The sequence below is a fragment of the Scleropages formosus genome, chromosome 18 (genome assembly GCF_900964775.1).
Source record: "Scleropages formosus chromosome 18, fSclFor1.1, whole genome shotgun sequence".
Taxonomy (NCBI): Eukaryota; Metazoa; Chordata; class Actinopteri; order Osteoglossiformes; family Osteoglossidae; genus Scleropages; species Scleropages formosus.
The window spans coordinates 23,345,538-23,631,861 of record NC_041823.1 but is presented as its reverse complement, the minus strand read 5'-3'; the positions used below and the strand labels follow the sequence as shown (position 1 = coordinate 23,631,861).

Genomic DNA, 286,324 nt, shown 5'->3' with positions numbered 1-286,324 from the left:
TCCTATCAGAGAGCAATACCCAGTTGACCACACTCGCAGGCTACTCATAAGAGGCTGCATTATCTTTGGCTTCAGTGCGACAAACCTTGGACACTCTCTCTACAGGCACATGCCTTCTCCTTCTAGTTCAATGCAGAGGTTGGGACCACAGCTCTTTCACATTCCACTTAGTGCAGTCTCCCTGCTGTCAAGTTTATCTCTAAAAACTGTTTGGGATCCAGCTTCCTCTCCTGTGGTCTCCCCTTTCATGTCACAGGGCTCCCCATCAGGAACCAACTACATTTCCCTGTGGTCAGTGCTGCTCATATTGGGACAGCTGAGAAGCAGCAGAGAGCCCAGAACACATTCTGGGGCATCCAGTATGGAGCAGACCCATGGGCAGTTAGGGACTACCAGCAGATGCTCAGTCGTTTCAGGAAAAGCAAAGGAGCCCCTAGTTTACACCGATTCCCTTGTTCCCACTATTCAAAACCAACTATTCAATGCAAGACTGAACTGTGACAGCATTGAAAAGGCAAAGGAGCAGCACTGCATGAAAACAGACACAGATGGTTCTCACAAAAGGCAGTGAGTTTGTCATCCGTTCTGTTGAACAAAGGCAAATTAACGTACAATTTTACAGATGAGCAAAAAGGGCATAAATGAAAAGTAAAAAGGTACGATTAGTGTTGTGCAAGGCAGTAGTGATTGTGATCATCTTCTGAGTCACAATGTAGAGTATAGCTGTAGATGAGGACTGCTGTTGAGAAAAAAACAATACTGTACAGATATGAATTCTGGGTGTACTTTATAGTCATTTCTTTTCTGTGTGTCAAAATACCTGAAAAAATATAGCAGTCCTGTTACTTTCATATGAAAATGAGCAAATACCAGTCTTAGAGCACTTTAAACGTGTGATACGTGCCACTGTGACACTCAGGTAAAATTTTAAATCTAGAATCTGAAAACAGACAAGTGACACTAAAGGGACCTGTAAGTACTGGAAACCAGTGCTACCACCACAATCTGGACCCAAAACAAGAAGTAAGAGACAGGATGACAATCTGGACAGGATGAGAGCTAAGGCAACAAAGGCACAAACAGCCTTCTTAGAGCTGTGGATATGATTTCACGCCCTGTCTTTTCTGCTTCATTTGCACTATTAAAATGCATGGAAAAAAGTCCTCATAGTAAAAAAGAGGTGAGCTGAAACTGGAGTGTGCACAATAACATGGACTGGGCTCTGGAGTGACATAACAGCGTTATTATAACAGCACAACGGCCAACCTCCTCCTCCATTTGGACCAGTCACAGAAAGCCAAAGAGTCATGGGTTAAAGTGCTTCTGGTGATGATGTTTAGACTGATGAGTCAGACTGCAAGGGCAAAAATCGATAGAGAGAAGGGGCAAAGAGGGAGGCAAATGGTGGAAAATATCAGTTCACTTTCTTAGGCCCTTTCATTTCCAGTTATATTTGCTTTCTGTAAAGGAGCACGATGTGGAGGATTGCCTATGAATTTGTGCTCCTGACTTTGCTGATGGAAGTTTCGACGTGACTTTCTGGTTGCTTCACAGGAGATGGCGCCTGCGTGGGGGCCTTGGAGTTGAAGGGCTGGAGGCCTTTCTGAGTGCCAACGTTGACAGTGATGTTGGTGTAGAGGGGCAGGTACTCTCGTGACAGAACCTCATACTGCACGCTGTTCATCCCATCATTCCTCCATGTGTGCCTGGTCTTCGCCAACATGTTGAACCTGACAAGAGCAGGAAAACACATGAAATGCACTTCCAATGTACAATTACAGCCTGAGACAATGTGAATAGGAAAAGAATTTAGGGTTCGCATAATCAGTCATTGTCATTTGACTCAAAGAATGACTTTAACTAACCTACACAGCCAATTAATTAATTACAGGTAGTCCTAAACTTACAACATATATGACTTAAGACAACCCAGACTTACAACCATCGTACCTTTGATCTTACATTACTTTCAGCTCCAAACGTTTGGTCAAATATCTAACATTGCCCACCTACTGCAGGAGAATACTGGCTGGCTGTGCTACCGTAAGACACCAATATTTGTTATTGCTTGGGTCTTAGCAGCCATTGCATTTTGTTCACAAAATGTTTTACTTACTTTTACTTAAAATAATTAGAAAGCAAAAATGTGAGTATTCTGATGGTGCAGAAAAGAAAAATAAAGCAAGTTTATAAATGAAAGTTTAAATAAAGCAACATGAATATAATACAGTACTGTATTCTTTATTGGTATTTTAATATGAGTAATGTGTGAAATTAGTGTAAAAAAATATAACAATTCCCTATCATACAACATAGCATTCATGGGTGTTTGCAATAAGGCTGCTGGAACGGAATTTGATCGCACGTTGATGAAAACACGTACCGGCATCTCCTGCAGCCCTCAATGGTCATGACGGCCCATCCTTAGGTGTAAACTATGCACAATTGCACATTTCACAGTATATCAAAGGGCTGTCATAATAACCTGATTTGGGGTTATTTATTATAATATTAGAGTTTTTTTTAGCGCATGTGCTGGATACGGATAGAAGCAGGCATGCCATACCTTCGGGGGTTTTCTTCGTTTCCCTTGTCCAGCTTGTGTTTGATCATCTTATAGCGGCCCACAGTCAGAGATGGCCGAGATATCAGCATCCCACTCAGGGACACTCTGCAAGAGGCAAAGAGAAAAAAAGAGAGGGGAAGTAAAGGGCAAGAGGAAGAAGGTGAGAGGGAAAGGGTGGGGGAAGAGTTGAGTTAGGCCATTTTTCCCCCATGTTTACCAAGGGAAAACAAGCTGTAATACCATGGAACTAATCCCTGAAGATAAATCAGCCCTGGAAATAAAAAACCTTCTGGATCAGCTGACACTCTAATACAAACTTTCGAACACACACATTTCTGAACCGCTTGTCCCATACGGGGTTGCAGGGAACCGGAGCCTAACCCGGCAACTGAGGGCGTAAGGTTGGAGGGGGAAGAGAACACACCCAGGATTGGACACCAGTCCATCGCAAGGCACCCCAAGTGGGACTTGAACCCCAGACCCAGGGAAAAAATTTTTTATGTATTAATTTTTATGTATGTATTAATTTTTTATATATATATACACACACACACACACACACATACACACACACACACACACACACACACAATTATTAATTTTTATAAATAATATTATTATTATATTACATGTCCTCTTTTCATCTCCTCTTCTAATTTCTCTGCACTGGCTTCCTATAGCTGCCCGAATCAAATTCAAGACCCTGGTTATTGTCTACAAATGGATCAATACAACTGTTCTCAGCTCTTCGCTCACCTACTTCTGCTCGCTTGGTGGTCCCATGCACGAAAGGTAAAGCACAGAGGTTCTCGCTTCTGGCTCCGTTGTGGTGGAACGACCTTCCCCTCTCACTCAGAACTGTGGAAACTCTGTCTACATTCAAGAAGGATCTGAAAACTCACCTTTTCTGGACCCATTTCGCCCAACATCTCTCCAGTTCATGTATGGTGTAAATGTTTATGCACCGTAACTTCATGAGCATCACCAGATAAAGCCTTTAATCAGCTGCTACTCCGGCACTGTATTTGCTTGTTTGTGTATCTTATAATATTTAAAAAAAAATGGCAGGAAGGTATCAGGTCTATTTGTCTATCCTGTGTTTTATGCACGTACTTGAATGATGAACATCGGTGTAGCAAGTGGTAGGTAAACTTGGTCTACTCGAGTCACATCTGCAGCTATGTCTCTTTCTCTTAATGTAATGCATAAATCGTACTTTTGCTGAGATGTACGTGTTGCTACTACTCTTATGCTTGCATTTGTATTAATGTCTGTTGCTTTTATAACAAAAGGCAACTTGTCACATAAATAAAGCGTTACTGAATTTCAGACACATACAAGTGGAGTCATCCTGTCCCTAAAGTCTGCAAGCAGCTTAGTTCTGGTTTGTGAGGAGGAGATGAGTGGGGCACCACGGCTCTAAAAAGCATAGACAGACAGACAGGCAGGAAGTGTGGTGTTCAAATTTATCAATCACAGAAATTTATTAATCATGGAAATTAAGTATGGTAACTGGTAATATTCCTTTGTACAGGTGGTCCCCAACTTACGATGGGGTTACGTTCCGTGAAACCCATCGCAAGTCAAAAATGCATTTAATACACCTAACCTATGGAAAATCATAGTCTAACATACGTGTAATGGCCATTATGGGCTTGCAGCTTTCATGCTGGGCAATTATCTTAAGCTTCTCCTCAAGAGTAATTGCCCTTCTTTTCTTCCTCTAACCAGTAGCACAAGACAGAGATGGGCGTTTCTGTGATATTATGGATGCACAAAACAACCACAACAGACTGGGAGATGTGGATCGCTGCCACTGCCCAGCATCGCCAGAGAGTATCGCACTGCATATCGCTTGCCTGGGAAAATATCAAAATTCAAAATACAGTTTCTACTAAATGTCTATCGCCAGCTCACCATTGTAACATCGAAAAAATCGTAAGTCGAGGAGCATCTGTAATGTGTTTTAAGCCTGTGCACTGTGTTATGAAAATGGAAAATCACTGTGGAACAGGCTGTACCAGGCACCAGGTTCAGTTGACCTGATAGAGGTCCTGCTTGCGTACCAAGACCAAATTATCAAAGTGCCTGTGAGCAAGGTCAGTTTAAGAAAAACTGGATGGTAGGGGTTGGATGTTTCTGTCTTTGGGCGAAAGGTTTTGAGAACAAAGAAAATTACTGAGACCAGAGAAGGGCACACCGCTGTTGTAACGCCTACAAATGTATTATGCATGAGCTTTGTAGAATAAAAAAAGGGCAACAGGGAACGATCAGGGAGACTCCCAACTTCTGTGGTTGTCCCTTCGGCCGATGTCGTGCAAAGTCTATATATGTCTGAGTATATTTCTTTGTGGGTCTCCTACTGCTGAACGGGAGAGAGGAAAATTTCTTTCACAGGAAAAAAGAAAACTGAGGCTTTACCTGAGTCCAATGTCATCATCCTCGCCACCCCAGCCCCAGTAGTTGTTGGGGAAACCGTTCATTCTGAGGTACTGCTGAGGGGTGAGGGCGGAAACACCTCCGAAATACATCTTATAGGGAAGCCTAAGGAAACAAGGTAGCAAGGAGAAAGAGAGATGAAAAACAGAAAGCAAGACAACAACTTGTGAAGACAACAGTGAGACATAGCGGAGAGGGTACTGTGTGTAAATGCCTTCAGGTGATCGTTGTTCCCTTAACAGATTTGGATGCAAAATATTCAATCCAGTTGTGAAAGAATGACACACACAAAACCAAGGCTGGGAACTAAAAAAAGAAAACCAGAACTTTGTAGTTATCTGCAAATGATGAGAGCAGCGCAGAGAAAACAACCTGTAGTATGGACTGTGAACATGATTTTTCTTCTGGAAAGTGGTTCCTACCTGTTACTATTGCACAGCATTCACGTGACTTACAGTTCTTATTACTGTGAACATTTTTTTAATCAACTTACCAAGCTTAGAATTGTATACTGTAATTTGAGCTTCAAGTTTTGAAGGTAAGCAGCAGGGCACTAACTGGCATCTCTATTAAACTGTCACACACTCAATAACCAGTCTGCTACGCTGATCTGTTGGCTTCCCATATAAAATTTTCATATTCGTTCATAGACTTTTTTCATTATCAAACAGTATATGTGCAATGCCAGGTCACAGTGCCCAGAGCCTTTCCCAGAAACATAGGACATGAGGCAGGGTTCATCCTGGACAGGGACGCTAGCCCACTGCAAGGCAAACACACCCCGCAATTCACTTAAAACACACCGTATGACTGCGAGAGGAAACCGGAGCACCTGAAGGAAACCCACGGAAACACGGATAGAACACGCAAATTCCGCTCTGCTGAGCTGAATTCAAACCCACAATCCAGAAGCGGAGGCACCAGTGCTATGAAGTGTACCATCATGCTGCCCTAACTTTGCACAGCTTTACCAAATTAAAGTGTTCAGCAAAGTGTGGTAAGGACTTCTTTTTAATGTGTTCAGCCTGAGGAAACTGTGGCACTCTTTATAGTAATGCTTTAATTTTCGGCAAGCTACATGCCAAAATTGCTGGTTGGGCTGGTCTATGCCCTACAATACGTTACACACAGCACTGACACTGCTGCAGCACAGATACACCCTGGACCTGCTCTACTCCACAGCCAAGTTTGAGAACTACACACCGGTGCACTGGAGTCCATTTCTCTAAAGCCAAGTATTTAATAAAAATGGGAAGAAACAAGGCAGTGAGCTCACTGGTTGGACCACTTTAAGAACAACTGTACAACTTGTACCAGGATGTCACACATGCACCCTTCGCTGCAAAAACCACATATCTCAACTTTGGTGTTCCCACAACTCTGTGGTTGGATAAAGAAGTGAAATCTAGTGCACAATGTTACAGCAGTCAAAAACATACAGTGGAAAACGGAGGATTTGGTGAGGGAGAGGAGGACGACACAGAAGGTTTTGGGAGGCAATGAGAGATGAAGAGATGCCCTCCAGGAGTTAACAAGGGGAGGTGAGTAAGGACGGAACTGACTTGTAGCCAAACTTGTCCATGGCAATGGCAGCATGCTTGGGGTGGGCTTCACAGGTGTAAGTATTGCGATCATCCTCAGGGATCAGGTCCACATCGTGGAAGAAAAGGCAGTCCCAGTCCTCCTCCCTCATGGCCTCCCGGAAGCCCACATTCATCAGCTTTGCCCGGTTGAACGTGTAGTTCCCAGCCTTTCGCAAGACAAAGAAACAGAACGATAATCACCATCATCATCACTATTGTTCTGTAGTTACACTTCAAAATGTACTTTTACACAACAGGGTGAGCGAGGTACCTCCATCAATAAAACAAAAGGACCCCTCTTGGAACTTAAAACCTGGGGGCATTTCTTAGAGCGGTGTATTAACGGAGACTCAAAGCCATGACACTTTTTAACACTAACCACTGTACCGTACTGCAGCAAGATATAATTAATGCTAATAATTCACTCCTTAACACTTACTTTACTTAGCAGACACGTTCCTCCAAAGCGACTTCCCATGAACACCATGTTGTGTCATCATCCTACACCTTATTCACCAAGGTGACTTACACTACTAGATACACTACTTACAATGGGTCACTCATCCATACCAGTGGAACTCTCTCTGTCACTCACATAATATGGGGAAACTTGAACAGCATGTCTTTGGAGTGTGGGAGGAAACCCACGTAGACACAGGTGAACGTGCAAACTGCCCAAATCCTGTGGCACCACGCAGGTGCTGTGAGAGCAACGCTACTTGCTGTGCCACCGTGCCACCCTCAAATCCTTAAATCCAATACCCCTAAACAGACTGAATTCAGACATCTTTACACCGTTTTCTGCAAGACAGTCTAACAATCACATTTTGTGCCTCTATCAGTACCTGTCAATTTATTTAAATTTTTTCAATGAGCATTGTTGTTTATATCTAGCCCATCACACCACACATTTCCCTCATTATTGCATTTGCTGTAATCCTGGTTCTTTTAGTATGTGGAGACATTTCTGTTTATAGTTTAGACCCAAGTGTAGAAGTAGATTTGAAGGCATACACATTCTACTTGTCCTTCTGTATCATTCTTTTTCATTTTGTTTGGAACCTTTGTTTACTGACATTTCTCTACTGATTGTTTTGACATGTTACATACCATCTTTGTGTTACTCCCACCATATTCTGTTATGACTACCATTTGGTATATCAACTTTGCTGTTGAACTAAACAGCACAATGCCATTTTTTCCTCAGATGACCTTCACCATATGCATGTCACAGCTTATGTAACACTCCTGCATACTGAAGAAGGCATTCCTCCAAGATGCATCCATGTTACAAAAATTAAAAACCAATCTCATTAAACTCCATGTGCTCTTCCATTTCCTTCCTAATTTTGTGTATACTAGGGGGATTTAAACACCCAAAATGTTAATTTGTTCTTTATACTAAGTGCATCTATTTCAATTACTGTACTACACAAGGATATATAAACCATTAACATGGATAATTGTATAATAGGGTTTTTTTTGTTTTTTTTTTATACAAATTCCCATTTTTGTTAAACCAATGCTAAGATAGAATGATAAAGTAAATACAGTACAGATTTTTAAAATATTTTCACATCGCATTTTTTCCACTTTCATTTATTCATTTAGTTGATGCTTTTCTCCAAAGCAATTTACAATGTTAAGGTTACAATTATTTACCCATTTATACAGCTGGCTAATTTTACTGGAGCAATTCAGAGTAAGTACCTTGCTCAGGGGTACTACAGCTGGAGGTGAGGCTCAAACCTGCGACCCTTGGGTCCAAAGGCAGATGTTCTAAACCACTACACTACCAGGTGCCCCATTTCTAAAGCTTCTCTTTTTTTCCCCCCCTTTTCCATGAAACCAGAATACTCACATTTTGGTTGCTAGCCACAGGTTTAAAAAATTCAAATACTGCATTACAATCACAAATGAAATGTTCTGTAAAGGTTAATGGTACATTCACTCAGTTCTGGTTGTTGCAAGTCGAGGACTACCTGTTTAAGATGAAAGAACAGATAAATGAACAAACAATGATAACGTTGATATTGGAGAAAATCAGCCGTCAGAATGACAAGTCAACTCAACATTTAATTCTTAGGATTCTTAAAATGATGTACAAATAGTTTCCTCATACATAACTCAGATTATGAAAACGTACATGAACATGTCATTTGCACCTTAAATGTCATATAACTCAAAAGAAACTCCTTATGAGAAACTTGATTTACTATACATTTACCACAAAAGCACAATGCTGCAGCAAGCAGTGGTGGGGCTTGACAGCTCCTGAGCTGTGGGTTCCACTTTGGGGCTAGTCTGTGCTGAGCTTCAGTGTGTTATGTTCGCATGCAGTTCCTCCTGGTGCTCTTGTTTCCTCCCAGTCAAAAGACACGTGTTTCAGGTGAACTGGGAAGTGTTAACTGTGTACACCGTGCATAAATGAATGAATGAGTGAGTGTGCGCACATGAAGTAGCCTTACAGTGGACTGATATCCCATCCAAGGTATACCCTCCTCTTGTGCTGTGCTTCTGGGATAGGCTCCTGACCATTTTGAATATGTTATCTATTTTTCCCTATTTACATTAACAGTAATTAAAAGTTACACGAATTCACATTACAAGGAAATTTTACATTTTCAGGAACAAATTATGGTCATCAGGAAAGGTACAAATGTACTTAAAGTGTGCATTACAAACAATTGTAAATAAGGATGAAAATGCAAAAAAGGACGGAGTACATTTGCAGCTGGTGAACTGAACAAGCAAAGGGTAATATTACTATTTTTACTACTGTTTTGAAACATCCTGCAGAAGTGAAACTAACGGAATACAGAGAGCAACACAAAGCATTTGCAGAAGAACATTTAGAAAAACGGTTAGGGAAGAAAAAAGGCTGTGGAACAACACAGGTTTGCACCAAAGAGTGATGGCCAAATATCATCCTGTAATCACAAATCACACAGTGTGAAATGCTACATTAAACCAGAATAATACATTTTACTTGATGGTATATATTCACATTCAACAATTTTTACAGAGAAACTGCAATACAAGAAAACTTCATTTTTGGTGTTTGAAGTACAAGCTACCTTCACTTAACATCACTCATTTCCTGAAAACCCAATTGTCAAGTGAAGTTTCTGCAAGTTTCTCTTCTTTCTCAGAGCTCATTCTGTCACAATAGAGGAAATACCACCAGAACACAATGGCAGAATACAAGCAAATTCTTTAGAAGCAGCTTTGCAACCACACAACTAGTGCATTATGGGTAATGTGTACCCAGAATGGGGGTATAACATTGCACAATTCAAAATATCAATAGTGCTTCGTTAGTGTTCACATTACAGTGATAAAACAGGACGTTATGTGATAAAGTGGTAGGAGAAATTGAGGCATGCAAAAAAACGTTAACAGATGTTAAGTAAGGAAATGCTGTAAATGTAAATTCTCCATGTTTAAGCCTGAAATACCATGCATTGCATGTGTTGACCATTTTATATATTTTTTTTTGCTCAATTTCATGAAGGGTGTCAATAATCCTGGAGCGGACTGAATATAAGTGATGCCATTTTGTCCAAGGCGACACGACCATGTTCGTGTATTAAACTTCTTACATTTCCATTTATTCATTAAGTAGATGCTTTTCTCCAAAGTGAGGTACATCTCAGAGAATAATACAAAAAAGCGCAAATCAACAGGAGGCGATTTGGAAATAGACAAGTGATTCTTGAGTACTGTTGTCTCATACTACAGTAAAAACATGTATGCACCATACTATGGATCATACTCCGAGTAGCTGCATTTAGGTTTTTTCTTTTTAAATTATTAAACGGATATATAGGACACATTTATCGAGCACATAGTAGACTGGGAAGAAGTGAATCCGAAAGAGGTGAGATTTGAGGATTTTTATGACTGACACTTTTTCACGCAGAAGTGTTCCAGTTGGAGTTCTCTGCAGTGCTACAGCAGGAGGGAGAAAGGTCTTCTCTCGGTGAGGTCTGGGCTCAAGGGAATACAGTAAGCGGGCACACACTGCAGATGGGAGGCACACAGTGCAGCTCTGCCAGACAAATGCACCGAGAGACCAGTATGGGGCAATGTGCCTCCAACATTCCCTCCACTTGGAAAGAACCCAGCGGGGCAAACAGAGGCAGGGTTGCTGAGGTCACACCTGTGTGTTAGTTTTTGCTGCCCTACTGAAATATTTTCCATCTAAGTGCATTACTCCCTTTGATGACTGCTACTGACTTCTGAACATGAATATCATCTTTATGGTACTTGGCACCATATCTTCCTGAGTCATAACTGTGCTTTTATGTTTTGTGCTGAAAAAAAAATGCTTATTCCTTATGATCGTGGGACATTTAAAGGTACTACAGTTAAAGTTACAGCTTCTTAACACATGGAATGTCACCTCACTGGGGGGAAAGGAGCCAGAACTGGTGCAGAAGGTTGAGTGATACCAACTAGATATAGCTGGGCTCACCTCCACTCACAGTGTCGGCTCTGGAACCAAACTCCGATAGGGGGTGATCTCTCTCCTACTGAGGAGCTGCACAGCGTAAGAGGTGCCAGGCGAGCGTGGGGATACTCACAAGTCCCCTGCTGGCTGCCGTACAGTTGGAGTTTGTCCCGGTGGACGAAGGGGTCGCCTCAATGGGACTTAAGGTCACAGAGAGGAAAACTCTGACTGTTGTGTGTGCTTATGCACCAAACAGCAGTTCAGCATATCCAATCTTCTTGGAGAGAGTGGGTGAGGTTCTGAACAGGGCCCCACCTACTGACTCCATAGTCCTGCTGGGGGACTTCTACGGACTGGGAAATCTAGAGGGGGGTGATTGGGAAGAATGGTTTGCCCAATCTAAACCCTAATGGTGAAATGTTATTGGACTTCTGTGCTAGTCATGGTTTGTCCATAACAAACACGATGTTCGAACACAAAGGAGGCTCATAAGTGTACTTGGTACGAGAGGTCCTCGGGCCAAAAGACAACAAAGTCAATCACTGACATTTCATCTGACTTGAGGTCACATGTTTTGGACACTCGGGTGAAGAGAGGTGCTGGGCTGCCAACCCGATCACCATCTGGTGGTGAGCAGGATCAGATGGGAGGGAAACCGAAAGAACAGACCCGATGGACGCAGGTGTATCGTGAGGGTGTGCTGGGAACGACTGTCGGAGGACCCTGTCCGGAATGATTTTAACTCCCATCTCTGTGAAAACTTCCCTCAGGTCCCAGAGGAGGTAGGGGATATGGAATCTGTGTGCTGAGACAGGTGGAGAAACTGACTTCAAATGAGAACACTGTCGGGAGATGGAAGGAACACTTTGAGGAACTCCTAAACCCGAGAGTTATGCCTCCCTTACAGGAGTCAGGACCTGAGGCTTCCAGGGTAGCGGAGTCCATTTCCCTGGTGGAAGTCACTGAGGTAGCTGGAAAGCTCCACAGGGGCAAAGCACCGAGGGTGGACGAGATTCGCCCAGAATGCTTAAGGCCCTGGATGTTGTGGGGTTGCCTTGGCTGACACACCTCTGCAATGTTGCATGGACCTCGGGGAGAGTGCCTTTGGATTGGCAAACTGGGGTTGTGGTCCCTATCTTTAAGAAAAGGGACCGGAGAGTGTGTGCGAACTACCGGGGTATCACACTTAGCCGCCCTGGGAAAGTCTATGCCAGGGTGCTAGAAAGGAGACTCTGGCCAATAACTGAACCTCAGGTTGAAGAGGAACAATGCGGTTTCCATCCTGGCCCTAGAACAGCGGACCAGCTTTTTACCCTCTCACAGAAAATTGAGGGGGCATGGGAGTTCGCTAATCCAGTCTATACATGTTTTGTGGACTTGAAGGCCTACAGTTGTGTTCCCCGAGAAATTCTATGGGAGGTTCTCTGGGAGTATGGGGTGCCTGGGCCACTGCTGTGGGCCATTCGGTCTCTGTACACACACAGCGAAAGCTGTGTCCGCATACTCGGCATTAAGTCAAGCCCATTCAAGGTGGGTGTTTGACTCCGCCAAGGTTGTGCCTTGTCCCCACTCCTGTGTGTGGTTTTCATGGGGAGGATATAAAGGCGCAGCCGAGGTCAGGAGGGCATTCTACACGGGGGCCAGAAGGTGACATATCTGCCTTTTTTTTTTTTTACAGATGACGATGTCCTTTTGGCACCATCATACGAATGCCACCAGCACGCACTGGAATGGTTTGCAGCTGCGTGTTACGCAGCTGGTATGAGGATCAGAACCTCCAATTCTGATCCCATGGTTCTCTCACAGAAAAGGATGGCATACCCCCTTCAGGTAAGGGGAGAGAAATTGCCTCAAGTTGAGAAGTTTAAGTATTTTGTGGTCTTATTCACGATTGAGAGAAGAAGAGAGCATGAGATTGGCTGCAGGCTGGGAGCAGCAGCAGTACTAATGAGGTCGCTGTACCGGACTGCACAGGTATGCGCCACTTAACAGCAGGGTTACATTCTGTGAAACCAGTCGCAGTTCGACTTCATCATTGAGCGAACACCATGGAATGTACAGTATTGTCTTACATTACAGAACTTTAAGTAGAAAGAGTAGTCTAAAATAAAAGCTACTGTACAGTAAATACATAAACCAGTAACAGTTGTTTATCATTATCATGTATTATGTACTATACATAATCGCATATACTTTGGCAGCGCAGTTGGTTTGTTTACAAAACACACTTAAAACATGTGAGCGATGCATCACGTTACCACCCATACAATGGCTACGACATCGCTTTTTGACAGGAATTTTTCAGTCCATTATATTTTTATGGGACCACCATCGTATATGTGGTCCGTCGCTGCCCAAAACATCGTAAAGCGGCGCATACCTGTAGTGGTGAAGAGGGAGCTGAGCCATAAGACAAAGCTCTCTATTAACCAGTTGGTCTGTCCCCCTACGCTCACCTATGGTCATGAACTCTGGGTAATGATCGAAAGAATAAGATTGCGGATATAAGCGGTTGAAATGAGTTTTCTCCACAGAGTGGTGGGACTCACTCTCCGTGACAGGATGAGGAGTTCGGTCATCCAGGAGGAAGTCAGAAAATAGCCGCTACTCCTCCGCAATGAGAGGAGTCAGTTGAGATTGTTCAGGCATCTGGTAAGGATGCCCCCTGGGCACCTCCCTTGGAGGTATACCAAGCACGGCCAACTGAGACGAGGCCCCAAGGTCAGCTGAGGACCCGCTGGACAGATTATATCCCCCACTTAACCTGACAATGGCTGGGATCCCCCAAGTTGAACTGGAGGAAGTTGCTAGGGACAGGGACGTCTGGGCTTCTTTGCTCTCCCTATTGCCACCGCGACCCTAGCTGGACAACCATTCAGGAAAATGGAATGGAACAGTTAAAGCAATTTGGAACTGGGTTACCTGGTGGATGATATAGATGCCATAGTTCAGCTGCTGCCGCTGCAGGAACGGGTGCAGGTAGTACAGCAGGAACTTAAGGTGCTGCTCCCGGTTCCTGTGCGGGATGATGATGGCGGTGCGGTGGTGCGACTCACAGTTTGGCGGCCGGTAGCGGCCGCCTCGCACCACCAGTGGGTTCTTCCTCTCCACTTGAGCGAGGGTCAGGCCGGATGGGAAGGTCACGTGGAAAGGGCCGTCTAAAAGGATGACAGAGGAGGTGAGGGCACATATCATCATTCGGGAGTATGGGAGAACCCAGGTAGCAGGCTGCTTGTTGCTTTATTGAATTATGACCTGAAGTGGGAGCCCCACATAGACTCCATTGTGAAGAAGGCCCAGCAGAGGTTGTACTTCCTTCACCAGCTGAGGAAGTTCAACCTGCCACAGGAGCTACTGCTGCAATTCTACTCTGCAGTCATTGAGTCCGTCCTCTGCACCTCTATAACTGTCTGGTTCGGCTCAGCTACGAAGTCAGACATCAGAAGACTGCAGCGGATAGTTCGGACTGCTGGAAGAATCATCGGCACATCCCCCCCAGCTCTCCAAGAACTGCACTCGTCCAGAGTCAGTAAAAGGGCGAGCAAAATCATTCTAGACCCCTCACATCCAGGCCACTTCCTCTTCGAACCCTTGCCATCTGGCCGGCGCTACAGAGCACTGTGCACCAGGACAGCCAGGCATAAGAAAAGTTTCTTTCCTCAGGCCATCTACCTCATGAACACCTAAATCTCTCCCCTAGAGAGTAAACTGTGCAATACATAATGCTATTTATATTTATAACTATTTATCACATTTCTCTTACTCACACTCCCTTGCATTTGTATCTAGTGACTATTTTTGTATATTGGGTACTTTATATTTTTAAATATTTTTTATCCCTTGCTCACATACTCTATCTTCTCACCTGTCTTGTCACTGTCATTCTGTCTGTGCTGTGGTAGTTCCTGTCACCAAGACAAATTCCTTGTATGTGCGAACATACTTGGCAATAAAGCTCATTCTGATTCTGATTATGTCCGTCAAGGAGGACAAGTATGCTGTTGAATGACAGCTCTGTAACAATAAGACACATCCATCCCTTCCCAACCTCACCTGTGTGGCTGGGGCATCTTTATTTTTCAGTCGCAAAAGACTAATTGTACTGAATTTGCTAATGACTGCATTCAATTAAAAAAAGAAAAGGAGGAGGTGCTTATGGGCCACAGTTTAAGGTTAACACTATATATCGGGTTCCTGATCCTTAGTTGCTGCAGACTACTAGGTTTAGGATTTCAAATGGCCAGGGGACAACAGTGAGTTATTTCCAAGGGTTTAATTCTTATTGCAGGGAAAAAGACAAGCAGGATATGAGATATAGGTTTGGAAAAGAAAATTACGGAAATACACAGGATATATAATGTATTCCTCCTTTCTGTATAATGTATACAAAAAATTGTATTTACTAAATGCATTCCTGCAATTTGAACTATTGAATGCTGAACCATGAAGTACTTTGGGGAATTTAGAAATCAAAGCAGAAAGTCTTTAGTCTTCGATGCAATCAAAGGTGATGACTGCTTAGGATCCTGTTTTATTACAGGGATTTAAAGTACTTCCTTGCCATATTTTATAGCTATAATCATGCAGTTAGCAAAGCCATGAAGCTCAACACTTGTTTACTTGTCTCCTCCTTCTTACATAATATTACTGCATCGCAAAGAGGCAAATACAAGGGCCACATTAACCTTGACAAAAATACACTACAAAATCTATAAAAGGTAATATGAGCGAGGCAAGCAGCGAGAACACAGTAGACAAGTTCAGGTGCAGAAATATGACAATATGACTGTTGCAGACGTAAGATGATAATGAGCAGGCAGTATTAAATAGAATGATGGTCTGTCTTCTCAGACCACACTCGCGCTCTTCTGTGACGTGTAGCACCGTATTGTGTTGCATGGTGGATGGAGGGGTGTGTGTCTCAAAGCAGAGCGAGACATGACGGCACACTTACTGATCAGGGGAGATTTCTGGGGGCAGTAAGGTAAGCTGTCCTCATTTGCCAGGCCCTTGGTCAGGAGCGACAGGTTGGCATACACGTCTCGCACCGTCTGGTTCCGCACGGAGCCTCCAGCATCTCCCCTCCGGAAAATCCGGAAAAAGTACGTAACCCTCTTTTGGTAACCCTCCCTGGAGAGCAGCGCCATGACGACCAGTTGGATGCCCAGAATCATCACCAGGTATCGCCATTTAGACTGTAAATTTGACATGGCTTCTGTGCTGTGCTCCAGGTAGAAACAATAACAGTTTTAGAAAGACTGACTGATCACAGACTCTCTTTAAGATAACTTATCTTTGCTTCTGAGGTTGGACCCAAAAAAAATTGTGTTTAACACTTCCTGGCAGCAGCATTCCCTCCACTGAATTGCGTCAGACACTCTTTCCACACAGGTTATTCATTTGACTTGAAGGTGGATTTATGCTGGACCGTGTAATTGGCTGTATTAATCAGCCAATACCCAAGTCAAGCGCACAGTGCTGGAGAGGGTTCGACTGCACAGCTGAGCCAAAAACTATGCTGCCTCTGCGCAAAAAGGAAACTGAGTCTTGCTGCCTTGTAATTAAATTCAGTCTCCAACTTCAGAGCACTGGGAACCTGCCCTGTCAATACATAAAATTACAACTAACTTGATCATAAACAGTGAACTATGGGGGGGGAGAGGCACTTCAGGCAAGCTGGCTGAGCGTAGGTTTAAAAAAATATATATATAAATAAATAAAACAAATTGTTATGATGGGAACTGAAAAACAAATGAAAGACAAACTGATGTTTCCTCTATTTCCAGATCATTGTTGTGAGCATTCTGGTGCTCCGCTGGTTGGTGCCACAGCTCAAGAGGTACAATGCGAGTTGGTAGGACGCGGCATCACCGATGCAAGTCCCATCTAGCACCCAGCTGGATGCCACACTGCAGCCATGTCCGCCTCGGGGTGCCGTGCAGGAAAGTGCTTACCCCTTGATCTCACAGCAGCTCCCGCACCAACTGCTCAGGAGTGCAGAAAATATGGAATAACAAAAACAAACAAATATCTTTCCAAAAAAAAAAAGTTACTGACGCATTTACATTCGAGAGTGCCTTCTCCTCTGCGAGATTTATGGTGTCTGAACAACGCTTTCCAGAGTCCAGAAGAACCGTTGGCTTTCTTCAGAGACACAGATGGGGCAGGGGAGGGGGGTGCCTGTAGACCAGGGCGGTGATACACGGCTCTCCACTCAGCTCGCTATGGTGAGACACGACCCAGTGGCCGAGCCGTCCGCAGGATAGGGAAGAAGCAACAGCCCTGAAAAACAAGCAGTCCAACGTTACACACCATTCAGCTTTTAAACTCACGACTGCTAATCCTGACCGCAACCCTGATGAATCGAGAGTGCAAATGCTGTGGGTAGCCTGCGTGCCCAACAAACAGCTTGTGTTTGTTCTCATCTTTCCTAACATAATGCCTCCAGAGACTACACACATCCACACTTACTGTTTTTATCCCCTCCCGAACATGGATGCGTTCCCAACCCTCTGGCCCTGGAATTGACGCCAACTGTAGAGCCAGCAAGTGAGCCACAGCTTATGGAGAGAGACCTTATGCAAGTACATATTTACAGTTATTCATTTAGCAGATGCTTTGCTCCAAAGCCATTAACAGTGAATAACTAGTACTGCGCTCACACCTTTATTTAAGGTGAATCACTGTGTTACGCACACTGAGCTGAACTACTAACTGCCACCGTCAAAACCCACACTAAACAACATATGAGGCAGTCCAGCCATCTGTGTCACTTACACCAGCAGGACATTTGCTTGTCTCCAGTGTTTTTTTTATTTTTTAAGGAAAAAAAACATTTTGTCTGGAACTTTTTTTTTTATAGCCTTGAACTAGAATTCTGTACTCTATATATGACGACATTTCCCCATAACATTTGGAGAGGGGGGGGGGGGGGGGGGGGGGGGAATTTACTTTGCTGCATCTGGGACCCCTACATTTTCCGCCTTGGGTTCCAAAAACTGTTGAGCTAATGGCACCTCAACAACCCGGATTCATTCAAAGATCTATCCCCATCAGAATGCGGAGAGCAGAGTTAATCTGCCACGCTCTAATCTGGGTATCTGATCATCTGTGCTCCCAAATCAATTACCTTTCATTAAAACAGGCAGCCTCCACACGCTAATCCTAATCTGGGAGGCAGAAAACTGGGATGGGTGGATTGAGGGAGTGAGAGGGCAGTGGAGGAGGGAGCCATCAGGTGGCGTGCATGTGCTGGTCCGAGTGGTACAAGAGACGCTCGACACCAGTACCAGCTCCTGGTCTGGAATAACTTGTTGAGACACTCGCTGTTGCGGGTGGGACGAGCGTACAAGACCCCACTCCCATTGATCTGAGAAATCAGTTTTGTTACAGATCATGTATTCACCCCACACTTTTAATGTCACCCACCAACAAACCACATGTACCATGGTTTAGGGTCAAATACTGGTGTGTGTACACACGCACTCACGGAGACAGTCGTCACTGTGAGTGTGAGACAGAGAACGCGGGAGGGGGTCTGGGTAAAAGTTCCTCACACACCTGAGACCAACACCCAGTTCACACCACACCGGAAAAACAGGTTCACGAAAGAGTGCCCATTAATGCTTGAAGGAGAGCGAGAAGCACAGTTCATTACACTGTGGACACCAACACAGTCAAGGACACGGACGTCTCAGCTGATCTTGAAGGAAAAACCCGGGACCAGTTTTCTAACATTGGCTCCAACAGAAGTGCCACTACCACAAAAGTAATACCCCTGTATTTAAGAAAAAAGTTAAGTAAACCAAAAAGTTTGAGTCTCAGTCACAACTAATTACATTTATTTAACTGATGCTTTTCTCTAAAGCTATTTACAGTTTGCTTACTATGATTTATCCATTGACAGAGTGGTGTAATTTCTACAGAAGTAATTCAGGGAAAAGTACCTTGCTCAGGCAGAGGGATTCAAACCGCGATTCTTCAACTCTGAAGATGGTAACTCTAACCGTTATTCCACCTGTTGGCCCAAACCAACCTAGAAAGAGGTGATTAAAAACCAAATGAGAGAATCTAGTACAATGTCATCTGGCAATAAAATGGGTCCGTGTAGCTCTTCATCTTCATGATGCTTCAGTTGGACTTTGATATATCAGCTATAATGACACTGATTCTTTCAAGACTTCAGAACTACTTGGTTCGCTTTGCACTCCAATATGAGCCATGAGGCTCCGATGGACACAAACCCCACAAGCGGCAACACTGGAGCTACACACTCCTTTTCAAACTGTCCAGTAACGTTCCGCACCATGAGCTAATTACCAGCATTCTGCTGATCACCAACATACACACTTCTTACATTGGGAAGTAAGGAAGGTGATATAAACTATGCTATAAACTATAAACGTTGCCAAACTCACAGGGCTCTTAGTGGATTTCTCTGCATGGCTCTTAATGCCACAGCAAACACACTGCAGTTCCAAAAGCCCCTCTACCCCCACCGCTGTTATCCTCCCACATCTCCATCCCTTTATCCATCCATCCATCCATCGCTGCCCCCACCCCCCCCCCCACCACATAGGCTGCAGAGTCATCTGGAGGCCTTGCAGAAGTGGGACAGCTGCTTCTGACCACAGCTTACAGAGATCTGGAGATGGAGCCTTAAGCATGGTATTCATACCCACATGTTGCCCAATCTGCTGCAACTAGCAAGAGTGTGAAACACACAATGCAACCTTTGGGGAAAACAGGCAAATGGGGAGGTGGGTTGGTCAGAGATGCAGAATTATGCTGGGTGTATTTATAGATCATTAACTAGGGTGTGCGCACGTATTTGATTTCCAAAACATCTTTGAACCCAAGGTGTCCAGAAGGTGTGGTAAAGATTCTATGGTGGGGTGCTGCCAGAGTTTTATACCGCCCAGTGTAAACGCCATCAAATGGAGATCCGAGGATGATGCGCGTGGCAAAAGCAGCAGCGATTGCGAGCAAGTGGCTGGGTACAGCACAGAAGCAGAGAGGAGAAGAAAATATTTAATTCTCTTGAACATGTGGTGCACATCTGCCATATTTGTGAGAGTGAGTGAGCAAGACAGAGAGCCACGCAATGTTCATTTTCTGCCTGTCCAGGAAGCTTAAACACAGTGATATGGAGATCAATGGGAATGCCAATGGTAAAAGCCCCTTAACACACACTCATATTCAGCACAGAGCTTTCCAACAATCACATACCAAGTGTGAATGGCAGACGTGACATTCTTCTACAAGACTGTCCCTGACACCACTGGTGACTGGTGCCTTTGCTATAAGGAGAACTGTATTTTAGGTTGATGCCAACAGATTCATTCAGAGGCTACAACACTAACGGCTAATATCCAAAAGTTACGCCCTGGATTTGTGCATATCAGAAGTGCACATTTTAGCCTTGCTATTGATGTAGGAGGCAAGAATTAAGTAATTTTTCACCAATGGAGAACACTTAAGAACTGCAAAACAATTTGCTGTTACAAGAAAATCGTCCAAGAAAAATGTAAAGACCTGATGACATAGTGTCCTTGACTCTCAAACACAACTGGGAGCAGAAAGTCCAACTCGGTGCGCCTGTAAATCCAACCACATCACAATTAATAGAAGCTTAACAAAAACATCCCTCTATTTATTGACATGCTGGATCCTACAAACTCAGACAAAGCTATGATGAATTAAAAAATTCCCATGAGACTTATTACATTGTCATCAACTGTTTGTGCTCTGCAGCGTCATTGTGGCCCGTCTTAAAAATGGGCCATAAGGCAGGGCACACCTAACATGGGACACCTGTCCATTGCAGGACTTTTATTAAGCAATATGTGGATCATTTATGACCCTCTGTCCATTTCCATTGTGATTTGATCTCTATATAGCCAATAAAAGTAATAACAGATGTACAGATTTACTCACTGGGCAAAGCCTGTAAAACTATGGGCTGTAAGACATTTTATAAACTTTGAGCTACATTCAGATGAAAGCTAATTTTATTTTTAAAAAAATTTGCTGAAAATAATGCTGTCTCCACAAAGTCCTATTCAATGCCTTTCATTGACTGATTTATCCCATAAACACAAGCAATGTCCATCATCTTCTTAATGATCACCAACATTCCTGAACACCGGATAGTGGTAAATGCCGTGGGAGCGAAATGAATAACAGACATTCAACAGTGATTTTGTTTGCACGCATTTTGCTGCCGACTAATGGCTCAAAAACACAAACATGGATGACATTCGCTACTCCACTATTGTTTAAAAAGACAAATGAAACTAAAAATAATCCGAAAAAAAGTTTGAAAATTCCACAATGCGACTGCAGTGTACTTGGCAGCACTGAAAAACACTTACGAAACCTTTATTGCAAGTCACTCTTCTATTTGTCGTCATATTTATGGACACTCTTCTCTGTCTTTGTATGGCGGATTTGCAAATATTTTACAACCACTGGTCCTACAGGTAAAACTGGGCTTGGCTATTTGTGAGGAACAAAGAAACGAGAGATTTAAATGCAATACCTGCAGTTTCAATTCCGGGATTGCATCCTCTTGCACATTTTATGAATTACTCACTGCAGCAGTACTGTACACCAGGCCTCTGGGCAAACTCCATAGGGCAGAAAGGGCAGTGAGGTCAAGTGGAAACTAAAAAAGGGAACTTTTACAGGCACATTCCACTGCTCAGTGCAAAGAAACTGGGAGCAGGGCACAGAAGTGGTACCCAGGGTACCATTTGGTTGGCAGAGAAGCTGAGCAACACTCCCAGTGTTTCAGACAATGGGGTAAAAGCAGGAAAAGTAGTAAAGCAATGGGCATAATAATAAGAAGGTAAATATGGTTCCCCATATATATCTTTGCCCACACCAAGGAGGAGACTAAAGGGGAACTGGAGCAAGGACTACAGGATATTAAAAAAGACAGAGCCACGAAAAGGCATTGACAAGAATGAAAAGTATAATACAGGAAAGCGAAGCTTACAGATTCAAGAGTAAGAAATACACTCTCGAAACAAGACGATTAAGTCAACAAAGAAGATGGCAAAGTCCATCTGGAGCGCTGGAAAAAATGAAAAATAAGGGTACAGGGATGTCAGGAAGGACTGACATGATGATTTTCTTAATGTGACCCAACAATGTGCAGACAAGGGAAATTGTGCGTGCAACAATTGTGTGTGCAACTCTGCCGTAATCCTTGGCTCAAATCAACCTCAAATGTTACAGCATTAAGAAATTCCTGCATGTCTGAGTGGTTCACAAGTAGAAAATATAGTGCTCCCCCACCTTAAATACTGTATTCCTAACAAAACCTTCAGGGAGGTTTAAGACATAAAATGTAATAAGTAATAAAAGTTATTCAGTCCTATTTATGATAAAATATCACCTAATCCCATTAAAATGGACAATTATTTCAACATTAGTTGTTACAAGACAGTTTCCTTTCATTAATTACTCTATACCACTGTGCCCATCGACCTGTGCTCGTACAGTAATTCCCTGCAGTCATTCTCATCTGTTCACCAGAGCAACGTCTCTCACACACACACACACACACACACACACACACACACACACACACACACACACACAAAGGCAGGGCAATGTAGAGTCGCAAAATCATGTCTTCTGACTGTGAGAAGAAACCTGAGCATCCAAGGAAAACCAAGGCATATACAAGGAGAACATGCAAACTCCACACAGATTGAGCAGTGAACAAACCCACATCCAACTCAGGTGCTGCGAGGTGGCAGCACTATCCACCGCCTTTAGATGACAAGCTGCACACGTCTGCGCACACGCACACACAACTGCACTGTTCTCCATTACAGAAGCTGTAATATTTACTCATTTTGGTCTAACAGCAGGGAAGCTCTCCACCCCAAAATGTGAGAACAACAAGCCATGTTCTCCAGGTGTCCCTGAAGGTTAGTATGTCCGAGGGCAGACCATATGCCCACTTTCCTGATGTGCACAGCATGGTACATGTATTAATATGAACCTGCTGAAGAAGTGTCTGAGCAATGCTCAGCGTTGCCATTGTCACCCTAATAACAAAAACAAACTAGTATCTAAGCAATGTGAGCCTTCAGGGAGAGAAGGGAAGAAAAAACACCTTTAGATGACAAGCTGCAGATGTCTGCGCACACAAACACACACACACACAGAGTAGTCATCTGAACTTGGAGTTATTCTCCAGAAGTCAGCAGAAACAAACAGAAAACTCACTGTTCTGCTGCCACTGTTCTGTCAGAAACATCATTTCTTTATTCCATGCTGACTGCAACTGGGATTTGAATTTACAGTACATGTAACATTTTTTATGCAGATAAAAGCCCGTATCACTTATGAACCAGCTGAACCCGAAAGCTCAATACGATACAAACGTGTGCTCCTTTAAGTACTCTACTACTACAGCTCTGGATACCAGCAGCGCTCCAAGTCATCATGTGTATTAAACACAAACATGTGCAACCGCGTTGGGCCCATTGCAGTCTTAATAAAGACTTCAGGAAAGCATTAAGGGCAAAGCTCAACAAAACACAGATGTAAAAATGATAGAGTAATGAGAGAGAGAATCGCAATGAATGGAAAATTTATCACTTTCTCTGCACAGATTTTCTATAGGGCGCAACTAATTTTTAATGTTTAATAACTATTCAAAAATTACTAAAAAACACCTCTTTACTTTGTAATTATGTGTCAATGGCAAAAAAGGATCAACTCACACCATTTTGAAATAATTACAAACACAACAAAGTGTGGAAAAAGCAGAGAGGTCTAAATACTTCCCAAGGGCACTATGGGAAAGAGGTACGAGACAAAAAGTAAAAAGTTAAAGAATTATTAAGGGAGAAGCTAAACAAACTACCGATCAGTGGTCAGCTGAAGTGGGAAAGGTCAAAAGGTCATTAAAAGGGAGGAAATAAAGGACCCACCATACGAACGGTATGGAAACAAAGATATCTTCCTGAGTTGGAATAAGCTCCACAAGCAGTACCACAGTCCAGTATCCAGTTCAGTGGGCCTAAGCTTATTGATCCCACAGCAACTCAAGAGTTCATCAGAACATTCAAGAGTTCAAACAGAGCAGAGATCCGCAGCTGTGCGGAAATAAAAAAAAAAAAAAAAAAAATTACTAATAAACTACACTTGTAAAACCGATGAACAGAGTCCGAAGTTGTGCAAGAAAGATGATGTTAAATGATAAGCGGTGACATGCTAGCAGGAAGCACAGAGCTGCCAAATCCTTGTTTGCACAAGAAGAAAAATGTTTTAGGGACTATTTGCTCAGCCAAGAATGCATAGATAAGATGATGACAAGGTGCAGGACAGGTGTTGCGTTGGTGTAGAGGAGGTCCGGCCCTCATGCATCTGTTCAACACACACCTCCTAGCACCTGGTACCCTGACCGCACTGCTCTCAGCATAAACAAACACACCCTCATGTGTGTCGGCACAGCAAAACAGCGGGTGACCGTTACTCAGGTGATACGCACACACGGAGAGACAGAGCAGTCGAGATATACAGGCGTTACTATGTGCACCATACCCGGCAGCGAAAGACCACTTGCACAACTGGTCCCAGTAGATCCAGTAACACTTTGACTGCTTTGTTTGGTTCAAGTGTCCTTTTCCACACCGTGGTGATATAGGGAGGGAGGGGACAACAAAGCTGTTAAAAAAACAAGCACATAACACTACTGACCTGGTACTAGCCTTGTCAAATGAACACCAAATGTGAGGTCTGGCAGAAACACACACAGTTGGAGACCTTGTCTTGAAATTGGACGGTTTAGGAATTTCACAAATTCAAGTGCTTCACATCTCTAAAGGTACTAGTATTACTAGAGCATCATCATCATTACCACCACCAGTGAGTGAACAAACTCCAGACGGAAGCTCGAAAAAGGCCCAGCTCTGCCGCTCACGAGGGTGTTTTTACGTGTCGTTTTGTAAGAACTTTAGTTTCGAACGGCTTAAAGTGTGCAGCGGCTCGTGCGATACCGGGCTTAAGTGCGTGGATGTTCCACTGCTGATTTCGCACTTTCTCAGTCTCTGGCGCGCAGCTCCCATTTCTCCGCGCTCCATAAGGCGGACAGAAAACAAAAAGTCGAACGGGTCGAGAGCGCGGTGCTGCTATACTAGGGCCTCCTTCCTTCCTGGACACAGAATCGAAAGGCAAAATAAGCGGAAAGCCGGAATGAACACGGAACGTGAGAGCTCGCAGCGAACACACACACATACATACATACATACATACATACATACATACAAACACAGACAGAGCGAGCCAACGCGGTGGCGGCGCGCTGGTCTGGCACGAGGACGGTCAGGTCGCTCGCTGGGCTCCGGCTGTAAGCAGCGCGCTGCCTGCTGTCCGCTCGACGTTCGCCTTACTTACGTCCAATCGCGTGTCCTCGAGCCCCTCGGTTCCCTCCGTGTCCCGTCTCTGCCTGTTTCGGCGCCCGTTCCTCTCGTGTTCTTTCTTCGAGGGGATGGAAGTAATAGCTCCACTTTTCCATCCACAGGAAGTGATGTAGCCCACTGTGAGCGGCCCAGTTTGTGTGTGCGTGTGAGCGCGCGTGCGGGTGTGACTGATACTGAGTTTCCATGAAGCAACCACTTCAAACTCTCCGCCCACACGGGCTCACATTGCCCCAAGCTATTATTATTATTTAATCTTTTGCAGATGCCTTTGTTGAAAGTGATTTACAATATTACACCTAGAGCTTCACAGTAGTACACTGACTGTATCAGTTAGGTCTAAGTAGCTGGAACAAAGGCACTGCAGCACTGAGCGGAATTCGAACCCTGCACTGAAGCCAGGACTACGTGTGGGTCCTCAGTTCAGCAGAAGCTCGCCAAGAAACGGAAAGTGTGAAAATGAGCGAGAAAAGCCCGCCATAGGAGGGAAGTTTGTTTCATGAGGAGCAGTATACCTCAGGATTCTTGGTCCCCAATGGAAGCAGTAGACTGAAGCACGTGTCATACTCATACGGCACAATAGGACTGAATTCTATGGACACACTTCTCTCAAACTTGTTTTTTTTTTTTTTTTTTTTTATCACAGCTACTCTATCCATGAAAGACACTGACACGTGACACATCAACTTCAGGGTCAAAACACAAATTATACATAATATTCATTTAGCTGATGCTTTTGTCCAAAGCCACTTAAGTTCACAACTACTTACTTACCCATGATTTACACAGCTGGGTCATTTTGCTGGAGCAAAGTAAGATAAGTACCTTGCTCAGGGATATTATAGCTGGAGGTGGGATTCAAAGCTCTGATCTTTGGACCCAAAGGCAGGAGCTCCACCACTTCACACTAGCTATTGCTTTAGCACTCGATACTTGGTGGCAGTGGAGGTGGCAGTTGTGGCTCTGCCAGCCCGTGCGGGGGCAGCACAGAGGCGGCGAGCTGTTCTCTTTACTTCCTGAAACCCCGCTGTGAGGCTGGGAAGCTGCTCCTGCCCAGCGGTCTATAACTGAGCTTATAGAGCTTAAAAAAGCCACATTGCAGAGCTCACAATGTACTTTTATGTACACATTTCTTTATGTAATTACTTGTCATACAGGTGAGGAAACAGGGTCCTCGGACCAAGAGCATTATTTCCCTGGTGCCAGTGTTCTAATAAAATGTTCGACATGAATGCTGCCTCTGTGTCCTTCTTCGCCCCATCCAAACTCACAGTGCAGTGTGTCACATTTGGTGTAAGCAGTGGGATGGGGCAGGACCATGAGAGGCTGGATTTGGGAGAAGTTGAACACTGAAGAGGAGGAAAGGGAAAACAGCGCAAGAACAGAAGCCAGCAGGACGAAAGAACGGTGTCCAGCGGAAAAAAAGCCTGCAATGGTGGAGGTCAAGGCAGAGAAGCGGGTGCGGAGCACAGGTGTCCAGGGGGACCCTTGGGAAGCACACGCTGTGGTGAAGATGGCGGAGAAGGGCTGCAAGGTGCTGCTGGAGATGGGCGAGCAGGTTGAGTGAGGTCTCTCTGCGCCCAGGAAAAGTGTGGCAGAAAGAGGCAGCGAACCGTCGGCGGGTGTGGAGAAAAGTCGCCCCGTGGAGAGCGCCGCTTTCCCGAGGAGGTCAGACGACATGGAGCAGTGTGCCTCATCTGTGGATAGGCAGGGCTCCGTGGCAGAGGTGAACAAACCCGCCAACGCGAATTCGCCCACAGATGAAGATTTTGCCTCTTTCATGGAGAAAGCACCCAGCCTGCGTGAAGCCCTGACGAACTTTTTAAGCTTAGATGGGCACGGTGGACCAATCGCTGGAAAAGGAGGATGGCTGTGCAGCGAGAAGCAGCCGGTTTTACGAGTGTCGCTGCGAGCTCGGTGTGCAGCGAAGCAGCAGAGGCGTGAGTGGCAAGCAGGGCAGCTTGCCAGGGTCCTCTGCCTGAAGGTCACCAACCAGCGAGGCATGCGGTGAGACTGGGGGTGCAAGAGGGGTGTTCGCCCTGACGACAGAGCTGGGACAGCGTGGAGTGGCTGTGGAGAGCCAACGTGAAGGTCCCACGGAAGGCGGTCAGCAAAAGCCACATGGGCGCTACCATGTCTGGTACGTGCTATGTGCGAGTGAAAGAGCGGTGCTGGGACCGAGGCCGGGAGGACAAGGGACAAGGATGGCCACCTTGACCCCCGAGCACACCGCCATGGTGGGCTACTGCGATTTTCCCTGCCCCAACCCCCAGCGCTGAGCATCCGGGACCTGCACTCCTGACTGGAGGCATGTGGGGGACAGCGTCGGACATTGAGACATTTGTGGGGCAAGCAGCAGCGGGGACGCTGCTATTCTTTTTGACGGAGGGCTATGTAATGACCCACTTTATTGTTTCAAGCGGGAAATGTGTTTACTGTAATTGGTTAACGTTTGCTGACGTACTGGGAATATAAGAGGGTGATTGCATCTGCCACGGGGAGAGAAAGAGAAGAGAGTCTGAGGGCGCTAAGCAGACTGGGAAGGCTGGCTAGATGCGCAGGTCCTGGAGGAAACGGGGTCCTCGAACCGACTGCATTATTTCCCTGGTGCCAGTGTTCTAATAAAACGTTCCGGATGAACGCTGCCTCTGCATCCTTCTTCTCCCCATCCAAACCCACGGCACTGTGCGCCACAACACACTATTTACATTTCAGTGCTGTCTAGTCTCAAAAAGTAATTTTAAATATTATATATCACAAGAGGGCAGTTGATAGTATTGTAGCTAGAGCTACTGCTTTTAATTCTAAAAGTTGTGGGTTCAAATCTCACTTACTGCTATTTTGAGCGAAGTACAAATGCTGAAATTGCTCCGGTAAAATTATCCAGCTGAATAACTAATTGTAAATAGCTTATTGTAAATTGCTTTGGAGAAAAGCATGAATACTTTCCAAGTCTCTAAAGAACTTAACCCATCAATAAATAAAGGAATAGTTGTATTATTGTATGTATTTTCATTTTGTTCATTGTGACCTAAGGGTAGAGGTAGCATTACGTTTAATTCTTTCAGGTGGCATTTTTCTCCAAAGCCAATTGCAATGATTTACCCATTTGTACAGCCGGGTAATTTTTACTGGAGTTATTTTAAGGCGGGTGCATTGTTCAAGGGTATAGCAGGAGGTGAGATTGAAACCTAGGTCCACTCTGGGGACTGCTGTGACTTTAGCCTTACGAACAAAACAGGTTAGGAACAGCCCTCCATTCCCGATTGGGGTAGTAATATAAGGAGTCAGTATGTTTGTAAGTGGCATCTGCAACTCAATTTGTACATTTTGTGAATAAGTTTGGAGAAAGTTTCCCATCATTAGCCATTGAAACATGGAGGAATCCGGAAATCATGGAAACGAATGACTAGCTGGGAACTGGACCTCGTCATCAGCACAAGGAGGCTTCACTACGATGTGGTTTTGAGCCCATGACAGTAACAGACTGCAGCGGTTACAGCAGTATTACATCATTGTTCCACAGCAATTCAATAGGATTGCTACCGATACACAAAGTACCACATTTTGTGGAGAACTGACGCCTTTTGTACTCATCCATCCACCCGATAACTAGACCATTGTTCTCATGGAAGGAATTGAAAATAATGCCAGATCATGGTATCCCAGGTCATTGAACGGTAACATAAATGTGTCAAGACAATGTCCTATACGTCACCATGTTCAAGTTAAAACTTGTTTTACCGAAACCAGGTGGTCAAGGACAAAACCCCCCAGGCTGTACCAACACGTAAGCTTATTGGTAACATGAGGAGTTAGCATTCCTTTTCATGCATTTAGCTGACACTTTCCTCCAAAGCAACATACAATGTTATGGTACCTACAATTACTTTTTACTGGAATAACTTCAGACAAGTGTTTTGCTCAAGGGTACTACAGCTGGAGAGGAGAATTGAACCTACAACCTACAACAAAGCAGCAGTGCTAACCACCACACTTCCAACTGAAGGAATCACATGCACAAATGACTGAAAGTAACCCTTGGATCAACTGAGACAGTGAACAAGGTAGATGTACATCCTTTCTGAAGAATCCAAAGCCAGTTACTCTTAATTATGTAAAGTGTATCTCTTCACTGCATAGCAGGGTTTAAATAAGGGAGTCATAACAAGTAGGTGTAGGTGTTAGGGAGCCATGGTGACCAGCACAAGAAGTAATTGCAGGTGTATGTACATGTGTATGTGATATTCCATAGTAGAATGTGGCATTTTCATGTGTTCTGTACACAGTGGATGTACATGTTCATTCTTGCCACGTGCCAGTATGCTTTTATCACCAGCTCTTTTGCACATAACTGTGTATCATACAAGTTCACTTTCTTTAATCAACCACATTTCATTTTTCAAAATTTGGCTGGATTAAGGAAAACAGGCCTTCTGTGGGCAGCATATGGGTACAGCCTTTGTCAACCTTGTGAAAGGACACCATCGCACAGTGCAATACACTATATAGCTTATAGCACTTTTGACATTGTAAAAAACTTTTCTGCACCTGAGAAAGTTTGTGTTCCTGCCTGTATCCTACTGAACACTTAAGACCTTGTCCATATCACCCCCTGCTATACTCTCATTGCACTAAAAATATTCCAACAACACTCCCAGTGCTGGCGGTGCATCACACCATGAAGGTGGTGGTGTGTCTGGCTCTTCTCCTCGATAGCAGGGGCTTTATCATCTTGTTTTCTCTTCTGTACGTCCACTGGTGTCAATGTTGATGGAATCAGCAGCTAGCAAGAGATGGCCAGGAGTTTGTTCGAGGTTAAAACCAGATTCACCTTTTGTGTCCATCATGCATATGAAATACTGGATCTTACAGTAATTTGATGTGAAACACTCAATGACTCTTGCGGCAAGTGGCTGAAGGTGACTGGCAGTGTTTGGTGTGTCTGTTCCCGCCGCACTACAGCTAAACATTGTCACGTGGTCACTGTATCACAGAGTTCCGTGTGCTGGTCCTGAGAAAGTCCTACAAGTGGTATTAGAATAGGGCACTTTCATCACAGATGTAGTGGTTCAGATCTTAACCCGAGTTAGTGATAAGCTTCAAAAAAAACAGCAGCTACAGTGACCAGGCCAACGGCCTCACTCTCTAAGTCGTCTTCATGAACTTGTTAGGCACCTTGAAGCGCATCAGTGACCCAGAAGAGTACAAGAAGTTTGACAGCTGCCCGACTGCCAAAATAGCGAGCCTTCTGAGTCAATAACGCATCTAATTACTGCATTGCTTCCTTTTGTCTGTGTAAACCATAAGAACACTTTCTCCATTTCCTCATTTTTTTGCACTTCTCATCTGCTTTGCGTGATTCTGCAAAGAACAAACAGCTGCAGGCGTGTCAGACTGGCATCTTCTGAGTCAAGGTACCAAACGGTGCAAAATTTTTATTTTACATCCTTGGCTGAAATGACTAACCTTTAGCATTCTTCACAAAAAGTTTTCAGTAGTCAGTTTAATTCGTTTATTAACCATTGTTCCATTATTAAATGTATGAAGTACTACATCTTGCGAGTTCTAAATACAAAGGCTGAGATTCAAACTTCTTTGACAAACGATTCAGCCTGTATTTTCATCTTGGTTACCGTAACATTCAGCACTAATTCTTATGTGAGTCATATTAGACATTCAAAATTCAGATTTTTGCAGTTGCCGGGGTACTGTTCCCCCCCCCCCGTTTAAAAGTCTGCCAACATCTGCTTCTTTTTAAAATTATCTACAAAAGAAAAGTTGGTCTAAATAAGTCAGTGCACGCACTTTTTTTTTTTTTTTTTTTTTTAAATATACTGGCCCAGTTCCCCCCCCAAAATGCAGAACTGCTACAATTCAAAGTTGAAAAAAAGAAAGCTTTGAAGTGCAGCATTTAGCACATTAAAGCTGTTAAAGTTGAGCAGAGATGTTTTAGTCTGAAACTGCAAACTGCTGATGGTTCCCAGCTCTTATCTCCCTCTCTTTACAATCCACAAAGCAGGCTTCCCATCAGAAAAAACACAATGGTAATCCCAAAGTAATAGCATGGTACATAAACATCATGCACTGGAAAGAAATGTAAACATTTTGATAAATGTACCCGTGAGCATCCCTTTGGGTGCTTACAGAAAGTAATGTCAGGTTTAACATCCTCTGCAGTTCCTACAGCCCTACTCAAAAACTACACAACCACCATTTTTATGGAAAACATATTTAATGTCTAACAATAGTAATTGTAGGCTTTGCAACCCAGCACATACACATACAGATGTGGTTTCTGTCTCTTATACAAGGCTTATGTTAAAGAATCAAGGGACTGCAAACAATTTTAAAAAAGGCTGTCTTCAGCACTTGGGCCATTTAAGTGAGGATCCACAGGCTCAGCACTGGCAACAGGCCTGGGACAGTTAATCTAAATTCAGTCCAAGTCTTTTCAGGCGCTGCAGATTCAAGCTCACAGATGGGGGGGGGGGGGAGAAATGAAACAAACATGGCCATGTATCACGCTGTCTGGTTGTTCTTTACTTTTACGCTGAGGAAAATGGGGGGTCCTTTTGTGCCTTTCCCTTTACTTGTAGAACTCGTGTTCCTGCTCATCCTTCTTGATGACGGTTTTGTAGGCCTTCTCAAAGTCCTTCGCCAAGACGATATAGCGGTTCTCTCGCACAGCGAGCATGCCAGCCTTTTGGGGTGGGGGGGAGGGATTTGACAAAGACACGGAAGGAAGGGCAGGAAGACCAGGACAGTGGGACACAGGGAGGAAGAAGGTGTGTCTAATTACAGTGCTCCAATGACAACAAATGTAATGCACAAGTTATAAGAACTCAAATTCTAGTCTTACCTCTTGGCAGATAGAATTGATGTCTGCTCCAGATATCTTGTCAGGGCGGGCCACATCTACATACCTGTTAAAGATCACTGCCAAAATGCTATCACACAATACCAACATTCACTTAAATGTGCCCAAAAAACAGAAAGGCTAAACATGAAGACAAGAGGAACCACAAAGTGCAGTTTTGTAGTATGAAACCATTAGTGAGACCCCACTCTCATCTGCTCCAAATCCTTCCACCATAAGCCACTAGCACCGAAGCACATCACTTCAATTTTGCATTATAAATAAAGCTACTGGCAACCAGAATATATCCTTCTTTGTGGATGTTTACAATTCAGTTTGTTTATTTTACGCAAAAGTAGTAATAGGGGTAAGGTGTGCCGTGAAAAACATCCAGAACAAGGCAGGGGAGGTGTTTGGCAGCACCCTGGGAGCAGGCAAGGAAACAACTCTTCCCAAGTTGTGGGGCTGCCAAGTCCTTGTAAGTTTCCTTTTAACTGGTTTGAAATATTTTAGATCTTTGGGGTGTGGTTTGTCAATGAGACCTTTTAATTGTTTGGATCTTAAATTATGAGCAAATAGATGAATGGAAAAATAACGTGTTGGACAGGTTGTGTTACTAGACACCTTTGTTGTTGTATGTTCTGGCACTTCACTCTGATCTGGTTTTTTTTAAAAAGTATACACTCTGGTAGCAAGTTCAAAACACTTTCTTCCCATCCAGATTAAATCTCAACATTTCTGATTATAATTTAATAACTACCTGCTATGTTGCTTGCCCTAGTATAATGATCCTTGGTTGATGTGTGATCACAGCCATTTTGACTTTAAGCAGTAAAGTAGTAGTAGAAGTTTAATGTGAGTAAAATCTAATCTGAGTCGGTAACTCCATAAGTATTAAATGGAACAGTCAATAAGTTTGAAGACTGGTCAGTGTGAGATGCTGCTGTTACTATGATCAAGCTGCTTTACCATTACATTTGACACATATACCTTTGGCTCCATTGCAACCACAGCAGGATCATGCAATGACAACTTAAGCCAATATTACTTCATATACTTTTGTAAAAAGCAACTTTAACTGCAATATTACATTAGGTTAGTCTTTCAGAACAGGTTACTTTTACCTACCCATCTTCCTATTGATATATCACTTCTATAGCTAGCTCCTGAAATACTATGTATTACTGCTGTTTGAAAAAAGAAGCAAACAAGCTGTACTTCAGTAAACATGCATATATCTAAGCCCAGTCTATTGTGGCAATGATATGTGGCAAAGGTGACATGGAGTATACTTAATGTGGAATGAATGACATGTCAATGGTTTTGTACTACTAAAAAGGAGGGGGGAAAAGTCAAAAATAGCATCTACTGTCTGGTCTCTACTAAGGATACAGTCCTCCAGGTCCACTTCCTCCGACAGGTTCATTTTGCTTGTGATTGTGGAGAAGATCAGCCGTTTCTGGCGCCGGTCTGGCAGGGGAAACTCAATCTTTCTGTCAAGCCGGCCTGGGCGCAGCAGGGCTGGGTCCAGGGTGTCAGCCCTGTTTGTGGCCATGATCACCTGAGAACCAGAATGAAATCACATAGTTGCCATGCTGAATGTTGGTCAGTTCCAAGCAGAAAAGCAGAATAAATGGGCCACTGGGAGAATGACTCACCTTCACATTGACATTCTGATCAAAGCCATCCATCTGGTTGAGGAGCTCCAGCAGGATCCTCTGCACCTCTCTGTCAGCTGTAGGGAGGCACAGAGTATAAATATATCACTTTATGTGATATTATCTGCAGAAATGAATACTGGTGTGACACTAGAAGTTTTAGTCAGACACACTAGACCCATACATCCTACATGTTAAAGATATGTAATTCAGCACATCAATATCACACTGTGGAAACCCAGTATACACACACAGCCTTGCAGGGTTCTGGGCTTGTTCACAACAGAGCGATTGCTGGGTGCCTTAAGCCTTTGCAACAACAAAGGAAGCGTTGATCCACCTGTACCATTGTGTTTATGACAGGCTATGGCAGAGCAGGCCAACACGAAGCCTGACAAGCACTGACTAGGATTGTGTGTGTGTGAGGGTAGGACAGCCATACCACCAGTTTGAGCATCAAAGCGTTTGGTGGCAATCGCATCAATCTCATCGATGAAGATGATGGCGGGAGCATTCTCCTTGGCCAGCCGAAAGACGTCGCGCACCATGCGAGGACCCTCACCCAGGTACTTCTGTACAAACTCAGAGCCCACAACCCGGATGAATGCAGCTGAAAGAGACAGGCATGGTCTGATTACTTTGTTTCTGATGGATATTACCAGTGTTCTAGAAGTCCACATAGAAATTAACTCCTCCAGCAATTATGTTTATCTAGTGTCTTGTGAGCAATGTAATGCAAATCAGATAATACAAAAATTATACCACATTTGGCCCAATTTACCTGTAGTGTGGTGAGCTACAGCCTTAGCTAGCATTGTCTTCCCACAGCCTGGGGGCCCATACATGAGCACACCCCTTGGGGGGTCAATGCCAATCTGAAACACACACACATTTAATGTTTACTTGTTCAAGTATTTTCTGATCATTGCTCTCCCCCAACAAAGCAGTACTTCAAACCCCTATTTACACAATGCTCCGAGTCATTGGGTATCACTGTCATATGCAGGAGGTTTCCACCTGACCTAAACACACTTCCGCTTCATCAGGTAAATGTCAACTGAAACTCAACAAAACATTCCAAAATAAGCAGCGTCCCATGACAATACAATTTGCACAGCATTTGTCTCAAGATAAATAGATTTCAGTTTAGTCTCCCTGCTTTATCATTCTTCTGCATTTGGTCTCATGACGCAAACTGTACATATGACACTAAAAAGATCTGCACTAGGTGATGTGATTAAACAGTACATTTGTTTACTTACTCCCTTAAAATCCTTTTTTCTTAGAAAAAGATATTTGATAAATCTCAGCTGAATACAACAGTTAATACAAACATTTTTTCAGACAACATACATTAACTGTCACTCAACCTGGACCTACAAATCAAAGTCAGAAAGATGAATACCAAGTTAAAAGGAAGAAACTGCCATTGCTCAGGTTTTGCAGACACACTGGAAGCATGAGGCACACAATGGGAAGAAGATCTGTACACAAAGACTGTGTAAACACCCCTACCTGTTTGTACAGCTCAAAGTGTGTGAGGGGCAGCTCCACTGCTTCTCTCACTTCCTGCTTCTGAATGTCCATCCCTCCAATGTCAGCATACATGACATCAGGCTTCTGGTCTGTGAGATACACCAAGTAGAGTCAGTAAATTTAAGTGGTGCTCACTGACAATTCAAGGACACTCAAAAATAGATCAAATTCTCAGACACAAGCTATTTTGCTCCTGAATTTCAGCATGTGCATACACATTACACAAGCATACCTGACGTGAGCATCATGATGCTGCTGTCTGCCTCTGGGGGAAGGACATCAACCAGTGCATTGCTGTGCTTGTGAAGAGCAACTGAAGCATTGGGCTTCAGCAGCTCCCTGTCAATAGTACTGAGGATCCTCACATAGTAGTTAGAGCCTTTAAATTGAGGGGAAAAAAAAAAAAAGAAAAAAAAAAAGGACTATGAGCAAATTTTCACAACGCTCATCACTGTTAAGAAACCATTACAAATACGCAAAACTACAGTTAAAAAAGCCCTGTGTGAGTACTGATGGACCGAAGAGACACCGCTGTGCCAATGACCTTATTCTTGGAAGTGATTGACTACAAGTCACTTTGGCTGTTGGAACATATGCAATACTTCCTCTAGTGGTACATGGAAAGATTGAAGTCTAGTCAAACACCACTGAGCCCAGTTGGAAGACAATGTACATGAGCCTAATTGTTTTATAAAAAAAAAAAAAAAAAACCAACTCAAAAGAAACAAAAATAAAACCTTGCTCAAAAGAAACAAATAAAACCTTGACACCAACAGCAGCAGTTTGCTATAAAGAGAATGAGAAAAATATACAGAAAACAGAATCCTTTATCTGGAGGTATGATGAAAGAATATGGTGGCTTGGAAGATAACATAACGTGCCTTAAGGTTAAACTGGGATCATCACTGATTCCCACCCCACCCCAGAGCAAAAAATGGAGTTTGACTTCATTGCAGAAAGCTATAATAGAGAATATCTTCACTAGAATTTCATGTGCAAGTCTTGTGATGGAGAGCTGAGAAGTGTGCATGTTGTTTAACAAACACTTTATAGAGGATTATTATTAACTTTGCTTATAGTTATTATGGTATGGCAGTGACAATATGTTTAAAGAACAATAAAGAAAACCCTGACAGGCATTTGGATAACAATGACATAGAAAGACTTCTAAGCTGCAAAAACAAAAGCTAGCCAGTCCTACTAACATGGAATTCACTTAAGCTTATAAAACAGCAGCACAGCGAATAGCACTGCTGTCTCATAGTGGCTGGGTGGTGAGAGAGAACGTGGGTTTGATCCCTGCTCAGTCTGTGTGGAGTTTGCATGTCCTCCCCGTGTCTGTGTAGGTTTCCTCTGGGTGTTCCGGTTTCCTCCCATAATCCGAAGATATGCTGTTCAAGTTCCCCCCATAGTGTGTGAGTGACAGAGAATGTGTTCCACTGATGTATGAATGAGTGACTCATTGTAAGTAGTGTATGTAGCAGTGTGAGTCACCTTGGTGAATAAGGTGTGTGAGCTGGTAACACTACATAGTATCCATTGTAAATCGCTTTGGAGAAAAGTGTCTGCTAAATAAAAAAAAAAAAAAATGTAAACAAATACTGAATATACACAATTATGAAGATAAATACTGAAAAATTACATCCTTGCTGGATTCACCAAATCACAAATATTCTTCCATATGACATTAAATATATAGCTATCTGCTGTTCATCAAAAATAAGATTTAAAAATCGGGTTAATTAAAAAATTGCCAAAACCAGATGGGATTGATTTAACTAATTCAGTCATACAAATGAATAAGTAATTGAAGCAAAAAGCTTCAAAAACTAAGCAAACTGTAGGTCTCTTCATTCAAAGCATTTGTATTTCGGACCTGTGGTGGAGCCGACAATGGCAGTGTTCTGGTCTACAGCCTCCAGGAACTGCCCAATGACCAAAGGAATGCTCTGTATCCTCTTCACCTCCTCCTGAGCATGCAAGAACTCTTTCTTCAGGTTTTTCTGCTCATCTTTGATGTACTCCTCCTGAACTTCAAGGAACTCCAGTTCCTGTTGTAGTTTCTGATAAAGAAAACACACTGGTAGTGACTAGCTGGAAAAGCTTAAGAATGAAACATCACATTAGTAAAACTTTGTTATCCAAAAAACATACAACAAAAACCATTAAACAACATTCTTAGACAACTGAAGCCCTTTTCTGAATTTTTACAAAATTTATCACATTACCAGATACAAAAAAAAAAAAAAGCACTAACACTCCCACATATTTAGCTATATAAAATACATAATTCCCTGAAATTTAACAAATATTTGAATATACAATGTCACTTGAAATTCTGTGATCCAGAATGTATGTTTCTGTAACAAATCCTTAACCCTTAAAATCCAGTCAAAGGCATGATTTTAATAAGATGTGTAAATAACTTTACTAAGTAAACACATCAAAGGCCCATTTTCCAGTTCAGCCAAGTGTAACAGAAAATGGTGTGACCCCAATAAGTGTTCTCACCTTTCATTCAATCTGAAAATTAAATGTACTTGCTTAAGATACAAATTACTAACCATTTTTTTCTTGTTGAGCATTGTTTCACTACATAAGACCTGAGGAGGTCAGCCGGTGGTCACAGGTGCACACCATGCCGACTGAAAACGATGACTAACTGCCATGATGGATGAGACGTACCATGGTCAGCTAGGAATTTAAGCTACTATACAGCAACAATATCGTTATTACTTGTAAATTGGCTTAGAATTGCTATTTAATCTAGAATTCCCAGGAGGGGTAGGCAGCCACTGGCCCTTGGATCGCACACTAGAGGTTTTTCTCTCTCTCAAATTTTCAGTTGGGAGGTTTTGTTTGATTCCTCCGTGGCCAGTAAGCATTACATTATGACAGTCGGTAGTCAACTATCTTGTTTCTTTATCTGATATACATGTTTTTCTTGTGTTAAAGCACTCTATGCCACTGCATGAGAAGAGTGCTCTATAAAAAATAAATTGAATTGAAAGTAATTTAAACAAAATTATAACATCTTGTTTGGGTATCCATAAATACTCACAACTATGCCAAAGTTCTGTGCACCCTAAACTTATAAAAGGAGAGCCTGAGATTCTCCTGCTCAACATTTTAATTCTAAATTCAAGAAAGCACAAAACCACCACTTTCATCACTATGCTTGACAGGTGAGCTAAAAGTATTTTTATATAGAGTTTTACCAAAATAAAAACTTGGCTTCATTTCATACTTATATGTCCAGGGAACTCTTACTAATATACTCTGCGCTTCTTTAAATATTAGTATGGGACATTAGACTAACCTGTAAGGGATACAATTGACCATGTCACTTTCATACAGGAAAATGCAGCCCACATTTTGTCCTGGAGGTATTAGTCTCCACACAGTTACATATTCTACCATGCACACTACTTCTACACATCTAATATACACAAACACTTATAAAGAGTGTGTTTTGAATAAAAGAAGAATTTTGTATTACAAACATAACTTTAGACATACACAGATTTCAGATACATTACTAAACTTGCATTATGAAAGGTGACCCTGATTAAATACACACAAACATAGATTTCAGATATTATGGGTTGCTCATTCCAAACAAAATGTATTTCACACAAACTTACTCTGCACTTAACTGTTGTTTACAGCTGATCACACCCTGTAACATTGGATCATTACCACTAACTGTTCAGTGCTTTGCATAACTATTGAGAAGACCATTTAACGGATGGCACGGTGGCACAGCGAGTAGTGCCACTGTCTTACAACACTTGGGTGGTGTGAGAGGACGTGGGTTTGAGCCCCACAGTCCATGTGAAGTTTGCATGTTTTTCCATGAAATTCCACCGAATGCTTCAGTTTCCTCCCACAGTCCAAAGACATGCTGTTCAGGTGGATTGGTGACTAAATCACCCTTAGTGTGTGAGTGACAGAGAAAATGTGTTTTGCTGATGTATGGATGAGTGACTCATTGTAAGTAGTGTATGTAGCAGTGTAAGTCACCTTGGGTGAATAAGGTGTGGGCTGGTAACCATACAGTGTTCATTGAAAATCACTTTGCAGAAAAGAATCTACTATAAGAGTAACTATACATTTAAAAACAGCATGAACTGAATCATATCAATTATACAGACAGAAACGGCATCGGTTTCAAACCTTGTATCTGCTGTATAAGTCTTCCAGGTCCTCAGGCTCTGGAGCCAGAAAGGACAGAGCAGTCTGGGGTCGAGAGCTGAGCATTGCAGGCACCTCGTCCTGCAAGATGACATCAAATCCAACATAAGGAAGAAGAAAAAAAAAAAACCCTCTTCCTTCTCATGTGTGGTCAAAGATGTTTCTGTGTTGCTCAGATGCCACCAGGCTGAGATGGCTTAAGTTAAGGGGTTTCATTGTATTAATATAACTCAGAAATAAAAATAAAAATAAGTGTGTGAGTGCCACAGGGAGAGTGTGTTTCCTGACCCTGATGTATGGATGAGTGACCCATTAAGTAGTGTATCTAGTAGCGCAAGTCTTGGTGAATAAGCCAATGTGTGTGGGCTAGTAACACTACATAGTTACCCATTCCATTGACATTGTAAGTCGAAAGCGTCTGCTAAATAAATAATGCAAATGTAAAAACATTTACTCTGTGGAAGTAGCATCATCATGTTGCCAACCAGAAGTGAAATGACACTAACTGCAACAACACCAACATTTCTCTTAAAAATTTATCTGCGGGAAAGGTCAGGTGTACTTAGTTACAGTAGCTAAAAACAAACAATTCTTACTACCAACATCGAAGCGTGTCAACTAGGCCTGACACATTTGAATCACAATGAATTGGCACCTTTTTGCCGCAGTTACTTACAGCAACTACTACATTGATAGCAAATACAGCACAAAAACGATTCAGCCTTAAAATAAAAAAAATGGCTATGAGAACACCGAGAAGTCACTGGTGAGGGGAAAAACGACAATAAATGCTAGGCTTCCATGCATACCTGAGCTTTCTCCACAATTACTCCGGCGTCCTCCATGTTCCTCGCACTGGAAAGCAGCTTTTAAACGGAAGTGCGTTGACACAATGCGGATATCACGTCACACAATTTATTTTCAGGAAATATGGGTCTTGTAGTATTTAGCAGTAAGAAAGAAAAATACACACAAGCACGCACGCACTGTATTTCATGGATTAAGGGAGGATCCACAACGAACACGGCTGTAACATGCAAACTCCACAGAAACTAAAAAAATACACTGATTAGGAAAATTTGTGAAATCTGGCAGTTGTACGCTTTGGATAAAAGCGCCTGATGAAAGAAATGTACAAAAAAATCGTTATATACACACAGAGTGTCTGAAACCGCTTGTCCCAATTGGGTCACGGCGAACCAGAGCATAGTAACTCGGCAACACACCCAGAACACGACGCCAGTCCATCGCAAGGCACCCCAAAAAGGACTCGAACCCTTAACCTGCCAGAGAGTGAACAAAGGCCAAACCGGGCGTGCCCCCGCGCCATCATGCTTTCTTATGCAAGTCATTGCCTGACAAACGCATGAGTGCTGATGCAATCTTTGCCTTTAATTTGTCGCCATCTGCTGGTGAAACTGAAACTTACATTCATTTTTTTTAGCCACCAAAGCACTATACACAGACAGTCGCCAGGTTACGTCCGAGTTACGTACAACATGTAGTTACGAACCGCCTTCCGAAAAGCCTATTATATTAAAAATTTGAATTACATACAACGGTTCATAATAACAAGCAGACTCTACTTTGCAACCCCCACATCAAAGCATTATGCATCTACGGCGCTTCATCGGTGCGTGAGTCCAAGGTAAGACAAAGACTTTGTTTTATTCAGTCAGACCACATTGCTGTTAACAGTGTCTTGTATGTTACTGTATTTGGCTTTAATTATCTTTTTTTTTACCTTGTAACCATGGCACCAAAGTCTAAATGTGATGCAAGTGATGGTGATGCATCAAAGAAAAGGAAAATGTTCACGACTGAAACTAAAGTGGAAATGATAAAGCAATCAGAAAAAGGTGAAATGCCACCGAATGTTGGAAAAGCATTAGGCTACAGTTGATCAATGATTGGGACCATTTTAAAGGAGAAAGCAAAAAAAATGGAGCATGTAAAAGGCTCTGTCCCAATGAAATCTACAATTATCTGACTTACGTACAAATTCGATTTAAAGACAAACTTAGGAATGGAACTTGTTTGTAATCCAGGGACTGCTTGTATACTGTATACTACCACTATATATGCATACCACGACGACACAGCAAGGAGGTCAGCCACAACCGAATACCTCCAGAGTAAAGCAAGTCCTGAGAAGCGAGCTCAATGGTAGCAATTAGATCCAAGTCAACATCCATCCAACCCTACCAGTTATCAGATACCCAGCTGAAATAATAAGTTGGCTACAGGAGGAGATAAATGCCACAGATGTCAAGACACGAAAACTCCTCACGATGCATGGAGGATTCCACACCAAGTCCAGCACCCTGAGACTGTACAATAAGTGAAAAGAGGGGGGCCGAGGGTTGGTGAGTGTCAGAGCCACTATCCAGGATGAAACAAGGAGCATCCAAGAGTACATCAGGAAGATGGCCCCCCAGGACAAACCGCTAAGTGAGTATCTCAAGCAGCAGAAGACAAAGGGTGATGAGGAAGAAGATAAGAGATTGTAGAAGACCAAGCCCCTCCATGGGCTCTACCAATGTTAGATATCGGGAGTGGCTGACATAAAGAAATCCTGCCAGTGCCTGGAAAAGGCTGGCCTGAAGGACAGCACAGAGGCTCTCATCATGGCAGCACAAGAACAGGCTCTAAGCACCAAATCCATAGAGGACAAAGTCTGCCATAGCAGACAGGACCGAAGGTGCAGGCTGTGCAAAGATGCCCCTGAAATAGTCCAGCACATAGTAGCAGGCTGTAAAATGCAAGCTAGGACAACGTGCACTGAGAGGCATAGCCAAATGGCTGGGATAGTGTACAGGAACATCTGTGCAGAATACACACTGGAAGTCCCCAAGTCCAAATGGGAGACACCAGCGAAGGTGGTTGAAAACAGCTAAAGTCCTGTGGGACTTCAAGTTCCAGACTGACAAGTAGTTGCTGGCCAACCAACTAGACATAGTGGTGGTCAACAAGGAGGAGAAAAGGGCAATTGTGATAGATGTAGAAATCCCAAGTGAGAGCAATATCAGAAAGAAGGAGCATGACAAAATCGAGAAGCACCAAGGGCTGAAGGAAGAATTGGAACGGATGTGGAAAGTGAAGTCCAGAGTGATTCCAGTGGTAGTAGGAGCACTGGGCACAGGACCCCCAAACTGGGAGAGTTGCTCCAAGAGATTCTGGGAACAACATCTGAAGTCTTTGTTCAGAAGAGTGCAGTCCTAGGAACAGCTAAGAACTGGTAGAGGACCCAAGCTTGAGGAAGACACACACACCATCCCATGTGGGGGTGAGAGGGAGTTTATAAATACGTATATATATATAGACAAATAAGTGAAAGCTTTTTTTCCCACATTCGTGAGAAGAACAGTGACTTACATATATAGAAAAAATAGGACCAAATAAGGGGCAACTTCAGTGCTAACTATCATTATAGATTTGATATTAGTTGCATAAGGACTGTTTTACGCTGATTGCAACTGAAAAATCATCATTACTGAAGCAACCACCACGAAAACATAGTCATACAGCATTATTTTCCTACAATAGGCCTGCGCTACAATAACATAAAGGGCAGTGTAGAGAATGTAACAAAACAGCAGGTATAATATAAAACACATACTGGAAAAAAAAACACAAAAATACAAAACTGAACTGTGCAATGAATGAATCAGAAATTATAGATGCTGCACAGATGTGTCAAAGTACTACCGACAATTTTGCGATTTCACTGTGCCCAAAATGGCTCAAAATAAATGTCTTGCGTTGCATAAAAACCTTTTATAAGCTGGGCAATTTGTTTTTATTAGATGCTGTCTACAGAAATTAAAATCAAACTGTTGTTTTTCATGTGGGGGGGTGCAGTGGTGCAGTGGGTTGGACCACAGTCCTGCTCTCCAGTGGGTCTGGGGTTCGAGTCCCGCTTGGGGTGCCTTGCGGCGGACTGGCGTCCCGTCCTGGGTGTGTCCCCTCCCCCTCCGGCCTTACGTCCTGTGTTGCCAGGTAAGCTCTGGTTCCTCACGACCCCGTTTGGGACAAGCGGTTCAGAAAGTGTGTGTGTGTTTTTCATGTTTGCACATAATGGATGATTAATATAATAATAACTAACATAATAATATAATCATAATGGATGATTTGTGTTGTGCTTTCATGAGAAAAACAGTGACTTTATTTTAACTCAAAGTACCACGTTAGTAAGTGTGAATTCTGCGAAACAGACAGGATGTTTCGGGCTTTACACTAAATGGTTAGTTCACACAGGAAATCCCCTTGCTGCCACCAAAAAAATAATGAATACAGATGTTAAGCGAGCGCAAGCGAGGACATAAATGTGACATTTTTCACATATTTATTTTTTATTTATTTATTTTTATTTGTATAGAGCGCTCTTCTCACGCTGTGACACAGAACGCTTTAACACAGGCATAAAGCAAGAAAAACAGATACAAACAAGGAAGCCAGTCGACTAGTGGCTACCATAATGAAGAACTTATTATAGAGCTATAAGTATACCTACTGGCCACCAGGGAAAGGAACAAATACACAAATAAACCTCAGTCTGATTGTGCTCCTTCTGTGGGCTGTAAGATGCTGGTGGATTAATTATGAGTAATTCTTTGTGAGAATGTTTCTTGCACTATGTGGGCTAGCAATACCACTTCCTGGAACATCCTGGTGATTTTGCAGCTTGCCTAAGTCTACACAAGTACCCAAGTCAATATAGTAGCATTTCTGCAGTGCTCTACTGCATCATGAGTACTTTTGCATTTGAAAATAATATGTTGATTGATTAAAGCCTATGGTTTACATCCAAATGCGAACATCTGTAACAGTGTGTTTCATATAGGCTTATTCCTCGTTGTCTTGTCTGTAAACCTTTGGCCAGAGCTGCCAGAACCAAAGGTGTTAATAATTCCTGTTATATTTTGATGTAAAATACTGTATATGGTGTAAAGACAATGTACCTACTTTACACCCTGTGTGTGATTGGGATGTGACGGCTCAAATATTGACACAAGATGCAGTACAGAGTCTATGTTACTAGGTTATTAACTCCTGAATGGCAAGTTGGACAGGTTGAAACAACCAAACAAGTTAAGTTATTTGCAGGTTGTCCATCAAGTGCTGAGTAAGATGTTGGCAAGACTAGGTTTTTAAGGTCATTCCTGCTTAGTAGGTCTATAAGATGACAGAGCAAATAAACTGAAACTAAGTTTCCAAGTTTCAAGTTTATTGTCATAGATACAAGTACCATGTACATGTATCATGAAAATCTTCCTGACTGCTTCTCCACAGACTATGGGCAAGGACAATAGGAATACTGCACAAACAAAACAATGACAAACAAAACAGTGTCAATGACAGTAAATAACAATAGCAGCAGTGACAGCAATAACAATAAATAATACAGTAGTAACAATAATGGTAACAGTCAGAGAACTCAGAACGAGAGAATGAGAATGCTTGAGGTGACAGTGTAATTTACCAATGCTCATGGGTATTACATTAGTTTCTGAATTATATTTGAACAAGTATCTCTTACCTAATTTACTAGTGTATTGCAACAGCCTCATTTCAATAATTATAGGAAATTTATTTATATTCACAGTTTAGTCATATTCACCTGTTTTTCCAAGCCATGTAATGTATGAAAGTAGGCAGTAAAAACCCTCAACAGTGAGTCATCAAATGAAGTCCTCAAAATAGCCAGTTTCACACATTTTCTGGTGCTTTTTAATTTATTGCTTATGGAAACACATTTCTACGCAGCAAGTGATATATAAATAAAACAGAAGAGAAACTAGCCACAGCAGGAAACTCGCACTGCGCATATTGCACTCATAAACCTTGTTTCATGTTGTGATGATAAGTTCCCATCCGATGACTGTTTGGAGAAGGACCGAAAAGCTACCATGTCTCTGCATCCTCGGCACCATGGTCTGAGTTCAACAGAGATTCTGTGCCTCATCCTGAACGTGTTCTTGCTCTTGCACCAAGGTCAGTGATTTAGAGAGTTAATAATAATCAATTCGAACTGTGAACCACATTATTCTGCACTCCAGCTAGGTGTGTGAGCACATCTAACTGATAATGTTCTCTCAGCAAATGTGTAAAACAACCAAATATAACTTTTCTTAATAAAGACGAAACAGTAACACACACCAAGAAGCAACTGAGGTATGCATACATTTAGAGCAAAAAGAGGAACCAAATGCGAAAGTGCTTGATCTGCTGTAACAATGCAGAAGTACCACAGGATGATAAAGGTACCAGTGTAACTTCCATACATTGTCTGTAAAAGAGCTGAGTGACTGATATGACAAGAAATCCAAACCTACTCCTAGAATATAATTTTAAAATGTTAAGAAGATTTGTTGTAATTTGCATTAATCACAGAATACTATTCATGATACAAATGACTATTTATGTTATTTGCCTTGTAAAATCCAAAAAAATAAACTCTTTAAAAGAAATTTTCTTATCTACTGAAGGAGGGGATTTGGTGGCGCAGTGGCTTTGGCTAGGTCCTGCTCTCTAGTGGGTCTGAGGTTTGAGTTCTGCTTGGGGTGCCTTATGTTGGACTGACATCCTGGCCTGAGTGTGTCCCCTCCTCCTCCAGCCTTGCACCCTGTGTTGCTGAGTTAGGCTTTAGTTTGCCGAGCCCCTGCTTGGGACAAGTGGTTTTAGACAGTGTGTGTGCGTTACTGTATTTGTGTCCAAATCGCAGGCATCTTTCAAGTTATATAACTGTGCCAGTGATTTGGCCTGTCTGGTAATGATGTATCAGAATAAATGAACATTTTACAAGTTTTAAATTGGTTATATGAAGGGTTTTCTCTGTTGTCCAGGAAAATTGTCAGCGATCTCTGTGATCCAGGAGCCCAGTGTCATTGTGTCTGAAATAGAAAAGAACATCACGCTGAACTGCCTGTTCACACACACACCTGAGCAGAAGGTGACAGGCCCAATCTTGTACTGGTACTATGGATCCGATGAACTTCTGTACCCTCACCCTATACCGCAGTACAAGAATCGGGTGATAGTTCTAAATCCAGACAAAGACTCCAGCAACAGGTCCATACTTCTACTTAATGTGCAGTGGGAAGACAACAGGAAGTTCCACTGCATGCTGTCATATGAAAAATCAGGGCATGGTGCTAGGACCAGAGGGAAAGGAGTCAAACTTCTACTCCACGGTAACTCATGCAACGCTCCACCGTCTTCCTTTTCATTACCTCTTGTAGCAAAAAACAGTGGCTTGTGTGATGGCATCATTGTTTCAATTCAAGTGTTGAGTGTAAAAAAGTGACCACTGGTAGCATAGAGGTTAGAACTGAGGCCTTTAGATATAAAAGGTTGCAGGTTTGATTCCCACCTCTGGCTGTAGTACCCTTGAGCAAGATACTTACCCTAAATTGCTCCAGTAAAAATTAGCCAGCTGTATAAATGGGTAAATAATTGTCATCTTAACATTGTAAGTCACTTTGGAGAAAAATGTCAGTTATATGAATAAATGCAGTATTTTGTAATGTAACTTTCATGGAGGAATTCATCTGGTATTTTGCAAAAATAGAAAAAACACTTCAGACGTGAGATTTCAGTTTTTTCCTCAAAGATAAGCAGGTGTTTTTTTTTAAGGCAATGCCGTTAGACATCATCTTTACTGTGGTGATGCACATTGGCATTTTTTCCAGGGCCTATGATGTTCAATGTTTCCTCTGAGTCAGAGAATGATCTGCTCTGCAACATCACAGTATCCTCTAACAGTGGTTTTCATCTGACTGTGCTCTGCAATGGGGTGGAGGTGGCCAAAAGTCAGAGCGAAATCCGTGACAAATTTACAGTGCTGTCAGCTCTTGTTCATGAGCACATGGAGTGCGAATGCTGCCTGAACCTGGACTCCACCGTGGTCTTGTCTCGGTCTTACATCCGGAAGTCTAAAGGTACATCCACCACGAATGAGCTGGAAAGAAAAAATCATTCTAAATGCTCTCAGCTTGTATCAAAATTCATATAAATTGTGTTTTCTACTTTAACTGTACTATATGTTTACATGTCTAGTTTAATTTCCTGATGACAAATCTCTCTGTTTTTGGTTTGTTTTAGAGGACCAGAGGGCAGATCTCCCAGAACCAGTGTTCCTCTATGCTGCCATCCTCTCAATCCCCTTCAGCATCACTCTCATTATGGTCATAGTTTTCCCCATTTTCGGGAATAGAAAAAGCAAACAAAGCAAAAGAAAACCTTAAAAGTTTAAAATGTATCCCTCTGCAGGTCGATTGACGTAGCTGTGGGTTTATAGTGTCCTGGATGGTTACGTGATGTAACTGTGAAACAATGTATAGAGGGCTGTCATTTAGCAGGATCATCTGTGCATTTAACAAAAAGTTAAGGCTGAACGAATACTTTCTCTCCCTGTCTCATCATTTCTTTCAGTGCAGGAATATAGCTGTCTACAGAAATTGCAGTGCTTCATTCTACATGGTTATTTGATTTAACAAGAATCAAAAAATTTATTTGCTTAATGAGAATCTGCTCTTACTGTAATATATTTTGTTTTGTCTGTACTGTTTTTGATTTATTGTTATTTTATTGTTCAATTGTGGACCTTAGCCAAGGTTCCTTTGGAAAACATTTAGATTTTTAATTAATGTGAATACATGAAGTATAAACAGATAAAAACAGAAATCAATATTCAATCTCTGCTTCCAATAATGTATTTCAGCTCCCATGTACAAATTCAGATAACAGCTGTCTTCTCATATTTCCCTTCGTGCTTATTTTAATGAACGGTCACAATACCATCATTTGACTTTCATTTGCTGTTTCTCTATGAGGAAGCACACCCCGTTCATATATATAAAACCATGTTTCAGGAGGTAAATGGAGGTAATTAAGCCATCTAATAGGTGCTGTTCAGTAATACATTTTTTGGAAAAACTGTGCAGAGAACTGAACTTTGGCAAAGAATGGAAGAAATATGTAATACTGCTTCTGATTCACTCTTCCACATCTGCTCGCTTGATGGTCCCACAAAGCATGAAGGTTCTCGGTTCTGCCTCTGTTGTGGTGGAACACCCTCCCCCTCTCACTCAGAACTGCTGAATCTCTGTCCACATTTAAAAAGGGTCTTAAAACTCCTCTCTTTCTGACTCACTTCACCCATGATCTCACAAACTCATGGAAGGTGTAAATGCACTATAACTTTAAGATCTTGCCTGTTAAACAATGTATAAACCTTCGCACAGCTACTCCTGTAATGTAAAATAAATGTTTATATATATATAAACTAGGAAGGTGATTAAGAATGGGGGGGTGTGGTGGTGCAGCGGGTTTGACCTATACCTGCTCTGTGGTGGGTTTGGGATTCGAGTCCTGCTTGGGGTGCCTTGTGACAGACTGGTGTCCCGTCCTGGGTGTGTCCCCTCCCCCTCCAGCCTTACGCCCTGTGTTGCCGGGTTAGGCTCCGGCTTGCTGCAACCTCGCTTGGGATAAGTGGTTTCAGTCAATGTGTGTGTGTGTCTGTGTGTGATTAAGAATTGTTTATATTTGAATAAATGTTAATGCTCTACTTTAACTTCTGTGATGAACATTTGGTTCATATGGTGGAAAGTAACAAACTAACCATACTTAAGAATCACACGTCTGCAGCTATGTCTCTCTTTCTGCTAATATACTGAAATACAAACACATTGTGGGGGTGCGGTGGCGCAGTGGGTTGGACCCGGTCCTGCTCTCTGGTGGGTCTGGGGTTCGAGTCCTGCTTGGGGTGCCTTGTGGCAGACTGGCGTCCCGTCCTGGGTGTGTCCCCTCCCCCTCCGGCCTTACGCCCTGTGTTACCGGGTAGGCTCCGGTTCTCCGCAACCCCGTATGGGACAAGCGGTTCTGAAAGTGTGTGTGTGTGTGTCTGTGTCATTTTACAGAAAAACATCTGCTAAATGAATAAATGTACATGTGCTGTCTCTTTAGTAGTTTAGAGTTGATTTTGTTGTGCTGCTTGTTCGCGTAGTTATGAAGAAAGTTTAGAAGCAGAGCTATTGTTTTCCACTCCTCGTTCACTTTTCTTTCTCTGTTGAACTCTAGGAACATACCTCTGTAAGTAATACTTATTCTTAAAGTTACGTGTAGTGGTTATTTGCACGGTTGTTAAGTGTGTGGTAAACTTAAAAAAGAAAACAGGTGTAGGTTGTAACATTTTATTTTTGTTTCTCTATTGTAGTTTCACAGTGCTTCTGACAGTAAGTAAAACAACTTTGCTGTCTCTCGGATGATTCAGTCATTGAGGAACCTGTTTAGCTAGTATCTGCCAAGCTAGAATCATCACTACATCATCATCCTAGCGAGGGCAGAATAGTACATGTATTGTAAATACTGCATTGTATGATATTATTTTATTTAATATTATCTTGTTTTTCTGTTCTGTTTTGTAGTGTTGTTTTTTGTGTTACACCATCGCAAGACAAAGCTGTATACTTTCCAGTTTTAATTATAGCCCCTAAGAAAATTAGTAGTCATATTAGTAGTAGCACTACTGTAGTGCTGTTAATTTAGGCCAGATGAGAACATAAGAGGTAGCTTGGCAGAAGCACTGTCATGATTCCTCTTTGAAAAAGCCCATGTTTTTAAACCAGAAGGGGTCTGAAGATTATACTCTTCTTTCTGATACTGCAAATGAATCATGTCACAAAAAACTACTGCTGTTGTTCTGCAGCATTAACCTTCGTTTATTCCTGAAATCATTTTCTGATCACACACACACACACACATTTTCTGAACCGCTCATCCCATATGGGGTCGCGGGGAACCGGATCCTACCCGGTAACACAGGGCATAAGGCCGGAGGGGGAGGGGACACACCCAGGAATGGACGCCAGTCCGTTGCAAGGCACCCCAAGTGGGACTCAAACCCCAGACCCACTGGAGAGCAGGACCTGGTCCAACCCACTGCGCCACCGCACCCCCTAATCATTTTCTGATCAAATACACTAATATAGGAGGGGTGCGGTGGCGCAGTGGGTTGAACCACAGTCCTGCTCTCCGGTGGGTTGGGGGTTCGAGTCCCGCTTGGGGTGCCTTGCAACAGACTGGCGTCCCGTCCTGAGTGTGTCTCCGGCCTTACGCCCTGTGTTACCGGGTAGGCTCCGTGACCCCGTATGGGACAAGCGGTTCTGAAAATGTGTGTGTACACTAATATATTTTGTACAGAAAGGCAAACTTCAGTGTATACCTTTTTTACATGTTAGACACAGCAGAATAAAATGAATGTAGAATGCTTAGAAAATGAGCATTACAAAGTAAGCCAGTGAAAATATTATTGTCACGCCCCCGGGAACAAGCAGAGCGGCAACACCTGTGGCTAATTGATGGGTCCTAGTGTAAAGGGAGCTTTGGGACTGCATACCGATGCGGATTCTTGCAAATGCCCTTGTGGATTTGCAGTTTCAGCATCTTCTCTTTGTCCTTCGTGGCCTGCCTAGTTCTTGATCCTTGCCTGTTTCGCGACCACTGAGTTTGTCTTGCCCGTATTGTAACGTCTGCGCCTAGAAGACCTTCGCCTGTCCTTGCTTTGAGTTTGTTTGGTCCAATGAGCCTTGTTGAAAGAATAAAAACCAACCTGCAGTTGGGTCCATCCACTTACCTCCTGTCTCCAATCCATCTGTGTGACAAAAATCTAATGCATATGTACACTTTAAACTAAATACTTTCTGGCAGCAACTGAGCTACAATACCAAATACTGGTGCTTGAAAACCCCATAAAAAATTCTGTAAAAATGTTATGGTATTTTGCTTTCCAATACATTTTAAGCACATTTAAAATCTTTCATAGGACCTGAAAAAATAAAAATAAACAGATGCCACCTATTTATTATAAAAGAAGAGCAACTTTTTCTTAAGAGTGTGTAACTGTCTGGCAGGGAAATCAGTGTGAAATCAGTGTATTTCTGTAAAAGACTTTTGTTCTTAAAGCCTGGGTGACACTCCATAAAATCCCTCTCCCTTCCACATGGCATTGAACTTAACCACCCTTGGAAATACTGAAGTATCCATTAAAAGTGAACCAAGCAAGACACTGCGGTGAACATTTAATGGGATATCTGCTACAGTGTGTGGCGCCAGTGTCATGGTGAAGGTGACCTCCTCGTCACTTGATATACATTCTGAACATGAACATGTGAGAAAGGGAATATTTGGACTCCAGTTTTAGTTCATGGGTTTGGCACCTCTCATCTGCTGTGCTGATTGCTCTTTTCTTATATCAGTTCTGGAAGTGCCCACAGCCATGCTCACAACTTTATCTTCATACTTGTTTAATCGACCAGCTAAACTGTCAGCCGTGAACAAGTAGAAAAAAGTGCAGCGTGCAACAAGTGTCACAGCTCAAGAAGCCACAAAGTCACACTTATTTTATAATGATGATATTGATGTTTTCAAATGGAATAAACCTATGTGTCTGGTGATGCTGAGTGAAAAGTAAAGCGTGGTATGATTTATCCAACCCCAAAAGCCTCAGTGATGACACAGGAAACAATGCTTTCAAACATTTGTGGTGCAAAGTGAAAAATGCAGACTTTTTCTTTTGGTGGTTTCACAGGTCTGAGACAAAAACTAAAAACATGAGAGCTGGGTGACAGGAGTTTTTTCTAATCATACAGCTTTTAATCGTTGTTATTGTAATTATTTTTGGTATATGTCCATCGGAAGGGACGCGGGCTCTGAGCACATCTGGGTTTGTGTGTCTGCGCAGAGTGAGCGCGGCAACACGCAGGCATTTCCTGTGTCCCCGTCCAGCCCTCTCCTGTGCTGTCGTTGGGATCACATGGAGGCGTGAACCAGAGAGGCTCAAGTACGAAGTTTATTTACACTGCTTCGTGCTCAAGCTGCTTCAGCAGGTTGGCGTTTTGGTGCAAAGGGGAGTTGATGACGAAGAACTGAGGATCTTGAAGGACACCTGGACCCGGAGACTTGATGATGATACGGGGATTAGAAAATGATGAAGAGGAGGCACAGGAACAGAGAGGAACAAGGACTTCCATCCATCCATCCATCCATCCATCCGTTAGCATGGTTAACTAGTTAATGGTGTTATTGGGAACAGGTCTGCCGAGCTCCTAGGTGAGTCAGAATGCAACACCTGTTGGTCACTGGAGATATTGCAGACAGCAGTCATGACTGTCCTCTCCTGTCCTCTTGGACGGCAGTTTACTGCGTCCACGGTGGAAGTGGAATATCTGGCTCCAGGGAGTAATTATTTAAACGTTGAGTTTGTAAAGATGAATCTCTTGTTTTTTCCACCCTTTCAGATCACAGGAAAAAGTCGAAGTTTCGGGAATGGAACTCGACAAACATGTATCGCCTCGGATGCATTCCTCTTTTTTTTGGAGTGGGGGGGCAGCTGCCCTTATTCGTACATTTCCACGGTTGAATGTCATTCGGCTCCGTCCGTGTCTGCGGTGACGTGTGCGGGCACAGCGTGTCCACTTCGTGCCACACATGTCCACGTGCACACGCGGGGTGGGGAGGGGGGTAAAAAAAGAGAAATAATAATAGCGCGGTGCACATATCTCAAAAGTGTTTCAGTCGATTGCGCGCAGCCTCGGCGTCACCGAACCACCTTTACTTGGAGCGTCGCCTCCTCGGCTCCCTTCATTCATTGTCTGTAGGAAAGGTGTGAATGATGCGCCATGAGCTCGTGAGAGAGGTGTACGGGAAACAGTGAGAGGATGTTGCCATAGCAACACACCCCTCCCCCCCCCCAGCCCACCACTGCAATGCATCAGTCCTCCTCTATCACCTCCCCTCCCGAAGACGGAGCGCCGCCGCAGCCCGCGATCTCAGTCAGTGCCGCACTCCGCGCTCCGCGCTCCGAGCCCGCCATCATTCCTTCCTCCGCGTCCCTCTTTCGCTCGTGTTTTTTCGGGGACGCTTCTTTGCGTGTTCTGCCCTGCGCTCGTGCCCGTTCTCCTCGAGGCCGAGGTCTCAGGTTGGTGACACGGACTGAGGCTTCGCACAATATTATATAGACACAAACTGACTGAAGACGGGAGACGGAATCGCTGACAGCGGATCATTGTGAGGCGGCTAAAGCCGTAAAGGAACCCCTTTGCTCCCACGAGAGGCTCCTGTGCTCTGCGGGGCGGTGGGTGGGTGGCTGGGGGGGGAAACTGTCACGGAGAGAAATACCTGCTTCACCACTGATCGGCTGCTTTATTACACTTCCCGTCTTCATTAGACAGAAAAAAAATATCCTTCCTGCTTGTCCAGGACTTATCCTCGAGAAGTCATTACTTCAAAGGTTTGCTCAGTGTATTTTATCTATTTCTTCTTCTAATTTTTAATATGTCGAAATGTACGCGGAGAAAAACAGTGGAGGTGTAAGTGTGCGTATTCTAATTTCTAGTGCACCACGTATAGGCATGTGCAGTAACCCGTGTTACAACCTGTGTTTAACAGCTGACACTGTGGGTGCTGTGTGTCCAGACAGGTAAAAAGTGACATCTGTGTGTGTGTGTGTGTGTGTGTGTGTGTGTGTGTGTGTGTGTGTGTGTGTGTGTGTGTGTGTGCGCGCGCAACTTTTCAGGCGGTAACTGGTACCATTTGACAGGCCACTATCACTCCACACTGCGCATGTTACGTTCCCCCGACATGAGAATAAACACATCATCTTCATCAACATCAAACACATCATTTGCAGTTGAGTGACCCACTTGTCACCTGCTTTAGGGCTCCAAACTGAAGGATTGTAGGAGTTTTGCTTGCTCAAGTACATTTAAAAAAAAAATAAGAAGTTATTTTTATATTTATGAGGATGTATATTCTGATTTCCAGCCACTCTAGTTTTGGGCATATTGCTTGAACAAATTCTCCATAATCTGTTTTAAATGGATTGTACCCAGCTCACTCAGACATAACCAGCATGCACAGACTGTACTTGTAAATGTTTCTGAGAGTAGTAAAGTATATATATATATTTATATACACATTGCATAAATCAGTAAGCAATAAGTGTATGAGCAGAGAGCAGCAATAAGCTTTCTCATTACTGCACTGTGACTATGACCAAAGCCAAAGTACAGCAGACGGGAAAAACTTGTGCTTCCAGTGTCATCCATTTTCAATAACTCATACCATCTGTTTTAATGTATAAATGTTATAAGGAGTTCTCTTTCCCACAGAGACCATTCTTTTTTTCCCCAAAAGTAACACTTTTCAAGGTCAGGCCAGCTGCATAGCCCTCAAAAACTAAGGCTTTGCATCTTGTCTTCCACCAGTCCTGCACAACCTTTTCCAGTTCTCTCCAACCTCCCTTTGAATGGAATTTGCATACTGTACTCTATAAACCATTAACAGTCTTCCTAAACTCATCTCTGTCATCGGTGAAACAGATCTACCGTGGCTGCTTGTGACGTTCCTTTATAGGCCGGTCGACCAGGACGTTCACCAGTACGGACGGAAAAAAGTGCCACCAACCCACGCTTGCAAGATTATACATAGTTGAAGAAAAGCCTTGAAGACAATTAGTGCTGGAAATCCAAAGGAGCAGAACTTTACATGTTCACATTTCAGGCTGGGCTCAGATCTGCTGGGTCTGGAATCAGCGGTCAAGCAAAGACACATTTAGAGCAGAGTTTTGACTCAGGAGCCACAATCGTCTCACAAAAGCGCCATTGACGGGGTGGGTGGTTAACATCCCAACTTGTTTTGCTCCCCCAGTACACAGTGAACATGGTCCAGTGTGAATGCAGACTGAGGAAGAAGAAGTAGAGGAGCATTCAGCCGAGCGGCAAGGGGTCTTCTGAGCGTAGCTCGTCTTTCCTTTTTTCTGAGGACCTTTTTTCAAGTCACATTGGTCAAGGCAAGGAGTAACAGCACAACAGAAGCGGGGTTTTGTGTGAAAATCCACTCTTTGCGACCTCCTGGATCTACGTTCTTATCTTCCTCTTCCTCAACAGCGGGGCTACCCTGGCCCACATTCCCTACCAAGCCAGACGTGTGTTGCCTGCCGTCAGCATGTCTGCAGTGTGGCTTCTACTGGCTACGACCCTGCTCTGCGCGACGCATGGTGAGTGGGTCACCAGTGCTTTCACCTGTCCATCAGGGCACGCATGAGCCCCCCGAGACAACTCTCCCCTACCAGATTTCCCCCTACCGCTGTCTATCGCTACTATCTGGTTTGGGGCATCTGGTTTGAGGAAATCCTTGTTTGATCCCACTCAGTGCTGCAAATCAGTGAGGGTAAGATAGCCGTCGAAGACATATTGTATTAGTCTCTTATTTAAAACTGTTGCTTTGATTCACAAGTCTTTATCATAAGATACACGTGTAATGCTGTGTGTAACAATGATGCAAAATTCAGTCAGCTGTGAGGAACAGTGACAGATGGAACTGATGCAATTAAAGGACAATTATGTCCCTGAATAAATGAGCTGTTTATTTCATCTTGCACTTAAAGATGTGCGCTAAACCATGGGGAATTGATGCAAAATTTAGAAATGCCGTAACGGAAAGATCCGGAGTCAGCTTGGATGTACGCAAGTCCACTGAGTGTGAGATAATAAGAAGGCAAAGACAGCTGCTCTTGTGTGCGGAGCTGGAGCTGAACTGAACCCATGTGGCAGTATGTAGTAAAATGGAGGATACCGTAAGAGCGCTGTTGAGTGCTTGGTGTGCAGCTGCCCCGCTTCTCCCTATTGTCTTACCTATAATTCTTAGTTATACACCATTAAAAGCTGGTGAAGTGCTTAGCTGTGTGGGGAACAAATACATACTCTCACATGGGGATCTATAAATAATGCATATTCACCATAGTAACACCCCATCAAAGAGTATATTCCCTGTAGTATTCCTCATATATGAGCATGGATGTGTGATGGATTCATCCATCTTTTGCACCAAACACCAGAGCAGATGGTGTGAATACGTTGGCCTGCCGAGAGAAGACTGCATGTGCTTGATCTTTACATCCTCCCCCACATCCTGGAGCCCGCAACGAGGACAATGTGCTTATTGTGCCGAGCTGTTGGCACTGTGACCTCCAAGCAGAGGGACAAAACAGAGAGACGGAGCAATGGCTGCATGGATTTGGCTGACATCTCCATTTAGAGTTGACACACGAAGGCTGGCATTTTCTTTCCAGAATACTTTACTCACCAGATCATGTTACTGTTCTTGGTGCCAAGCTTTAAGGCACCGCTGCTGTGTTGCCCAAGTGTAGCGAGTGCAGAGTGTATGAGTGATTGTATTCAGGGCAGCCCACGTGTGCCAACCTTTCACTAAGGTGGATGGGTAAGGAGGGCAAGGAGAAGGGAAGCCATGGAGGCATCTGTTAGGGAGTGGGGAAGCGTTTGTGCGGCGGTGGGCTTGGTCGAGGTAAGTCCGTTATGCAACTGGGCTTGTGTAACCAGCTAAGCCCCATTTGGTAAGCAGAACGCCGGGGTGATGAGCAGCCTGCTGCTGTCAGCCAGGAGACAGGATAAGAGATGGGCAGACTGTAGAGGTGCTGGTTGGAGAGACAGCAAGAGACCCATGGTGTACTAGTGTACTGCATGGCTTTGTATTCCAGCACAAGTGAAAATGGCTTTGACCCATCAGGATATCTTTTGTAGGGGTGGCAGGTTGCATAGAGGTTAAAGCTACTGCTGCCGCCACCGCCGCCTTTAGACCCGAAGGACCTGCGTTTCGAGTCTTACATCCAGCTGTAATATTCCTGAACAAGGTACTCTTAATTACTTTATTGGTAAAGAAACAAAATTACCCTGCTCTTTACATTTATTCGTTCATCTGGCAAACAAGTCACAGTGTTAGACTACCTACAATTTGTCTCTCATTTGTACAGACAGGCAGTTTTAGGGTATGTACTTTGCTCAGTGGTACTGCAGCTAAGATTCAAACCTGTGACTTTAGGTCCAAAAGCCTAAATAAATAAATAAATGTTGTCGCATCCTCGAAATACTACAGATACTAACAAGCCTGTGAAACCCAGTCGTGTTAAAGTGGCGAATGCCAAAAACTTGCAGTAACATCCTTGTTAGCGGTACAGATGGATAGAAGTGCCATTGAGTCTTAGTCAGAGCGACCACTCGTGGGTTTCAAGGCAAGGGAGGAACAGGAATAGTTTGCCAGGTCCTTCCTCTATGCATATTGGGGATGGGGAGTGAAGTCACAGGGAGAGACACAAAAACTCCACACCTACTCAAGAGATCTAAAGCACTCGCATTGGGTACCATGATGGGTGTAGCAGTGTGACACAGAGCGCTGAGCGAAGTTATTGCTCCATGAATGCATACCTGTTTGTTATGTTTAATAATTTTTAACAACAATTTGTTAAACAATGGAAAAGCCTGCATGCAGCTATTTGTGTGGTGTATACTGGCTCATATGGTAGAATGCGACAAATTGACTCTAGAATCACTTGTCCACATCCAAATCTCTTCTGTTGATGTAATCAACTCTGCATTTTTTTTCTCTGAGATGCACGTCACTTTGGGGAAAACCATCTGCTAAATGAATAAATGTAAATGTTCTGTAAATGATCCAACATGACAAGATGTGATAAGTAACAGTTCTAGTTATAGAGTAAGGCAGCTGGCAGCTGAGGAGAGGAAAACAAAAAATTCCCACCTGAAAAGGATAAAAAAAACAGCTCTGGGGACCAAGCACTAGTGGTGGCCCTCCCCCCAGGACCTGTTACAACTACTGTGTTAGAACATACACATGCTTAATTGGAAATTTTGCAAACCTTTCTTTACAGAAGCTCTTGTATAAGGAAAGTGAGTGTCAGGGGTTACACTTATCAGCAGAGGCTGATCTATACATTTATTCTTTTAGCTGACACTTTTCTCCAAAACAGCTCACAGCATAAAGCTACTTACAATGTCTCACCCATTAACACAAATAATAGGTAACTTTTACTATATTAATTCAGGGTAAGTACCTTGCTCAAGGGTACTACAGCAAACATTTAAATTCTGAGTTCAAAGGTGGCACCACATTGTACTCCCTGCTGTCTCTTGTTATATACTGTATACTGTAAATATATACTGAATATAAAATCTTCTGATATGTTATATTTTGTGTAATTATATATAAATATATATTTATATAAGTGCAGTGTGTGTAGATTTTTTGTTTAAATTTCCTAAAACAGCTGTATCAACTCAACCTGCTCCTTTCCTCTGAGCAACTCCATGTTGTGCTTGGTACAAGCTTTGTATTTGTATAAGAGGGCATGTCCCAGGTAAAAACCCATGGTATTACAGTACAACAACATTGCTCTTCTCATGATATGATAGCCTCTTGTTCCAAAACTATAACACTATAGATGCTGTCCTCCCCCATATTCACTCCGATAGCAGCAATTTAAGGGTTGTGTTCCGAGTGGCTCTGCAGTGTCCTGGCCTTACTGTTTTCAGCTCCTTCATTTTCCAGATGATACCTAGTTTCCACTCATTGCTCATGGTGATGCGGAGTTGGGCTGGGTTGGTGGGGGGTAGGCAGGTTGTGCCCCTGCACTGGACGAGCAGTTATGAAAAATGAATTCTGTTCTTCTTTTATTGTCACAATGTTTTAAAAGGTTTTGATTTTTTCTGCATTAGAAGCTGTCCTTCTTGTAATCCACTTTGAGATGCTCCTCATGAATGTGCTGTATAGTAATAAAGATTATTAATATTATTTTAGACCACTATCAAACACGGCAGTTCTGGTAATTACTGTAATCACGGGTAATGTTTGTAATCCACTTTGCTGAGCTATCTGTGACATTAATTTCTGAAAAATGAACAGTAAATCAAATTAAACAAAGTTATAATGGTACTGCCTTTAAAGAGTATTTAAAGAGTATGCATTTTATCACTTCAGATTTTAAACTGGTAAGACCTGTTTTGCCTTCTTTGCCCTTTTCACCTTTTACCATCTTTAAAACCATTTTGCTTTAGAGGTCATTCTTACAATATATGATGGTTGTGTGGTTATGCAAATTCTGGGTTCAAATGTCATGTGATTGTCATTGTAAACTCTTGTAATTTGAGCCTTCGTTGTCTGAGGAAAACATGTCCTGGCATTTGAAAAATAAAATAAGTTAGAATATGTACTGTATGAGACGAGGCCGGAGACACCAGGTGCAGTGCCTGACTGTGAGGGGTTTTATTTGCTCAGTGCAGGGAGAAGGAAGGGGATGGAAAAGGGGGGCCAGGGAACAGGTAGGATGGAGCTTCGTGTGGGTCGGGGGGCTGGGAGCCTCGGGTCGGTCCGGATGCTGGCGTCGTCTCTGGGTTTGGGTTCGAGTTTGTCTCTTGGGATTCGCCCTCCTCCTCCACCTCTCTCGCCCACTGCCGGGCACCAGGGAAGAAATAGGGAAGGCAATTAACCCCAGCTGTGGCTGCCTTGCCCGCCTCTCCGCCCCCTTCCCCGGCCGCCTCGGCATGCTACATGTACATTTTGATAATGGTTCAGCACAGTTTGGAGACAATGGTCAAAACGCTTTGACATATAGTTATGAATATACTGTTTAAAGTAAATAAATCTCTCTAAAGAATAGTACAGAATGCATAATAAAGCTTCATTCAGGAAATATTTCTTAAATCTATTTAAAAAATAATGCATTATTCCACTGTGCAGCTCCGGATTTCAACGTTCATTTTGATATATGTATTAAAATTACGTTTTCAATAATTATTCATTTTCAGAATAAATAATTTCGTTTTCTAGCTGTATCCTGCAAAAATTTGGAAAACTCCTAAGGTTTATTATTTGCTATGTCTTACTTTATTAATTGTGTATATTTTGAACTCTTGAAAGGTTTTAACATGTGTCACAAAAGCATAGCAAGGAATACAATAGCAATACACTGTTGTCTTTTAAAATCGACATAACCCAGAGAGGGCCAGTAGACAACTACTTGTTTGTTTTTAAAAACATTGCCCAGTAGTAGTGACTTGGCAGGATTTTGGATGTGTAGCCCAGGGCGGGTGAGTATAATAAATGTTACAGGGAGTAAAAGTACCAGGTGCAGCCAAAGGGCAACTCATGTGCAAAGAGATCCCTCTCATCTCCTGTGGCAGTAAAATGAGAAAGGAGGTAAATGTCAGTAAATAACACTTGTGTTGGAGACAGATGGGAGTGATGCAAGAGAGACGACTCTGAGACATACACAGATAGTCTGGGATCATGAAAGTGGAGCTTTATCTGTTTAGGGAGAGGAATGGAAGTGAGAAGGAGAACATTAGTGTCATATTCACTCTCATTAGAAGCTTCCATTCCAGTAAATGATGGTCTTCTCGCTGGAACTCCACCAATTCTCCGCAACACATGTCCCTGGGACCACAACCACAGTGTTTCCTCCTTCCAACGGGTGCGCTGGCTGTTGGGGGGTTCCACGATGTTGGCCAACAGCAGTCCAGAAGACTTGATTACATAAATCATGCTCAGGCTGATGATATCTGCTGCGTGGAGTGAGGCCGCGGACAAAAAAAGCCACAGGGTGATGCGAAACAACAGTTTTACTGATATTGCGTAACGTGATTGACCTCAGGAAATGATGCTTTGCTGACGCTGTGACTTCCAATGGAAATGAATGGCAAGTGTGCAGGCAGTTCTGGTTCTCTGCACAATGAAGGAGCTTCACTCTGCCTGTCTCCTTCTCGTCTCTCTCTGCCTTGATGTCTCTGTCTGTCTCTGATGTAACTGTGTCTCTATGTTATCCTTCTTCTTTTGATCGCACTGTCCATCCCTCCCATCCCCATCCCGTCCCAGTGCTTTGTGTTGTTCACCTCCCGCTGAGGTGAGTCTTGCAGCATGTCACTGTACCGTGTTCTCTGCTTAGAATTTCCCCTTTACAACACCCCAGGCCTTCAATTTGAAGGCTTCGCAGCTAATGAATGTATATTTACAGCATGACGGACATTTGTATCCCCTCCCAAGCTGTGGAACATCCAACCTGCTGATATTCTAACCTTGAGCTAATTCTTTCTTGCTCTCCCTGTGTTTCTTTCACTCACTCTCAGCACTGTGATGGGTGAGGCCGGGTGGTTGCTCTATTCTAATTCTCCTTCTCCTCCCTGCTGGCCGCAGTGTGTCTGCATCAAACTTAACCCTTTCTGCCCCTTTCTCTCTGCCCCCTTCCTGTGCTGCAGGACCAAGAGCTGAGTGACTGTACTGCTCTGTGTTAACTCCTTTCTTTCTCTTTCTCTTTCTCTCTCCCCCTCTCTCTGCAGTGCCAGTATCCCCCTCTTTCTGTCCTTCACTTTTGTCTCTATTAACCACAGACGCCTCTGCAAATTCTGCACACAGTCTTATTAAAAAAAAAACTAGAAAACTGCATCAATGTCCACAAGTCTGTACCTAATAAACATTGGTCAGTATAAAAAGAGATAATCTTAAAAGGTATCTAATGACTGATTTGGCATCTGCAGACTTGTTATGCCTCTTGGCTACTGCTACTTTGACCGTCTTCATAATGTTTCTCTTGTTATATCATTATGGACATTAAAAAAAAAAAAAATCTCCAGAGGCCAAAGGGGAAAATAGCACGAGGTCAATGGTTCAGAGTTATGCAGACATCTCTTTCCAAGCTACAGTGAGCTGTGTGAGAAAGAGACAGCTGGACTGACAGGTGTGTTACCCACTGCTGGTTGAATTTGAACAGAACTCCATATATAGACACGCACATCTATATATGACAATGGATTAACCATTTAGATGTCAGTTTAAGAGAATGCAAATATTAGAGGACTCTGCACACGTCTATCAATTTATTTCCCCTCAATTTCTTGATGTAAAATTTGGAAATGGGTTTTGCTGCCTGGATACTCTTTAGAGAAATACAAGTTATAAACTACAGTATATACAGCTAATGGATCATAAGACACAAGATGTCAGCATACTGACATTATGAGTGGAAATAAATAAAAACTCAAACAAAAGCAAGAGACGGATTAAAGTTTGCATGCCAAGTTTTAGGAAAAAATATATACATATATAAATTCATATATATGTATATATGTGTTTAAGGTTGCTTCTGGTTAATAAGGTGGAAAATGTTTAACTTGTCACCTCCGCTAGTGCATCCTGACAGTACCTGGTGGTTTACTGACTCTAGCATCCATCAGTGTCAACACCAGTGATTTATTGGTTCACTAGTTGTTTTCTTGGAGAACTGCACTGCACATGGGGGGCAACAAGAGTGACTGTGTCTCTCCCTCTGAAGCCCCTCAGTGCCATGCTGCATGCGTGGAGGTGGATTCGGACACCGAGGCTGTGGCCGGACAAGGATTCAAGCTGGGCTGCATCTCGTGCAAGATGAGGGGGGAGGTCCCTGCCACCGCCAGCGTCGACTGGTTCTTCAAGGCCAAAGGCGAAAGCGAATATGAACATGTGAGTAATGCACCGCCAAGGGGTGGCCTGAAGTTCACTTAGCGCTGGGGGTGGGTTTGCCGTGGTGAAATTCCACCTCCTTGAAAGCATGTGACCCCTGTTGAGAGTGTGATGAGTTTGGCTCAAGTCCTGGTGTATTTTAGGGACAAAAAGCACAAACAATAGCTGTTTGAGGTCAGCCTACATCTACTATCGCTCCGCATTTTGATAAACAATTTCATTCAATCTGCATTAAACCGCAAGCACAGTTGCATCATTATAATGGGAGCCACAAGGTGTTCCTCTTGCATGATGTTTATTTTAGTGCCATTTCGCTCTAGAAGGATGCTGACTCAATCTGAGTGTCAAGAAGATTATCACACCAGTCGTGCTTCGCTTTGCCAGGGCTGTTGAAGTGTCTTTGTTGGAAAGTGAATCTCAGTGCGACTTCTCATTTAGATCACCACAGATCTTCCTAAAGTAGAACAGAAAACTGACATGAGAAAAGTAAATGCAGCTGTTTGCGCTACTGAGGACTACAGCTCTTCTAGATCATCTGAGGAGCTTGGGGTCTACTGGGTTTCTTGGCATTTTCATAGGTCCCAGGAAATAGGTTACAGCTAAACCCCGCAGGACTGACTGTATGAGCTGCCCTTCACTGCTGTATTATATTAAGTGGTGTACCACAAAATTTTAAGCTTAATCTGCAACTAAGATACAATCACAGTGAAAGCAAATAATTGCAGCGAATGCCATCCGTGGTAACAGATGGCTAGAGAAAGCGCCTCCTCTATCACTGTGAAATGGGAGGAATCCATTTATTATGACGGAAGGTCATGCATTTTTCATGACAGGGCGCTTTCACTGCATCAGCAGTAATCCCACACTTCCCCCACGCATGGTGTTGGAGACATCTCAGGCCAGCAGCACAACACGTAGCCTCCCCACTCCACCCCATCGTGCCTGAGTGCAAAGAAATCAGCACATGCTATTAGACAACAACGAGCTTTCAATAATGTCTCACAGCGACCTGACCACATAAGTGTTGTGCCATAGTTGTAGATCCATGCTTACATTAAATTTTTTTCTATGGCAGTGAAAAGCATATCAATTTGCTTAACTGGCTCACATTGGGGCGGCACACTGGCACAATGGCTCAGCCAACGTGGAGCTTGCGAGGATTTCCTCATACAGCCGAGAGATGTTCTATGTTTCTGGGATTGGCTCCAGACCACTGTGAATGAATAAATGAATGAATGAATGACAACTTTCATCATTTATAGGCAAAAAGGAAATTAAACAGCTGAGTTGTGTAATGGTTAAAGCTACTGCCTTTGGGCCTGAAGGTTGCAGGTTTGATTCTCACCTCCAGCTGTAGTTCTCTTGAGTAAGGTACTTACCCTGATTTGCTCCAGTAAAATTAGCCAGCTGTATAAATGGGTAAGTACCTTAACATCATAAGCTGCTTTGGTGAAAAGTGTCAGCTGAATGGATAAATGTTAAAATAATGCATTGTGACAAACACAACAAAGAAGACATGGACACAAGGGTTCACTGTTGCTTTTTCTGGCTGGATCCCTTGGGGTTTGTGAAGGGCACTTACCATGATCCCTCCATGAAACAGTATAGAAAGACATGTGGCACTGTAACAATCTGGCTAATGAGTTAGCCCAGATCCTCACGTGGATTCCAGAAAGGCGTATAATTATATAAACCCAGACGGACACGGAAAAAAGGAAGCTCTTCTTTTTAATATCTTGTAGGCAACTATGGATGACATATTTCACACAGCTGTCTTTACGATAAAATAAACAACATTAAAGTAAACTCCAAAACGTGCGAGGCACAAAATGTGTACACGGCCAAGTATATCAGCCTGCGCGCGCGCGGGAGAGAGGACCGAGGGGAGGAGCAACCCCTTAGTCTCCACCATAATACGTCATCATTACAGCACACAGGCCCTAGTCCTAGGAGCAACTCTGATTCTGTGGCTTACGTCAGCAGAGTAAACTGCCACTCTGTAAAATGGGTCACAGAGTGCGTACAGCATGTTAAATTAAAAATGCTAGATGTTGCCCAGGACAATAGTGTGTGCCAGGCTAATGAGTGATCACAGGCCTCACCACCGAGGGCATAGTTAATGCAAGCATCTATGGGCCTCTTCCTGCCTTTCTCTAGATATACAACTATGAGGACAAGACTCCCACGATCACAGATGAACGCTTTGAAGACCGACTGGACTGGAACGGCAGCAAGAAGACAAATGACTTGCAGGATGGCTCCATCTACATCCTCAACGTCACCTACAATGACTCGGGAGTCTACCAGTGCTTCTTCAAGCGCACCCTTTCGTACACTTATTATGAGTTCAACACCAATGCCACCAAAATCATCCACATCAATGTGGTGGCTAAGGGTAGGTCTCATGGGTCTTGAAGGACACAATAGCAGAAGGGAGACTGCTTACTTCACACCTCCGTATCATTTAGGTAATTTTTACCATAGCTATAAAAATGCAGGGCAGAGGTGTATTCAAAGTGGTCCTTGTCTGCAAACATTCTCAGACGAAAAATAAATGCTTTTTCGCTTCACCGCACACGACATGGAAGCATAATCTGAGACACACATTTCAAGTTGCCCACATGAAATTTACCATAGGATGCTGTCACTGTATAAGATATTGCGACAGAGATGGTCCAGAGTAAGACTGATGCTGCTGTAAAGGAGACCAACTTGGTGCGCCAGCTTTATAAATTCTATCAAAAGTCCTAGAATGCTTGTTGAAACAGTTTAATTTCAATTTGTCCGTTTAGAATGGATCAGTACATGCACAGCTTCTCGCTCACTGAATCTTAGCTCCACCACAGCCTCTCAGGGTCACTCTGGTAGAAGCCAAGGCCAAGCGCTTAGCGCTTCCTGTATGGAAACAAGAATTCCACCTTTTTTTGGCTGTCTTCATCTACATTTACATTTACATTTATTCATTTAGCAGACATTTTTCTCCAAAGCAACATACATCTCATGGAAAATGCAATTTGTGCATTTTATTAGGAAAAAGAGAGACATAGTTGCAGACATGTGATTTATCTTTCATTTTGTGCTTCTTGATCACATACTGTCATCCAGTGGCAGTGTGTGCTTGTGGAGGATTTGATCAGATTTGATGAGGATAAATATGAACGGGTTATTTGCCTGCAGCTGAAAAAATAAGGGGCAGCTGGGGGCATTGTGGCTGGAGCGGCTGCCTTTGGCTCCGAAGGTTGCTGGTTCAATCCCAACTGTAGTGCCTTGGAGCAAGGTGCTTGTCCTGCAATTGCTCCAGGACTATTGCCCAGCTGTAATCCTGGGTAATTAGTTGTGGCCCTGCAATGGACTGGTGTCCTGTCCTGTCCTGGGTGTGGCCCTGCTTTAGCCTTGCACTCAGTGTCTCTGGGATAGGCTCCAGCTCACTGCAACCCCTGCTTGGGATAAGCTGTTATTGAAATTGGTTGGAAAAATAAGCCAGACTAGTGTAATGCATGTGTTAGACATTATCTAAGCTGGGACACTAAAGATTATGAGCATGAAGCAACCCTCAATACAAAGTGTGTCTGAATTGGAGGTTTTCAGAATTACAGTACATGTAAATTGCCTGCGTTTCTGCCACTCTCGCTCTCCCTCCAGCCACCAGGGGCATGGCATCCATATTGTCGGAGGTGATGATGTACGTGTCCATCATTGGCCTGCAGTTATGGCTGGTGGTGGAGATGGTCTACTGTTACCGGAAGATAGCGGCAGCTGGAGAAGAAGCGTTAAGAGAGAGCGCGTGAGTATATCCCTCTAGGCTTCACCCAGCCCTTCCCAGTGTGTCCACATGACATTTTATCTTCCATTTCTCCTCTCTTTGTCTTTTTTCCTCTGTGCCATTCACACGCCCCGACAATGTGCTGCTTTTTCCTTTTCTCCCGCCAATTGTGTCTCTTCCCTCGCCCCCTTCTACAAGTCATGTGGCCAAAGCAACGGCGTGGCCCTGTCCGAGGAGGCCTCAGCTGGCATCACTGCTAACTCACAACTCTTCTCCTCCTCTCTTCTTCTCTTCCTGGACTTCCCTTCTTCTCTCAGAGCGGAATATTTAGCTATAGCCTCGGAGAGTAAAGATAACTGCGTTGGGGTGCAGGTAGCAGAATAGCACAGGTACGTTGGCAGGCATGCACATGTCAAGTGCATCCGAGCACCTTACTGCACTTTCTTCTATCTGCGCAATGTACTGTACAGAGACCCTCACCAAATGTTTCATTACCGCTTCTTAGGGCTAAAGCATCTCCCCAAATGACGCCCTTGATCGACCCACAGTACAGTCCAACTTACTTCCCATAAACTCTGTCATCACAGCCCCGTTCTGCCCCTGACATCAGTCAGCAGGCGCTACATGAGAGGGATGCCGTTCATCTTTTTCTACTGCAAGCAAGAACGATACATGTTCCGCGGGACTGCTCTAATGAGAAGACAATGAACTTTGGCACTTGTCTTTTGTGCAGGACAATTTTGGCACTGAAAATAGAACATTTCTACAAATCAGTAAGAGAAACATAGTAAAATAGCATGATCATGTTTTACACCAAAAGGTTCATAGTAAACCTCAGTACATACTGTATATAATAATTATAATAATATATGATAATATATAATATAATACTATCCTGGAAGGGGGGTGCGGTGGCACAGTGGGTTGGGCCACAGTCCTGCTCTCCGGTGGGTCTGGGGTCCGAGTCCCGCTTGGGGTGCCTTGCGACGGACTGGCGTCCCGTCCTGGGTGTGTCCCCTCCCCCTCCGGCCTTACGCCCTGTGTTACCGGGTAGGCTCCGGTTCCCCGCGACCCTGTGTGGGACAAGCGGTTCTGAAAATGTGTGTGTGTGTGTACTATCCTGGACTATGCATATGTTGAGTGCAGCGGTTTAATGACTTCGCGTTACGAGTCATTAAACTGCTGTACTCAGCATATACATAGTCCAGGATAAACAGGCTTCATAGATAATATTTGTTATAATATTTTATTTAGGTAATGCAGTCTGTCAGCTTATAAAACCTCTGCCAACAGTGGTTGTAGTCATGTTACTACAGAGACTCTGTTCTGACACCAAACATATGCATTTTACACACTCCTCTATCACTTCAGCTAAGTCCTACTCAACATCTTCCACAATGAAAGGAGCAGATTTCTTAGGCACTTAGACGACTTGCGATTTGGGTCGTACGGCTGTAAGCAATATACGTGAGCAAGGCACTCAGCATATGTGTGCATCAGCCGCTTGAGCCACAATGGCATAATTACACACACACCAAATACTGACATGCCGTATCCTGTTGCCGCCCCACTTGAGGCCGGTGCCAAATATCCTCCTTGACAACGTGCTTCCTCTTCAGAGTGCGTGTGCTGCAAAGACCACATTTATTCTACAGACATAAAGTTGTGGTCATTTTCAGAACACAACACCAACATAAAGAGTATTAGTATTGTAATAAAGCATTAGAGGATATGCAATCTCGGATTGCAGGAGCTAACACTACATAAGCCTACGCACTAAACATGATAAAAATACATAAAAATAACACATTTCTACATATTCTGTGCTCAGTACAATGACGTATACTATGGCAGTTCAGTGTGCATGTGCTTTGAAATTTGAGCTTGGAACAGTAGTATCCGACAAAGCAACTTGTTTAAACTGTAGGGAAACATGGGTTATACTGAAATAGTGAACACAGACAATACGTGGACACATCAACTCACTTTGTCGCCACCATCAGACACTTTGTCATGCTTCCCTTTCTTATGCAGAACCTGGACATGTGTAGATTTAGCACAGAAACGTTGTTCATTTCATCCGCTGCAGTCACTGCAGTGTCATAACAGACGTATAAATATACATGTTGGCAACTGCTGACTTCACTATTCTGGACTCCCGATAACAGCTGTACTTGTTGGTGTGATGTTGTTAAGCATGCAAGTTTATGCAGAGCACTGCCACTCAGAACTAGTGAATACGACATATCGCTGAGCTGAAAACCATTGAATAATGTATACATTTACTACAGTATAGAAACCTTTTTTTATTTTGTGATAAATGCAAAAAAAAAGAAGAATTTAGTGTTATGCCACAATGAAATACCAAGTGCAGAAATATATTTTGTAGACCAATATGAATCGTGATCATTCCTGATGCCTAACAAACCATTTGGCACCCCTCGTGATGCAAACGGGAGAAAGATTTCTGTACTGCTGGAAAATCTGTTTGTCACTATAGTACTGCACAAATGTCAGTGTGTTTCCTTATGACATAATTCATTGAATGTTGTTTCATTTTGATCATCTTGATGGGTGACACTGTGTAATTAGTGGGAAACTGACCCACATATTGAGTTGTCTAAATGTTCCTGCAGTACTACAACACTGCAGCGGAATACCGGTTTGAAAAGAGCAGAAATAAATATAAATACCAGTTTGATTTTTATACATTTCATACTCATTGAGACTCATAGCAGTGTTATACCCAGTTCCTCATTACACAACAACTACTTTTCAAGCATTTGTTGAGGAGATCTGGTTATAGACCAGTGATTGAGTACTTTTAGCACAAATATCTGGAGTGACACTGATTTTTTCGAGTGCCTCTATCAGTGAATCATATAAGTGTTATGTATTCAAAATTTTTATTGTTGGTCACTATGGATGTGTAGCAGTTTTCACTTTTTAAAAGGCTCCTCCACATTGCTTTGAAACCAGTGGAGCTAAAAATATCCAGTAGGGTTCCAGATCACATGAGACACTTTGCTTTTGTGAAAAAAAGCTATTTGTGGAATGTGTCTAATGTAAGGATGGGGAGAAACAGATTTGCTGTGCACCATACAAATTAGCCGATGTAACATTTACTTGCACTGAAACTTAGTAAGACCCTTTGGGGCATCTCCCAGGGACTTTGCTTTACGTCTGCAGGGTGCAGCATACCTTGGGTGTTCATTTATCGACTTTTAAGTACACATAAAATACCACTGTATGAAATGTTTTTTTTGTATTTATACAGTGCAATAGCACACTACACACCAACCATACGATGACTCTGCACATTCCACTGTAGCATCTGCGCTTACTTTAAAGACAACCTCAACCTTCTGCATTTAAAAAAAAAGGACAAAAGTACTGTGCAAACACAATCTGTGGTTGGAAATCTGAAGGAAGGAATTCCCATTGCAAAATAAGTACAGGGCCATCTATTAAAAATGTATTCACATTCTATTCAATTTTTTTTGCTATCTCATGTTTGCACTTTGCCTGCACATGTGGAAATATTGCTTGCCAAAAGAAATTAGTGTAATAAAAATGTAATAAAATGCCCTCTTTGATGGTGCGATAGTGGTGTCGTGTATTAATTGAAAAAAAGTTTATTTTTCATTTTACAGCAGCTCTTACCATGACTGATTCACAGCACGATTCCAGGTATGTGTCCAAAAATCCAGATCCTGATAGGAAACCAAGATTTTTTTTTGTACAGTTAAAATCTGTAAGGGATGGTTTTATGCTGCATGTTCTACGTTTACATCAACATTTCATGTGCTTGTAACTAAACTGCTGTTATGTAAATGTGCAAGAATAAACAGATCACAGAAGATACAAAACCAAATGGTTCCTGTCCAAATGTCATATTCACAGAAGGGTTTTTGAACCCTGCTTATGAAAATGGGAAACATTTTAAGGGAAGCTGCAGAAGTCCTTAATCTAAATGTAAACTGCAGTGAAGTAATACTTGAGGAGGTTTCCTTAATGGGCAGTGAGAGCTGCTTGTCCTCCATAGATCATAGTTTTTCTTTGTGTAATATTAAAATTTGTCTGATCAGTCATTTAACTGTGACAAATATGCAAAAAAATTAGGAAGGGGCAAATACTTTTTCACAGCACTGTAGTACTATCAATTTATTTTTATAGAGCGCTCTTCTCACGCAGTGACACAGAACGCTTTAACACAGGCATAAAGCAAGAAAAACAGATACAAAGAAGACAGTCGACTAATGGCTACCATAATGAAAAACTTTTTATAGAGCTATAAGTATACCTACTGGCCACTGGGGAGAGGAACAAAAACTCCCAACTGAAGGTTGAGGGAGAAAAAAAACCTCTGGGGGTCCCGGGCCAGTGGTTGTCCACCCCTCCTGGGCGTTCTAGAAAGTAACAATTTGTAAGCCAGTGTGTAACAAGTAATAATGATAATGTTGGTAAGCGGCATCTTGGATCCCCAGCTCGGCATGGAACGTCTTGATCGTCATGGGAGATGGACGTCATCCTCTGTCAGCACGGGATTCGTCTGTCACCACTGGCCAGCCTCCTCAGGTCTTATGTAGCGAGGTAGTGCTCAACGAGAAGGTAGAATAGAGTTAGTAATTTGTTGCTTAAGTAAATTTAATATGCATTTTTATAAAGGTGATTAAAAAACAACCAAGGCAGGTGGAATTACATTACGAGGTGGAATGCCTCAGTGAACATGTAAGTCTTAAGTCGGGATTTGAAAACAGAAACAGACGGGGCATTTCTGACAGTAACTGGTAGACTATTCCACAGTTTAGGTGCTCCATAACTAAAGGTGCGACCTCCTACTGAGGTCTTACTGATCACAGGTACTTTAAGGTAACCTGCATCTAATTAACGGAGATATCGTCCTGGGATATAAAAATTAATGATCTCACAAAGGTAAGCCGGAGCAATGCCATGTACTGCCTTAGAGGTCAAAAGTAAGGTTTTATAATCAACTCTATAAGCGACCAGGAGCCCATGCAACAATTTAAGTACTGGTGTTATATGGTCAAACTTCCTAGTTCTAGCGACAATTCTCACAGCAGCATTTTGTACCAACTGTAGCCTGGATACAGTCTGGTATGGACAACCCGACAATAAAACATTACAGTAATCCAGCCTGCTGGAAACAAAAGCATGAACCAGTTTCTCAGAATCCCGTCTAGAAAGGAATTGCTGCATTTGTACTGTATCACTGTACTGTACTAAGTAGTATCTGTCATTCTTTTGCTCTTGCCTGTACTTCCCCCCTCCTGTTTGTCCCCCCCTCCGCCTTTTCTTTTGTCTTTTTCTATATTCACATACACTCACCAGCCACTGTATTAGGTATACCTTGTTAGTACCAAGTTGGACCCCCTTTTGCCTTCAGAACTGCCTTAATTCTTCATGGCATAGATTCAACAAAGTGCTGGAAACATTCCTCAGAGATTTTGGTCCATATTGACATGATAGCATCACGCAGTTGCTGCAGATTTGTCAGCTGCACATCTGTGATCCGAATCTCCTGTTTCACCACATCCCAAAGGTGCTCTATTGGATTGAGATCTAGTGACTGTGGAGGCCATTTGAGTATAGTGAACTCACTGTCATGTTCAAGAAACCAGTTTGAAATTATTTGAGCTTTGTGACATGGCGCATTATCATGCTGGAAGTAGCCATCAGAAGATGGGTACACCGTGGTCATAAATGGATGGACATGGTCAGCAACAATACTCAGGTAGGCTGTGGCATTTAAACAATGCTCAACTGGTACTAAGGAGCCCAAAGTGTGCCAAGAAAATATCCCCCACACCACTACCACCAGCCTGAACCGCTGATACAAGGCAGGATGGATCCATGTTTTCATGTTGTTTATGCCAAATTCTGACCCTACCATCTGAATGTTGCAGCAGAAATCGAGACAACTCAGACCAGGCAACATTTTTCCAACCTTCTATTGTCCAATTTTGGTGAGCCCGTGCAAACTGTAGCCTCAGTTTCATGTTCTTAGCTGACAGGAGGGGCACCCGGTGTGGTCTTCTGCTGCTGTAGCCCATCTGCTTCAAGGTTTGATGTGTTGTGCATTCAGAGATGCTCTTCTGCATACCTCGGTTGTAACGAGTGGTTATTTGAGCTACTGTTGCCTTTCTATCAGCTTGAACCAGTCTGGCCATTTTCCTCTGACCTCTGGCATCAACAAGGAATTTTCACCCACAGAACTGCCACTCACTGGATATTTTCTCTTTTTCTGACCATTCTCTGTAAACCCTAGAGATGGTTGTGTGTGAAAATCCCAGTAGATCAGCAGTTTCTGAAATATTCAGACCAGCCCATCTAGCACCAACAACCATGCCATGTTCAAAGTCACTTAAATCACCTTTCTTCCCCCTTCTGATGCTCAGTTTGAACTTCAGCAGATCGTCTTGACCATGTCTACATGCCTAAATGCATTGAGATGCTGCCATGTGATTGGCTGATTAGATATTTGCTTTAACGAGCAGTTGAACAGTGTACCTAATAAAGTGGCCAGTGAGAGTAAACTTCATTTAGCAGATGCTTTTCTGCAAAGTGACAAATGTCTCTAAGAACAGGAAAGCACAATATACCGACAGTAAGAGAGGTATGGATGCAGTCAGCTTTTCTGCTCATCTTTGAAATAAATATATTACTGTACTTTTTCCACCTCATTTTTAATTATTGCTGCTAGTGTTTTGTTTTAGGAGTATTAGTCATGATTTATTTCAATGTGTTTTTGGCTTGTGGTGGGCAGTTTCACCAAGATGTGTTGATCTTTACACGAAGAAGAAAGTCTTTTAAAACAGCAGCTTAAGGTTTATATAATTATATCCATAAGAAGTCATAATAAAACTATTGTATTACAAAAAAGGATTTTTTTATTGTACTGTGAAATCAAACAGTGCTTTGACAGTGATTATAATGAGGTTACGGGGGCTGATGCGCCTCTGCGCTCTGCTGTTATGACAGTTTCAGAAAAATCATGGTAAGGATGGTTGTTGAAGAATACAAGTGAGCAGACTTAAGTGACTGGAAGTAGTCTCAAAGACACTGGCCAATGGGAGCGCCCTCGCCATCACCATCAGCAAATCTTAATGCACTGTCTGCAACTGAAACAAAAATGAACACGAGACACAAACACAGACACACAGCTGCATTTTTAAAAGTCTTAATTCCCAGAGAAATTAATGAGGAATTCATTATACAGCCTCAGCCACACAGGCAACGCATCCCAACTAACAGTACATGTTCAGTCCACTGCAGTGAAGGGTCAGTCCACATGATGTCTCCAGCACCTGCACTGGGTTGGGGGGAAGGGGTGGAGACATGGCAGATGATGGACAGCAAAAGACCAGGGAGGAGGAGACAGCAGGCTGCCCACAGGGAGAGAGAACAGGGGTCTGTTTAAGAAGAGACCATCAGGAAGACAAGGAAAACAAAAGTACAAAACAAACAAAGCCTAAAAAACAAAATATAACAACAAATGTCTAAAAATTTAAACACAAGAAAAACATTTAACATAACACTGCAATATTCCCTTTTTATTGTTCAGGACAAGCATTCTGGTTGGTCCTTTAAACTAGGAGCACTGTCAACCTATTCAAGTCAACAAGAATGCCGATCATTTCAAGTTCAGTCCAATAATACAATCTCAGTGATCTAATGGTTCTGGAAAGTGCAAGAGCCTTTTTCTGTGTTTCTGTCTGTTACAAAGTGAAGAAGAGAATGAAATCAAAGACCTCACCCTCACCAGAACCAAACACAGAGAACAACCAACACATAAACAAAGTCTTTAAACACAGACAAAAAATAACATTAACAAGGAGTCTTTTTCAAATGTTCTCATTTTTCTGGGATGGAAAGCTTGATTTTCTCCCATTTAGTCTCCAAACACACTATTTCAAATTATTATTGCTACAATCAATATCATTTCAATCTTTTTATCTTTTCTTGGTCCAGACTATACAACACAAAATAGAACAAAACTCAGATACTAAGACTTCTTTTAATCAAAAGTCTAATAATAAATACTGTGGATGCAAAGTGTGAGCATTCGCCCTTTTCAGTCCCATTGCTAATACAGACACGTTTAAATAATAAAAACAGGTGGGTGCACAGGAAATGAGGAGTGCTTCTTTTCTTCACATCTAAGTCACCTGATATGTTGTTTCTTCATTTTCAGACATGGTCCACCGGGTGCATTATTTAACCCGCATGGAGGGCAAGGAGAAGGTGGTCTGGGAGAACATCAGGAAGGCGAGGGGTGCGAGAGCACAGCAATCCACCTGGGTGTCCTGCGCAGCCACTGTGCCCCCTCAGTCACAGATGCTCTCCAAAGCAGACCTTCGATGCAGTAACGCAGTACAAACTGCGTTCCGTCTTCAGAGTTTTGTTGGGATTGTGACCGTTTCTATTGGTGTACAAAGTCCCAGCCTATTCTACTACAACCCTTAAATTTACCAAAAGAAAAGAAAAAAAAAAGAAAAACACATCCATGGGCAGCCATGTTTTTGATGACATTTCCCAGATGACACATCTCAGCACGAGCACTTTAAACTGTACATGAGCAAAAGCAGTCAGCTGGCTAGACAACCACCCTGCATTTACTCCTCAGCCAAAGGGGAGTCCAGCAGCGAGTCCCCCTGCCGTACACTGTGCCACCTGTGGGGCTGACGCACTGCGGGCGCAGGAAGGGCCGTTACAGTCAAGGCAGGAAGTAAATCCTTACTTGCTTCATTGGGTTGCCTTTAAGTATGATCCAACTAGCTGCATTTAATTTAGCAGAGCCCCATTTCAAATGGAGCCGTTGACGTGAGCCTGACTGCCCCCAGGTGTTCAATACCTGTCTACACCAGATCAGATTAAGGACCTCTGAAAGGGGGTGGGGAGTTCCACTCCGGGCTTCGGGTCATTGCTGATTTACAGTGTCTGTCGGGGACTCTGAGGGGGAGGATTGTACTTCTGGAATAACAATTCCTCTGTGCAGCTTTTCCAAGGATTGTTTCATCTGAAAAGGAGATGAGAGCTGAGCAGAAGAAAAATTTACATGAAAAACAGAGACTCCCCCCAACCCCAACAACTACAAGCTGAAAATTTAATACAGGTAAGATAGGAACTTCAGTAGATACTCCAGAGGTGCAACACACACATGTAAAAACTTCCTCTAGACAGCAAAAAAAAAAAAAAAAAAAAAGAAAAAAAAGGAAATCATTAGCATTTTTAATATGTACAACAGTGGCACCTTCAATGCCACTTATATAATAATTCAGCCTAAAAGGAACTCAAGACGCAGTATGGTGCTGAGACAATTTCTGTGGTTGTAATTTAGTTGACACACTTCTTCCATAATTAAGTGCACGTTAACGTGTAAATGTTTATGCTCAATAACCATGCAATTATAACTGCTGAGTAATTGATAAACCTTTATGGAGCTACTTGTGTAATGTATACATTGGTTTATATGGTGGAAAGTAACAAATTAACTGTACTTCAGTATCATGTGTCTGCATACAAGTCACTTCTTCTGTTGATGTAATGAAGTACATGGCTTTGGAGAAAACCATCTGCTAAATTAATAAGTGTAAAATGTAAATGTAGTTCTTTCTACAGTAAACTGGCTCATTTTACCTGGATGATGCTACAGTTAAGAAAGAGAGTACCTCCTGGGTCTGTGAGGGCATCTGCATTACGTATGAATAAATAAATAATAAGAGGTGTGCAAGGTGGAGCAGATGAGGTGCAGACCTGATCCAGCAGGGCAACAGATGACTGCAGGATCTGCTGCCATTTGCTGAGCTGTGCCTGGTGGAACTGCCTCTGCAACTGCAGCACCTGGGCCCACTCGCTGGCTGTCTGCGGCAAGGGGCTACGTAAAGACACAGCGTCACTCACACTTCTCGAAAGGTCAGGCCAACACAATCATACTGTATTATCACGATAAGAAACAGTGGCTCATACTAAAATGGAAAGTGTTTTGCTCTCTCAAAAGCATTCTTCACACACACTGACGGAAGCTTCTTTTTGGGTTGGAATACATTTGTTTGCCCTGTTTCTTTCATATTTTCATAAAACATTTTCTAAGACCAACCTGTATCACTCCACACTATCAAGCATGGTATTCCAACAGTTGTGTGTCAGTCTTGGATTACCCATTGTACTTCGCACATGAACCCTTTAAGAAATTCACATTCTGTGCAGTGCTGAGTACTTCTTTATAATCCACTCAATATTTATTGAAGGACCCTTCAATGACACGGTGAGGAAGAAGACTGTAAGCCAGAAAACAAGTACCAAAACACTCCCATGGATTTGGTGAAATAAAACAATTTAGTGGTGCTTCCTTTAAATCCAGCCTTACTACCACACTGTGGCGTGGAGCATGTTTCATTTCCAGGACTTTAAATTGTTGTTGTGGATCATCAGCACAGTTCTACATAACACAGCTTCTACAGTACAGCATACTGCTAGTTCAACGCACTGAAGCTGAGCACTGTGCTCAACCACGCTATTACTGTAACTAGGCCACGGGTTAAAAAGTTACTTTTTAAATAACTGAATGACCTCCCTCTGACTCTCAGAACTACAGAACCCTTTTCAGCATGTCTTTTGCAGCCACATATCTCAGGATCTCCTAAATGCTCAATAAACTTGCATCACTACAGCTATAACTACAACCTTTGCATTTTCCCACTGGCATCAATTCTGCAGGAAGCTATGTGTAACGTGCAGCGGCAAAAATGGTGGTTTTGGGGCAAACTGCATGTCTGCATCCAAAGTTTTTCATCCACTGTTAAATGCTGTTTATTTCCACTGTCCACTGTTATTTGTGTCACTTTGGAGAAAAATGTATGCTGAATGAATAGTTTAGTTTTTTCTCCTCAAACATTTTATCAATTAACATCCTTATGATTCAACAAACCTTCGTAAAAGCGAAAATATGAATGAAGATGTATTGTAGTAAATCGGTTCAGAAAATGTGTGTGTGTGTGTGTGTGTGTGTAGTAAATCATATATACCATTAAGCTCTGCACACAGTCACTCTTTTGCAGACTGCTTATTGCTTTGACTTCATAAATAAGTTTTGATTTCCAAGTCAATGGATTATGAAGACTGTATCTCTTATGTATCCTCTGGGACGATGCCATCATAAGTGAAACATGGATCTGAGCATTAATGCAGTGCAAGGAGGCTACCTGTCTGCCAGTGAGTAGGAGTGCCAGGTCTCCAGTGTGTGCGCTGCACGCTCCAGGGCCCATAGCTTGTAGAAGAGCAGCATGTTTAGAGCCACCAGCACCACCAAACTGCAAGGGACACACAGGTCGTGGGTGAGGAGGGCCACAATGGGACACACTATGAGTAAGTGGCATGGATGGACAGAAGAGATAACTTGATGGAAGATAGCAGAAATAGTGCTAAGATGAAGTGGTTCTCCAACGATAAAATGACAAGTATTACATATTAAATCTGCATACATTTTCTTTCCCTTGTATGTTATCTAGGCAAAATGGCAAACTAAGGGTGTAATGTCCTGTGTATTTATTTAGTGTCGTGTACTCCTGTTCTGTGTTGCACCATGGTCTCCGGAAAACGACATTTTGTTCCACTGTGTACAAGCTATAAAGAGGAATGACAATAATGATCCACTCATAATCTCAAGGCATCAAGCAACAAAACTTGGAATTCAACTGTCCTGGTACGGACAAAATTGTGCTTTTAAAACAAAACGTGTTCTAAATCATCCATCCATCCATCCATCTTCGATAAGCAAGGGTCACGGTGATCCGGAGCCTCTCCCAGAAGCACTGGGCACAAGGCTGAAGGGGTACATCCTGGACGGGATGCTGGTCCATCACAGGTAACCATATTACTTGGAACTGAATTTATTTACTCTGCAATGTAATTACAGTGAGTTACAGTTATATGAATGATTAATTTCACTGCTGAACACTACCAAAAACACATCAGAAAAAAATACATGCAGGTGGAGGCTAATACTGTCTATCCATGATGTATCAGTGCTTTGGCAAACAGCCCATGTTGCATGTTGAACATACACACACGCACACACACAGAAAAACATGGCAAATACAATACCTGATACAAATCCTGTTGAAAGGCAGAGGATTAGACAAGGCAGGGAAAGAGATGGAAAGACAGAGTGGTCAGAATTAGCAGGAGGCAGTTAGTGACCAGTTTAGTAAGCTCATCAACAGTTTTTATAATCAGACCAACAGGACCTGACAGAGCACAGTGCTGCAGGCCAGGAATGACTACAGAAGGTCCATCCATCCATCCATATCCATCTATCCATCCATCCATCCATCTTCTGTCCCACTTGTCCTAAAAGGGTCGCAGTGGCAGCACGGAGAGCAGAGAGGCCCAGCCGCACCTGTCCCCCGCAACTTCTGGGAACTTCCCCAGTCGTTCCCAGACCAACTGTGAGATATACTCCCTCCAGCGGGTCCTGGGCCGACCTTGGGGCCTCATACCAGTTGGCTATGCCTGGTATACCTCCAAAGGGAGGCGCCCAGGGGACATCCTTATCAGATGCCCAAATCACCTCAACTGGCTCCTCTTAATGTGAAGGAGTAGCGGCTCTACTCTGAGTTCCTCCCGGATGTCCGAACTCCTCACCCTGTCACGGAGAGTGAGTCCCAGCACCCTGCAGAGAAAACTCATTTCGGCCGCTTGTATCCGCGATCTTATTCTTTCGGTCATCACCCAGAGTTGATGAACATAGGTGAGGGTAGGGATATAGATCAACCGGTAAATGAGAGCTTCGCCTTATGGCTCAGCTCCCCCTTCACAACTACAGTCCTGTACAGCGACCGCATTACTGCTGTCGCTGCTCCCAGTCTGCGGACGATCTCACGCTCCCTTCTCCCCTCACTCGTGAACAAGACCCCAAGATACTTGAACTCCTCCACCTGGGGCAAAAACTCTCCCCTTACCTGGAGGGGACATACCATCCTTTTTCGTGAGAAAACCATGGACTCAGACTTTGAGGTGCTGATCCTCATCCCCACCGCTTCACACTCGGCTGCAAACCGTTCCAGTGCGTGCTGGAGGCAGCTATGTGACTGTGCCGAAAGGACATCATCATCCGCAAAAAGCAGAGACATCACCTTCCGACTCTCACACAGAATGCCCTCCTGACCTCAACTGCGCCTTGATATCCTGTCCATGAAAACCACAAACAGGAGTGGAGACAAGACACAACCTTGGCGGAGTCCAACACCCACACTGAACAGGCCTGACTTAATGCCGAGTATGCGGACACAGCTTTCGCTTCGTATGTACAAGGACCGAATGGCCCGCAGTAGTGGCCCCTGTACCCCATATTCCCAAAGCACCTCTCACAGAATTTCCCGGGGAACACGGTCATAGGCCTTCTCCAAGTCCACAGAACACATGTAGACTGGATTAGCAAATTCCCATGCCCCTTCAATGATCTCTGAGAGGGTAAAAAGCTGGTCCACTGTTCCACAGCCAGGGCGGAATCCTCATTGTTCCTCTTCAATCTGAGGTTCAACTATCGGCCGGAGCCTCCTCTCCAGCATCCCAGCATAGACTTTCCCAGGGAGGCTGAGAAGTGTGATGCCCCGATAGTTAACACACACTCTCCGGTCCCCTTTCTTAAAGATAGGGACCACCACCCCAGTTTGCCAATCCAAGGGCACTGTCCCCGAGGTCCATGCAACATTGTAGAGGCATGTCAACCATGACAGCCCCGCAACATCCAGGGCCTTAAGCATTTCCGGGCGGATCTCATCCGCCCCTGGTGCTTTGCCATTGTGGAGCTTACCCAAAAGCCTCTGGCCCCGACTCCTGTAAGGGAGGCAGATCACTCGGGTTTAAGAGTTCTTGAAAGTGCTCCTTCTACCTCCCAACAATGTCTTCATCAGAGGTCAGAGTTTCTCCACTCCTGCTAAACACAGCCTGAGCGAAACTCCTACGACCCCTTCTGAGCTGCCGGACGGTTCTCCAGAACCTCTTTGAAGCCAACTGATAGTCGTTTTCTATAGCCTCTCCAAACTCCTCCCATGCCCGGGATTTTGCTTCTACAACCGCAGCCGCTGCTGCCTTTTTCGCCTGCTGGTACCTGTCTGCCGAGTCAGGAGTCCCCAGAGACAACCAGGCCCTAAAGACCTCCTCCTTCAGCTTGACGGTTTCCCTCACCACCGGTGTCCACCAGTGCGTTCTCAGGTTGCCGCCCTGGCTGGCACCAACAAGCTTTTGGCCACAGCTGTGCCTGGCTGCTTCCACAATGGAAGTTTTGAACAGGGTCCATTCAGGCTCCATGTCCCCTTCCTCCTCCGGGACATGGGAGAAGCTCTCCTGCAGGTGTGAGCTAAAATCATTCCGGACAAGGTCCTCCGACAGTCGTTCCCAGCACACCCTCATTAAATATCTGGGCCTACCGGGTCTGTCCATCAGTTTTCCCCGCCATCTGATCCAACTCACCGCCAGATGGTGATCAGTTGACAGCTCAGCACCTCTCTTCACCCGAATGTCCAGAACATGTGGCCTCAAGTCAGAAGAAACTTGATTACAAAGTCGATCATTCACCTTTGGCCCAAGGAGCTCTGGTACCAAGTACACTTACGAGCATCCTTGTGTTCAAACATGGTGTTTGTTATAGACAAACCATGACTACCACAGAAGTCCAATAACATTTCACCATTCGGGTTCAGATCGGGCAGGCCGTTCTTCCCAATCACCCCCCGCCAGATTTCCCAGTCATTGCCGATGTGAGCGTTAAAGTCCCCCAGCAGGACTATGGAGTCTGTAGGTGGGGCCCTGTCCAGAACCCCACCCACCTTCTCCAAGAAGGCCGAATACTCTGAATTGCTGTTTGGTGCATAAGCACACATAACAGTCAAAGTTTTCCTCTCTGCGACCTTAAGTCGCATTGAGGCAACCCTCTTGTCCACTGGGACAAAGTACAACTGTACGGCAGCCAGCCGGAGACTTGTGAGTATCCCCACACCCTTCCGGCGCCTCTCACCTCGTGCAACTCCTGAGTAGGAGAGGGACCACCCCTTATCGAGGAGTTTGGTTCCAGAGCCAACACTGTGAGTGGAGGTGAGCCCAACTATATCTAGTTGGTATTTCTCAACCTCCCACACCAGTTCCAGCTCCTTCCCCCCAAGTGAGGTGACATTCCACGTACCAAGAGCCAGTTTTCGTTGCGAGGGGCCGTGACGCCATGCACCACCCTACCCCCTCCCGCCGCCAGGTATACATAGCACCTGACCCCCATGCTGGACCTTGCAGGTGGTGGGCCCACATGGCCCCCCCACGATGCCTTTTCGGACTGAGCCCGGCCGGGCTACGTGGGCTGCCCGGCCACCAGGCGCTCGCCTAGGAACACAACTCCCAGGCCTGACTCCAGGGGTAGGTCCCGGTGACCCTATTTCGGGCAGGGTATACATTCTCTTGTTTACTTTTTTCATGGAGGTTTTTGGATCGTGTTAGTCTGGATCTTCACTCCAGACCTGTTCGCCTTGGGAGACCCTACCAGGAGCATAATGCTCCCAACGACATAGCTCTGGAGATCCGTAGATCACGCAAGCCCTTCCGCCACACGAAGGCCCCGATCCAGGAAGGGCTTGCGTGATCTACAGAAGGTACATTAGTCCAACAGTATGTAACAGTGAAGCACCCACAGCAGATGAAAATGAACACATTGATCCAGCTCTTGCTGCGCAGCTACTGCAGTGATGTACCGCAGCACACTGCATATGTTGTGGGAACAGTAATGGGTGGAACGAGGTTAGGATGCTGTAAAGCAGGATGACTGCAGCACAACTCAGACATCCATTCAGAGATGCAATCATGCACACACAGCACACATCTTTAGAGTGCACATCTACGCAAATTATAAAGCAGACAAGAAGGACTCACACACAGACTGCTTAGAGACAGTTGGTGGACTCACATAAAGCTGACAATGAGTAGTATGGTGGAGATGCTGCCTCCTCCTCTAGACCGCTCTTCCAGCTTCAAATACTGAGCACCTGAGAGAGAGGAGGAAAAAGGGCAGACAGGATGGATTTACATGCTCTGGTTTCCTCCTGCATTCCAAAGCCATGGGTCTGAGGTGAAGTGGTGACTCTAAAGTGGCCAAAGTGGATGACTGTGTGTTATGTCGCTGTGCTGTACAGATGTATGAATGACTTCAAGCAGTTCAGTGCAGTATATCTACACTTGGATAAAGGTGTTTGTTAAACACTAGTAAATAATCACTGCAAGTCACTTTAGAGAAAAGAGTTTGCTAAATTAATAAGTGTAAATGTAAAAGGCCTACATTGTGGGACAGCGGGAAGCGTAGTGGTTTCTGTTTCTGAACCCAGAGGTCACAGGTTCAATTCCCACCTCCAGCTGTAGTACCCTCCAGCAAGGGACTTACCCTGAATTGCTCCAGTACACAACTTACTGAGCTGTATAAATGGGTAAATGAATGTAAATACCTTTACACTGTAAGTCGTTTTGTTGAAAAGTATCAGCTAAATGAGAATGTAAAAATGTGATGTAAATGTTTACTTCCTTGAGCAATGCTCTACTCTGACTGTAGATGGCGCCGAAAAGTTGTACCCACAGCAGTGCCCTGAACCGATCAAAACCCCTTTCTGCTCTGTTTCTAGCAGTTTGTCAGGAGGCAGCGTTCTCACCCTCTCCCCCTCCATGAATTCCTCACCTATCTCAGTCCGGTCCCGTTCCTCTCCGGGACCCCGGTCACCGCTGCCTGCTCCCTCTCTCTCCCGCTCCCTCTCCCCTGCACGCCGGGAGCAGGTGCGCTTGCGTCTCCGCAGGGCTGGGGGGGTCTTTGCTACCTCAGCCGTGACAGCATCCCCCGCCCCAACCACCGACACCTCCGACTGTAGCAGCGTCTCCAGCTTGCATACCTCCATCTCTGAGCACAGGGATACAAACGGGGATAATCATGGGGGGAGGTGAAGAAGAAGGGCAAACAAAACCCAGCCGAGTCAAATAACAGCATTTACATGTATTCATCTTGCTGACACTTTTCTCCAGAACAACTGACAGTGTTAAGTTACAGACTGTTATATAACCATTCAGGTAGCTGGGTAGTTTCTATTGAATCCATTCAGGGTAAGCTCAAGGGTACTACCAAGGGGCCGGATTCAAACCCAAAAGAAGCAGCTCTAACCTCTATGCTTTCCACACCCACACATAGTTAAGTTTGCTTAATTAAATTTATTTAATATTTAAAAAGCTAGTATACTAATGTGACCCCGGTTAGTGATGCCAATAAACTGACTACGTAATAATAACGATAATAATAATAATAATACAAAAAAAAATAATAAAACATTTAAGATGAGGGCCCAGACGTGTCATGAAGGCATTGCGCTCTCACCCATGTGTCTGTAGTACTCCTCTATGCCGCTCCACGTGTTCTTCTCTATTAGGGCCTTGACCAGACTCCATGGCTGTTTCCTGTAGCAGATGTCTGAGGACACCCTGTCGGGGGCGGGGAGATGCACCGTGAACGAGCGAGCGAGATGCTAGAGGGCAGAGCGCGTGTGGAAGCACACAGACTTCCCGGGTTTCGTACCGGAGCCTACTCTTGTGCCTGTTGACTGAGGTGAGGCAGTATCTGTGCACCGTGTAGAAGTAGTCCTGGTAGGGGATCCCTGAGGTGATAACCTCTGAGTCGACCACATAGCACTCACCGCGGGTGCTGCTCTTATTCAGGGTCTGTGGGAACACGGCACATCGAGGGCAATGCTGGGAAAGTGCTACTCCTTCTCAGACAGCCCCCTTCCGTCACTGATCTGCGCACATCAGCTGTGAGCCAGCACTCGAACCGCTACCCCTTTGATTTGCACACAGCAGATGGGCCGCTGACGAGAAACGGCAAGGCGCAACACACACTAACGGGACGTTTGCGTGAAGAGGAGGGACGACTGACCTGAGTCTCCACCACTGGCGCGGTTTTGGGTCCGAGAGGGTTGTTGATGGCAATGGTGTAACTCAGGACTCGGCTGCTGCTGCCATTAGCGCCATCCTGCTGCCACTCCCTCACCTTCAAGTCTACCAGGCACACAAATGGGGGAGAGACAGACAGACAGTGAGTGTGTGAAAGTGTGTGAAAGGGACAGGCAGATGGTAACAGAATGCAAAATAAAGTGTTCATAAACAGCACAAAAGTGCTGCTTTTCATGACAGGGAGTGGTGGGGGAGTTTGAACAATGAACAGACACACATCCAATGCAGTCACAACCAGCAAACACAGACATGGAGCACAGTGATGCCCACAACCAGCCAACCCCCAGACTTCCCATTTAAGGTAAGAATAGTCAAACATATTCCAATCCTCCTACATTTATTTATACTAACATCCCAGGACATAGTTTCACATAACTGGAAAGAGTAATGTAAACCACAGCAATAATCTGTCATATTAAACACAACAGAAACTGTAAAATGTGACCAGCGAAGTGAAGAGAGGAAGTAACTGCTCCTGCAGGCCACACTTGTCTTTTTGCAGTATCAGCCTGCAGCTCCTCCTGAGGGAGAGATCCCTGAGCGTTCCCTGCCAGTCTTAGAGATGGATTCGTTCCTGGATCAAACAGATACACCCCCAACAGGAGGTGTACACATGCCCAAAAGACCTTAACTGGCTCCTGTCAATGGCTGAGCTCCACCTGCCACCCTCTGCAGGAAGCTCACTTTCACATCCTGTGCTCACAATCTCATTGTTTCGGTAACTAACAGAACTGGTGCCCGTGGCTGAGGATGGGGGCGGATGTGGATGTAGACCCAAGAGTAAATTGCACTGATTCACCACTGTCCTGTACAGCATCTGTCTTACCACGTCCACGGCTCTGACTCGAGAACCACTCTCATCTCCTGCTGCACTTGGGGCAGTTGCTCCACCGATGCTTCAGCCCATTGCGCTCGACCCACCCTGGGCCGAGCATGTGGGCTGTTCATCAGAAAGCACCAGGTGGACGGACTCAACGCAAAAATGGTATGGCGTCACGCTTCGCGTCTTACATCTGGGGTGAATGTGCTTCCTTTGTTTGTTTTTCTTTAAACCTTGTCAGTGCCAAAGGTCCTGCTTATAAAGTGCCCCAGTAAGACTTTTATACACAATATTTACAGAAGTCAGCAATACTTCTCATTTGCCACAATCGACACACACCATATATACATACATCTCTTCTCTCTAGAGACCTTTAAATAGCCTCCCTTTGCTCTTATGGGAAGGACTGAACCAATACCACCAAAAAAGGGGTCTTAAAGAAGCAGTAAAAGTGATTTACAGTTGTCTAGTTACAATGGAGCATGAACACCACTTTACCTTACATTACCCCTGTCATCTTCATAAAATACAAAGATTAATGAAGAACAGTTTACAGCAAACTTCAAGTAATTTGTTTTCCCATCTCCATGAGCACGGGCCACCCCAGAACAGGCCGTATTAAGGCCACCTAAAACTTTACAGGTATACAATACTGCTGGGTAAGTAGTGCATTACTTAAACACAAGCACAACATGTATAACAGACACACCAGGGAGACTTAAGTGTGTGTGGCATGTTTGTGTGTGTTGAATGTTTATGTATGATATGAAGAACATGCAGCTAGAGGGCAGCTGGCAGTATAGCGGTTAGCGCTGCTGCCTTCACATACAGAGATGGCGGGTTCAAATCCCACCTCCAGCTGTGGTACTCTTGAATAAGGTACTTACCCTAAATTGCTCCAGTAAAAGCGTTAGTTAAATGAACACATGAAATTAAACAAAATATATCCAGCTCAGTGCATGTACTGACTATATGAGTTTAAATGTAGAATGAATGAGTGAGTTTCCTCCTCACCCCTAACTGGGACAGACCTGTCACACAAGCAAAACCAAAACTGGGGATTGGATGCAATGCGGAGATGGGACAATCTGGGTATCTTAGATTACCATAATAATAGCAATTTAAAACACTACAGCACAACACAAAAAAACCATCACAATCAGAAAAATTGAAAAAAACATAACACACGAAAGCAATAAAACAAGTGACATTTCCAGAGCAAAAACACAGAGGGGCGAAAGATCAGTGAAGTTCAGCAGAACGAATTTGGAAGAATACAGTCGAGACTCATTGTGAGCAATAAGGAAGGAAGGAGTCACCGGTGAAGTGGCGCTGGGAGAAGAGGTGCTGGAGGAAGTGTGTGTCAGCAAACAGGAGGTCGTGCAGCTTATCCACACTCATGCGCACAACTGTGTTGATGTGCAGCCGCCCGGCGAGGTCCGCGCAAAACGACTCCACTTCACCTGGGGAGCAGAACACAATCAGAGCGATGAGAAGCCATCAGGCAGGGTGCGCGCTTGGTGTTACAACCACAACTGCGCATTTGGCTCGGATTTGACTAAGGGTTAGGGTGGTAATCGCTTTGCATGTGGCCAGAACATGCAGTTACATCCTCAGGGAACTAAATGGAGCAACACTGTATGGTTCTTTCATGATAGGGTACAGGGACAGCTGGCAGTGTAGTGGTGAGAGCTGCTGCCTTTGGCCTCAAAGAAAAAGATTTTTTCATCCAGGAATTGTTTTTTATCTCTCTCATGTTAATTCAATTCCCTCACAAATTCCTCTGAACGAATGGCCAGCCGGCCATCACACAAGCTCCCCATGGTGACTGAAGCTGATGACTAGCTGCCATGATGGACGACACGTACCTTGGTGAACTGGGACACCAAGTTAACACTCAGATCCAATGTTATTAGTTATAAATTGACTCAAAAGTATTCTTTAATCTAGAATGCCCAGGAGGGGTGAGGAGGCACTGGCACTTGGACCCCCACAGGTTTTTTCTCCCTCAACTTTCACTTGGGAATTTTTTTGTTCCTTTCCTCCATGACCAGTAGGCAACTTTAATAAATGCACTGATAATGTGTCACGCCAGTCTGTAGTAAACAGTTATCTTTGTTTCTTTCCCTTATGCCTGTGTTCAAGCGCTCTGTGTCACTATGTGAGAAGAGCACTCAATAAAAATAAATTGAATTGAACAAACTATCTGTCTAACTAAACCTATTAAGGAAGGGCTGAATGTACAACTACGAGCTGAAGAGTCTGATCGTACATGGAGTCGAGCGCACTCACTCTCTTCCTGTGTGTCCGAGGAATTGCTGAGGTCCGTTGGAAGCTCTTCATCATTGGTGATGTCCAACGACGAGAGGTTTCCCAAGCTCGGTGGCGCAGGGGGAAGCACGTGATTGGTTGATTCTGACTGGCTATCCACGACTTCCTCCGGGTTCTGTGCAGGTAGGCGAGGAGGAGAGGTAAACAAAAACACAGTGGCGCATTACACTCACACTGCAACAGCAAAATGAATCATAACCTTCAAAGGTCCTAACGCCCCATCACTGTTGTACTGCAGCCCCATGTGCTGCTGCTCAGAAAACTTTACGGAAGTCCTGTGATCTGTATAAGGCACAAAAACAGAGAGTCCAATTCATGGCAACTAAGAGGATTATGTGTAAACTGCTTCCTATTACAAACGAAAGCCTCGAATCATAGCCGCAAATCAGTTGTGACCACAAGCACAACAATAGGGTGCCCCCACTCGGAGCCTCCGTGAAGAGTCACGTGTTCTGTGGCGTAGCTACAATAAGCTGTCAATTATTTGCGCCCTCCATATACATTTATTGAGTTGATGCTCTTCTCCAGTGTAGACTGCTTACAAGGATTTGCATGGCAGGGCAGGGCAGGTGTGTTTACAGGAGCAATTCAGGGTTAGTACCTCGCACAACTGTTATTACTGCAGGAGGCGGTAATCGAACCTAGGCCCGCTGAGTATAAGGCAGAAGCTCTAACCACTATGCCACCTGCTGCTCCAACTTACCAACAGCATGACCTACTACAATGAGACCCTGATGCCACGGTTGCCCGGTGCCCAAGCCCTTTATCTCAGGGGTTCACGATATGGGGAACTCACAGCGGAGGTGCCCCCAGTCTGTGTGGAGTGGGTCGTGGAGGGAAGAGAGCTCTGCGAGCTGGGTGGGCTGGGGTCCGGCTCCAAGCTTGACTTGGACAGAGGAACGTCTATGGGCTGGACAGAAGGGGGAGAGCTCCCAGTACATGTAGAACCAGGACCGCAAGCGACGCCCGGGGAAGAGCAGCCCACCGGTGCTGGTGATGATGTACTAATGTCCAGCAGCTCTGAAACGGTGACCGAGTCATCCCCCAGCCTGGAGGAGACAATATTTTTATTTATAATCTGACACACACCCTAGGACAGAAGTACAGACACAATAATACAATGTTCAAAGTAAATCTAGGACGTATTTATACAGGTGGTCCTCGACTTACGACAGAATTCCGTTCTGACGATTTTGAAGAACACTTTTTATTATATGAACCATAAGGATATATAAACAAGTACATATGCTACGCAGTATAATGGGGCTTTGTTATATTTTTCCTCACTAATTTCACACATAACTCAAGTTGAAATATTAGAAATACAGATTACTAATATAAATACAGTACAGTATTATATTTTCATACTGCGCTATTCACTTTCATTTATAAATCTATTGTCTTATGCTTCTCTTTCCAGTACCACTAGAAAACTCACTTTTTCACTTGCTAGCCGTTTAAAATAAAAGATCATTTGAAGGGAATCACAAACACAAAGTTTTGAGAACACAATGCAATCACTGCCACACACCCAAACACCGACTGAGACCCAAACAATAAGAAATATGGAGCCTTGGCAGCGTGGCCAGCCGACGTTATCGTTCGGCAGATGGAGCAGTCGTTATAAGTCAGCATAAGCCAATGCCAGGACTTGAAAATAATAAAGATTAACGGGGTGTCTGTTGCGAGTCCGGGTGATTGGAAGCGGCACGTGTCGTACGTGAAGAACCACCTGTAAAAGGCTTAATTAAGTGCTGTCTTCCAAGAGCCAGAGCACCAGCATTTCCATGGAAGGAGAAGAACACGTGTAGGTGAGGTGGACTCACAGCAGGCCATTAATGTGGTCACCGGTGGGGGAAACGTAGTCATCGTCTTCACTGGTGAGCCCCAGCTCGGTGCCATAGCACTGGTGGACGATGTGCCAAAGCTCCTTCGGGGAAAGGGACTGCGGGTGGGGAAGGTGGCTGGGTCAGAGAGCTGCTTTTCTGCTCTCCATTGTCACTCATATTACCGGTGAGTCACGGGCAAAACGAACATGTGCAGAGCGGTCAGTACCTTGTCCATGAGTGCGTTCTGCCACAGCCGGAAGATCATCATGTAGCTGCGATCCCTTGCTCCAAATGACGTGAAGAAGTGCTACAAGACAAGGAGGGTCGTGGGATTGGAGTGAGGAATGGTTTCTGGCTGTGTTGTGCTATCCATTCCCATCTTTTATATTTATTTACAGTAGTGATTGTTCTGTCACCTTTCCTGCTGCTAAAGCAGTGTGAGAGTGTCTCACGTGAGCCAAGATGAACGTTTAATGAAGTGTAGAACTACGGCACAGGTCAGCGGAGGGATGGCAAACAACAACAGCGCCCCACCTTGTCATGCTCGGTGCTGATCTGGATGGCGTTGGGAATGAGCTTGGCAGTCTTCTCCTTGGTCAGGTTCGTCACGTCTTTCAACGGGATGGTGATCTAAGAGTCACAAAACGACAAGTATCAGTGTATGACTGCTCCTGAGCATGTGTGTATCAGCATGTTTATCGCTGACCATAGGTGAGCATTTATGACTCACAGTGGTCTCCCAACGGAAGATATTGCTGTAGAAACACAGCCAGTTCTCTGACAAGTACAGACGTCCCTGTAGCAAGATGTCCTTCTGCAGAGCACAGGAGTAATCTAAGAGAAAGGTGAGAGGGGAATTTCATTATAAGGACAATTTCATTACTGCATGCTTGGGCAACAGAGCTCACAGCAGATAGCTGACCATGCCTAATCAATGGGACTGAATGGAACAAACTGCAAACAAAACTTGCGCACAATTTTAATGTTACAAAAGTATTTCCTCATGATAGTAGGAATCGTTTAGGGTCATTTTCGGATTAATCTGGGACAGGGTTGGAACAAATAGGAATTTTTCCTTGTGAAAAATAATCCAATAAATTATTACATGGTTTTTCTATATTCAGACAGTTTTGTGGGACAAATTAAGACCTGTTAATGGGGGATAGGTGTATTTATGAAATCTTAGATGTGTGCAGCTCCACCCCTTTGCCAGCTCACCTACTATGAGTCTTTCAGTGTCAGGGAGCTTCTTGAAGAGCTTTCGAAAGTCCTCATTCCGCTGCTTGTAAGTCGGGCTGAGCACCTGCTGGAAGGAGAGTGGGGGGGGGTTTAAGTCAGCCAAGGTCAAAAGGGTGAGGCAACAAAGATGCGCCTTTGCAGAGCATACAAGGCAAAGATGTTGCAGACAGAAGACAAAAGGGAAGGAAAAGCAGAGCGAGAGGGGAAGAGCCCTTGAACATCACCATTTTGCACATATACCCAGGAACTCCGAAAAGGGAATGGAGACAAATGTAAACTCTGAGTTAAGGAGATGCGTCATACTCACACTGTACCAGCTCTGCATTTTCTGCAACAAAAAGAACACACAGTTAGCGGTAAAAAAGGTGTACTATACCATTAAACAGCAGCTCAAATCATCATCTCATTTACCTTACTTCATTTAGCTGACGCTTTTCTCCAAACAGACTTACACTATTAAGGTTACAATTATTACAGTTACAGACTTACAATTATTTATTATAGTGTGTATACAGTACTGTGCAAAAGTCTTAGGCACTTAGATGTTTCACAAAAATGTTTGTTTTTGACGGTTAATGTCTTCTGCATTAGTATCACTGGGAGAGCATATTTTAGATTTCCAAGCTTTCCTTTTACTAAAACTTACAGTATTACAGTAAGGGTTTTGCATGTCACTAAAGAAAGTACACAGAGACACACTGTCTGAAACCACTTATCCCAAGCGGGGTCGCAGCGAACCGCAGCCTAACCCAGCAACACAGGGCGCAAGGCTGGAGGGGGAGGGGACACACCCTGGACGGGACGCCAGTCCATCGCAAGGCACCCCAAGTGGGACTCGAACCCCAGAACCGCCAGAGAGCAAGTCCCGGTCAAACCCGCTGTGCTAAGTGGTTGTTGACGATGGATGGTTACTAAGCTCTGCAGGAAGTTTATTAATTATGAGCATTATTTCTGGAAGCATTCTGACTTTACAGCTTTTTTCCCCAAGTTCCTAAAACTTTTGCACAATACTGTATATATACTATATAATAATATATAAAACATAGTGTGTGAGTGACAGAGAGAGTGTATGTGTTCCACTGATGTATGGATGCGTGACACATGGTAAGTAGTGTATCTAGCAGTGTAAGTCACCTTGGTGAATAAGGTGCGAGGGCTGATAACACTACATAGAGTTCGCTGGAAGTCGCTACGGAGAAAAGCATCTCCTAAATAAATAAATGAGAAATAAACGATTTGCCCATTTATACAGCTGCTTAATTTTGCTGGAGCAATTTAGGGTAAGTACCTTGCTCAAGAGCACTACAGATTGAGGTGGGATTCAAATCTGCAACCTCTGGGTCCAAAGGCAGCAGTTCTACTTCATGGAAATGTGTCTTGGTACACTTACATTTATTCACTTAGCACACTATTTTCCAAAGGGTAAAAAGTCTCCATCTGACGTGAAACACATCTTTAACACGTGGAGAACATCCAGGATGTGAGAGGCACCAGTGATACCCGCTGTGCCCAACTTCAAAGTGTAACCATCGCTTTTTGTCACTGTCAGTCTGTCATTGTTTTGGGAAACTTCTCTATATCGGCTAACAATCTGTCGCAGTGGAATGTCCCTTCGGTTTATCCACAATTCCCATTCGTAACATCGTGTGCCCGGATTGCAGGTTCAAGCAAGGATGTGGCCACATGGCAGTCAGATGGCAACAGGAGACATTGGACAAGTTCAACCAGCAGTCCATGGGAGTCCTACCTTTGCATTGCGTGTGAAATTCCGGGGGGCGAGGACATAGGAAGAAGAGGAGGAGGAAGATGGGGTGGGCAGCAGGGGGCTGTCGGAGCTTCCGCCACCACGGTCAGCGCCACCCTCGCCCTCGCTGGCCCTGCCCCCCAGCACCCGGCGACGTACACTCGGAGAACTGCCTGGAGTGCTGCGCGGGGAGTTGCTGGCGGTGCTGAAGAGACATAGATAGGGGACAGTTCAGAGATGGCGGTAAGGCAGAGCTGTTTACCTCAATCCTAACTTTGCTCACCGCCTTGGCCAATATGAGTGGATGGACCAGAAAACAAACTTATCCTTACTGACAGTGCAATTAGCTTAACTGCTTAATGACAAGTGTATCCACATCTATCTGGAGCCCGTGGTATTGAAAACAAAAGACACTATTCTCTCCAGAAACGCTTCCTCACATTAAGGTTTAGTCGTTTAAAGCCAAAACAAACTGACCTGAGAAAACACTGCCCAGCAAGACAATATGACCATATTTATACCACAACAACAGTTACCATGGTTACATCTCACGCTTTCAAGGGAAACAGACCAGTTTGCTGCAAATGTTTCCATGCAACACTTGGACTCCGGACTCGAGTGTGGTAACATAACACAGGACAAATATGAACAGTCCTTTTGCCAAAAAAGCACATTTGTACCAGAGTACTTGTGGCAGGGATTACTGAACTACTGAACTTTGGCAACGAAAGCCATCACAACTAAACTAAGAGTGAAACAGACTGGCATCACTGATCCACTCAACCTCTGTTTATCGGTAACCACATGCCTGTCGCAGAAACACAGGGCGCTGAGAAACAGACAGACAGGCCACATCCAGCCAACACAGCACTGCAAGACATGAACCATCACGACCTCATTTGTTGTCATTTACTGCACCTAGAACAGCTGTGTGTCCAGGTGGTAAATATCAGCGAGTCAAACGCACTGGACCACCAAAGGAACGCGCCAATGTGTATTGTATTTACATGTACATGTATTCATTTAGCAGACGCTTTTCTCCAAAGCGACGTACATCTCATACAAAATACAATGTGTTCATTACATGAGCGGAAAGAGACACTTAGATGCAAGCGCATGATTCTTAAGTGCAGTTTGTTTCTTTCCACCATATGAACCAGTGTTCATCACATGAGTAGCTGCATAAAACTTTATCAGAATATCCACAATGCCTAATCACCTTCCTAGCAGCTATGTGACACCATGGTATTTGCTGTCCAGAGGAAGCTCTACTGCAGTTTATTTCCCCATTTTCCGTGCCATGTTACAGTTACTTGAGGCAATTATTTGCCGTTAGTCAGGGGTCAAGAGGATTCTTGATTCTGGCTCCGTTGTGGTGGAACAACCTCCGCTTCTCACTCAGGACTGTTGAATCTCTGTCCACATTTAAAAAGGGTCTTAAAACTTGCCTTTTCCAGACTCACTTCACCCATGATGTCTTAAGTTCATGTATGGTGTAAATGTTCATGCAGCATAATTTTAAGATCATACCTGGATAAACCTTTGCACAGTTACTCTGTAATGTAACGTAAATGTTTATATCTCCAAATTATTGCCTCTGATTGAGGACCTTACCCTGAAATGATGCAGTAGGAACAGTGTACAAATGGGTAAATCGCGGAAAAGTTATTTAACACGGTCATCATGTTGAACAGAGGTGTCCGTTAAGTAACAGCATGATCTGAGAATCGTTCGTTTCTCTTTGACAGCATGAACCTTTCCGCTCATTTCCAGCTCTTCCATTTGTCAGTGTTTCTCTTCCCACCTCATTCATTGTAGTCACACACACACACACACACACACACACAGCATTTGCCCCAGTTATCCTTTTCCATTTCTCACAGTCCACTTGCACTTGCTGCCAAGATCTGACCAGAACCTGCCGACCCAATTCGCGTTGTCCTGGCGACAGAGGAAGGGGGTGGGGGGTGACACATGGAGGTTTCCAAGGTGACGCAGCTCCCCTGCAGAACACCCCCTACTCTTCCATCTGCCACAGTCAGAGCAAAGTTAAACACACGTCCACATTGCCACTTTATACTTCAGGGTATCTCACGCACATCCTTCATTTCCTTGCATAAATACTTGTATGAATGGTCCCAAGTGATGTTTAGATGACAATACAGGATGTAGGTGCTGCATCTTCCTCAATCACTTATTGTCTCTTTCACACACACACACACACACACACACACACACACGACACAGGCAGTTCCAAATCCGTTGTTGCTTCCGGGAAGCCGCAGTCTCTTGCTGCACATACGATATGGTTTCAGGGACAAACGATGTGAGGAGTAAGACTAGAGGGCCGTATTCCCGCCGTCGCACTGTTAGCGAGGCGGCCGCGCGCGCGCGCGCGCGTCCCCGCCAACCGTCGCCTGAAGTGGCGACACACACACACACACAGCCGCTAAACGGAGCGGCTCCAAACGGACGGGACACACGCGAGGGAGCGCAACACACACAATGAATGACAGCACGCAGCACGGCGAGCGCGTCCGCAATATGGAAGAGGAGGAGACTGCGATGATATCGGAAACACAGATCAGGAGAACGAAAGGGGCAGAAACGTGCCGGCGAGAGAGACCTTTGGGCTTAGCGACCCCACATCGGCTGCGCCGTTCCATTACTGTTATTATTAGTATTATTATTACTATTGTACTAGAGGCTGTGGGGCTGCGCTGTAGCTGCTGTCCAAAAAGCAGCAGAGTGTAACCGGCGATGAAACGCATCTCGCGATCTGTGAACCGAACGGCGACGTAAACACACAGCAGACACGCGGCGGGGGGTTGCTACTCACTCAAACATGTCATGGGGCTCGTCGGTGTCCTCCTAGAGTCCGCGGGCACTATTCAACAACACGGCACTGCGTCCCTCCGCGCAAGCACACGCCAACCGTAGAACCCGCGAGCGTCTGTCTGCGCGTCCCCTCTGTGCGCGCGCGTGCGCGTGTGTGTGCGTGTGTGTGTCGCGGCCGTTCTCAAACTCTTGCTGTGGGTACGTTCATCACCACATCTAGTCGGGCCGAGGGCTCCTTCAGCGCCCGGTCAGAACGATCACAGGGGGTCTAACACGGACGGACAGACACACACACAGGACGTAGTGGGGTGGGGCGGAGACCGGAGTCCCCGTGGCCGCGTGCCGCACTGTGCACTTTTACCGGACCTTACAGGTATAGTTCGGTTATGATTATTATTATTATTAGTAGTAGCATTATTACAAATAACTCGCTATGTCCTTTTGCTGTTATGTCTGTTGTTTAAGCTCCTGCCGGACGCTAAGCATATGACTTAATTCATCATAGGTGTTATCCGCTATTCGGTATAGATAAATCAGAGCGAGACTTCTTTAATGTTTCGGGACAAATTAGCATTAACTGAACAATGTGAACTACAGAGAGTAACTATGAGCTGCGCTGGTCCCCAGCGCACCATGTTCTTACTGTAAGGCCCAAGATGAAACCCTGAGACTCTCCATCTATGGAGATACTCTCATTAGTCATCAGTGGGCTGCACAGCCTTCATGGCATGTTCCTCAGTCCCTCCATCTCTCCTCCACCTCTCTCACCCATCGCTCTAATCTGCTTTCCTGTGGTCTGGGAGGGGCAGCTGTAATCTGTGTTCAAAGGTCTGGAAGTCTGGAGGAGAGCCTGAATGGGGGGGATGGTGAGAGGAAAAGGGGTGAGATTTTAGGCTTGGAAAGGAGGTAAAGAACCACACATGGGAAGAATAAAGGATCAAAGTTTCAAAAAACTGGAGCAAGGGGACCAAGATGGGAGCACTGACAAGTTTTTGGTGCAACTCTTCCTATATAAATGTAGCAACATATGGCGCTTCATCTCATTAACCACTTAGGCTCCCTAATCTCGGCCAAGTCAGTAGGACAGACACAGACGGTATCTGCAGATGTCTGGAGCCAAAGTCCATCCACATGTCTCTTCTTCTTCTTGGTTAAATGAGACAAACTTAGAGACAGTGCAGTTAGATGATGGATTTTACAATTCTCTTGAAAATGGTGAATCTAGTCAAAATGTTTCTCTGCCACAGTAAAAATAAGATTAAAAATAAAAAATAAAAAATAAAAAAAAAACTGCTTTAATGCTGTAAACCCAATAGCAACAAATTGACACAATCTCACCAAAATACTATACATTAAAACCATAAAATTTGAATAGAAAAGCACCCCATAGGCTTTAAACACACAGATATCACCAATGTAAAGACACACACACACTGCTGTTAGTAAAGAGCCCTCTACACACACAGCAATTAAATAGGGAGGAGGCTGCATCTGCAAAATCTTGTTTTAGATAATCTGGCAGCCTGAAGATCATGCGGGAACATGCCCCAAACTGTCTTGCATTTCTGTTTTGTTCTCAGCTATGCTCAAGGCTTCACCATGTATCTCTCATTTTATAGAAAGTACATACTTCCAAATTCTTCATGTAAGATGTCCAAAGAGCTTTTTATTTCCCCAGACACTTTGATAACACTCACCATTTTCCTAACAGGCAATTAACTATTTAAATAGTAATACATACAAGTAAGATGAGGATACAAAAGACAAAGGCGATGCTGCTAATTTTACAATGGGGTCAAATAACAATAAATGAACACAACAGGGGGCATGGCTCCTCACATGGAGCACCTTAAATGTATCCCTTACAGGGCTCGTTGCACCAAGAGCTGCAGCACAAAACAAAGTCTGTGAATGGCCAAGAGTGACATCATCAGCTGAAGCACAAGACTAGATTGGATAGTGATGATGTCATGTTCTAGAGACCAGGATGGCTAAGCCATAAACCCCACCTCTTAACACAGTGCCATTCTACTCATTTCCCTTCCTCTAAGAAGCAAGTCTTCCTTCCTCTTATTCTGATTTAATATCTTATTAAAGCCCTCGCAGTCTTCTGAAAGAAAGCCCTTATCAGCACTCACACTGTTCCTACACCTGACATTTCTCACCAGCTCTCAGCTGTCTCTTTGATTGGCAGAGTAATGTAACAGAGAAGGTGCCAGTAGAACAATTCAGTCAGTCAAAACAGCAGGCACATGTTCAGGTGCACCTGGCCTTTCACTTGACCCACACAGTCTGTCCCCAGTAACTAGGCCCCATTTCTGATGGAGTGCTGTTTCACCAGCATGTCAGCACGTTCCCAGGGTACATGAGGAACATCTTGTGTGACCACAGTCATGGTGCAGCGAGAACACTGACCTGCAGCTGTCACACTCAGAGGAGTCCCTGCTGAACAAGCTCCTGAGGGACCAGGGGGACCGCCGGCTGGGAGAAGAGCTACGCGATCTTTGGTGGGGCGGGGGCGGGAGGAGGGACGAAGGGCAGGGCAGATCCTCCCTAGAGGGGGATGTTTGAGGAGGTAGACTCTGAATATCACACCGCTTCCTCCTTCGAGCCTCCCGCTCCTCATGGGAACCCAGCCCCCGGCTCCGGGATCTGTGCCGCCTCAGGCATGGGCTGGAGGAACAGGACCGTGACTCTGTGTCAGACGATGGGGGGAGGATGTTGACCGTCGGGATGGGAGCAGGCTGCGGGTTTGCCACATCTGGACCTTGGGTCGCAGACATCATATCTCCCCCCCACTGAGCACACTTCTTTGTGCCTATTGTCCTTTATTGCATATCAACTCACAGTTGTCAGTGCATGAAGTATAACCCCAGCTCCCAAGACTTGAATAAGACCGTGTTGTTTCTGCTGGAGGTGAAGCAAATATTCCTTCGGGCGAAGTAACAAAGCAGCTTGTCTCTTACATGCCCTTTACCTGGTCAGAAACGTTTAGGAATATGGATAAACAGAATCCTTAAAATTCCTTCCCCGTCCTTTAAAAATTTCCAGCAGAAACACAATGTCCAGTTTGGAGGTATATCCCAATTGTCCTGAGACCTAAAAGGCACGGACAGATTAAGGTATTGTTCACAGCGGCACACCACTACTGCTGCAACAAGAGACCAGGGTGCAGTTTCATATAATATTAAAGGCTACACAAAGCAGATTACTTCCTTGGAGATCCACTTCCAGCTGAACTCACTGCGTCATTTTTAACAGCTTTCTGTATTTTTTTTCCTCCAGGGTGCTTTAGCTTGTCAACCTTCTTCTGCGCCGTCGTTTTTTCAGTCCAGCTGATCTTACTCCCCCATTTGGCCAAGAACTTAAAAGAGAGACAGTTCCACAATGTGCCTTGTTAGAGCGTAACACCTGCTCTCCAGTGCCCTGGAAAGGACTTGTACCAGTGCAGTCTTGTTCCAGGAGTCTGAAGGAGAGACACAGAGAACCAGATTCCAACAAACACTTTTTAATGGCCACTGTGCAACTTCTAGTGAGCACAGTGTTTTCCTGTGTACCTAGGACTGTGACGTGAGAGATGTCACTATACCTGCGTGTACATTGCGGAAATGCAACAGTATGTGTGAGAAAACACCCCATGATTAGTCAAATGCTTTTTGAGCAACACGTTGATGCAAAACTTTGTGAACACTTAGCCAATAAGGGATGTTGTGTCATGAACGGCTGCTTCCCTTTGGGGCCCAAAATGTTCAACGTTCAGTCAGCATAGTAACCATTTTAAAAGCAGGTTTTGCAACTGAGATCCCCTTTCTTGTATTAAATGCTGTCTTCTACATGAAACCCACTTTGAATTCCAGTTTCTGTAACTTTAATGTATGTAGTCACAACCAAAATTACAGTCCAGTTTTTCAGCCCTAGTTAAAAACAACAAAAAACATACAAAGAACACACTGAAATTACAAGGTGGCCTTTTCTATAGTTATGCATAAAGCGCATAATTTGTTCCCAAAAAAATCTGTGTGCAAAGTGAAACAATTACCATTCATTTAAATTGAAAAGTAAATAAGCCATTCCTGCTCCACAAAGGTCAATCCATTTTCCCCATCACACATGCAAAATTCCTGCCTTTTCTTTTATTAGAATTATCAAAAGGTGCAATCAATGTCAACAATGAGTCGATGAGTTTGTGTGCTACAGTCACAAAGATATGTGGTGCAGTAGGAAAAGGATAGGGGAGCGTACTGTGATCATGGATGCATTTCGGTGAAATCACTTCTTCGGCATACGTGTACATTTTGTTAGGACCGACATTAAATACAGAGACCATGTGACAGGTTATGATGTCTTTGAACCAACAGCTGAGTAGAACTGTACCACAAATTTACTTCCACAAAAATCTATTATACATAACACATTTGAGTGCTTCCTTTCCTATCCCTTCCTCCTCTCATCATTTCTTAGTATGATTTTCTTCCTATTTAGTCATTCATTGAATTCTGCCATTCTTGGGCTGCAGAGTCATACAGCAGGTAGTGCTGGTGTTCCACAGCTCAGTGTGTACAGAGTTTGCATGTTCTCAAATGAAAATCGTCTCGCATGAAACACGTATTAGTAATGCCACAGAGTGTTAGCGCTAAAAGAATGTGTGCGCATGCTTTGCACTGACATAGAAAGTGTTACTGGGAACAACACATTTCTTTATATCATAAGCATCCGTGACCCACCTCATCAAATTGTGAGCCAAGTTATGGTATAGTGTGCTGGATACCTTGTTTCACATCCTGTACTTGTGAGGTAGACTGGATCACTGCAACGGTGCAGTGGGCAAGCAATTTTTGATAATGAATGAATGAATGAATGAATGAATGAATGACTTTAAAGATAAGCAATATTTTTAGTTACAACAGCTGTAGGATATGTTGCTGTTGTCATTGTCATATATAAAAATATTTTATTTTTGTTATCTAATAAATATTACGTAACATTTTTTCCTGGGAACCATTTTATCCCATAACTTATAATGTCCATTTGATGCCTTCACAACTGAACAGCATTAGAAACACACATGTGCCATATAGCACTAGAGTGGGGAGGGACCATAATACCGTATTTACTGTACCCAAACAGCTGCACCTATTTACTATGCCTACTGATATCCATTTTAAACCCCTGAAAAGCAACTGTCTAGCAGAATAAGAGAAAGACAGAAGAACCCAAGCCCAGAGATCCAAAGCTCTTAGTCTGTACTGCCTACAGGATCATCAGTCACAATAAAGAACAAACATGGGACATGGCAAATGGGTAATACTGTCAAAAGTTATGACAAATATGCCAAATAAAGAAACATGGAACTGGAAAACAGCTGTAACAAATCAAAATTCACCAACAACTACAGACAAGAAAATGGGAAAGATGCCAAAAAGCACCAAACAGTCTGTGAAACAGCCAGAAATTAGTCCAACACAAACTACACCAAGAGCACCTGGGGACTGTCATCACAGACTCTCGCAGAGCTGCCATTCAGAGACTGCTTCAATCCATGCCAGCACGTAGGATCAGGTATCGTAACAGTAATGATTGCAAAACATGGACCAGGGAGCAGCAGAACACTCTTGCAACGTGAGTTGTACTTCACTCCTTTTCCCACATCTGCACCGGTTTAGATGTGGATAAAGCCAAGGGATGGTGTCCATCACACTATATATCACAAATGGTTCAGCGGGTATATGAATCTGTAATGACATGCACAAACATGCCTTTTGAATCAATCAGTGTGTTGATTAATCTGCTTGTCCATGTTAAGAGACCACATGCATCCTATTGTGTCATCACTGTTTTCTCATATTCTAGATATTCATGTATTCCAAAATAAGAATACTAAAATTCAGGACAGTTGGTAGTGTAGTGGTTAGAGCTGTTGCTTTGGACCCAAAGATTGCAGGTTTGATCTCCAGCTGTAGTAAGTGCCCTTAAGCAAGGTACTTGCCCTGAATTGCTCCAGTAAAAAAAAAATTACCCAGCTGTATAATTAGAATCAGATTTATTTGGCCAAGTATGCACACCCATACAAGGAATTTTGCTTTGGTTCCCAATGGTTCATATTGCAGACAAAGAAAAAAAAAAAAAAGAAACACACACACACTTGCCGAATCGCTCGTCCCATACGGGGTCACGGGGAACCGGAGCCTGATCCGGCAACACGGGGCGTAAGGCTGGAGGGGGAGGGGACACACTCAGGATGGGACGCCAGTCCGTCGCAAGGCACCCCAAGCGGGACTTGAGCCCCAGGCCCACCAGAGAGCAGGACCCAGTCCAACCCACTGCACCACCGTGCCCCCCCGAGGGAAAAAAAAAAAAAAAAAAAAAAAAAAAAACATATATACACATATAAAAACACATACATACAGGGATTAATTTTGGTGGGGGAGGAATAAATAACGGGATGGAATGAAGGAAGGAATAAGTAAGAGGGAAAAAGTATTGCACAGATAAAAGGTATTGCACAGAAGATTTCAAACACTACAACAGTCAGCCATTAACGAGCATAACAACGTGGGGAAAGATACTGTTTTTATATCGTGTTGTTTTGGCGCACAGTGATCTGTAGCGCTTGCCGGATGGGAGGAAATGGGTAAATAACTGTAACCTTAACATTGTAAATCGCTTTGGAGAAAAGCGTCAGCTAAATGAATAAATGCAAACTCCCATCTTGCACACTAAATACGTTTGAGTGAAATCTTTTCCACTTACTGGAAATCAATAACATTGGACCATTACATAATAAAGCACATGTAAGAAAATATACAATTTCTACTTTATCCGTGAAAAAAACGAAGACTCATGAAGGGCGGTCTAATCTCTCACTACAAACTATTCCTCACTTCTATGATTGCACTGCAGAAAAGACTCAATGCTGACTACTGCAAAGAAAAGGGGGGCCCTACACCTTTTTACTTATTTGAAATGTCTACCGTGATATTGAACACCCCATTTGGCTTCTTCGTCTCACTCCCCGCGCACGTACACACCATTTGGCTGAGCTCGTCATTTGCAAATACATCCTCAAGCATGTCGTACAACTTGCCACATACAATCAATTGTGTCCTTAGGGCACATATGAGCATAGTTGTGTATCATAGCATCTGTGTAAGTCAGTCCTGTGTCAGTGCCTGACGGCTGTGCCGGGTAATCAGAACATGTGACTGCCTCAAGTGCTCAAAAAACCCTGTTTGAACAGGCTCAATTCTGGCACGACCATGTTTACACACAGTAATCCTCCATAACCCCTCTGTCGGCTTGTCCTTGTTCTTTTAACAACCCAGCCATCGACCTCACCTCTTATCTTTATTATTGTTAGTATTATTATAGCTATTTAGTTAGCTGATGCTTTTCTCCAAAGTAACTTACAGTGTTAAGGTTACAATTATTTACCCATTTGTACAGATGGGTAATGTCAACAGAGCAACATTAGGATAAGTCCCTTGCTCAAGGGTACTACAGTCAGAGGTGGGGTTTGAACCTGCAACTTTTGGATGTAAAACCAGTACCGCTAACCACTACACTATCAGCTGGCTCTAGCTAGTAGTATAGAGATTAGAGCTACTGCCTTTGGATCTGTTATTATTATTGTTATATTATTGTTACTACTCTTTACTGAGCTGGAGTCTTTGTCCAAGGTGACCTAGAGAGGTGAACTGGTAAAGAGCACTGGTGTTTGTACAAATGTAAAGTGACAAAGCACAAACCACTACACAGCAAACACAGTCTCTTTCTCTCTCACACACACACACACACACACACACACACACACACACACAATGTAAAGAACATGAGTCCATGCGATTTTGCGTGTAGCACTCAGTTTATTAACTGCTACTAGGTTTTTAGAGCCATTTTAGTAGCTTGGGTACTTCTCCACAGCTTTTACATGCCGTACTGCAATACACATGAGGATTTTTAGCGACGCTCCAGTATGTCAGTGGGGCAGCTACTACCTTTGGACCACAAGGGTGCAGGTTTGAATCCCACCTGGCTGTAGTTCCCCTGGTACTTACTTTAAAATTGTTCCACTAAAATTACCCAGCTGTATTATACAAAATGGATAAATATACATAGCCTAACATAAGTTGCTTTGGAGAGAAGTGTCAGCTAAAGGAATAAATGGAAGAACTCAATAGTGGGAGTGCAGTGCGCGCAATGTGGAGCAAAAAAAGTTATGAACTAGTCACTTCCAAATAGCACACAGTGAAACGTGTTTGCTCTTCCCCTGACAAGAAGAAGCGCGTCTCCACACCACCTGCCTGCACACGGAAAGCCGTACACCCAGACCCACCACTCGTCCGCGAAACACGAGAGAAGGCGCTTTTCCATCAGCACCTGGAGACATCGGACACTTTACCGCGTCTCGCCCTGAAAACGGAAACTGCGCTCTCGGACACAGAGCCGCTCCCGGGCTGAGCGGAAACGTGTTCTTTGGAGCTCGCTATGCCGTAGGCTATGCCGGGCCATGGCGGGAGTCTCCGGGCGCTTTAGGGACAGTTGTCGGTGGCGGGACACGGCAGCGCAGCGCGCCCTCCTACCTTCCGTTAGACGAGTTTCCCCCGCTGCGGCCGTCCTGCTCGGTCTCGGTCGCCAGGCGAGCGACGCTCCGAGGTGTCATCGCGAAATCCGCTTTTTCGGAGGAGCATGCGAGCGTGGCCATGGGGCCCAAACCCGCGGGAAACAGCGTGCCTGCGAGCGCGCGCCTACGGCATCAATGCAGTTCTTACTATTCAAGTGCGCGGCGCGGCGCGACGCGACGCGACATAATGATGGTGCGCGAAGCTTTCCTTGAAATGTGCCTCTCCACCTGACTAAATATTACACGCACTTCTGCGTTGGTCGCCTCTGATGTGCCTCTCGCAGCAACACTGAGCCAAGCAACGAATAAGTATATTTGTGGCTATCGTGGCGAAAAACGCTTAGTTTTCTTTTATTAAACCGGTTCAGGTTTCCAACATTTCCATCGAAGTCGAACAAAGAGTTCTCAGCGGAAGGGTAGAAGTTGAAGCGTTTCGTTTTATAAGTGCAGTGTGGTTCTCAGCAAGGACTTCGTAAAATGGCATGTTGCAGGAGGAAATTAAATTCGAAAATTGTTTTCTACTGAACCGGGAGAGAGATCTGGCTATGTGTGTGTTTTGATGCCGCACTCTATATCAGTTCCCTTTATTCATAACTTTTTGGTAGCTTCCATCCCGTGCACGCGCAAGCAAAAAAGTAACGGGTGTTCGTGATAGAGAGCTGAAAGAACCAATAGGAAGCGGGGTTTTGTGTTCTAAGGCGGGCTTTGGTGTAGGCTCGAGGGTGATGTGTTTACAAACACGGAAAATGAGTTCAGTATCTACTTCCACATTTGTTTATACTATAAAATAAAAGCCAACTGTTTTATGAACGTATTATATTACAACTTTGTGCACAGCTACTTTATATTTGACTGCATGGAAATGAAACATTCAGCTAACTTATGTGTTTAGGTTACGGCTAATCATGTTACGACGTCGTTAGTCGTATGAGTTCCAAATTCAACGAGTTCGAGTTGTGTGCTAAATTATCACTGACGGCGTTAAAAGTTAGAAAATAGCATTTAATGTAAAGTCAAACCCGGTCCGACAAGCGAGATCTTGGTTATTTATAATTATATGTACTTAAAGGAGTATCATACGAATTTTTTCTCATTTCATTTGCTTCGGAATTTAAATACAACTACGGACTACGCCGATAAAAGTGTGCTGACTGCTGATTTAAACAATTTAAATAATCTTTTAAAAAAGTTGTCTAACTTATGATTTAACCCGAGGGTTGCTGCTGAAAACCTGCAATGCCCCCGGGATCTTTTTCTAATCAAACTTTTTCATTTTGGAAACAGTGCCATTGTGTATGTCACTGCGTCCCCTCCTGGGAATTTCAGTCAAGTACACTAGAAATATGAGAATGATTCACAAAGCTGTGTGAGGCCGGACTGATGCGGAGTAAAAAATAGAACAGTACATACAGTATATAGTACAGAGTACATACTGCTGCTGTACGTCGTCTGTGCAGCTCTCGCAACTATAATATACGTCATCTGTTGAATGTAGGCTTTTCACAGCGAACAGCTAAAGCTAAAACAGCTAAGGTGACAGGCTGAACTACCGCGTACTGTATTTTACTGTCGTATCAGCTCACTCACCTTCTACGAGTGGGTCCCACGAGAAGCACGCGGTACCCATGCCCCTGTGCCCTTGAGCCCGTGGCCGAGCCACGAGGCCCCTTTGCGTCACTCTCTGCTCCGCGCGGGCTTGTTGAGGAGCGCGAGGACAGCAGGAGGAGCGCGAGGACAAGAGGAGAGGTCACCTTGCGCTCCCAATGACTGAGGGCTGGGGCAGCCAAAGCGAAAGTGAGGGGGGGGGAAGCACTCGTGTGACACATCCTTCCTTCCCGAACATTTACACCGAACTGTCAGGATTCCACAAAAAAGTGCAACATCGGAAATTCGAATAAGGCTCCGTCTGTGTGGGGTTTCCGTGGTAATCACCTATCTGGTGCTCCGCTTTCCTCACACAGTCCTCACGTGATTCAGATTAACTGGTGACCCTAAAATACACAGGACGGTACGATAGCACAGTGAGTAGCGTTGCTGTCTCACAGAGCCTCGGTGGTGCGAGAGGATGTTGGATCGATCCCCAGTCAGTCAGTCTGGGTGGAGTTTTGTGTGAGTTTCCTTCCACTGCCTGAAAACATGCTGTTCAGGTTCACTCATAGTGTTGTGAGAGAGAGTGTATTCCCCTGATGGATGTATGAGTGACCTACTGTAAGTAGCATATCTAGTAAGTCACTTGGGTAAATAATGTGTGTGGGCTGATAACACTACATAACATAGTCTTCAGTAGAAGCTGCTATGGAGAAAAGTGTCTCCTAAAGAAATACACAAACTGCTTGTCACATGTAAAGTAAATGTAGATTGCTTATAATGTTGGGCTGTGCTGCAATGGACTGGCACCCAGTGATTCTGGACCTCATGAGGAAAATGGTTAAGGAAAGTGAGTGGAAAATGCCCTTGAACAAGTTGCAAAGTGAACTTAATCCTATAAAGTAAAGAACTTTGAAATAATAAGGACTAAAGAGGGAAACTTGCCAAAATACTGTCTGTCATGTTTTGTACATTGCTGGCAGAAGCAACACTCTTAGCTTTGAACTTTTCTTTATCAAGTAATATAATTTGTTAAATTTTTGTGAAATACCTTGTTCATTTACAAGGCATATTGCATATGCTTGGCATATGAAAGCCACCCAAATGAAACAAGGTATTATTACTTTCCAGAAGGAAGCCATTGCGCTGGATATGCAGCTCAAAATGCCAGTAGGTTGGGAGCATCAACAACCCTTTTGCAATTTGAGAAATGATGAGGTGTTCACAGATTCCCAATGACAGCACTACATTTGTGTGTGTGTGTGTGTGCGTGCAATGGCAGAGTGACTGCTCAGAAGCCAGTTAACAGCCTACATACTGTACACACAATACAATGTATGTTTTTTCTATGGGGCATTTGTGTATTTAATTCATTGATGGAATGTGTACAAAAAATATTTAACACTGAGACATTTGTACTACTTAAAATACAATATGCTGACAGGTTTTATCTTAACTTTGTGTCATCTCCTATTAAACATGACTATATATACTTACCAATCATCTCCTGAATTCTTGACAAATTATTTTTTTCAGCGCCTGAAGCATCCTCACTGATTCGGACAATGCATAAAAGGAAATAAAGAAACATACATAATCATATTTTGTGTCCCACAGCACTGAAACTGTATTGAATCATGCTTTGTCCTCATGTGGGTTTCTACCAGCCTGCTGGGTGGGTAAATCCTGCCGAGAAGTGTCTTGATCATCAAAGTGCAATGTGTGTGCAGCAAATGGAGAACTGGAAACATGATCAGGCCTAAAAATAAAAACCAGTGCTGTGTGTGATTCAAAACACTGGAATCAAGACATCATTGGACACCAGGATAGTGCCTAAAGCTTAGCGCAAACAAAGTGCAGCCCTTTCCCCTCTGATTTTCCCTCTCCTCAAGACAAACACATTCAGTAAAATCTGTGATATCCAGATAATCAGTGTAAGTGAGGTATGAAACGCTAAATAAAATACTCACATCAAGTACTGCAACGCGATACTCCCATAATCCAGGTGTCTCACCATTTCACAAACTAAAGCTGTATTTGCTTCCAGCCGCATCCTGCTTTACATAAACTGTCCTGACGTCTCATTTAAAAACCTGGCCTTCCTGCAGCAGGACAACTGAAGGCCGTGGATGACGTTGTAGTCCTTGAGGAAGGGTCACACTCATTTATGGCAAACGTTATGTTACGTCTGTTGGTGACAAATGAGGAAATATGATTATGCAATGGAACAAAGTGTACCAGGCAACTCTAGTAACAAGGTACAACATAGATCTTTAAAAAGTTATTCATGTTTTACACACATATATACATATATAAATACACACATACATATACACACATAGATATGTGTGTGTGTGTATATATATATATATATATATATACGTATATTGCATACAGAAAGATATCTAAAAAGTATAAAACCATCACTTCAATATTTTGAGTTACTTTCTTCTTTGAAACTAATGAACAACCCTTGAACTATGGGGTAACTAACCCTAACCTTGGTTTCTAGCCTATCTGAAAAACCTTGAGCATTCTACTGCCAAAATACCGTCACTAATGACCTGTGTAGTTGACAGTAATGGTTGTTCGCGGATAACTGATAAACTCAGGTCAAGTTTCTTTCAGTTTTTTCAGTCTATCATGTCTTGGACACCCAAATACTATAATGAAATCACAAGAGTGTAATGGGAACACGCTGTACTGCCTTTTCAACTTCCTTCCATATTTACATATTTAATCATTGTTGAACTGGGGTAGGTAATGTTGATCCAGTCTCTAAATACAGGCTGATATACTCAGGTCCAGAGGTCAGTCAACTCACACATTGTCTTTTTATTACAATAAAAATAATTTGGGTACATAATTCAATGTTACACTTTGATTATCTAACAATACTGTCTGAGTCCTGTAAATCCTAGTTAGCAGGGGCTAGATTGCAGCAGGGGCCAATTCCTTCCTGTAAGAATGAAAGAAAAAGTAATATAACTACAAACATCCTGTTTTCTAACTCTTATTTATTTTATAAATTCCAAAGACTTTCGACTGAACTGTAAACTGGTTGTCATGGACAAGTGTCCAGAGGAAAGTGTACAAAATCCTCACCGCAGACAGTGATGCAACTATTCAAAGGAAATAAACAAACATGAGTAGAGTGTTTATCACCTTCACAGATTTGTTAATCAAATACGTTTCATTATGTAAAACAAATGATAATCCATTGACCTTACAGAGTTCTGACAACATGGTGCTCTTGAGGATGTTTGATCCTGCTGGATGTTTTTTTCTTTCCACAAAAATTTACACCATAAATTAAATCTGTAACTAAAAAATAGTGTATCTATGTAAAATGCTCTTTTGTTCTTAGACCTATTACAGTAAGTATATACACGTATTTCATATGTGACAATCATGGAACAGTCAATAAGTTCTAAGAGTCTGGAACGCTTATCCAAGACAGTGGTCACTGCTTACAATAAGCAGTTTGACTAATCAAAAAGAAGCAAGTGTTCTGCCATGTAAAGGACACCAGGGTACAAACAATTGTTTGACTCACCAGTCATTTGTCCAGTCATCTTCATCATTGTATGCATGTGTTGTCACATGACTTGCTATGTTTATTGTTTATTTGTCTGTACTATTAATGTTTTCACACCCCAAGGAAGACTTATGGTTAAAACACATTCGTATTAGATTCTTACCTTTGTGTTCACAATAAAATAAAGAAATATAGTCACTACCGTAAGTGCTGGTCTTCTTATATGTTATTCCATACCTTTATTGAAAAAGTGCTTTAAACAATTAAGGTGAATGGAATAACTATGTGATCCCTTATGTCTATTAACTCATGGAACCCCAGTGTAGGCAAGCTATAGGTTAAATCAGTATCAACAAGTCTTCTTCTGAAACCTCTTTTGATTGAGCCTTATTGCACTTATATTTGCATATACATTTACATTTATTCATTTAGCAGATGCTTTCTCCAAAGCGACGTGCATCTCAGCAAAAATACAATTTGTGCATTACATTAAGAGAAAGAGACATGGCTGCAGATATGTGATTCTTAAGTAAACCTAGTTTGTTACTTTCCACTTGATGCACCGATGTTCATCGCTCGAGTAGGTACATAAAACGCAGGATAGATGAATCCTGATAATCTCCTACCAATTTATTTATTTATTTATTTTTTTTAAAGAAAAAGGTAGACAAACAAACAATCACATACAATGCCGGAGTAGCAGCTGTGTAAAGGCGTATCTGGGGAAGATCATGAAGTTATGGTGCATGAACATTTACACCACACATGAGCTGGAGAGATCTTGGGCAAAATAGGTCCAGAAAAGGTGAGTTTTCAGACCCTTCTTGAATGCAGACAGAGTTTCTGCAGTTCTGAGTGAGGGGGAAAGGTCATTCCACCACAACAGAGCCAGAACCGAGAACCTCCGTGCTTTACCTTTAGTGCGCGGGACTACCAGTCGAACAGAAGTAGATAAGCAAAGGGGTCTGGCTGGGGTATAGCAGTTGATCAAGTCTTGTAAATAGCTGGGAGCAATTTTATTGATGCATTTGTAGACAATAACCAGGGTCTTGAATTTGTAGCAGGCAGCTATAGGAAGCCAGTACAGAGAAATGAGTAGAGGAGATACATGGGAACGCTTTGGCAAATCAAGCACAACTCCTGCAGCAGCATTCTGAATCAGCTGCAGAGGTTTGATAGCAGTGGCGGCAAGGCCACATAGGAGAGAGTTGAAGTAGTCTAGATGGGAAGTTACCATGGCCTGGACAAGTAGTTGGGCAGAGTCAGTTGTGAGGTAGGGATGGATCCTACGAATATTATGCAGGATGTATCTGCAGGACTGGATTGTGGCTACAATGTGGCGAGAGAAAGACAGACTCGAGTCAATCTTTACTCCCAGACTCTTGGCCGTGGAGATAGGCAAAATGAGAGAGTTGTCCAGTTTGATCAATAGATTGTGATAGGAGGACAGGCCAGCAGGGAGGTGAAGAATCTCTGTTTTGCAGAGGTTGAGCTGGAGGTGGTGAGCAGACATCCATGCTGAGATGTCCGACAGACAGGAAATGCGGAAATGTGCGGAAATGTCTGACGCTCCATGTGGAAAGGAAAGGAAGAGCTGGATATCATCAGCATAGCAGTGGTATTTGAATCCATGGGAGGCTATGACCAGGCCGAGGGAGGAGATGTAGATTGAGAAGAGAAGAGGACCCAATGCTGAGCCCTGTGGGACACCGATTGAGAGACGCAGAGGAGAAGAACAAGAGCTCCGCCAGACCACTTGATATGATCTGTCAGCTAGGTAGGACTCAAACCATCTTAGTGCCACTCCTTTGATCCCAAGCTGACTAAGAGAGGAGAGTATAAACCGGTGGTTGACAGTGTTGAATGCTGCGGACAGATCGAGGAGGATGAGGACTGAGGAGAGGGTGGTGGCTCAAGCGGCTTGGAGAGCATCAGACATCTCCAGAAGGGCCATTCCTGTGGAGTGACCAACTTTGAAAATCAGACTGATATCCATCGAGGAGATGATTTCGGGTGAGGAATTCAGAAAGTTGATCACAGGCCGCCCGCTCTAGAGTTTTAGACAGGAAGGAGAGGAGGGAGAGATCAGTCTGTAGTTTCAGACCAAATTGGGATCCAAGGAGGTTTCTTTAATAGAGAAAATGAGAGTGGTTTTGAAGGCAGCTGTGAAACAGCCAGAGGAGAGCGAGGAGTTGATGGTCTTAATGATGAAGGTGGAGAGTTGTGGGGAAATGTTCTGTAGGAGTGACGATGGGATTGGATCAAGTGAGCAGGTGGTGGCTCTGTGTGATATCAGGAGGAGAGCATATCACTTCAACAAAGAGCAGTGAACCAGAATTTTGTTTTTTTAAAGAGCAGGAGAGGGGCATGATGGGTTTGGCCAGTGCTCGCTGTGTGGTGGGTTTGGGGTTCGAGCACTGCTTGGCGTGGCTTGTGATGGACTGGCATCCCATCCAGGGTGTGTTCCCACTCCCTTTGGCCTTACACCCTGCATTGCCAGGTAAGGCTCTGGCTCATTGGGACAAACGGTTGTTGACATCAGCTGGGTTAAACAGCAGTGTGAGTCAAACCCACACCAAAATGGACTAGAACACCTATATTTATTCATTAAGCTGATGCTTTTCTCCAAAGCAACTTATAATGATACCTACAACTATTTAACTTTTCCTACTGGAGCAATTTAAGGAAAGCACCTTGGTCAACAGTATTACAGCTGAGATGAGATTCAAACCTGTGAGCACTGGGTGCAAAGGCAGCAGCTCTAACCACTATGCTTCCAGTTGTCCTCATGTACCTGATAGGTGTCCCTATGACACCTGACTCTAATTACTTTTTTTCAAAATATCATCACCCTAAGCACTAAAATATGTATGTTGCTTTGGAGAAAAGCATCTGCTAAATGAATAAATGCAAATGTAAAAGTTATCAAATCGTCCCAAATACCAGAATTCTGAAATACTTGTATCATCAATGACCTTGATTGTTCAAACCCTTTGATCAGTAAAGACACTGAAATGTAAAATGCTCTGTAACTTGTTTGTTAGAAAAGACTGTACTCATTGTTATGACTCACATGAAGACAAGATAACGTTTTCGGAGGCATTCAAGAAGAAAAGCAGACAAACTCTTTCTCACAACTGTATGTATGTATACAATTTGAAATGTGGCCGCATGAGCACGATGAGTGATGAAGAGGGTTGTAATGTGCTTATTTCCTGTTATTTGCATTGAGGAATGGAGTTGTGTCAAGAAATAGTTTGAAAGTACACTGCTCAAGTTCCCTCTTGGCCTGCTCTCCAAACAGTATTACATTTAAGAGAGGCCTTTCACACGGTCTATTTTTAACTTTGTAAAACACGGTCAGATACTCTGAAACACAGAACAAGGAGAAGAGACTAAATGGATTTCTTCTTGCATTTCTTTTCTTGTGGCTGGAGAGTACATTTGTAGTCCCAAAAATATTGATTAGGAATTTTTTTGAAGTTAGTCTGGTAAAAAAAAAGGAACTCCAGATTGGCCTTTATTAAATGTGTAACCAACGTTGAGTTGCAGAAGTCCTCTAAAGGAAACTGGTGAGACTTATTCAAGAACAGGGACTCGATAAATTACAGTCTTGGATAATTTTCCAACTTCATCTTGGGATATTCGTGATAAAATAGAGAAACTCTGTATATTTTAAAAACAATATTTTCAGCTCCGAAATGGTTTCCCAGAAGGTATTGTTTCTGTGCTCCCTGCTGAGTATTTTATATGGTAAGTTTTTTTTTGATGATCAACCAACTGTTCAGATAAATGATACATAATTATATGACTGTGTTTTCATTTAGATTTACTGTCTTAACTTTGGTGGAACTTGATTTTCTTTGATTACTACTTATGCATAATAATAATTAATGTTATAGCAAATTTTGTTCCAGAAAACATTAATGCTACAGAAGCAGTACTTGTAACAGTATTTGGGGCTTTAATTCATAAATGTTTTCAGTTTATAACTGATATAAATGGATCCAAAGGTTGCTGGTTTCAATCTCACCTTGCGGGAATACCCTTGAGCAAGGTATTAACCCTAAAATTGCTCAACTAAAAATATTATCCAGCTGTATAAATACGTAAATAATTGTAGGAATCTTAACATTTGTAAGTTGCTTTGGAGAAAAGTGTCCGCTAAATGAATAAATGTAAAAGACTATATGCATCATTGAACGGCACTCCTCTTTTATTGAAAACTTTATTTCTCAACTTTCGGCAACCTTTTTTGGTTCACAACATGGACACCTTCTTCAGATTCTGTATTTCCTAATGCTGTTCCAACATGCTGGATTATGTGTGATGCACCTTTTGCTCTCTAAAGGTCTTTCTGCTTTATTTTCATCAAAATTTTCCCTCCTGCCACGCCACCCTCCTCTTGTTCTTCTCTAAAACTAGGCTCCATTGGTGTCCTTCATGATGTCTTTCAGTGTCACAGTGCCAGGGAGGCTGTGCAGAGGTGGACTCGCTGACAGAGGCAGTTGCTGGAGAAAGCTTTATGTTGGGCTGCATCTCCTGTAAGAGGAGGGAGGAGGTTTCTGCCTCAGCCACTGTTGACTGGTATTTTAGGCCATTGGGAGAGCAAAGTTTCTATCATGTAAGTACAAGGAAGTCTTCACAACACTTATCATGAATGATATGGGCTTCCTTCAGAATGCAAGACTGATTATGGTCAATTTATGCAATTACTTCAGGTGTGCCACTCAGGTATATGGCATGTAGAAATTCTTGTTCACACACTTTCATGCTGCTTGAGTAAGTCAGGGTGGCAGCAGTTTCAGAAATACAGGCCACAAGGCTATATAGGGAACACCCTAGTCAGGACACCAATCCATTGAAGGGTAGCCCCCCACAATGAACCTGAAAAACATGTGTTTGGGAGGAAACCAGAGCACCTGAAGGAAACAAACAGGGAAAAGACACGCAAACTCCACACAAACTGAGCTGCATTCAAATCTATGCCCAAACAGCCCAGCCTCTGTGAGACACCAACAATTGCCTCCCACGTGACTTTGCCACCCCGCTTACAAAGTGAAGAACAAAATGATTACTGAATTTCTCCCATAACATTAACAAGTCATAGGTTAAGGGTAATAGAGTATGAGACATGCAGATTTTTTATATTAAATTTCTGTGCTTTATGTTTTTTGTAAAAAACACTTTTAATTACTGTTTTAATACATTTTTCACTAAAAGAAGGGCTACACCGCTTACAGGTTTACACATTTATCCATTCATATGACTCTGCATTTTGTTGAAGTTATTCAGGACAGGAGCACTGTCTTTTCTGGGACTTCTTAGAACCAAGATTCTTTCATCTCTATTCTATCTACTACCTTATGTTTCAAAATACAATTTAAAGGAATATGTGCAGCTGAAATGGGATTGTAAAAATTAATTTTCAAAGTTTGGTTTTGACTTGGACAATTATATTTGCCGCTTACTTAAGACTTTAATATTCTTTATTCTCTGTTTGAAATGACATATATTAAAAACTTACATACTTAGATAAATACAGGCAGCGATGTGTATGAGTAAGCCAACAGAGAGGTACGCAAATGAAGGGGTACTGTTATAAAATAATTTATATTTGTTTAAACAAATTTCTTGTTGAAAGCAAGTTTTCTAAACAAATATCCCTGCCCTTGGCAGCTACCTGAAAATGTATATTAAGGGAAACTCGCTACCAGACTGAAATATATTTTCCATAGCAATTTGCTTATATACAAAATGCTCTGCCAAGTTACCATTAAAATTGTAAGTAGCTGTGACCCAATCAGTAATAATCTGGAAACATTAATAATTGTTAATAACAGTATCCGTCCATCCATCTATCCATCTATCCATGCATCCATTTTCTTGGCAGCTTAGTCCTTCTAAGGTCGCAGTGGCAATAGAGCAGAAAAGCGCAGATGTCCCTGTCCTTCGCAACTTCCACCAGCTCAACTCGGGGATCCTCAGCTGCTCCCAGGCCAACTGGGAGATACTGTATAATCTCTGCAGCAGGTCCTAGGCTGACCTCAGGGTCTTCTTCCAGTTGGCCATGCCCGATATACCTCCAAAGGGAGGCGACCAGGGGGCATCCTTACCAGGTCCCCGAACCACCTCAGCTGGCTCCTCTCAATGCGGAGGAGAAGCAGCTCCACTCTGAGTTTCTCCCAGATAACTTAACTCCTCACCCTGTCACGGAGAGTGAGCCCCACCACCCTGCGGAGAAAACTCATTTCAGCCTCTTGTATCTGTGATCTTATTCTTTCGGTCATTTCCCAGAGTTCATGACCATAGGTGGAGATAGGAACGTAGACCAACCAGTAAATAGAGAGCTTTGCCTTATGACTTAGCTCCCCCTTCACCACTACAGTCCCATTCTGGCACCGCATTACTGCTGCTGCTACTCCTAGTCTGCAGCCGATCTCATGCTCCCTTCTCCCTTCATTCGTGTATAAGACCACAAGATACTTAAATTCCTCCACCTGGGACAAATTCTCTACCCTTACCTGAAGAGGGCATGCAATCCTTTTCCATGAGAGAACCATGGACTCAAACTTGGAGGTGCTGATCCTCACAGCAACCGCTTCACATTCGGCTGCAAACCGTTCCAGTGAACGCTGGAGGTATCCATGTGACAGTGCCAAACATCATCCACAAAAAGGAGAGACATCACCTTCTGGCCCGCACATAGAATGTCTGCTGACCTTGGCTGCGCCTTGATATCCTTTCCATGAAAACCACAGACAGGTGTGGGGAGAAGGCACAACCTTGGCGGAGTCCAACACATTGAACGGGCTTGACTTAATGCCGAGTATGCGGACACAGCTCCTGCTGCATGTGTATTGAGACCGAATGGCCTGTAGTAGTGGCCCCGGCACCCCATACTCCTGAAGCACTTGCCACAGCATTTCTCGGGGAACATGGTCGTAGCTCTTCTCCAAATCCACAAAACACATGTAGACTGGATTAGTGAACTCCCATGACCCCCTCAATTATCTGTGAGAGGGTAAAAAGCTGGTCCACTGTTCCGCAGCCAGGAGAGAATCCGCATTTTTCCCCTTCAGTCTGAGGTTCAACCATAATCAGAGCCTCCTTTCCAGCACCCTGGCATAGACTTTCCCAAGAAGGCTGAGAAGTGTGATACCCCGATAGCTGGCACACACTCTCCAGTCCCCTTCCTTAAAGACAGGGACCACCCCAGTTTGCCAATTAAAAGACACTGTCCCTGAGGTCCATGCAACACTGCAGAGGCATGTCAGCCACGACAGCCCCACAACATTCATAGCGTTAAGCAGTTCCGGGCGAATCTCATCTACTTCCAGTGCTTTGCCACAGTGGAGCTTTCTGACTACCTCAGTGACTTCCACCAGGGAAATGGACTCTGATGCCCCATAAGCCTTTGGTCCTGACTCCTGTAAGGGAGGCATATCTCTTGGGTTTAGGAGTTCCTCAAAGTGCTCCTTCCACCTCCTGACAATGTCCTCATTTGAGGTCGAAGTTTCTCCACCTTTGGTGAACACAGCTTGAAAGAAGCTCTTCCGACCCCTCCTGAGCTGTTTAGATGGTTCTCCAGAAGCTCTTTGAGGTCGAACGAAAGTCATTTTCCATGGCCTCTCCAAACTCCTCCCATGCTCCAGATTTTGTTCCTGCAACCGCAGGTGCCTTTTTTGCCTGCCGGTACCTATCTGCTGAGTCAGGAGCCTCTGAGCCAACCAGGGCCTAAAGGCCTCCTTCTTCAGCTTGAAGGCTTCTCTCACGACTGGTGTCCACCAGCGGGTTCTTGGGTTGTCGCCGGGACTGGCATCAACAAGCTTTTGGCCACAGGTGCACCTGGCTGCTTCCACAATGGAAGTTTTGAACAGGGTCCATTCAGACTCCATGTCCCCTACCTCCTGTGGGACATGGGAGAAGTTCTCATCAGAATCAGAATCAGAATGAGCTTTATTGCCAAGTATGTTCACACATACAAGGAATTTGTCTTGGTGACAGAAACTTCCACAGCACAGACAGAATGACAGTGACAAGACACAGATGGGAAGATAGAATACGTGAATAAGGGATAAAAAATATAAAAAAATATAAAATACACAATATACAAAAATTGTCACTAGACATTATATGTATGTACAGGTGTGTTCTATACAAATGCAAGGGAATGTGAGTAAGAGATATGATGTGATAAATAGTTATAATTATAAATATAAACAGCATTGTGTATTGCGCTGGTTTACTCTCTAGGGGGGATTTAGCTGTTCATGAGGTAGATGGCCTGAGGAAAGAAACTTTCCTTATGCTTGGCTGTCCTGGTGCTCAGTGCTCTGTAGCGCCGGCCAGATAGAAAAGGTTCAAAGAGGAAGTGGCTTGGATGTGAGGGGTCTAGAATGATTTTGCTAGTCCTTTTACTGACTTTGGATGAGTACAGTTCTTGGAGAGCTGGGAGGAGTGTGCCAATGATTCTTCCAGCAGTCCGAACTATCTGCTGTAATCTTCTGATGTCTGATTTCGTAGCTGAGCCGAACCATATAGTTATAGAAGTGCAGAGGACAGACTCGATAACTGCAGAGTAGAATTGCATCAGTAGCTCCTGTGGTAGGTTGAACTTCCTCAGCTGGTGAAGGAAGTACAACCTCTGCTGGGCCTTCTTCACAATGGAGTCTATGTGGGGCTCCCACTTCAGGTCATGTGAGATGGTGGTGCCCAGGAACCTGAATGACTCCACTGTTGCCACAGTGCTGTTCATGATGGTGAGTGGGGATAATGCTGGGGTGTTTCTTCTGAAGTCCACAATCATCTCCACCGTTTTGAGCGTGATGGGGAGGTGGGAGTTAAAATCATTCCGGACAGGTTCTTTTGACGATTGTTCCCAGCACACCCTCACCATGCACTTGGGTCTATCAGGTCTGCCATCAGTTTTCCCCACCATGTGATCCAGCTCATCACCAAATGGTGATCAGTTGACAGCTCAGCACCTCTCTTCACCTGAGTGTCCAGAACATGTGGCCTCAAATCTGATGAAACGACTACAAAGTCAATCATTGACCTTTCGTTCAAAGAGCTCCGGTACCAAGTACGCTTATAAGCATCCTTGTGCTCAAACATGGTGTTTGTTATGGACAAACCATGACTAGCACAGAAGTCCAATAACATTTCACCATTCAGCTTTAGATTGAGCAAGCCGTTCTTCCCAATCACCCTACTCCAGATTTCCCAGTCATTGCCAATGTGAGTGTAGAAGTCCCCCAGCAGGACTATGGAGTCTGTAGGTGGGGCCCTGTCCAGAACCCCACCCCCCACCTTCTCTCTCCAAGTAGGCTGAATATTCTTAACTGCTGTTTGGTGCATACGCACACACAACAGTCAGAGTTTTCCTCTCTGTGACCTTAAGTCACATTAAGGACACCCTCTCATCCACCGGGACAAACTCCAACTGTATGGCAGCCAACCGGGGGCTTGTGAGTATCCCCGCACCCATCCGGTGCCTCTCACCCTGTGCAACTCCTGAGTAGGTGAGAGACCACCCCCTATCGAGGAGTATTGCTCCAGAGCCAACACTGTGAGTGGAGGTGAGCCCAGCTATATCTAGTTGGTATCTCTCAAACTCCTGCACCAGTTCCAGCTACTCTCCCCTCAGTGAGGTTAAATTCCACGTGCCAAGAGCCAATTTTTGCCGCAAGGGTCCGTGACACCTTGCTCCACCTTGCCTTCTCCTGCTGTGTAAAAGGCATTGCACAGAACCTCTATGTCGGACCTTGCGGGTGGTGGGCCCACATGGTCCCCCCACGTTGCCTTTTCGGGCTAAGCCCAGCCAGGTTACATAGGCTGCCCAGCTAATACTGAAAATGAATCCTTAAGCAATAATTTTAGAAAAGTAATAGATTTTACTTTCATTTACATGAGGCTTTTCTCAAAAGGAGCTTACAGTGTTAACCTACCCATGCTACCAACAGCTATTTGCCCATTGATATAACTGGGGAACTTTTACCGGACCAATTTAAGGTTAGGGTACTATCAGGAGGTGAGGTTCAAACCTGAAACCATTAGATACAAAGGCAGCAGCTCTAACCACTACAGTGTACTTCACCACACTACCAGCTACCCTACTTTATTATCACAGGTGGTTTTGTGGGATTTATTAATGGCAAAAAACTCCTGTTTTCACTCTCAGCCAGGAACTGTTACTAACTACAAAGGAACTGGTAGAACATCCAGTAGACCTTGTTTTTTTTTTTTAGTTCTCTTCCAATCACCTTTAACAGCTCTTTCTTACAGGTAAATTGATGAATCATTTTTTTCATAATGTCTTAAATATGTCCCTTTCCCTCACTGTAACTTCTTCCTGCTTCCAGGTCTTTCACTATAATTTCCCAACCTCTGCCATCTTACACGAAGACTTCCAGGGCCGCCTGGAGTGGCATGGCACTGAAGGGACAAGAGACGTGCAGGTGGGTGCCATCTACATCCACAACGTCACCTTCAATGACACCGGGACCTTCCGCTGCATCTTTGTGCGTACCCTCTACCTCTCGCTGCACAATGAGGTCGTTACCATTAATAAGGATGTGGAGCTTACAGTGGTGGCTCAAGGTAAGATGTGTTGGTCCTCTTCCTTTCTATCAGCATATTTTCTTCATTTCTTCGTGAGTTGATTTAGTATCTGCTTTGCTAGCTGCTGTTGGATCATGATCTTTTCTGGTTACTTTGTTTTGTAATCTTACTTCACCCTTTTCTTTCTTTTTAACCTCATTTTCACTTACTTTTGGTGTCCTTTAGCAATGAACACTACATTCTGGAAGCACCAATGACTGATTTGAGCTATAATAATTGGAAAACATGCTTTCACTTCCCTTGCATTGTGTTCCCCAAATGACTATGGTCCACCTTGATTCTTAAGAACAATGTTTGCACTTGCAGCCAACAGGGAGCTGACAGCAGTGATTTCAGAGATTATGATGTATGTACTGATCGTGATACTGCAGCTGTGGATGATTGGGATCCTTGTCTACTGCTACAAGAAGATTACTGCTGAGATGGAAGTTCGGGAAGCCCGACAGGCGCTACAGAGTCAAGACCTGTGAGCATGCTGTCTCCGTCCTTAGTGCTTAGTTTTACAGCTCAGATTCCCCATTCAGACACCACCTCTGATTTTGGAATCTAAGAATCATCACATTTCAACTCATCACATTTTAATAGCTCAGCAAAACCTGACAAAGTTAAAAACTGAGTTCCAGAAAACAAGCAGCCTGGAAGCTGAATGCGATGTCAAAAACAACTTAAGATGATAAAATTTAAGTTTGGAAAAACTACATAAATGTAACAAATCAATTTGCAGAATAAGTTATTCTTATGTACATATAATGGTGGCTTTTAAATTCTTCACAGGACATAAAGATACAAAACAAATATTTTTTGCTCTTTTAGTATCTTCTGTACTTTAGTTGGTCCAAAAGACAATAACTCTGACCCAGACCAAGAAGAGTTTGAGAACAGCCATTCCCCATTAACTCAGGGCATTGATCTCTTCAGTAGTTTCCAGGGGTACAGCAAAAACTTGATGTTATGATCAGAGTCTCTCCCAACCATTTTAGGGCTGTCTTTCACCATTGGAAGGAGAGAGCTGGAGGGTGATTACAGTGACATAATGATTATAAGTTACTAAGCACAAAGCAGAACTTGCATGAAGAAAAAAAAACTGAAAAAGTAATTGCAGCATACAAAATCTCTCCACACAGGCACGTGGAATCCAAGGACAACTGTGATGGTGTGCATCTGGATTAAATGAGCTGCTGGTAAGTATATACACATACTGTTTAAACACATACCACTGGTCATGAATTGCTTGGCTGCACAGTGAAATGTTGTTACCATCATTTCCATGTTATTGCCATTAACTGCTTGTCCAATACAGAGGCGCAATGCATGGCAGACAGTACACCCTGGATGAGAAGCAAGTCTATCGCAGGGCCCACACACACACACACACACACACATTCACGTGCTACAGGCAGTTTAAAACCACCAGTTCACCTAAAACAGATTTGGATTCTCAGTGGAAACCAGAGCGAACCTTTGTGAACACAGGCTCAAAGTACAAACCCCACACAGACCAGTCTGGATTCCAACCCACACCTGAATCAACAGCCGTGAGGCATCAGCGCTACCCACCAAGTCATGGACCCACCACCAGTTACACATAACTGAAACATTAAATGACCACCTACCTAAACAGTACAGACATCCGTCGCTTAACAACGGGGATACGTTCTGAGAAATGTGTCGTTAGGCGATTTCGTCACTGTGCGAACATCATAGAGTGTACTTACAGTATACAAACGTAGAAGGTATAGCCTCAATGCAAGAGATGCAGTAAACACAAGGTTTATGACGCTGCTGCTGGCGTAACACAGCATACTGTTTTACAATAAAATTTTTTATAAGTAGAAAGAGTACACTGTAAAATAACGATTAAGAGTACAGTATAATAAATTAAATGCATAAACCAGTAACATAGGTGTTTATTATCATTATCAAGTATTATTTACTGTACATATTGTATGTGCAATACTTATACGACAGTGGTAGGTTTGTTTACAGCAGCACCACCACCACGAACACGTAACACATTATGTTACGACGTCGCCAGTCCGTAAGTTTTTATTCCATTATAATCTTATGGGACCACCGTCGTATATGTGGTCGGTCATTAAGCGGCGCATGACTATATGTAACTCATCCATCCATCCATCCATCTTCCTCCGCTTATCCGGGACCAGGTCGCGGGGGCAGTAGTCTAAGCAGAGCCCCCCAGACTTCCCTCTCCCCGCACACCTCCTCCAGCTCCTCTGGGGGAACCCCAAGGCATTCCCAGGCCAGCCGGGAGACATAGTCTCTCCAACGTGTCCTGGGTCTGCCCCGAGGCCTCCTCCCAGTGGGACATTCCAGGAACACCTCCCCAGGGAGGCGTCCAGGAGGCATCCGGAACAGATGCCCAAGCCACCTCAACTGGCTCCTCTCGATGCGGAGGAGCAGCGGCTCTACTCCGAGCTCCTCCCGGGTGACTGAGCTCCTCACCCTATCCCTAAGGGTGCGCCCAGCCACTCTGCGGAGGAAACTCATTCTGCCGCTTGTATCCGCGATCTCATTCTTTCGGTCATGATCCAGAGTTCATGACCATAGGTGAGGATAGGAACGTAGATCGACCGGTAAATTGAGAGCTTCGCCTTACGACTCAGCTCCCTCTTCACCACAACAGACCGGTACAATGACCGCATTACTGCGGACGCCGCACCGATCCGTCTGTCAACCTGCCGCTCCATTTTTCCCTCACTCGTGAACAAGACCCCGAGATACTTAAACTCCTCCACTTAAGGGAGGAGCTCCCCCCCAACCCGGAGGGGGCAATCAACCTTTGTCCGACTGAAAACCATGGCCTCGGATTTGGAGGTGCTGATTCTCATCCCCGCCGCTTCACACTCGGCTGCAAACCTCTCCAGTGCACGCTGTAAGTCTTGATTCGATGAAGCCAACAGGACCACATCATCCGCAAAAAGCAGAGACGAGATCCTGCAGCCACCAAAACAGACACCCTCCGTTCCCTGGCTCCGCCTAGAAATTCTGTCCATAAAGATAATGAACAGAATCGGTGACAAAGGGCAGCCCTGGCAGAGTCCAACATGCACCGGGAACAGGTCTGACTTACTGCCGGCAATGCGAACCAAGCTCCTGCTCCGGTCATACAGGGAACGAACAGCCCATAGCAATGAGCCCTGAACCCCATAATCCCGAAGTACCCTCCACAGGATGCCACGAGGGACACGGTCGAATGCCTTCTCCAAGTCCAGAAAACACATATGGACTGGTTGGGCAAACTCCCATGAACCCTCCAGCACCCTAGTGAGGGTATAGAGCTGGTCTAGTGTTCCACGGCCAGGGCGAAAACCGTATTGCTCCTCCTGTATCCGAGGTTCGACTATCGGTCGGATTCTCCTCTCCAGTACCCCGGCATAGACTTTCCCAGGGAGGCTAAGGAGTGTGATCCCCCTATAGCTGGAACACATTCTCCTGTCCCCCTTCTTAAAAAGAGGGACCACCACCCCTGTCTGCCAGTCCAGAGGCACCGTTCCCGAGCTCAACGCAATGCTGCAGAGGCGTGTATAATCATAAGGGGATTTTGAACCGAGCTTTGTTTCATCTGTCACCCAGGACCTGTTTGCCTTGGGAGACCCTACCAGGGGCATATAGCCCCAGGCAACATAGCTCCTGAGATCATTCAGGCACTCAAACCCCTCCACCTCGGTAAGGCGGCGGTTCGCGGAGGGGGACTATATGTAACTCAAGGGAAAAAAAAAAAAAAACATTTACAATAACTTTTTTTTTTTTTCCTTGACTATATGTAACTCAAGGAAAAAATGTTATATAGCGTACTCAGTGGAATTACGCAGATATGACGGCTAAACACCAGGGGACGCCATCTACACCCTTCTGTTGGGGGACACGACACCTTCTCCCACGTCATGGACTCTGAGCACGTCGTCTTCTTATGACGTCATCATACAGCTTTTGTGGAAGTTGTTCTAGAACTGTTACCATTAAAAAATACATTTACATCACTGTCGTTTCAATTCTCAAACAAACTGAGTGTACAACTAAATATTCTTCGACCTAATTCAAACAGAAACAATTTCAAGACCATATCACACACCGGAAAACGGTTAAATATAAGTGATCTGTGGCAACCAACTTTCGCAAAATGACACAGTAAGGACGATATGTACAGGGCGAAAAATTACATAATGACACAGCCCGTGCTGTGTATTTATGTGAAAATCTACACGAGCTGATTTGAAGACAACATCCATAACTTCTACGTGTGTATGGACACGCCGGAAGTGGCGTCAAGAAGGCGCGTGCGCGTTACGGCCACAGGACGCACTTCCGAGTCGTCTCAGAGTTTTAGCATTCGGGAACGTGCAGAACAGCACTGCAAATGCTGACCTGTTATATTAACGTATTAGATTTACATGATAGATCTTTTTTCGAAAGAAATGCTCGATGAATTTGTACTTCTCTCACGTGGGGAAAGAGTCTCTTTAGTGAGTTACAGAAGTGTGTGAGGCAGCGTAGCTGTTTACGAAACTTAAGCAAACAAACAGTTCAGAGTTCGCTGTCATTAACCGCTTGACGTGGCCAGGTCGCCAAGTCCAGAGCCAATCACTGGGTGGTACACCTTGCTGCATGAGAGGACAGCGTGTCGTAGGGTAGCCACACACACACATATTCGTCCATACCCACACTAGGGGTAATGCAGCGTTGCCAGTTCATTACTTGCACTGTAGTAAACACCCGCTTCCCCAGTGGAGAACATGGAGCTCATACCGTTGCCCAAAGAGCCAAGGCAGTGTGGCTGCAGCTGTATCTGTTGCACCTCCATGCCACCCAAAAGTTCAAACTCCTTCCATTAGTTCATTAGACTGACTTACACTGTTGAGATTCTTTTTTAATAACTTTGCCATTTGCATAGCTGGGCATTTACTTCCTGTAGCACTTTAAAGTGAGTACCTTGCTGATGGTACTACTGCAGGCAATGGGGTTTGAACCTGCATCCATCAAGTCAAGGCAGCTGCTATAACCAGTGCTGCACCTGCTGTGAGGATGCAATCCTTTTAGACTTAATACATACAATAGGTCTAAAAGCATCTTGGAAAAAATTAGCTCAATATAAAGTATGTATTGAATAATTATGCTGTGTTCCCGAACAGGGTGAGTAGAGGAATATTAAAAATGTAACAGACAAATAACATACATTTAACAATGGCTGAACGAACACATAATAATCCAGTGTGTTCGAGTTTTTTTGTCACTGGAAGAGGTTTACAGCTTAATGTTTACATGCTTGTGATAATGTCTCAGTGAAGTTTTAAAAACATTTTTTTACTGAACTTTCATTGTAGGCTAATATTCCAAAGCTTTTCATAGTTTTTATGAAACACAGCAAAATTAATATGTTTAGTTTTAGATGTAAATTCTAAAGTTTCACTTTCTTGCACTTGTTTTTCAGGTGAGGTATATTCAACCTTAAGAATAACAGTGGAGAAGCTGTGCCAATGCTGCTCACTTTGCTGTTTATCTGTATAATTTTCTAACTAAATAGTGAATTTGTTTGCAGGGCTTTAAGTTTTGTAAGGGAATAAAGTATCTAAATGCTGACAAGTTACTGTTTTTCACTGAAACAAAATTTTGTTCATTTTTAAACTTTGTTCCAGTTGTTCGTTTTATTAATTCCCTGCCATTGTCTGTTTCTGCTGCTGATACTATTCCAGTGTATTTTTGCAGATTTCTCTCTCTATTCACTTTGTTTTATGAGGCTTTATCTTTTATGTAATGTTATATGCTGTTTTTGTGTAAGTAGTATAAAATATTGTATGTTCAATGGAAGGATCTGTATGTGAATAAGCCACCAGGCCATCACAGGAGACTCACGTGTACACGTTCTCTCACACCATGAGAGCAATTCAGTCACAAATTTATATGACAGGGGAGAGATGTACACAAACAGACACTCCATTCAAACATCATACCCCAATCCAACCTTCAGTAACACTTAGTTTTCACCAACCTTTTTAATGAAAAAGACAGATGTATTTTAATCATTTAAAACAATCACTTTCAATAAAATACATATTTCTTAGCTTGTGTGACAATTATCTTCATGAATCACTTATAAAAACAAAACAAAGGGTGTGGAAAAACAAAAAAAATGGGTGATGATGCTGATAAAACTCATTAAAATGATGTACAAATTCTCTTTGCTATTTTACAATACTTTTTTTAATATAATGCACTGTATTATGCTTTAGCCTGACCATATGCAACAGCTGGAATGAAGAAGAATGGGAGTGATTTTATGTGTAAGTTTTGTGTTCCTAGTTTTAATACTTGCCTCTAGCTAATGATCGTTTAAGAAATAAGCCCAATGTCCGTTTCAGATGAAAACAAGAATAAAAACACGGGAATCATGTTTAACATATATAGTCAGCTCAATTTAAAAATTTTCAAATTCTTTTAAAAACTGTTATGAACTTACAAACTTCTTTAAACAGATGCTTGGGGTATAGAGAGACATCATTCATGTGGCAACCATATTAAAATATCAAAATATATGCGTAAGTTTTTAACTAAAAAGTGACAACTGATTTTCCATAATTATTGTTATATTCCAGATGTGTACATCCATGTGTAGTACATTTCTCTCCTCTTGATCTTGCTTATGTTTTCTTACTTTTACTTACTTTTTGGTGTTACTTTCCTAAATTTAGGATCTTTTCAGATCCTCAATTAAATGAGGCTGCTGTTTCTCCAGGATAAAGTAAAATTCATCTTTCCCTTTGTTCCCACAAGAGTTCAGGGGGCCACTGAAGAGTTCCCTCATCTTCATCTGCTCAGTGCTCTGGGCTCTAATGAAACTGTAATTCTCTTGGTTCACAATGTCTTTCTCCAAGAGACAGTCCAGTATGGAATCCACTTGGCATACTCTCTGGATCAGGGCATTTCGGTGATAGTCAACAAAGTGTCTTCCTGCGGTCCAGAAATTAAGTGAATGGAAAAGATTTGAAGAGAACAGTTAATAAGTAAAAAGCAGTTACCAGGGAGATGTAAACTAAGGTACAAGATATGGCAAATATCAGTTACAGTACATTTGTGTAAGCCAAAGCTGTTCACAGCTCCTGTGTGCACAGACTGTACTCACTATATGTCTACTTAGTAAATGTATTCCCCAAAGCTTCCTTATTTCAACTCTTTTTACACTGTAAACAAATATTTACTGTAGTTTCATCCTGCTAAAAAGTCACTGTCTATTTTCTCTACTTATTAAATAGTCCTTCGCAACATTTCACTTTAGTTGAAAACTAATAAGTGGCAATTATCTCTCACACGTAGTCTGGTTATTCCAGCCCAGTGGCATGTTTAGAGTCCAAATGGAAAACATTGGTTCTGTCCCTAAGTGCTCAGTTTTAAATTAGGAATGAATCATAGAGAGGTCACATGACTTTGAACTACAGTACTGTAAATGTATTAAACGATCCCTTACCATTCACCATGAACTTTGAGTCACCTGCAGATACTGGTGAGGTACCTGTGTCATCTCTAGCACGCCCCCCTGAGGTCACTGACACTAGAAAGGAATAAGAGACAAGAAAATGATGGTAACAACATTTGACTGAATCACTGAGTCCTTACATTGTATGATTATTGATATATTAAAAAGCAAATTAAATTTAATCAGTGATTGAACATGAGTTTGAAGGGAAGGCCATCTAAGTCTTTCTGAATCTATAATTTGTTTCAATTTTCATGTTTAAATGTAAAAAACGTCCATGCTGTATGACTATCTTAATTAGTGGTTGACATTTAAACGATCTTTATTGTGACATAAGTTTTGGGAGGGTGGTTGAAATCTGTTAGAACTGGATTGTACAAGTAGGACAAATTACAGCCGATCAGGCAGCAGTATAGTGTACATATACTATACATATATATATATAGTACAGTGTACTATACATATACAGTGTACTAGTACATATATAGTACAGTGAAAACACATTTTATGGCAGTAGAAAAAAAGAGAAGGGTAAATTAAAAATAATAATTTAATACTAGCCAGAAAGTTGGCTTAAACACTGTTGTAGAATTGGCTCAACATCACACATATGAATGCGATATTTGTGTTTATGTAATATTAAATTCTTGGTGGAAACAGCCAGTTTTCATATACAAAAGCTATTGCATATAACTCTGTTACAGTGAGCACATAGAGTAATAATATCACTTTGTTATAAATATTAACACATGAATTTGATGAAATCAAACGTTAAGACAGATCGACAATGTCAATGTTACTAGCCACAATCTGCACACATTGTTGTATATTATATCTGTTACTTAAACATCGCAAATTAATAGTATCAGATAAAAATTCCTGTTGCTGCATATGAAACATAAAACTGCCGTTTAAAAAAAAACGCACTAGTTGTGAAAGTGAAACCAAGACGTGTTATAAGTGGAATTTAATGTCTCCAATATAGCTCAGCCTTCTTTAAACTTTTACATTTAAAAGCTTGTTCTAAAAAATGTACAACAGTCAATACTGATTTGTTGCTCTGCACTCAGCCTACCTTTCTTCAGACTGTCTTTCAGATCCTCAACTTCTTGGCGGCAGCCCATAAACTCGAGGATCTCCACGGCGACCCTGGACGCCCCCTCCTCCGTGAATGTACTGACCAGTTTGTCCGCGACGTCCAGTCGGTCCACAGTCATTATCGTTCCCCTGCGAATGCGCGGCTCTTCTCTACGGTCCACCAATTTGCTTTTGAACTTCTTAAACTGATCATCATCTAAGTCGTCCAACACTTCGATCAGGCAGTCTTTCACTGTTTTGGACATCTTGTGTCAGATGCGGAGAGCAGCTGCTCGTGCCTGAAAGCGCGGGATTTTATGCGGATATGTGGTCAACGCGCGAAATGCGGAAATGAAGTCGGGAGGAGGAGCCCTGGAGTCTGTAGCGTTGCGTGTCTTTATCATTCTTTTCGCTAACACTTTAACAGTCCACTAAGAGTTCATTAACAGTTTCCTGGTCATTAACAAATTCCTAATAGTCCAATAACAGCTCACAAACGGTACACTAAGAGCTCCTGCTTCACAGTCCGGCCCTTCCTCCTCCTCTTCGCTCTGCTGTGTTTTTTTCACTTTCGATTTCCTGCTCCATGCACAAATTTACTAAACAGCCACCCCCCCAACAAATCTAACATATCTGTGATTGAAAATATCTTATAGTGAAACACGCTCACACATAAGACCTATCTGTGGAACAATGTACACTGACTTGAATCTATGAACACAACTGAAAACCGAACCACTATGTCACAATTAATGGATGCTTAATGATACAGGTGGTCCCTGACTTACAATGGGGATACGTTCAAAAATACATTTAATACACCTAACCTACGGAGCTTCGTAGCCTAGCATACGTGCGATGACCATTACTGGCTTACCGCCTTCATGCTGGACAATAATCTTGAGTTTCTCCTCAAGAGTAATTGTTTTCTCTTCTTCTTCCCACCAGTAGCAGGAGACAGATGCGCATATCTGTGACATTATGGATGCACAAAACACAACCGTGTGACACATTGGGAGATGTGGATCGCAGCCACTGCCCAGCATCACAAGAGAGTATCGCACCGCATATTGCTTGCCCGGAAATAAAAAATCAAAATTCAAAATTCAAAGTACAGTTTCTACTGAATGTCTATTGCCACCATTGTAAAGTCAAACCGTCGTAAGTCGAAGAGCATTTGTAGAGTCATCCCTCAATTAATTCAGTGTTGACTTCTTTAAAAAAATGAAATAAAGTTATAACATATAAAATATTTGCTGCAGTACTTTCACTCTATGTTCATCAGCCACTCATCCAATGCAGTATCTCAGCATTCCTGAGTCTGTCCCGGAAGCCCAGTAAGGCTGGGAACACTATAGACTTGATGCAGTCTCTTGCCAGAATTTTAGTTTATTATCTTTTATTAATTTCAGCCAACATGAAAATTAGTTCTTCTTTAAAATTCAATTCAATTTCAATTCAATTTATTTTTATAGAGCGCTCTCCTCACGCAGTGACACAGAGCGCTCTAACACAGGCATAAGGCAAGAAAAACAGATACAAACAAGGAAGACAGTCAACTAATGGCTACCATAATGAAGTACTTTTTATAGAGCTATAAGTATGCCTACTGGCCACTGGGGAAAGGAACAAAAACTCCCAACTGAAAGTTGAGGGAGAAAAAACCTCTGGGAGTCCACGGGCCAGTGGTTGCCCACCCCTCCTGGGCATTCTAGAAAGTAACGATTGTAAGCCAGTGTGTAACAAGTAATAATGATTATGTTGCTAAATGGCATCTTGGATCCCACACTACCCACTAAAATGAGTGAAAAATACACATCTCATCTCACAACCTGCTATTCAGAGCATTGTATTCTGCTTTATACATGCAAGACAGTGCTGTGTTCCTTCAGTGTACATGCGCATTAACCACTCACCACAGTAATAATAATTTGGCTGAAAATACACACACACACACACACACACACACACACACACACACACATTTTCAGAACCGCTCGTCCCATACGGGGTCACGGGGAACCGGAGCCTACCTGGCAACACAGGGCGTTAGGCCAGAGGGGGAGGGGATGCACCCAGGACGGGACGCCAGTCCGTCGCAAGGCACCCCAAGCGGGACTCGAACCCCAGACCCACCGGAAAGCAGGACCATGGTCCAACCCACTGCGCCACCGCACCCCCACTTGGCTGAAAATACAGCTCCTATTATTCAATGCCAGTTGTTGTCCCCAGGGGGATGGGAAGAAGAGAGAAGGAGATCCTGCAGCTTGCAAAGAAAAGGCAGCTACTCAGAAGCTTATGAAAGAAAGCAGAAGAACTTGAGAAGGAAGGCCTGAAGGCACTCTGGTATCAGATTATCTGCCCTGAGGTGGACAGAGCAGATATAAATGCAAGGACATAGGAAGGAGAAAGAGAGGGTGACATTTTTCAAAAACCCAGGTGCCTGTTGGATAAGAATCACCAGGGAAGAACTCAAGGAGTATGTTGAAGACCAACATGGTAATCATGAAAAGGACAACATGCTTCGCTCATCAGGACATGTTTCATGCCCACTCCATCCAACTTCTCAGTTCAGTATTGCACTTCCTAAGCTGACCTAGATCAAGCATGTGTTAAAGAAAGTCAGATCTGCCTTAGCCTAAGACTCAAATGGAATACCATACAAGTTAGAGAAGAACTGACCTATAGAGTTTTAAAGCTGCTATGGAACCTGATGAGAGTGACCCAGAAGAACCAATGGATTCCATCAGAGTGAGGAAGAGTAGTGGCCATACTCATCCCCAATGAATAGGAGTCAAGGAACATCAATAAATTCAGAAGCAGTATGCTGCTGAACATGGAGGGGAAGATCTTCTCAGTAGTGACAAGGAACTTGTAACTAACATTCACATTTACTCATTCAGCAGATGCTTTTCTCCAAAGCAACACACACACACACACACACACACACACTTTCTGAACCACTTGTCCCATAGAGAGTCACAGGGAACCAGAGCCTACCCGGCAACACAGGGCATAAGGCCAGAGGGGGAGGGAACACACCCAGGACAGGACACCAGTCCATCTCAAGGCACCCCAAGCGGGACTCAAACCCCAGCCCCACCAGAGAGCAGGACCTGGTCCAACCCACTGCACCACTGCGCCCCTAGCAACATACATCTCAGCAAAAATACAATTTGTGCATTACTTTAAGAGAAATAGACATGGTTGCAGACATGTGACTCTTAAGAAACCTAGATTGTACCTTCCACTTCATGCACCGATGTTCATTGCTCAAGTAGGTGCACAAAATGCAGGGTAGATGAATCCTGATAACCTCCTACCAATTTTTTTTTTTATAATAAGATACACAAACAATCACATACAATGCCGGAGTAGCGGCTGGTTGAAGGCTTATCTGGGGATGCTCATGAACATTTACACCATACATGAGCTGGAAAGATCTTGGGCAAAGTGGGTCCAGAAAAGGTGAGTTTTCAGACCCTTCTTGAAGGTAGACAGAGTTTCCGCAGTTCTAAGTAAGAGGGGAAGGTCATTCCACCACAATGAAGCCAGAACTGAGAACCTCCGTGCTTTACCTTTTGTGTGCGGGACCACCAAGCAAGCAGAAGTAGACAAGCAAAGGGGTCTGGTTGGGGTGTAGCGGTTGATCATGTCCTGTAAATAGCTGGGAGCAGTTCTCTTGATACATTTGTACATTTACATTTACGTTTACATTTATTCATTTAGCAGACACTTTCGTCCAAAGTGACATACATCTCAGCAAAAGTACAATTTATGCATTACATTATGAGAAGAAGACATAGCTGCAGACATGAAAGTCTCAAGCAAACCTAGTTTGTTCCCTACCATTTGCTACATCGAGGTTCATCGTTTAAGTAGGTGCATAAGACACAGACAAATCCCGATACCCACACCAATTTTTCTTTTTTTTTTAATTAAATATTATAAGATACACAAATGAGCAGAACAATACCAGAGTAATAACTGAATCAAGGTCGTATCTGAGGATGCTTCTGGAGTTACGATGCGTGAGCAGTTACACCGTAAACGATCTGAAGAGATCTTGGGCAAAGTGGATCTGGAAAAGATGGGTTTTCAGATCCTTCTTGAAAACAGACAGAGTTTCCGCAGTTCTGAGTGACAGGGGAAGGTCATTCCACCACAACGGACCCAGAACTGAGAACCTCCGAGCTTTGCCTTCGTGCGCGGGACCACCAAGCAAGCAGAAGTAGATGAGTGAAGGGGTCCGGCTGGGGTGTACCGGTTAATCAAGTCCTGTAAATAGCCGGGGGCAGTTCTATTGATGCATTTGTACACAGTAACCAGGGTTTTGAATTTGATACGGGCAGCTATAGGAAGTCAGTGCAGAGAGATGAGTAGAGGAGGTAACCAGAGATTTGTAGACAATAACCAGGGTCTTGAATTTGATTCGGACAGCTATAGGAACTAACTGACTACGAACTGACCTGCTAGAGAATGGCTACATAGATATGTATAAGCTGTTGGAAAGCAAGCACCCCAGGTTTCCCTGGGTCGGTAGGACGCTCAACCATGATCTGGGAATAAAGTCCAGACTGCCAAGCAAGAGAAGTCAAACCTTCATGTAGTTTTGGTGAACCTGGCAAATGCTCATTGCTCAGTTGCCCATCAGCTTATCAGCTTAGCCCTTGATTTCTTCTACATACCGCAAAGGAATATACAACTGGTTGGCAGCAGCTAGAAAAGGGAGTAGTGACAGGATATTTCATCTTTCCCATCCTTTTCAAGCTGCATTTGAAGTCGTTCTGACAGGCACAAAGCAAATGGCTCACAGAGTGTAGGCACAGACAGGACAGAGAAAATCAAACCAGAAGAATCTCAAAGCCTCTTATCATGAAAGGAACTAGAAACTAGCAACTTCTTTCTTTGCAGATGGCGAAAGAACCTCCCTGCTAGTGAAGCAACCTTAGGGAGGTAGTATATCTACATTTACATTTACATTTACTCATTTAGCAGACGTTTCTCTCCAAAGTGACGAACATCTCACAGAAAACAGCATTTGTGCATTACCTTAAGAGAAAAATATAGCTGCAGATGTGTGACTCTTAAGTACAGTTAGTTTGTTTCTTTCACCACATTCAATTCAATTCAGTTCAATTCAATTTATTTTTATTGAGCACTCTTCTCACGCAGTGACACAGAGCACTTTAACACAGGCATAAGGCAAGAAAGACAAATATATCAGATAGAGAAACAAAGAAGACAGTTGACTATAGACTATCATAATACAATGCTTTTACAAAGCTGTAAGTATGCCTACTGGCCACGGAGGAAAGGAACAAAAACTCCCAAGTGAAAATTGAGGGATAAAAATCCTCTGAGGGTTCAAGGGCCAGTGATTGTCCACCCCTCCTGGGCATTCTAGATTTCTAGAATGACTTTTAAGCCAGTTAACAAATACATTTACATTTACATTTATTCACTTAGCAGATGCTTATATAACAATACCAAATAATAATGATATTGTTGCTATATGGTATCTTGAATCCCCAGCTCAGCATGGTACGTCTCATCCATCATGGCAGTTGGTCATGCTCTTCAGTCAGCATGGGATTCGTCTCTCATCACCGGCTGGCCTCCTCAAGTCTTATGCAGCGAGACAATGTTCAACAAGAAGAAAGAACAGAGTTAGTAATTTATTAGTAATTTGTAACTTAAACAAGTCAATTTAATATGCATTGGTATAAATGTGGTAAAAACAAACACAGGCAAGTGGAATTACATTTCAAGGAGGAATGCCTGAGTGAGCATGTAAGTCTTCAGTCTGGATTTGAAGACAGAAACAGACGGGGCATTTCTGACAGTAATTGGTAGACTATTCCACAGTTTAGGTGCTCTATAACTAAAGATGCGACCTTCTACTGAGGTCTTATTGATCACAGGTACTTTAAGGTAACCTGCATCCAAGGAACGAAGATATCATCTTGGGATATAAGAATCAATAATCTCACAAAGGTAAACTGGAGCAATGCCATGTACTGCCTTATAGGTAAAAAGTAAGATTTTATAATCAACTCTAAATGCGACCGGGAGCCAATCTAACGATTTAAGAACCGGTGTTATATGATCAGACTTTCTAGTTTTAGTGACAATTCTCGCAGCAGTATTTTGTACCAACTTTAGCCTGGACACAGTCTGGTATGGACAACCCGACAATAAAGCATTACAGTAGTCCAGCCTGCTTGAAATAAAAGCATGAACCAGTTTCTCAGCATCCTGTCTACACAGGAATCGCCGTAATTTAGCTATGTTTCTTAACTGAAGGAAGCACGACTTAGTCAAAGCATTTACATGATATACAAATGACAGCTTCCCATCCAGCAGGACACCCAAATCCTTGACACAATCTGTACGCTTGAAGCTAATACCATTTCTTGTAAAGATTGGCGTGATTATGTTGAGAGTTTTGGCATCACCACCCACTAGAAGTACCTCTGTTTTACTAACATTTAGAAATAAAAAATTTTTACTCGTCCATAATTTTATACTGGTAAAACAATTACTTAAAGACACCACATGTGATGGATCATCAGGCTTAAACAATACATATAGCTGTGTGTCATTGGCAGACGAATGGAAATTCGCATTGTGTTTGCGAATAATGTCACCCAATGGTAACATATACAGTGAGAACAGTAATGGCCCCAACACAGAGCCCTGTGGCACACCATACTGGATCATAGTTGAGATGGAGGGGGTGCAGTGATCAGATTTCAGTACAAATTGTTCACGGTTAGCTAAATACGAGTCAAACCACTTCAGAACAGTACCCCTTAGTCAAACCAGGTTTTCAGGTCTACTCAGTAGGATACTATGGTCTACAGTATCAAATTCAGCACTCAAGTCCAATAACAAAAGAATAGAGATCTGACCAGCATCAGCAGAGATGAGAATATCATTAAAACATGTGAGCACTGTTTCAGTGCTGTGACCAGTGCGGAAATCAAACTGAAATTTTTCAGATATATTATGATGATTAAGATATTTCACAATTTTGGAAGCTACAATCTTTTCTAGAATTTTGGTTAAAAGCAGTAGATTGGAGATGGGCCTATAATTACATGGGTTATTACAATTCAGATCCGACTTCTTTGGTAGGGGCCTAATAACGGCGATTTTAAAACATTTCGGAACACAGCCATTAAGTAACGAAGTATTAACAATATTAACAATAGGTTCTGCAAACACGGAAACTGCAGCTTTCAGTAATTTAGTGGGAACTGGGTCTAAAGGACAGGTAGTACCTTTCATAGAATGAAATGCACCATATGCACCGATGTTCATCACACAAGTAGCTGCATGTAACTTTACCAGAATATCAACGATTCCTAATCACCTTCTTAGTAGTTTTTTTGAGATACATATAAGCATTTTTGTTACATTGCAGGAGTACCTGAGGATTGATCCGACTATGTTCGTGAACATTTATACCTTACACGAACTTAAGAGATCAAGGGCAAAGTAAGTCTGGAAGAAGTGAGTTTTAAGACCTTTTTTAAATGTGGACAAAGATTCAGCAGCTCTGAGCGAGGAAGGGAGGTTGTTCCATCATAGCAGAACCAGAACCAAGAACTTCCATGCTTTACCTTTCGTACATGGGACAACCAAGAAAGAACGTAGAGCTCTGGTTGGGGTGTAGCGGTTCATCAAGTCTTGTAAATAGCTGGGAGCAGTTCTATTGATGCATTTGTAGTCTATAACCAGGGTTTTAAATCTGATCTGGGCAGCTATAGGAAGCCAGTGCAGAAAAACAAGTAGAGGAGATACATGCGAACACTTCAGCAAGTCAAACACAACTCGGACAGCAGTGTTATTATCAGCTGTAGAGGTCTGATGGCAGTAGCAGGAAGGTCAGACAAGAGAGAGAGATGCATTAGTCCAGGCGGGATGTCACCATGGCCAGGACAAGAAGTTGGGCAGAGTCTGTTGTGAGGTAACTGTGGATCCTGTGGATGTTATGCAGGATGTATCTGCAGGTCTGGGTTGTGGCTTCGATGTGCTGAGAGAAATATAGACTTGAGTATATATAGTATATACAGTATATATGAAGGCTCTCTGACAAGTAGATCACTACCAAAATTCATCCTTTATGTATTTAGCCCCTTGCAAACTTGTACAGCAGCAGTTGAATCCTGATTGATCGGCTAATAGCCACATGGTGACTTACAATATGATATATTCATTTGTGAGGACGTGTTTCCCAGTCGGTATCTTAAATTAAAGACTGAGGGATACCAACCTAAGGGCCAGAAATTGCGTTTATCACTTTGAAACTTAGAACCTTCATTGCTTTGTTTATAACATTAAGATGTTTCTGCAGTGAAAATAAGCACTTTATATGCAGTTTTCAAGTTTTTCAAAATTTTAAAATAGGAAAATAGATGGAGTGGACTGCAGCCTTTTGGAAAATTTTTGTTCAAGGAAAGAAGTTTCACATCAAACTTCTTGACTGCAAGGTTTTTGAAATTTGATATTTAAATAGCTTGGTATAATGCCCTGGTGTGGCAGAAATGAGCATGTCTTCCTAACTTTCACGAGATACTGTCTGCAAAACGTTATTAAAAGTCTACCTGAAGTTTGAAAGTTATGGTCCAAAACTGCGGAAGAAGACATGAAAAAAGAAAACCAAGATCTACAGGTTTCCTGCTATTTTGATGCGTAACTTCTTAGCCAATAATAAAATGGCTCTTGTTCCCGAACGCTATCATTTTAACATAAGACTTGTATTATTTTTGGTGGAATGTGAAAAGTTGAATATAGATATATTCACCAGACAGATGAATAATATGCTCTTGAGGTGAAGAAAACATATGAGCTAATTTCTAGGTAAATAAAGGAGGGAACAGGTATATATCAAATAGCTGGTATATACAGTACATCTGGCTTGGTTTGGCCATTTTCTTTACAGTCTAACAGTCATACAAACTCTATTTAAACACAGTAATTCAAAAGCTAGCTTGGCGAATAAGCATAAAAAACCCCTCAAACCATTAAATGCCTTCAGATTATTGTTAAAATAATTCCAGCAAAAATAGAATTGACAAAGAGAAAATGTTGTATTTACAGTTTATTTACATGTTTTTTTCACTCTTCATGATAGCAAAATATAATGGGATACAACAACTATAATACGTTACAAGTAAGCTAAATAGTTTTTGTGCTGATTCTTTTCAACACAATATTGCTACAAAATAAGGAGGTAGATGTGGGAAAAAGAAACATTTTCATCTAAGATAATTCATATTACTGACTTGGTGTTTCACACCTCTTATTAAACAGCTACTTCTTTCAATCTTCTCTTTATTTAAGTTCATTTGATCTGGAACTAAAACAGTGCTAGCTGATTGTGAACTGCCCTGACAACAGCTCAAACAGCGTGGGAATAAATGTTTATTTTCTTTTCACTCCATAGACCAATTAGAGGTGATAAATGCGATGGTGGTCACTTGACAAGCATATGTCATTCCTACAAAGATCTTGATCCATGGGGCAGACACATAATTGCGACAAGAGGACAGGGCCACGTCCCACAACCGATGAGAACTTAGCAGGATAAGCAGGTCACCAGAGATGACATGTCCTGGTAAGCCATGTTGTGCTGATAGTTGTAGCTTAAGGACAGCGCTAAGAGTTCATTCTACCGGGTCAACCATGCGTCGTCGGTGTCCTTCAGCACCCTGCTGGGGGGTTGTGGCTGCTGTATAATGGGAGGGCACATCCACAGGGGCAATATTGAGGCTGTCCAACACCTCCCGGGCAGTTTTTCCAAGCATTCCCTGTACATCGCACACAAAACGATACACGTAGCGCTTGCCTGCTGTCTTGTGGATGATGTTCTTATGGTAGTAGTAGCGCAGCCCCCGACTAAGTTTCTCATAGTTCATCTTGGGCTTGTTTTTGCATTGTCCCCATCGTTTAGCTACCTGGAACAGGGTGAAAATAGCCACGGATTAACTAAAGAAAATATTAGTCATACTCGGGTGGTCTAACAGTTGTTAAGGAGCTCGTAAAGTATACTTACATATAAATGTACATTTATTCATTCAGTAAGCGCTTTTCTCCGAAGAGACGTACATCTCAGAGAACAACAGGTGCAATACAATGCAAAACCATAGAATACACATGCAAAAGGCAATGCGTTTCAAAAAAAAAGGTGTTTAACCGCTTCCATTTAACTAATAATTAGTTCAGAAATAGAGACTCTGGACTCATTTCAGTGGCGTTCATCTGGAAACAGGAAGTTATGCCTAATTTGGGATGTTTCAATGCTCAGGGCCAGCACTGCTCAGAATAAAATGCTTATTCACATATCAGCCACAGTTTTGCCTGTGTGAAGCAGAGTAATCTGAGGTAATGGTGGCAAAGCAAGTAGCGCGAGAGGACATGGGTTCGATCCCTGCTCAGTCTGTGAGGAGTTTGCATGTGTCTGTGTGGGTTTCCTTCGGGTGCTCTGGTATCCTCCCACAGTCCAAAGACATGCTGTTCAGGTTCATCCATAGTGCGTGAGTGACAGAGAGTGTGTGTTCCACTGAGGCATGGATGAGTGACCCATTGTAAGTAGTTTATCTAGCAGTGTAAGTCACCTTGGTGAATAAGGTGTGTGGGCTGATAACACTACACAAAGTTGATTGGAAGTTGCTTTGGTCTGCTAAGTAAATAAATATAATGTAATCTCCGATGTGTAGAAGTTACAGAAGTTCCCCACTCCCAACAGCAAGGCTGAATCAGGAAGTTCGCATCACTTAGCAGGGCTTCCGGGAGGCAAATAGGAGTGTCTCAGGAAAGGGGTTGAGAGGTGCAAGTAAATCTGAGTGCAAATGGAAGAAAAAAAAACTCCAGACTGCTAAGAGAACTAAGGCACAAGACCGAGAGCATAAACGTTGGGCTGCTCACCTCAGCGGGGTCAGACATCTTGAATTCCCAGCCATCTCCTGTCCAACTGATGAAGGGCCGGCAGGTGGAGTCCAGCAGCAATTCAAGCAGGAACTGCCACAGCTGGATTGGCCCTGAGCCTAAGAGATGCAGAGTACAGAGGGACATGACCACACTGTTGCACTGAGACTTAACAGAGCCAGTGCACACTTTCACTAAAAGAAATACTGTTGGGATGGGACCTGCTTATTATTAAGCTGGGGATTATTAAGCTGAAAGTCTGAGAGCAAAGCACGAAAACAAAAGCACAGTCCTCTGCAGAGAGAGCAAAGCACGGCAATGCCGTGATGGGTCAGCTGAGGAACTCGAGGAAAGTGAAAGCTGCACCTGTGTAAGCTGCCATCCCGGTCACCTCTCTGTCTGCCTCTGGTTTCTGGGCTGTGCTTTTGCGCTTCACCAGGCGGGGGCAGTATTGCTCGGGGGGCTGGGACTCGGGGGACGAGGCACAAGATGGAGGAAGGCTTTGAGAAGGAGGGCAGTAGCTCGGAGACGGGTATGCTGACCAGAACGACTGGCTTCTGCTCTGCATCTCTGCCTTAAAAGCTGATCCAGAGTCACCTGCATGGAGCCAAGTGGATGTTATCAATACCTGACGATGGAAAGTACTGGAACTTGAAAAAGACTATTTCCTTTTCCATAATTGACACATAGTGCTCATAATTGGTTCTAACTTGAAATATTTTAGCAGGATAGGAAAAGGCGACAGCAATAACTTCTGAGCAATCATCGGTTAAACTGAGCATACATGTGTCACTGAACTATGTCAACTGTCCTTGAGCTTTCATTCAAAATCAGTGATGTGCTTCTATCCCAGGTGCCTTAGAGGGTTTGACCCATTTGTACAGGGAACAGTCATAAATTATTTTAGAGAGAAATTGATGTTTATAATGTTTTCTCCTGTACAGCTGTAGATGATGCCTTTCTCACCGAGATGCTCCAGACTGACAGAGCTGGACACCACCCCTTGGTTGGGTCCTGACCCTGGCAGGTAGTGGCCATGTTCACCAGCTACATCAGAACTGAAATGACTGCTCTGCACTGAGGGACAGCTGGGCAGGAGATTCTGGTATGTTGGCCCAGCCTCTTGAAATCCTGCTTGAAACTGGTCCAAACCAGCCGTGCCTGGAGGATCAGTGAGAGGAAATGGAGATCATATTTATTTGCCTTCATTACATTTCACCTGTGTGTAATGACATTATTTTCCCTTATTGAAAAAGGTCTTCCGTTTACCATTTGTGCAAGTTGTCCAGCAGCTGAATTCTGGGTATGCATCTAAATTGAACAAGGTGGAGTCACTGGACCCAGCTAAAAAAAAACAGGAATTATGGAGATTATATAAATTGTTTTTGGGTTGAATGCAGGTGTAGCAATATCTAAATGAATAGAAATTATGCTTTTATTTAGCAGTTGTTATACATCTGTGCATGTAATATCTCTAATAAAGGAATATCACACAATTATTTGTGAACTGCATGCTGTTCACCAAAGACGACGGTCATGATTATTAGTGATGATCTGGCACATGCCTTTATGATCATAACTTCTGATAACTTTTGGATGTTCTCCATATGTGTCCATGTACTGCTGCTGCCCGGACACATTGCTGTCTAAGAGGAAGGACAATTCTTCTCCACTGGAATCTACAGGCAGAAAAGGGCACAGAACATCAAACTCAAGCAAAATAAGGAGAAACTGGAAACTCCAGAGAGGCCAAACGCTTATTTAACTGATTGTAAATGGAAAGAAAAATTTTGACAACGATTAACGCCAAGACTAACACCAACGATGTGACTAAATCTAGTCTTCTGCTGGGTGCCTGGACTGTTCTTGTGTGCTCTGGTTGCCAACACTTGACTCATTGCTCTGACAGCCCTTAGTCCTGCTTGCATTTCATGCTATTGTTAAGAAGCAAATAAAGATCCATTGTCATATTGATCTGTTTAGCACAACTCGACCAAACAAACGACCCGCCTCTTTCCGCTCTGCTCCCGAAAATGTGGGAAACATGGGGAACTTGGGAGGAAATGAGAGCAAAGGGAAAGAGCATAGTGGGTTGGAGAAGGGGGGGTACTCAATCTGTTGGAGTAGGAAGTCTGGAGGAAAGGATTAGGAAAAGAGGGAGGGAGTAGAAAGAATATCTTTACCCTGACTGTCCCTCACTTCTACCACCTTAATTTAGACAAAGTCAACAGAAGTGAAGCCGCCCCCATCGTTTCCTATTTGCAACACAAGAGACTAAGAAGTCAAGGTCTGCTTCTGGCATTTGACAAGAATGAAACACACAAAAAGTGACAATGGGCACATTTTTTTACATTCAACAAGGGGGGTTTTTCAGCTCAGTGGTTTTGGTGCTGAAATATCATTATCATTTCGGAAAACAATGAACATTAATTCAAGGCATATTCTCACCATAGGACGCAAAGTCAAATCCAGCCGGAACTTCTTGTGTTCTGAAATCTTCCATGTGATAACCAGCCTGGTACATTTCCATCTATTTGGAAAGAGACAAGAAATGTCCGCAAACATACCACAGGTGTTTTCAAGTGAAATTGTGTATAATTCTCACAGTGAAAAAGAATAATTTAGAAAACTATGTAAAAAAAATAATACTTACAAACAATGTGTTAAAGCTAAACTGCTGTGCATTGGATATATGGCAAAATAGGACACAGATGTTTTCTGTACTTGTGAATTGTCATGTACCTTTGTTTCTTTCTCTACTTACAAATATGTACAGTATATGATGAATATGAATAATAGGAGTCAGGAGTCCATGTCTCCCCACCTCTGTCCCAAATAAGAGGTCCAAAATCAAAAGCTCAGAGGTTCTCCGTTCTGGCTCCAGTGAGGTGGAATGAACTCCCTCTCACACTCAGAACTGCTGAGTCCCTCTCAATATTTAAGAAGGGTCTCAAAATACACGTTTTGGATCCACTTCTCTACTGATCCCCCGTGTGCTTCTGAACTTGCATCACACCATCAGTTTAAAAAAAGTGGTCCGTGCTCCTGATCAGTTCTGTATGCCAGTACTCATATAATGTGCGCCGGTAAAACAGCGCTACTGGACTCACTTAAAGAACCACGTGCTTGCATATGGAAAGGTCAGCGTAAATGTGAAACATATTACGAATAAGAGCACTTTTCAAATATTACAATAGTGCGACGTGAACGCAATGGCACGGTGTGTTTGTCATTACCTTACAGGCGTCCACGATCCAGGTCCGGTAGCTGTAGCGATGCGCGCGGTTAGCGGTCCGAGCGGTGAGGTAGAGTGAAGCTGCTCCTGCCTCCTAACATGGGACGAGTTATAAGAGCGCGTGCAGGGGTGTGGCCTCGCGGCCCCGCAGGAATGCGGCCTCGCGTCGTGACTCCCGTCTCCCCCCGGGTTTAACTCTTTGTGACGTCACATCAGAGGTACCGGCGGGGAATACCGTTCACAGAAATTATTATTATTATTATTTTTTTTTTTATTATTATTATTATTTGTAAGACTAGTCGTTATTATAAATACCACTAATAATAATAGAAAGAATAAAAAACATATATAAAAATATGTCCTAACGGTGTATGTATTCATGTGTGCATTATAAACCATATTAACAAAATCTAATGAAAAAAAGCCTACACTTGATATAATATTCGGACCCATAGTTTAATCTGAACATTTATGACTGAAATTAGTGGTGTAACCACTTCTCAAGTAGGCCTGTTGGAGAGATTTAAAAAAAGTAATCAGTTATCCAAGTAATCAGGGACAGAGCAGTGTTGCCTGAACACTAGAAAAAGGTGCAGCCCCTGCCCCCCACTTCTCACTACTAATTAAATACACAAATTGTGTACTAAATGTGTGCTTTACAAAAATTATTTTATTTGTTGTTTTTGTTTATTTTGCTTATAATGTTTGTTTTTATCTCAGAATACCTTGTACATTAAAAAGCAATAAAAAGAGTCAAACCACCGTGATATGAAGTGTGACTGAAAACAGGTTGTACCTTCAGTTAGGGCAGGATCCAAAATGAACTTAACTCACCCATTTTATTTTCAGCTCAAGTCTGAGGCTATTGAGGGTAAATGATTGAGTTTATGTAGTAAATATAGACATGGCATTGCATTTGTTTCTGGGGAAAATATTTATAAGATAGTATTCATTTGCCTAGTCCATTGTAACAGTGATACTATGTGAGCTATTACTTTAGAGCATGTCCAACCCTATGGGAAACACCTAAACTTGTTAATTCCGTTGTTGAACATGAGTTTTGTTGAAGGCTCTGTACCTGCAGGACCAGGACAGACCACTGCTACCACAAAATCAAAAGTAAGGACACAGCAAAAGTCATGTAACTCAGCAAATTCACCCTTTTCAGTCGTCAGCAAAAAAACCCAGAATTAAAATATAATCGAAGATAGACCAGGAAATATGTGAAAAATAAATTAAGAAACTTTTCAGTTAAAATTTTCTGAAGAGGAAATGGAGTGGGGTTGCAAATAGAATTTGAATCGTTTTCTAAAGAAATTGGTCAGTTGTGTATTCTAAACCACATTGGACCAGTTGAACAAAAAAAAGAAAGAAAATTAAAACAGAGAGTAAAAGAGGCAGTAGAAAAAGTATGAAATCACGGCGTGAGTGGCGAGGCTAGATAACGGTGAACTGAGGACCTTGTGCAAACAAACACTCGGTCTCAGCAAAAAAAATCACATCTGGAAAAGTTTGTCTTCAAGGAGGGCTCACGCCGTGCGTTAGACACGAGTCGTGATTGAGACCCCCCACGACCCCCTCATCAGACAAGGTTACTGCGGGGGTCGAGTTACAGAAGCACCCCGCCGAAAGGACAAGACGAATGAGTCCCACAAACAACTCTGTTTTACTACCATTATGTATCACGTACATGCTTCATGTCCTACATCAATGTTACAAGTGCTGCCCCTGTGAAGCAGGAACTGGCTGCATAAATGTTACTCTATCAATGCCGCCATTTAATCAGACAAATATAATAACAATAATCGTGTGTCCATTTCGTCCGCAGCGTGATATTAATAATTAATTAAAAATAAAGGCCCGATTAACAGGACGCTTCTCCGGTGTGTTGTAAAAAAATCTTACTATGAACACTAAAGTGAAATTATAAATATGCTATTAATGAAATACTGTGATCTCATCAAAAACTGTAAATGCTGTCATAATAATCTGACCATAGGGTTTTGTTATCAAATAAATGAAGTGTGTACGCACCTACTCATCGAGTAGCTTTTTATAATGTTGCATGTGGATTTTATTGACGCCATTGACGTGTATCGGACGACGAACGCTGCTGTTCTAAAAAGAGAGGGAAGATTAGTGTTAGTTTTTAAAATGAAAATTAACTAGAATATGCTAATCATATGAATCCGTTCTATGCATGGCATAATACATACATGTAAGGAGAAAATGTATTCTTTCGTGAAGTATGAAAAACGAGAGACCGAGAAACGAATGCAGCACTGAAACAGAACCATAACGCGTGTAGTCGTGCTGTGTTCGCTGTGGAAGAGCCGTCCGACGGAGGCGCGGGAAAAGCTGACCTGGCTGCTGCACGCGCACATGTACTGACAGAAGCTGTCGGTAGATGGTGATTCGGCCGATGTACTTCAGATACACACTGGAGACAGTGTCGTACCTGAGGCCCGCTTCCCCAAACCACAGCGCAAGCCCAGCTATGGAAACAAGCCCCGTTTACTTCTTATATGTCATTGGGATGGGCAGGCACTATTTAACTGGGCATAATATCATCCAGACTGTGCGTGTTTTTTCGAAATCTACTCTCCTAGCGATCAAGTGGCATCGTTCAGTCAGCTTTCTGGTTCAACACGTCAGATTTAACGTCGCCCTTCCAGAGTCTGTCTTCTTGACTGTTTGTTAAGTCTGCTGAAGACGACGTCTATTCGTCAGGATACTTAAGAAAACTGCGTTAAGAACACCGGCACAATATCTAGTGTGCTTTAATGTTTTATTAAGAAATAGCCCTGTGTTCATTATAGACAGCTTGTGCGCAATTGGCTACACCGTGCTGCTTCACGGCTTATTTACAAAAAGAGAAACATTATTGTATAAAAAAATAATAATCTATCTGCCTGTTCCTCACTTATTGCACAGGTTGTTGCTGATGTTCTTCATGCAGCTAAGCCTTGCTCAGTTAGCTGTGTGCTTACAGCACCAAGACAACCATCTGTGGTTTTTAACGCAACTGTAGAATAACGCTTGCAATTTTTCGAAGAATTTAGTACTGCTTATTCACCAATAAGAATCTATCTTTGATGGTTTAGCGTGACTTCACTTCCCAATTTTAGACAGAGAGAGAGCGAAAAAAACCGTCATCCGGTTATGGTCTCGCTGAAAATTGACGCTGCAATGGTTTGCGCTCCGGCTTGAATGCGCCTGTGCAGAGGAGTCGACCTGCCACCAGAGTGAATTATTACTTGTAAAAAGAGTCAAACTAATCTCTATACATGAACTAGCGAAACTGTGCGTCGGCTGCAATGGACTGCACGATTAAGGTAGGCGGCCGAGCCGGCGGTTCTGGGTTCGACGAAGGCAGCGCGCAGAGCACAGAGCGCACAGCCACCCACTGGGGCGCGCGCCGAGTACCTCTGAGTGAGAGAGACGAGACGAGACGAGGCGGTGGCGCGAGCTCCCCACTCTTTCCTTCTCGTACAAAATTTCCTCTTCCTTCCCGTTCGTGGTTGTATGTCGGCTCTTTAATAACACAAGAAACCACTACATCTTTTCGACTCAGATAAAAACTAAATGGTGTCCAGAGCGCTTCAAGACGGGGGAGCCCTCGAATTCCCATCTCCGCTCGATATATTAATGAACTCTTACCCTATTTGTTTGAAAGAGAAGGCTCGCTAATTTAAAACGACGGATTAGGATACACGACGTTTTACTAATCCGTTTCAGCGAAGTGTGGGAAATCATGTTTGAAGAAACGGTAAAGGAATGGAATTATGAAATAATACTAGGGGATGTCAGTACCGTGCGGCTTTGTGGAGGGCGATGGTGCGCACGAGGCAGGTGGCTCCCGCGCGACCGAGCAGCTCGAGCCGAGGAGGTTTAATTTCCAAAAAAATCGGAGGATCATATTCCGCGACGTGACCGGTACCTGTCATCTGATTTTCCTCTTCTTGTGCCGCTGTATAGTGTATTGCCTGTATACCTTTGACAAAGCTTTGTACTGCATTTGTAAGCAGAGTCATGAAATTTATAAATAACCTACTTATTATTACTGTGTTCTTAGAGACACAGCCAAGAGCTGTATTGATTACACAGTAAATTGCACTCTTTTCAAAAGTTCACAAATTAAAATGTTTGCACTCAGAGATTGGAAATTGTTTTAAATATTTTTTCGTAAAATACGCTAATTATTATACTGAAAGCATATGTTTAATATACTAATCTGCTGAATCTGTTTCCATTGTTTGCGTCAGACAGAAAAAAAGTAAAAGCATAAGGGAAATATAAGTACGATTTTTACAAATCTTACGTATGGAATTCTACGGGTTGTCGATTTCTGTTACAGATTTACAGTTGTTTGTATTAATTACTCGAGCAACCTTCCAGCAAGTATTATTCTTGAACGAATTTGGACGCAAACTCATGATTGTACGTAGCGATTTTAAAGAGCTGAAATACACAAGTATAATAGTTTCGTGCATTAAATAGTCTTAACAAACTGTATCATGTCTCTGCGCTGCAGCGGATTCGTGCATACATTGTATTTTCTCGTAAAATGTACCCTTATTTTATATCTCTTCAATTTTCGAATTATTTTGTTCGTTGTCCCCATTTCTGTCATCCATTTCGTTGGTTTTAGTGTCCAGGTACAATAAATAACTTTAATCTTGCATACATTCCTTAGCAAAGGGTCAGGAACAAACATGGCCTCGAGTGCATTGTGGGTGAGCATATAAATATCAGAACTGTGCTCTTTCAGCATCGAAATCTAAGTACACGTGCTCTTTATACAACATAAAAACGAATGTATAATTGGCGCACAAAAATGTAGTGAACGTCCTCAGAGTTGTGCAAATTAATACGAGGACGACGTTATGTTCTGCGAGACCCAGGACCACTAGACTAGAGCGTGTGTGAAATGCAGTGTGTGTGAGATTGTTTAAGGAGCTGCTGTACTGTGTCAGTAACAATTCGGTGCGGAGAGGCTGTACTGGGGGCCCTCGTGCGGAATCCAACAGTTGACTGAACGCAACGGCGCGTGTCGCGGGGGCTGCCTGCTCTCACACCTTGCAGCGTCCAACAGAAAGGCGCGCGAACGAAAATGACGCGCGCACCTTCTTCCACTGCACATAGTACATGAAAAACGCAGGCGGTTTTAAAGTTTGTGAAGAACATTTCGAATCTCCTTACTCCATTGCACTTTGACAAACATCTTTATTTCAGATCGGCAGAATTAGAAAACGTCCTAAGACAGCTGCACGTGACCACGAGATTCGGTTTTGTTCTCAACGACATTTAATAGAGATTCATCGACACTAAAACGAATGTATGCAATCAATGATGTATAAAACTAAAAGGCGTAAACTTTTCGAATTGTACCAGCTTATAATTTATATATTGCAGTTACCTCGCCTCTTTACGGAAATAGTCATTCACTTTGATCAGATTTAAGCTGGTCAAGTTCATCTATTTCTTAGAAATGTCCCTAAAACTGCCAGTCATATTTTAGAACATGATACACATTGATGCGACTGACAGTTGAGGGACAGCCGTGACGCTAAACACCCCCTCCCCCCACACACCCTCCTGTACACCGAGCATCTCGTACACCTGCACCTGTCTCGCTGGACTGCACACACATGCGGGCGCGCGCGCGTTTCAAATTAAAACAAACGAAACTGATCACAGTTGCGATGCACTGACTATTAGTTTGTGTAAAATAAACCTGTTAATGATGTTCTCTGTTTTTGTACTCTATGCAGCCTACACTATTTCCGACCATCCACCAGTTGGTCTCTTCTCGTCCTTCGTAGGCAGCAGAGTTATTTAAAGAATAAATTAAACTTTATAGCGCTTGTCAGGTGTCGTTATCTGAACTTTGCAGACTTCCTGCCTCGAAACCTCACACTCCCCGCACACACTTCCGGCCCTCTCATACCAAAAAGGCAACACTGACAAAAAGAAAAGAAATATATTTGCAAATAAGATAATTGTCTCTCATATGGTGTTTTTAAGAGCAATAAAACAAAACGTAAGGCCAAGTTTGCCACAGTACGAGTCCCTTTCTTTGCGGCCTTTCGGAGTTCCGCGCACCTACACCCGCCATTTCACTGTGGCGGTGCTGTTGCTGCTGTTGCTGCTGCATAAAAAAGTTGTGAAAACCGCCGAGTGTTTCTTTTTTTTATGGTTTTTTTTTGCAGCTAAAGGGTGCAGCTGCCTGTCCCTTTGCAGATTCAGCTCTCTCTTCTCATCCACTTCTGCTTTCTCTCCCTCTCTCTGTGGATTACGAAATTTGAGGATTAACAGCCAGAACTACAGGTGTAAACATACAGAAGATTTTTTAATTTTTTCAAACGATTAAAGGCTATGGTTTGTTTCATCAATAAAAACATCGACTAAACAAAAGACTGATCCTGGAGCTTCAGGAATGGTGTTCAGTCCATGGGTTCGCAGCTGAACCTACAGCCCAGTGAAAGGCTCACTATGCAGTATTTGCAAATCCCTCAAAACTATTTAATCAATATGAGGATTAACCGTAAAATTTCTCACTTTAGTGTCCAGTGACTCTAAGTAAAAAGTAAGAAAAAAAATCAACTAGGTACAGTTTCTGAGGAGAAAATCTCTCTGGAGTATCCTTCGTAAAACTATTAGGACAATTCTAAGCTCAGTGGCTTTCTGCTGTAAGATACAGTGTTTTTAGGACATGGGCCTCTTTTTTTACGCATATTAACTGATAACGCCTCAGCTGCTCAGTCAACAATCATGTTCAATTCATATGCATAGGACAAATGGATGAGAAGGATTTTAGTGGACTACGATTTAAAGTAAGAGCGAAGAATTTCCCCACAGGGTGAAGGTGTCAGGTGAATGAGCTCCTACATCAGAATGGTCCTTTGTTCCTACATCATTGGGTACTTTTGATTCAAAATTGTCCCAGTACTCTACAGCCCTAATGTACTATTATGTACTGTATGCTTCTTTAGTAAGTGAAGGTGTCATCCATGTTTTAATATTTTAAGATATTATACGTTAAAAAAAACAATTACTGTATAAAAGAATGCTAAAAGACATGATCTATTATATACCAGTCTAAAAAACTGGGCTTTAAGTAAACTTAAACTTGGTACAGGTTTATCATACTTAAAAGTTATTTTACTATTGTTACACAATGCCACATGTGACTGATAAAATAGCAGTTTCTGTGGAATGCTCTCTTATACACACACACACACACACACACACACATACACACACCCAGATTGAAACCACTGATCCCAAGCAGGGTCGCGGTAAACCAGAGCCTAACTCAGCAACACAGAGCGTAAAGCTGGAGGGGGAGGGGACACACCCAGGATGGGATGCCAGTCTGTCACAAGGCACCCAAGCAGGACTCAAACCCCAGATCCACCAGAGAGCAGGCATAGGCCAAACCTGTTGCGCCACCGCACCCTCTGAATGCTCTCTTAGCCATCATTATATCAGGTTTTGGATGGAAATTGGCCTGCATTCCACCTAAATCTAGTTGCTGTACCAAAATAAATAGCTCATGGACTTATTACAGTTCTGCTTTTTCACCTACCTGTTTTAAAAGAAATTATGTTGCACAAATAGTCGAAGTATGGTAACAAATAGTTGGGCTGTTTCTGCATTTGCCAGAGTTAACATTTCAACCGAAAGTGTTTTGGAAATCAGCTTGTCACATAACAATAAGTGTGCATTATCAGCATGATAACCGCAGTCAATGAATACATATTTTTGTTACACATTTGAAGATGTTTTGGTAAATTATAATTTGCCGTATAACTACACTACTATAAGTACCCTTACATACCAACAATTAGCGGTCTTCATTTTGGGATAATCCATCTTCACTATTATATGACCAGTTAGTGCTGCAACAAATGAGGAACGACATCGCACTCATTTGCATGGTACAATTGACAGGCTGACTATACTAGCTTACAGGTTTCCAAGAGGTGCCATATGTGCACATACAGTATATAAAGGGAAATAGTACGTTATATTGAGACATACTACATCAGAACTATTTCAGGTTGTTAGAATCAGAGAGGAAGCAAAGAAAAGATAAAAACAGAGTGATAGATACACTGATTGACTGAAACATTGATAGATAAACAGTAGTTTGTACTGTGACAGTGCGAGTGAAAAATGCAAAACAGTGGGTAGAGGTACACATGTACACCACATGATAACCTCCTCTTTGTGATGTGTGATGGGAACTTTTGAATAGTACAAATGTGATAAAATGTTTAATGTGCAAAGCAGAAACAAATTAAGCTTTTACTGATTGTAATATATTTTAAAAACACATCATCCTGTGTGGTGTATTCATATTTGTAGAACTGTGGGTTATTATTATTATTATTATTTTTTTTTTTTATAGAGTGCTCTTCTCACATAGTGACACAGAACACTTTAACACAGGCATACAGCAAGAAAAATTGATACAAACACACATTTTCAGAACCGCTTGTCCCATACGGGGTCGCGGGGAACCGGAGCCAACCCGGCAACTCGGGGCGTGAGGCTGGAGGGGGAGGGGACACACCCAGGATGGGACGCCAGTCCGTCGCAAGGCACCCCAAGCAGGACTCGAACCCCAGACCCACCGGAGAGCAGGACTGTGGTCCAACCCACTGCGCCACCGCACCCCCCTTGATCCAAACAAAGAAGAGTCAACTAATGGCTACCATAATGAAGAACTTATTATAGAGCTACAAGTATACCTACTGGCCACCGGGGAAAGGAACAAAAACTCCCAACTGAAGGTTGAGGGAGAAAAAAAACCTCTGGGGGTCCACAGGCCAGTGGTTGCCCACCTCTCCTGAGCATTCTAGAAAGTAACAATTTGTAAGCCAGTGTTTAACAAGTAATTATAATGTTGGTTAATGGCATCTTGGATCGCCAGCTCGGCATGGAACATCTCGATCGTTATGGCAGATGGACATCGTCCTCTGTCTCAGCACTGGATTCATCTGTCACCACTGGCCAGCCTCCTCAGGTCTTATGTAGCGAGGTAGTGCTCAACGAGAAGATAGGACAGAGTTAGTAATTCACTCCCTTACTGATTTATAGGAAGATGGAGATCAGGGTTAACTTCACAAATTTGCCAAGCATTCAGGGGTTTTTGAACATCTTGAGAAGCACTGTTGCTAAACCTGCATGTCTGTTCCCTGCTAGTGTATAATAAGTTGAGATCAACACTGAAGTAACTATGGTAACAAATGAATTTAACTCTGTGACTATGAGTGAGCATATTGTATTTTACTTTTTTTATATGCACATTTCATTTTAGTTTAGAACATTGACTTCCTGAACTATATACAGTACACATGCAATATATATTGTTCTGAATCACAATTTTTTTTACTTTTTTTTGTTCATTTATCAGTTGTGGCCATTCATGTATAAAAGCTTTACCTTATTAGCTTTATAAGGGTTTATGTAATGCCACAAGTTTAGGTTTCTGAATGCGAACATGAAGAACATATTTATCAATGTGTTTTTAACATTATGTTTTGTTATTATTGATTTTAGTGAAATATTTACAGGTTTTGAGATGTTGCCTCTATTTCCACATGGGAATAAGATATACTGAAACTGATCAATGTTTAACCGCTCTTCACACTGGGTAGGACACTGGTGCTCTCCTTGCTGGACAGGAGCAAACCATGCATTGGGCTTACCACTTGGAAACCTCTTGAATGCTCAACATTTTGAAACACATGGGTTTGTTCAAGTCGCCATTCAGCTCACTTTTCACTATTTGTGCAGCTGAAATGTACAGTTATTGTTTTGTGTTGCCCAGCAGCTGGGACTGATGTGAAACCGATTGAACAGGAAGTCAGTTGTGGTATTAGTGGCTGGGCTTCATTCTGCCTGTGTAGTTTTACAGGGAGGGAGAGGATAGAAAGAGGGAGTGTTTATGTCAGTTTATGTTTGTTTATCTGTGGCTGTGGTTAGGGGTGCACATGTGCACAAGTGTAACTGCGAGAGTGTCTCCGTGTTGAACTGTGCCAGCGCTCATAAATAAATGCCCATTGCTCACTTGCGAATCATGGTATGAACATATGTAAAATGGAAGAGTTGTAAAATAAAGTTGGGAAGGTGCTCTGGAAAGCATCCGTGTTTGGCAGTCACATGGTAGCGTGTTTCAGCAGTGCCCAGCGCAGTAGCAGCACACTCCGTGACCTTCCTGTCAGACTCGGAGTCCCTCAGCAGCTCGCCGTTCATCTGTTTCACTTCTCCCGTCAGCGAGGAAAGGGCAAATCAGCTGAACTATTTCGGTCCTGCCAAAGCAGGCCTCTCCGAAACAGGGTAGAGAACGCAAAACAGAACAAGATGCAGTCGGTCGTGGTGCGTTGTGTCGCTGAAGTAGCAGCGGGTCCCAACACACACTCCGTTCGTGTTCGGGTAAAACCAAACCCGTGCCATTTCATGTAGCTTTGTGTGAGCTGTCTTTGTGAATTGTAGGTGAAGACGTCTTAATGGCCTAAGTGTCGGACTTGAGCGTGGCAGGGAGGTACCTGGCGGCCGGGAAGAGTGCCGTCTCCATTTAGCAAAATCAGTGTTGAGCAAGATGTGTGCGTGTGACAATGCAACGAAAACAATGCACACAATGAAACAACACCACAGAGGCCTTAATCAAGGCTGCTTCCTCCCCACTACAAAACACCCCCAAGTACCCACCCCCTTTCACTCACACTTTTTTCCAATGATAAGTGACCCACATTTTAACAGTTTGCTCCCCCCATTTCCCAACCCACAGCCTGTGCCAAAAGGTTACTCTGCACACAGAGCTACAGGTTTCCTGTAGGACGCCAAAACTCCCAGCAGTGACGTGCGGACCCCAAAGACAATACCAGCCCCAGCCCCCTTCCCAGAACATCACACGCAGGTCTGATGGCCGTCTGCTCTGCACACATTCTTGTCCATGGCACTTAAACCTGCAGAAACATGCTGACGTCCAACTGGCATCTTTAGAGGCAGGAAGCAGTAAAGGAATGGTTTCTCCACTCTTGATCTGACTGTACCACCGCTTACTTCTCCACCATCTCCCTTGGAGATTTACCTGAAGTGAAAAGACACACCCCTGGCTTCTCAGTGAGCCTTGTTTCCACTTTTTTAGGTCTCGATTCTGCTGCAGCGTCAGAACGAGAACGTGCGCCGTCTAAAGTTGGGGCACGTTAAGTGGCATGTCAGAATGGTCACAAGTGTGGAAGGCGTGTATGGCTTTGGGGGCTGGAGGGGCAGAGGGCCATGCCCAGTGAAGCTCAACCAGTGCCCCATTCCCTTCCTTTCTCACAGGAAGCACTGTCCGTAGTGAGCGAGGACCAGTCCATTTTCGAGCCAGCGTACGGGCCACCACCCTCCATGCACATGAAGGCGGAGATGACGTCTCCAAGGGTGTTTAGCCAGAGCTCTAAGGAGAGCCCTGAGCCCACAGAACCAGAGTGGAACCCTGGGAAGCGGGAGGGAGAGCAAATCAATGGGTCCAGGTAAGCAAGCTACGTGGAGCATACTTTTATCAAACTGTTTATCAGACTAGCCTCATGTGTAAGAATTCTTTAAACCAAAGGTGTCCTACATATTTTGTCCGAAGCCCACAGTCATTATTGTGAACTGATTTGAGGGCCACATGTATAAAAATCATGTCCCATAATAAATCTTTAGTGTCTAAATGGAAAAAAAAAAAAATTATTTTGTTTGGGTGTGTTGGTTCTCCAGTTGTGTTTGTAACTGCATTATCAATGAAATATGTAATATTTATGATAGGTATAGGAGTTCTTGCTGGCTGCATTATGTGAAGCGACACATTGGACTCCCCTGTTGTAAACCATCTCCTTCACATACATAATAATAAGTATTCTGGAATTCAGTTGAAATGCTTGTTTGTACAAGTAGCACTGCCTACAGTTGGGTATGTTTGGTGATATGTTTATGCTGAATTGTTTTATTTTTACTCCCAAGAAGGAGGTGTGGTTGTGCATGCCGCGATGCCTGTTGTAACTGCTACGTCAGTTCCAGTCCAAACCCAGGTTCCTTCTCATGGTTTTCCTGTGCTTCCTTCCTTTCTCCATAGCCGGGAGTCCCCTGTTGACTGCAGCGTGTCTAAGAGGTCCCGGCACATGAGCAATAGCGAGGCCAGCCAGATGGCCTACCAGTCCTCGTACCCGGAGCAGCGCACCAGCCCACAGAGCAATGTGCCACCCAACAGCAATGCCGATGAGAAGAGGGTCATCGTGCCAGCAGGTGAGACAACCACCCTACCCTACTAGACCCAGTCCTCTGCTGCTGTTGACGGTCTCCTGGGGAAATTGAGGCAGAAAGCTGGTGGGGAAAGAGAGTGGGGGAGGGGCAGGAGGGCGGGCAGTTTCACTCTTCTCGCAGGCTGATCACTGCATGTGTTACACATGGCATAGCAGGCATGCCCTCAGGGGACACAGAAAAAGAAAAAACATCACGGCATTCTCTTACAGTTGTGGTGTCAAAGCCCAAAGTGGAGCCATATTTAACCAGAAAGCCTCTTGCCCTTGGTACCTGACACATTAACTATTCTTTTCTCAAGGAGTAATGTTAGCGTCTAAGTGTGTGCAGTCTCCTTCTCTTTAGAAGAAAACTTATAACAGTCTCTCCAAGTTACCATTGTTTGTCTTTTCTTTTACCTTTGTCAAGCACGAGAAGGAGTCGTTACAGGAAATGTACTCAGGCGTTACTAGACAGTGATCTTCAGAAATGCATACATCTAATCACTGTTTGAAACCGATTAGTCAAAGCACTTCACCTAGGACCAGGGTACAGCCGTGTCTCGTGTTTTGGTACTTCCTGCCAATGCTCTTTTTTTTACTACTAGTCTTTCAAGATTAATAACTGTGGAAAAAAAACAATGTGATAAAAATATAGCTTTAAAAAGACCTTTATGTTTTATTTCAGTGAGCAAACAGTAATGTTAAACACTGGACTTGAGAAACAGGCGGAGACGCAGCGTTCAGCTGCAGACAGGTGATACATTTACGGACCCAATGTGACGCTGGGGACAGAAAATACACTCGTGAGCCAGGGTTATGTGATAGGTCATATACTTTCAGATTTCTGCTGCACATCTGTGGAACACCTACACACCCAGCTATGTGTGATGGTCAGCTGGAAGCACAGGCTGGTGCAGCATGTGGTGTAGTGGTTACAGCTGTCACCTCTGCATCTGGAGGCCGCACATTCAAATCCCACCTCCTACTGCAGTACCTTTTAGCAAAGTACTTGCCCTGAGTTACTCTAGTAAAAGTTGTGCAGCTGTATAAATGTGTAAATCACTGTATGGTGGATTAGAGAAAAGCATCAGTTAAATGTAGAACATAAGCACCGATGTCAAGTGCTGGGCTGTGTGTCTGGCAGTGTGTTGGCTAGTGCGTGGTTGTGTGTGTGTGTGCACCCAGGAGACAGAGCAGCACTTTCTGTGCATGTGCGCAAAAGAGCGCTGGCCTTTGCGGTTACCCAATGCCTACTTGGTCTTGCATCACTGTGAATGCTGCGCACCGTGCCGTGCTTGTGGACTGAGCGTACACCGACACAGTGGAGAGGAGCCTTCAAAGAGGCGGACGCTCATTTGACACACCCTATAGTGCGCTTCCTCTCCGTTTATGTCACCTGTGGCTTTCATCTAGCTTTCGGTTCATTTTGTTTGCTTCGTATTTTGCCGTGATTCACTACCTGGAGAATACTTTTTAGCTTTCCTGGAATCTGGGAAGAATGAATACATCCCTCACTGGCAAAGGCACAGATGCACATTTGTTTTCAGCCTGTCCATCCAAATGTACCATGCTAGTAGCACTTTACTAGAAATACATTAATCTATATATATATGTATACGTATACATATATATATTTTTTTTAGTGGAGCAATTTTAGGGTAAGTTCTGTGTGCTTAAGTATATTACATTGGGGAAATTATTTGTACCAGCAGCTTCTGTGTCTAGACACAGCACCCCTGACCATTACATTACCTCGTACCCCATTATATATGGTAAATATGTATCCAGTCAACCCAGATACAATGGATATGATGGGTTCTGATGAAATCAGTATAAAATCAGGGGTTAGGCAACATGACACAAAATCTACTGTCCATTCTGTACCCCAAGACAAGACTTGGTTTCCCCTGTTTAGTGTCTTTACTGATAGTGTAGGACTTGGTGTCACATAGTTGGAGGAAGGAGGAAGTTGCAAAGATAGGCAAAGCAGAATTGGCATTCTCAGCGTGCTGCTTTCTGCATGGAAATGCAGTGGTAACCCAGGAAAAGAACGCTCCTCTTTGGTTCGAAAACGAGCAAAGTAAAAATCAAATCAGCCAAAAAGGAGAGAATCTGTACTTGAACAACAAGCAGTGGGCAGTGTGTTGTTCCATAAAGGCAAATGTCATAGTGCTAAATGCTGATAGTAATTGAAAAAGGACTTCCTAGTTTCGTGGAACCAACCTTAAACAGCACATGAGTCATCTCGCTGACATAGTTTTATGTTCAGTGTCCAGACTACAAGACACGGCAGCATACAGTCACACTGCACTGGGGATACTGGGACTGAATGTACAGATGAGTTTCTTTTCCTATTAGTCCCCCACGTCAAGCTATTATTGTCATCATAATACAAGGATATTGCGTCACTGTTGCACGTTACACAAGGACAATGAAGATGCAGAAGTCTTTTCCACAGTTGAACCTGGTTACAGTATTTTTCCAGTTTGAACCATGTCAGAGATGTGTCACACACAATTAATTCTTCAAAACTCTTCAGCGGAGGTGTATTCATTAAGGACGTACTTGCTTGTTTTTCAAGTATTTCGAAACGATTGTCATGAAAACAGTAAGAAAGCATAAGGAACACAAAGGGTTTATGTCTAATAATCTTCTGATTGTTTCTATTGTTGTTTTTTTCTTAATGAAACAAATAATACTTCATTACTGTAATAATAATACTTGTTATCCAAGTGGTACTGATAACTAGTACCGGTAGTACTGAGAACTAATATTGGCTACACGGAGGTGTTGAAATGTTCTTGTTTGTAGACCTTTGACCCAACAGGGTCATGTGAGGCTTTTGCCTGCTGGTCACTGGTAGCAAAATGCCATTTTTCCCCTGTCTTGGCCAGACCCTGAGGTGTGGTTGCAGGACCATGTGAGACAGTGGCTGGAGTGGGCTATCAAGGAGTACTGCCTGGTGGACGTGGATGTGTCACTCTTCCAGTCTGTGGACGGAAAGGCGCTCTGTAAGATGACCAAGGAGGACTTGATGCGACTCACCTCTGAGTTCAATACCGACATCCTGCTCTCGCACCTCAACTACCTCCGTGAGAGTAAGGGGCCATGAGCACCATGCATCACACAGCCTGCTGTTGATGATGCCTTTATTATTAAAACACACATTTTTTGTTAACGATCAGCAAGTCACAAGAGTTAGAAGGCTGTTTTTCCCTTTGTCATTTGTAGGTAGCCCCACCTTCTCTTGCACCACCGCAGCGACTAACACACAGCAGCAGCCCCGACTACAGGTCAAAGCAGGTAAGCAAGAGACACACCACTCGACGTACTGCTGCTGAGGTCACCGAAGGCGACATCCTTCCAATAACCGCTTGTCCTGAACCACAGTCTATCCCGGAAGCATTGAATGTAAAGTTGAAGGGGAATGCACCTTGGATGGGACACCAGTCCATTGCAGAGTAGCCACACACACACACACACACACACACACACACACACACGCACACGCTATGGGAAATTCAGAGTCACCAATTCACCTGAACTAAATGTCTTTGGACTATGGGAGGAAACCAGAGCACCTGGGGGACACCCCTACAGACATGGGGAGAACTTGCAAACTCCACCCAGACTGAGCAGGGGTCAAACCCACTTTCTCTCACACTAACCAGGCGCTGCGAGGAAGTATCGCTACTCGTTGTGCTGCCGTACTGTCCAACCGCAGTAACGTCGCTGTTTATTTTTCCTGAAAACTTGATGGTACAGCATTGTACACTTGCAGCTGACAGAACATAATCAGACAGGCTGATACATAGTCCAGGGGATCTACTGAAATTATCCATGGTGATATTTAAAGATCAATATGGACAGTAAAAGTAGTATATTGCTATGTAATCTCTGCACTACATTGGAACGCAATTATTTTAGTACATTAAAAGCACATAGTGGTCAGATAAGCGCTGCCCACGGGCAAACTGTAGTTGTTCTGCACATTGAGCACGGCTGACCATTGTTACATGTTGATCGGAGTCCACATCCCACATTGGACTCACAGACAGGAAGCAGCTGCAGCAGGACAGGAAACAAGGAGTATGGCTCCCACTTTGGGACACAATGACAATCTTGCCACAACAGAAGTGGTCTTAACAAAGGGAACTCCCAACAGGTTCGAGACCCATCTGTGACACCCCCTTTGATCTACCCTTCTCCAGTGTCATGTCCATTCTCTCCTGCTTTACCCTTCCATTGGCGCCTGGTGCTTTGCCTCTTTTCTGTATGACTCTCTTCCTGTTCTTTTCTCTATGTCTCTACTTTTTCTCTCGCTCCTTTCCTCTGTCTGACTAACCTGCCGTTCTCTCTTCTTATTTTCTACAGAGAACAACTTTGAGGAGATCAGCAGGAGAAGCAGCTGGTCAGCTACACCTTTGCCAAGTGTACCGAAAGGTACAATAACACATATTATTTGTACAATTAATTACATGCATTAGTTCTTTGTAATTTGTTCCGGAATCACCAAATTGTTTGCAATGACACTTACAACGACAGTTACAGCTACACTTAATGAGACTATTTCAGTTAAAATACAAATAACTTTATTATTATTATTATTATTATTATTGCTGTTGTTGTTGTTGTTAAAATTTGTCGTAACAGCTACACGATGAAAATAAATAACCTGAACAAAGTTTCGGTTCCCCATTTATATGCTAAGAAAGAAATGGAACGGTCTTTTTTATATGGCGAGTGGATTATTTCAGTCATTTTCTCACTCCAGTAAGTCATTTCTTCTGGTGCAGCATCTTGTTCTGCACTGAAAAATAAGGCAGTGTGATAAAAAAGACTCTTCACTTCATTAACTGGAGTGTTGCTGAATCTCTTTATCATGCGGTCATTTTTAGTTTTTGTTGAACCACAGATCTGATGAAATAGCTGCAGACCACACCTATTTATTTTGCTACAGTGTTCTCAGCACTCCGCTGGCTGCGATTCTGCATTTGTTGAAAAGAGAGTCTGGAAGTTAGGTCTCACAGCGTGGTCCTGGTAGAGTGATTATAAACAGTTGTTTTGTTCTCTCTCTGCATACTAGCACTTCATTTACTGTTACACAATGTATGCAAGCTTCCTCTCCATGTTCAGCCTATTATCAGCTGAAGGAGAGGTGGAAAACTGAGAGGTACAGTCACCAGCCAGGACCAGGGTTGGGAAAGCTGAATATATGGTGTTCCAGTTCCTTTTGTAAGACTGACGTGCACTCCTGCCTGTCCAGGTTCTCCTATAGAACACCAGCACAACACCAGAGTGACAGAACCGCCTCCTCGACATGTGCCAGGTGCAGATTGCCACTCCACATCTTTCATTTCATGCTGTCATTTGTCCAGTATGCAGCATCATTCTGTGTGTCTTAATACAATTTCTCATCATACTGTTGATTGTTGTTAAAGTACTGTGTAATATGTCATCTGCATTGCTGTTAACTCTTCTTTTTACTCATTCACAGATCCTTACCAAGCACTAGGACCCATCAGCAGTCGCTTAGCTAACCCAGGTAAGAGGGAGTTTTCTATGGCACTGAGACAGGATAAACGCCGTCATTATGACCAATAGTTGTAAAAAAAAAAATAAACATAATACTAATTTCAAAATTCATTACAAGAGTGGATGAATGATTGAATGGATGGATGGATGGGGAGTGGCTGCCAAAAAGTAAACAAAAGATCCCCAAGGTTGACAAATGTGACCTTTTACTGTGAGCTTTGCAAAAATACAAGTTAAGAGACTAGAGAAAAAAATTGCAGAAGGGGGTGAGGTAACAGGGCAAGAAGGATTTGCTGTACAGATGTAGTATTCTGTACGCTTCTTTATGAGTCTTCACCCACACTGAGCCACTAAAACATGGAGCCTAAGCTCCTGTTACAGCCTAAAGCCTGAAATGACTTATTTGCCCCTGTCTCCTCACAGAATCCCCAGCTCTGCACACCAAGAGCCGAGCAACCAAACACAATTCACACAAGCTGTCTGACACTGGCACACACAGGATTGTGGGTAGGTTGTTGCGCCAAACATTGTGGGAGAAATAAGCAGGGATATTTAGCTTTTCTTCAAAGCACATAGCAAAAATGGTCACATTTGTTGAAATCTATGCTGGGATTGTTCTAATATGGCATTACTGTACCTGGTACAATGTAGCCTTTCACTAAGAGACTAACTTATGATCGAAGTCATCATTGTAGCTGCCATCTTCTGGTTGAAGGTGGACACTACAGAGACACTAATGTTCAAACCCTCCAAGTGCTAGAAGTCCTTGATCTCATGCATTTTGGTTGCACTCAGCCCTCTTATATCAGGGTCCTGTGGAAATAGATGCTCTTTTCAACACAACTGGCGTATGATTTAGTATAAAGCATTTTGTCTGATCACCAGTCGCCAGGCGCAAGGATTTCAAAAGGGATCATTCAGTGCACAGCTGCGGTGTGTCTTTTAGGCTCCTTTGCACAATGCAAGAAAACAGTTCAATGACGGAAACAATGATTAAACAAGTGTTCAATAAAAATTACTAATAAAAGCAATCCGGTTATCCGTATTGTGTTATTTCACTCACTTTTTAGAGGAAACAAGTCACTATGGCCAGTACAGTTGCTGTGCAGAATGTCGTGCAAACTGATGTAAAGACAGCTCTATGAAAGCAAAGATAAACATGAACAGTGAAGTGTTCAAAAATAGATGTGAGACATTCCCTTACTGCTTCCGTGTGTTTACTCTCGTGTGTGTGTGTTCCCAGTACTGTTTTTCAACTCACAAACACTGCACTCGCACTTGGATGGATGCTATAATGGTGTCCCCCCAAGTTCAAAAACTCTCTTTGAATTGTTTAAAAGGTAGCATTTTAAAGTCGGATAAGACACGCTATTCTTCACTCCTTAGGGTTTGGGTTAGGGTTAGTAGCATTATAGTTTTAGTTCACAACAAGAAAAACAGAACACTCATCGGTGAAGCACTTTTCCAAAATGACAAGAGTACAGTTTAAAACACGCTGTTCAATTGTACGTTTAAACAGCAGTTTTCTCCAAAACAAAATGAGATATAACTAACATAAAAAAGAGAGTAAAAGGGACTTTTAAAAGGCAAAGGTTTCCTCTGCAGTTAACACAAGGTTTTCTCCAAAAGAAGAAAGACCTTTTTTGTCTTTTTTTTCCCCTGTTCTTTCCAAAAGGCTCCGGGCAGATTCAGCTGTGGCAGTTTCTCCTGGAACTTTTGTCAGACAGTGCCAATGCCCCCATCATCACCTGGGAAGGCTCCAATGGTGAGTTCAAGATGACAGACCCAGATGAGGTGGCCAAGCGCTGGGGTGAGCGCAAGAGCAAGCCCAACATGAATTATGACAAGTTGAGTCGTGCACTTCGCTACTATTATGACAAGAACATCATGACCAAGGTGCACGGCAAGCGCTACGCCTACAAGTTTGATTTCCAGGGAATCTCTCAAGCGCACCACAACCATGCCAACGAGAGCGGGGTCCTCAAGTACCAAGCAGATGTGCCCTACATGCAGCCCTACCACAGCCATCAGCCGAAAATGAACTTTATGAGCACTCACCCCTCCCCACTGCCAGTCACCACCGGGAACTTTTTTGGGCCTTCCTCCACATACTGGAACGCAGCATCCAGTCCTCTGTACCCCACGTCTGCCATGCCCCGGCACCCAGGAAGCCACTCGCACTTGGGCTCGTACTACTGAGGTTACCTGGACCAGCAGCTGGTCTCAGTGTTGACCTTGTCTCTCCACCACCTCTGATTTATTTCCTGCCATTTCCTGTTACTGAATACTTTCTGGGGTGGGATGTAGCCAACCATACTGGTTTTTCAGTGGTTGCTCTACCTGAGGAGGTGGCATAGTAACCGGCTGGTGCCCAGTGCTGAGACTCTGCTGTGTCGAGATGGACTTGTGGGCAACAAGCATTTTCTCAGAATGAGTAGCAGGTCAGGCAGACAATTGTATTTAGTTTTAACATAAATGTATTTTGTTTTGATGTATTTCAAACAAAACTTTCCTTGCAAGTGATGTTTGAAGCATGTCCTCTCGCCACATTGTGTGATTTCACTCTCAAGAGCCTTTCTGACCGGCATTACAAGGGATGGAGGTGAATGTTTGTGAACGATTTGTTTGTCACTCTTTGTGAGCCATGTCAAGTTTGGACTGCGGAAGTGACCGAGTCCTGTACAGTGTTGAAATTTTCAGTGCACAAGCAGTCATCCTTTCCCGAATCTTTGGAAGGTTCGAATGAGATCAGGTTAATCCCTGCTAGTAACAAGTGTAACATGTTAAGACCTGGATCAGAACAGGAAAAGATAGCTATGTATAAATATGCATTGAGTAGGAAAATGTACGTATTAAGGAAATAAACTTTTTTTTGGAAAGTAAAGTAAAAATCTTAAACTGTAAACATTTAAAATAACAATGTAATAAAAAAATATAATGGGGGTTTATGAAGATTTTAAACATCTATTGACATCTGAGAGACCCTGGGAATGAATGTACCTTTAAGGTACCACAACTCAACATGTTGGAGCTTTGTCATATCCAAGTGATTTCTACAATGTAGCATATTCCTACCGTTTGACAGTACTGCTTGTATATTTTGCAGCCAGTATTTGTTTTCTCGTTTCATTCATGCTGTGCCACTAATTAGTTTATATTTAATAAAATGTATCATGAGAAATATCTTCAAAGGGTTTTCAGTTAATTTGCTTAAAGTAGAGGACAACATGAAGTGCCAAGGATTCTGTGTTTGACCATATACAGGTGGTCCCCGATCTACAATAGGGTTACGTTCCCCGAAACCCATCATAAGTCGAAAGTATCGTGAGTCGAAAATGCATTTGATACACCTAATACACACCTCTGCGTGACCAAATGGGAGATGTGGCTGCTGTAGCTGCCCAGCATCGCAAGAGAGTATCGTTCCTCATATTGCTTACCAGGGAAAAAAATCAAACTTCAAAATTCGAAGTACGGTATCTACTGAATGTCTATCGCCAGCTCACCATCATAAAGTTGAAAAAATTGCAAGTACTGTACTGTATTTCAGTGACTCGGTGGCATATATTGTTGTAAAGGCAGCAAGCAGGACCTCGGTTAAGATCCCCACTCCCACTGTAAGTGACTATGAACTGTAGAACTGCTCCATTAAGGATTATCCAGCTGTATGAACAGGTAATTCATTGCATATAGCTTTGTAAACAAGGCGTAACATTACAAAGTAGCAGGTTGGTCTGCAGAAAAACATGAGCTGAACGATTAAATCTAACTTCTCTTTTAATGACATTTACAGCACAGACAAAGGTAATTTATGGGGAAGCACGGTACAGTGTTGTGCAATGAAAACGAAAGTGAGTTGTGAGAATTTGCAGTCAGGCATGGTAATACCATCCTAAGTAGTTAGGACTTGTACTGTCTCTGTTCCCTACATTTCGGAATCTACTTGCAGGATTCACCTTCCCAAAGGCAGTGAGAGTGGCAGCGGAACCTCGCAGCCTTCGAGGAGCAGGGTCCCCTCTGTCTTGGACCCCTAACGCCTGCGCCGGCAGGAGAATCTCCTCTGTAGAACGACGATGACAACGAGGACTAGGAGGATCAGGAAGGAGATGATTAGGTTGGCAGCGTAGATCAGCACTGGGTTAGCCTCAGTCACTGCAGGGACAAGGAGAGGTCAGGTTGCAGAGGCAGGTGAGTCATTGGAAAGGTTAACTCAGGCTGCAGGAAATTATTCTTACTGAAAAAGACCGTAGCACAGCCATAATCGGTATTAATTATAATTATTAGGTATTCTTTCTGCGCACACCATACTTTTGGCTGCAGAATCTCTCTTCTTACATCAATAAAATCACGCACACGCACACACGCACACACACACACACTGCCTGAACCGCTTGTCCCATACGGGGTCACGGGGAGCCAGAGCCTAACCCGGCAACACAGGGCGTAAGGCTGGGGGGGAGAGGACGCACCCAGGACAGGACACCAGTCCGTTGCAAGGCACCCCAAGCGGGACTTGAACCCCAGACCCACTGGAGAGCAGGATCCTGGTCCAACCCATTGCGCCATCGCACCCCCCACCCCCCCTCAATAAAGCCAGTCCAGTACAACTCAGAAAAATCTGGATATTATTTTATTATTTCATTATCTTTTTGACACTGTGCTTAAAGGTACCATAGCAGGGCCCCTTTTGGAACTGAAATTAGTTTACTTTACTAAAGCATGTCCCTGACCCTGGTCACCTGCAACTGTATGAAAGGATTAGTAAATATGTCCCGTTTTTTTGTCTGCAATCACCGCTCTGTCCTCGGTCTGCTTTTCTGCTTGGGACTTACCCACTCGGATGCTCTTCTGTGCCAGGAGGTCAGGGCCCCTCTGGAGAGAGCAGGTGTAGATGCCTTGGCTGTGGGCAATGGCCACGCTTATCTGGGATCTCAGCAGGATTCGTCTGTTCTTCATCATGAGCTGGCTCTGGTACGCTGGCAAATCATCATTGCTCAAAGCTCCGCGCCACCCCAGCATGGTGACATCGCCGCTATCGCTGGTGTCGGTGTCAGGGACGAGAACTTGACAGGTCAGGTTTATGTTGAGGCGGAAACAGGACTCGGTCACTTCCAGAGGTCCTGGTGAAGAAAGAAAGCATCAGATGGACTGGGACTTTACACTTGCACCTCTTTGCCAGCCACTTCAACTTGCGTTACATAAAAGTATATGCTTTGCAGTAGCCTGGTTTCTCCTGGCGTGGGTTCGAGTCCAGGTCAGTCTGTGTGGAGTTTTCATGTTCTCTCTGTGTCTGCATTGGTTTCTTCTGGTTGCTCTGGTTTCCTCCCACAGTCCAAAGACATGCAGTTCAGGTGCATTGGCGATGCTAAATTACTCATCATGTGTGAATGGGTGAGTGACTCTATGTGTCTGTGTGTTTGTCTGTGTGTGACTACCCTGTGATGGACTGCTCCAAAGTGTACCCCTCACACCCAGTGATTTCAGGATAGGCTGCAGAGCACCGTTACCCTGATCAATACAAGCAGTTGACAGAAGCGAGTGAGCTGGTAATGTAATGTTTCCTTTACATCTGTAGGTCACAGGTTGAATCCCCACCTCCAGCTGTAGTGCTCTTGAGCAAGGTACTTACCCTAAATTGCTCCAGTAAAATTACCCAGCTGTATAAACGGGTACATAATTGTAAGTAGCTTAATGTTGTAAGTTGCTTTGGAGAAAAGTGTCAGCTAAATTAATAACCGTATTGCAGGGTACCCCTACCGTTTACTTACACACACACACACACAGAGTCTACAACCACTTGTCCTGAGCAAGGTCGCGGTGAGCCGGAGCCTAACCCTGCAACACGGTGCAAGGCTGATGGGGGAGGGGACACACCCAGGACAGGATGCCAGTCTGCCGCAAGGCACCCCAAGCAGGACTCAAACCCCTAACCCACCGAAGAACAGGCCCTGGTCAAACCCGCTGCGCTACCACATCCCTCCTTCCACTTACTGTTTAGTGTAATATAAAAAAACTAATCATAAAGAAATGATTTTTGGAAAATACTGAAAAAAATGTGAATAAACATGAGGGTTACTAATCACTGACCATGTACATAGAGCTTTGTTCCATTTCCATGAAGTATGTGGTAGCTGCCGTTGAGGATGAAGGAGAAGCTGCAGGTGTAGGAGAGCTGGTCTGTGGTTTGAACTCTCGCAATGGCTATGGTCAAGCTGTACTGGTCACCGCTTGGGTACAGAGACACCCGTCCTGTGTGGTTTAGAGATGATAAATCATCTGGGTACACATTTATTTTTTTATTCTTATTCCTGTACCACCACTGAAAATGAATTCTCTCCGGGTTCGTGTTGCCAGGGAACACATGACACGGCAGCAAAGCAGTGCTTCCTTCCACTGCAGGCAGGAAGGCTGGCTGGTGGACAGAGGGCAGTTTGCTGCAGGCTGACGCTGTGGAGAAGAGTGAAATGCCTGTTAGTGGTCCCCATGCTTCAATATGTTCAAACAACGTGACTTAGTGACTTTTCATTCAAGTGCTTCTCCGCACTACTGTGTGATGTGCGGAACCAACTTAATTCACCTCGCTTCCACAGTGTTTATAGCTGTCGTCTGATATTTGTGAGTATGAATGATTCTAATAGCTGGAGTGCGAAGAACCCTGCTGTTGCCATGGCGATGAAAGCCGAACATCACAAAGAGGATGAAAAATCTACATGCGCATGTGATGAATCACTCAACAATAGGTGTTAAATAGGAGTTTGTGGAGACAGCATGCAGAGAAAATAACGATAGTATTCAATAGTGATACACACAAACACTGGGAGAGGGACCTCCACTCTCCTTTGCGGCACCTAAGAATATATGAACTTACATAAATGTAGTCATTCTCCCTGTTGTTACTCAAATTCCATAACTTATTTTACATCAGTTCAGTTTTACTTATGTAAATTTTCTCACGCGGGTAAATTAGTTATTTGAAATTCTGAAGGAGCGAGTTCCGCTGTTAAGGAAAATTATTTGTTTGAAACAAATAAAATGGTATTTTGTGCAATTTAAGCATGTGAAACTTCGGAGGGCTTTCATTATATGAGCCCTCATGTCTGTACCCTTTTTTAAATGTTTGTGTTTCAGTCTATTATTATTATTTCTTATGTACAACAGAATAAATCGAAAGCACAATTCAGTCTGACATGGGCAGCATGAATCTGTTTTAGTTTTTGTTTCTGCTAGCGTAGAGACTGACACACACATACTCATAATAAAAAGCAAGAACCACTTTTTCACTATCCAAACCACATGATTATGTTGTTTTTAGAAGAGAGTGTAAGATGTGTGGCAACTACACTGTGTTTCTCCCAGCTTTAAGCTACAACACTGATTTAATGTTTGCAATTTGATCTGACTCTTTCTTCTGAGAGAACAAATTTCTAAACCTAAATTACTAATTAGTGAAGCCTGAAATCACTAATTCTCATACTTGGTCCTGATGTACCCCTCCTTATACGGATATACTGTATGTGTCATCTTAGCTCCTTGTCAGCTCCGTTTCAGTGAATGGAAACATCTTTTAATTAACATTAATTAATAAGCCTTTATACAGCCCCTACCCTTGTATCATATGTAAATATTTGTGTATCTCAAGAAAAAATTGTAGGAAGGTGATCAGGAATCGTCTTTTCTGAGTTTTATGCAGCTACTCATGTGATGAATATTTGTGCATATAGTGGGAAGAAACAAACTAACTGCACTTAAGAATTGCACCTCTGCAACTGTCTTCTTCTAATGTAATGAACAAATTGTATTTCTCTGAGTGTATGTCACTTTGGAGAAAAGTGTCTGCTAAACAATTACATGTAATGTAAACATTACATATACATATACACACACACACCATCTGAACCACTTGTCCCATATGGGGTCGCGGGGAGCCGGAGCCTAACCCGATAACACAGGGCGAAAGGCTGGAAGGGGAGGGGACACACCCAGGACGGGATGCCAGTCCGTCGCAAGGCACCTCAAGCGGGACTCGAACCCAGACCCACCGGAGAGCAGGACCCGGTCCAACCCACTGCGCCACTCCACCCCCCACATTAAATATAAATTTACATTGATTCCTACAGCAGATGCTTCTCTCTAAAGTGACGTACATCTTACAGAAAACTACAGTGAGTGCATTACATCAGCATAAAAACAAAGCATAAATGACAAAAAAAATAATAAAAGGTGGAAAATTAAATTTGTCATTTGTGTTATAGAATGGACACACTTAATAGCTTTACCCAAAATACTCCATGCAAACATTAGCGCACATGAGTATGTCAGCACTGGAACCACTTCCATACAAGGTAAAAACTACTCTAAAATGCAGAGAAAAATGAGCTATCTTTAAAAAACTGTGTTAAATCCTAAGAAAGGTCCTATTTACCCTACTGTAACTATGCAATGATTGTACTTTACCTTGTTGGAATAACACAGCAGTGAGCAAGACCATGTCCAACATTGTTTAATACCTAAGGGAGAAATAAAAAAACTGCAGAAACAAGTTACCTGAACTCAGCATATACACAGGATTTGTAAAACATAAAACATACACTAAAATGTACATGACAACTTCAGAACACCCTGCCGCTCATCCAGTTCAGATTTTAAGCAGCACTCATCCCCAGTGAAATGGTTAAGAAGTCTCTACCGTATCTCGGTTCACCCGTACGCTTGTGGGAGGAGAGTTTCGCACAAAGATTTGTTCAGCTGTGGGTAGAAACCAAAGAAACAAAACCAAAACCATTTATCAACATATTACAAATATAGAGAATGTCTTAACAGCAGCTGCTATTAAAATTTGATCTAATTATTCTGTTACGGACAAATTTCAAGGACATTGACAATGGAAAATAGGTACTAGACACACACAGACACAAAATCAAACTAGAGAAGAAAAACAAAACTTGTAAGCAAATTATGTTTTCAATTATTGTTGCACACTTCAGTATATTCAGTACTAAAGTAAGAGAATAGCAAACACTTATATGAACTAAGAATCTAAACAGTTTTATTAAAGATACACAAAAAAAGAATATATACCTTCAGGTGCAGGATCCAGCATGTGTGGTACAATAACAGGAGAGTTTCATTTTGTATTAAATGTCATTGTGGTTTTGACATCCTGTACATGTTTACCAGCTAATACTGAGGGGTCTTTTCTGTAACTTTGTCCAATAAGGGAATGTGCATTTTTTTCAATATGCCTCATCAATTGGAGATTCGTGGTAAAGTTGTCAGAAAGCACTTTGCCTATCCTCTCCACTGCTCACTGAGTTGTCTCCTGCATACTGTGCACCGACAGTTTAAAACATGTTGAACAGAAAAATTAGAATGAAATACCAAAAAAAGATTCAGAATTCAAATGTATTAATGAAGTAAAACATTATTACTTAATTTAAATTAATATTTAAATTATTACTTTAATTTAAATAACTGTAATTTAAATTAATATTGTTAGATAAAACTAAATTACACAAGTGGACTAAATTTTGCACTCATGAAAGAGGTGAATGTCAAGTTTAGGGAATAATGAAGGGTCACCTTTTGCCTTCAGAACTACTTCCTACCTGGAAAGCTTTTATAGAAGCCCGAAACTGTTTGTTCAGTATTTTGAACCATTCATAAGGAATTTAAGAAGCATTCTTTTGGAGTAAAAGTTCAGTAAAAGTTTTTTCATCTGGTGATCGTGCCATCCAAGGCATATACTCAACTTTACCTTGGTGTTCATGAAACCATCCTTGAGTTTGTGTAGCAGTGTGTGTGTAGAGGCATTGCCATCATACAATGTGTGAACATTCTTGACAAAACACACACACTGTCTGAAACTGCTTGTCCTAGGTGGGGTCGCAGTGAACTGGAGCCTAACCCGGCAACACAGGGCACAAGGCAGGAGGGGACACACCCAGGACGGGACATCAGTCCATCGCAAGGCATCCCAAGCAGGACCCGAACCCCACACATCTCATAATATCTCATATCATAACTGATCAGTGGTCCAAGATTTGTGATCTTTACCTAAAATTTTGTGTTAGTACACATTGGTCTTGGGTACTAGAGCTTACAAAATGGCAGACCGACAGGCTTCGAGAAGCTCGACTCACAGCTTTACTTGATACTATATTGCAGAGGTTTGAATTTTAGGATAATTTTCTACATTGTTCTTTTGTATTTTCAGGACCTGTTTTACTTACAATGTAACTTTGGTACAGCATTGTGCTACTTATCTGTTACAGTTCTTATTTTACTTTATATTCAATGGCAATTTTCTGACAACTTGGTGCACCCTTCAAATTCTGAAGCACTGCCAAAGATAGTTTTGCAAATGTAATGTCACAGCACCCATTGAATGCAGTCTTACCTTGTGTTGATGTAACGTACTCATTGTTTTTCTCTGAGATGTACACCACTTTTGAGAAAAACATCTGCTAAATGAATACATGTAAATGTACATGTTAAATGTACCTTGTATAACTGCATAGTTTGTTCCAGAAGATATGCTTGTAAATTAACATCTTGTAGCATGAACTCAACATTAATTTAACAAGAAGAATGTGTTCCAGAACTACAAAAGGTTTGCTTTTTTCCACCAAACATGCAAAATTTCTGTCTAATCTTTTAAACAGAGAAAATTTAATTCAAATCTATGTCCAGAATATCACAATAACTCCAGACACGTTTCAGTCCAGGTTTAAGACCAACTGCTTATAAATGGACACATTTGCATGCTGACTTTCTTCTATCCTCTTTTCCTCTGATCATTTATTTTATTCATATTTTTGAATTATTCTTTTGTCCTTGGAGAGCACATTGGCACAGCAGATAGTACTGGCATCTCACCTCTCCTACATCATTGTGTGCAGATATTGCATTTTCTCTGAATTTAAGTGGGTTTCCTCCAGATTTTCCAATGCTCCACAGTCCAAGGACATATGTTTCAGGAGAACTGGGGGCTCTATTGTCTTCATTAAGTGTGTGCATGTGAATGTGTGGGTAGGATTGCCCTGCAATGGACTGATTTAGTGCCCAGGGCATACACTACCTCACCACCTACAGGCTTTGGATTGGACACTTAAATGGGTCTAAGAAGATCTCCAATATGTATTGTGGCATATGGCGCTCTGGGTGTGGATGAGGTGAAGAAGGATGCACAGGCAGCATTCATTTCGAGCATTTTATTAGAACATCGGCACAGAAGAATAATGCTCTCTGTCTGAGGACCCGTTTCCTCAAGGACTTGCACCTCAAGCCAGCCATCCCAGCCTGCTTAGCACCCCTAGGCTTTTTTCCCGTCACACATAGTCACCCCTTTATTTTGCCCATGAGTCTCCCTGCCCAGTGGTTGTACCCTTAACTCACTCATTTTTCCCATAAAGCAACAATTTACAATAGACCCATTTCCCACTCAAACTTACGGTAACATGGGTCGTTACAGTATTTATAAGGTTGAGTCAGAAAATGCTAAATTATTTCATTTCAGTAGTTTAACAAAGCCTACCCCTTAGAATGCAAAAAGGAATAAAATGTTCTTTATTGTAGCCCATGTTGAATATTAAATATTTTTAACCTGTGCCAGTTAAGTTATTAAAAAAAAATAAACTCTGTTTGTAGAATACAGAGCCTTTTCATTAAAAGTAAATATTAACTCTTGATTCTATTCTTGAGTCAAAATCACTTTCAAGATATGAGGTACAGTAACAGTATGCACTACCTGTGCATTCTTGGGATGCTAGGTATTTGTGCATACTGGGATCACACTGATAAGTAAGGCTTTCCTTTGCCTTTGGATCATTTACCACTTTAAAACTTCTCCATCTCAATTTGAGAGATGTTGGTTATGGGGCACACAAATATACAGTATGCAAGAGAAAGCCATGCTATTGCATGGAGTGGTTAAGCCTTGTGTGGTGCTGACATCACTAAGACTTGTATTTTAACTTGCAATTTCTTTTCTGATGAGAGATTTCTATTACGTATCAATCAAATCCAATCAAGAATGAACATTAAAAAAAGGAAAAGAGTTACATCTTAATACAGACAACAGGTTGACATGAGTCAAACTCCCAAGTCTCAGATCTCCTGTTAAAGCAATTTTGAAAGTCTTCACAAAGTAACAATATGTCCGGAAGGTGGAACAACAAAACACGGAACAGATGAATGCCATCTTTTAAATCTCGTATTTCTTCAAATTTCCTACAAGAGCCTCTCCCTGTTCCTCCTGCTCAAATGCCACCACCTCTTTGTTCCCCTCATCAGTCCCCAATTCAGCACTTATGTCCTTTCTGGGCCTCTTGACTTGCTTCTTCCATACAGTTGTCTCCCCTAGAGCTTCATACGCCATTGGCAAAAGCTCACTAGTCTCCGTCTTATTGGTGGTGGAGGACAAAGACACCACTTGAGTTCCTCACTCTGATGTCCACCTCCAGACACTCTGACCAGCGCTCACATCTGCCAGATCTGTCCAGTGGTCAATGGCTTTGAACAGTGAAAATAGATTCACATCCACAGCAAGTGTTGCTCACACTCAAGCGATGTGAAACCTGGATACTTCAAGTGTGTGATGTGAGGGACAGCTCTCACCTGACTGTCAGTTCCAGGGCACTTGAAGTCACAACAGGAACAAACAAACAGAGAAAGCACCATCATACAGCTCCTCCTACTTCAAGGGGCACAAACAGGTGCAGTAGAATCTAAATGACATTTTCCCTTGCCAACATTGGACTGTAAGTGCAGGACTTGGAGATACTGCTAAACTTCCAAGGAGCACATTACAGTGCATATAAAGATGCTATAAATGGAGATAAGTCAACACCTTGAATCACCTACAATAATATATGACATTAAAAAGGCGGGACCACTTAATCGGCTCATCATTTCATGGAACAAAGGTGTCTACACTGAACCTCAAGGCATTTACACCCTTATACACTACAGAACATCTCCCCCCAACTCTCCACTGTCATCTCTAAGATCATCAACTCCTTGCTGTCCTTTGGCTGTTTCCCAGCTGCCTTCAAAACTGCTCTCATTTCACCTCTATTAAAGAAACCCTCCCCGGATCCTAAATTGGTTCAAAACTCCAGACTCCCTCCTCTCCTTCCTGTCAAACTCCAGAGCGGATGGCCTGTGATCAACTATCTGAATTCCTCAAACAAAATCATCTCCTTGATGGATATCAGTCTGCTTTCAAAGTTGGTCACTCCACAGAGATGGCGCTTCTGGCGGTGTCTGATGCTCTCCAGTCGGCTAGAGCCACCTCCCTCTCCTCATCCTCCTCGATCTGTCCGCAGCCTTCAACACCATCAACCACCAGATTCTACTCTCCCCTCTTAGTTTGGGATCAAAGGAGCGGCATTAAGATGGTTTGAGTCCTACCCATCTGACAAATCCCACCAGTCTGTTGGAGCACCCGTTCTTCTCTGCCTCTCAACAGGTGTCCGGCAGGGCTCAGTACCAAGTCCTCTTCTCGATCTACACCACCTTCCTCAGCCCGGTCATAGCCTCCTGCGGATTTAAATACCACTGCTATGCTGATAATACCCAGCTGCTCTTCTCCTTTCCACCTGGAGAATCAGACCTTTCTGCACACATTGCTGCCTGCCTGCCTGCCTGTCAGACATCTCTGGATGGATGTCTGATCACCACCTTCAACTCAACCTCTCCAAAACAGATTCTTCATCTCTTAGCTGGCCTGTCCTCTTATCACAATCTATTGATCAAATTGGACAACTCACTAATTTTGCCTTCCTCCTCAGCTGGGAGTGACAATTGACTCAAGCACATCGAAGCCACAACTCAGACCCGCCGATACTTCCTGTATAATATCTACAGGATCTGTCCTTACCTCACAACGGACTATGCCCAACTACTTGTCCAGGACATGGTGACATCCTGTCTGGACTACTGCAACTCTCTCGGGTGGCCTTCCCGCTACTGCCATCAGACCTCTGCAGCTGATAGAGAACACTGCTGCACGAGGTGCGTTTGACTTGCCAAAGGGTTACCATATATCTCAACTTGTTTCTCTTCACTGGCTTCCTATACCTGCCTGCTACAAATTCAAGACCCTGGTTATTGCCTACAAATGCATTAATAGAACTGCACCTAGCTATTTACAAGATTTGATCAACCGCTACACCCCAGCCAGACACCTTCGCTCGTCTACTTCTGCCCACTTGGTGGTCCTGTGCACGAAACGTAAAGCATGGAAGTTCTCGGTTCTGGATCCGGTGTGGTGGAATGACCTTCCCCTCTCAGAACTGGAGAAACTGCCTACATTCCAGAAGGGTCTGAAAACTCCTTTTCCAGACTCACTCACCAAAGATCTCTCCAGCTCATGTATGGTGTAAATGTTCATGCACCTTAACCTTTATGATCATCCCCAGACAAGCTTTTACACAGCCCCTACACCTGTACTGTATGTAAATGTTTGTGTACCTTTAAAAGAAAAAGTAGGAAGGTGATCAGGAATTATCTAGCCTGAGTTTTGTGCACCTACTTGTGCGATGAACATGGGAGCATAAAGTGGAAAGAAAACTAGGTTTACTTAATCACTTCTGCAACTATGTCTCTTTCACCTAATGTAATACACAAATTGTATTCTCAGATGTATGTCGCTTCAGAGAAAAGCATCTGCTAAATGAATACGTGTAAATATAAAATGGAAGTGTAGCTTAGAGGACAAGAACTTGGACTGGCTTCCATTCAGCTTGCTGTCAAGCATGTACCTAAAGGCAGAAGTGATCAGCATTCCTTCTCCCTGGAAAATGGGATGGAATAGAGGATTCAAATAAAGATGAAGGACAGGATTGTTACCCAAAGTTTTTGATCATAGTGAACCAAGATGTAGATATAAAGTCCTGGGAACCTGTAACAAAACAGGAGTGGATATAGAGCTCTTTCACCTTCACAGGCCAGGTTTGCCTTGGTTTTGTTGTACTTTGGCTGACACTTCTGTTCAACCAAGTCTCTCCCACTGAGCTGAAGCAAAGCAAGCAGAAGTTACATCAGTCAACAGCAAAAGCACAGAAGGCAGCAAGGGCCTTACTGCGGAAGACAGTAAATGTGAAACCCCCCTTCCTCTTCAAGCCTTTAGGCTATGTCTGCAGCTTTGCCTCTGGTACAAACCTAATCTTGGAGAAGTGGAACCTGCAGTGGCAGTCGCTTTAAAGCTATCCTGCCCAGAACTGCTGTCCATAGGCAGCTTTACCTGTCAAAAGAGGCAGCGAACAGTGAGGCAGAAGGGAACGGCTCTCCTTACAGGTCCTATGAATTTTGCTGCTTGTAGTAGATAGTGCTGGAGAACACCACCACAATTGTTGGTCTGCTTTCAAAAAGAAATGAGTAATTTTCAGCCAGGAGAAAGCATTTTTAATAGTGTGGATGTTTCATTTACTCAAATTGTCACCCAGCAAAAAAGTACAGGGGAGCATCTTGTGCACGTTTTACATAAGTGGTCTCAGTTCTATGTGGGGGCCTCCCTTCGCGCAAGAAAAACATGCCAACATTTCCCCGCACGAACAACACCTCTGAATGCATCGCTTGCCAACTGAGGAAACAATAATCCTACTTGAACCCTCAGGGTGACTCATGACACCGCAACCTTCCCCCCCAAAGCCTCTCAGAGACAGAGAGCAAAAAGGAAGAAAGTCCAGTGGATTACTATAGGAACTTTACGGTGACATTGGTATACGGTGTCTTTACTGTTTGTCGTCATGAGTAATTATACAGTACATGTTATTCTGTGCATCATCTCCTCTAAGCTCTATGTGGTGACCTGTTACTCATGCTTTGTCTAAAGGAGTCACGTCTATCCCGAGGTCCTGAACAAACCCGCGCTGCACTGCGACAACACGTGTCTGCCAGTGCAGATGTCACTGGTCTTCTGCTCCCACACTGATCCACGTCGTACACCAAGTAAAGGAAGCATTGCATAGATTTGTTAGCCCTGCATGTGCTGAGGAACAGCTGCGATGGTTACGCAGGTGAACCCAGAGCGCGCTGGCTAACCGTTCACGAGTACCTGCTGGAAATGGCACCTTATAAGCGTGCTGCTGGACCTGCGGCCACGGAAGGGGGGGTTCCAAACCACTGAGATGCTGCCTGGCAGAATTTCGAAGGCGGAACCACTGGCGGGTCTGAAAGTGCTCCTTCGAAATGAGCGGCTCTCTGGCGGCTTGGAAGAGGGGCAGCCCCGCTCCTTCCAGGAAAGCCTGCACGGGGTGCAGAGCCGTGCTTCCTGTCTCAGCTTTTCCACAGCACACGTGACACACAGAACAAAACACAAGCAGACCGCTAACACACAGAAAGGAAAGGGAGCCCCATGGGTCTGTCCAGTGAGTCCAGCAGGCAGGGTGCATATGGGCAGCAGAAGGAAACTGTCAGACCCTTAGCTGCTGATTATTACACTTTGACAGTGGCCCTAATGAAACTCTGGTCACCTGCAAACTCTCCTGAAGAGGGAGCTTACACTTACCCATTTACCTGATGCTTTTCTTCCAAGCGACTTACTGACAATTATATATTTACCCTCTTCCAAGCGACTTACAATTATATAAATTTACCCCTTTTTACAGCTGAGTCCTTTTACTGGAGCAATTTGCATAACATTTATTTAGCACAGTTTTTTCCAAAGCAACTTGCCATGAACTATGTAGTGTTATCAGTCCACACACCTTATTCACCAAGGTAACTTACACTACTACATACACTACTTACAATGGGTCACTCATCCATACATCCGTGGAATACACTGTCACTCACTCACTATGGGTGAAACGGAACAGTCTGCATTTAGACTGTGGGAGGAAACACACACAGACAAGGGCAGAACATGCAAACTCCACGCAGACTGAGTGGTAATCGAACTCACGTCCTTTCATACCACCCAGGCACTGTTGAGACAGCAGCACTACTTGCTGTGGCACCCTAATTCAGGGTAAAGTACCTTACTCAAAGGTACTACAGCACGAGGTGGGATTTGATCCTGCAACCTTTCGGGCCAAAGGCAGCAGCTCTAAATACTATACTACCAGCTGCCCCATTTTAATATATTTAATTGCTTCAAGCACAAAGTGTCCGGGCTGCAGGTTCAGATATAGGTTTGAATCCGGCTCAGGGTGCACGTTCTCACCCATGTTCTCTACCATTGTCTTCAAATGTCTTTGGGTGAAGTACTTCTGTACCTTCTCCTCCCATGAAAACTATGAGTGTGGTCACTGTGAGCCCAATTCCACTCCCAGCCCTCACCTTTATCTTAATGAGCAGGGAGCCGTCTTGTTAAATAGCACTCAATTTTGGAAGTCATCTTGTAAAGTACAAACCTCCAGTCATGAACAGTGTACTTGTGACCACTTAGTGCGATTTTTCTTCCCCCCCCGTGCAACCAGTTCAATAATGGCCGAGAAGTGGAAAGCATGCGTTAGAGGGCCTGGCCCCCTGTGCTTCATTTTAGAAAATGAAACTCACGCTGGAGTTACATCTCAGGCGCACTTACAGTTTTGTGGGCCACCCTCACATTGTTCTGTGGAAACGGTATGCAAAAAAACAGCACATTTGGGAAAAAGCCACATGCCAACTGAGGTAGTTATTGATTGACACAAAACTGTCAGGGTGACTCATGAGAGCCCAGACACATCTGACCTGCTCAGGGACAAAACACATACAGCCAAATGTGGTAAACGAATTAGTAATAGACGGAGCTGTGTCGTATATATGTGTTTTTGCGTGACTTATTCTCACAAATTCACCATATTATAATAAAAAAAAAATGTATATCTTTTGTACTATTTGTTTTAGTATGCTCTTTAGTTTTCCTTTTCTCATTGGGGTGAGAGCCTGACTAATGACCCACACGCAGTGTGGAGTTTTATATCCAGAAACGGTTACCTTTAATTTCTCACCAGTACAAGCTAATTATTCAGTTATGTCCAAATAAGAGACAAAATGTGTTTTTCGGAACAATGTCAACTTAAGCTTTGAGCACAGGGGTTTCAGTACTTATGCAAACAAGATATTTCAGTTTTACATTTTAATGCAAAGGACAAAAATGCTCATTTTTGAAATAGATTAACATGAAATTGATCACAGTACAAATAGTGAGAGGCAAATCATTTGTATGAATCTTTTCAAATCCATAACGTATTACCTTCGAAGGGACGAATACTGGTGCAAGGCACTGTGTGTGCCCACCAGTGCCTGCATATATAGAGGCTCTATTCTCTTAAGTATTGAAACATTCTAATTGAAACTGTACCATTTCTTTCAAAGGAACACCAAAGAGCTTTGCCCATGTTTTTATTTCCTCGGCCTTAAGATGCCCAGTACTTTCAATAAGCATTCAGATCAAGCCTAGATAAATAATAAAATGGCACAGTCTACAAAAGCAGCTGCCAAGACCAAGATCAAAAACTTGTTGTAGATATATAGCTGAAAGTGGTACAGCTAAAAGCAACTATATTAAAACAGTACAGCTGCATGCATCTTTAAGAAAAAGAAATTGAGGCATTTAAGAGTTACAAAACCAGTCATAAAGAGCTATATTTTAAGCACTTAAAGTTACAGAACTTTGAATCTGAAAGTAACCCTTCCATTAGGTTCATAGCTGCTCAAGGACCAACCTAAGGCAACACAATAAAGAGCCTTGTGATTTCTAGACCTATTTTTAGCAATGATCAGACACAAAAGCATTGTAATATGACCAGGCAATTATACATTTATACCCCTCAGTTTTGCTTAGGTATGTCAATAGGTGAAGTGCTGCTTAGCTGAAGTTTACTCATAGCAACCACTGTTGTGGTTTTAGAGTGAGGGAGAGTATAGTAGTGGTTTACCAGTTCCAATCTCCAGCAATCTCTTAGGGCAGCAACTGCCTAAGCAAGAACTTACAAGCATAGCAAACTGCAATGGCAACCCTCCAAAGTATTGCAACACTCATGCTGGAGCAGTAAGCATAAGAAAAGGATGACCAGTGAAATGTTTGTCTTGACACTGGTTTTGCTGGCAAAGAAATGGAGGTTGCTGAATTGCACAGCACCTCCATAAACAGAAGCATATGACATGAAGCCCAGTGTTAAATCCAAACTGATCAACACGAAAACAGAAGAAAAACAGAAGCCTTGATCATTGTCTTAAAGCTCGAAAGATCAACCAGCTTCAAAGACTTAGAGGAATTGTCAGGTGGGGGGTCCAAAGCATAAGTACTGCCCAGAATCACAAAAACAGTACTAACAAGATGGCAAAAAGATTTATGCACACATTCCTGCCATCGATTTTCCTTTACACTTCTGAATCGCTGACTCAGATGACTTACGGGGAATAATCCAGGCCATGGAGACAACGCGCTACCAGCAGATCCTACGCATCTCAAACCACTACTGAGAAAGTGCGCAGCAGAATCAAGTCAGTCACCGGACTTTTTGAAGATCTCCAGACTACAATGAAGAAATAGTACTACTGGCACATTACAATAAAATACTCTGGTGTTACTGTGTGAAACTCTAAAGGCTTTCAGCACCTTCAACAACAGCATGACCACTAAAGGACCCCTCTGCTTTCTGTTTGTCCTTCACTCACCTCCATAGTCTTGTAGAGCATAAATTCCAAGATTATTCAAGTTCATAGTAAGCCACAAATACAGAAAGTTGATCATTTTTATTCACATGAATTACACAGGAGTCCAGAGGACTGAGGGTCCTGTAAGAAAACGAAGAAAATCCCAGTACAATAACATGCAACAATTTTGCACCAATAAAAGGCATGCATTTTCACTCAGTTGTACCATAGGAACTTATTTAATTTGCACAGCCTTAGAAGGAAATTTTTTAACTTTTGAAAGACTGATACTTTCCCAGCTACTCCTCATCATGCTCATCTGTTTCCTCTTCTTGGCCATCTTCCTGCCACACAGATGGCTCCTCCTCCTCCATCACCTCCAGAGGTACTTGTGCAGCCTTCAGCACCTGCTTTGCCTGACCAACCCCTGGCAGTACCTCTCCAATCTCCACAGACCTTTCCCCGTTCACAGGAACCACCATTACATCCTGGTCAGTATTGATGACCATCCATGGACCATTGGTAGTCATGGTACTTTCAGCTGAAAGCAAGGAGGCAACACCTGAAGTATAAAACATGCCCCCTGAAGAAACACCCAGGAACAGGACTATGAAAATATTAACTATCATCCCCAGCCCCATTCCAGAGCCAGTAAGTGAAGAGGCAGTTGTGATTTAGTGAGGACACTTTTCCATGAAGTGAGGCAGTTGAGGAAGGTACAGGGGATAAACCAGGGCCTGCATTCCATTGTATCACAGGACAATAACGGTGAAATGGGACTAAAAAGGCATCACTCCACCAAAAGACACCTCTGGACAGAACAAAGAAAGTAGTGTCACATTATAGATTAGTTTCCCCAACCCAAAAAACCCCAAATACACACACAGGTGCCACAAACATCCAACCGGTCACACACTTACTAGACTCCCTTGCTTCACACACAGAGTCACAGCAGGAGCAGACAGAGGATGAACCATATAGCTCCTCCCACCTCAAAATAAAACCAGCAGCCTTAGAGGTTTGAATAAAAGTTAAGTTTACTGGACTATGTGCAAAATGGTTTCTATATTCTTTCCCACCAAATAAGATTAGCTATTCTAGTCAAATCACAAGAATTTTAGATTCAGACCATGCCAGTGGAGTGTAGACGACTAAACAACGTACCCTGGGTGTACACCCTGTCCTCATTTACCTTTTGGTCCTTCGGTTGAAGTTGCACGACTTTGTGACTGAGGTTGGAGCATAATTTCCAACAGTGATGGAACAGTGCAAGTAAAGGTACTGCAAAACAAAAGTACCACGTTAAATGAGCTGAGCCGCAGTTGTTTAAGAAGCGCAGTACTCGACTCACCTTTGCTGAGATCTTTGGGAAAACGAAAGCATCAACGGTGAAGCGCAGGGCCTTGGACTTGTGAGACAGGAACTTGGACTGGCTCTTCCTCCTCTTGCTGTCCACCATGCACCTGTGGTCACATTTCCTCCTTGTTAACGCAACTTGCACAGAGGCAGCGCTCAAGGCAGGACGCAGATGTTCTTTTACCCAAAGTTCTTCACAACATCCATCTGAGGAATGGAGTTCGGTTCCTTCGATGGCGAGGCGTAACAGGAGTTCACAAACACCCTCTTGCTCCTGGGAATAAACGCAGCTCTGGCTTCAAAGTACATGGGCTGCCCAAGTATGTAGCCTTTACCTGGTGCGAGCCTCTCCCATCGGGCTGCAAAGCGGACAAGAGGGTGATGAAACTCGCCAACTAAACATTGATTGAAGCCAACAAACACTCGCTAGAAAGGGGTACGGTTACCATTGTAAGCAGTGAGCGTAAACCTGCGCTTGCTTCTCAGACTCTTGAGGACGGTGTGTCTGTGGACCTCGGGTAAATACCCCACCTTGTACACGTAGTGAAACCTACAGCACATTCATTACATTTATTTAGCAGATGCCATGGTTTTCTCCAAAACAAAAACTTCCAACAAACTCTGTAGTGTTATCAGCCCACACACCTTACTCACCAAGGTGACTTACACTGCTAGATACACTACTTATAATGGGTCAGTCATCCATACATCAGCGAAACACACTGTCACGCACACATGGGGGAACCTGAACAACATGTCTTTGGACAGTTGAGGGCAGGAAGTCTCATAACGGTAAAAGACGTATACTTTTACCTTCTCACCGGTGCCTGGGAGAAGCCCAGGCAGCTTATCGACTAACTGAGCTGCTGCTCAACCTGAACTGCTCCGTTTCACAGCAAAATAAACATTCATACTCTTTTCTACAGATAGACTTGCATGCTTCACCAGGCCCACAACAGCAACACACAAGTTCAGCAAGTTTAAGTGTGAGACCTTCACGTAAATCCAATTCAACTGAATTGCAGCATCATCAACGTGAATCAAAACAAAATACTATAGGCAAGGCCAACAAGGTGATGAGAAAACCTGTTATTTTCCATTCTATTACTCCGTTTACAACTCATTTCCCGCCTCTGTGTGTGTGTGTGTGTGTGTCAGTACCTGTTGTACACACAGCGCACGCGCAGCGACACGGGCAGCGATCTTAGCACGGCTCCGCGGCGTTCGGGCACGTAGCGCAGGCTGTTCGAAAACACGAGACGCCCCCTGTCCGTCTGCGAAGAGTCGAGAGCCCGTCAGCTGCAGCCTCTGGGAGGGGGCGGATCCCCGGCCGGCACGTGCCGCTCTTACCTTACGGGCAGCTCCGCACTCGCCGAGGCCGTAGTGGAAGTAATGGTAGCGCTTAGTGGATCGAGAGACCGCGCAGCTGCCCAGGAAAAGCTGCGACGCCGGGGACTTGAATCCAAGCGTCCGCTTATTGACGCGCACCGACATCTTACTACGACCGCACCACACCTCCACGCCGCGTGGGTTGCGCGCGGTGCCCACCGGCTGAGGAGAAGGAGGAGGAGGGAGGAGGAGCAGGGAAGCCACGTGGTCCGGCAACCGCCTGGCACCCGGCACGGGCCTGAAGATCTCGGCGTCCACGAGCGGAGCCGCCGCGTGCACGAACACGGGCAGCACGTGGTAGGAGCCCGAGGCCGCAGAGGCTCCCGGCGGCTCCGTGCTGCTCGTCCCCGGGCTGATCATCTCGGGAGAGGGCAGGAAGCGGAAGAGGCGCTGCTCCGCGGGGAGCTGAAGCTCGTGCTTGTGATTCCCGCCGAACGGGGTCGATTGACCCGCGAGCGCAGAGGCGCTGTAGAAACACACGCTCAGCACACACAGGGACACCAGCAACGCCGACATGTCGCGCGCCGTCACACACTCAACCCACACAGATTATTCACACGGCCGTAGGTTTCGACTCGCTTCAATTAGAAACACGTGGCGAAGCCATTTAATAAAAGGGCGGCGACTGAGTGGAAAAAGCCGGTTCTGGGTGTTCGCGAAGCTGCTGTTAACAGCTGCTTTGGACAAGCCCCCCCCCTTTTAACCCTATTAGGGTTTTATTTTCTACTCTCTTATTGTTTATGTGCACAACAAGGAAACTTTTATCCCGCTACTCTGTATTTCTATGCAGTTCCTCTGAACACATACTAATATTTTTGGTTCCTAGTAGCTACCTTATAAATGTCTCTGATTTTGAAACAACATTCGTGTTAAAGGCTTTTGTAAGTTGTTATACATCCCCTTTCGATTAAAAAAAAAAATCCTAGCGTCGCTTAATGTCGCTCATTAATTAGAACAATAAGAGTAAAATAAACCTCCCCCTCCGGATTTGCTCTCTTCCATGGTAAAGAAGCAACTTCTCACCTGCACACCAGATGGCGCTGTTTCACTGCCCGCTATTGGAGTCTCACTTCTGCTCCTTTAACACCTTAAGCAGGTACTGAAGATTAGAAGGGGGGAAAAAAGCCTTTCATAAATCTAGGTTACCTATCTGTAAGTAATCAGCCCATTATCATACTGAAACTGTCAAGGACTCCATCACTACAAGATGGAAATTAGTGCTTCATTTCTGGCAGTGCTTAATTTGTGTGAAAGTGTAAAATTATGCTTGTACAGCCTTCTGTCCTTAAAAATCCATACTTTTAAAATATAGCCATCGGGTAAATAATTCTACATCTGGTGAAATAGAGAACGCAAGCACTTAAATGAAAGGTGTGTGAGACTTCTTTCCCCATAGGCTGCTGACAAGTGAAAGGTGATCAAGAAATTAAATTCCAGACAAAAGCAACAGCTGATCATATAGAATAAAGTAAGAAATAAAGGGAATGTAGCTACTGAGTTGAGCTGTAGGGGCTAGAGAATGATGGTAATGTCATGGTTAAGGACACAGGCTCAGCAGGAGGCCAGCACTAGTGGAGAAGTCCTGCTCTGGATTTCTTTAGCTGGTCACTGCACCTCAGCTGCTGTTGTGAAATTCCATGTTGTATGAATTCTGAAAATCAAGTGACTTTGGGGGAGGAAAAGAGAAAGAACCACCTAAGCAACTAAATATTTACAGAAAAGAGACAATAGTGAGTCGATTAAGTAGAAAACTAATTTACCTATTTTATTTGTCTGTATATGTTGACCACTTGGCAGATCTGTTAGGCTATTTATAGAAGTTTTTGATGGAATTATTCTTAATACTGTTATTGTATAACCATGAAAACATGTTGAAAGCCTACCACAGCCAATAACACGAGTTTGTGCAATGTATTACAAAGAAGGAGTTTACATCAGCTACACTGGAAAGCTTGCACTGTATTGCTTAGACCCGTTAGATCAGCTTACCACACGCCAACACCCTACCACACCAGCACAAAAATGGAACAGGCACAAACCCAGAAACAGCTTGATACTTGGGCTAAATTTCGGCGTTTCATGACCTGTTTCTGTGCCGATTACAACAGCCGTGGAAGTTATAGGCACACATTTGAAAATATCCGAAGTCCGTATTCGTGATACATATTTTCAATGGGGGGGAATCATGCTCTCTCTCACACACATACACATACAAGCAGTTCTATGCATCACAAAACCTCAACATCAAATTGTTTGTCCACTTAAGGTTTTGCAGGTAATTTAACAAACTGTCACAACAAGGCTGCCTAAAAAAGTGTGAGATGAATGCCAGTCCCTGCGGAGTTTCTGATCAACACACTCTCTCTCGCTGGTTACCTCTTTCACATTCCCAAGAGGAGTCAAGTGAACTGTTTGTAATTGAAACAAACCTTAATTTAAATATTTACTTCAACCTTTGACCGAATCACACTGAGGTCACGTTAAATGGAAAGACAACTTAAGCGATGACTCATCCAGTCACTTACCGTGCTCTGATGTCCTTCCTAGTCCTGCCTTCTTGACTTAAACATGTTCAAGATGTCATCTTTGAAACAAATGGGATGACTTGCTCTTGGAAATTTGGTAAACTGCCAATGTGCTAGTAACAGGTGTTTCCTTGTGCTGGTGATGTTTCAGAGGTGTTTGGGTAATACAGGTAGTACTACAAACGAAGGGCATCCAAAGCATACAAATGGACCTCCAGAGTCAAAGTTAAGAAAAAGTGTGTGACACCAGAACCAGTATATCCTTACAGTGCGAGTGAAAACCAGATGAAGTAACCCCTGGTGACAAAAGGGAGAGCAAATGAGCACAGTTGGTCCTGCCTTGTTTTCCGAATATTGGGGTAAACCATGTCACGCTGTTGCTCATCAAAGAGGTTTGGGGGGGTGAGAAGTGAGATGCTGGAATGCCTAGGCATACAAGCATGTGGGACACACTCCAGTCATCGCTGCTCACCTGGTAAACATTAGCAGTTTCCATGACTGTCCTCGCAGGTTCTAGTATGCTGTGCATATACTGTATGCTACGGTTGTCCCAGCCCACCTCAGTGACCCACCGTTAACTCTTTGCAGACCTGTGCGGTTACCAAATAACACATTTGGTGTACAGTACCAAGCCAGCGTGAAGTCTGACTGTGCTCATTTGACTAATGATAGACATAAAAGGCAGCGAACATGAGCAGCTCCAGCTGCGAATAACAATTTTGTCTGTCCAGCTGGAAGCGTCGACATGGACGAGAGCTTCGCCAATACAGTAAGAGGTTAGCTTCAGATCAGGTGTTCGCTGCTTGGCGGCAGGTGCCAGTTACCGACACGGGGAAAGAAACCCACGGTGGCCTCGCACAGTCAGTTACAAGCACATGTAAACACAGCAGCAGCTAACAGCAGGACCAAATAGGAGTCTCACATCAATGTGTGACAAATATTAAGTGACAATTTACTTAAGCTCTGAAAAAATAATTGGACTTCGTGTCATCAACACCAACCATTGCCTAGTTCTTTCCTGGAAAGGAGTGCACCATGGCTGGATGTGATGTGAATCAAAACCTCTCTCAAAGCATTTCAAGCATGTCCACGATTGTTTTTCCCCAAATGCTGCTTCACTCTCCCATGTAGTTTTGCTTAGCAAATAACATTTTAAACAAGACTGTTCCCCTATTATAAACTATATATTTGATACCCAGGTTACCTACAGGAAGAAAGCAAAACAAACAAAAAACCAGCAGAAAACAATTTTCATTTTTCTTTTTTTCTTGTTAAATAGTAATAAATACATGAGATGCAGTGGTTTATTTTTCATTTTTTTCTGAAGCAGGAGGGTTAAAAAGTTTATTCATTTATTTTTATTTATGTATTTATTTATCTGTCTGTTTTCTTTAGCAGCAATCCGAACATGGTTGAAAGTGGAGATAGCAGCCGAGAGAGAAGTAGTTTTTCTTTTTATACTCGATGGCAAACCGCACTCACAGAGTGTCGTGAAGGAGGGAGGGGAAGAAAAACAGGAGAGAAAGAAAAAAGGGAGAAGAGGATATGAAGTGAGAGCGTGGAAGGGGCAGGTAGGGGTCAGAGGGCAGTAAAGTGTCCCCTCATACTTATTTAACCCCTCCCCTCCTGCTCAATATTGCCCCACCACATCTCTTCCTTCCAACAGAAACAGGGGTAGAGAGAAACAGAGACAGTGAGCAAGATTTGGCTTAGCATATCCATAGTTAATCCAACCCACAATTTGTTTTTCATGTTTCTTTTTGTTGTGGTTCCCATCCAAAACGAAAGAGTCAGGTGGTGAGATGGTGAAGAAGGCAGACTATTTTTTTTTTTTCTTTAAACAAACAACAGGGAAGCATTTTGGTTTTCCTTCAGGCAAAATGTTTTGTTGTTTTTCATAGTTTTCTTGTTTTTCCTCCTTTTGTCATTTTGTCTTATTCCCCCTCTCCTTAAAAAAAGCGGCTCACGTCGGCATGTACTTTAGCCTCCTCCTCGTGTTTTTTTTCACTGTGTGGTGACTACATTTGTCATTTATTTTATTTGATTTGTTTTCATAGTTTGAAATATAAGCCAGTGTGTCAAGCGAGAGAAGACTGGAAACATTAAAAATAAAATAACTGGCTGGGGGGGAGGGGGGATTACCAAAAGAAAAAAAAAAAAAAAAAAAATCAGACACACACACAACCCCATTTTGTCTATCTGTGTCTGTGTGCATGTGTATTTGTCCCTCTGAGTTAAAAAAAAAAAAAAAAAAAGTAAAATAAATAAAAATGAAAACTTTTGAATAAATAAACCCAGAAAAACCAAACCCTGCACTCATTTCCGCTCTTCTGATTCCCACATTTTACCGCATGTAGTGAATTTTAATAAATTAACAATTTACAATTAAAATGCCTAGACTCCAGAAGAAAAAATAAAAATTGACATAAAAAATAGCATAAGGGTATTAATCACACTTCTCTGTCCTCTCTTCACAATTCCACTTTTCAATCCATTCCTCTCCCTTTCAAAAAAAAAAAAAAAATCTCGCTGCAAACCTGTCCTGAAATCACAAAATCAAATACAAATAAAAACAAACCTTTTGAAAACTTCCGATTCCATCTACTTAAGCCCCCTTTTCCCTCCCCTTCAATTAAACAAATTAAACTGAAAAAGGAACAAAAAGTGAAAACCTCCCCCTTTACCCTCCCCTGACCCTCTCCCCATGCAAAACAAAAACTTCCTTTGATATTTCACAAGTTTGTCTCTGTATATCTGTATGTCTGGCCATGTATGTACGTCTGTGTATGTGTTTGTGTTTTCATTGTTATGTTTCTTTAAAATTGTATGGCTTTTGGAATTTGTTCAAGATTTATCAAGAGTTGGCCGCATTGGGACCGCCCCCCCCTCCACTGCCACACACACCCATCATGGCCGACTCCTCGGAATCCGGTCGTCCCCCACCCCCTACTCCCCTGGGTGGAGGCCCCCCGGTTAACATGCTGCCCCCCACCCCAACACTTCCTTGGGGTGGGTTGTTATTGTTGTTACTGCCGGGGTAACAAGGGGGGATGTACCCGAGCCCAGAGGCAGCTACCATGCTGTCCTGAGAGGGAGGGGGCTGGGCCAACTGTTGCTGGGAGGCCGTAGGGGGTGGCGGGGGCGGGGGCTGGGGGGCCATGACTGTCCTAGTCCGAAAGGCAGAGAGGCCCAGGTGAAGGTTGGAGGAGCCGTACTGACTGGAGTCCAAGCTCTGGGGCGGCATGATGGAAGACTGACCCAGGTGGTGGTGGTGGGTGAGGCTCAGCTCAATGCTGTCCTGCGTCTGCGGGGACGAAACGGGCATCAGCTGCTGACCCGGCTGGCCTGACTGCGCCTGGTTCTGGGGCTGGTTCTGTTGCTGCTGCTGGCGGAGCTGCCGACCGTTGCTGTGGTGGCCCCCGTAGATGGGGTGTGGGTGGTGTGGCTCCATCATGCCTCCCATACCCACCCCAGACAGGAAGTGGCGGGAGTGCTGGGTAGCAGCTGGCTTGTGCAGCAGGAGCTGGGGGTAAGGGGGCTCTCCGCTGTTGGACAGGGGACCCCCGTCTCCTCCAGACCAGATCCGCAACTGCTGCTGAGAGGGAGCCTGGGACAGTAAAGAGGTAGGGAGGCGAAGCAGTAAGAGAGTGCAGGTGCACGTGCGCACGCGCACACACACACACACACACACACACAAAGAAGCAGTTGTTTTACAGGCCAGCACATGTTCACAGAAGCACTATGAGACAAGAGTGGAAGAATAATTCTAAACCACACATCTGTTTTTGGAGTAAACCCTGAAATTCTTCCTGGTTTCCATCTCCTGGGCTATCAAAACACAGGAGCAAAATGACTTACTTGGAGAAATGCTCACCTGTGGACTTTGCATTTCGTAGTCAGTATGAGTTACCGCGCTGTTGTAGTACCGGTTGCTGTACCGGTAATTCCTGTTGTCATTGGAAGAACCGCTAGAGCCACCTGGGAAGACAGGACACGAAGGGGAGTGTTAGGGAAGGAGTGTGCAGGGCACTGAGGCAACTCTCCCTCCTGTCTACACCACACCTGCTGTAATCTCTGCAGTAAGTGGATGAAGAAGGCTGTGAAGAGCAGTTAAAGGGTTAAAGAGAAGAAGGTAGGCCAGTCAAAGAAGGTGAAGCTGGGACTCATGCCTGTTTCCCCTTATGCTCACCTTTGAGCTAGTACCTAAATATCCAATTACCTTACGTTACCCTCAGTGAAACCTTTTTTTAACCAATGGGGAAAAAATTCTAATGACTACTGATGCGAGTTTCCGGTTGACTTGGTGGGACCATCAGAATCTCTTAACAGCGATCAGTAGCTGGGGCCAAGGTCAAACAAAGTCTGATCAGTTCTGTCACTGTCAAAGGTCACTATGGAAAGTACGGTTGTGTGGAGGGGGGGGCAGGCAGGCAGGCAAGTGGGCAGAGGCTGCGGACAATTCGTTACCCGAGCTGGAGACAGAGCTGGTAGTGGAGGTGGAGTGGCTGTGGTCCATGGCGGGGCTGGTAGAAGTAGAGCTGCTGGTGTTGGTGCCCTCATCTGTCGTCTTCTTGAAGAAGTTGTGCTGCAGCGCATAGAACGGGGTGATGCGCGTCTTGGGGTCATAGTCCAGCATGCGCAGGATCAGGTCCTTGAACTTTAGGTAGTCACAGGGGGCGTGGCCCTGCTCCCCAGCCCGCCGGCCACCAGGGCCACCTGTCTCCACCCCCAGGATCTCATGGAGCCGGCGAGTGGCAGGAGGTTTGTACTCCTGAACAGGGTGGTGCAAGGAGATTGACAGAAAAAAATGTGCAGTGGGTGAAAGGAAAACTCCCAAAAAGTAAACAAAAGAATTTGGGAGGACACTATGAGCAATGTATATAACATAGACACGACACATCAGACACACGTACACAGGAGTGCCACATTCTTGAACGATGTACTCTTTCCTTGGTGTGAGACATGCCACAGTATATCACAGGGGTGTTGGGGTAGGATGAACGGGGCAGAAGGCAGAGTGGGGGGGGCTGGCTGGGCTCCCACTGGGCCACAGTCCGGGTCACCTCTCCAAACAGCCTGAGGGATGGCAGTTTGTACGTGTGCCCCTCCTCCCACTGTCCTACCTCACCTTGTTTCCAAATTGCACTTTGCACACAACTTGGGGAAAAAAAAATGGCTGAGGATGCTTCATTAATATTAACTGTGTGGAGGTCACATACACACTTTCATTATAGAAAAATGACAAAATGTACATTGGATTCCTTCAAGCGTAGTCAGCCTCTGTCAGTCTTCTTCGGTGGTAACCTTTGTTGCCCTTCTCTCCACTACGTGTCACACATTAAAGTCACGCGACCACTCTGGTGCCGCTTAAAGCCTTAATACATGCGTTTGCTGGAGGATGGATGCTCGGGAAGTTCATGGAGTAGACACTTGCGAGAGTGAAATAACTGCCGTCTGGCTCCTATTCCATTTGCAGCTCTTCGTAACCTGTCCGTAGTCCGTGCCTTCGCTTCTCTGCCCTTAACGTGACCAGTCTGAAATGGAGATCTCTCACGTGTCCCACCATGCCTCGTAACCCCCGTCCTCCGCCCATCCTTGAATCAAGAGGCAATGACAGGACAATACCTCAAAAAGCCAACAGTGTTGTTATATCCGTGGCTTTTATGGCAGTGATGGGAAGTTAAGTTAGAGATATATGATTGCGCAATGAATCAGCAGTTAGCAGAAAAGGCTCCTGTTACCCGGTGCTTCAATGCATATAATACAGACATATGGAGCAGAACAGAGTAAACTGCGTGGGCTGGGCGGTGCATCTTTGAGTCATCTCTAAACAAAATTCAACCCAAATCAAACTCCAAAGTCAGTTTGTACGATGAGAGCCTCAGTGGATAACAATATGCCCACTTCGCTGCCTTGCTTCTTCACAGAAATCCAACATGGATTACAGCAATAGGACAGCAACTTCCCAGTAGCTCAGTAGTTTGAACTATTCCACAAAGAGTGTGCTGCCAGGTTCTGAGAGCTTTTGGAAGAAGGGCTTTAAGGATCATCAGGTCAACAGCAGCCATGAGAGCAGTAAGGTGTTTAGAGGGGAACACATGACACTGAGGTGGTAAAAAGGATGGTGATTTTTTTTTTTAAATTATTCCCCACTACTGTCTGAAGCAACAAACAGAAAATGAGGGAGATGAGAGAGGTCTGAGAACAGGAGATGGAAATGGCAGTGGACACAAAAGGTGGTAGTAGAAGAAGAAAGCAGAGGTTTACTCACGGAGGCTGAGGGATAAAGTACCTTCTTTATGTCCTTGTTCTTCTTGACGGTCCAGAGGCCGTCAGACAGCTTATCAAAGTACTTGCGGGCTTTGGGGGCCTGGTCCAGCATGTGATTGGGAGGGACACCCAGCACCTCCACTATCTTATTCATCTGATCCACCTGGAGCATCAAGGAAAAACCATACAGCTCAGTTCAACACAACCCAAAAGTGCTGAAAGATCTAAACTGTCACCAAGCCTAAGTACCTCCCAGTTTGTTAAAATTTCACAGTAAGGAAAAAACCTTTAAAAACAAATATTTAAGGACCAAGTGAAGATCATTCCCAAAGACACCATCAAAAGACACATCTATTTTTAAAAAATTTTGTTTCTGTGTGTATATGTTTCTCAGGAATACCTCATTGGAGCCACTGAAGAGAGGCTCCCCTGTGTGCATCTCCACCAAGATGCAGCCCAGGGACCACATGTCAATGGCAAGGTCATAGGGCATGCCCAGAAGCACCTCCGGAGATCGGTAGAATCGACTCTGGATGTACTGGTAGATCTACGAATATGAAGAATGGATGACGCGTTAAACGTTGTCATGCTTGCAGAGGAAAAGGTTTCACAGACACCCAGGTGCCCCCCCAACATGTAGGATGTGAACACTCTGTGCTTAAAGTTGGGAATGAATGTATTTGCATCTCCTTTCCGTTAGGTGGCAGCAGTAATGGGATGCAACATTTGGCAGGGTGCACTATAGCTGCCAGGCCTACACTCTAGGGCTCTACAGTGGAGCCCATTTCTGCTCTTCATGATTTCTCCAAATGTGCCATGAATGAGCTTATTTTGAATAAGGAGGGAAAAATTAGTCTCTCCATTCAACCATACAGCTGTTAAAGCTGAAGGGATATTTTGTAGGATCTTCTCCAATAATCAGTCCCTCTCTTGTTCTGTCTACAAAGTGGTACAAACCTTGTGAGTTTTAGAATGCACAGTACACTCGATGCAATTATGCCCTTGACAACCAGCACTGCTACATCCCACCCATTGGTTCTATTCCCACAAGACAAAACCAGCTACTGTCTGAGGAGGACTCCACTGGCAAATGCACTGCATTTCTTTGAGTCCCCTTATTTAAGGGGTTGGTCCCCCACCCTCACCCGCTGGCCTAACTGGCAGGAGCTCCCGAAGTCCACAATCTTGATGGCGCTACGCTTGGGGTTGCAGAGCAGGATGTTCTCTGGCTTGAGGTCGCAATGGATGATGCTGAGCTCTGGAGTGGCCAGGAAGAGAAGCGCTGTGCACAGTTGCTGGGCAAACTTGCGCGTCAAGTTGAGAGAGACGCCGCGGAAGTTGGTGTTGCGCAGGAGGTCATACAGATTATAGGAAAGAAGCTCAAAAACCAGGCAAAGGTGGTTGCGGAACATGAAGTGTCTCTTCAGGTGAACTGCAGGACCAAAGGAAAATGGAAACAGTTGACAGATGATCACTTCAGGATACAGAGACTCTACTTTCTACTACTGACACTGCAAAATCCTCACAATAACTGTCACTTATCACTAACATATGCCTCTGACTGTGTCCTCAACAGTCTTATTAGCATACTGCTGCACATAAGATACTGAAAAGAATGTGCATTTTGGCATCCTTGTTAACACCTGAGGATGACGACACTTGTACAAGACTCACCAATGTAGTACTTCATCTCAGTGTCGTGTTTGTTCATGAGCTCCAGCAGGCGCAGCTCAATCTGAGCCTGGTTCAGGAAGGCTTTCTTGTTCTTGATGATCTTAATGGCCACCCACTCCTGCTCATGGTGGTCGTAAGCTTTCACCACCTGGTTGCGGGGGTGGAGGGATTAGGCACCCAGGCACATGGCTCATTTCATCCTCTGCCTTGTCGGCCCGTTAGTCGGCCTCTATTCCTGTCACTCTACAGTCAAACATTCCAGACCCCCTGAGTCACCCCCAAGCAGCCTGGCACCAAGTCACCTGTCCAGTCGCTCACAAGCTCGCCTGCTGTCAGAACCTTACTGTGGCTTTGTCACAGCTGACAACGCTAACTAAAATTAGAAATACAAATAAAAACACAGTTAACTTCCGGGTACCTAAGTTTTTCAACCTGTCTTAAGTAGTCAGATTTTTCCCTCATGTGGACCACCCATCTAGCAGAGGCATTAAGTGACCCCCAGTCAGTCCCCCATTATTCGCCCATGTAGGGCTCAGATTGCCAGCTTACTGGCCCTCACCTGCCCGAAGGAGCCCTTGCCGATGAGCGAGTCGATCTCGTAGCGGTCCAACCACTTCTCCCCATTTTTTACGATGTAGTCATAGTTGTCATCGTCATAGCCGTCGTTGTACACCTTGCGCTCCTTTTTGGTGCTAGAGTCCTCGGGGGGAACCTGCTGAGCGCGCCGCTTCTTCTTAGTATAATACACCTGCCAAACGAGAGAGGGGATGCTCATGGTCATTGCCATCATCCAGCTGAAAGGGACTCTGCTTCCCAAGCCACTGACAGACAAGTCAACCCACAGAACTCACTGGAAGGACAAGCGAAGCACATCTGAGCTGAGCCGCTACGGTGAGGGTCAAGCCGATAGCTTGGGACCCGTCAGCCTCCGCATCACAGTGCGGTCAGTGTAGGCCATCACACACACACACACACCTCCTGTTTCTCACCTCATTGATGTGCTTGTAAGTCTTGATGAGATCGACAGAAAGTTTTCGCAGCGGGGCGCTGGCGGGATCTCGAAAGCTTGGGGGAATCCTCCTCTGCAGTATGGTCATATCTGACAGCACCTGGAGGGGGCAGAGCCAGGGAAAATAGACACCTGAACTCAGGCTACATGACGGAAGATTACACTGTGTGACATGACTTTAGCACCACATCGTAGCACATCGGACCTGCAGAATGGACACGAAACGTGTGCTGTGAGTGGAACGTGCCTGCGTGTGTCCCGCTGTAGTTGCCCAGGATGCTCAGTGTGCCAGAGATACCACTGCCCCCCACTTCACCCACACACCATGAAAGGCAGAGGGGAGCGACCAGTACCTGCTGCTGTTCGGCCATGGAGTGGATGTTACTGAAGGAGGGGTGGCTGTGCTGGCTCGACATGGTTGGCTCAGCGGGGGAGAAGCCCAAGGCAGCAGGCTGGCAGAGGGAGGAGGAGGGTGGATTGCATCCTGAGCTGCTTCCACCTATGAAGAAAAGGAGAAGGGGGCCTTAAGCACACAACATTACAGCTCATCACACATCATTTGCACGTTGGCGCGGCCACAAACCGCACACTACGTGGTTGGAGAGGCATCCTCTACACGGAGTGTTTAATGTTGCACCCTCACACATGGCACGGTGGGCACGCCAAAGGCAGGAGCATGCATTGGACAGCCTTGGTTGCCTTTCGCACAAGAAGTGTGTCGCGATAAAGGGATCAACCCACAGACTTTCTAATGCACTTTAATGGCTGTGCGGGGCGAGGCATGCCAGCTTAGGACCCCTGATCATCTGCAAGAGCAACAGGAGGCCAGGTCACATTCACCCTGCGCTGAGTCACCACGACACAAAGGCCCATCTCAGCATGGCAGAGCCACACAGCCACACCTTTAGCGCAAGTTGAAGAAAAGGGTCTTTATTGGCGAAAAAAGGGTGCCTTCTGACAATTTTCTTGTGCCTTCAACAGTGCACTTTTTGTAATAGCCTACAGGCGTGGCTAGGCTATCAATGCAAAAACAAACCAATGACACAACAGGCATCATTTGCGATGGCAACTGCGAAACTGAAGTCACACAGTCATCAGTCAATCGGGATGGACTGGAAGCAGTGCCACAGTCAAAGGACGAGCTTCAGGTGGGTTTCGGTGGTTGCCAGACTTCACACAACTTACAACAGTACCAAGTCCACATCACCGACTTTGGCTGCTTCTGTCCTACGTTAAAAAGCGAATTCAGGGGCATCTCAAGTTTGAGAGGAGTGCCAGTTCTGTCCAGTGAATGCCACCACTTTTCATGAGTAACAGCCACTATTCAGCAGCTTTCTCTCCAGAGTGCACGGGAAGCAGGCCTCGGTCGTCACTGGCAAGCTTACTACTTCACTTCAAGAGCAAAGGAGTTGTCGAGAGCTCTCACGCCCTCAAGATTCTGTAAACCATTCAAGTACCCGTTCTGCGTGCCAGCATGAGCAACAGGCAGGTTTGGGCAGTCAGAGGCGCACATTACTGCCACCCTTTCAAGCCAGTGACATATTCATAATGACCTATTTCACAGAGAAGCTCAAGAGCAGATCTAAGAGAGCAAGGGGATGAAGACTGAAGATGAAGTTTGAAATCAGAGGAAGGTGCATGCCATCCTGGTGATGTGGACACCCTCACATCTATTTTGAGCTCAAGATGGTCACCATTTCTATGTGCTACTGCACCGTCCAGGGTATCTAAAGCCTTGCGTCCAATCACGTCAAGTACAGTCCACTCACAAAGGACGAGCACACCTTTTAGAAAAAAGGCAAGAACATATGATCAAGGAAGAAGAGACAAATGACAAAATCACCAGAATTGTTTTTTTTTTTTTAAAAAACAATCTTTTGTGCAGACTTCCATTACATTACCACCTTGATTATCCCCGCTCATATGAATACTGTAACAGTCTGGATTACACGGACCAAACCAAGTATTAGGTTAATTATTATGCAATGTTTATTTAAAAAAAAAAAAAAAAAAAAGAGCGAGAGAGAGAATGTAGGCCATATGCCATTTGAAATATAATTTTCTAAAACAGACAAGTTTCCCTCTGCTGCATATATGAGACATGTATGGAGCTATGACTATATAATTCAGTGATGCGTTACAAGTCAAAATGCCTAAGCAATCAGTGATGGCAGTTCAAATTAATTCTTTTACAGTGCAAAACTGCACATTTTGGTGGTATCAGTCCTTAAAACAGAATACACTTTCCAGTGGTGGCTATAGGAGGAGCCAAAGCACTGAGATCGGAAACATTTTCCCCGTTTACTTTGTTGCAAGGCTCAATTACCTCACTTAAAATAGGGAGAAAGGAATTTTAAAAAGGTGAAAATTCTCCAGATATACGAAAGACTTGCCTAAATGATGCGTGCATTTTAATCCTTTTATCCATAACAATTAACAGCTATTAACATCAAAGATTATGACGATCATTTGGGTATTAAGCAACCAAATTCTGCTTCTAACAGAATGCAGTGACTGAGTTAACAAAGACAGCTTACTAGTGCCCACAATGTTTTTTAACCTTAAATACAGACAGCCTTCCTATTTTCCAAAAAGAAAAAGAAAAAAAAAAAAAAAAACAAAATGTTGGTAATTTAGATGTGACGATTCTGCGTGTGGTTTTTATGGCACTTATGCCCTGCTCTGAATGTCAGTGGGGGCTGGAGAGAAAGGGATACTGTGATGTTAAGGGAGCGATGTGCCAAGACCCATATAAATGTCACACTGTGTCTTTAAATGCTGAAGCGAACACATTGAGAACTTCCTGAGTGTGACACCCCCCTTCCTCTCCCTTGATTGGCTGAGCACCCTTGCCTCTCTGCCTCCCTATTGGTGGTTGGTATCCAAGGGCTGGGCGGCGAGGTCTCTATAAATAAACCTGGTAGCTTGTGCTGTATCAGCAAGCCTTCCCATAATGCCGCTCTCCCTGTCCCTCTCCCTTTGCCTGTTACCTCTTTACTTCTCTTTCAATCTGGCTGAAGCCCTCTGCGAACTGTGAAGTCAAGGAGGAAGCTGCAATATTATTAATAAAGCAATTAGGCAAGGCTACAAAGGCTGTTCCTCATGTAATTTAACTGGACTCTGAAAGTCCCCAGTCGGAACAGTTCAATATTAAAAGCAGTATGTTGGTTGCACAACTGCAGAAATTATACTAATTGTGCACACTATACAAAGTCTGCCTCTTTTGTATCCCCATTTTACAAGTGACCAAATACTGCCAATCAGGGTGTCACCATGGTAACAGGCCAGCCTACTCCCTGTATCTAAGGAAGAGGGGGGTTGTGTGCGTGTGTAATGCTAACAGCTGAACCCCCTCTCCCTCCCATCTGTGTCAGCCCTTCTCCTATTCCCCGCTAGGGTAATGGGAGTGGTGACGGCATCAAGCTAAAGTCAAACACCGGGTGAAGAAGGAAAGAATGAAGTGGGGGGAGGGGCAAAAGAGGTGCCTGTAACAATGGGGGGTTGGGGGGGAGGCACTTGGCCTCTGGTTCTGCACTGTACTAGTCACTGGAGTCTGGGATAGTGCCCACTCAGGGACTGACACACTTGGCGCCTTCGTGATACACTGACACACTGAGATCCCCAGCGTTACACACACACGGCCACAAGAGACAATTGTGTGAAACAAAATATCTCCTCTATGCAAATCAGGTGTGTCCGAAAGACACTAACGGCCAGTCTCTGTCCCAGGCCATTTCTGGGCAGGTGACTGTACAAAGAACACATTCGGACATCGCCAATGCAAAAGAAAAAGTGCACTTAGAGCCAATGTAACATTTCAGCAGTGGGTCTGTGTCATGGTTCCTGCAGCATCTGAGTCGGGTCAGGGAAGGTCGTGGAAGTTCATGGGAGGACAACAGGCTCCACACTCGCTCCACGTGAACATGGAGCACCAGCTACGCCGACGCTGAAGGACAGGCGCAGCTGGGACACAGAGCCCTGGGGCGCGCCGACACTCTCCACAGCACAGTCCTCAACCGTGGTGCACATCAGCAGGTCCTGCTACGCAGCATCTTTAAATGCTCCTGTCAGCTGCCACCAAGTCCACCTCCCTCAGATAAAGCCCCTTGACCTTGTGCCTTGCCATGATGAGACACTGACCCATTATCTGTGCATGTACTTTTGACCCGTTGTCACCAGTGCTTTCTGACTCTTGAGACTTATCCCAATGGCAAAATGCGCAGGAGTGAAGCGACTGAAAAACAGTTGGACTACCGCTTGTGACAAGAATACACTTCCTGTCAACACTTCAAAGTCCATAGGTGCGACTGGCTGAAAGGATCAAACACTTTGCATCGCGACGGCCACAAGTGGTTTACATCTGACATACAACAGCCAGAGCAACAGTTTGGTCACACAAACACACACCGCTTCATGCTATGCCACTTTCAGGCCACAATCACATGAGTTACATGTTGAATTACATGTTGCCTGTTGAGAATTGCATGCTGCCAGACACAACGCTACTGTTTGGTGGCAAACACAGGGCATTTCGGCTTTGAAAGCACAACGACACCCATGCCACAAACCCAGCATCAGTTACCAAAAGCCAGACAACGCGAAACTTCCTGGTATCATGGCCCTCTATTCTGCCAGCAGCAGAATCCTTTATTTATCAGAGCAACTGCTCTGCTCCCTTTCTTCTCGGCCACCCACACGCCGACGGAGCCGAACGCGTCTGGCAGCCAGAGGAGGAAGTCTCCTCAATAACAGAAGATAAAGCTCTTCACGCCCTACTCGTGTCTCGCAGTCCAAGTCAAAGGGGAGGAACAGGAGGAGGGAAGAATTATTCATTAAGGGGACGAGTCTTGCTGGATTGAGCTCACAGGACTCTGTGGCTGCCCGCTCTCTGGGACAGCAGCTGCAACTTAAAGGAACCGCATACCGGGACGAGCTGGGCAGCCCGATGGAAATCCAGTACACTCCTCCTAACCAACAGCATATGCAAAACTGAGAATCAAACTTCCAGAAGTTAGCATACCTGCACAGGACATGACATGCTGAATGCACTGCTGGGACCCCCTTGCCCCCCACTCGCCGTCCTGCAGTGAACTTCAGACAGTCAACCACTGGAAGCTGAGTCAGACTTCAGTCTATTAATAAAAACCATCTGGGCCGAGGTCTCACCAAACAGTGATGCCGGTAAATTGAGAGCTCATACAGGCCATAAAAATAAAATGGGCCAATCAAAAGAAAGAAGACATAGACTAAGGACAGACACACACAAGAATATGTGGTACCACAATACTTTATCTGGATGGGGCTTATGGAAACTAAAGAGAAAGAACCGCAGCTAACTGTTTGGGACTTCACTTATTCTTCAGATACCTCCTCCAAGGAAAGGTTTGCTCAAGTACATGGATGTGCTGTGCTTGGAGGATCAGAACTCCAAAGCCTGAAGCAGGAAAACCACGAATGCTCAGTGAACTGGACTAAGGAGGCTGTTTGAAGCATCCCTCAAATGACTTTCTTCAGCATCAGGACCTTTTCACATCTGAAACATCAATGTGATCATCGTTTCTTGGGTAGCATCTCCCTTGTCTAGAACAGCACACACTTACAGGAGCACCAACTAAGACACATTTGAAATGACATTACTGGAAACAATTCCTGCTTAAGTTGTTGTTTTCAGACAAAAACAAAAAAGGTCAAGCATAGAATTTCCAAAGCAAATCCTAGATAACCACTACATTCCTGAAGCGACCACAAAGTGATGCCCCGTGACAGAGCAGCTCGAAGCTTCTTACTTAAAAGTTTGAAGCTATCGAAAGCCTCCACTCTTGATAGTTTAAACTCATTCACTTATACTGCTGACTCAAGACCCCTGCTGCCATGAAACACCTACCGGTAACTTATGAGGGTCAGCCTCGCACTAAATATGGGTGGTTTGAACAGACTTTGAGTTTATGGTCAGGAAATTCCATGTTGACAAACACGTCACAGTAGAGTGTTGCATTTACAGTAGAAGCACTTCCTTTTGGTGGAGAGTCAGAGACAAGGAGGGAAAGAGAAAGACAGAAAGCACTTATAAAATGTTTAATGTGCTTTCATGACAAAAGTGACTGTGTCAGCATGGATAGCATGAGTGAAACCCAGCGGGGGGTGGGGGGGGCCACAATGGGGGACAGAGCAGGGTTGGGGGGGGGGTTTGTTTGTCTGCCAGGAGATATGGGACAGTCAGGGCTGAACTAGCGCTTGGTCACGCAGGTACAGCGTTTGCTGCACAATAACATGTTTTGCTTCTACTTGCGTCATCAATAGAAAGGGAGAAGGGAGGGCAGTAACGGACAAAAAAACCTCACCGTTCCTGAAATATGGCCGACACTCCTAAAGCAGATTTATCAGTTCACGTCCACACCAGAGGAAATTTTTTAACTGAGGTATAGATTTTTGGAGAGACTGAAAGATGCCTGGAAAAGTCCTTATGTCAAGTAAAGCTTAGGAAGAACCGGTCTGGATTTACCATTTAAGACTCATGTACACTTCAAAACATTCTCATGGGGACCACAATCTGAAGCTCCAGCTTTAATTTTTTTTTTTTGTTTTTTTTGTTTTTAAATAATACATAATAGGGATAATGCAAAATAGGGCGCTACCCTGCAAACCTAGTTAAAAGCAATTATTCGTAAATGCTACTGTCCACAGACTGCATTAATGTATTGGCATAATTTGAGAGGAAAGCCAGTCACTGATATGATTATTTAATCATAAAATTACTGATAATATAAGCCACAGTCCATTGTCATCATCTGAACAAGGGACTTTTTGCAGATGAAGAGTAGATGTGTGTAAATTTACAGGGCTGTCATAGTTTGCATATCACTGAAAACCAAGTGTACCACAACAACAAATAAGTTTCACCTTTAGACTGAGCTTTACTGCGTGCTTCACTAATAGGAAGGGTTCACAGGGGTGGGTTAAAGGTCAGCATGCATTGTGGTGGGACAGAGGGGTTTATGTGAATTCATCTGCAATACACTCCCAGCACTCCTACTCACTCTGTAAGGCCAAATTCGAATTACTTGTGTCGTGGGTGTGTGTGTGTGTACGTCCCTCATTCCCCAACCTAAGGACAGGGGACCCCGTTCCGACTTAAATCTTCTCTTATTACAGATTAAACGTGTAAAACATATACTGTGATACTTGTTCTCAGCATGCTACCATATTCCTCATAATAGTAAAATGTACAGCATAAGTCGTACATATAAAAATATCCATCTCATTTGTCCACAAGACTATTAAACGTGGCCCTGAAAGTCTCACATGTATACACCACAGCTATGGGAAAACCATGCCAATAAATATAAATAGACAGCAGTAAAGCTGGATGGATACACCGATATAAATAACACTGGAGCAGTAAATGAAAACTAATTAATAAGGAGATAGAAGAAACGTCACCAGTACTGGGTACACAAAGGCCACTTTCCCTATTTGAAAAATTTTACACACTAACCAGATACAAGATGACTTCAAATTACAACTGACAATTACAGCAGAACTTTGACCAACAACTACTTTGCTGAACTGACATTACTTTGAAGTAATAAAGGGAAGCACAAAAAAGTTATCCAAACTAAGCATGAACATTTACCATATTCCAACAAAGTGACCCTATGATAAAGCATAATAAAAAAAATAATTTTTGCAATTTCTACCCATACCATTTTGGTCACATATAAACTGGCGCCATTTACCGCGGATGATGTTTCTGTGAGTATGGCAACATCGCACTTGGTCAAATTTGCCCGTTCAGATTAGCGGGCAGATAAAAGATTTGTGCCTGTCCTCATTTTAACCAAAAGCAGACATCAAGTCAACTGACTGGGGATTTTCTCAGAAGTTGTTTCCCTTCTGTGATGGAGCAGTGACATGAAGACTCTCTCCAAAGAGCCAACAGACTGGGCAGGGCACAGACAGGGAGTCTCCCAGAGCACTAACGCAATCCAATTTGGGGCTTAGAGGGCCAAGTCTATAATAAATGCTACTGAACTTGTAGGCACACTTTTCTTTGCTGCTCACAATACCAGCATATGTAACAACATTCATTTTTGTCTGAAGCAAGAAGACCTGGGGAACCCTGACCTTCACCAAGAGGCGAACCTGCAGTGGGGTCCCTGGATGCTCAAAGTTGGCATAAAAGATTGTGAACTTTCTAAAAAATTTTTTTAAAAATCCAAAAAAAAAAAAAAAAAAAAAAAAAAAAAAAAAAAAAAAATCAGCATACTGAAAAAAATCAGTGTTTGTCATCAATGTCTACTTGATCACATTCTGGGGCATGTTCAAAAATTACTTTGAATAGTTTAATGAAGCAAACATAAACCTGAGATGTAAGCAAATGCTATGACACTACCAGAGTGAAGTAGAAACGACTAGGGATTTTCCTTTCTCTCCTTGCCTACTCACAAACTTCCGCCCATTGAATCCCTGCGGCACATCCTCAAGCTGCTTCCTGAGGTGCTGCAGAACTTGACCTACACTAAACAACAAAGTGTGGCTTCATTAAATATAATGCAGAGGTGTCTTCTCACTGAAGAACCAATACGGTGGCACCTCAGTGAATACTGGCTTGTGGATGTTGATATGAGCCTCTGCCTGTGAGACCCCAACACCCTTTTGGTGCAGCTCCTGTAGACTGATGAGTCCTACCAGAGGCTTTGGGGGTGACACACTGATACGAATTCTTCTCAAAATCACAAAGCAGAACGGAATATCTAAGCTCACAGTGCAACCCTTAACCAGCTGTGGTGGTGTCACTGATGTTCTCAAGCTTCACTGTATGAAACATGTTTGCTGTGAAAACTTGACAAAAACATGCTAGTTTGAGTGCACAAGTCTGTGTGGGAATACTATTCCCACCATTGTTTAACTGAACTGTTCAGAACAATTGTGGGAAAAAGGTGGTATAATACCACAGCATCTGAGGTGTTAAAGAATCAACCTATTGATGTCCTGTGCCTGAAAAAAGCTCCTGCAATATAGCAATTTAACCTTGAACCTTAAGTAACATGCAAGAAGCTGCTTTGCAATCATTAATTAAAATGACCCAAAATTTAATAAACATTGGGGGTTGTATTCTGGACCCAAATTAAGCCCAGACTAAATTTGCTTTTGATATCGATTCATCACTGGAAACCCTTTATATGACAGGATAAAGGGAAAAAAAATCTTTCATAACTTAAGGTTGGTCATTTTCTTTGCCTCTATTCCAAACTATTCCTTCAAAACCAATCAAAGTCAATTTAAGAATCCATGTATTGTTTTTTTAATCCCAATTTTCTTTCAAAAGAGAAGATAAACTTAAGCATTTCCCACACTTCTACAAATATCAAATGAAACATTCCAGTCACATGATGGCTTCTGTACTTACAGCTAGATCAAAATGTACTTTAAATAATAATAAAAAAAAGTTAATTTTAAACCACTACCCACTGTTTGGTAAAGATGAGGTAGAACCTCAAACCAAGACAAGGTGGTTTGCCAAAGGCTGTTCACTTGTGAGATTCTGCTATTTAGTGCACAATGACGGGATAATACTCCAACTTGATCAAAAGAATGGCCAGGTTTTTCCCTAACTGTCTCACTGTCCTCTCTTTCAATCCATAATACACCATTGCTATAGTGTAACACACTCATTGGTGAGGCGATACGCAAGGTTGCAATGACAAAACATCAACATAGCTGTCAATATGCAAACTCTTATTCGAGAAGGAAGGATGAACACAGCCTTTACTAACATTGCCAAGTCACACACAAGTTTACATGCAAGCAATTTGTAAAGAAAAGAGAAATGTTAAAAATTCCACTGCAATCAAAATGAAAATAAAGCGTTAAGTTTTCCAAGGTGACCCAACTGTAAAGCAGAACAGCTTACTAAACCCTACAGTAATAAAAACCCACCTTCCAAATGATACACAAACAAGTTAAACAATTCTTATTGTAAGAGGTTCAAAGTTCCTATATCTTATTAGGTGTGTCCCACAAGGGTAGTTTTATTCACAATTTGACGAGTTAGTCTGAAATCAGAGGCTTGCGTAAAGACTTAGGAATTCCACAGACCTCTAATGAAGTCTAAATAGATTTTACAGTTTAGCCAAATGCGGTGCTGCTTTTGCAGAATGAGATATTAAAATGTTTCACATGCAAGAAACCGAGGAGTAACTGAAGACAAACTGAAGAGAGGTTGCTCATCGCATCCGTCTGTTGTAGTCTGAACCAAACTTTCTAATTGTAAGAGTGACTGAAATCTGACGTGGGCTTAAAGCTCATACTAACTTCGTGACGGTTTCCGGAGCAGATGAGACTGTGGTAGGTACCGACTCTGATCCGGGTTGCCAATCCAGGACTCGGTCGGTAAATTTGCAACCATTCTGTTAGAAGGCTGTGGCTTCTCCTCCACGGTTGAAGTGATCACCATCGGAAACTCTTGTGTTGGGCAGTGGCGTCCCAAAAACTGAGCAAAAAACAGAAAAGGAGGGAAAAAAAACCCCTAGAAGAAAAGCCCACAAAATGCCTTCCGAAAAAGTTTTGTTTTAATCAAGTAATGATAATCCTTGCCAGCAATCTTCATAGACTCTGATCCAGCAACGTACATCCAACAGCTAATCAACTCAAGTTGAAACTGGAAAGGCAGATGGACAAGTCTGAGTTTTGTCTCACAAAAAATATTTCTTGATTAACAACACAATCCTGAAGCGAAAGACAGAAGGAGCCGGTAAAAGAAAAGGCACCATAAACTTGTTTCCAAAAAGGTCCACTTCTGTCCTTGGTATTATTCCCTTTGTTACAGTTTACTTTTATCTAAGGCAATAAACTGGGTTTCAGGCAACAACGCTTAGACGTAAAAATATATTATGCTTATCTAAACTATGAAATATATTTCCATATATTTTATATATATAGATATTTTTGTCTATAAGATATACTCTATATTCATAGGGATGAAATTATTTGGTTACTTGAGTTATCACAGGCATGAGCTCATGCATTACTGTCCAATGATAGAGAAAGGTTTCCTTCGGGCCAAGAAGCACAGTTGCTGTCAGTCTACAGGCGAGGGGGGCGTGGGGGGGGAGGGGGGCTGTTCAGCAGAGACCTTCGCAGTCACCGAACCCCCTCTCGATTCCCCAGTCCGGACAGTCCAGCAGCTGATGACAGAAATGAAGCTAAACCTGGAAGTGTTGGTGGGCTGGGAGGGGGGTCTCAGTTTCCAACTTACAACATTTACCCCATCACTCTCTTCTAAAAATAGTAGCAGCGCAGATTAAAATCCGTATATGTATCCTAAGGGTAACGAATGGGGCAAAAAATAACCGTGAGCGATGGTGCGCGGACGTTGTTTATCCCAAGGTGCTGCAGCAGTCAGTCCGCGAAGCCACAGTAGGTGTTCAGACAGAAAAACGCTCCTTCCGATCCGTCCTCCTCCGACACACACACGCACCAAAGACAATCGGAGCGAGCCCTTCCCCCTTCACCGGCCCGTGTGCACAGGTCCACTGGTGGCCTTTGGGCTCGAGCTCCCAGCTCCGCTGACAACGTCGAGAGACGAAGAAAGAGGAAACGGACACGTGCACACAAAAACACAATGCAAAGTGCTGCAGTGCAAGTGTACTTTCAGGCACAAAAATTTATCCGGAGCTGAATGTTAGGCGGGCACGCGCCAGAAGTCCACGAAATACCACTGAAAAATTAAAGCACCGACGGCTGATTCACGGTAAAAGGACAGAAGCGCTTGCTTTTACTTTGCATTGATTAGGCGACGATGCCTCGAAGTGTGTGTGTGCGGAGCGCACGCCCCTGCCGATCGGGTTGGTGGAAGCCGAACGACACAGCAATGTGTTGCATTTCAACGTCTACCGAAATAAGAGGCGCCGATCAACTTGCTCTCTGTGCTGGATACTTCTTCCTTTTTCAGTGGATCGACAGAGAAGTGTTCACTTTAAGAAGGGGGAAAAAAAATAATAACTGACTGGGTAACTCCCGCTGTTGTCCCGCATCAACGTTGTAGCAATCGCTCACAAAAGGCCGCTTTTGCGCATCTTCTCGGGGAGGGAAACAAAGAAAGAATAATTTTAACGAGTTCCGCCGCGGACACACGAGAAAGGTGCAGTGGAAAAACGGCGTTTCCGGCTCGGAGTAAACAAAGCTGGCGGCTTCACTCCAATGACTCCATGCCGTTCAGTTGATCCTCCGCAGTTCGTTCCTCCGGGCGGCGGGGTGAAGCAGCTCCAGCCCGAGCTGCCCGGCTCCTCCTCGTCCGAGCGCCACTCCCCGCTCGTATTCCTCCTGCACTCTTTCTCCGTCGACCAAGATATTTATTTCTCCGCCGAGACAGTTTCCTCCTGGAACAGCTTTACCTCATATTGGCCGCTGTGCCCGATTTCTCCCCCTGTTAGCTGCCGTCTCTGGCCGGCTCCGGATCCACACCCAGCGATGGGGACTGTTCCAACGTGCATCCTGGAGCGGGGGAGCCGGAGACTCGCACTTCGGGGAGGAGGAGATCTCGCGCTTGACGCAGCTCCCTCGCATTAATATTTAAACTCGCACTGGCATGCTATCAGATGTTTCGTGGAGCGGTATGACACAGACAAGGCAGAACTTACAGCTGTTTATCGCCATTTATTTAAAACAAGGAAGTGTGACACACGTTGGGTAACAGGTAGGAGTGTTTTCAAGTCCCTCACAACGTTGCTACCCCCTTCCTAGAGTAGTTGCGCCACCGGACTGCTCCTCTCCATTTATAGTAACCCGGCAGATATATATACTGTGTATATATAGACTTAAGACTACACCGAAGGCGCGACCCCGATTGCGCGTCCTCATGCTTTCATGACCCCCCCCAGTATACACAGGCCTCATGAAAGCTGCAAGAAATTCTCCAACGTATGGGGGCTGCTACTGTGTCTACAAGTGAAACAGTGTCATTGAAATAATCGCAGTGAAACATAGCATTTCAAGCTAACTCGTGACACTCAACCGATCAAACTGAAGAGCACATATACTCAGGGAGAGTATGCCATAAAGAAGTGAAAATTGAAAATATGGGAAAAACAGCTTTTGAAATGAGAATACTAGGTGATACACATTTTCCTGAATAGAGCGCACCCTAAGAACTGAAGTCTGTTCTTATAAGTCCCCTTTCCTCTGGTACAGGTTTCCCTTGGCAGCATATGCCCTTTAAATAATATTAACTTTTCTGTGCTAAAGCGCGCACACGAGCTTTCCTCCGGTCGCTTCCCTCACTCCTGCCTCCATCCCCTCCTCTCTCCAACGCGCGTTCCTGGATCATGAACACCACCCACCCCCTGTACGCGCGATCTCAGACGCTGTTGCTATCCGACGCAACGGCAGCTTGCGCGCGATTGGTCAAACGAGCCCCGTTCGGAGTCCTTGGATTGGTTAGATGGGCCGAGTGGGCGGAGAAACGAGAGGCGGCCGTCCTGTCCCCTGCTCTCGCCATCGTTTCCAAACGCAACACAGAGGCACAATGACGTGCCCGCGGAAATGGTGAAGACCTCAGGTAGATAACCGAGGGGTTGGAGGGGGGGGAGGGGTAGAGGAGGGGGTAGTTATTGATTCCACAGCACTGTCATTCCCTCCAAAGTCTAAAACTTACAAGATCAGTGATTGCACAACTCTGTAAATGTCCTAAGTTATACGCATAAAAAGACGACGGAATATTATTAAGATGACAGAAGCCAGTATCTGTGCACATGTAATGTATACATTTACTTTCGACAGTATAGAGTATTTTACTTTGCACTCCGACAAAGTGTGACCTGAACTTTACGGCTTATATCGGAAACATCATCAGTCCGAATGTGACAGAGCTCATGGATGAAACTTAATACTGCATTCTCACGAATACACACTGAACAAATCTCTGGGTCACCCAAGTTGTCCTGGCAGTACCTAATTTTTAAGAAAATCGGTCTAGCTTCAATTTATTACAACTGATATACTTATAAATCTGTATCACAGAAAGAATTGTCCTTACTAAACGAAGAATACCAAACTCCTTTTATCGGTATAGTCCAAGGAAGTTAAAGAAAATGCATACATAATAAGTGACAACAGAAATTATCAATGGACTGCGATTGCATGTTTGAACGATGCAGTAACTACCCAAGATGAACACACGTCAGTCTGAGTCAAAGCGGTTAAATTAAAACGGAGGACTTTTTATCTAAATCATTGACCGTCGTGTTTTAAGCATTTCCGTATGGAACCAAAAAAAGTTTTTTTAGTTGTGGGTCACATCAGTTCGTAACCTATGACCCAATTAGTTTTATTAACCATGTATATCGGCGCTTTTCCCTAAACTGACAACACCAAAGGGAAAAAGCGGCAGCAAATTATTACACAGCACACTTCCTGTACTGCGATGCTGGGGTTGCGTCTCTTGCTAGGGGAAAGAAGAAGAAGAAGAAGAAGGAAAAAAAAAAAAAAAAAACACCGAGGTGAAGTAATGCTGTAATAATCTTGCGCCTGCCGTTTTGGAAAGACTGAATATGTTCAGCGGCACACGTAGAACCGAAGCAGCATCAGCTCTCATGGCGAATGCCAGCTGAGACTTTCAGTGCAGTTCAATTCGGTTTATTCGTTTATTTCAACCTTAAAGTGGAGCCACTAGACAAGTATGGGAGGTGGTACAAAACGAGGTTAACCATGCCGTCATTCCTCTACGACTGTCAGTTCGTGCGCATTTCCCCCAAGAAGAAAGAAGTCAATCATGTACTTCACTGCTGAACAGAATTCTTCATGTCGTCAGAGGGTAATACTGTGCGCGCGCGCGTGTGTGTGTATATTATATATATATATATATATTATATAGTGTGTGGTGTGTGTACCCAACCTTCGTATTTGCTTGAAACTTGTCTAATGGCTTCACCCTGTTCCCAAGAGTTGTGCCCATCCTCCCCCCTCTGCACTTTCCCACTTCAAATCAGAGAGTACACTGGAGATGGAACAATGAGGCAGAAACACATTCCGATTGCGTATTGCAGGTCAAAGGGCTCATTTGGGGGTGGGGGTGAACAACCTTTCTGTGGGACACACTAAAACATCATACTATTTTCATGCCCGACAAACAATTAAACAGAGAAGAAACTTGCGCCTTGACAGCAGCATCAATTTAAAAATGCATTACAACTTAAATGTTTCAAATAGCGGATTTCTGACATAGTCCCCCCGTTTATCTCGGTAAAATGGTCAAGAGTTCGCGTTACTCAGTAGACCTTGAACCACTAAGACTCCAAAATGCGCCCTGGCTTTCTAGGTATGGCGATTTAAAAAATGGCATCGAATTTACCAGGGGCTCCATTTTAACTGTGAATAAGAACTGATAACAACGCACATGTCACCCCTAATCCTATTTTTTCAGCCTACTTCGTTACTTTTTGGTGGAAGGACATCTTACTTGACCGGTATACCCTGAACCTGCGCACTTTCAGCATAGTCAGTACTTCAAAAATAGTAACAAACGAACACATATAAATACATACATTTGACTTGTACAAGCTAATACATCTGTGAATGAGAATCGTCATTTCGTATAAGACACCACACAGTTCGTGTCCATTGTCATTTAATTATATGGGCTGCACAGGAATACATATACAGATGAATGTATACATGTGTATGCGAGCTGGTTCTCGGGAGGGAATGTGACTCGGTTCCAATAAATCACGTTTGCAAAGCACCCAGACACCCGAGATTAAAAACGCAAGGCGAAGATTCCGGGACTCACGTGCCTTGCAGCAAAATTCCACCCGGCAACTACACACTGTACCATGGCAACAGGCCTGCCATTGGTCTCGACAGCGTTTTGAAATGACCAATGGGAGGGCCGGCAGCGGGTGATGCGTGTTGCTAGGTAAACATGATGCAGTGGGAAGATACGGTAGTCGAACTCGGCTGAAAAAAGATAGCGAGCGCAAGAGGAACGGAGGGGTAACACAGCGGCGAATTACAATTACACTGCGGGAAGGTTGCTGGTGTTGTATTACAGTACCGTTTTTTTTTTTTTTTTTTAAAGGTTACTAAATGTTTACACCACGAGCTTTCATTTTCTGTACTTTCCACGCTGTCACTGATATTAATTACACTATTTTTCTCAAGCCAAGCCGAAGCAAATTAAAACTATCAGTGCACTTTTGCTAACTAGCATGCTTCGGAGGGGGGGGGCGGGGAGGTATCACGTGCGCTGTGCTGCTCTGCTATATTTTCAACCTTCTTATCTATGGGCAGAATATCCAAATATATATCATAGCTCCCATAGCCAACACTTTCCATTGGCAATGTGCCTGTTCACCGACAGGGAAAACTTGACAACTAAATAAGGTTACATAGCACAGCCTGACCTGGCGGTCCCAGAATTTCTGAAACGGGCTTCAAACGTGTTTGCAAGCTAGCACATCTCCCTTTCTCTATATATCCAATAGGAACCATAACTCATAAAGCTCAGGAATCTCTCTCTGAAGCAATAAAGTTAATCGCAAAATAACTTGGTAAGTTAATTGGGAGGGTTGATCCAACGATTCAAGTACAGTGCCCCAATGGCCTGCTCACACACAATGAATGGAGAATCATGGATTCAGTCTGCTACAACAAGACACACACACACACACACACACACACACACACACTCTTCAAACTATATGACTGGCATGTCCAGGTATTGCTTAGCAAAGTCACACTAAATGCAAATGTGATTCTCTATATGACCTCTAACATCCCATCAATGCCATCATGTTCATAGCAAGTCTCCATGCTAACAAACAGTACACATATTAACAAATGTATTTAGCACAGTGAAAAACAATCTCACTAGACATCTTGAATTCAGTATTTTAAAAAAAAAAAAACTACAGGCCACAGCCACTCATTCATCCTCCCACCTTCAGTTAGCATGTATCCAGTCAGGGTTACAACATTTTGGAACCTAACCCCAGAAGCTAAGGTCTGAGATGGACTACATGCTAGATGGGATGCCATCCCGTTAAGAGTTCATTCACCCATACACACGGTAATGCACTGATGCCAATTTAAAAGCCACCAAGCACATCTTTACAGTTTGTGAAGAAACCAAACTTCCTGGGAGAAAACCCACAAGAAAATGAGAAGAAAATAAAAACAAAACCTTTTTCAGAGATATGACTGGGTTAAACCCCCAACCCTTAAGCTGTGATGTAACAGTTTTACCCACAGACATCATACTTCCCATCACCAGAAGTGTTACCTAATCTTTGCTAACCTTTGTATCACAGACTTTAAATTGTACTACATATTATACATACATTATATACATAAGTTCCACAGCATACATACTCCCAAGATATTACAACAGCCTTAAAGGAAATACAGTTGTTCCTATTAAAACTCTTTGTGTAGCCCCCTCATTAATACACAACAGTAATTTCACAAGTACCTGTAAAATGTTTTTATTCAGAAACAAAGTACTCATTTATTGAAAGTCCTTTTAAGGCAAACTAATCCTTTGTCATAGTATAGTATGTATAATATTACACCATGATAACTTTTTATGCTATTAACACACAATTGATAAACTTTATGAAAATAAACTGAAGCACCTTAAACTGTGTTGTGTTTCTGAGCAGGTCATATTGTACAAGAATGTTTGAAGTTACATGTGACAAAAATGGCCCAATGCTGCTACTGCATGGAAGTTCTGCCAAGAAATCTAAAGTCATCCACAGACTCAAGTTTAACAGTACCAAAGTTTGAAATTTCATCCATAAATAGGTCCAGGGCACATCCCAACAAGGTCTAGAAATGAATTTGACACTGCCTGACAAACAGATAATATGTTTAACAGTAAAACAGTTTGAAAAATGTTTCCATATTTCAGACATCACAAAATTCAGAAACAAGTGTCATGATAGAGAATAATATTACCAGCAGAAAATGTGGAATTTTTTAAATGCCATAGATTATAGAGATTTTCAGTGTTTTTTTACATATAAATCTAGATATTGAAGGTTTTAAATATCCAGGTGAAAATGTGAAAAACACTGAATATTTAAGTGAAGCAACAAAAGATTTTTCATTCCTTAAATAGGAAATCCTTGTTTTCACCACAGTCCTTGGAAAATGCAACTGTAAAAAGTTATTTACTGTCTTTTGCATCTGTAAATAAGTGTTTGTGTCCCATGACTGTTCTTTTATAATAATAAAAAAAAGGGTAATGTTTAAAAACTTGTAGGAAGTTGATACTACTTCCATTTGTGAGAAAGGTACTGCGTTCCAGGGTTTCTTTATGGTAGGAAACATCTGTGTGCTTGTCCGACACAGTTGTGAAGAGATGCATAGGAGAGTCCCCACTGTTAATTCAAGATGAGGCTGTTGAACTCCTCCCTCCTTGAGTGGAAGAACCTTTCACCTGGAAAGGCACACAGCCTCATAGACAGGCAGACACAGAGTAGTGTCATTGTTAGCTTGGCAAGAAATAGGCCTGATGTATCAGAATCTGAATAATTATCTATCAAGTAATTATTTAATCATTGGTCATAAAAGTTTGCACATATGCTATAGAACAGTCCACTATGGAGGGATTAGGGGTTGTTTTTTCTTAAGAGGTCAGCAAGAGTTTATGATGATATCTGGTTACTGTTGGGGTATTCCCACAAGTGTTAGTGGCAATGATCCAGGTATAATACTATGTGCCAAAAGATTAACTCAGTCCTTTAACAAAAAAAAGAAAAAGGTCTTCTGGATTTTAAATTGAGCCATTTTCAGTTTAAATATACATTAATCTCAGTTTGAACAAACATCTGTGACATCACAAAATTTAATTCCAAGACCAGGACAAAGACCCAATGCAGATTAACTGGTATGATGCAGGCCAAAGGTTGAGTGTTTGTGAACCCATCTCTGCTGCCTCTAGTGGTCAAACTGATTTACTACACAGAGAACAAGAGGATGTACAAGGGAAGCGTGAGCAACCCTTTTCACTACTGTTAACTACTGGTTAACAAGCATGTCTACATTTCATATAGATAAACTGCTACAGAACTGCATCTCATCAATGTACAACAAAAATACGGGACTGAATGCATTAAAAATTTTCCAGATTTGTAAGAAACTGTGCTCATGCAGCACTAGAAAGTAAATTCTGATAAAAATATTAAAAAAATCCTGCCTTATACTTTGGAAAAAACTATTTATTGTGACTGAGTAGCTACAAAGCAGAAAATCCTTGTTTAGAGGCAGTGTGCATGAATAAATGTATCACTGCCCTGCAATGGACTGGCATCCTGTCCAGGGTGTACTCTGTCTTGCAACTTATGCTTCTGGGATAAGCTCTGGGTCACCGTAACCCTCCACTGTACAAGCAGTCATTGATAGAGAATGAATGAATTACAAAGCCAAGCAATCTACATGAACTGTTAACATGCATATTTGTAAAATTAAAACATCTGTCCAAAGTATGTACAAGATTTCTTTGTTCATTCTGGTCCACAATCATCCAAGCCTTAAAATGTTACATTTACAGGGGCTGTCTGTAAATGGCAGTGTCAAACCATACATTTTTAACTGACACTTCTCTGTAAAGTGACTTAGTGTTGAGCTTGTTGTAATTATTTACCCATTTATACATAGCAGGAAATTTATTTTTGGAGCAATTCAAGGTTAGTGCCTTACTCAAGGGTACTACAGGAGGAAGTGAGATTTATACTTTGGTTCTACAAGTTGTGGGCAGCAACTTCAACCAATAACCTGCCTGCTGCCCCTTAATAAAACAGGCTCCATGGTATAATAATCAATATAATCAGTTCACTTATTTTAGTTTTAAAGATTCTACATTACCTGGCAATGTATATTTGATTTTAAACATCAAGGATTTGAATGTCATTTTTAGTTTTGCTGATTAAGGTCTGAAATAGTACGTCAATAACACAAAACAGTACAAAGGACTTCAAATCTTTATTTTCTCAAATTGAGTGCATTATACTTCCTTAATGTAAAAAACTATGAAGAACATACCTTTATTTAGCCAAAGTAGAAAAGAATTACCAATACTTATGCTACTTTGTGTGAAACATACTTTTATCCAGGATTGAAAACTGACAATAATCGATTTTCTATTACACTGCTTCCAAGAGAAAGTCATCAAGATATAACAAAAGCCAGGAGGGAAAAAAAAAAAACCCACACTTATTAGTTAGCTTGTCAAAAGCTTTAGACTTTATATATAGCACACAATATACTGAGATTCAGCAATACTCCACAATGTTCTTGGAAGTACTTATACAAATCAGTGAAAATGAATGATCTTAAAGAATTGTCATTATAAAAAATAATAATATAAAAAAAAAGGGTTTTCCACCTTGAGGGATTTACAATGAGCAGTGGTCATACCAAATACTTGTATTCCATAATAAAAAAAAAAGAGGAGGAGAATTTGGCACTGAAATTATGATTGTTGTGTTTGTTTGACATCATTGAAAAGCAACTTCCAACAGCCACAATTAACTTGAAAAAGTTACTTTGAGCAATGCCCCAATGTTTGACAAAAGGTCTGTTCTGCCTCAGTGGCTCTATAGCCAAGAAGGTTTGTTGGGAACAGCCATTTACGCAACACATTCAGCTTTAACAGACTACCAAATCAACTCTGATTGCACTCCAGAGAACAGTATTATAATGCTTTGGCTTCTGCAATGTTTCTCAGAGTTGCATGTAGTGAGAACACAACCTTTAACAATGTTTCAAGTTTTACATATGCCCCTCATTTGACATGAGATGCAGGGGCTTAGTATTGATTAGCGTTTCATTAACTTCTGTCACATGTTAACTGACCAGTATGGGTAAACTGACATGAATCTGTCACAGCTGCTGCCTCTACTTCAGTGGTAATTTAAGGGGAAGTGTGCTCAAATACGAAAATAATCAATACTAACTACTTATCATTGTATCGGCTAGATAATTGCCTCACTTAGAGAGGATGCAGTTAATCAGTTATCACACTTACTGTACCTATAACAGCTGCCATCACATAATTTTAAGGGAAACATTTTACTGCCGTAGACAAGGCATGAATACCTTGACTTAAGAGCCATGCAGCATATTATGGATTTCACTGCTGTTCTGTTCTTAATACAGTTCTCTGACCTCAAACACAAAAAAACCCTCTCAAATCCAAGATTTCTTCACACATTCACTAATTACACTTTTTAGACATTAACAGAATATAAAACCATCAACATCTGATAATTGAAATGTAAACTCTAGTCAATAGCAATTTCAAAGTTCCTTAAATGTGCATGTGTTTTTATGAAATCCACTGTTCATACGAAGATGTTAAATAAGGTTGTGTTTCTGTTCATTTGCAGTTGAACATGAAAATGGACAGCAGTAGTTGTAATATGCTAGCCCAATTTAGCACACAGTAAAACAGACCATCCCCAGTGTACAAAGTTGACAAATGTCTTCCTCCAGTTGTGTAATGATTAAAAATAACTAAGTAGTGGACTTGAACAGTAAACTTAAATTTTTTTTCCATCATTAAACTAAGAAAGAGGAAACATTAAAAACACCACCTTAAACTTTATTTTCAGAGTGTTACAACATTAATAAGCAGTAAAAAATGTGCTATATTCTCTTCAGAAAAGATGCTGAGAGAAAGACATCTGAAAGGTTCAATTGAATCCTTGCACAATACTCATTTCAATCAATTAAAGCATGAGGCTACACATAGAGGCAAAAATTACACTTGTTGCACTTATTTCTGTTCTCCAAGTCATATTTGAATGCTGTGAAAGTGCTGCCTTGTCATTTGTGATAAGGGTGACAGTTAAGGAGGAAAAGTGCTGAGTTCTTTCACACCATCAGTCACTTTGCAGTGAACATTATTGAAGAACCCAGGCAGCCATGCCCATCTTGGACAAATACACCACACATACCCTCATAAATGCAGGTTGAAAGAAGTATGGTAGGGTAGTGTACAGCACCAAAGTGTGGTGAAAAATTACTTGCCGCATTATTTGCTGCAGCAGCATCCAGGAAGTGTTACACACACATCTCCCTCTTTATGGAGAGCTTTCTTCTGCATGCCAGATACTTTCCAGTAAAACCAAGCAGCCACTTCCCTCTGAAGCCACCCCTCCTCCTATTCCTCCTATACTGTGCATACAATGTGATTAATCTTCTGTTAAGCCAGCCATAATCTCTGGAAGCTCTAGCTATTTAATTCTCGCCATGCCAGCTCAGAACTGGCATTAGGGCTGGCAAGGGGTATGCACAGGCATGCAGGCCCAGACAGAGGCACTTTGGCTGTCAGGGCTGATGCACTAGGCAGTGTTGTGCTCCCTCCCAGGAATGCCGTGGGGCAGTCAGCTCCACGCCTACTGTTGCCCATATACTAACACTCATCATCATGCCAGTTGAAGTCGAGTACAAGGTACTGGTGTCCCGAGAACAGGTAATAAACCCACCACACAGGAAGACGCCTTCATGTACTGGCAGCCAGACGGCCAGTTGAGCCAGCTAATGAATGCATTTGGCTGACACCTAATCCAAAGCCACTTACAATTTGTGGAACCCATTTATATAGGCGGGGTTTATCTAGGGCAATCTGGGCAAAGTGCTGGGTGCTGCTTAAGGGTATAGTGGCCAGAGGAAGCAGGGATGTAGTGTACATTTACAATCGCCACTCTCCTAGACCCAGGATTACCAATCACATTTTCCTTTGCATCCCTCCGAATGTGCTCCGGTGTACTCAAGACAGTTGTAGCTGGGGTCTCCATACCCTACAACAGAATCTGTAAGTGTGCACCTGCCTGTACCAGTTTAAGTGTGTATGGGAGCCACACTCCTTCAGTGGGTGTTTCATGTGTCCATATATGTGTGTGTTAATGTGAGGCTGCTGCTGTTGCCCAGCCTCTCTTCTTCCCCCAGTGCTGACCCACTTTCAGCTCCCTGTGAGGAGGAAACACTGACCCACCGCTGTCCCCGATATAGCTCCCATGCACGCGACACACCAATGTTTCTGATACAATTGCTACACGTCACCCTACACCCATGAATGTCACCCACACATCTGTAATACACAGTGTGGTATACAATATGGTGTACACACCTAGTTACCCTTCATACCAAAGACTACTTCACACAGCATCATTACCTTGATACAGCCATTTCTCAAAGCACCATCACTCACACACAGTGTGCTATTGCTATCCCACACTGAGCCAATGCTGCCTTTACTACATCATCGAGTTTACAAAGCATAGCACCACATCTTGTCTTCACTCTGTTCCTGTTTTAAGATCATACTTGCAGTGTTAACAAGATGTGGCTCCTTATACACAGGCAAAGGGCAAGACCAATATAAAAATTCTTTGATGATGAACCTGACCACAGACAAGAATTTGTATCTAACTCAACATTGCAAGTTTTCATTAACAAAGCCATCTGCAAAATAAAAAATAACCAGTGAGGCCACTAGTAGGTTTCATGTATACATTGAAATGAAATACCTCTTAAATTCCAGGGTAAGCTGTATTTTTTTTCCTTAAAGAAAAACACTGATGCACCACATCCAGGTATCAACAGCATGCTTGAGAAACTAAAAGACTCAATATAACTGACATCTCCTGTTGAACATGCTAAAGAAATAGGATGAGCAGCTTAAATGAGTTTCAGTTAATTTGCAGTTTCAGAGATGATGTACAGTTCATAAAAAAATAAAAACAGTCCAGGTAACTACAGGGATTCATTGTCACTCTCCAACGTTATAGCCTGCAGTTTGTCCCAGTCACCAAGCAGACTAAACAAACTGGGGACACACCTGGAACATTCACCAGGGAAGATGGCACACTTGCAAGTGTGACTACTCACACAAATCACATAAGCATGTCTGCAATTGTTTAGTACATCCTCCAGAGTGAGAATGAACATATCAGCAACACTTAATGCTGACTCCATCCTCCCCAACAAAACCCAATGCAAATTATCCTAATAGAGTCAAAATAAATTTTATCACACACTTCCCATAGATATCTTTGACAGGTTTTTCAATGCAAACATAGTGAGCAAAGTAGAGGAATCCTATCCTACAAAACCCAGCTGAAGAATCTACACAGAATGTATTTAAAACCATAAAGTTTGTGCCCCAATCACTACATTGATTATAAATTGCATGGTTCACCAAGTGTAATACATTTCTATTTTCACTACCCTTTCAGTACTCACCCTTTAAGCAATGACAGCATACTGAATATGTACAGCTGAGATGCTGGATGAGTAAATTACCCTTTTACTATACAAATAAGCAACAAATGGGAGCACAGAGTCATCACCTAATCCATCTCTAAAACAATGAATGGCAAGCATGCAGAATCACTTAAAAGGTTTGATTTGACTATGTTGAAACTTAAACCTGTACCATCTCATTGGCATGCCAAATTTCAAAATGTCAGCCAAGACAGGGCATCATCAGAATACTGTGGTCTTGAAAAGTATGGAATCCTGAGCAGTTTCAGGGGTCTTCTTTTTTTGCTGTTGCCATCTCAGCATGAAGAAGCACAAGGGGTGGGAATACGAAAACCATGAAACACCAGAGGAGTGCAGAGAGAGCGAGTGGGTGAGCAAGAGAGAGAAAAAGAGAGAACACTAGCCCATACGCAGCACACATCGCCACTCTGGTCAGTCTTCGGAGGTCATGGAAGCAAGGACAGGCGCAACAAGGACAGCGTTTCCGTGACAACGCTGCAGTATCTTCATGCACCACCTCCTGCAATGGACCAACATCATTCCAAGAAAAACTGAACATTAAACTTTATCAAGGACACAAACTTTCCTATTAATGCATGCAAGACTTCATCCTCATCATCAGTCCTGAAACCAAATGAACACAAGAGCAAACTACAGGAAACGGTACAAAGGCCTGTTTAGGGCAAAACTTCACACAGCAAATAAGGACCACTAAATCCTGTGTTACTACCCCGTCTCACTAAAAAAGCAAAAGGAAACATACAGAGCTGCCTGTGGACAAAATATACATTAACATGTCTTCATTCATAGGAGGATAATCTTGTGCAGGAATGGATCAAGGCTTACTTAAGTGCAGTAAATTCTATTTTTGGAAACACTTTCCACTCCTTTCTTATCTTGACATTTGATCATGTCTGTCTTTTCCATCGCTCCCTTTTTTCTGCCCCAGTCTTTCCTTTTCTTTACTTCAGTTCTCCCTCGCTCTTATTTATCCTCCCCATTTACCTAGTCTTTGCTCTATCTTTTTCACCATCTCCTCTCCCTCTTCTTTTTCTCTCGGCACTGTTTTAAGCAGGTCAGCGGGCAGGGCTGAAGAGGGGAGGAAAAGAAAAAAAAAACAGCACCAAGGAGAGCAGCCGCTTGCTGCACATGCTTTCCCTCAAACACTCGCTCACACTCTCTCTCTCTCTCTCTCTCTCACACACACACACACACACACACACACACACACACACACACCGGTGGACAACACTGATTTACACAAAGAGGTAGACACATATAGGCAGGGTGACATCAGTTGACCACTTATAGCAAACAATTCTCCAGGCACTTGGCAAGTTTTTCCCTCAAACATGGATGATGTGGGCCTTGCTGTGAACAGCTGAAAAGCCTGTGTCCTCTTGCAGCCTGGCCTCTGCCCTGCCGCATCAGTGAGGGACAAACTCTGCGAGGAGCCATACTGCCTGACTGACAGGCAGAACAGCACAATTGCTGCACCACACAGTGCATGCAGAGAGTGCCATATACATGAAGTATGAAGCACAAATAACAGCAAAGATAGGGAATAAAAACACTGGGCTAACTAATGCAGAGCTCAAGTCTACCTACCAGGGACAAAAATGCAGCATTTAAAAGACTATTCACTTTGGTGCCTATCTAACTAGTTTGCTAATTATTAATTTGATTTTTGGAGTACTTCTAATGTTCAGAATGATTTAAATAATCTATGGACAAATACTTCAAACCAAAAACTCTGGGATAGGACACACACACAAAGCACAGACCTTAATTTCTGCATGCAGTACTGCACTGATTCCAGCCTAGAGCTTGCTGTGAAGTTGATGGGGACCTCAGCACAGAGATCCAGGGAGAATGAAGCAACCCCTTGCTCGCAGAGCTATGATAGAGCTGAAGGAGCACAGAGGACAGGCCAACTGCTGACACTCACAGTCAAAGACTGACCCTAACATAGACATTCACAGTGCAGAGAGACTGCAGAGACTAGGGCTAGGTGGGAGTGGCTCATACATGGTGCTCCGTGATCACCCTCAGAGCTTCAGTGAGCTACCAAAGTACTGACACCATGTGCCTTACATTACTGTCTACATTAAGCAGTACCCAAACAACCAGCATGTCCAACCAACTCCAATGTAATGCAATGTAAATTTATAGCTCATTCTGCTGTAGCAAAGTTGTAACACCACCAGACCAGCATCCTATTGCAGACAAAAAGAGCAACTGACAGGATTTAAATCAAGACATACAGTGTGCATTTCAGTCCAAAAATTATTCATTTCATGAGAAGCAGGCTGCTCAGGACCACACCTTAGCAAAAACTTCACAACCAGACGCTGCTCCTCAGCCACGCATCAAAAAACCATCTTCACAGTGCCAAAAGATGCCAAAACATCACAGAACATTACACTGAATATCCACCTGAAATTTCATCCCCAACTTGGGAGCAGCAGACAATGTCAATTTTCCAATTATAATTGTGCATAGATGCATTCTGATTATTGTTTTTCTTCAGCAAAGCATTAAACACAGGCTTGCACACACAAAAATACAAACCGGAAATAAACTGTGGACCCTAAACACAAAAAGAAAAAGGCTGAAGACTGGGAGGGAAAAAGAGAAGGAAAGGGTTGCCTACCGGATGGCCACCTGTGACCACGCCTGGAGTTAACAGCTCTACATCACAGAGCCCGGTCAGGAGCCAGTGCCACAGACAACTTATTGAATTAGGGCAGCACTCGCTCGCTGCCCTGGCTGCCTGGCAGTGAGGGAGTGTGTGTGCACCTTTCATTACCAATATATGAGCCACAGAAAGGAAACTGCATTAGAGGGGACAGCAACAAACACAGTATGGGTGGAAGAAAGAGACAAGAAGCAAAAAAGCTGAAGGAGAGGAACTCCTTCTGGAAGACGGTGTCCACCACAGGTCTGACAGGTTTTGACTCAATCATACCAGGGTCACACCATTCATATGTCACACAGAAGGCAATAAATGTCAGATCGACACACAAAATAACACATAGGACACTTTAAAAGCAAAAGCACAGGTTATTTTCAAACAAAAAAGGATAAAGATACATGATCTCCCAATACGAGTCCCACAGTATATTTGGTTGCAAGGTAGTTAAGATGGGAACAGGTGATTGGGCAGCACACAGGTGTTCCATTATCAAACAAAGGATTTCTGCATAAGTATCTTTCCAAACTTCCCATTTTGGCTCTCTCAATAAAATATAATGAGGATAGGGTGGAGGAGGAGAGGAAGCAGGAGAGGTCATCAGTCCCTTGCAGCTTGTCTGGTTGCTCCTGGCAACAGTAGAGGGTGAGTGGAACTGTGGAGGTCTCTTGGTTTCCCAGCTAGAAATGGAGATCTCCCGCATAGACTGATGTGGATATCATTCTTTCCCAAGCTCAGTAAAGTATGTTTGCAATGCAGGCAAATCTAACCATTACTAACAGTATGAGATACATCCTATACCCATGAGCTTGGCTATGTTTCTTTGACAACCAGATATCATTTAAAATGACTACTTGGGCTATTCTCTTGAATACTGCAAGAAGTGCTCATTTGATTAGGACAGAATAGTGGCCAAAGAGGTATGTATCGCTATATTGGCATACTTTTCATCAGAAGACCAACAAAAACCAACTATTAACTACTAAAACAAGTAAGTTGCATAATAATATAACCCAAAACTAGACCACTCAGGAAGCAGATTGATTAATCAAACACAAACTTATGTGTCAGAGGGCAAATCCAGAATATTCCCCTTTGATTGAATGTCAGCAGCCTTCACAATATAGCGGAATTTCCCAAAAGATTACATCAAATCAATCAAACCAATCAATCAGACCTTATCAAATTCCCACGGTTCACCATGTTCAGGAAGAAGAGCTGGAAAAAAAATCTGATGAATACAAGCAGTAACACTAGGTACTTAGACCACTGTGTCATGAGAAAGGTCACAATGAGCACAGCCCTGAAAAATATATGCAAGCAAGAAAAAAACTACCACTTTACATAAATGTGTGAAAATGGGTGGTAACCACATAATCTTATCACAGTAAAAAAAATCTGACCAGGAGCAGGTAGGCTGGTTCAACTGTTAGTGTGGACAAAAACTCCCAAAGAACATGATTATAGTTCCATACCTGTTCATCAGCCTTGTCAACACCAAGGAGAAATTAATCTCTGGTTTAACCCTGTTTTGTAAATGTAATTTTATTGTTAAAACCATTTCGATAATTCACTGTAAACTATTTCATGGTTCCAGAGTCAGAGACTGGTGTGTACTAGAACAAAAGTTTACATACTATACAACTCAGTGAGCTACTTGTGGTGCATGGATATAGCTATGTTACACAACTACAGTGTGACTTATTATTTTCATGCAGTTTATCCTTGATTCAAACCTTGAGGGTTTGATGTGAGTTCATGTAGTGCACAGCTCACTCATTCCACAAGAGGCTAACATCCACAGGAGACTGGTTCATTCAGAGCCACATCCGAATCAATGCACTTTTACTGAGAGGGCAATGCTTTTGACAGTTGGGGGGGTGGTGGTGGTAAAAGAGCAACACAGGGACAAACAGAGACAGAAATAGAAAGTGGGTGCTGGGAGTTGGTGTGCAAAAGCCAGAAGCCAGTGCAAACCTGGCGCAAACCAGCTTGCTGTGGAATGGGAGTAGTGTGCACATCCAGCAAACTTTGGAGCTGTTGATCAACTGCTTGATCATTTCTCCCAATCTCACCCACTCAGATAGTACAAATCCTTTCCATACTTAGTATGCACTTCAGTAGGCACAGTCAAGGAGTTTGCCTTTCACAAACAACTAGCAATGTGGTTACGCTGTAAATCAAGTTCATTGCGCGTAAGCGCCGGCACAGGGGCTATGAACTTGCCAACAAGTGGGTGCCTCCCCTTTACTACCCTGAGCTATCAAACTCTAAGTAAATCAATAGATGAATGGGGAAGCCCTCTCAAGTGGTCTCCGCAAACAGAAACAAGCAAGCACTCTACTTGCTAAGACTTGTACGATGGGAAAAAGGAGAGCAGAAGCAGAGAACTTGACTCGACCGGGTGATGTGTCACAATTTATGACTTGGGTGTCTCCAACTACCTCCATCACAATCATAGCACCACTTCTCTACATACAGTAGACCAGTACTATATACATTGCATAGTAAAATGCGTAATTATACACATGTACACAAGAGTCAAACTTTAAACAGACAAGAAAAACCTTGATCCCACACACACATACACTCCATAACCAAAGTACTCACATAAGCACAAACACAGACAGACAAATCATCAATTTTTACAATCATGCACCAACACATCTCTGCCAAAAACAGTGAAAAAACTACACTGGGCAGCAGTCATAGACAAAAACCTTCAGACTCACAAAACCCAAGCACTTTACAGACATGTCAGAGTTTTTGCACAATAGAACGACTCAGTCCTTTCACAAATGTGTCACTCTGCAAAGGATACCAAAAGAAATCCCTCACAGAGTTTCTCTCACCCAAAACAGAAAGAGGACAAGACCAACAGCTAAGAGGGGCCAAGAAGAGAGGATACTATGCTTTCAGAGTCCACCATTCCATGCTCATCTTTACCAATGCAGTAATCGCTCACAAAAACTTACAAAGCTCTTCAAAGTTACAATGTGAAAATCATATACAAAACATGGGGGTGACTCAGTACTGCCTGTAGCTTCAATATTTAATCAGAAATCACCACTGCAATCACAAAGAGGCATTTCAATGACCCTTGCAAACCTTTAGGCAATATTTTATATTCAACACTGCGGGACATTTTTATCTCCAAAACAAAGCGATGTCGTCGTGACCAGGTGTATGACGCCCAGCAGCAGCCAACCTTTCACCTAAAAACATCTGCACAGGACTCCGCTTGGTCCATCCATTCAGCAAACCCAAAAACTGACACGTTTAAATGTTTCTAAAAATAGCCACAAAGCGCGATAATAAAAGATCACATTCCTCTGGCGCCCGAGGAGAGGCTTTTTGGAATTAAAACGGGTTTGTAGTGCAGTGGAAATGAGAAATGAGGGAAGAGGACGAAGTGTCCATTTTGAGCCGGCTTTCTATTTCAGCACCACCTTCAGTTCGGAGCGACAGCAGCGGAGCGCTGACAGCCTGTCAACATGGACAGCATCGGCTAGGCTACAGTACCACGGGAAGGATGCACTGCTAGCGCTGGGGAAGGGCTATTATTCCAAAAATGCCACATTTAAACGCTGCGTTTCTGGTGAGGTGGGCGACTCACCCACAATCTGCACGTCCAGCCCTTTCCACGCGTGGGCACGTATGGAAATGCACCTGGAAACACGTATCCCCACTCTTAACGGCCAAATTCGTTGAAGAATGATAAAAAAATGTATTGATCTGCCATGTGATTGGGGTTAAAATTAAAAGTAGGAATGTAAGGGTCCGATCTCCAGCATGCAGAGCTCGCGCTGCACCGCCTGTTAGCAGTCTCAGTAAAACAAGTGCATTACATGCAACATTGCAGTTTCGTGTAGCAAAAGATACACGGCGCAAATAAAAGAGCCAAGAGCGAGAAAAGCACGGGCTGCTTACACCGAAAATGCGATATATGCAGAATGCTATATTCAGACCCAAGTGCTTTAAAAAGTACCAGCAAAATTCATTTCACATATTAAGCAGACCACCATATTTCACCATACTTCAAGCATGATATGTGTATACTGTTGCCATCCTGACCGTTTATGTCCAGAATCAGAGGGGTTTTAGGTTAAGACATTCCCATTTCACTATGGCAAGAAATGTACCAATTTAACACCCAGCAGTTGCCCGTATCAGGGTGGGTTATGAACGATAGGCGGCTGTATCAACGGCTACAAACGCAGAAATCCATCACTGGGGAGAAGCAGCCGCACTTCTTCTTGCACTCATTCCTCAGTGTAATCCTCCCTTTTCCTCCATAAAACTCACTGAACGGTCTCCTCGCGTGTTGCGTAAACGCAGCGGCACCGGCTAGTGCGCACTGACAGCGCCGGGAGAAGGAGCCGCCGCTCCCCCGCGCTGCCCTCGCGCTCCCCGGCTCGGAATGGCCTGCAGCTCCGGCTCGTGCGACGGCGAGCGGAGCTGCACGGGCGCATCTTACGGCGCCAGCCAGTGACACGTCCAGCAGGACGGCCACTCGCTCCTAAACATTCATTAGGACATCCATCCGACAGACACAGCGCTCCACGCAGTCTTCTTTTTCCCCCCCTTTTTTTCTTTTGCGTTCACACACCACATGAATAAAAAGCACGCTAGTGTGCTCTTACCTCAGGCGGCGGCTCGTTTCCAGCTACCCGGAGCAGCCATTATCAGTATCCCCTCTCTCCGTCCTAACCTCCAGTCGGCAGCTACCGGACAGATTCACAAACCGGTCGACGAAGCCCCCCCTCCCCCCAGCCTCCACCACTGCGCTCCTTACAGTCCCTTTCTACGTGAAAGTGTGTGGCTGTGTGTAAAGGAAGAGGTGAGGGGCTCCTCTCCGCGGCTCTGTCCGGGGAGGCGGCGAGGCTGCTCTCCCGCACACCGCCGCTCAGCTCGCGGACAGTCTCTCTCTCTCTCGCTCGCTCACTCTCTCTCTCTTTTCTCTCTCTCCCGGTCGCAGCGCTCGCTGGAGCCTCGGCGCTGCGCTCCCGCTAGCTCATCGCCGCACAGGTAGCTCGCTAGCTGCTAAATTACCGGGCGGCGTAGTAAGGGGACGTTCACTGCATCGAAACAAACTCTCTCTCCTCCCTTTTCTCCCGTCTATCTTCCGTTCCCTGCCTCCCTTCCTCAATCTCGGGACAGCCCTCAATCTTTCTTTCTTTTTCTCTGACTCCAGGAAACCTTAACTAGCCGGGTGGGTGTCGGTGGCTAACAGCGAGACCAGCTAGCGGGCTGTGTGTGTCGCTGGAGAAAGTGTTTCTTGCGGGGAGGGTGGAGAGAGAGGTGGTTTTACGTTTAAAAAAAAAAAGAAATCAAATAAAGCTAGTATTTCTATCGCACCACTACAGCCAGCGATGTGCAGTCACCAGGGACCCCTTCTTCCCCGACAATCTCGTTCACACCAAGACTCGCTTTTGCTGGAATGAGACAGGGTCTGCCCCGCTCGCGCGCTCCCGCAAACACATGCTCGTCCCCGCTGTGTTCCGGCGAAGTTTCCCCCCACAAAATGGCGGCCAAAACAAACCGGCGGCTGGCAACGGCAACCGCCACGGTACACCGACACTGAAATCAGAATGTAGCCAAAAATAAACACGTATTAACTCCCGCGGTGAACTCTCGTGACGCATTTCTTTGACAGAACAGCGGCAGCTAAGCGCTCGTCATCTGTCTGAGGGCTACTGCCACTGCGATAAGATGTCTGTCAGGTACCGTTACACTTACAGAGAGCGAGTCTCAATGTGTGTAGTACATTTTTATTTAGCTTTACATGTTGTGTAAGTCAGCTTTGCGCTAAAAATAACACATTTTAGACATCAGAAAAAACATATTACTCACTGCATAAGCCGCTGCATCTTCGTTGCGTAGATAACTGTCACGTCAGGTTTTCTGTAGTCTAACTCACTGTTTGTGGAAATTATTAATGCACAGTTATGTGATTTAACCGCCGTCCAAAAGGCCTGAAAATGAATTAGTAAGTAGCAAACTTTTCTCTCATAATATGTGTCATGTGTTATTCACTAACTGGCGTTAGATGTTGTACGTCAAATAAGAACTAAGTATGTATCCGATCGAGTCCAGACCAAGGAGTAATTCAAAAACAAACTTAACATCAAAAATAAGGCGCTGAATGTGTTAGTAGAAAGATTAATTTCTCCTTGCGCGGAATCGTTAAGAATTATTCAAGTATTTGCCTCGAACTTACCCTGAATTAAGCATGGGTTATCTTCACAACTTCAGTACAGTGAGTCTGAGAATTCTAACACTTATCTTGTGTTTTTTGCTTTATTTGAATTATTAATTAACTACGCAGCAACGGTTTTGGTCTTAATTCTGGAAAATTTAATCTTGCTGTGCATCGTCTATTCCGCGTTTGAATTTCCCGCCTTGGCAGTGCGCCTTTCGCGCGAGCCTCGGTGCTGCTCGTCCGCTCGCTCGTTCACTCACACAAAATGGCGGCGGTCACCTACTTGGGAAGAGATTAAGGCAGTCACTCGTTCTGCTCTGGTATTATGTAGAACTGCAAAAAATGCGTTCTATGTCTATTAAACGTTTCACAGCGTAAGCTTTTCTCATAGTTTACCATGTGCATTCTAAATTCAGTGGATTTACTGTTTGGGAGATACAAGTGCAGCAGCAGCCCTTTCCCCCCTCCTTATTCATCTTTCCAGTAGCCCCGTTTCGTTAGCGTCACCCTGTAAAATGGCGCTCCAGAGTTTTGTTTTACCTGGCAACTAAGGTTTTGCTAAAAGGCTTTTAAATTATCACCCTCCTAGTAAAAAAACAAAATAAAAATGTAACGCTGTGTCCAGTGGCGACAACTACTACTGGCTGATCAGCTACGACTGAACTCAATCGATCCGTTTGGTTTCCTCTCTTGACGATGACAAAAATGAGGGACTTAGTTACACTGACTGAGCAGCTCAGTCACATTCATACCGGAAAACACCTAACAGGCATAAATGATAAAGTCCTCTTTAGGAACTACTGTAAATCTTCCTTAAAACCCAGGTACCACTTGGGATGTCCAGAGATCCCAAAGAAATTTATGTTTAGACACTTTTCTCCAAAGCAACTTCCAATGTACTCGATGTAGTGTCATCAACCCACACACCTTATTCACCAAGGTGACTTACACTGCTAGATGCACTAACTTACAATGGGTCACTCATCCATACCTCAGTGGAACACACTCTCACTCACACACGATGGGTGAACCTCAACAGCAAAGTCAACCTTACTCTTTGCAGAAGAGAATCTGGGTTGATCAGTCCACAGCACTGTGTTGCATCTTTATCCCAGGAAAAATTAAATTTTAAACACTTTATTGTAAGATTTTTATATAAAACATTTTGCAGTCAGGGTGACAGCACATGCAGTACACAAAGTATGGTATCTCTCCTGCACTCAAGCCCTTACAAAAACAGCATGTACAGACAATTGATAGATTTATTCTGTGGAACAGGAGAGTTTCTCTATGAAACAACTTATCAGTCATTGGTACTCAAGAAATATGAATGTTTCACTAGCTAACAACTTTTTAGCACAATATTGTACAAGTCAGAAGAAGCAGAGCAGTTTGGGACAAAGGGGGGCACAACTGTTTCCATGTCCAAAAGGTGCCCCTCCCCACAGTAAGTTGTGTCGAAGCTCCAGGTACACAGATGTGTGCTGTTTCTGTGGGAACACCACAACAGGTTTGGAGATGGGAAGAAGCAAAGGCAAGGAATTTAATGTCGTGGCCTGGCCAATGCATCCTTATGGAGATCTTTGCCTCCCTCTCGTGGTCATTGTTGAGACGGCAAACAATGGATCAGTGCAAGGTGCTAATGCAGCGACCTACTAGGATTTATTTCTTCTGCTTGGGAGGTGGTCTGGAATAATGGAAAAAAAAAAAAGTCACAACTGGAACACCATTCACTTCACATACAGTACAAAAAAGGTTTTCTTTTTCAAGTTTCAATAGTACATTAATTATTCTGCAATAACAAAGAGGAAGCCTGGACAAGAGGTGATAATACTACAGCATATGCATCATCTCTGTGTGTAACACATACAGCAGTTTTAAAATACATTGAGCTTCACACATTTCACTTAACCTAAATATACTGAGTTCTGTACTATATTGTATTGTAAACTGTGGAGTACAGCTCAATGAATATGACTACTTCATATCCCCAACAGGTCAAACATAAAAATACCTTCCTTCTGACCAACAGTTTGCAGAACGATATTCATACATAAATGTGAACTCAATATTTACAAACATTTGTCGTCACTTTCACTTTGCTCACTTAGACTGGTCTATATTTGCAGAACTGTAACTACAAGTGTCTCCTAATGGGTCTGTAGATATCCAAAACTCACCTTTTAAAACTGGATTTACAATATTTTGCTTTAGCAAACAAATTATAGTTGCCAAAGCCAAGCCATAGCAGGCTGCCTTCCTACCTTTACCATTTACAATGAAAACACTTTAAAATGGTGAATTCTGCCAATATTTCACACTTGTTTACTTTTTGTGTGTGATTAGAGCATGTTTTCTAATTGCTCTGATAATGGTCAATATCAGGTTCATAATACGTATTAAACAAGATTCTTGCAATAATTGGCAACATACACACTGAAATAAACAATTTCACAAAGTGTGCAGAGAAAACTTTAATGCATGTTTAAAGCATTTTCCCTATTCATACCTGTACACGCCCACAACAACAGCATGGTCCCTCTCATAGGGCTCCAGTGTCAGCTGCTCCTGAGGTTTCATGTTTTCTGCACTCATCTTTTTGACTTCCGCTGCAAACACAGCCTCAGGGGCAGCTGTTGAGTCTATGCAGTTGGCCTGCAGAAAATTCAATTAGTGTCAAAATTTACACCGTTTCAACTGGCCCCTAACTGCCTTTTGCCTCAAAGGAAGAAAGAGCACAAGGGTCACTAATCTGGAAAAGCAGATGAAAAGAATGTAGATGGGAGAAAAACACAAGACATCTGAAAAGGACCCTGTGACTCTTTAGCCTGAGCCACAAAGGTAATATCCCTCCCATGATGCACTGCTGTGGAAAAGTGTTTTACCTTGCAGTTCAATACCAATCATATTTACAGCCAGCAAAGCGGTGGGATAGGGAATTGTACCTTAATTGAAATGACAAAATGACCACCATTCTTGAGGAAGTTGTGTGCATTAAGAGCAACAATCCTTGTCTGGTCAGGCTGCGCCACATCAGCAAAGATCACATCCACCATTCCTGGGCAGGAAACAGGAAAAGGCAATGAAGGTTTAACGCTCAAGACATTGTTTCCTGTCTGCATAAATGACAGACAGGAATAAACGAAAAGAACAGCTCTGTACGAAAACCATCGTACCACAGACTGCAAACCCTTACCCACGAGCATGCGGTACTTGTGTGGGTGTCGGGCATCTTCGATGATGGGGATGATGTTGGTTCTCTTCTTGGCAACGTTGAGCAGATCTCTTCCTGACCGATGTGAGAACTCCACTGCGTACACCAAACCTTCCTGAAAAGAAAAGCCTTGTAAAAAAGAAAAGCCCACTTTCCCGGTACTCACTTGTATGCATTCAACACAGGAAGTCATAACAGCAAAGACAAACTACCCTTTACTTACGGGACCAACGATGTCAGAGACATGAGAAACAGTGGTTCCAGAGGCTGCACCAAGGTACATGACCTTAGCACCTGGCTTTATGTGGATCTGGTCCACTCCTCCCAGGATGGCTGCAGCCAACTTGGAACGGAAAGGGTTCCATGCTCTGTACTCAAGCTTTGTTTCTCCCTCCTGTGCGTGAGCAAGTTGACACACAAACAGAGGACAATGACACCTACTCTGCCTTGACATTGAAGCAACAGACATCTCATCGACCAAGCTCCATCCCCCCCTCCCCATGTGTGATGGAGACAGCAAAAGGACACAGGACTGTAATTTTTACCAGAGCAAAAGAGACTCACCTCCACACTAATTCTTTTCTCACCATAGACAGACTCGCCAACAACCAAGTTCTTTGTCACCAACGCATCTTCCTTACCACGGCAGATGAACACTCCTGAGGGGAACAAAGGAGACCTCCATTCAAGTTCAAACATGTTACAAGTCTGCTGACTTCACTCAGTTCTGTGTAGCGTCAAGTATTAAAGTGAAGAGCCGCTCTTCGGTGGGCTCACCACCTGCCGGAGAAACCGTAAGGGGCCGGTGCATTGTGATTTGGGCGGTGGTCGGGGCCAAGTGCCCGGCCGACCCAAACCTCGGGCGCCAACTCTGGTTTTTGGGACTTGGAATGTCACCTCACTGGCGGGGAAGGAGCCTGAGCTGGTGCGGGAAGTTGAGAGATACCGTCTAGATGTAGTCGGGCTCACTTCCACTCACAGCTTGGGTTCTGGAACCACTCTTCTCGATCAAGGGTGGACTCTCCACTATTCTGGCGTTGCCCAAGGTGAGAGGCGGCGGGCGGGTGTGGGCTTATTAATAGCCCCCCAGTTCAGCCGCCATGTGTTGGAGTCTACCCCGGTGAATGAGAGGGTCGTCTCCCTACGCCTTCGGGTCAGGGAACGGTCTCTCACTGTCGTTTGTGCTTATGCGCCTAGCGGCAGTGTAGAGTACCCAGCCTTTTTAGAGTCCCTGGGGGGCGTGCTGGAAAGCGCTCCCACTGGGGACTCTGTTGTTCTACTGGGGGACTTTAATGCCCACGTGGGCAGCGACAGTGATACCTGGAGGGGAGTGATTGGGAGGAACGGCCTCCCTGATCTGAACCCGAGCGGTGAGTTGTTATTGGATTTCTGTGCTAGTTGCGGTTTATCCATAACGAACACCATGTTCATGCACAAGGGTGTCCATCAGTGCACTTGGCACCAGGACACCCTAGGTCGGAGGTCGATGATCGACTTCGTAGTCGTTTCTTCTGACCTTCGGCCATATGTCTTGGACACTCGGATGAAGAGAGGGGCTGAGCTGTCAACTGATCACCACCTGGTGGTGAGTTGGATTTGATGGCGGGGGGAAAAGCTGGACAGACCTGGCAGGCCCAAACGCATAGTGAGGGTCTGTTGGGAACGTTTGGCGGAGGCCCCTGTCAGAGAGGTCTTCAATTCCCACCTCCGACAGAGCTTCAACCAGGTCCCGAGGGAGGTGGGGGACATTGAGTCTGAATGGACTATGTTCCGCGCCTCCATTGTCGGGGCGGCGGTTCGGAGCTGCGGCCATAAGGTCTCCGGCACCTGTCGCGGCGGCAATCCCCGAACACGGTGGTGGACACCGGAGGTAAGGGATGCCGTCAAGCTGAAGAAGGAGTTCTATTGGGCCTGGCTGGCTCATGGGACTCCTGAAGCAGCTGACAGGTACCGACGGGCCAAACGGAGCGAAAACTCGGGCTTGGGAGGAGTTCGGCGAGGCCATGGAGGAAGACTTTCGGTCGGCCTCAAAGAGATTCTGGCAAACCGTCCGGCGACTCAGAGGGGGGAAGCGGTGTTCCACGAACACTGTTTACAGTGGAAGTGGTGCGCTGCTGACCTCAGCTGAGGATGTTCTCGGGCGGTGGAAGGAGTACTTTGAGGATCTCCTCAATCCCTCCGACACGCCTTCCGTAGAGGAAGCTGAGGCTGGGGACTTGGAGGGGGACTCGTCCATTACCCTGGCTGAAGTTGCTGAGGTAGTCAAAAAACTCCTCGGTAGCAAGGCTCCGGGGGGTGGATGAGATCCGCCCCGAGTTTCTCAAGTCTCTGGATGTTGTGGGGCTGTCTTGGCTGACACGCCTCTGCAGCATTGCGTTGAGCTCGGGAACGGTACCTCTGGACTGGCAGACCGGGGTGGTGGTCGCTCTTTTTAAGAAGGGGGACCGGAGATTGTGTTCCAACTACAGGGGGATCACACTCCTTAGCCTCCCTGGGAAAGTCTATGCCAGGGTACTGGAAAGGAGAATCCGACCGATAGTCGAACCTCGGATTCAGGAGGAGCAATGCGGTTTTCGCCCTGGCCGTGGAACACTGGACCAGCTCTATACCCTCACTAGGGTGCTGGAGGGTTTGTGGGAGTCTGCCCAACCAGTCCATATGTGTTTTGTGGACCTGGAGAAGGCATTCGACCGTGTCCCTCGTGGCATCCTATGGGGGGTACTTCGGGATTATGGGGTTCGGGACTCGTTGCTACGGGCTGTTCGTTCCCTGTATGACCGGAGCACGAGCTTGGTTCGCATTGCCGGCAGTAAGTCAGACCTGTTCCCGGTGCATGTTGGACTCCGCCAGGGCTGCCCTTTGTCACCGATTCTGTTCATTATCTTCATGGACAGAATTTCTAGGTGCAGCCAGGGAACGGAGGGTGTCTGTTTTGGTGGCCGCGAGATCTCGTCTCTGCTTTTTGCAGACGATGTGGTCCTGTTGGCTTCATCAAGTCAAGACTTGCAGCGTGCACTGGGGAGGTTTGCAGCCGAGTGCGAAGCGGCGGGGATGAGAATCAGCACCTCCAAATCCGAGGCCATGGTTCTCAGTCGAAAAAAGGTGGATTGCCCTCTCCGGGTTAGGGGGGAGTTGCTCCCTCAAGTGGAGGAGTTTACGTATCTCGGGGTCTTGTTCACGAGTGAGGGAAAAATGGAGTGGCAGGTTGACAGACGGATCGGTGCGGCGTCCGCAGTAATGCGGTCATTGTACCGGTCTGTTGTGGTGAAGAGGGAGCTGAGTCGTAAGGCGAAGCTCTCAATTTACCGGTTGATCTACGTTCCTACCCTCACCTATGGTCATTAACTCTGGATCATGACCGAAAGAATGAGATCGCGGATACAAGCGGCAGAAATGAGTTTCCTCCGCAGAGTGGCTGGGCGCACCCTTAAGGATAGGGTGAGGAGCTCGGAGTAGAGCCGCTGCTCCTCCGCATCGAGAGGAGCCAGTTGAGGTGGCTCGGGCATCTGTTCCGGATGCCTCCTGGACGCCTCCCTGGGGAGGTGTTCCGGGCTTGTCCCACTGGGAGGAGGCCTCGGGGCAGACCCAGGACACGTTGGAGAGACTATGTCTCCCGGCTGGCCTGGGAACGCCTTGGGGTTCCCCCAGAGGAACTGGAGGAGGTGTGCGGGGAGAGGGAAGTCTGGAGGACTCTGCTCGGACTGCTGCCCCTGCGACCCGGCCCCGGATAAAAGCGGAGGAAGATGGATGGATGGGCCAACTTGTAGTGTAAAGGTTAGAGCTGCTACCTTTGAATATGAAGAGTGCAGGCTCGATCCCCACCTCTGGTGGTAGTACCTTTGAGTGAGGTACTGACGGGTAAATAATTGTAAGTTTGTAACTGTAATAATAACCTTAATATTGTAAGTCGCTTTGGAGAAAGCATCAGCTAAATGAATAAATGTAAATGTATTAATTCAGCTGACAGCTTAGCACCCAAAGTGGCTGTGGAGAACGGTATCTACCTACTCCAACTTATCCATTTACACAGCTGGGTTATTTTTACTGGAACAAATCAAAGTATCTCAACAGTACTGTAGAAAGAGATGAGATTTGAACCCACAACCTCCAAATCCAAAAGGCAGCAATTCTAACCACTGTGATTCTTATTGTTAAAGCGTTTCCTACCTTCATGTCTGTGTGGTTCCACTGTGACTTTCTTGCCTCCCCTGAAGCCCCCGCGGCCGCCGCCTCCTCTTCCCCCTCTGCCCCTGGGAGTCCCACGGCCACCTCCACGGCCTCCGCCACGGCCACGGAAACCACCTTCACCACCAGGAGATCGGAAGCCGCCGCCTGAAAGAGAGCGATAGACATTTTCAGTCACCGAAGAGGTCAATCAAAGTCCAGATGCAGACTCACACACGCAAAAACCAATGAAGCCATCTGACAATAATCTGTCTTGTGGCTGTAATGTCACCGAGTACAATTAGCACAGGCCTGCGCCGAGGGGTAACTCACCGCCTCCGCGACCCCCTCGGAAGCCTCCCCTTCCTCCTCTGTCCCCTCCTCCTCGTCCACGGCCGCCAAAGCCACCACCTCTAGGACTGAATCCTGCAGACAGAGACACACAGGTAAGGAACACAGTGACATCATATCTGCACACCACCTTTTCAAAATATTCAAGTAGCACTGCTTTGCAACAACACACAGTGCACATGTGGGCCAGCAGGGGGGCCAATGTTTAGAGTCGCTGTCTTGTACTTAAGGGCCTTAGTTTGAGAAAACCGACCCACCTAGGAAAACAAGTAGTACAGCAAGTCTCTGAGGAGAAAAGCACTAGAGAAATAAATAAATGCAAATAACGCGACACCCATCGACGATCGTTCAGCGTTCAGACTGAAAAGGGCACTAATTTACTCTCTGTGCATTTGGTATTCACATTTTAATGAGAACGGAGTTAGAGTTCAGAAATCTGGGCCAAACCAACTTCTTATCTTAGTTCGAACTTTATCTTTCCTTGTAAGATGACACAGTAAATTGGGAGAAACAAATGCCGGTGATTTAAACTACACCCCGCGAACACTGACTGACTAAACAGGATTACTCACTCGAACTTCACGGATCCTCCGCGCAGCTTCCCCGCGCTTTTTAATCGCTTACGAACTGTTAGAACCGCTTTTCGATTAGAATCGATTAACATAACAGCGACCTCGGCCATGAAAATCTAGACGAGCGACTCGCGCCAGACACACACACTGCCAGCGTGCACGTGCGCGAGGCTGCAGTGCAGCTCGGTTGGCGCCGTGTAGCCTCGCCGCCACTCTTAAACAGCGACCCGTAGTCTAGAAAAATTACAAACTGCAAACAATGTCACATGTACGAGTACGGCAGAGAGGCGAAGCGAACACTTGAACTTGATGCAGTTCCACTTGTACAAACGGAACGGCCACATGGTGAAATATCAACATGCCAGGCAGGCAAGAGGCCTCTCTCTCGACAAAAGTTTAACAAACCCAGCCATCCGCTTATCTCAAACGCCGCACACAAAACTTCTTCATTAAACTTTAGTATTTACACCAGCGCTATAGTATTTTAAAACACATACCTGGTTTCATAGCTGACTTTTATGGGAGAACTTCTTCGAATCTTCCACACACGCGCTGCGCCTGCGCTCCAAGCGGCTATTTGCACGGCTCCGTCCTCTCCCGCAAGCAACACGTTGAGTGAATCGTTGTTCCCATGATGCCTTGCGGAGACCCGGACCACCTGCGCACTTTGTTACGTAGCGCCCCCTGGCTGGGAAGACTTCACTCGGCGTTCGCATAATGGCTGGCGCGGGCGAACGGACTTACATTTTAATGTAGAGTGAAACGTATTGTTATTTCAATATTTTGTAGTGAGTTACACGCTTGTTAGTTAAGCGTAACACCGACAACCGTAACGTCTCTTGCTGAAGCGGAATTTCCAGCTTGTAGGTTCACCCGGTACCACGTCGTCTCACAACAGCTGCGTGGCGAATTTTTGTCGAAACAAGACACAGTCAAAGCCAAGTACGAAGCTGAATTACAGAACACTTAATGTTTGTGTGAAGAATGATAAAATAATGACTTTAAAATGTATTCTCTATATCCCTAACCGGAGTCATTTATGCAATAAGACTCCACGTTGGGAAAGATCCACGATAAAATGATACTGTACTCTTGTCTCTGAGCGCACAGTACAGACGGTCCCGGACTTACGACGGCGGGGTTACATTATGTGAAGCCCATCGTAAGTAGAAAATATCGTAGGATGGGCGTTTCTGTCACATTATGGATGCACAGAACACAATCACATAACAGAGTGGGAGATGTGGATCGCTGCTGCTACCCAGCATCGCGAGAGAGTGTTACACCATATATTGCTTGCCCGAAAAAAAATCAAAATCTGAAGCACAGTTTCTACTCAATGTCTATTGCCAGCTGCTCACAATCATAAAGTCGAAAAATCATAAGTCAAATCATCGTAAATCGAGGAGCATCTGTACAATAGCTGTGTAAACCCAGATCACTGCAGCAGGCTCAAGGTTGGCATTCCACCTATGGAAGGTATACATCAAATCTACTTTCCAGGTCTCTGGACAATCTTGTGTTAGAAACCTGGCAGAAGTGTTACAGCTACATTGTATTACAGACACAAGGTGTTGTGGGAGCCTTGGAGTTTGCTTTTGTTGGTATCTTACTCTGCCTTTTGGACCTCATCCTGTTTACATGGTTATGGTCTTCAGTTCTTGATGATAAAAGCAATGAAAATATTACCATGCTTTTTATTTAAGCAATGGTTATGTGAAAGCAGTTTAGCCTGACAGCCTAACACATGGTCAAACACATCATCATTAACCAAAGAAGTTGGGCTAAACTAGTGCAGTATGCATTTAATTCTGTATATCCTTAGTAATGGAATATTTGTTCTTGCATTTTATAGAGTGCAAGTTTATTAAACTGTCTTCAGTCACAGGAGTAAGGTATCACATAGAGACAAAACAAAGTTGAAGCTGCAGGCACAAATATTTAGTAGAAACCTACTGCTTTGAAGTAATGCGGTGTCCTTTTGCAACCCACATTATCTGTCTTTCCACTACTCGTGCCAAAGATGGGCACTGAGATTAGCAGAAAGTAAATGCATTCTGTCAACCATCTGATGCAATTTGGAATTCTCCCAATGATCAGTGTAAGATTTCTTCAGCTTAGTGAAAACAAAGCTGAAATACTGAAGTTTGTACTAGCAGAATTAATACCATTAGTATTAATAAACTAGTGTTTATACCACTTATGGACCAAAGTAGTATGACTTAATGAAGAAATTTTAGGTGCAATACTTTAACCTCCTAATAGCATACACGTCTGTAATTTGTGTGGTCCATACACCCATGAGCCCGACTTTTATGTGAAATATGCATAGATCACTTCTCTCTTGTCTTCTGTAAACAGGTTGTGCCTGAAGTCTGGAACTAAGGCTAAAACAGCATCTTAGACACTTTAAATGGTCTGTTTCTACCCACCTATCAGGTGCTTCGAAGACAAAGACTGCAGTTTATTGAGTATGAATATAGGTTTGAAGGCTGACTTTTTTAAACTTCAATTTCATGAAGGAGTGTAATATGTGTCTTTGTTGCTGATTTTGACATACAGTAATTGTAAGCTTTCACATTTCATGATGTGCAACACACCATAAATTATTTTTTTGCTGCTTACAGCATCAAAAAAACAACAGGCTGAATTAAATATGTTCTTGATGAGAAAAACAGAAAATGTTTATTTTTGCTTCTGAAGTACCACCACTATTTACATAGTATATTATATAGTACTGTATCATCAAGCATACAGGAATAGTTTAAAAACTTGCCAATTTATGTGTTTTTGAAACCTCATCTCCTCAAAACGTAGGATGTACTGTATGTCCTTTATTAATTTCCAAAAACACATCTTGACTAAAGACAATTTTCAGAAAAACATTTAAAAGGTGGGGGCGCGGGGGTGGGTTTGGCTGGGTCCTGCTCTCTGGTGGGTCTGGAGTTTGAGTCCTGCTTGGGGTGCCTTGCGACAGACTGGTGTCCTGTCCGGGGTGTTCTGCCTCCAGCCTTACACCCTGTGTTGCTGGGTTAGGCTCCAGCTTGCCGCGACCCCGCTTGGAACAAGCGGTTGTAGACATTGTGTGTGTGCGTGCATGCATTTAAAAGGTAAACAGCCATGCCCTGGTCCTCAATTTAGGAACACTGTTGAGACCAGAAGTCTGTTCGTAACTCAATTTGTTTGCAAATCTGAAGTCACTTTTACCACTATGTTAAAAGTTTGCTAATACAGAGGTCCCTCGGGTTATTTTTAGGTTTCATTCTCTGTAAAACTCAGATAAAGCTATAATACATAAAAAATTCTGTAACACTTTATTTATTACATATTCAAATTCAAATGCTCATTCATTGCAGGTTTGTGGTGGTCCAGAGCCTATCTTGGACACAGTGTGTAAGACAGTTTGTTTTATTATTTTTTGTTAGCTTGAAATGACATTAAAAATTCATCTAATTTAAAATTACTGAAAATAAAAAATATTTAATTTCCAAGTCCTCTTATTTAAATCATATCAACATTAGTGTTTGCAACATTTTCAACATCTGGCCAATTTCATTTTCCTTTATTGTCTATAGTATCAATAACAGGATAATTGAGATGTACCTTGATTTATTCTCTCAGCAGGCTCTGTAAAAGTCTCAGCTATAGCTATACAGTATTAAAAATATGTTGTAAGACTTGCATTTTAACATTACTGACTTTGAGTGACATTCAGATTAAAACTGATATGAAATTATACAGTTTCCACAGAGTCCATGTTGATTTTTGACTGATTTATCCCATAAATGTTTCAAATGTCTGTCATCTTTTTACTGGTCACTGACATAGAGGAAAACAGATATGATGTAAACATTGTGGAAGTTTTTTTGAACTACCCTTATCCCCATTATCTGGTCTTAATTTGTTCATGAAAAAATTAACCGATTATTAAAAATGCAGATGATGAAATTATTCATTCCATTATTTCTTTTGGGGGAAAATTTCAATTTCTTCCAGCTATGTCCCAAGTCCTCCCCAAAATCACTCTAAAGGAGCCTTAAAATCATTAAGGAATGTAATACATTAAATTATAATGAATAACAATAACAACACAACTACATTTTCTCAGTTTGTTCCATGAAAGTAATGAAAAAATATTTTTTTTGTTTTACTGGATTGCCCTCAAAGCTTTTTGAATCACTCACATGGTTGCAATAGCAAACAAGGGCTTGTATTTAAACAGCCTCCTTAGAAGTGTATTTCTGAGAGTTTTTTTTTTTAAATTCTACATTTGGCATAGAGGTAAGAACAGTCAATATTCTTTCTAGTTCATTGTATTTTTTGTTTAACTTATTTTTTCTTATACTTTATAAATGCAGAAAGACTTTTTATTTAGTAGTTTTTATTTTTCAAGGTTTACTGGGTCTGTAGGGTAACGGCAAGTTATTTGCCTAAATTTCCTTTTTTATTTCATTGCACGGTGGATGCACAGCTTGACACAGCAACTTGGAAAAATTTCCAAATGCTGCTTGAGTTTGTCACACTGGATCAAATTTTGTGGGCCTGGACCAGATTTCTCAGACTGGATAAATGAAAATCCGGACCGGTCCCACAAAAAGTGGTATTAATAATTCCATATCGGATAAGTGCAAAACTGGCTATTGATAGACCGAAAAACAGGGGACGAGTGTAGTTCGGTCCAACATTCCAACTCTGTAAACTGGGTGTGTTAACAGCTGGGTCACATTCAATCTGCAAAAAAGTGAAAAAGTTGAAAATAGACAAGTGAAGAAAATACAATTAAAAATAAATGAATAAATTCAGAAACAACTGTATCTTTTAAAACTTATAACTTGAACATTCATGAGTGTATGTAAATGTACATTAAGAAATATGATAAATATTTAATATACCCACACTTTTCATTTGTTATGCAAACTGTATTTTCAGATATTTGACAGTAGCCTAAATTAAAACCATTTGCAAACATTTAGAGCAGCTCAGTCATTGACATACTGTATATTCCTATATAGAAGTTGCAAAGTATATAAAGAATTTATTTAACGTGGTTATAAACACACTTTAAATGACATTTTCTAATTATGAATAGACTTTAAAGCAAATAATGCAATAAATTCATACACTGGCCCCTGAACTTATGAACACAATAAGGAGTGGAAATCCGTAACTTTTTTTTTTCAAAAATTCAAAAATACTTTGCCACTAAGCCACAATCAATAAAATATTAACTCAGATATTCCTTAAATTATGTGTTTGGTTCTGTAAAAGCCTGAGATAAAGGTCTAGTGAATAAAACAATACCTTTGTTTAATTGTTTTTATGAACTTCAAACAGTATTATAACAAATTTAAAATTACTGAAAATCAAAAACGCATCTACACAGCTACTGTTTAGTCCTGATTACTGATCAATTGACCACACAAACGTGTGATGTTCCTCAGCTTCTGGTCACTTTCAATTTTCAGTGAACTACACAATCAATAAAAGCATAATTATACAAACTTCTCTATAAAAATCTTGGCTATATCTTTAAGAAATAAAAATACTTTGTAAACCATATTTTAACATTTTGATTTCCTTTAAACTATGTTAAAACTTAAATGAAACAACAGAAATATACTGTCTCCAAAAACTGCCAGTACCGATTATGGACTGCTTCATTGCATAAATTGCAATCGCACCATCATTATGCTTTTGGACACCATCCCCTTGTGCACACCACATACAGCTATAAACACTGTGGAAGTAAGTTTAATGTAGGTGAACTAACACTCTGATTTTGTTCCGGTGTGTTGTATTGCCAGCTAAAGACTGGGTGCAGAAATGAACAAAACAAAAAAAAATGTTCTTAAAAAAGCTATTTAGAATAAAAAGAAACTAAAGAAACTGTAATAAAAACATGATGTAATTATAATCCATGCATTCCATTGATATGATGTTCTTGTGCTGTTTTCCTTTTGTCTTATAGAATATGCATAATACTGTAACTCAGATCTGTCTGTAAGAAATAATATCTGCACTGTTCATCTTACTGTTTATTTCACTGGTTTCTTCTTCAGAACAAGTTTCTTTCTGTATGAGTCCTATTTTATTTGTCATTCATGTTTTCAATTTACAAGCCTCATTAAGGACGGACAGATGACAGTGATACATGGTTTTAAAAACCACACCTCTTCACTTAGAAAACACTCAGTCAATAGCCCTTCGGCACTAAATCTTCTTGAAATATTAAGCACAAACTGTGCTTTTTGATGATCTTCTAAGTTACAGCAAATGCGGTTAAAGCACCTCTGCTGAACAAAGCAAGACTTGCTTGAAATGCAGTCAGACAAGTATATTTGCTCTGGTTTTAGAAGCCATTGTTTCCAGATACAATTTGGGCACAAGCTTCTAAAATGACCTCTCCTAATACAGTATTTCTTATTATTTTTCCTTTCTTTTGTAATATTCACACAAACTTTTCACATGGTCAGTCTTGATTTATCATTCAGGTTGCTGATTGACAATATAATCATATATTACAACAGTTACATGAACCTGTCCTCATTGTTTATTCTTTCCCATCTATAAATCATCTGTACAGCTCTGATGATTGCTTCCTCTTTTTGTAATTTAAATTTTTATAATTCAGCAAGAACTAATACAACTGGCATATATATATCCATATTCCACATTTTTATTGTGTTCTCTTATACGTATCTCCCAGCATATGAAGCAAGGAAGATGACCCACCATTTCACACCACTTGAAACTGAAATAAAAAGAAGACTACAGGGTGCTTGCCCACTGTGTGCGCCTTAGTCATCCTCCCCATTGTCCATCTTATTCACATCACCATTAGTCACATTCTCTGCTTCCCCCTCCCTCTGCCTCTCCTCGACATTCCCTCTGTCATCCTCCCTATCTAGACTGGGGCCCCACGCGGGGTCCACGGTGACCTGGGGTGAAAGAGGGATGTCCTCGCCTTTCTTGGCCAGCTCGGCCAGCTCATGGGCAGAGCAGGAGGGCGTCGGGGTGGGGTATGTTTGATGGAAGGAGTCGTAATCCACCTCATAGAAACCCTCCTCTAGAGAGAGCACTGGAGTGAAGCGTTGTCCCCACAGCACCTCTGAGTCCAGGTAGGAGCTGCGTGCCTGACAAGTCATCCCTACAGAGGGACAGCAACAGTTGGGAACGACGAAACGGTGTGCAGAGTGAGATGAGGAGGAGATGAATGGTAATGAACAGACAGTGAAAGCAGAAGATCAGTGAAAGACACAGAAAGAGAAACAAAGTGAGATATTTGGTGAGACAAGCAGAAGACTGTGTAAAGATTTACCTCCAAATGAATGAAACAGCTTTCTAGATTTTATATTTTTTGTGAGGTCTCACAACTTTGTTGACTCGTTACACCTTCAACCAGAACAATTCTAGAGCACAATAAATTCTAACACTCAACAGCCATGGGCTCCCCTATGCAGCAGGCTGGGGATCTAAAAATGACCACTAACTCTTACAAAGCAGGGGTAAGATATAAGAAGATTCGGTATATTTAATATATTTTCATATAAATATTTGATATATTTAAACACTTACTACTTGCAGTTTCCACTATTGAAATCTCACTAAGAAATTAAAGTTAAGGGGAGCCACTATAGTCAAGACAAGTTCTTGAAGACCAAGAAAAGCTCAGATACAAGCGATCGTAGACTGATCAGGTACACAAAGCAAAACTCTGACATCACTGGAAAGGAACTGCAGGAAGGTTCAGCTGGACTGAGGGTAGCAGAGCACCAGTCTACTCTGATTAAACAAAAATTGGGTACTTTAGGTTATGGATTGATTAGGTTATGGATGAGTGACATTGTAAGTCACCTTGGGTGAATAAGGTGTGAGAAGATACTACTACATAGTGTTCCTTGGAAGTCGCTTTGGAGAAATGCATCTGCTAAATGAATAAACATAATGTATGCTCTTTGGCTACAGTTACCAAAGGTATGTTTGGAGAAGAAAGTAAAAGAAAAGAATACCTTGCCAACTGTTAAGTATGGAGGTGAATTTATTTGGGTTGTGTAGCAGCCAGTGGACCAGGAAATATTATGTGCAGAGGGAAGAATGGATTCTAGTAAGTATCAACAAATCTTAGAAGCCAATGTCCCACAGTCAGTGAAGAAACCAAAGCTGAAAGGAGGCTGGAAATTTCAGCAAGACGATAATCAACCCAAAAATCAACCATAAGCTACTTAAAGAAACTAAAGTTTTGGAAAGGCCTTCACAATCCCCAGATTTGAGTATTATTGAAAATCTGCGGGTAGGTGTCAAACGTAGTTATGTAATTATGAATTAAAATTTGGATAAACATGTCATGTCTAAAGTTGTTCCCTGCAGAGGTTGTGCGCATTTCTTTCATCTAAAAAAATCAACAAAATATCTAATTTGACCAGGTGTGCTCAAACTTTTGCACATAAGTATATTTACATTTGTTTGAGGCTTTTCTTCAACATGACTTTCAGTGATCTACCCATATATGCAGCTGGGTATTTTTTACTAGAGCAATTCAGGGTAGCTACCTTGCTATGGGATATTCTTGTGGAGGGGGGGATTTGAACCTGGCTCCTTTGATTGCAAGGTTACAACTCTAACCACCAGGCCACCTGCTGCCCCTTAAACTACATCTCAGACTGAGCTGCCAACATGATATGTGTATGAATAGTGTTTTTTTTTCAATCATACATTAACATTTTACATTTATTCATTTAGCAGATGCTTTTCTCCAGAGCGATGCACATCTCAGAAAATACAATGTGTTCATAAAATTTGCAGGAAGAGACACTTAGATGCAGATGAGTGATTCTTAAATACAGCTGGTTTGTTTCTTTCCACCAATGAATGAACCAATGTACGTCACTCGAGTAGCTGCAGAAAACTTTATCCAAATATTGATGATTCCTAATCACGTTCCTAATAATTTTTTTTAAATATAAACATTTATGTTACATTACAGGATTAGCTGCATGAAGGTTTATTCATTGTTTAACAGGCATGATCTCAAAGTTATAGTGCATTTACACCTTACATGAACTTAAGAGATAATGGGCAAAGTGAATCTGGAAGAGGCAAGTTTTAAGACCTTTTTAAAATGTGGACAGAGATTCAGCAGTTATGAGTGAGAGGGGGAGGTTGTTCCACCACAGTGGAGCCAGAACCAAGAACCTCTGTGCGTTACCTTTAATGTGTAGGACCACCAAGCAGGCAGATGTGGAAGAGCGTAGTGGTCTGGTTGGGGTGTAGCAGTTGATCAAGTCTTGTAGATCTACATGTCTTATTATACATCTACAAATCATCTACATGTATTATTCATAAATTACAACAAACACATTTTTAATTTCACTGTAACAACATTTATAACATGTATTGACTTCAGATGTTTCAAATACCTCCGTTTGTGAGACCACCACCCCCTAACTTGTTAAGACACTAAACACCAAAGTTGTATCAGGTGACTATAAATATTCATGGAGTCAGGGTCACACTGTCATGTCTACCATGAGCAATAATGAAAATGACTACCAGATGTCTGGGTCCAAATCACATGGTAAAACAAGGAGCAGCTGTTCCCAATGATACAATTGGAGAAGAAACTATAAAAGGCAAACAAGAAGCCTGCAGATTTGTGTATCCTTAGTTAGCTGTCTACTGCTTTTGGCTGTGATTTGGTAATGCTTGTTGTTGCTGGTTTCCAAAGTTTTTGTCTCAGTGTGTTTCTGTGCTTGCCCTCTGTATCTCAGCCTTATTTAAGCCACATTTTGGTGTGCTTGTCCTGTTCCACTCAGTTCCTGTGTTTCACTTTCCTGTTTCTTCTATCACATCTGTACTTGGGTTCCTAATTTGTGGTGAACTCACATTTTTCTGTTGCATGGGAGTTTCATACCCCTGCATTCATATAAGAATGTTACAGTGATAGATGTCTGACTATTGAATGTGACAGAAGGATCTACCACCAAAGGATGATCTTAGAGTTAAAAGAAATCCAGCATGCAGTGGCTTACAATAGAGGACTCCCTGGCACTCCTCAGAAACTTATCTCAATGAAGTAATAGCAACCATAAATGTTTTTTTTGAGGCAGAATGCTGTATCCAGTTCTCAGACCAGAATTGCCATCAGGTGGTACCCCCAAAGATGAAACTAGCTAGCAAAAAGGAGTGCTGAGAGCAATCTGGAAGTATGCAGTTTACAACATGAAGGAGACAATGTTGAACAAAGGGAGGTATCTGACTCTGAGGGACAGACAAAGCCAGTTTCAGGAAGAACTATTTTTACTGTGGCTCTCCCCAACACATCCACCTAGGGAATCTACTGTAGTGCCTCTAGTGGTGAGTAGCATTATTAACTGGGCCTCTCAACTTCTGTCACCTGTACATGTCCTGGTCGGGTGGGGAGCAAAACACAAATGCATTTATCAACCCTGGGGCGGCAGGAAACGTCATAGATATCTATACAGCTAGAGTCTGGGGAGTATAATTTGGAGAGCTAAATAGGTTAAGGTCACTTTCCTGGATGGGAAGCATATAGGGTTGGGATTTGTGGATATCAGAATGGTGGGACTGTTCCTCATGGAAATTATAGTTCTTTCTGATTAAGTCTCCATACAATCAGATCATATTAGGGCACCCCTGGCTCATGACCCTCTGTTATCATGGAGTTTGGGTAAGCTGCTCTCTTGGAGAAAGCAGTACTCAGACGTGTTTCATGCTTGCCAAGTGCAGAGGCACTTGTAAAGTTTCCCACGGGATACCAGGACTTAACTCAGGTATTTAACAAAGTTTGTGCATCAGAACTCCCTTCGTATTGACCTTGGGATTGTGCAATAGACCTGTTGCCAGGCAAAACTCCCACTAGGGGGGGCAAGTATACCCTCTTTCCTAACCGGAACAAAAAGCAATGGAAGCATACATTGCTGAAGCTTTAGATTTTAGGATCACTTGGCCATCCAATTACCTGGCCTCAGTAGGTTTCTTTTTTGCTGAAAAGGATGGGGGCCTTCAGTCCTGTATTTGTTATAGGGGGTTGTTCTTACTATCAAATATCTTCACCCTTTGCCTCTGGTAACTTCACCTGTCAATAAGGATCAGATTGCTACAAAACTTTATTTGAGGAGTGCTAATAACTTGATCAGAAATAGGAAGGGGAATAAGTAGAAGACAGCATTTAGTCCCACCCTGGGACATTATGAGTACCTCATTATGCCATTTGTTCTGGTAAACGCACCCTCCACCTTTCAGGCCTTTGTGAATGAAGTGCTCTGGGATATGATTAATAAATTTGTACCAGTCTACCTGGATGATGTTTTGGTGTTCTCCCATTCAAATGAGAACCATGTCAAAAATGTGTAGGAGGTGTTAGACACTTTGGGACAATAAGTTGTATGACAAAGGTTAGAAAAATAAATTTCATCAAGAAATCAGTTCTTAGGCTTCATCCTGGATTTATTCATCCAAAAAACTATGTCTTTTCAAGGTGTTTTAGGCTACCAGCCCCCTTTGTTCCCCTGGACCATAGAATCCAGTAATTTTCCAGCAGTGGATGAATGGTCCAAAAGGAGAAAGGCAACCTAGGAATCAGCTCACGTTTACTTAGAAGCAACCGTCCGGTCCCAGAAAAACCAGGCAGACAAGATGTTGCACAGTCCTATATCAGCCAGGACAGAGAGTCTGGTTCTCTACTGGAGACATCAAATTATGCATGTTATCCATGAAATTGGCACTGAAGTATACTAGACCTTTTAAGATCTTAAGTCAGGGTTTATTTTTTATCAACTCATCTACTGTCTCAGTATCTAATTTGTCCCATTTTTATGCTTAAACCATATTGTTCATCAATTTTACATGGCTGGGCTATTGACTCCTCACCTCCACCCATCATTGTGTATGGTGCCCCGGAGTATTCGGTAAAGATACTCCTAGATTTTGAATACCAAGTTAGCACAATCTACTGACTGGGAAGGGTATGGCCTAGAGGAGCAATTTGGTACCCGATAGGGATATCCTAGACCATGTATTCATTGCGGACTTCTCCCTGATTGTCCAGCTCCTCCACCTCCTCCTTTCAGTCGAAGTAGAGCGAATGGAGCCGCTTGTGGGGGGTGGGGGATACTGTCATGTCTGCCAGTAATGCTGTAATGAAAGTTACCACTAGAGGGATGAGTCCAAATCACCTGTCAGAATGAGATGCAGTTGTTCCTAATGACACATTTGGTGAAGCTATAAAAGGCAAACAAAAAACCTGTAACATTGTTGATCCGTGGTCAGCTATCTACCATTGCTCTCTAACAGTCCTTGTTCCCTACTTATTTGCTGGTTTCCAGTGTTCTTGTCCCAGTATGTTTCTGTTCCAGTGCTGAGTTCATATGTGTTTGTCTGCTGTGTCCCTATCCTGGGTCTTAAGTCCTGTTTTGGTGTTTTTTTGTCCTGTTCTGCTCATGGTCCTTATTTAAAATGCCTTGCACTTCATTTTGTTCTTTCTTCTATCACATCTCCACTTCAGTTCCTAATTTGCTCAGTACACTTATATTTTCACCCTGCACAGAAGTTTTATACCCCTACGTCCATACAGGGACACTATAGTAATACACGTCTGTGTGGCCACTGAATGTGACACTCTGCCTCGTATGTACTTATTGATGGTGTTAACCTTGATTGTGGCAGCATGTCTGTGGAGATTTCATCAAAAGCCCTTAACCTCAAATGAGATGAAAATCCAAACAGGTTAGTGTGATAACATATTATACATAATATGCACACATTAAAAACACATCAATGATATTTCACTTGTTCTGTCACACATAGTCTTAACTGCTCAATGTTTTTATCTCTTCTGTGAGTAATATAGAGTTTTAATCACCTGCTTACAAAACACACACACACACACCAGGATGACTCTATAATTATGGGTTGGGGTCCAGGAGCCAGAATCACAAGGAGATGCTGCCTGACTCATGTGCCAGTTATCAGAATGAACTTCATGGCCACAAGGTTAAGTCAAACTAAGTAAACCTCTGCATGGTTTTTATAGTAAACTCATGATGATCGAAGGTGGCATGCGTTCTTTTAAGTTCTTCATAGAGTGAAGTATCGGAAAGAAAGGTTGGGACTTGCAATCACTCCTGAAATTATCATTACTGTGTCTTAGACAGCAACATAATATTATGACCATACAGCTGTGCTGATGCTTATGAACAAGGACTTCATTGTGAAAGCTCCAGTCCTGAAAACAGAACATTGGGGTGACAAACTACGTCCCCTTGTGGACATACTGTAAGACACCCCACAAGGAACAGAGAGAAAATAAACTTGTGTTGAGTAGCTTTTCATTGCTGAAGGATCTTATTTCATGCAGTGCAATTATTCAGCACAAGGAAATAAAACAGATTCTATAATTAACATTGAAAAGGTAATCTTCATTGTACTACAGTTATCATTCAGCAAGATTTATGGATTCAATAAAGAACTAATTTGTCTGAAATACAAGTATGCATTACTTACAGTATTTGACTGTTCCCTCTTCAGGATATGCTTTCAATACCGTATAATTAATGGCTTTACTTGGATTTCACATTCTGCCTATCTAATTATTTTTAAGAGCTCAGTTGACTTATTTCAGGCATTCCTGGTTTCAATCCCATCAAAACTACTTCAGTTCCCTTGAATAAGGTATTTTTTGTGCATTTCTTCAGTAAATACACCCTTCCATATAATTGTGTAAAGTTTACATGCTGTTTTGATGTACTGGAGACACCAGGAGGTACGAGCAATGAATTTGGAGGTGAAAACCTGTCTAGTGATGTCAGAGATGACGCATGTAGTGTGCCAGTAGAGTGCCACTTCCAAAACAACCATAGATCAATGGCAGCAAAGCCAAGACCTTCCTGTTGAAGCTAGCTACAAAAGTCTGTGAACTGAGCATTTTTATACTAAGGGAAAATTTGCAGACAAAGCCCTGCTGCAGCACGCCGATGCGACAAGCAAAGGGGGCGGAGCCTGAGGTCAGCCGCCCACAGCTGAGACTAATTGCTGCGAGATAGACGAGAGCGGAGGAGGAAGAGCACTGCAGACGCACACCCGATCACCGTTTCCAAACCCCGCACATGCCTGTGCCTTCGTTCCCGAGCCCCACGACGACACGGCAGACCCCGAAGTCCTGTCCCCGAATACCTGTTCCCGGTGCCCCCGTTCCCCCCCCCCATCTTCTGTCATTGCACCTGTGTGAATAAAAAAGAGCACGAGCACTCATCTGAGCCGGCCTCTGTCTGTTGCACCTGCTTTTAAAAAAACTCATAGTAGAATTTCCTAAACTTTAGCTGGCCAGATCCACATTAATGCCACTGTGAAACAATATGTGGCTTGAATGGTTTAAAAACAACTAGCACAGAACCAAAGATGACCAGATGTTTCAACCTCAAAATATGACAGAACTTGACTCAAATAACTGGATCAGAAAGAAACCAAAGACTTACAGCAAATGGACTCCTGTCCACATGAACAAATATTCTTTTAGCAGATATATTTGTCCAAAATAACATACAATAATTGTAAACTAGTATTTATTTGGCATCTTTGTCTAAGGAACTTATAGTGGTAGATACACTTCACTAAACTTTTTTTGTATCTACACAAACGTAACCCACACACTGCAGACAATTTATTCACCAATTCAGCTAAAGAACATGTCTTTGGACTGTGCGAGAATACCCTGAAAACATGGGGGAACATGCAAACTTTGCACAGCGTGAGATGAATTCAAAGCTGTGCCCAAATGCACAGCCCCACACACTTTGAGGCTGCACCACTACCCACTGCACCAATGTGCCAAAAAAGCTTTGCATGGTACCATGGATTTAACTGAGCCATTATTCTGTTAAACAGAACTGCTGCTGTAAATAAATTATTTTCTGTTTATTCATATTAAAATAATGAAATGTGTTAAATAGCCTAATTTTATAATAAATACACAACATTTATGTCTGGTCACAAACACACATTTCTGAACCGCTTGTCCCATACGGGGAACCGGAGCCAAACCCGGCAACACAGGCTGTAGGGCTGGAGGGGGAGGGGACACACCCAGGACGGGACACCAGTCCGTCGCAAGGCACCCCAAACAGGACTTGAACCCCAGACCTACCAGAGAGGAGGACCTGGTCCAACCCACTGCACCACCACACCCCCTCAATATGTCTGGTCAGTTTCCAGGAATTTACTCTTCAATATTGTTATGACACATTTTCCAGAAATCATTATTCTTGACATTTTATCTCTCCTGTACAGCTTTTATTACTGAATTAGTTTTTCCAGTGTTTGTCTCTTCAGTTTTCTTCCCCAGATTATTGGATCAAAGGATATCAGAATCATACTTACATTTCTTTATTTAGCAGATGCTTTTCTCCAAAGCAACTTGTTATCAGCCCACACACAGCTATTCATCAAAGTAAATTACACTGCTAGATACACTACTTATACTGGGTCATTCATCCACACATCAGTGGAACACACTCTCTCTGTCACTCACACACTATGTCTTTGTACTATGGGAAGAAACCCCTGCAGACATGGGGAGAACATGCAAACTTCACACAGACTGAGTGGGGATTGAACCCATGTCCTCTCACACCACCCAGGTGTAGTGAGACAGCAATACTACTTGCTGTGCTACTGTGCTGCCCAAAATCAAAATCATATGTTCTTGTAAAATTATTAAAACAAGCCAAATGTAGCCGTTACATAGGTCCATCCAAATCTTTACAGTCTGTCCATCAGACCACCTTTTTAATGCTATCTGGGACTGCATTGATCTATATCCCAAAGTCTTCATGCAAGAAGCCCGAAGTCAAATATTCACTCAGCACCCATCTTAAGGGCACTTGAATAAAGACAGTTACCTCCCCTTGTTTTGCTCATTAAGCTACAAGATGACTGATCCAGGACCTTAATGCCACCCATGCAGTTACTGTGATGCAAAACCTACGGGCCATCAGACTACTTAATAGGAAGTAGTCTTGCACTGCGACACTTTATTACTGACACTGTATCACTTCTCTTCCAAACCCCTGGACATTACTACTCAGTATTTACTATTTATTTACTATGTATTGTACTTGCATTTGGGGGGTGCGGTGGCGCAGTGGGTTGGACCAGGTCCTACTCTCTAGTGGGTCTGGGGTTTGAGCCCCACTTGGGGTGCCTTGCGACGGACTGGCGTCCTGTCCTGGGTGTGTCCCCTCCTCCTCTGGCCTTACGCCCTGTGTTGCCGGGTAGGCTCTGGTTCCCCGCGACCCCGTATTGGACAAGCGGTTCAGAAAATGTGTGTGTACGTACTTGCATTTATTTGTACTTGCCCTTTTATAGTTGTTATTTGTAGTGCCTTACTTATCAGCAAATTCTTGTCTAAATATGTGTTTGTTCATGTCTGTTCATGTCTATATGAGTCTCGTCACAAGCATTTCAATGTCCAGTGTACCCAGTATAACTGTGCAAATGACAAATAAACTACTCTGAAAAGGAGAAGTTCTGCGAGGATTTGCACTGGACTTCCCTTACCAGTGATCTCCATTCATTAATTTACCTGAAGCAGTCTTATTGACACTGCCAGGCCTCCCACAACCAGCTATCTCTAGAGGCCTCAGTAAAACAAAATGAGTGTTAATCATGCGCATTAGCACAGGGAACAATGTGGGAGCAATTAGCAGAGTGTAATGGTAGTGCTGCTCAATAGCAGACGCACCCACTTCTTATTAGCGAGACCCCAAGAGAGCCTGGAATATTTCAACTGACAGCTCTGAGGTCCCTCAGGCACATGTGAAAACTGAAGCTCCCTTTTACTTGAAATGCAACTGGGGTGCACCAGTGCTGACCTGGTAACTGTACTTACTTACTTAATTAATTATTATTATATTACTCTTAATCAGAGTCCTTTACATCATAACCAGTGATTAATACCAGGTATTTTATTTTGGGCTGGTTTACTCTAATCCTAAATAGACTGAAATCTTGGAATTCACTCCTATGAAGACTTTTAGCTGTCCCCTCTTTCAGGAGGTCTCCTGAGTGTGTGGTTTTAGTATCATCTGAAAAAGTGTGAAATCCTATTATTATTATTATTATTATTATTATTATAGAATCAGCACTAGTACTAGGAATTTTACTAGTTTCGATATGGCAGCATAACAGTTAGCCCGAAATTTTGAAGTCACGATCATGCAATTATGCAACAAATCTTCCACCCCTGCAGCTCACCTGTGGCTTCAACCATACCCTCCAGTATGACCACAATCTCAAACTCCTCACGGGGCAGCTGCTCCTGGGAGAGCTCCCAGAAGGGGCTAGTCTCGTTGAACTCATGGCAGATAATGAGCGGCGAGACCAGAAAAAGGCGATCATCTCCTGTGTCAAAACCCACATTGATGTCGGTCTGGTTGAGGGGGATGAACTCGCCCTCCTTGGTCTGTTTTGAGCGGATGAGCTTGGCACGGATGGAGGCTTCCACGATGTGTGAACTGCGGAGATCGCCTACACGGAACATGAGGCACAGCCGGCCATCCCGCAGTGATATGACTGCCTGGTGTGAGAACATCAGGGTCTCTGCTCGCTTCTTCGGCTGGGAGATCTTGACAAACATGCAACCCACCATAAAGGCATTGACAATGGAGCCCAGGATGGCCTGCACTAACAAAAGGATGATGCCTTCAGGGCACTTGTCAGTGATGACACGGTAACCATAGCCAATGGTGGTCTCTGTCTCAATGGAGAAAAGAAAGGCTGAGACAAAGCCATTGAGGTTGTTAACACAGGGTGTCCAGTCGCCATCATCGGTGTGCTCAAGATCACCCCGGATGTAAGCAATGAGCCACCAGAGGAGACCAAAGAAGACCCAGGTGGTGGTATACACCAGAGTGAAGACGAGCAGGTTAAAACGCCACTTCAGGTCCACCAGGGTGGTGAAGATGTCACTGAGGTACCGGTAGGTTTCTCGTACATTGCCATGGTGCACGTTGCATTTGCCATCCTTCTCCACATAGCGCTGGCGCCGCTTCCTGGCAACACCCCCCATAGGGTCACCATGGTCTGCACCACTGCCTGCTATTGCCCCCACAAGCATGGTTCGATCAGTGGGTACCTGTACAGTGTTTTATTATGCGGGGAGGAGAAAGAATGTTTAAAGCAAGAAAAGGTGGGGGAAAATGGTGTAAAGAGGAAGGAGACATAAAATATAGAATATAAGGAAGAATGAAATGCAAGCAAGAGATGAAGTTGAGCAAACAGCATCAAAAAGTTCCAGTCTAGTAAATCCTTGACCTTCTACACAATATGCAGTGAGCTGTAGCCATAAAACAACCCACTTGAAATAAAAAGTCCTTCAATAGAAGTGAACTGACAAGAATGCATATTAAACATTAGCATTAAAAAATCCAATTTTAAGCACTTGCAGAAAAAAAGACACAGATGAGTTAAAGTGAAATTCCCATTACCTTGTCTTTCAAGGGCTCCCAGCATTGTTTGGGCAGCTTCTGGCCCTGTTTCTCCACATCCTGCCCCATTTGGCCCTTGAAGCTACTCATGGCTGTGAGGTCAGGTGCAGAATGATGTCTGTGTCCCAGAAGAGCACACTAACACTGGACACACACCACAGCAGCACTGGAATGATGGAAGGAAGAAAACAGTGACTATAAAGTAGATCTGAATGTTAACCACAACCTTTAGATGTTATTTCACTCAGCTGTATGTCACTTTGTTGTTAAAAGTAAAATTGTTTGCTAATTTAATAGTGAATTTTTGGGTCTAACTGACAGGGCACTGGCTAGAACCGGCAACCTTCTGATATTTTAGTTTTTAATCTCTTTACAGCCCACAGACTTGAATCCAGTGCACAAGCCTACGAAGGGATGAGAGTGAGAGCTTAAAGAGTGGATCAGTGATTCATTGAGATTAAACACATGAGACCATACTACAAAGCAGCCATAAACATTTTGGGGACCTCTTCAAACAGGACCGATGTGCAAAATTTCCTCAATATGTTTGAACTATCAATTTTTTCTTCATAAATTGCAAGAAAATAAGGCAACACACTATGGGAATATTTGGTAAATGCACAAATACAATAGTGAATACCGTCTTCTTTAGGGTACAGAACATGATTCATTCTGCTTGTAAGCTGAAGTCTGGGACAAGAAGCTTCCAATTACCATTCATTTAAATGGGAAAAAAGCATTTCTGAGTTTCAAAAGTTGAACCCGTTGTTCAATTCTTATGCAAAATTTCTACCTTTTTTCCAAAGTGGAATGCATCTCATTTCAGACCAAGTCCCAAATACCAGAACTGCTCAGGGCACCTTTAAATCCAAGCTTTACTAGACCTCTTGGGAGAGGGTATAGCTCATGGTCTTGCTCTGGAGTAAATTCCAAGATTTAGGTCTAGTTAGGGTTAGGGTCAACTGGTGTAAGCCAGCCGAAAATGTTCACTTTTACACAACACATAAGTGTGCTCCATTTTATCTATTTTGTTTACCCTTTCCCTCTCATCCTTTACCTTACTACTATTCTCTCTTCTATTTTTGTCCATTTTGTTGGGTGGCATGATGGTACAGCAGCAAGCATTGGTGCCTACCACCTCCCTGCCTAGACTGTGTGGAGTCTCTATGTTCTCCATGGGTTTCTTCTCAGTGCTCTGGTTTAGTTCCATAGTCCACACACTTCTGTTTTAAGTTACCTGGTGCCTCTAAATTGCATGTAGTGTGAGTATATGTGAATGAATGAGTTACTATGTGTGACTGTCTGGCAATGGACTAGTGTTCCATCCAGGACTGCTTCGCACCCCATGCTTCCAGTTTAGGCTTGGTTAGCAATGGGACCTTACATGAGACAATAAATTATTAATAATGGATGTATTCTCTTGTCCTTTTATTGCTGTATTTTTTAAATGCTGATGTATGTTGCAAATGTATGGCATGAAAGAGAGCTATAACCTGTATATCTCTCACACACACGCATACACCATCGGAAACCATTTGTCCCAAACGGGGTCACAGCGAACTGGAGCCCAACCCCGCAACACAGGGTGGAGGGGACACACCCAGGACGGGACACCAGTCCCTCACAGGGCACCCCAAGCAAGACTCGAACCCCAGACCCACCAGAGAGCAGGACCCGGCCAAGCCCACTACACCACCATGCCGCCCCCGTGTATATCATATTTATTATTTGAAATAAGAAATAATATTCTCATATAATTATCATATTTCTTTAATTCCAGCAGCTTTAAAAAGCTATTTTTAAATGTGCAATATAAATTATGTTTTTATTATTGTTTTTATTAATCTAACAGAACCGATTCTCATAATATAATTCAAGTAATTCATGCATGGAAGAAGGCAAACCCTGCCTGGAGGGTAGTGATGTTGCCTGCATTCTGTGGTGCTCCTGCTTGCGTGGCTCATATTGTGAGATGAAATTTCTGCTTTCATGAGGTGTTTCTTGTAAGTGTGAGGTGATTCCAGGGCACAAATCACAAATCAATGTGCTTGTAAGTCCAAATCCTTGCAATATGAGAATTCGTTACGCAGGGGAAACATGCATAAATATGTGATTAAGTAATGAACCACTGGACAAATTATGGCAGGTATCCAGCATCATCACAGATTTGCCCCTGGTTTCTACATATTAAAGAACCAGAAAGTGGGCTTGTATTTAGGTTAAACCACTTTATGAACCTGTTAAAATTCACTCAGCTCCAGTCCAAGCCCAGTTTGCCGATCTCAGCCAGTTCAGTCTGTGATCCTCTCTGTGTTTGCCTTCACTCGAACACAGGGACACATGAGCACAAGCGGAGCATTTCCCGTGTGTGTGTGTGTGGGGGGGGGCACTGCAAGCTTCTGCTTTAATTGCACAATCCATCTGAACTGTGGACACTTCCAATCTGTGAGTCGCTTCTCCTATTAGCTTGTCGTCAGCAGCACTGGTTCGACCCTGAACATGTCTGGTGGCCACAGTTCAACAACATGGTTAATTTCAGTCATCGATCAATTCAAAGGCCTGCAGGGCTGACAATAAACACACAAGTGGTTCATTAGCACTGAACGTAAAACTCCCTGGAGAAATGTTAACTCACCCATCCACAGAAGTCCACTTCTCCTGATTCCCAAATCACAGGACCTCTGCAGTCTGCAATACTACATTGGTCCTATGTAATTTTCACTATGTCAGATTCACTGCTCTCTATTAGCACAGAGTTAATTCTTTGTCAAGTAAATAAAATACTTCATTTCACCTTTATTATTTTATAAGTAAGCACATGGCTACTTACAAACTGAGCAGATTTGTAAAGAATTATACCATCCATCCAAAGGGATCCTGGAGCCTTTGCTGAGGCAAAGAAACACAAATTAACTCTCATTCCTCACAATTAAAGGACTATTCATCTCCGTGATCAATGTCCAAACCTCAGTAAAGATATGCAGACATGGAAAGCAGGAGCACCATTGGGGGGTCACTCAGTGACCAGGAGGCACTGTGCCAGTGATGCAGAGGTGGGTGGTAAGCAAGACAGGAAGACAGGCAGAGGCAGACGGCACACCTCAGGAGGCCAGAGATTAGCTGCCTGTAAAATGACAGGAGGAGGGAAGGGGCAGACTGGAGAGATGAATGAGGTGACAGATGACAATGCACCTGTGCTCGGAGAGAAGAAAGGGAAGACGACAAACATGGGTGGGGGTAGATAAACGCAATGAAAGAGCAGTACCGTAAAGAGCAAGAGAGGCAGAACGACAGAGAGAGCGGTTTAACAATGAGGTTTTCTTTATTTATCCTAAACTGACACCAGCACCCGGCCAAAAACTGTGAAGACCCACTGGTGAAGTACATGTACAATTTACAGCACCTCTACTTTTCCTTATTTCAGTTCAAATTCACCAAAGACACACATTAATGCTACACCAGGAAAGTGAACTTAAACTGGCTACAATGCCCCTGCATATGTACACATTACACCACTGGTTGCCCCATATATATCTATAAATTGCTGTACAGATACACAGCTGTTTCGCGTATAAATAGGTAAATAACTGGTAATGCACAAATTGTATTTTCTATGAGATGTACGTCGCTTTGGAGAAAAGCGCCTACTAAATGAACAAATGTAAATGTAAAGTAACTGGAACTTGTTTAACCTACAAATGTAGTATTGTAATTTACCTTGGACAAAAGTTTCAGTGACATAAATAATAATAGTAGTATTGTGATTTTGCTAAGACTGATCTCATCGGGGGGAGGTGCGGTGGCGCAATGGCGCGGTGGGTTGGACTGGGTCCTGCTCTCCGGTGGGTCTGGGGTTTGAGTCCCACTTGGGGTGCCTTGCGATGGACTGGTGTCCCATCCTGGGTGTGTCCCCTCCCCCTCCGGCCTTACACCCTGAGCTGCTGGGTTAGGCTCTGGTTCCCCGCAACCCCGGATGGGACAGGCGGTTCAGAAAGTGTGTGTGAGTGAGAGTGATCTCATCAGTTGTTTTTATTTCATAAGGTCCAGCACAGGTAGGACGGTGGCACAGCAAGATGCGCTGCTGTCTCACAGTGCCTGGGTGATGTGAGAGTACGTAGGTTTTATCCCTGCTCAGTCTGTGTGGAGCTTGCATACATGTCTGTGTGGGTTTCCTCTGGGTGCTCTTGGTTTCCTCCCACAGTCCAAAGACATGCTGTTCAGGTTTTCCATAGTGTGTGAGTGACAGAGAGAGTGTGTGTGTGTTTCACTGATGTATGGATGAGTGACCCCCTGTAAGTAGTGTATCTAGCAGTGTAAGTCACCTTGGTGAATAAAGTGTGTGGGCTGATAACACTACATAGAGTTCATTGGAAGTTGCTTTGGGCAAATGTGTCTGCTAAATAAATAAATAAATGTAACATTCCTCTTATGTTAACCTGAGCATTGTACTTAGTCCAAAATTCATATCATCTGATTGTGACTATGTACACCCATCCATGACACAACACGATTAATTTGCTCCAAGAAATCAACCCATTAAGAGAATTCCCACTGTGAGTGGCTGAAATTACTCTTATTTGTAACAGATAAAAGTAATTGGTTCTGAAAAGAGCTCATGTGAAATTCACTGAAATACCAACTTGAAGGTTTTTATGTATGACAATGAAAGCACCGACATATTTTGTAGCATTTGTAACAAAAATATTATATATAAATTATCTTTTAATGTTATATTTTCAGTCATACACACATTATCAGCAAGCAGTTTACCTAATGCTGAGTCTGAATCATATGCTGGAAGGATAGGGTGTGAGGCAGGGTACACTTTGGATGGAGGGTGAGTGTATTCTCAAAAGCTCTAATGTGTTGTCTACACTGACATTGTATGTCACCTCGTACAAAGGTGTCAGGTGAAAAAAGAAAAATGACAGTAATAAAATGGTGTTGCAAATTGATTAGAGTAAAAGAAAAAGATAAAGAACCTAAAGGAAGGAAGAAGTGTGATTGGGAGTCTTAGACCAACAGGGGGAGAATAAAGGATAATTATGAGAGATACCAGACCAAGTGAGATTCTATATACCACTGTGAGAGTGTTTGCATGATAATGATTCTCAAGAACCACTGAAAATGAATACAGAGGCCTTGGTTTGAAAAGTAGTTAAGCTTACTGGTGCCTGAAGAAATCAGCGATGCAGGCAATAATTTACCACATCAACATATTAGTAAGGCCACACCCAGAAGGATTAAAGTCCGTTATACTAACTGCTACTCTAAGATACATGAATTTTTGCAATAAGATTGGATGTCAAATCTTCCATTATCACAGGATATCAAGGCTGCTCTATTCTTCCTTGCCCTCCCTTTGTAACATTTTACCCCACAGTGCCTTAGAGTGTGTTAAGGACAGCTTTTTTGTGTGTGTTGTAAGGACAGAGAATCACAGTCAAAGAAACAGATGACTGACTTTAGTACAACCTTCCCCTTCCACTCAGAATGCAGCTACCAGATTGGAAAAAACCGAGAGCCCTTTTCGATTGGGATTAATGCACTGAAGTGGAATTAGCAATTATCAGTTTGGTTGGACTGAGCTACGAGGGTTACCAACATACACCATGTTTTGTAAATAAAATGTGTCACACACCTAGAGACATCACTAATAAATCAAGTTTCCGAGACTGAAGCAAGTTCATAAATAATAGCTTGTGCTTCTTACATCAGTGTAGGTCTTGATTAACAGTTCCTGACAGATGCATATGGAGATAAAGTGAAATAAAACCAACATTACTTTTAGGTATGGTCTGTACAAAAAAAAAACAAAAAAAAAAAAACAAATGCTGTAATGGAACACTTGTCTGAGACATGTTAACATGCTCTGAAGTGCAACTCCACATCAATCCATTAGGCACACTTAGCTTTACTCTGTTTTCCAGTCTGCTCCCCGTCCAGCAAAGTGACAGTAACACTGGATATGGAGGAGGGAAGTAATACAGGAAAACTGCAAACATCCAGGGTTTTGCTCTGAATCCTTGTATGTGGCCAGGAAGCAGGCCCAGTATAATTTAAGGTCCAAGCCCCAAGAGGGGACCTCCTGTTTATGCTTTATCTAAAATATTAAACCTGAAATAACTGTGCAGCCAGAACAATTTACATATTGTGCAAGTTGCTTTGTCTGCTGAGTATGTAAATGAATAATTGGAGAAGAACAAAAATCATTAAAACTACAGTGTAAGGAAAGAGAAACTAAAATGTTCACTGCACATATTCAGTGCAGTTTGAGCTAACTGTGTATAAGGGTCTTTTAAAAGCCTTTCTTCCCCATGTCTGGCACTCAGCATGAACTGATCTAAAAAGCATTACTTTTTCACACAAAACCAAAGCTTTCTCCTGTGAAAAACACATTCTCCTGGGAAGTCCGACAGAGCTTCTTGTTTCCAGAATTTAATTAAGGCCTCAAGGTAGATTTCCACTTATTGTTTCATTATAGCTTTTCAAATACATATATATATATATATATATATATATATATATATATATAGTGATTTGACTGGTTAGACCCATTATAATAACAAACAAACTGAAGCTACTGAATATAAATAATACAGTTAAGCTTAAGTGGCTTTTTATGCCACCTACCTTGTTAACTGTACATATAAATACACACACAATCTGATCAGACCATTTCCCCAAAGGGATTCCTTAAGGAGGTAAATATTTTCTCTTCTCTTTATATCAGAATGAACCAATTTTAACTGTCATGACTGCCTCTGTGATCCAGGGTGCACTGAAATTAAGATTCATTTCCAGACCAATGCAATTCCTGCAGTAACTATCCACTAATATAAACTAATGCCATCTATTACCGTCTCTTTCCCTGTTGCTTTGCAATTCAGACTGACGTTGATTCGAATGCACCGACAATGTTCATAACCGCCCTGCGGCCTGGACAAGCAATAAAGCTTTGAGAGCTCCGGTTCTCATAATTGAAAACTCCAGGTGCACAAGAGTAAAGACTGAAAAGCAAATGAGTCAAGACATATGGTCTGCGGAAACCCTGGAGGCTCCAAGGATTCAACTGCATAAAATTCAACACTGCAAAATCATATGTTCAGTGACAACCTTTCTTTCTTTTTTCTTTCTGTAACTTGACGCTGTTATGCTAATCAAGCAGATTATTTCTTCAGAATTTAACAGACACCAAAGAATCAAAAAGAATACTCACTGTTCACCGTAGATGGACCTAACAAAGTGTAAATAAGACTATTTCTCTCCATGCTTTGATTATTTCAGTAAGTGTAACACAGTTAGTCTCAAACTATTTCTTTCAAAGGTTTATTTAGACAATACAACTTACCACCTTTTGTGTTATGTCCCTCTCCGCTGACGCAAGGCACTCCACTCCTTGTAGAGTGCAGCTGATAATGGATTGTGTATCTCGGTTGCTCGCCCCATCTGCCCTGCAGTCATTCACTCAGATTTTTTGACTGTGTTACCCACAGTTTATATATATTATATATATATATAATGAGACAATGGAATGGAGCATGAATACCCAACCCTGTTCTTATCATCAAACCCCTGCTGTTGTTGAGCTGTAGTAATCCTTCCTACTGCACTCCTCTCTGGCAACACTTGAATGAATGCAAATGACCTGAGGTTAGACGGTACGTGAAGCTGAAAATCCAACTATTTTAATTTATACATGCATAGCAGGACAAAGGCTAAAACCTTACAGCAGTTCATTGAGAAGCTGATAATGATTTTAAAAAATTACCAGAAATTATAAAGTAACCTCTTAGCAAGAAAAGTATCAAGTCAAAGAGCACTTATTTTTTATGAAAAAAGTGAAAGGCATTTTTTGAATAATACTGGTCAACTACAGCACGACTGAACAGCAACATATTATTTTGTCAAGAGAGCTTCATTACTCTCAGGACCTTGGACAGAGCAAACATGTCCAGAACCACTTCTACAGCCATGTGGTAAAAATAACAATTCTTTACCACTTTGTACATCAACAAATCCTCTTTAGACAGGAAACAGCATAGTGATTTAAGGACACACATTTAAACCCCAAACATTGCCTCTCAGCAGTACTGCTGTTACAGCTCTCGGTAAGGTTTTTAATGTGAATTTCTTTTATTTTTTTATATTGATGTCAATAAGTATAGATGATACTCCACTCTGTCCACTAAGAAATAATATTTATTTTTATCTTTCAAATAAACATGCTAAAAAATTATTGTGATCATCCATGTCCAATAACACACAATACAAGAGCGAGGTGATGGTGCTTTTGAATTAGATGACCTCATCTTATTTTCATAAAATATTGTCAGAACTGGGGGTGCGGTGGCGCAGTGGGTTGGACCGTAGTCCTGCTCTCCGGTGGGTCTGCGGTTCGAGTCCCGCTTGGGGTGCCTTGCGGCGGACTGGCGTCCCGTCCTGGGTGTGTCCCCTTCCCCCTCCAGCCTTACGCCCTGAGTTGCCGGGTTAGGCTCCGGTTCCCCGTGACCCTGTATGGGACAAGCGGTTCTGAAAATGTGTGTGTGTGTGTGTGTGTGTATTGTCAGAACCATTCAGTAAGTGAAAGTGGATTAGATCCGAAGATTAAATTAGATTAAATGAATGTGAGTATAATTTCACATATCAGTTGCTGTTTCATGTTTCCCATAGAAACGTACCTTTTCAACATTGGGCCACACAGCTAAGGCCTAAGTAATAATTTCCAATCCTTTGGGAAAATAACACGAACAGCAGGTTGTGGTACCGACAGTTCATTTACCAGCCCACACTAAAACAGTTTCTAAGGGCAGTATTTATTTTATGAACTGAAACCCAGTAGAAGGAGACATTCCAAGTCTGTTGTTTAGGGGACGACATGTAAAAATCAAGTAGTGAATCCCCTTTGACCTATTATGGCCTCTTACATACTTAACCTCCATATTTACCCTTAACCCAACATTTGAATTTACTGTACTTAAACTCACAACCTCGCTGTTTCTTCAGATTTCTGTGAATCTGGCATTCTTATCCTGGGTATGGTATTTTTTGAGTAATACCCATGAAATTACTCTGCCATGACGATCAAGACATTCCATGCCGAGCTGGGGATCCAAGATACCATTTACGAACATTATAATTACTTGTTAAACACTGACTTACAAATCGTTACTTTCTAGAATGCCCAGGAGGGGTGGGCAACCACTGGCCTGTGGACCCCCAGAGGTTTTATTCTCCCTCAACCTTCAGTTGGGAGTTTTGCACCTTTCCCCGGTGGCCAGTAGGTATACTTGTAGCTCTATAATAAGTTCTTCATTATGGTAGCCATTAGTTGACTGTCTTCTTTGTTTGTATCAATTTTTCTTGCTGTATGCCTGTGTTAAAGCGCTCTGTGTCACTGCGTGAGAAGAGCGCTCTATAAAAAATAAAAATAAAAAAAATAATAATAATAATACACACACACATTTTCAGAACCGCTCATCCCATACGGGGTCACAGGGGAACCGGAGCCTACCCGGTAACAGAGGGCATAAGGCCGGAGGGGTAGGGGACACACCCAGGACGGGACGCCAGTCCGTCGCAAGGCACCCCAAGCGGGACTCGAACCCCAGACCCACCGGAGAGCGGGACTGCGGTCCAACCCACTGCGCCACCGCACCCCCTAATAATAATAATACTTAGTAAAAATTTATTTATTCCGTAATTCTGTGTCAGCTGTTTGTCTGTTTGTTTGGTTGTAAATATAGTGGTGGCACCTAGAACCACAGCAAATTCCTTGTGTGCTTCACCACACTGGGCAATAGAACTCATTCTGATTCTGATTCTCCTTCTGATTCTGATTATTCTGAGATATGATTATGAAGCCAGAGGAACGAGGGCCACACTAGTCCGTGTGTCAACTTGCAGGCTTTTTAGTTCAACCACTCTGTCCCCACACAAGTTCAAATGGTGTGTGACACACTCACTGTCTTTGTCTGTGTGTGTCATACGATGCCATTTCTGTGCATCTCATCTGTTTCACTCAAAAAAAGCACACGAAGGACTACACACTAGCCGTTCGAGGTCAGATTAAAAATGCGATCCGACTCAGTGAGAGCGCAATATTTCACTGTTACACAACTACATGTACGCGTGAAAGGACAACACGTGAAACACAGGCTGTTGTTTGAAAAATATTTTTTTCCGTGACGAAAACGGGAGTCACTTACTCACTGAGCGCAATAATAACGTTAGTTCGCAGGCGACATGATGGAACATTAGAGCATGAGCAGAGCAGGGCAAACATGGTAAATGATATGGTAAGCAGGAGAAGAGTCCAAAAGACTTGAGTTGATTCAAAATAAAAATTGAAACCTTGGACGCCCGGTGTGTTTCACTTCGACGCCTCACACCCGGGCGGGGGAGACACGCGGCCATCAAGACCGCGCGTCAATGCAAACCCTTACCCGTGCGAACCCATCTCGGCACAAAGCTGCTGTGTGAACGCAAAAAAAATTATACAGCATATTGAAATTCCTCCAGCTAATCAAAGTGGAAAGTGGTACATTAAAGTATGGGAAGGATCAGGTCTTGACATTGTCATTGACTGAATCGACGAAAAAGAGCGCAAATGAACGTCGATTTAAAAAGTTCACCATTATGATTAGGCTAGGCTCGGATATCCCGAGAAGTCGGATCGTTCGTCACCATGTGAAGCAGAAGCCACCAGTTCTTTGTCACATTTAATGTCCCTTCTTACTGAAATGGACCAAGCGACAGCGCAAAACGACCGGGAGAAACACTGATGCTATAAGCGATGATCGCAGACGTTTCGCGCGTTTTTTGGCATAAGCGCAGTGTCGAGGCAGGAGGGCACAGTGCAGTACGAGGGTTGCTGCTCACCTATGGCAAAGTGTCGCGAGCCGCTTCGCCCTGCCGCGCGAACAAACGTGGTCCGCGCGCTGTCTCGAGCGTCTCCCCGACGCCGCCTGCTCGGACTTGCCGCTCATCAAGGGGCAAAACGAAACAGCGCGAAAAAATGTGTCCACATATCCATATCGAGAACTCCAAACTGCAGTCAAACGAAGGACGAAATGTAATCAGAAAATGTTGAGTCAGTCAAACAGTCCACTGGAATCTTGCGAAATAACTTGTGCAAAAAAAAAAAAGAGAAAAAGAAATAGACAATTATTTAAAGATGACACGATTGAGGCTTTTGTGTTTTGAAGTTCATACATGAAGCAGGTCGAGTACAAATTCCTCTCAGTTCGTTGCTGGGAAGTCCGCATCTAGTATTATTTTTATCCCTCTTTTTTATCCCCAATTCCTAGTGGCGACAAAAGCCGAAGAGAGGAAAACTGATGCAAAAGAATGAAACCAGCGTGCATACACGTCGACTCGAGCGGATAAGCGTGCTGAGGGTGCAGCGCGCGTCTTGAGCGAGCGACCGGGAGAAACAGCGAGCGCGAGTCATCGGCTGGAAGTAAAGCGTAACCGCAGAGCCGCCCGTGTCCCCTCCCACCCTCTCCGAACTGACGGGTCCAGTGCTACAGGTAAACAACTTGCATTGTACGCACAAGATAGCGAAAACAACACATTGTCGCAACCAAATAATAGCCTCTGCGTGCAGTGCAGCAAAAGAGATGTTCAAATGTTGGCGGCAGGTGGCGCAGTGGTTGGGGGAAGGACTCAGATTCAAATCCCACCTCCTGCTGTAGCACCCTGGAGCAAGACACCAACCCCGAATGTCTCCCGTAAAAAAATGACTCAGCTGCGTAAATATGTAAATCACTGTAAATCACTTTAGACGACAGTGCCCGTTAATTAAATCAGCAAATGCAGCTGTTTACTGAACTGCTGCGAGTCCACAGCTGCGCACCAGATAACTCAAGGTGTCATTAACTTTTATTTAACGTTGGATAAGCAGCTTTACCGTGCTATTCTCATTTATACAGCAGAACTAGCACTCAGAACAGTAATAAACTTGACATCAGAAAGCAAGGGCCCCCGTCATTGCAATAGCTGCGGCCGAAGGGAAACAAGTACGCCCGCGAACAGAAGGACTTATTTTGCATATATTAAACATTTTAAAATGGTTAACTCAGCAACGCTCCTTCTAATATCAACCGAATTGAAGTCTTTTACCGGGCAAGATGTAGAAGTACTCAAGTTGAACTACAGGTGGCAGTAGGAAGCGGCCTACGGTCGGGAGGTCCGCGGTTTGAATCCCGTATAAAAAGGTTGGCAATACGTCAAAATAATACAGTTACTATGTAACTATCATTACAGCTTTATATAAACCAAATGGACACAGAGGAAAGAAACAAAAAAAGCTCCCAACTGAAATGTAAGGGAGAAAAAAAAACCTCTCCAGGTCCAACTGCCAGTGGCTGCCCCCTCCCCCTTGCCATTCTAGACAAAACATTTACATTTATTTATTTAGCAGTTTCTTTTCTCCAAAGCAACTTCCAGTGAACTCTATGTAGCGTTATCAGCCCACATACCTCATTCACCAAGGTGACTTACACTGCTAGATACACTACTTACAATGGGTCACTCATCCATACATCAGTGAAACACACACACACTCTCTCTGTCACTCATACACTATGGGTGAACCTGAGCAGCATGTATTTGAACTGTGGGAGGAAACCCACGCAGACACAGGGAGAACATGCAAACTCCACACAGACTGAGCAGGGATCGAACCCATATCCTCTCACACCACCCAGGCGCTGTGAGACAGATTTTAGAAAAGATTTTAAAGCCAATTTATAGCTATTTATAACATTGTTGTTAAATGCTAATAACCTGATGTTCACACAGGCACATCTAGTCCACCACCATGGCAGGCAGTGAGCAGCTTCCATCGACATGGACTGCAGGTATCTGGAGCCGGTCTCCTCGGGTGTCCTCATGGGGTCAACATTGTCCAACATTACGTAATACTGCACATCACCTAGATCACAGAATGGCAATAACACACACACACACACACACACACCATGTAGAGTAGGGACACGTGATGCATGGGGCACACATGATGATACACAAGATGTACGGGGTCACACACGGCTCAGCGTGAGGACGTGGTTCTATTTCTTAGAACACAAAAGCCCTTTTCCGCGACAAAGCGCTTGTAGCTCTATACTGCAACGGTTAGGAGCTAAGTCTTGAATCGACTGTCATCGCAGAGTAAAACACGCAACACGATTTCCACAGCAGGGCAAAGCACGCGGGAAGAAAACGTCACTTTCTCACGAGCGTCACTTTTGTTTTGTTCACAGTTGACTAGTTGTGTTATTAAAAAAAAAAAGTCACTTCGCAGATCACTTGTGATCATTTTATTACCGAAAACGCGCGTCAGTCCGCAGCGCGGGTTTCCACACCGATCAGTCACTGAAAAGTGGTAGGCTGGAAACACCCGTGAAAAGCATGAATTAATGGCTTTACAGACTGAGGTATTTTACTGTCTTGCTTCCTTACTTACTCTGTACACTCACTTGGTTTTCACAAGGATGTGACCCCGGGTTTCCATCGGCTGGCGCCATACTACAGATCCTTCTCAGCGCTGTCCGATTTTTAATTTTTTTTTAATGCAACCCTGTCCTTGAACGGTGTACAGCTCCGCTGCGTTTATCCGGCGAGAGGATGAGAGACAACCGTGTTTCTGTTTTCCTCGCCACCAGAACCGGGATCGCACACACACCGCAACCACCTCGTCCACAGGCCACAGATCAATAAAAAACACACACTTGCTCTTTTTCCTCAGATAGACGAGCACCTGCACTGTCTGCTACAGCAGCACTTCCATGGGGTGAAACGATAACCACTGTTAACTTGAATTTTACCATGAGTTACCATGTTAGGCAGCTTCACCACGAAATATCCATGTAACAACAGCATGCATGGTGTTATGACAGTATTAGTTCAGGCTTTGTACAATGGTCGGAGGTTCTAGAGCAGGAGCGGGATTCGAACAGGATTCAAGACTGCAAGGTGACCCTTCAGCACTGCGCCCCCTGCTGCACCTGACCCGAATCTATAGTCGGAGGTAAATGGAGCAGAGATGAAAAAGTGAACATCTATCATTAGACCACCCTGTTATGATGAGCACTAGGTTGTAGATGGATCAATACGCTGACGACACGCGTGGAAGAGGCTCCGCAGCTGGAGGCCAACGGGCACGCGCGCACAGCCCCGAGATATTCATTCTCCACGCTGCGCTGGACCTGCGCGCACTTGCGCCTAATAAACACCGTGGACAAGAGAGCGTGATGAAAAACAGTAGGCAAACGCAACTTTACACTCCATCTATAAAATAAAAACCGATGCTCTATCAAACACACACACACGTCTAACTCCTGGAAGTATTTGGTGCGCTGTTTTGCTGCATGATTTTTTTTTCATAACAGAAGTACTCGGATGGACGCTTGTGGAACGTCCTTTCTTCTTCGTCCTCGACTCGTACTTAGACAAAGGAATGAATCCAGTTGGTTGTATTTACAGCTGTTCTAAAAATAGCGCAGAGGAGGCGACTTCCCCTTTCCACACCACTATAAACGAGTTTCGCTCCACTGGAGTGGCCGTGCGAGCCTCGGTCCAGTTCACGCGCTGCGGTAAACACACGGGGATGCATTCGGACCTCATCTGGGCGGTTCGGGAAAGCGAGAACACGCTAAGAAAGCACGGTAAATGCACACATACAGCATGCAGAAGTGAATGTGGCAGATATTTTATAATGATTTTAAACGTCTTAGTATGTCGGGCGGTTTTTTCGGAGAGGGCTTAGATTTTCATCTAAGTCTGTGAGGGTTCTAGATCCTTTGCAGGGTGGGTGTGCAGAGTAAGAGTAAGCAACCTTTTAGTATGTCTTTCCACACTGGAAAAGGTTGAATATTTTAATATCTGATTCTACAACAGAATCATCTAACTTTTAACATCTTCTAACTCTAGATTACTGTACTAGCTTAGCTTTTGTGCTGCTTTCAGCATTATTACATTTTCGAGTTAAGATGAATTGGCAGAAATTTGAATCACTGCCGTGACACTATTTTTCACTTGCCTTTTTTTCACTCCAGTGTACCATATGCAAGGTGATGCATTAGTTTGTGGATCTGAACACCTTTACATAGATGTGTGTTGATTTATTTTCTCTACTTTGTCTTGCAGAGGCTCCCAGGTGTCTTATTTGAAGAGCCAGTCCAGGGACAGTCAGTCCATCTTGCCAACAAAAGTTACCATGCAGGCAGTACAAATGAAGCCAGAGCTGATGATCCATGAACACGTGATTATGAAACTGCTGACAGGGATAGCTGGCTTTAGTAAGTGTTGCATTCTTGGCTGATTTTGTATTTACCCTACAGAAAATGCCCAAAATCTGTATTCATCATTGCTTCTAAAGACTACATCCATTTGTGATATTAATGGATCTATTAACTGTAAATAGTTTAATATTGTAAATTGCTTTGGAGAAAAATGTCAGCTAAATGAATAAATGTAATGTAGTGGAATGTAATGGTACTTTTCTTATTTAGGTGCCAGGTTCCTTGTTTTCGCAATTCTCTTTTTGTATTTAAAAGCATCACAAGTGTTAAAAAGTGCAATTCTATGTCATTTTTCTTTAACTTGTAGTAATCAGTGTTTTATGAATCAATATTCAATAATATTAAACTACTTTGTGTCCTGTTTAAGAGTTGAATTTCAGCCTTTGTGCTGATGAAGATAAGTTATAAGGTGTCCTTCAGTTTGCCACTAAATAGCCTAGTGGCACAAAGAGCAATACATACATACACACACACTTTCTGAACCACTTGTCCCATATGGGGTCACAGGGAACCGGAGCCTACCCCGCAACTCAGGGCATAAGGCCGGCGGGGGAGGGGACACACCCAGGACGGGATGCCAGTCTGCTGCAAGGCACCCCAAGCAGGACTTGAACCACAGACCCACCAGAGAAGAGGACCTAGTCCAACCCACTGCGCCACTGCACCACCGCACTACCACACCCCCCACAAAGAGCAATATTTTAGGCTAAATATATTAGGCTAAAAACATCAGCTTTGTTGTCAAACCTGTTTTTATTTTCAACTCAGCAGAACCATTAAGGTCTCTTACAAACTTTACCAAGTATGGTACCTTTTTTTGTGCTTGGAGGATACTTAATCAGTATTCTGCATAAATATGACTAAGAAGTCTTATGTGGTTCTTTATGGCTGAAAATTAATCAGGGCCACAAAATTACAAAATGTTATTGTTCTTTCTAACAGAGAGTGCGGTGGCGCAGTGGGTTGGACTGCAGTCCTGCTCTCCGGTGGGTCTGGGGTTCGAGTCCTGCTTGGGGTGCCTTGCGACGGACTGGCGTCCCGTCCTGGGTGTGTCCCCTCCGGCCTTACGCTCTGTGTTGCCGGGTTGGCTCCGGTTTCCCGTGAGGGACAAGCGGTTCTGAAAATGTGTGTGTGTGTATATATTGTTCTTTCTCATGTGTTGTCTGGTTGTTCAGAAAGTAAATAGAAATCAAAACTTTATGTGAAATAAAACCAGGTTGGACCATTGCATCAAATGGAATACGTTGATTTCCAGTACTTTAAACGTTAAAATCAACCGAAAATGAAACCATGCTTTTGAGTGGAGCTTGCCTTTAAATAAGAGCTGTTTAAATAAATGAAGCATAAAGCCAAGAAGTTTCCAGTTCAGAGTAACATCTATCAGCACACAGGGTAGACAGTAACCAACTCCGGTTTCTATCCCCAGATCCAGATGTGGCGACTGACAAGGACAGATCGGCATGGCTCTGTGTCTTCCCTAGCACCAAAGACATTTCTGATGTCCTGAATAAAACCTGTTCAAAAGAATCTCTGCTAAGGTTCTAAGGGACCATGAAGATTTATTGAACAGAATGAAATATTTCTTTAGACAGGATATTTATCCATCCATCCATCTTCCTCCGCTTATCCGGGGCCGGGTCACGGGGGCAGCAGTCCGAGCAGAGTCCTCCAGACTTCCCTCTCCCCGCACACCTCCTCCAGTTCCTCTGGGGAAACCCCAAGGCGTTCCCAGGCCAGCCGGGAGACATAGTCTCTCCAACGTGTCCTGGGTCTGCCCCGAGGCCTCCTCCCAGTGGGACAAGCCCGGAACACCTCCCCAGGGAGGCGACAGGATATTTATTTGCACCCAAATGCCCAGTAGTGGTGCACTGCAGTAGTCAAACCATTTTGGAGCGCGGACACACACACACACACACACACACACACACACACACACACACACACACACTGTCTGAAACTGCGAATCCCAAGCAGGGTTGCAGTAAGCCGGAGCCTAACCTGGCAACACAGGAAGTAAGGCTGGAGTGGGAGGAGACACACCCAGGATGGGATGCCAGTCTGTCGCAAGGCACCCCAAGCAGGACTTGAAACCCAGACCTACCGGAGAGCAGGCACAGGCCAAACCCACTCATTTTGGAGCAGTAATGAAATTTTTTACATTTGAACATTGAACCAGCTAAACTGGCCAGGGGTAATCTTGCAGTAGTAGGTTTATGAAACAGAGCTGCAAAGGCTGCTTTGTTGATGCTTGTATAGAGCAGGACAAGCTTTTGGAGCAGTACCAAATTTTTACTTGTTTCACAAAGAAAGTAGAAGTAATGTAATATCCTTGCTTGTTCTATTGGTCTGTACTCTTCTATTTCACAAGGGTGCAAGCTGAATTGCAAGGAAATGAAAGTAGTTGGGACAAATGTAAACAACACATGAAGTAAAATTAATTTTTCATTTTTTGTTTGAAGCTTTTGCACTGCTTTATGCAAATTAAATTTAAATAAAGAACAGAGTTTCAATATTTGTAGTGTCTTTTCCATTTTTCACCCAAGCACTCAGCAATGTTTAGCAAGTGACTATAAGGCAAAAAGGTATCTTGGTGTCTATTAGCTTTCAAGCATATATTGAGGCTATTGTTTTACTATTTGCTGGACTGACAAACAGAGATTTTATAACACAATTCAATTTCACTTTTGAGACAAAAACTGTGAACAGAACTCTGTGTCAAGTTACATTATAGCACATACAATTATATACAGTGCATAATACTTGATAATAAACACCTACTTCACTGCATCCAGACATGGTGTTATATTCGGAGGGTGAGCGTACTCTGTACTTTGTAGAGTTAACAGTGCTGTTCGAGGATACTATTGGAAAGGCATCCGAGCGGAAACTGTTAAAGTATGTTGACCTGCTGGCAGAGGCAAGGGACCGTGGATGGCGGGCTCATGTGAGGCCAGTAGAGGTAGGTGTTAGAGGGTTTGTGGCTAAATCAGCTACAGCATTGTTGGGGTAGCTCGATATCAGAGGCAGCTCGTTAAAGGCGGCGGTGAAGGAGCTGTCTGAGGCAGCAGAGAAGTCAAGTCAGTGGTTTTGGTTGAAAAGAGAGCAGGGTAGTTGGGGTTACAGGCTGGAGAGAGGTGTGTAATGGTGGAAAATTAGTGGCAGGTGGTGAATAATGGGAGGCAGCTGGTAATAATTAAGGAGGTGTGGCTTTGTTAAATAGAATAGTTTAAATTTGTAGAGTGGCGTATTAGTAGTTGGTTTGGTGGAAGGTATGGTTGTAAGGTTAGAAACTTATAAAGCTGTAGTTTAACTGGTTGAGTTAGTGGGGTTGCAGTATTTGTTGAGGGTGAAGGGTATCGAATATGTGTGTGGAGGGGGGGGGGGTGTCTGGAATGCTGGACTGCACTGCTGAGCCTTCAGGAGGTGTTGTGGTCCTAATTCAATGAAACACCAACGAAGGGAGGTGCCCACTTGACAACCTTGATGAAATACTCATGTTGGTACCTGGCTGGTGTGGTTTGTTGGTTGGTGAGTTAGGCTTGGTCTGTTGATTTGGCTTTGTTGGGTTTGGTTGATGTTTTTTTTTGTGTTGGTGGTTAGCCTTGGTTTGTTGGTTTGGATTTGGGGGGTGTGGTTTGGTTGGTTGTTAGACTTGGTTTGTTGGCTTGGTTTTGTTGATGGTATGTGTTGATGGTTCTGAGTTGATGTATTAGACTTGGTCTGTTTGGTTTGATGGTTAGTTTTTGTGTTGGTGGGAGTAGGTTTGGTTGGTTTCTGTTGGTGGTTGAGACTTTGTCTGTAGGTTTAGCTTTGGGTGTGGTTTGGTGGTTGGTTATTGTTAGGGGGTTGGCTGGATGGCTGGTTTGTTGGGTTAGGCTTGCTTTAGGTGTTTTGTTGGTGGGTGTGGTTTGGTGTTTTGTGTTGGTGGGTTAGGCTTGGTTTGGTTATTTGTTGGTGGGTTAGGCTTGGTTTGTTGGTTTGGTTTTGGATTAGTTTCGGTTTGGTGGGTGGGTTAGGTCAGTTAAGCTTCTTGGTTTCAGAGCATGAAGATGTATGTTGGCTATGCTGGGTGTTCTCTGTGGCTTCAGGTTGATGGTTGGACTGGGTTACAGCTGTTGAAAAATACCCATGGGGTATAACATCTTTTTCTGTGTATCTTGAATGTCTGGTTTATGTATTTACTGTATTTTTCACTGTTATTTTAGCATGTACCCTTTCTACTTATAAAAAAAGGTTTACTGTAAAACAGTATGCTGTGTTACGCCAGCAACAGTGTCATAAATCTCATGTTTACCACATCTCTTGACTCCATTGTTTTTCCTTGTGCCATGGTAAGTGCCCAATACAGGTATACCATTTTTTAAAAATCTTGTATACTGTATGTTTACTGTACTTTTTATGTTTAGATATCTTTAGATACACAAATACATGTATACTTACCATTGTGTTACATTTGCCTACAATATTCAGTACAGTAACATACCGTACAGGTTTGTAGCCTAGGAGCAAAAGACTATACCATATAGGTGTGTAGTAGGCTCTACAATCTAGGTTTGTATCAGTACACTATGATGCTCTCACAATGACTAAATCACAAAATGACACATTTCTCAGAACATATCCCCGTCGTTAAGCGACACATATCTGTATATAAACATGAGAACTCTCGGAAAGTCAATGGTGGACTTACACAAAATGCCAAAAAGGTGACTTTTGGCTTCCTCAGCTGCACATGAATAAACTGCTGTGCTGTGCTCTCTACAGCGTTAAGTTGTGTGATGAAGCTCACAGACCAAATAATGAAGAGAAGCAGGTGGCTCACAGAGTGCACGCTGGAGGAACATGTGCCAGTGTTCATCCCATTGGGGTTGGCACGGATGCTGATCTTCCAGTTATAGATGTACCAGTTGTTTAACTGGCATAAACAGATAAAAATAGGATGAAATGAATACTAAGTGACCTTATTTTTATCCTCCACAAACAGCATTTCTTCAAATGAGTATTCTGGTGACCCTTTTGTTTGGTTCTTTAAAGACTGGGACAATCTGTCCATCCTCCAGAGTGTCTTTGTAGGAACAATGGGGGAAAGGCTGACATTTTCACAAAATAAATTCATAATGCGCCATCGGCTTCTTCTGTCTAATGCTGGGGGGAAATCCTGCAGAACTCATTCCTAAGACGAGACCCCTGCCTCCAATGTCTTCTGTTTTTTGTTAGAGCAGAGAGATCGATTCCCTCTCATGTTTGCAGTGGTGTAACTAATTAAACTCTTGGGGCTTTCATTCAAATCACATCCTTAATTCATGAGTATGGGTGAGGGTTACCAGTGAATTAATTTTCTGAGAAATCATTACTTTGTCAGATGTCCTTGTGCCTGCTTCATGTGAACGAATACATCACAGCAAAATTAAATGGGGGGACGAAAAAAGCAAGAAAAAACTGAAATGTTGTAATATAACATGTTTATTGTGCCAAACAGGAGAGGCAAAGATGACGTGTCAGACAAACAAAGGGTAAAGAGATGGATATGAAGCATGCTTGCATTGTTTTCGAATCATGATGTACTGTTTCCATCCAGTCTGTGACAGATATATTATTCATCCATATATACAAAAGGGAAAAGAACAGAGTCTGAATCAGAATATGCTTGGACCAAAATGTGGTTATGTGTTTTGACCACTAACAGTGAACCTTTTAATACTAGACTCTTCGGAATGGGATTTTGTGGAAATGACAAAGCCATGAGCAAAAATATGTAAAATAATATGCAAGCATTTGGAAAGCATGAGAAGGAATAGGAATGCCAGGTGAAAGCTTAAGGAAAGAAAGAAGGACAGGTAACAAAGTGAGCAGAGGCACCATCTCTGGAGTTGGAGATTACAGGTTTGAATTGCACCCCTGCTTTAAGCAAGGTACCCACCCTCAACTGGCCCCATTAATAATTAAGCAACTGTATACATTGGTAAATTTGTCTAAGTAGGTTAGTGTTGTAAATTGCTTTGGAGAAAAGAGTCAGCTAAATGAATAAATGTAAAATGCAGCCTATATTTAGAATATAGGGAGGGAAAAGCCCAGAGAGCAGGATCAACTGGACAAAGGTAATAAAAGTGGTCTGGCCCAGATGTTGGCAGTAATGGGCATCCAATAAAAAACTTGAACAGACTTTGAGAGGTCTGTTTACACCTGTTGGAAGCCCAACCAGATACAGCAGGTGGTATCATGTTTCAGACAGAACTTGACCATAGCCAGGCCAAGAAACTGAACACAGCAATTGTGAGGAAGGGGTGTGTTGTCCCCTCCGTGAACCGCCACCTTACCGTGGTGGAGGGGTTTGAGTGCCTGAATGAGTCCAGGAGCTATGTTGTCTGGGGCTATATGCCCCTCGTAGGGTCTCCCATGGCAGACAGGTCCTGGATGACAGACGAGACAAAGCGCGGTTCAAAAACCCCTTATGAAGAAAAAATCAAGGCTTTCGTTTACCCCGCCCAGTATGGGGTCACCGGGGCCTCACCCTGGAGCCAGGCCTGGGGGGGGGGGCTCGCATGCGAGCGCCTGGTGGCCAGGTCTATGCCCATGGGCCTGGCCGGGCTCAGCCCGAAGCCATGACGTGGAGCCGCTCTTCGGTGGGCTCACCACCTGCCGGAGAAACCGTAAGGGGCCGGTGCATTGTGATTTGGGTGGTGGTTGGGGCCGAGTGCCCGGCCGACCCAAACCTCGGGCGCCAACTCTGGTTTTTGGGACTTGGAATGTCACCTCACTGGCGGGGAAGGAGCCTGAGCTGGTGCGGGAAGTTGAGAGATACCATCTAGATGTAGTCGGGCTCACTTCCACTCACAGCTTGGGTTCTGGAACCACTCTTCTCGATCAAGGGTGGACTCTCCACTATTCTGGCGTTGCCCAAGGTGAGAGGCGGCGGGCGGGTGTGGGCTTATTAATAGCCCCCCAGTTCAGCCGCCATGTGTTGGAGTCTACCCCGGTGGATGAGAGGGTTGTCTCCCTACGCCTTCGGGTCAGGGAACGGTCTCTCACTGTCGTTTGTGCTTATGCGCCTAGCGGCAGTGTAGAGTACCCGGCCTTTTTAGAGTCCCTGGGGGGCGTGCTGGAAAGCACTCCCACTGGGGACTCTGTCGTTCTACTGGGGGACCTTAACGCCCACATGGGCAGCGACAGTGATACCTGGAGGGGTGTGATTGGGAGGAACGGCCTCCCTGATCTGAACCCGAGCGGTGAGTTGTTATTGGATTTCTGTGCTAGTCGCGGTTTATCCATAACGAACACCATGTTCATGCATAAGGGTGTCCATCAGTGCACTTGGCACCAGGACACCCTAGGTCGGAGGTCGATGATCGACTTCGTAGTCGTTTCTTCTGACCTTCGGCCATATGTCTTGGACACTCGGGTGAAGAGAGGGGCTGAGCTGTCAACTGATCACCACCTGGTGGTGAGTTGGATTCGATGGCGGGGGAAAAAGCTGGACAGACCTGGCAGGCCCAAACGCATAGTGAGGGTCTGTTGGGAACGTTTGGCGGAGGCCTCTGTCAGAGAGGTCTTCAACTCCCACCTCCGACAGAGCTTCAACCAGGTCCCGAGGGAGGTGGGGGACATTGAGTCCGAATGGACTATGTTCCGTGCCTCCATTGTCGGGGCCGCGGTTCGGAGCTGCGGCCATAAGGTCTCCGGCACCTGTCGCGGCGGCAATCCCCGAACACGGTGGTGGACACCGGAAGTAAGGGATGCCGTCAAGCTGAAGAAGGAGTTCTATCGGGCCTGGCTGGCTCATGGGACTCCTGAAGCAGCTGACGGGTACCGACGGGCCAAACGGAGCGCGGCTCTGGCAGTCGCCGCGGCAAAAACTCGGGCTTGGGAGGAGTTCGGCGAGGCCATGGAGGAAGACTTTCGGTCGGCCTCAAAGAGATTCTGGCAAACCGTCCGGCGACTCAGAGGGGGGAAGCGGTGTTCCACGAACACTGTTTACAGTGGAAGTGGTGCGCTGCTGACCTCAGCTGAGGATGTTCTCGGGCGGTGGAAGGAGTACTTTGAGGATCTCCTCAATCCCTCCGACACGCCTTCCGTAGAGGAAGCTGAGGCTGGGGACTTGGAGGGGGACTCGTCCATTACCCTGGCTGAAGTTGCTGAGGTAGTCAAAAAACTCCTCGGTGGCAAGGCTCCGGGGGTGGATGAGATCCGCCCCGAGTTTCTCAAGTCTCTGGATGTTGTGGGGCTGTCTTGGCTGACACGCCTCTGCAGCATCGCGTGGAGCTCGGGAACGGTGCCTCTGGACTGGCAGAGCGGGGTGGTGGTCCCTCTTTTTAAGAAGGGGGACCGGAGATTGTGTTCCAACTACAGGGGGATCACACTCCTTAGCCTCCCTGGGGAAGTCTATGCCAGGGTACTGGAAAGGAGAATCCGACCGATAGTCGAACCTCGGATTCAGGAGGAGCAATGCGGTTTTCGCCCTGGCCGTGGAACACTGGACCAGCTCTATACCCTCACTAGGGTGCTGGAGGGTTTGTGGGAGTTTGCCCAACCAGTCCACATGTGTTTTGTGGACCTGGAGAAGGCATTCGACCGTGTCCCTCGTGGCATCCTGTGGGGGGTACTTCGGGATTATGCGGTTCGGGGCTCGTTACTACGGGCTGTTCGTTCCCTGTATGACCGGAGCAGGAGCTTGGTTCGCATTGCCGGCAGTAAGTCAGACCTGTTCCCGGTGCATGTTGGACTCTGCCAGGGCTGTCCTTTGTCACTGATTCTGTTCATTATCTTCATGGACAGAATTTCTAGGTGCAGCCAGGGAACGGAGGGTGTCTGTTTTGGTGGCCGCGAGATCTCGTCTCTGCTTTTTGCGGACGATGTGGTCCTGTTGGCTTCATCAAGTCAAGACTTGCAGCGTGCACTGGGGAGGTTTGCAGCCGAGTGCGAAGCGGCGGGGATAAGAATCAGCACCTCCAAATCCGAGGCAATGGTTCTCAGTCGGAAAAAGGTGGATTGCCCCCTCCGGGTTAGGGGGGAGTTGCTCCCTCAAGTGGAGTAGTTTACGTATCTCGGGGTCTTGTTCACGAGTGAGGGAAAAATGGAGCGGCAGGTTGACAGACGGATCGGTGCGGCGTCCGCAGTAATGCGATCATTGTACCGGTCTGTTGTAGTGAAGAGGGAGCTGAGTCGTAAGGCGAAGCTCTCAATTTACCGGTTGATCTACGTTCCTACCCTCACCTATGGTCATGAACTCTGGATCATGACCCAAAGAATGAGATCGCGGATACAAGCGGCAGAAATGAGTTTCCTCCGCAGAGTGGCTGGGCGCACCCTTAGGGATAGGGTGAGGAGCTCAGTCACCCTGGAGGAGCTCGGAGTAGAGCCGCTGCTGCTCCGCATCGAGAGGAGCCAGTTGAGGTGGCTCGGGCATCTGTTCCGGATGCCTCCTGGACGCCTCCCTGGGGAGGTGTTCTGGGCTTGTCCCACTGGGAGGAGGCCTCGGGGCAGACCCAGGACACGTTGGAGAGACTATGTCTCCCGGCTGGCCTGGGAACGCCTTGGGGTTCCCCCAGAGGAACTGAAGGAGGTGTGCAGGGAGAGGGAAGTCTGGAGGACTCTGCTCGGACTGCTGCCCCCGCGACCCGGCCCCGGATAAGCGGAGGAAGATGGATGGATGGATGGGTGTGATGTCTAGCATAGTAAGGGGCAAAATGCAGAGATCCGAGTTGTTTTTCAGTTTAGTATTAAAGAGTTAAACTTGTGCAAGTATATGATATTGTACATTATTTTGAAGAGTCATATGTACTTAAAAGAAATTTATACTGAAGTTTTCACTGAAAATACAGTAAAAATACACACACACACACACACACACACACACACACATACACATTTTCTGAACCGCTTGTCCCATATGGGGTTGCGGGGAACCGGAGCCAACCCGGTAACACAGGGCGTAAGGCCAGAGGGGGAGGGGACACACCCAGGATGGGACACCAGTCCATCGCAAGGCACCCCAAGCAGGACTTGAACCCCAGACCCACCAGAGAGCAGGACTGTGGTCCAACCCACTGCGCCACTGCACCCCCCCAGTAAAAATACAGTAAAATTAAAAAAGTAAAATGAATAAAACAGTGACCTTTAAAAACCATTTAACAAATCTGAAGATGAAACCTTCATGCACACAACCAGGGTTGCCTTTTACTAACTGCCAAAATTCACGAAGTAAATTAAGCTACACCGTAATATTATTTAGATGGATTCAATTCCATGATTTCAAAATAAAAAAACTACACTACAGGTACTAGCAGACAGCAAATACTAGCAACCTTCAAAAGATATCTCTAAGGCATATCACAATTCCATGTCAATTTCTACAATATAAGTATAATGCACAAAACTGTAAATATAGTGTGCAAAGCATAGGCTGCTACCTGAGAATGAAACGGGATTGGATTGAGACACCACAAAATATGATATTCCAGTCCTTTCATCTAAGGGCAAAAAGATCTGAACTGCAAAAAAAAAAAAAACAGAAATGGTTCTTCTTTCTCCTGCTCCAAATCTAGTATTGTGGCTTTCTCAACATAAAAGGATGACGTTTTGTAATCCCTTTCTTGAAAGTTGCTCCAGTCATTATTTCCTATCATGCCTTCTGCTCCATGGGAAGTCAGGCTGCTAAGCGTGGTAAACAAAAATGTACCTGAAATTTCCCTGTCGGTAATAGTGACAGATTTCATGCTTCTGTATAAGTGCATCTGAATATTCAAGTTAACTTTATTTGATACAAGGTCAACAGTTCTAACTGAAATTTAATTTGTCACCTGCTTCCAATTCGCTTGAACAAGCAGCTTTCTAAAGGTCCTTTTCCAAACTTTATCTAACATGGGATATTGAAGTCTACTTTTTCTACCACACAAAACAATAAAATGCATCAGTTTCTGGTGGTGTTACTTGGATCAATGCCACTTATTCGGTTAAAGCAAGGATCTTGTGTAGACAAAGGTCAAGGGTGAAATCAAGCAGAGGAACTCCATATCGTCATATCATACGAAGTTCTGGGTGAGTGTGTCAATCACAGATTTCCATCTAAACACAATTCCTACCAGCAAAAGAACCTGCCACAGCTTCTCCTTTGTCACTTTAAGGCAGCAGTACTCTTGCAGTATGTAGTGGGTGAAAGCAAGACTGTATGGGTTACCAACCCCCTTGATTACTTAAAAAAATACAAAATACAATATTGCATTGTGTTGTAAAGAATTTGAGTCTTGTCTCAGGTATTGTGGAAGGCAATTTGCTGATATCACTGGTTACCTTGTCTGCACAGAGAATGGATTGTTGAGTGACAAAATTATCAGTGAATGTAGTTCAATTCATATTTAGGCATTATAGAGCCGGGTTAAATTTCATAAACACATAACACATCACAACTTATTATGTTAATGTTTATGTTCAATAATTTTGTGTTTAGAATTGTACAAAAATGGATAAACCTTTCTGCACTTATTCATGTGATGCATCCTGGTCCAAATGGTGGAATGTGAGAAATTAACTGTGCTTCAAAATTATTTGTTTGCATCCAAGTCACTTTTTTGTTGATGTAATGCACACATTGTATTTTTCTCTGAGATACACGTCATTTTGGAAAAAAGCTTCTGTTAAATGAATCTGTGTAAATATTTCAGTTATAACGAGTATGTGCTCTTTTTGTCACCAGTAAACTAGATTTGCAAATATTTTAATGTGTTTTATTGTTACTACCACTATAAAATAAAGCTTCAGAAAGAAGGTGCACAAAACCAAAGGGCAAAAACTGTTGTCAGGGACAGGTGTGGGTCAGGCAATTTGCAGACGTGATTCCTGGAGCTGTTGTTGCTCTGGACAAGGTTCCGCAAGCAGTTTTGCCGGCACAGCCCCTTTGTACCTGTCCTCTTTGATTGATGGCAGGTGTGGAGGCCGTGGGCGTGACAGTACCCCCTCCCCTACGGGCGGCTCCAGCTGCCCTACGTCTGCCTGGCAGGTGTCCCCTGGGTCTTGTCACTGGCTGGTCTGGATGGTCCCAGTGAAAGTCAGAAATCAACAGGGGTCCTAGCATGTCCCAAACAGGGATCCAACATCACTTCTCCGGGCCGTAGCCCTCTCAATCAACCAGCTATTGTAAACCCTCTCTCTGCCGTTGGGAATCAAGCAGTTCCCAAATGGCGTACACAGGAGCACCGTCCACCTGCACCTCTGGGGGGTGGCACAGCACCCCCAGGGGCCTGGAATAGGGATGTCCGGCACGGCTTGAAGAAGGACACATGGAAAGTGGGACAGATACAGAGCTGCCGGGGAAGTTGAAGATGGTAGGTTATCAGGTTGATCCAGCAGAGCACCTTGAATGGACCAATGTACCTAGGACTGACCTTCCTGGATGGGAGCCTCAGCTTGATGTCTCGGGTGGACAACCATACTCTCTGCCCAGGGAGGAAAGAGAGAGTGAAACAGTGCCAATCGGCTTGTTGTTTCATCTGGTGAGCACTCTGGTTGAGGTGATCCTTCACCATGCGCCAGACCTCTTTGCAACCATAGCGCTATCCACTGGCACAGTGCTCGGCCCTGGATGCCACAGGAACAAAGGGGGCTGAGACCCTAGAATACACTGGAAGAGAGAGAGGCCTATGGATATGTGGGACAGCGAGTTGTGGACATACTCAACCCAGAGTAGAAATCGGGACCACGACGTTGCTTGTGGCTACAGCAGCTTCAGAGAAACCTACTGCTATCCTGACTGAGTCTCTCCGCCTAGCCATTGGCCTGCGGGTGGTACCCGGATGTAAGATTCGGTCACCCCCAACTTGTGCCAGAATCTCTTCCACACCCGGGAGGTGAATTGGAGGCCTCTATCAGATAATGTATTCAGGGAGGCCGTAGAGATGGAAGACGTGCTGGAAGAGTGCCTCCACAGTTTCCAGTGATGAGAGGAGTGTGGGTGGCACGCCCACAGATGGCACGCCTTGGAGAAACAATTAATGAGGGTCAGAATAATGGTACTATCTTCAGACGGAGGCAGATCCACCAGGAAATCAACCGCCACATGGGACCACAGCCGGGCTGGCACAGGCAGAGGCTCCAGCAGTCCTCTGGGCTTCTAATTTGGGGTACAGAAATGCCCTTAGAGAAGGGTCAGTGTCCGACGGTGACCAGGGTGTCTGGCTGCTGGAGAGTCGTGTGCCCAGTACAGTAGCGACAGCCACATGCTGACTGGTACATACTCCTTACTTTCTGGCTTGTCGGTGAGTCCGGGTTCTGTCCCCTGGCCAGGTCCTGTAGAAACTGCCACCTTAGCAGTAACACAACGCACATATCCAGAAGGATTAGTTCTGGCAGGTCAAATGGTGGGTCTTTTTTGTAGATCCGTGACAAGGCGTTGACCTTGGTGTTTTTTGTGCCAGGCCTGTAGGACATCGTAAACCTAAAGAGGGTGAATAATAATGCCCACCTGGCTTGGCAAGGATTCAGACGGCACAGTGGTCCATGAGCGCCAGGAACAGGTGTGCGGTCCCCTCCAGCTAGTGCCGCCATTCCTCCAAAGTCGACGTGATGGCTAGCAATTCCCGATTCCCAATGTCATAATTACCTTCTGCCAGGGAATGGCTTGCATGAAAAGTACCCACAAGGGTGTAACTCTGGGGAGTGCTCTGCCATTGGGACAACATGGCTCCAACCACTACCATGGACGCGTCCATAATACCACATACCTCTTCCACAAAAGGCAGTGTAGGATCCGGATGCTTCAGGATTGGTGCAGTTGTGAACTGCTCCTTCAATTCCTTAAAAGCGTTTAGCACCTTGTCATTCCACGTGAGATGTGGTCCCTTGCTTGGGAGTAGGGCTGTAAGTGGAGCGGCTACTGAGCTAAAACCAGAATGAACTGTTGGTAGAAGTTTGTGAACCCCAGGAACTGCTGCAAGGCTTTCACTGAAGACAGTTGATGCCATTCCACAACTGCGTGAACCTTGTGGGAGTCCATGGCCACCCCACCTCAGGATGAACGCGAGGAAACAACCTGCAGTTGATGGAACAGGCACTTCTCTCCCTTCATGTAGAGATGGTTTCCCCACAACTGCTTTAACAACTGTCTCACCTGTTGAATATGCTGGTTCCTCCAGCATGGGCAGATGAGGATGTCATCCAGGTAGACCAGAACACACTGTTGACTAGATCCTCTAACACATGGTTAACGCCAAACAGAGGGCACGTTAGAACAAAAGGTATACCCGTGTACTCGTAGAGCCTGAGGGAGGTGCTGAATGCTGAGGAGCCCCATGGACCTGCTCCAGAGCCGCAGTCATGGGTGGCAAGGGATAGGGATACTTTACTGTTATCACGTTCAACCCCTGATAAATTATGCATGGGCGTAACCCCTTGTCCTTCTTTCCAATAAAGATAAACCTCTCAGGAGCCGAAGAGGTTCGAAGGTCGGATGATCCCAGAGGCCAGAGCCTTGATCATGTATTCCTGCATTGCCTGTTGTTCGGGTAAGGACAAGAGGTACACTCTGCCTTTTGGAGGTGTGGTTCCTGGCAGAAGGTCTATTGCGCAATCTCACGCCTAGTGTGGGGGCAAGGTTGAGGCCTCACTCTTACTAAAGAGCTTGGCGAGGTCTTGGTACTCTTTGGGAAATGCCAAGGGCTGGGCCATGTCGGGGCTTTTGATGAAGCTGACCTGACAGGGAAGAACTAGACAGGTTTTTGTACACTTTCGCTCCCACACAACCAGTTCGCCCTTCCTCCATGAGAAGATGGGGCCATGTCTGGCAAGGCAAGTGAACCCCAGTATGACGGTAGTGTCTGGGGAACAGATAAGGAAAAAACACAAGATTCTCCTTGTGGCATGCTCCGACATGCAGACTAAGGAGCTTCATTCATGCCTCCACTACCTCGGTGACCAAAGGCTGTCCATTAAGCGGACTGACCCATAGCATTATGTCACACACCCGTATCAGTACCCCGTGTGTCTTGGCGAAGGTTGAGGTCTAGTCCATGAAACAGCCAGCGGCCCCAGAATCCACCAACGTGTGCGCAGTCACCTGGCTCCCCTCAAGATACAACCACTGGGACAGTTAACGGAGTGATGGGGCGGCATGAACCATTAACCTTGTTGGCAGTGATGGTCGGACCAGGCAGGCGACATAGAAATGTCCGTTACCTCTCAGTGGGGAACAAGTGTCCTTGTGCAATCTGCATGGGCTCAGGGGACTTGAGCGGGGGTCTGGGCACCCTGGCGGGCAGCCAGGACTGCAGGGCTTGTTTCCGCATCAGGTTGTCAATAGCCACGGCAGTCTCCACAAAACGGTCGAGGGTCCAGTCCTCTCCCCGGTAGGAGAGCTCGGTCTGAATCTGGAAGCCATTCCAGAAACTGGCCAGCAGTGCCGCCAAGTTCCAACTGCTCTGTTCAATTCAATTTATATTTTATAGAGTGTTCTTTTCACGCTGTGACACAGAGTGCTTGAACACAGGCATAGAGCAAAGAAATAAATACATCAGAGAAAGAAACAAATAAACTACAGAACTAATATAATGCATCATAAATGCTTTTATAAAGCTATAAGTATGCCTACTGGCCATGGAGGAAAGGAACAAAAGCTTCCAACTGAAAGTCGAGGGAGAAAAAATGAGGGTACTGCGAGGGTTCGGAACGCTAAGTAGTAGGCTGACACTAAGCAGCTGCCTTGCTTGATCTTCATTAGGCAGTCCCAGGAGGCGCAAGCAGAGAGCAGGTCTTCGAAGACTGCTTTGAACCATTCGTTAAACCCCTTGTAGTTGGTAGGAATGCACCTTCTCCAAACGGCTGCGGCCTATTTCAGGGCCTGGCCCATCAGCAACAAAGTCAGGTAAGTGATCTTGCTGTCATCAGTTTTGTATGCATAAGGCAAGCTGGCAAAAACAAGCCTTAGCAGGAAGCCTTGGCATGTGTCTGGAGAGCCGTCGTACCTTTTGGGTGTGGCCAGGCGAGGGTCCATGGTGGGCATGTGTAGAGCGGCAACAGATGGCAACGGAGGCGGCTTGGCAGCGGCTTTCACTTCAGCGGTTTTCACTACTTCCTTCTCTTCGAGGGCCAGGACGAGTCCCTGCAGGGTCTCTGTGATCTGGTGCAGAGTTTGGTCATGAGATCCTAACAAAGCCCCCTGTATGGAGACCGTGGTCTGCAGGCAATCCAGTATCGCTGGGTCCATTTGTGAGGTGAAACCTTCTGTCATCTCGGACGAGGCAAAGGCGAGGCAATGTTGCTGTTGAACCCAAATGCGGGTGCATTTATTTGAGACAAAACCAAAGGGAACTGGAAAAAATGTTGTTGGCGACAGGTGTGGGTCAGGATCAAGAAGACAAGAATAAGGGAGAGGGACGAAGCCCTCCTTGTTTTAAATTACTCCTGTAAAATATTCCAGCTGCATAAATGGGTAAATAGTTATAAGCTGCTTTGGAGAAAAGCATCAGCTAAGAGAATGAATGTAAATAATATTGCATAACACATACATAACAAGGGGTGCTGATAGCTTGTATGTACAAAGTGTGTGTATGGCATGACAACATAGCTAATTCCGTGTGTGTGTGTGTGTGTGTGTGTGTGTGTGTGTGTGTGTGTGTGTGTGTGTGTGTGTGTTC

At 43.6% G+C, this 286,324-nt stretch overlaps 14 protein-coding genes across 36 annotated transcripts in view; 4 read left to right on the top strand and 10 right to left on the bottom strand.

Annotated features, from left to right (window-relative positions):
* LOC108919177 (beta-1,4-galactosyltransferase 3) overlaps window positions 1-25,699 on the bottom strand; it is a 26,261-nt gene extending 562 nt beyond the window's left edge. The window contains exons 1-9 of one of the 3 annotated variants that reach the window (XM_018726970.2): window positions 25,460-25,699; window positions 18,988-19,076; window positions 17,513-17,616; window positions 15,996-17,323; window positions 13,964-14,199; window positions 6,568-6,755; window positions 4,988-5,110; window positions 2,567-2,671; window positions 1-1,730 (exon numbers count right to left, since the gene is read on the bottom strand). The exon at window positions 1-1,730 is cut by the window's left edge and continues 562 nt beyond it. In XM_018726970.2, coding sequence (XP_018582486.1) covers window positions 1,490-1,730; window positions 2,567-2,671; window positions 4,988-5,110; window positions 6,568-6,755; window positions 13,964-14,199; window positions 15,996-16,251 — 1,149 coding nt within the window. In that variant the 5' untranslated portion in view covers window positions 16,252-17,323; window positions 17,513-17,616; window positions 18,988-19,076; window positions 25,460-25,699 and the 3' untranslated portion in view covers window positions 1-1,489. The remainder of the gene's footprint in view (window positions 1,731-2,566; window positions 2,672-4,987; window positions 5,111-6,567; window positions 6,756-13,963; window positions 14,200-15,995; window positions 17,324-17,512; window positions 17,617-18,987; window positions 19,077-25,459) is intronic. The other 2 variants (XM_018726969.2, XM_018726968.2) reach the window with 2 other exon arrangements.
* A 5,999-nt stretch (window positions 25,700-31,698) lies between these two features.
* Window positions 31,699-40,653, bottom strand: psmc4 (proteasome 26S subunit, ATPase 4). Its single transcript, XM_018726865.2, has 11 exons — window positions 40,539-40,653; window positions 39,712-39,810; window positions 37,412-37,598; window positions 35,768-35,914; window positions 35,515-35,624; window positions 34,781-34,874; window positions 34,442-34,609; window positions 34,000-34,076; window positions 33,734-33,902; window positions 32,345-32,400; window positions 31,699-32,185 (listed from the first exon to the last, which is right to left on the bottom strand). The coding sequence occupies exons 1-11, from the start codon at window positions 40,572-40,574 to the stop codon at window positions 32,072-32,074; spliced, it is 1,257 nt and encodes a 418-aa protein (XP_018582381.1). The 5' UTR covers window positions 40,575-40,653; the 3' UTR covers window positions 31,699-32,071.
* A 4,935-nt stretch (window positions 40,654-45,588) lies between these two features.
* Window positions 45,589-48,161, top strand: LOC108919165 (uncharacterized). The gene is made up of 4 exons (XM_018726959.2): window positions 45,589-45,723; window positions 46,575-46,922; window positions 47,421-47,669; window positions 47,833-48,161. The coding sequence occupies exons 1-4, from the start codon at window positions 45,639-45,641 to the stop codon at window positions 47,973-47,975; spliced, it is 825 nt and encodes a 274-aa protein (XP_018582475.1). The 5' UTR covers window positions 45,589-45,638; the 3' UTR covers window positions 47,976-48,161.
* Window positions 48,162-53,480: 5,319 nt separating this feature from the next.
* Window positions 53,481-67,754, top strand: scn1ba (sodium channel, voltage-gated, type I, beta a). Of its 5 annotated transcripts, none has more exons than XM_018727017.2 (7): window positions 53,481-53,707; window positions 55,677-55,786; window positions 62,927-63,093; window positions 65,251-65,488; window positions 66,736-66,877; window positions 67,174-67,245; window positions 67,362-67,754. In XM_018727017.2, exons 1-6 carry the CDS (start codon window positions 53,496-53,498, stop codon window positions 67,238-67,240), a joined length of 936 nt encoding a protein of 311 aa, XP_018582533.1. In that variant the 5' UTR covers window positions 53,481-53,495; the 3' UTR covers window positions 67,241-67,245; window positions 67,362-67,754. The 5 variants fall into 5 exon arrangements, with proteins under 5 accessions (XP_018582533.1, XP_018582538.1, XP_018582535.1 ...); XM_018727022.2 differs by having other exon boundaries at window positions 53,628-54,019; XM_018727019.2 differs by having other exon boundaries at window positions 53,628-54,019; window positions 55,144-55,786.
* A 6,053-nt stretch (window positions 67,755-73,807) lies between these two features.
* gramd1a (GRAM domain containing 1A) lies at window positions 73,808-108,033 on the bottom strand. 11 transcript variants are annotated; one of them, XM_018726981.2, is made up of 22 exons: window positions 107,883-108,033; window positions 107,410-107,671; window positions 98,121-99,171; window positions 92,871-93,072; window positions 91,431-91,451; window positions 91,103-91,190; window positions 90,615-90,718; window positions 90,419-90,514; window positions 90,111-90,191; window positions 89,882-90,000; window positions 88,852-89,104; window positions 88,017-88,170; window positions 87,044-87,187; window positions 84,828-84,949; window positions 84,471-84,613; window positions 84,273-84,376; window positions 83,589-83,804; window positions 82,830-82,908; window positions 78,983-78,994; window positions 78,082-78,189; window positions 76,634-76,754; window positions 73,808-75,896 (listed from the first exon to the last, which is right to left on the bottom strand). In XM_018726981.2, the coding sequence occupies exons 3-22, from the start codon at window positions 98,489-98,491 to the stop codon at window positions 75,798-75,800; spliced, it is 2,637 nt and encodes an 878-aa protein (XP_018582497.2). In that variant the 5' UTR covers window positions 98,492-99,171; window positions 107,410-107,671; window positions 107,883-108,033; the 3' UTR covers window positions 73,808-75,797. The 11 variants fall into 11 exon arrangements, with proteins under 11 accessions (XP_018582497.2, XP_018582498.2, XP_018582499.2 ...); XM_018726982.2 differs by having other exon boundaries at window positions 91,103-91,187; XM_018726975.2 differs by having other exon boundaries at window positions 75,815-76,754; window positions 107,410-107,465; window positions 107,577-107,671.
* A 4,774-nt stretch (window positions 108,034-112,807) lies between these two features.
* LOC108919108 (sodium channel subunit beta-1) lies at window positions 112,808-126,267 on the top strand. Its single transcript, XM_018726882.2, has 6 exons — window positions 112,808-113,203; window positions 113,908-114,074; window positions 119,815-120,052; window positions 120,380-120,539; window positions 121,198-121,254; window positions 125,523-126,267. The coding sequence occupies exons 1-5, from the start codon at window positions 113,152-113,154 to the stop codon at window positions 121,241-121,243; spliced, it is 663 nt and encodes a 220-aa protein (XP_018582398.1). The 5' UTR covers window positions 112,808-113,151; the 3' UTR covers window positions 121,244-121,254; window positions 125,523-126,267.
* Window positions 126,268-126,358: 91 nt separating this feature from the next.
* On the bottom strand, window positions 126,359-129,317 carry pycard (PYD and CARD domain containing). The gene is made up of 3 exons (XM_018726883.2): window positions 128,638-129,317; window positions 127,554-127,637; window positions 126,359-127,039 (listed from the first exon to the last, which is right to left on the bottom strand). The coding sequence occupies exons 1-3, from the start codon at window positions 128,903-128,905 to the stop codon at window positions 126,777-126,779; spliced, it is 615 nt and encodes a 204-aa protein (XP_018582399.1). The 5' UTR covers window positions 128,906-129,317; the 3' UTR covers window positions 126,359-126,776.
* An 8,457-nt stretch (window positions 129,318-137,774) lies between these two features.
* etsrp (ETS1-related protein) lies at window positions 137,775-142,907 on the bottom strand. Of its 2 annotated transcripts, none has more exons than XM_018726870.2 (8): window positions 142,811-142,907; window positions 142,023-142,104; window positions 141,140-141,253; window positions 140,844-140,918; window positions 140,541-140,744; window positions 139,941-140,171; window positions 139,575-139,693; window positions 137,775-138,604 (listed from the first exon to the last, which is right to left on the bottom strand). In XM_018726870.2, exons 2-8 carry the CDS (start codon window positions 142,102-142,104, stop codon window positions 138,314-138,316), a joined length of 1,116 nt encoding a protein of 371 aa, XP_018582386.1. In that variant the 5' UTR covers window positions 142,811-142,907; the 3' UTR covers window positions 137,775-138,313. The 2 variants fall into 2 exon arrangements, with proteins under 2 accessions (XP_018582386.1, XP_018582387.1); XM_018726871.2 differs by having other exon boundaries at window positions 140,541-140,735.
* A 3,059-nt stretch (window positions 142,908-145,966) lies between these two features.
* Window positions 145,967-163,797, top strand: fli1rs (Fli-1 proto-oncogene, ETS transcription factor-related sequence). 2 transcript variants are annotated; one of them, XM_018727026.2, is made up of 10 exons: window positions 145,967-146,144; window positions 154,150-154,340; window positions 154,925-155,094; window positions 157,985-158,188; window positions 158,322-158,393; window positions 159,465-159,533; window positions 160,357-160,419; window positions 160,588-160,635; window positions 161,049-161,132; window positions 162,301-163,797. In XM_018727026.2, the coding sequence occupies exons 1-10, from the start codon at window positions 146,127-146,129 to the stop codon at window positions 162,822-162,824; spliced, it is 1,443 nt and encodes a 480-aa protein (XP_018582542.2). In that variant the 5' UTR covers window positions 145,967-146,126; the 3' UTR covers window positions 162,825-163,797. The 2 variants fall into 2 exon arrangements, with proteins under 2 accessions (XP_018582542.2, XP_018582543.2); XM_018727027.2 differs by lacking the exon at window positions 161,049-161,132.
* Window positions 163,798-164,403: 606 nt separating this feature from the next.
* Window positions 164,404-170,015, bottom strand: LOC108919167 (uncharacterized). 2 transcript variants are annotated; one of them, XM_018726963.2, is made up of 6 exons: window positions 169,704-170,015; window positions 169,312-169,370; window positions 169,080-169,132; window positions 166,713-167,072; window positions 165,458-165,745; window positions 164,404-164,777 (listed from the first exon to the last, which is right to left on the bottom strand). In XM_018726963.2, the coding sequence occupies exons 3-6, from the start codon at window positions 169,120-169,122 to the stop codon at window positions 164,656-164,658; spliced, it is 813 nt and encodes a 270-aa protein (XP_018582479.1). In that variant the 5' UTR covers window positions 169,123-169,132; window positions 169,312-169,370; window positions 169,704-170,015; the 3' UTR covers window positions 164,404-164,655. The 2 variants fall into 2 exon arrangements, with proteins under 2 accessions (XP_018582479.1, XP_018582480.1); XM_018726964.2 differs by lacking the exons at window positions 169,312-169,370; window positions 169,704-170,015 and having other exon boundaries at window positions 169,080-169,265.
* Window positions 170,016-180,295: 10,280 nt separating this feature from the next.
* Window positions 180,296-183,648, bottom strand: LOC108919161 (zona pellucida sperm-binding protein 3-like). The gene is made up of 9 exons (XM_018726956.2): window positions 182,919-183,648; window positions 182,730-182,842; window positions 182,015-182,118; window positions 181,753-181,927; window positions 181,564-181,675; window positions 181,405-181,493; window positions 181,133-181,203; window positions 180,508-180,753; window positions 180,296-180,353 (listed from the first exon to the last, which is right to left on the bottom strand). The coding sequence occupies exons 1-8, from the start codon at window positions 183,471-183,473 to the stop codon at window positions 180,512-180,514; spliced, it is 1,461 nt and encodes a 486-aa protein (XP_018582472.2). The 5' UTR covers window positions 183,474-183,648; the 3' UTR covers window positions 180,296-180,353; window positions 180,508-180,511.
* A 4,159-nt stretch (window positions 183,649-187,807) lies between these two features.
* On the bottom strand, window positions 187,808-226,496 carry dyrk1b (dual-specificity tyrosine-(Y)-phosphorylation regulated kinase 1B). Of its 4 annotated transcripts, none has more exons than XM_029259954.1 (11): window positions 226,041-226,496; window positions 194,789-194,934; window positions 194,416-194,535; window positions 193,986-194,174; window positions 193,427-193,574; window positions 192,898-193,184; window positions 192,153-192,299; window positions 191,754-191,915; window positions 189,950-190,253; window positions 189,357-189,460; window positions 187,808-189,089 (listed from the first exon to the last, which is right to left on the bottom strand). In XM_029259954.1, the coding sequence occupies exons 2-11, from the start codon at window positions 194,849-194,851 to the stop codon at window positions 188,337-188,339; spliced, it is 2,277 nt and encodes a 758-aa protein (XP_029115787.1). In that variant the 5' UTR covers window positions 194,852-194,934; window positions 226,041-226,496; the 3' UTR covers window positions 187,808-188,336. The 4 variants fall into 4 exon arrangements, with proteins under 4 accessions (XP_029115787.1, XP_029115784.1, XP_029115785.1 ...); XM_029259951.1 differs by lacking the exon at window positions 226,041-226,496 and adding an exon at window positions 204,750-207,130; XM_029259952.1 differs by lacking the exon at window positions 226,041-226,496 and adding an exon at window positions 204,750-207,128 and having other exon boundaries at window positions 191,775-191,915.
* Window positions 226,497-228,730: 2,234 nt separating this feature from the next.
* fbl (fibrillarin) lies at window positions 228,731-236,526 on the bottom strand. The gene is made up of 9 exons (XM_018726939.1): window positions 236,398-236,526; window positions 235,311-235,403; window positions 234,981-235,145; window positions 231,378-231,472; window positions 231,037-231,207; window positions 230,796-230,928; window positions 230,545-230,657; window positions 230,109-230,254; window positions 228,731-229,286 (listed from the first exon to the last, which is right to left on the bottom strand). Exons 1-9 carry the CDS (start codon window positions 236,405-236,407, stop codon window positions 229,262-229,264), a joined length of 951 nt encoding a protein of 316 aa, XP_018582455.1. The 5' UTR covers window positions 236,408-236,526; the 3' UTR covers window positions 228,731-229,261.
* Window positions 236,527-241,688: 5,162 nt separating this feature from the next.
* Window positions 241,689-265,859, bottom strand: kcnj21 (potassium inwardly rectifying channel subfamily J member 21). The gene is made up of 4 exons (XM_018727028.2): window positions 265,282-265,859; window positions 254,401-254,566; window positions 253,169-254,048; window positions 241,689-243,047 (listed from the first exon to the last, which is right to left on the bottom strand). The coding sequence occupies exons 2-4, from the start codon at window positions 254,488-254,490 to the stop codon at window positions 242,698-242,700; spliced, it is 1,320 nt and encodes a 439-aa protein (XP_018582544.1). The 5' UTR covers window positions 254,491-254,566; window positions 265,282-265,859; the 3' UTR covers window positions 241,689-242,697.
* Window positions 265,860-286,324: the final 20,465 nt, after the last annotated feature.

What these genes read in the sequence shown, in the direction of transcription:
- psmc4 (XM_018726865.2), bottom strand. Translation starts at nt 40,574, where the DNA reads ATGGAGGACGCCGGAGTAATTGTGGAGAAAGCTCAG. An exon ending in ACTTTGAGCTGTACAAACAG is followed by an intron (nt 34,875 to 35,514) that starts GTAGGGGTGTTT and finishes TGTGTGTTTCAG; the next exon opens with ATTGGCATTGACCCCCCAAG. An exon ending in CTTTGATGCTCAAACTGGTG is followed by an intron (nt 34,077 to 34,441) that starts GTATGGCTGTCC and finishes GCCTCCCTACAG; the next exon opens with CTGACAGAGAGGTGCAGAGG.
- LOC108919165 (XM_018726959.2), top strand. Translation starts at nt 45,639, where the DNA reads ATGTCTCTGCATCCTCGGCACCATGGTCTGAGTTCAACAGAGATTCTG. An exon ending in GTTCTTGCTCTTGCACCAAG is followed by an intron (nt 45,724 to 46,574) that starts GTCAGTGATTTA and finishes TCTGTTGTCCAG; the next exon opens with GAAAATTGTCAGCGATCTCT. An exon ending in AGTCAAACTTCTACTCCACG is followed by an intron (nt 46,923 to 47,420) that starts GTAACTCATGCA and finishes CATTTTTTCCAG; the next exon opens with GGCCTATGATGTTCAATGTT.
- scn1ba (XM_018727017.2), top strand. Translation starts at nt 53,496, where the DNA reads ATGCATCAGTCCTCCTCTATCACCTCCCCTCCCGAAGACGGAGCGCCG. An exon ending in CCTCGAGGCCGAGGTCTCAG is followed by an intron (nt 53,708 to 55,676) that starts GTTGGTGACACG and finishes CTTCCTCAACAG; the next exon opens with CGGGGCTACCCTGGCCCACA. An exon ending in GAAGCGTTAAGAGAGAGCGC is followed by an intron (nt 66,878 to 67,173) that starts GTGAGTATATCC and finishes TTCTTCTCTCAG; the next exon opens with AGCGGAATATTTAGCTATAG.
- gramd1a (XM_018726974.2), bottom strand. Translation starts at nt 98,491, where the DNA reads ATGATGTCTGCGACCCAAGGTCCAGATGTGGCAAACCCGCAGCCTGCT. An exon ending in TCAGCACCGAGCATGACAAG is followed by an intron (nt 90,192 to 90,418) that starts GTGGGGCGCTGT and finishes CTTGTCTTGTAG; the next exon opens with CACTTCTTCACGTCATTTGG. An exon ending in CTCCCAGCGCCACTTCACCG is followed by an intron (nt 84,950 to 87,043) that starts GTGACTCCTTCC and finishes TGTGCCTGGTAG; the next exon opens with ACTTGAAGGTGAGGGAGTGG.
- LOC108919108 (XM_018726882.2), top strand. Translation starts at nt 113,152, where the DNA reads ATGGTTTCCCAGAAGGTATTGTTTCTGTGCTCCCTGCTGAGTATTTTA. An exon ending in CCTGCTGAGTATTTTATATG is followed by an intron (nt 113,204 to 113,907) that starts GTAAGTTTTTTT and finishes GATGTCTTTCAG; the next exon opens with TGTCACAGTGCCAGGGAGGC. An exon ending in GAGAGCAAAGTTTCTATCAT is followed by an intron (nt 114,075 to 119,814) that starts GTAAGTACAAGG and finishes TCCTGCTTCCAG; the next exon opens with GTCTTTCACTATAATTTCCC.
- pycard (XM_018726883.2), bottom strand. Translation starts at nt 128,905, where the DNA reads ATGTCCAAAACAGTGAAAGACTGCCTGATCGAAGTGTTGGACGACTTA. An exon ending in GAAAGACAGTCTGAAGAAAG is followed by an intron (nt 127,638 to 128,637) that starts GTAGGCTGAGTG and finishes ATTCCTTTCTAG; the next exon opens with TGTCAGTGACCTCAGGGGGG. An exon ending in CTCAAAGTTCATGGTGAATG is followed by an intron (nt 127,040 to 127,553) that starts GTAAGGGATCGT and finishes TCTGGACCGCAG; the next exon opens with GAAGACACTTTGTTGACTAT.
- etsrp (XM_018726870.2), bottom strand. Translation starts at nt 142,104, where the DNA reads ATGGAAATGTACCAGGCTGGTTATCACATGGAAGATTTCAGAACACAA. An exon ending in ATTTGACTTTGCGTCCTATG is followed by an intron (nt 141,254 to 142,022) that starts GTGAGAATATGC and finishes TTCTGCCTGTAG; the next exon opens with ATTCCAGTGGAGAAGAATTG. An exon ending in TGTCAGTCTGGAGCATCTCG is followed by an intron (nt 140,172 to 140,540) that starts GTGAGAAAGGCA and finishes GGCTCCATGCAG; the next exon opens with GTGACTCTGGATCAGCTTTT.
- fli1rs (XM_018727026.2), top strand. An exon ending in GAGCAAATCAATGGGTCCAG is followed by an intron (nt 154,341 to 154,924) that starts GTAAGCAAGCTA and finishes CTTTCTCCATAG; the next exon opens with CCGGGAGTCCCCTGTTGACT. An exon ending in CCGACTACAGGTCAAAGCAG is followed by an intron (nt 158,394 to 159,464) that starts GTAAGCAAGAGA and finishes TATTTTCTACAG; the next exon opens with AGAACAACTTTGAGGAGATC.
- LOC108919167 (XM_018726963.2), bottom strand. Translation starts at nt 169,122, where the DNA reads ATGTTGGACATGGTCTTGCTCACTGCTGTGTTATTCCAACAAG. An exon ending in TGCTGTGTTATTCCAACAAG is followed by an intron (nt 167,073 to 169,079) that starts GTAAAGTACAAT and finishes TCTTCTCCACAG; the next exon opens with CGTCAGCCTGCAGCAAACTG. An exon ending in ACAGAAGAGCATCCGAGTGG is followed by an intron (nt 164,778 to 165,457) that starts GTAAGTCCCAAG and finishes TTGTCCCTGCAG; the next exon opens with TGACTGAGGCTAACCCAGTG.
- LOC108919161 (XM_018726956.2), bottom strand. Translation starts at nt 183,473, where the DNA reads ATGTCGGCGTTGCTGGTGTCCCTGTGTGTGCTGAGCGTGTGTTTCTAC. An exon ending in GTGCGCTGTGTGTACAACAG is followed by an intron (nt 182,119 to 182,729) that starts GTACTGACACAC and finishes AATGTGCTGTAG; the next exon opens with GTTTCACTACGTGTACAAGG. An exon ending in GATGTTGTGAAGAACTTTGG is followed by an intron (nt 181,676 to 181,752) that starts GTAAAAGAACAT and finishes ATGTGACCACAG; the next exon opens with GTGCATGGTGGACAGCAAGA.
- dyrk1b (XM_029259951.1), bottom strand. Translation starts at nt 204,891, where the DNA reads ATGGTGATCACTTCAACCGTGGAGGAGAAGCCACAGCCTTCTAACAGA. An exon ending in GCTCCGGAAACCGTCACGAA is followed by an intron (nt 194,935 to 204,749) that starts GTTAGTATGAGC and finishes TTTTCTTCATAG; the next exon opens with GTGGAAGCAGCTCAGGATGC. An exon ending in CAGCTCTGTCTCCAGCTCGG is followed by an intron (nt 189,461 to 189,949) that starts GTAACGAATTGT and finishes CTGTCTTCCCAG; the next exon opens with GTGGCTCTAGCGGTTCTTCC.
- fbl (XM_018726939.1), bottom strand. An exon ending in AGAAAAGAATTAGTGTGGAG is followed by an intron (nt 231,208 to 231,377) that starts GTGAGTCTCTTT and finishes GCTCACGCACAG; the next exon opens with GAGGGAGAAACAAAGCTTGA. An exon ending in TCTCTGACATCGTTGGTCCC is followed by an intron (nt 230,929 to 231,036) that starts GTAAGTAAAGGG and finishes TTTTCTTTTCAG; the next exon opens with GAAGGTTTGGTGTACGCAGT.
- kcnj21 (XM_018727028.2), bottom strand. Translation starts at nt 254,490, where the DNA reads ATGAGTAGCTTCAAGGGCCAAATGGGGCAGGATGTGGAGAAACAGGGC. An exon ending in GGGAGCCCTTGAAAGACAAG is followed by an intron (nt 254,049 to 254,400) that starts GTAATGGGAATT and finishes AACACTGTACAG; the next exon opens with GTACCCACTGATCGAACCAT. An exon ending in GGGTATGGTTGAAGCCACAG is followed by an intron (nt 243,048 to 253,168) that starts GTGAGCTGCAGG and finishes GTCCCTCTGTAG; the next exon opens with GGATGACTTGTCAGGCACGC.